This window comes from Candoia aspera, chromosome 11 (genome assembly GCF_035149785.1).
Source record: "Candoia aspera isolate rCanAsp1 chromosome 11, rCanAsp1.hap2, whole genome shotgun sequence".
In the NCBI taxonomy this organism is placed as follows: Eukaryota; Metazoa; Chordata; class Lepidosauria; order Squamata; family Boidae; genus Candoia; species Candoia aspera.
The window spans coordinates 17,816,326-18,104,683 of NC_086163.1; the positions used below are offsets into that span (position 1 = coordinate 17,816,326).

General features: G+C 41.5%; 1 protein-coding gene and 1 long non-coding RNA gene across 2 annotated transcripts; one reads left to right on the plus strand and one right to left on the minus strand.

Annotated features, from left to right (window-relative positions):
- Positions 1-238,773: 238,773 nt before the first annotated feature.
- On the minus strand, positions 238,774-244,775 carry CBLN1 (cerebellin 1 precursor). The gene is made up of 3 exons (XM_063312697.1): positions 244,263-244,775; positions 243,512-243,631; positions 238,774-238,986 (listed from the first exon to the last, which is right to left on the minus strand). Exons 1-3 carry the CDS (start codon positions 244,515-244,517, stop codon positions 238,789-238,791), a joined length of 573 nt encoding a protein of 190 aa, XP_063168767.1. The 5' UTR covers positions 244,518-244,775; the 3' UTR covers positions 238,774-238,788.
- Positions 244,776-263,562: 18,787 nt separating this feature from the next.
- Positions 263,563-266,387, plus strand: LOC134503891 (uncharacterized). Its single transcript, XR_010068605.1, has 2 exons — positions 263,563-263,839; positions 264,984-266,387. It is a non-coding gene; the product is annotated as an uncharacterized LOC134503891 (long non-coding RNA).
- Positions 266,388-288,358: the final 21,971 nt, after the last annotated feature.

A 288,358-nucleotide genomic window follows, 5' to 3' on the forward strand; every position in this document is an offset into this window, starting at 1 on the left:
AAAGGGGATCTGTTTTATGATGAGCAGAGAGATGCTGGACTTGTACGGGATTGGACATGCTTCTTCCAAGTTATTTTCAAAGCATGCACTGCCTAGAATCTGTGTGTGTACATACTGTGGGTGCAGATAAAGCTGTGTATGAACGTGCAAGGATATAAATGTTTGATCTGGTAGGGTCTTCCCCCACTCCTGAGCTGGACCCAGGACCCTCTAAAAACTATCTGTTCCTCTCTTCTGAACAATGTCTCTTTTATTCTTAGCATCTCTAGTTCTGAATGAGAGAAGGTGGTCAATTCTTTTCATTCTGCATTAGCATGCAAAAAACAGATTACATGGGAACCACAGTCCTATGCCTAATGAGACTTACTTGTGAGTAAACACACATAGATTTGCACTGCTTAGGAACAAATCTGTCTTCTGTTTCCGAGGGCTCTTAGTTCACTATTTTTTCTTTTCAAATCAAACGTGGGTCTAGAGCGGTTTATTTTATTTATTTATAATTATATTTTGAATTTCGTCACCGCCCATCTCACTCAAAGAGCGACTCTGGGCGGTTTACAACAAAACTAAGAATAATACAGATTAAAATACAATAAAATAATACTTCTTAATAAAAATATAAATGTAAATGTAAAATATAAAATCCAAGATAGAGATATTAATTATCATGAGGGTTTCCCTTTTTGAAAAGACCCATCTGATTAATATTGTATAAGAACCAGTAGGGGGCATCATTTCACTACTGTAACTCTTTAGAGACTGTTTTTTTTTTCCTTTCCACTAGCCTGTTGTAGTTTCAAACTGATTTTTTTTTTGTTTATGGCATTAATTCTGAGGTTAAGGTTGGCCTGCCGTGAGCAATAATAAGTTTAACCTTTGACTTTACACAATAAAATATAATGCATCATTCCGTGACTCTTTTGTAGCTGTTGCTACCCGTAACTTCACCTAAGATAAATAAGGCACCACTGGCATGTGATATTTGTGGAGCTGGGTGTCCGTAAGTGCAGAATAAATGTTATTCAGAACAGCAAGAAGACTGTAAAAGATGGATGCATATTTTTCCACCAAAAATTAAACACCTAACTATTGTGAATTTAAAAAGGAACATTCTGCCTTTTTCCTACAGTTCAGATAAATTGAAGGAACTGAGAATGTGAGAAGGCTCTGTTGGATTTGTTGTCTTTTCCTTTGTGCCCAGAAATGCTCTGCACTGGCAGAAAATCAGATGTTGAAGAGAAATAGGCTAGACTGTCTTCTTGATTCTCTGACGTTCTGTGAATATGGTTTTGGTGTGCCCAAGAACGCATTCACAAATTTTTAACACTCACATCCTGCTATAAGTTGCAGTTTGAAACAGGAAGATCTCCCCCACCCTTCACTGCATCCAGATGGTTACAAGATCTCCCCATTGTGCTAAGCCAGGGTTTTTAAACTGTGATTTATTTAATAACCTGCAACTGGGTTCACACTGTGCACTAAAACGTAAATCATAGTTTGCACGCTGTAATGGCTGGGTTTGTACATTGTCTTAAATTGTAAACTCTGAAGCCCCCGTGCCTCATGCTTTATGTGCTGCCACCAGAGTCTCCCAAAATTGCTCACAAATTGTCAACTTGACAAAAGGAAGAACTTACTGAATACACATGGAATAATCAGGCTAGATTATACTTTGTATTCTATTGTGAATACACTTGGCATCAGGCTAGAAACCGGGAGACTGTGAGTTCTAGTCCTGCCTGAGGCACAACCAGCTAGGGGACCTTGGGCCAGCCACTGTCTCTCAGCCCTAGGAAGCAGGCAATGGCAAACCACTTGTGAAAAACCTTGCCAAGAAAACTGCAGTGACTTGTCCAAGCAGTCTCCCAGAATTGGACACGATTGAACGGATTTTTAAAAAAATCATGTCTCATTAGCCAATTTGATCAAACATTTTAGTCTAAATGAGATCCATTTTTTCTCTAGATTATTTAAAGACATGTGGGCATGCTTCACCTTTCACTTTTGTCTACCTCTTGTCTGTCTTGAAGTTGAAGGGAATAAGGGACCTTGCAGTTTTGAGACAGCCGTGAAGTGCCATGTGTGCCAGTTAGGACTAATGCATATTGTTTGTGAATATTCATAACAAGCACAACAACAAAGGTTGGTGTGGTTCTTCTGGCTCCAGTGAAGTTCAGTTTGGGCAGTTTCTTGGTGTCCTTGTGTTTTTTCTCCTCCGCAATTGTGATAGCAACTTTTCTCCCCGCTAGGCTATTGAATTTCTGCACATCAATCCTTTTTTGCTGCTTCCTCTATCCCTCTTTTTTTTCTCTGCTTTCCCCAGGATGCACTGTATGGTGAATATTATCTAAAAGATCACCCCTGTGAAGACATTTCTTTTTCTCCCTCCCTGCTGCTTCTTTCTAGGCGGGTCTTTCTTCTCAGTGACCTAAGAGACTTGCTCAACCTTGTGAAGAGTAAAATTGGCATGTGCATTTTCTGAAACTATGTTATGAAGGGAAGCAAGTATCTATCAAAACACATTAAAGGGGTTTCTTTTGGGGGGGGGGCTCACAACACACAGAGATGTAAATGTAATAAGTATGGAGTATTCAAGACAATTTTTATGTCAGCCTCTGCCACTGATGTTGGTAATAAAACCGTACTTGATCAGAGGTGGGGAGAAGATCAAGATCAAGATTCTGAAAAACACATGAAATTTTCTTCCTTTGTCTAACTAAAGGATTAAACTGAGAAAACTTTGCACTTGGTTAACTCTTGAATTGGGTCTATGCTGAGAGCCTGACCCAGCTACTGTTTGGTGTCTCTGTAGACACACAGAGCTGCAGTTTAAGGGGTTGAGAACTTACTATTCAGCCCTGCTTCTTTGAGCAAGAAAGGCCCATTTTTTTGGTTATTAGCAGAGCCCCATCTTATTCCCTCTTCCTTCAAAGTGTACTCCTTTGTCAGGGTCAACATTTGTTCTTCATGCTAAACCAGCATGTGGTTACTTTAGTCTTTAGCTCAATGTAATGTACAAATCCAATGTACAAATCCAATGAACTTGGTTTATTCTATAAAGGGTATTTAAAGCAAACTATGATTTGTGTGGGATGTGACCCAAAAGATGTCAGATAGTGTAGACATAAAGCAGGATTTCTGAAATGTAGGTGGTGGACCATGTTACTGGAAATGCTGGTCAAAGGAGGAGTCTAAAAATGTTATTTGCAACACAAATTGGAAGTGAGGACCAGCAGATAGGATGAGGAGGTATTTGACCTACTTGAGGTCCCCCACTGAACTAGAGCTGAAAATCCAGTGTCCAGAAGACACAAATCCCACCTCCCTTCTAGAACTTATATGGTGTAGGGATTAAAAGGGTAAGGGACTAGAAACATCTAGATTTAACTCCTCACTGAAGTTTGGAAGCCACTGAGTGATGTCGGCAAGTCATTACCTGTCAGCCTCACAAGCTTGTTATTGCTACAATAAAGATTAACTCTTGAGGGTCACTCTATTGAGTGTCACCATCTTTGCTCTTACAGATTTCATTCTTCACTTAACTTTCCTGCCAACACAGTCATACATCTGACAACTGATCACAGAGATACAACTGAGCATTAGGTTTAAGGCATTCTTCTAGAAGGAGGGTGGGCAGGACCAGACAGTAGTACCCAGGCCCAGCTTATGTTTATTTATTTTACTCTAGTAAATCCCTGTTTGTTAGTTTGGACTTGTTTGATTATTCTTTTATGTTTTGCCATGTTTTTTCCATACACCACTTCAGATTTCTTTTAATAATAAATGGCTTGGAAATGTTTTGGAATAAATAAGAAAGACAAAAACATGTCTTTTTCTTTCTTTTTTTTTTCAAGCCATTTTTCTCCATCCATTAATCTGAATTACTACAGTACATTGGGGAAGGTGTTGAATATTTTTTAGTGGCATGGAAATTAATTTGGAGAAGGAAGGAAGGCTGAGAATTGAAAGGTTTTGAAAATAAGAGGATGACTAATTCTACTTTCTATGCCTCCACCTTTTGCTTCCTATCCTCCTAGCATTCCCAGGTCCTTTCATCATTTTATTTATAGGGGCGATTGGTCAGTTTGGGTATGGATCAAAAAATCCCCAGTCTTGTGTTTAGTCAGATACCCAATCTAACATATGGATGCTTTGCTGATCAATTATTTAAGCTCACACCTAAAACAAAAACTGCTTTCACCCACTCCTTTGTGCATGTGGATTATTATTATTATTATTATTACTATTATTTTAAAGGCTGACATTTGAAGTTTATATGGAGGCTAATATCACCTTGATATGCACCACAAAGAAGATGACTGAGAATGAATTATTAACTCACAGTGATTAACCTTTCTCAAGATAATCTGAAATTCCTGGGTAGATGAATGTGGAGAGAACATTACATAGCTCCCTGAGGTTTTTTTTTTTTTGGTTGGATTGTGCTGTGATTTTCAGCTATGAAGCCTAGTTTGTCCTATCAACATCCTACAACACTAGAAAGTATTACTTCATTTATTTTCCAGAAGGCTTTTTTTATTTGTGGTAGGAGTGTACAAACACAAAAAGAATTCAAATTTAAGGCTGGTCTTATGCTTGGGTAGAGTAAGTTAACTTCCTAAGACAATGTCTTAGATGTCTTTGAAGAGCAGGACATTGTAGTGGTGGTAGCAATAGTTGTGGTTCTCCAGCCAGGGATGAGGCGGGAGCTTATGGATGTCCTGTTTCATGTGCTAAAAAATAATCTGCCTGGACACTGCCTGATTTTCGATATGGTGAGTCTTGACCTGCTGCTCTCAGGTTGATGAATATCTTGGGTTAGGCTTGGCAATGCCATTCTACTTTCCAGAGGCAAATTTATTAAGAGATCTAATGCAAGACTCCTCCAACTTCTGCAGTGTTTTACTTTTTATTTATTTATAATCATTTCAATAATGACTTTTAGTACTGAGACTTCACAAGACAGCTTCTATTTTAAAAAAAAACCCCTTAAGGCCTAGAAAGATGAAATAATGCTCACTCCAAGTAAGTGGTTTTTCAGGGAAGGGATAACATGAAAGAGAGGAGTGAATGAGCATGGCTCTTCTTGGAGCTGGAATGGAGCTGTCCATGGTCCTGATTCTGCCTTCCAACACCATTGTAGGAAGGTCAGACTCAACAACATGAAAAGTGCAAGCACTGAGTCATGCTTACTTTAAATTACATCTGACCATCTCTCTCTGAATGTCAGTTTAGTGGGTTCCTTTAATTTAAGAGTGCCTTGTCTGAGATCCCATAGACTCCTGGAGCGTCCAAGACTTTGATGTCACTCTCAGAAAGTTTTCAGCAAATGGTAAAGTTTCATGTGACAGGAGGAAAATATTAAATACATGGAGATTGATCATATTAACTATTTTAAATGCATTTCTTCTTTATTAATTTAAATTAATTAAATTGCTTGTAGTTCTGTTCTGCCCCTACCAACTGTTGTCAGCTTTTTGGAATTCAGCCCGCAGAATGGATGATGAGAAACTCATCCAAAGTGTCATGTATATGAGATGGGTGGCCTATAAATTTATTAAATAAAATATAAAGAAATAAATGTTTGTGCATTCCTCCTTTAAACAGAGCAAATTTCTTGCTTGGGTGAAAAATTGGGAAGAGGGGTGTTCCTGAATCCATCCATCTGTAATAACTGAATGTAGTTTACATTGCATTCCTGTTCTTGCAAATTAAGGTGGAGCACTGCTAATATTGCTCCCCATAACAGCATTTTATCTCTGAGCAGCTGGTTTAAAGTTTTTTAAAAAAAAAAATATTATTATTATTTTGGTTTCATACTGATAATTGCAAATGTAGAAGTTGAAGTCCTGCATCACTGGAGGGGTTTGGGTTTTACCCTTCTGATGTTAAAGTATCATTTGGGTAGAAACCCCCAAAATATAGGCTTCCAAGATTTCGCAGTCTAAAGAAAATGACAAAACTGCAGCTGCCTTACAGATTTCTTAAGGATAAAATATGATTAGGTCTTCTTTCCTTTTTAAAAATGCTTCTTAAAATGAGGCTTTGTCCAATCAGGATGGCACTGTTGCTTGCCAAATGTCACTTCTCAATCATACCAGTGGCGTGACTAACTCCTCACAGTTTTGGCAGTAGAAAAAACAACCGCTGCTTTCCCCCTGCGATATAAATGTATGAAAAGTGATTGACATAGTGCAGCCTCTTTTTGATGCTTCATGTATTTATACAGACACTTTTCCTTTCAAGGACAGGTGGTCCATCTGTCACACAGATATCTGCATGAACTTTAGGAGACACATGAATGTACTTACTGTATTCCAAGGTAGGCACTGGGCATGAAATGATATGATACTGTTCATATGTAATAATTAAGGACAATTATCAACTGTTTCCTAGTGGAAAAGAAGGCATAAGATATAATACAATTTGTAGCATTTGTCAATAATGTCCAAGGAACACCTATATTTAAAAAAAAAAACTCAGTTGCCATTCTGAATTTATAAAATGAACTCTTGTTTTCAGTGGGGTCTGCAGGGGATCAAAAATGGCAAGATGGCAATCATGGAAGTGTGACTGAAGCAATGCCTCTTTTGTAGGTGTGTTGATGTCATGCACACATACAAAGGGGCAGAGCTGTGGTAATGTGACTATCAGTACCATCTTGACTTTTTTGACCTCCAGCTGCTGGTTCTAGGTCTGTATAAGAAAAGAATAAATTTGTACTGCCCTGACAATATCAGTATGGTTAATATGGTTCCTAAAATATATAGCTTGTAAATATATTTAACAAGAACACTTAAGGGTCTTAGGAATTAAAGTATTGGCCTTGAAAGGCAGTACTAATCACAATTAATGCCCTACTCATTTTTAAAATGAGATTATGAAAATACCAGGATGAGGTTTCTGGGCAGGGATGCAGATCTATGGATTATTCACAGATGTATTTGTGTGAATAGATTACCAAGATAGTTTTCCTTCTTTAAAAGGAGTCATGATATGAAATGAGATGGTAAAGTTGAACAAGGCACGGGGTGAAAGCATGGGATGTATAAACAGCATTTGAGACCATAATAATGATCATAAAAACTCAGAAGTGGCCATACCTAAATAATGGTTGAAAATGGTTCCCATCTTAATTTCCATATGTTCCCTTTAAAGAGCATGTCTTAGCTGCTCTGTGAAATGATAGGCAAATCGGGAACTTGCAGGTCTATAGAGACAGTATATTCAACAAGGAAGGGGCACTAAACAAAATTTATGCATTATTTATTTATTCAAATATATTACTTTATTCTAAAAGGCCTGCTTCTGTCTTCATCTCCCTTTACCTGCTGTGGAGCATCTTCTGCAAGACTGATTGAATGGGGCAAATAGATTCTCTCTGGAACTGAAGGTCCAATTGATAGACTAGACCAGTGTTTCTCAACCTTGGCAACTTGAAGATTTGTGAACTTCAACTCCCAGAATTCCCCAGCCAGCATGATCAGACCTAAGGCATAGCAGGCTTTATAGGTGATAAAGGACCTTGAATTGTACCCTGAAACAGTCAGGTACCCAATGCAGAACCCAGTAAATATGAATTCTGGTTATTTTCATATTGGAACAGAATATTGGTCTAAAGGGTCTTTGATCTGATCCAATATAGTTCTTCTTACTTTAACTATATTTGTTTTGAGTGTTTTTCATGGAAACCAAGTGGAATGTAATTCAGGAAAACCACATAGAGTGGAAGGATTGACATATGTTTCCCCTTTGCAGTCATGGTATCAATTCAGTTTCCCACCCTTGCATGCATGTGCTGCTGATGGTGGAAATGGTAGGAGACCTGATCAGTTCAGATCTTACCTGTTACCTACTTTGGTAAGCAACCAATTCATCTGTTTTAATGATGGAGAATATGGCTGTGTTTGCATGACACACTGAACCACAAACTAGCCAACAATATTTTAATTTAGCATGTTGGGCAAATTCAAATCATTCAGGAATTATAGAGTTCTCTGTGTCACTTATAAAACTGGGTGAATTGACACAAGAATTCCCTTAATCATGGCAAGTGTGAGCACAGATGATAAGAAATACCAAGCTACTAGTTATTCCTTTGCTCTAATTACTGGATCATAAAGCTTTGGTCAGGCTATAGCTGGAGGTAAGCGGGGGCAGGATTCCTTAAATTAAACTTCCCTCTATTTTGGGGAAGTGGACTGGACTCACTCTGAACTTCAGGCTGGTTACAGGCCTGACGTTAGCAAAACAACACAGAACAAGGGTAGGTCTCACAAGCTTGAACAATGATGCTTAAACTACTTTTTGATTTCATGGCTGATGACTTCCTTAAGTATATGATATATCCTGTTGTTCTCTGAAGCAAGACAAGTTGCCAGAATAGGTTGTTAGCATTTCTACATCCACTGAAGAAGATAGTGAGTAAGGAACTTGTATGCCCTGAGATCTGGAAATTCCCCTCAGTAACCACTCCATTTCCAAACTTCTTGTAATTTCCAGAGTTTAGCCTCCCTCATTACATCATGGCACACCTTTGCCTCTCTCTCTAGTTTAATTAAGTTCCTGGTTTGAGAAACTGGCAAATATCAACAGCTTAATTAACACTCCACACACACATACACCCATATTAAAAGTAAAATCTCCTGCTGAATGGGTTTTCTCCAAGTTTGCTTAGATCTCTGTTTGCTTTCCAAAGGACAAAGGCCAGGAATGTGCAGTAGCCTCGAACAGAGTGATCAAAAGGCAAGATCCGACATCTAAGCTAGTTAAAGAAAGGAATGGAAGGGTTCCTTTCTTTAACTAGCTTAGGGATATAAGGGATGTAAGGGAATGCTAGACCCAACTGTCAGGTATCGATTGGATGCTGAACAGATGCTGCCTCTGGCATCCTAGGAAGAAATTCATCTGCCTGATTCTTCAAAAGGATCGTTAGCTAAATATTACTTGTTTTCATAAATGGTCGAAGGATAGCCCCATTGTTCTGGAATGCAGGGTTTGAGTAAGGACTTCAGGGAATCTGGAGAGATAAAAGAAGGGCAAATTTGCATGTTTATTCACATCTGTATTTAAGCCTCCTTGCATCTTTCTCTTTGTAGAGAAAGGACTGCAGTAGTAAACGATATGTTCGGATAGTGGGGAGTAACACCCGCTGCTTACGTCTCGTAAGTAGATGCTGTGTGGCTGGAAGCCATTTTGTTGCTAGTTCTGCCTACCCAGTGGCAGCCATTTTGTGACAAGGCAAGCCTCCCTAAAGGCATTTTATGAGATCACTCCTAATATGCTTCCAAATCCCAAATGTGCTCAGTGCTCCAAAATTTTGCCTAGCCTGGCTCTACAGCGATGAAGATACAATGCTGCCCTGCCTCCTTTGATTAGGCCTATCAGGTCACTTAATTTAATTAAGGTTGAATAATTCCAGGTTGCAGTAGTTCTTCAAAGCCTTCCTAATAAGCTGTGCTCCATAAGACCTTTAAGTGAAATTCCTGGGCACTGAACCCAAGCATTGCGGGCAGCGTGTCCTCTGCCATTGTCCTTTGGTTCCAAAAGGTCAACAGATGCTTTTCTCTAGCATAATTTTCTTTCTCTCTTTTATCACCACAGAGAGAAGAAGAAAAATCTGTTGCTTTGTATATTTAGATTATAGTAGCCAGCAGTTAATTAGCTTTTTCCACCTTTTTTTCTAAGCTAATTAGGAAGAGACTAGAGTAAAAAAGAAAGGTGGAGCTATTTCAAGAGTCAGAAGAGGGCACCTAGATGGAAATTCTTGATGCTTTCTTGCTTTAGCAGCTTCTTTGGAGTTTTATTTCTTCATAATGACCACCAAGCCACCACTGATTCTGTCTTGAAAGGTTGCAGACTTGTTAAGTGTTCATTGGAGGCCAGAAGATTGTTCACCATAACCCAGTTTCCAGGGGCCAGATGAGACCATGCAACCCTCTTAATTATGCACTGATCAGCAACCTTTATATTTTAATTAGGGTGCTTCCAGAGCACAGTGCTATTTCACTCCACACATGCCTTTTCCTGGGCTGAAAGGTTGTTGGCATTAATTGGTTGTTTGGAAACACTGAGCAAGAGGTAGCAATGAAGGCTTACTTACTTTTCAACATGTTCACTGGACTATCCATTTACCTCTTTTGGTCTGGCTAATTATTGCAAGTCAGGTAAAAGCTGTGTAGCGATGCGCAGCTCCAGCTGTTTGCTGTAGATATTGCTGTTTCATTAACAGACCTTAAGTACCCCTGTTAGGGGTGACACACTGTTTGGAACAGCTCAGATTCACCATTTGCTTTTCACTCACTGCCAGATTAGGGTACCCTGTTTTGTCAGCTGTTCAGTCTTTGGTTCAGTTTTTTATTCAGAAAGGTGTGAAAATAATTCTGTACAAGAGAAATCCTAGAAGAGGAACCAGGCAAACTCTTCCATTAGTTAGGGTGAATCTTTTCCTTCAGGCAATAGACTGACCTTTAGACACTGCAGAGCAATGCTGGTACCATCCCTCCCAGATGTGCCTAACTCTGAAGATCTGCATGGACCTTGTTGCCTCAATCTATGGATATGTCAGAGTGCATCATCAGAGTGGGCAAAGCTCTCTGAAGAAAAATCTAGGTCCCCACTGGCTTGCTCAGAGTAAGCAGGTTTTCTGCCTACAGCAATTTTGCTTCACAAATGGGATGCATGTATGGAAATTCAGGCCCAACCAATTTCATCTCCATTGCTAATCTAAACTTCATCATGGCTAGGAAGAAGCACTAAAATTACCACACTTTATTCCAGAAGTGTGCAACTTTTGTCAGGTGAAAGTCATGCTGGGCAATTAAGGGGCTGGTCTCCCTTCCTCTGCCAAAAAGACAGGATCAGAACAAAAGCTAAATTCTGTTAAAGTTATTTTAAAATAATTAAAATATAATTCTTAAGATGAAAATGCAATTAATACATGTAACATTGATATCACCTTAACATTTCAGTTAAAGGTCATTCTCGTAGGGCCATTGGGGGACTACGATCAAAACTTTTTGGAGCCACATGCAGCTTGGGCCTGAGTTGGGTTTCTCTGGCCAGGCTGTTGGTAGTTGGACTCTAAAATAGTCCAGTGCAGACTGGGCATGCTTAGTTGATGTAATGGTATGCGGGAATGACCTTGGGAGACAGGAGAAAGAGCCCCAGCCTAGACAATGGTCAGATAAATGAAATTTGAGGGGTAGCGAAAGTGTCTCAGAAGGGACCCTCCCTAGTTTTTGGGAGAGTAGAAGTGAGGGACAGGAGAGGTAGTTTCAGACTTGCAGATTCTGTTAATGTAACCTTACAATAAAGATAGAGCTAGTACTCCTGGGTGTGCTTCTTGTCTGGACTACTCTGCAAGGCTGGCATCAACCATGGAATGATAGGGAAATATATGGAAAACTGATTTAATATATGGAAAACTGATTGAATTTGGTTAGAACAGGCATGGCTGGCTGGAACCCTGAAAAGAAGCCTAGTAGACATCAACGTCTGGTCACCAACCCCACTCATGTGTCCAAAATATAGTCTTCACCAGATAGTGGTTGATGGGTTCTCTCATCTAAACATCCAGTGCTGTGGTACATCTCAGTTTTCTGATTCAGATACAAGACCTTTAAAAATGCTGACTATTAATAACTATCCATGACCCTCATTTTGTTATGTCAGCACCACAAAGAGCTCTGTTTTTTTTTGGACTTAGATGCTCCATGATTAATTCATGGAACAAAACCACAAAGAGTACCAAAGTCCCTCTGTTTAATGAAAACTTATCCTTTGGTGCTTGCCGATTGTTTTTAAACATTTTGCGTCAAAGCGATCTGTCTTGTTTAAAGGAAGAGAAAGAAAAGGAATTAGACCGCTCCTTCCTCTGGGATCTTGATAGCATTTTGACAAGTAAACAAGTTAATTTGCATCTATCCAGCCAACTAGAGAAGGATTCCATTTTTCTTCTCCAGTCCCTGATTATTTCAAAGGCAGCCATCCAACCTTATTTGAGCAAGATTCACATGTTATAAAAGCATCAATTTTACTTTTCCTTTGTCACATAATTTGATAAACAAGGATCCAGGGCTCTCTCTGCTTTGTTTCTCTCCCTAGAAGGTGTGGAATATAGGGCTATCACATCTGGACAAAATTCTGGATGACCTTAGGGGTAGCAGCAAGCCAAGCTATCACTGAAGGTGGACTCGTACCTCCATCTTCCTAGTCCTAGTCCAACAAGTGCAAGTCGTGTGCCTTAGTTTGCAGAACTCACTCAATATAGTCTCTGAATATAATTCATTATTTGAATTTGCACAATACTTTCAGCCATAAGCTACCCAAATGGGTTAGGCTTGCACAATCTCTAAGCCACAAAAATACCATCTAAGGCTAACTGTAAGCAAAGAGAGCATGTAAGTGTGCTTGGAACTGCTAGGTTTGCATCTGATCCGGCTAATCATGTTGCATGAACATAGTCCATGTGAATTACATTCTGTATGATCAGAATAGATGTAGATAGGTCTGACCCTCCACTCATTGATCTTCTTGCTTGGAACAGTTGCTTCATTGTGCCTCAATCACATGCCTTTCTTGAATATCTTTTCACTCTGGTCAACCACTTTTTATATATTGTTCTGAGAGGGCCTTTGGAATGATGGACTGCAAGTTGTTGTGCTGTCCACTTGTACAGGTAGCGCCATAGCCATCTATACTGCATCCTTGGAAGGACCTCATTAGAATAAGGTTTATACTGTTGCTAGTTATCTGGTGAATGATGGGAATAGACATTTAGGAAAAACATTGAAAGGAGGAAAAGACCTTTCTCTCATCTCAGGTAGTGGGTTTTTATAGGGGGCAAACTCACAACCTGGAAACATGATCTAAATCTAGACTTCTTTAAATCAGCTCAGATGTCATCTTTCCACTTTTTTCTTTCCTTCTCCCCCAGTAAATTCTGCACAATTCCTCCTTGAATAAACATGCCTGATGAAAATGTCTCCTTGATTTACATGCATGACAATATATCACCTTTGTGGCAAAGAAAACCTTCCATTTAGAAGCAGTTGAGCATTGGCCTAAACCCAGTGGTTACTGAGACAAAAGCTTTCCATGAGGAGCAAGATCATGGCTAGATAAGGTAAGCACTAAGCAAGTCACATGGTTGCTGAGAAGTTGGCTTATTTATGAAGAAGTGTTTCTTGGCATTACATTAAGCATGACAAAGTGCTGCCTTGGACCCTCTGCCCTTGAATTCTTAACGTTTCCTAGATACATCTCTCCTCCCTATTTCCACTGGAATTATATATCTCAACATCACTGCAGTAAGCACTCATCCTGTTATATTCTGGAGCCCTACAGGAAAAAACCCCCCACCCTCACTCACTTTAAGTGTATTTTTTTCAGATTTTAAACACAAGGAGAAACACGTAATTATCCTGATCAGTGCAGAAATGAGGGTTTATAGAATAGGGGATATTTAGATCACAAGAGTGGAGGGTTGTTGTTGTTGTTGTTATTATTATTTTGTGTGTGTCTCTGAGTCATTGTTGACTCCTGGTGACTGCCTTTATTGTGTATCTGTGTGTGTGTCTTTGGGTCAGTTTTTTACTCCTGGTGACTGCCTGGACAAATCCCTGCAGTTTTCTTGGCAAGGTTTTTGGGAAGTGGTTTGCCTTTCCCTTCTTCTTCCTAGGGCTGAGAGAAAGGGACTGGCCCAAGGTCACCCAACTGGCTTTGTATCTAAGGTGGGACTAGAACTCATTGTCTCCCAGTTTCTAGCCTGGGTCCTTAGCCACTCCAACAAACTGGCTCTTGGAGGAAATTGAGGGACCTATTATACAGAATCTTGAGTTCAAAACTCAGATGTCTAGTATTTGAATCTTCCTGATTTATTGCCCTTCCCTAGCAGAATCCCAGAAGAACCAAGAAGAGTCAACAGGACTGGAAATAATGACACAACATAGCCAGAAGCCTCCCGAGATAAAGTCAACTCTTTGGGAAGACACCAGATTGGGGAAGGCTACTGTAATCTGCATTAAAAAAAATTGCCAGAAAATCTAACTTGTCTAGAATCTAACTATTCTAACTTTTTGCAGCTTTTGTAGCAAATCACTGCCTCTTCTTAAACCATATTTTAAAGAAAGTTTAACTTTCTTTCAATTTCATTAGCATTAAAGACTAACATTCTTACGTTTTAGGGATTATGCAGGGCCTTTTGTAGAGATGGTAATGAAGACCCTGGACTACATGCAAGCAAGGAGGCCAGTCTAAAGTATTCTTTGAAAGGCTCTGGTATATTAGTAGTTTTCATTCAAGGCAATCAAACTGATCAGTTAAAATGTAATTGTTAAGAGTTATTTAGTAATTTGAATTTTCCCCACCAATCCTGTTGACTTGGGCTGTGGATTTCAATGGACAAACTACGATATGCAAATTTTTTATTGGTAAATTTAATATGAAAGTGATGTGAACCAATCTCCAGACAGAATCTCTGAATCAAATTAACTTTCTGAATCAAAGTCAAATCCAATTGTCAAATCCAGTTGGATGCCTCCAAATTAATTTAGACAATTGAAATGTTTCTATGCATGCTCAAAAAGGCTTTTTCTTAATCAGTTTGAAAATTAGAATAGAATCACTCTGTTTTAGTAACTGACTCTGAATGTCTCAATCAAATTAGATCAATTTTGGTAAGTGAATCAATAAGTTGAATTGAATTTTGCCTGATTCCCACAGGACTACCAAAAAAAAAAAAAGACAGAAGGAAAAAAAAAACACCAACATAGGAGGAAGGGATAATCTGATGAAGATCTGTTCTACCATCACCCCTGAAATTGGCTGTTATCACACTAGTGTTTTGGTTCTTTGTGAAAGCTGTTTGTGTGTGTGTGTGTGTGACCAGGATATCCATCTTTATTGCCCCACACCCAACATTTCCTAAAGTAGCAGTACAGATGAAATATGAACCAAAGAATTGACCTACACAATTGCATTTGAAGGAAATATTTTGCTGGGCTAGGAACTTGCACTTTTTTTTTAAATCTACCTTGTATTTTTCCATGTCAGGTTTCTGAAAAAGAACACAAACACATACACAAACACACTGCTTCTCTGTCTGTTTACAAAGGAAGTCTTAGCTTTGATGGCTGAAACAAATTTCCATATTTTAAAATGCAATTTTGATGCTGGAGCAAAAATGAGTCTAGAATTCCAAATGGACTTCTCCAACCTACCATCCAAAGGGCCTGAATATTTTAGGCAGAACATTAAAAATAATATTGCTTCCATTCTTCTTAAACTGGATTTGATTGATAAAAAGGATTTTGTATAATAGTTTTACCTATATATTAATATCCACTGCCAAAAGTCTTTTAAATCCTCTTAAGCTATTATATTTTTTTTAAAAAAATCAAGATTCAAAATATACAAAAATTAAAAATGGCAGCCCAGCTTCTCCATAAAACAAACAAACAAAACCAAATAAACCTAACATCCCCACCATTCAGTCAATCCAAACACGTCCAAACGCCTGCTCTATCAGATTCATCTTGACAACCTTTTGAAAGGCCACAGAAGAAAGGGTGAGATGGATCTCCAGGGTCAAGATGTTCCCTAATGTCAGGGCATTCAAAGGAAAGGATAACCTCCATTCCCGTGTCCCCTTGGTCTCTTTTGGTGATGGGACTCTAAGCATGAACCTGGCTGAACTGCTTAAAAGGAGGTGGTCCCTGAGTTATCTTGGAGCCAAGCTGTAAGAGCCTTGATTGGCCAAAACCAACATTTTGAACTGGACTTGGAAATCTATTGGTAGCCAGTGCAGATGCCTCCAAACAGGTGTTCTAGGATAATAACAGCTCTCACCCATTAACAGCCTGACTGCTGCGTTTTACACCAACTGTAATTTCCAAGTCATCTTCCAAGGCAGCCCATATACACTGTCTTACAGTAAGTATGAGGTGATGACGGCATGAATCACTCTTGCTAGAACATCACACACATGCCCTATTCAGCATATGAAACATCAACTCCAGCTCTGTGTCCTTCACCCAATGAGCTAAAGCCCAAACCCAGATGAACCCAAACACAATTGTTACATGCCTATACCATGCAGTGTCTCCCCCCTAAACCAACCAATCCGCCATATTATGGTTTAATGCAATGAACTGATTCACACTAGGTGTTAATACAATTGCCAGGTTCCCGTGACATGCTGAGTCCCAGTCCCTGACCCTTAGCCTGGTACCCTGGCCTGGAAGTGCAAAAGAGGCCAAGTGCAAACAAGTGCAAAGGAAGAAAACTTGACTAAGTTGAGATTGTGCTGAGCATTGGGCAGTGCATTGCTGAGTGATTAAGCATCACCGTCTCCTGTCAGTTCCTTCCAATGGAAGATGTCATACTCTGTCAGTAAAGGCAGATGAGGACTTCATTCACTCTGCATTTAAGATACCAGTTCCTACTGTTTGCTCTGATATTTTTAACCAGATGCATTTGGAATGCAAAGCAACTATCCACTTGGAAATAGGAGGCTGAAATTTTAGCGGTTGCATTAGAATTTTTATGGTCCTGAATTTTAATTATGCTACATCAGCAGAGCTAGTGAAATATCTGTGGGAGGAGAAGTGTCTATGTAGGGGAGGAAGAGGGAGAGAATCATTATTTCCCACATCTAGTTTATAATATGTGAGCATTTTACTTCCTCTATTGCTATTTGTGTCGTGCTTCCAAATGGAGGCACAAAGCAGCACTTCTATGTCCTAAATCCAAAAAGTTGAATCCTAACTTATTATGAAGTGAACAAGCTGTCCTATTCATGGAACAGGCTAGACAAAACTGGAATTCATGGCTGAGTTTGTTATCCAACTCAGGGATTATGACTTGGCATTCTGTGTCCACGCTGGAATTCCAAGCTTGGTTTTGGTTCATGGATCATGATTTCTCTGGGGCTGACAAGCCAAAATCCCAGTCTGGGTATCATGCTAAATAAACCAGCCCTGCTCTATGTAGCTGATCATTTATGATAGTTCGGATTTATCGTCCCAAACATGACATAGGTCAGATTGAACGTCCCAAGTGTGGCCTTTATATAAGAGGGAAAGGATCTCTTAGATCAGCCAAGGAACATTTAAATTATCAATGCACATACAAACTCTGATTGCAAAGTGGTTCTTTAAAATTAAAATGAGAGAGGTGTATATAGCTCAGAGCAGCTATACCGTCAGAGTAATTAATATCTTCTAGGTTTCCTCAGACTCTGACATTAAACTCTGTGAATTACTCTGTGAACAATTTCTTGTTCAAATAACAACAAATATCCCAGATATTCATTTCTTCAGTCAGTCAGTCAGTCAATCAATGTATACTCCCAGCATATTTCTCACATGCACATTTAGTGCAGCTCATAAAGTTTTTTAAAAAAGATCCACACACAACAGAAAATATTAAAAATGAAATTCTACCTAATACCAAAATCCTTTAACAATTAAATGGCTGAGGAAATGGAAGTGAATCTCTCCTAGGGCTGTGCAGGCTTTGAAAAATATTTGGAAGAAGTGTTTTGACCTTATGTGAGCCCAACACCTCTTTGTTAAACCAGCCCACCTCCCTCCCCCCACCAGGATTCTCTGGGGAAAATAAAAAGGAAAGGTTTTAAGCAGGGCTGCCATGAGTCGAAGACGACTCAATGGCAACTAACAACAATAACCACAACCAGATCTTGGGCTGCAAACATTGAAATGACCATGAGATGGCAGCAAAGAGTTACAGCAGCTTCCATCTTGGGGCCATCTGGATTTTTGCATCCCATCTTTAATAGCCCTTCTTTAAGAAATCAGTCTGTTAAAATGACCAGTCACATTCTAGCCAACTCCTTGGTTTGCTTCCAGGCTCTGTGATGAGTTCATGTTTCATTGTGTCCTCCATACCCAGAAAATTGGGGCAATTGGTGGGTCAGTGAGCGATGGGCAAACATGTTGCACAAGCCCAACCATACATCTACTGCCTGGCAGGTGCCCCCAAACAAATGTCGTCAAGATTATTTCTCCACAAAGAAAGAGTGGGGTGGGATCTTCTGCAACTGGCCAGCTTATTATAACAGCAGCACTTGGTGTATCTCAGCTTTTCTGTTTCATGACACCCTGAGAAACAAAGAAACTATAAAAAGGAAAATGACACTTTTTCAGAAGCGATAATAGTAGCAACAATTCAGGGTCAGAGTACGCTCTAGAAGTCTTTAGCTAAATCACCAATTAGGAATGCTTGATTTAGCAGCTGTGATATACTTGTTAAAAGGAAGAAGAAAAGGGGGAGAGTTAATCCCCCTCCCCATTTATGGCTTTAGCTTAATGTTGACAACAAGCATTCTTCTTTCTCTCTCTCTTTTTAAAAGGAATTAGACTACTTTGAATCCTAAATGGATTGAAAAAACAAAAATCAAAAAACCCAAAAGCTGAACATCAGAAAGCTGTCCTCTGTCCAAACACAAATGCAGAACAGTCTCTTCTGGATTTGCTTAGAAACAGCAACATTGAAGAATGGCAGCTTGTTTCTCTATCTCAATTCTTATCTCTACAGAGATTCTCAAGTATTTCCTAAGAGACTTCTGCAGTATTTCCTGGAGAAATCTTCTGCATGAGGAAGTGCCTTGTTTTCTATGAAGGTGAAGATAGGGTGAAGGTGTCACTGGCCGGAGGAACAAGGACTCGCCTCGAGGAATTACTGACGAGCCAAACAGCAAGTGAAGCGCCTGAAAAAGAAAATGGCCATAAAAGGCGTGGAAGGGTTAATATGGTTGGTGGCTAAATAAATGGATGGATGGACGGATGGTTCTCAGTGTTGTACACCATATGGAAAACCATCCATAGAAAACTCTTGCTCAACACCTGCCACCCTTTCCCATTTTTCATTGGCCTTCAGTTGATTTTCTGTGCATTTTTGCAAGTAATTTATGGCAATAATACATTGGGAAGGAAGGAAGGAAGGAAGGAAGGAAGGAAGGAAGGAAGGAAGGAGGGAGGGAGGGAGGGAGGGAGGGAAGGAAGGAAAGTTTTTTAAAAGAATGAAATGGTTTGTTGGAAGTCTTACCATCATAGATGAGAATGTTGCCTTGAAAATTTAAATCCCACATTCATTTCACTTTCCCCATGTCAGAATAGGCTTCTACTACCTTGAAGGAGGTCTATATAAGTACATTTGTCTTTATATGTCTTTTTCTACCAACTGGAAAAGGTTACTGAATGCAAATCATTCCTCACCAAATCAATATTTGATCATTTCCTCCAACTCTACTCAGCTAGAATAAACATTGCTTCCCTCCCTCCCTCCCTCTTTTTCTCTTTCTGACAGGAATCTGGTTCAAGAAGAGAGGAAACATGGCTAACTAAACATGTGGTCTATAAAACCTGCTTTTATTGTCTCAAGCTGTAAGGCACACACTTAATTACACTGTCGCTATTCTGATGGCTCACTTCATGTTAATCCAGTTATAAGTGGGTTTTTTGTCTTATTAAAATACATTTATACCTTCCAATTCAGCTGCCTTGTAACTTGGTTTTTTTCCCCCACCACAGCAAGTCTTTTGCTCACATGAAAAGCAGAGAAGCTACAGTTCACTTGTCATCTTGGCATCGCACACTTTCTGGACTTTTGGGGAACAGCTGGGCAGTTTCTCACATGATAGTGTAGGCCAGTGTTTCTCAACCTTGGCAGCTTGAAGATGTGTGGATTTCAACTCCCAGAACTGCCCAGCCAGCTTGTGATGTCATGATGCAAACCCTGCCCCTTATGGACCCATGGGTGATGCTGCCATGCAAATTCAGAAGAGCGGAGCTTGCCCTGGGACATCATCATACCTGTTTCATCATTTTGGCCACACCATGGATGCCGGGTTGGTAGTGCTCTGCAGAAAATTTCTTCCGCATTTCGTTTTAAAAGTTCTCGTCCAGCCTGGTGAAAGACAGTTTGCTTTTGAAGTCTGCTTGTTTGTTTTTACCAAAGGAGAAAGGAATTTTAGTGAAATTCCCATGGCGGGAGTATGGCATTCCTGCATTTTTTTAGCTGCAAGGCAGCACCAAGGGGGCATCTGACCATCCTTCCTTTCCATTATGCAATCATCTCTCTAGTGTTCTGCAATCTTTCCCCTGTTTGATTAACTTCCAACAGAAGACTTCAGGAGGGCAGTCTTCCCCCTAGAGTTCTCCTCAGCCTAAAAAAGTAGCCAAGGAGCGTTTGAAGGATAGAAAGAAGTACGCCAGAAAACAGCAACTGTACCCTGTCATCTTCCAGCATCTCTAACAATCTGGTCAGGTTGACTCCACTTCCAAGAGACATTTAAAAAAATGCTGAGAATAAGCAAGCAACAAGACGTATTTTGCAAGTGGAGAGAAAAAAAAAAGAGGAACGGCGAAGCAGATTTTAGCACAGTATGAGATATGAAAAAAAAAAAACTTTTGCAGGGGGGAGTTGCTTAGACCCCTGAGAGGTAATCAAATGGCTAAACATATGAGGCTAAACAAGGAGATTCTGAATTAAATTTCTCATTAGTATAAATGTATGACTTGCTAGGTAGCTTAGTGATTATTGTATGTTGTTGTTGTTGTTCTTATCCTTCTGATATTTGAACTTTAGCTGGGTTCCCACATTGTGCTAAGCAAAAGGTTGATTGTTTGGTACTGATTTGTTGTGTTGAATGATTCCAGCCACTGTGCTTTTGCGAAACATGCTTTGGGGCTTATAATTCCCAAATAACTGTAATTATTGAAGTTTGGAGGTGACTAGCTAACTTAGTGAAGAAGAAGGATATCATTCTCACATGACAGAGTGACATTGATCATTACATGCTCAACAGACAGCTGTAACTGTTACAGGTCTTAAAGACCAATCATGAAAGGTCCAATCTGAATTCCTTCTCAGGTCTTATCAACCTCACCTCACTAGGAGATAGGACATACTGTAGAATCATCTCAAGCTCCAGGCAGGTTCATACAAGAGGCAGCAGGTTTTTTTGGAGAATTTCTTCCTAATCTGTATCCATGTATTAGGGCTGCAAAGATCTTCAAAAGGACAGTTCCCTTCAATGGGGATTTGAGCAAAGCTCCTCTTCAAAGTGTTTCCACAAAGCCAAAGGATAGTCTTGCTTTTCATCAGCAGAGGGACTATCCCACTTTGACTGGCAACCACCCTTTCTCTGCAGGCCCAGCTCGTTCACAGCAGAACATCTGTGAGGTTGATTAGCCAATTGAAGCAGACCAGCCCTGCAGAGGAAGACACCAATGCAAGACAACACATTGTATCAAGGAAGATAATCTGCATTCCACACATCCCATGATATTCAGAGAGAGACAGGCAGGCGCCCAGAGCCGGCATATCCATTTGTCAATAAAATTAAACTTTTGAATAAATATGCATCTTCTTTATTGGAGAACCGCACTGAAAAACAAGGAAGAGCACCGTAATAAGGATCTGAATCCCATGTTCTTTCAGAAAGTGCAAATTCAGTGAATTTCTGCGGCATCTCTTTTCAGCTGCCGTTCATTTCTTCTGAAGGCAAAATAAATCTCTTTGTTTTGAATGCTGTGATTTTAAAGTGAGGGAGGGGTGATCGCATCCCCTTTCCTGAATTATTGCTGCCAAACAGCCTTCTCTCGCCTCCTCATCCTCTTCAAAAGACTGTTTTAGCCAGCCTGGTTAAGCTCCTCTTTGATCAGTAAACAAGCACATTGGGCATGGTCTTTGATGAACTTTGGCAATTTAAACACTTCCAGTTAATTACCTCTCCTTTTATCTGCTTCACAAGAAACTCGGTCTCCTGCTTCTCCCAAATCAAGGAGATGTGACTAAAGGCCTCTTGATCCAATCGCTGTCATTTAACCCAAGTTCTCCCAAACATGGTTATAAAATATTATTGTGGCTTCCACTGACATGAGGAACCACTGTCGTCAATCAAACACTAACCTACGGAAAAAGGGAGAAGAAAGCATGGGAGAAGAACCTGTTTGCAAGCGTCAGAATCAATCAATAACATGAGCGTGGAAGCTGCACCCATTTAATCATCAACTGCACACGTGTCATGCTAGCGGTCCCATATTTGGCCTCTCTCTCACAATGCTTGCCATGCTGCTATCTGCTATGATTTAGCAGCTGCAGAGATGGATGGATCAATATTGCCCAAATAGGACAGCCTTGACAAAGTTCTGCTTTTGCCGAACCAGAGGACTAAGCCAACATAGTCAGGCTGCTCCCTCTCCTTGAGCCAATCAGTGACAAAAAAGAAAAAGATAGCTGTATTTGGTCTCTTCTCCTGCTGATAAAATTATGCGCAATCTACCAAACAGTTGTGGGGCTGTTTCATGATGGGCTTCATAGGGCTTTGCCAAAGACCCCGGCATATGAAACTCATTCGGAGCACCGAGGCAGGTTTAATGAATGAGTTGGATGAAGCACAAGGCCAGCTGGTGTCAGCTGGCTAAACCCAGTAATATGTATCAATCTCTCAGCATGGGATAGGGGTGTGTGTATCCAATCGAATACATGTGCTGTGCTTGAAAATACATATGAAAAAAGATGGTGAGGTTACCATAGCTTTATTAAAGTGATATTTGTAATGATTATGAATTGATTGGACAGCCCAACCAATGGAAACAGAGAATTATGATTGAAAGCTGCTTCACACATTGCCGCCTTAGTGGATTGCTTTGTTTTCTGATATAACATGGTTAGAACGAAAACATGGCCTCCAAACAATGGACTGTTTTCCTGCTGCCATTAATGTTAGGAAACCAATGATTCTTCCCATCAGACAGCTACTCAGTGGATAGCAATTCACCATTTTCCATAATTAATGGCAGTGGAAGGGGGTCAAGGGGAGGGATTGGGACTTTTGAGGTCTATGTGGGTGATCATGTACATGTGAAGAAGTGTATGCACATATGTGGCCTTAGCCCCCCCCCCCAAGCAATCTGTATACACCTTGAGGCCCCAAAAGATTACCTATTTATGTGCTAAAATACATACTTTAAATAATGAATTTCTACCTGTAAATGCTTAGTATGACTTACATTGGTGCCTTCAGAATGTGCTTTGGATATATAGTTTTCCAGCAGAACGTAGTAAATTTTTTTTATTAAAGTGATATTTGTAATAATTATGAATTGATTGGACAGCCCAACCAATGGAAACAGAGAATTATGCCTGAAAGCCGCAATTTGCATCCACATACAATGCAAACAAATGCTTCTCTAATATGTTACATTTATGCTGGATACCCTTTTTAATTCCAAAGTTCATAGTAAGGCAATATTTTTTATAGGCCCCTCTGATGTCATGAAATATCTTGTCAGCGCTCTCAAGATCTTGTCAATTTTCATTTTAAATAAGGTGGAAAGAAGGAAAAGAAAAATGACCATATTCAAGCCATGTTTGGCAATCACTATCCTTGATGAAATATGGCAGTACGCTGCATACATGGGACTGAATCCCATTGTGGAGCTAAGTCATACTCAGTGGCCTTTCAAAGCGCTGTTGAGATGAAGAACAAGCAAACCATTCTGATCCCCCATTTTTGATGCTATATACTGTAGTTCAGTTGTTAATTCAGTTTTTACAAACTTTAACAGGTCTCTTTTGTAAATCCAATATAGGAAAATTAGCCAAGTCACTCTCCTGGTTGGTTGGTTGTATGACCCTTTTAATTATTAAAATGTCAGCCAGTTTCATTTGTATAACCAATATTTCATATTTTTCCAGATCATTTTTGTATGTCATTTTTAAATCCACGTTCAAATCTATTTTGGTTTTATCCAGTAAAACTTGTTCTTCTTCTATAACATCATTCACACAGAGTCTATCTATGATGGTAGACATTCTTGAAATTAACTTCTGAGTCCATTGTTCACATATATCTTTCAGTACATTCAATGTTAAGGTGTTTTGCTCCATTCTGTGTTAACAAATCAAATAGACTTGTCAAATGCTCCTCTTTTAATTGTAATCTATACTTCCTTTTAGCTCCCTGTAGTGTCCAACCTTCAAAGTCCCATCCTATCATTTTTTCCCCCCAGAATTCAAAACACAAGCCATTTTCCCATGAGAAGGATTCATTCAATTAATTTAAAAACCCAATTTCAAGACCCTTGATCTGTTTATAACTTTCCAAAAACAACACTCTTATCACCCTTTTGCCATTTATTCCCCAAAATTGCTAAGTCTTTAAAGCCGCACTTAAAATTTTGTTTGTTAAGGGCTCAAGGAAACTCATGCGGTGAATGCCATCAAACATGCCATTCTGAAAGTTTGTAATATTTAAAAAGGATTTTAAAAATTTCAAAAAGTGATTATGAAAGAAATGAGGCTTTATTCTCCATATAAGCTACATTGCAGCTGTGAACATAGATGGGATCCCTCGACTCCCCAGCCGCTTCACTCACCCAAACTTGGTTCTTGCAGTCTACTTGCATGGAGCAGTTGTCCAGAGTACACGTGGGCAATCCCATGATGTCTCCTTTCTCCAGAGAGATTTCACTGGCCAGGATCTGTCCTCTGGTCAGTGATTTCAGCCATAATGCCATCCCTGCTACTTCAGGGATGTCTAGCTTACCATGTCCTCACCGGAAGTCCTCCATCCTCACTGGAAGTTCCAGTTTGCACCCTGAGCTCTAGAAGACTTGTCCAATGTCAGAGCAGTCCAATGCCAGCTGACAGCTACAGAAAGGGACAAAGAAATAAAACAGGCTTTGTGGTCTCTCTCAAACAAGAGCTGCTGTGACAGCATGGAGGCCTTTTGTTGCATTAAGCAATTGAACGGTACTTATTTAGTTGTTTATAATAGCACACTAGTGGTTCACCAGGAATAACGAAACTGGTTTTCATCTCAGGTGAGCACTGCAGTTTTATTTCTGTCTCTGCTGAGTGGCTCTCTCTGTCTCTCTGTGAGTATGTAAGGGGGAAAAAGTACTCTAGAAGGAAAGAAAAACATTCCCAAAGGACAATTGGTTTCCTTTTTGCTTGCTTTTGTTCAGCATTCTGCAAAAAGGAGTTGCAGCCATATTAGGCAAATGGCATTCTTTTTGATGTCAGCGACAGAAGCCGGATCAGCAGCCCACTGCATGAGGGTTGTATGCAGCTTTAACCCCATTTTGGATGGTGTGATTTTCACTTAAAAAAAAAAGCCCTCTGTTTATCCGGTAATTAAGAATCAGCTCTAAAATGGTGCATTAAAGTCTCCATGAAGATTAGTATCTACCTACTTTGCTTACTCTCCCCAAACTTCAAGGAAATTGGCTGAAAATCTCAACTGTGCTATGGTGATACCACTGCATCACCACCATGCTGCAGTTCCTGCAAGCTGGAAGAACATAAGGTAGTCCTCGCTTAATGATCATTCATTTAGCGATGGTTTGGACTTACAATGTTGCTAAACCCTGACTAGTCCTTGCACTTACGATTGTCGCAGTGTCCCTACGGTCATGTGATCACTATTCAGGTGCTTGGCAATCAGTTTGCATTTACAACCATTGCAGCATCCTGCAGTCACATGATCACCATTTTTGACCTTCCCAGCCAGCTTCCGGCAAGCAAAATCAGTGGGGAATCATGTGATTCGCTAAGCAACCAGGTGGTTCACTAAACAACCTCTGCAAAAATGGTTGTAAAATTGAGTTGGATTCGCTTAACAACCACATTGCTTAGTGACTGAAATTCTGGTCCCAATTGTGGTCATTAAGCAAGAACTACCTAAAAGAAGATGTTGTGTTCCCTCCCACCAACATGCAAAATGCCTGCTCTAAGGTATCCTCCCCCAAGTGTGCAATGGTTATACAAGTCCCAGAATTCTTAGCCAGTCAAAAGCCATGGTGGTTGAGAATTCTGGGAATTATAAGTCCAAAGCTTTTGGAGTGTTGAAGAGAGCTGTTCTATTCGTTACTAAGTGGTTATTTATTTATTTAAAGCATGCATACTCTGCATTTCAACCATAAAGCCTCCTACTGCAGCTTGCAGATAACAAAAATAGTCCGTCTTCTGGGTTACAAGCTGAAAAAGACATACCCCAGAAGAAAAAAGAGGGAAGGGGTGGGCAAAGGAAAAGTAGAATATACAAGGACCAATGTTATAGTCTTTCCTCAATTGCAGTTGGGTAGAATGACAAGTCTGAGGTAGACTTGGCCCAGAAGAGCAGATTGTGACTTAATCTGCCCTTGGAGGAGAACAAGTGAACAGTACTAGAGCACACTGTTTCAGATGAAAGCTTGGGTGTGGACATCATTTTTTAATGCTCCTTCTTTTTGTCTTTTTGGTTGAAATGCAAGGCATAACTTTCAGGAGTCACTGGGGCTGAGCTACAACGGCCAGATCCTGATCAGTAATTCCAAACTTGTTGGTTCACCCAGTCCCATGGTTACACATCTCCAACTATATTCCAAAGACTTTGTTATTAGAATGGTCTTCTAATTTCCAAGCCATTAGCTTTATCCATGATCACTGTTTCTATGGAATTGCATTTTTATACTCTTTAAATCTCTCCCTCTCTCTTTCTCTGGCAGAATTTGCCATAAAAGTTGGCTTATGTTAATGAAAGAAATCTATTTTCTTTAGCGGCTTTTGTGTTGGTGCTTGTTTGTTGGCTGTCTTCCTCCTCCAGCATCATGACTCAGAAGAAAGTGACTAATTTTTGACAATATAAGGCAGGCCAGTTGGGCAACGGGATCTGTAGTCAAGTTTTGCGGGGTACCGGATAGGGAAGAGTATATGATGGGGGAGGGGGGGAGGCATGCAAATAAAGCAAACAGTGTGATTGAGATGACATGAATTGCGTAATCTGTATCCTTTGCATGATGGTGGCATGACCCACATGATGTTATTGTGGCTTTTACTGGATACCTTTGGAGACCTATTCTAGCATTCCTGAAAAGTTAATTCACTGAAAATCCTCAATGTTCTGGCCTTTCCATAGAATTTTTTTTGGTCTCGTTTGAAGGAGAAAAAATTCATAGTGAGTAAATATTGTAGCCAATTAGTGCAAATGTTACAGTCAAAGTATTCAAGACTTGATAGACTCATTAAGTATGAAAATTCCTTGGCATTTTCCAGACACAAGAAGAAGTGGTGACCAGCGTTTCACATTTCATACATGCTACATTTCAGATGTGCTCTACAGTGTTGTTCGATTATCTTCTGCAATCGCTTTCTCTTTCTACCATGAAGACCCTTCTAAATTATAGCCTGGCAATTGCCTTACAAGGCTGTTTTATTGAAAGGAGGGTGGGGGCAGTAGAGGGACACCAAGGCATTTCCATTCTGTTTTAATGGATGATTTTCCAGCATTGTAGAGCATGTTTACAGCCTGTTTTTCTGCTTAAGAAATCACTCTTTAGATTCTGAACAATTCCATCCCTTTTTGGTACTGTAGTACAAAGAAAACAGTACCAGCAAGGGCTTATATACTAAACTCATTCAGAGGGCTACTCAGCCCCACTTAATGTAGGAAGACAGATACAGTTTTGTTTTTCTTCCTTTTTGTATTGCTTTACAGAAGCAATGTTCACCAGCTCTGGGTTGTCATAATATTTGCCGAAGACACTATGCCCTTAAAGAATGATTAGCCATATTGACACGTGATATACGCTGTAGCCCTTTCTTTATTGTGTGAAAGAAGCACATGTTTGTATTATGCGGAAAGGATTGGCAATCAGCCAAGCACTATGTGCATATTTGTATGTATGTGCATGTGAAAGAGAGAGAGAGAGACTAAGAAGAAGAGAAGGGTTTGTAATATTTTCCTCTCCAATCTGACCTGTTTTATAACTTATTCAAATTCAACAGCATTGGCACAACTTGTTTAATTTCTGAATTAGCCAGTTGGGTGGGACTCTAGAGAAGTTAGCTCCAGCTTAGCAGGACCCTCTACAGTCTGATCAGTTTGCTTAGCCTATGCCACACAGTGGTTAGAAGATACTTTCAGCACTATATCACTAATCCCATGTTCTTACTCATGCCTGGTGCTGAAAGCTAATTCTAGGGCTGACTAAAACCAATCTTTATTGGCACAGAGCTTTTGAAATCCTTACTTTGCTATACTTCCTCCTGTCCCTCCCCAAAACATCTCACTTAATAGCAATTCTTGGGGCGGGGCGGCGGATAAACCATAAACCATTTCATTGCAAAAAGGAAGTAAGAGAGAATTATGGTTCTTCCTAAGGTTTTAATTATTTTTTAATTATTTATTATTATTAATTTTTATTTATAAAAATTAAATTTTATTAATTTTATCAAGTTTTTACTAAGAATGTTTTTGGTTTTCTCTTTCTCTAAATGAAAGGAAAAGAAATCCGCATTGCATCTGGAGAGCTAAAAACACCCTCTCTTCCCTGTCTCTCTGTGTGTGTGTGTGTGTGTGTGTGTGTGCACAAGCAGGTGAAAATGTTTCAGTTGTCTTTTGCGTGGTCCAAGTGACATCTTGGTGACTTAAACTGACATTTTCAAAGTCTGACACCAACCTCCTTTTCTTTGTATTATATCTGGTCCCTTCCCATAGCCACTGAAAAGGACCAAGAGGGGATGCCCTGGAGGAAAAATCTGAGATCCTCCTTCCCAAACCCTTCCATCAGCACTACTTCAAGGCAGGTATAATAAAATCCCTATAGCGGAGTGCATCTGTCTATGTGGTGATAAAGAAGTTGAATCCACCTTACACGTACTTCTATGTTGTAAATTCTATAGGGATATAAGGGCTATTTATACTGCACCCCAATAGATAAATTCCCAGGGAGATCAGATAGATTTTATCTGAATTATCTTCTCCAGGATTTAAAACCCGCGATGACCTCTGCAGTAGCCAAATTTTGTGTTGCTGCAGTGAAAATAAGGCAAAAGCAGGTAAAGAAGTAATTGGTTTAAGAAAGTCCCACTTTTACCTACAATATCATTTTTGGATTGATATTTCTTAATTAAAAAGCTGCCAGGGGATATTCATTCTCTATAATAGTTTTTAGTTTTAAATTTATCATAACTTGGGTATTCAATGTATTATTACAGTATTAGAGGAATCTATGCAATTGTGTTATTTGATTTGTCTTTTAGCATACTGCTGTATTAATTTGTTTTACCCTGTTGTTGTTTTTAAATTTGCTGGTCATTGACCGAATAAATACTTACTTACTCCTTCCCAAACCCTTTTGGGGGAGTGGAGAGAACTCTGCTGGCCCTGGATCTGATGTAGTGAATTTCATTCTCACTGGATACAAGAGGAGGGAGATTCCCAAAGTGGGGAGGGGGGATGAAGATAAATAAGCTACTTTAATCAGCTTGAGTTTTAGTTCCAGGAAAATTAAACACAGGTATTGAGTTTCAAGAAGAATATTTTGAATTGTATCTTTTTTCCTCCTCCTTTATTAAAAGCAAGGAAAATTTTAAAAAAGGGAAAGAAAAGGGGCCTCTTTCCAAGACAACTTAGCTTGTCATAGTCTTTCCAGATAACAAGACTGTTCTTTGGGAAAATATATTACGGTTTTAGCTGTGTGTACTGTTCAATAAAACATTAGTATCTCAGCATTTTTGTTTGACAATAGGCAACCTTAGGCCAGTAATTATGCAATGATTATATTCATAAAAAAAGAAAAGAAAAAACCATGTCCCCTGCTGTTCACCTAGAAACAGGAACATATTAAACTGGGACTACCATCACCAAATAAAATAAAATAAAACCAATCCTCCCCTCCCCCACCATACCCTCATTTTTAATGCCCCTGCAGTGCACCCTGGGAAACTAATAATTCACCATCTAATTAGTTTCCCTTCTGCCACTTTTGGCACAAGGACAGATACAGAGGTATCCACTTCATTACAAACTTGCCTTGGTAATCTTTAAATGGCTTCCTTCTCTGCCAGTTGAAATGCATGAATTGGGGCAAATGGAAAGCACAGTTAAACCAGCTTTCTTAGGATCACTTGTTTGAACATATAGAAAATGAAGAACAGGCTGGGGCTCAAGCCATCTGAATGCACTCTGTGTATGCCTGTTTTAATTCAAGTCTCTGCAGTAAATCTTGCTTATTCTCCACCCTTAACTTCTGCAGCTGAGAAAGGGGGGAAAAAAAACACTATAAGAACAGGATGCAGATTTAGGTAATGATTGTTTTAAAGATGCTGGATTAGTCTTATACAAAACAATAGCTCCCCCCACCCCATGGTAAACTAGTCTTACCCAACCTGGTGCCCTCCAGATGCCTTGGAGCTCAACCTCAGCTACGGAGGTTGAAAATTCTGAGATTTGAGGTCCCACGCTCTGCAGAGCACCAGGTTATAAAGTATAGATGGGTCCAGTCAATTATATGTATGTATGATTTCCACTGAGTTTGCATTAAGTGTACATGTTCCTGGTTAAAAAGGGTTTCATACATCTTCTCATATTGGTCAACCCACGAATTGATGTATTCAAGTGACTGATTTAAATTAATTCTTACCCACTGTACTATTTGAGTACCTTATAATGTTGTTACATAGGCCACTGATGAAAAGCATCTGAGTTCTTCCTCCCTTGTTACAAATAGCAACTAGCAGTGGAATTTGTGGTCACAATCAATGGATGAGAACTCCGAAGTGTCTATAAAGGAATTTGTATTGATTCCATACTCATTACATGTTGCTTTTTGATCGCTGCACTTTCTCTAATCTTCAGCTCTAAATCTTGTAGTACAATGAGTTTTACACGAATTAATCACCCTGATCAAGTTAGCATTGATTGTGATTTGAATCCACAGAATCTTTTCCTGTTTTTCTCCAGTCTTTGAGCACAATGAGAGACAGAAAGCTAACACAGGATGTCATTCTTTAAGAGGTGAGCCAATTCTCAACCTTTTTGCTCTTCTTCCAGGATAAGACGGCAGGCAGGCAGAGTGTAATTCAGCTTACAAGGGCAATCAAGGGCTATGATGAATAGGCTTTGTCTTAATTTGGCTTTGAATTGACTAGACCATAGAAACTTGCTGGGTTGGAATTTGCCCAGTGAGACCAATCATCTTCTTGTAATGTGTAATGTCCAGTGCTTGTTAAGTCTGATAGCTGAATGTTCAGTGTCTCCAGTGACGATGTTGGATTCCAGTTAATCATGGACCAGTGATGGACCAGTGGTATCCCATGGAGAAAATAGCTTTTCCATCTATTATACCACATTTGTCCGCCTCTTCTTTAAAATATTATTCCTTTTTCTTCAATCTTCTTTGTCCTTTTTCTATTATTTCCACTTTTTCCCTATATTTACCTTGATTTTCCCTCCAGTCCCCTGACCTTCCATGAGCTCCAGATAACATATTCTATTTCCTAGTGATGCTCCGTTCTCTTTCAATCAGGGTTAATTGAGAAGGTTGCAAATTGATGCGAACTGACATAAACAAAACCTCCTGGACTAATGGGTAGATTGGAATGGAATCTGTCCTTCAGGTTGTACACTCGCTAAACCCTCCAATACAATTCTCAGCACAGAAAGCATGCCAGAACAGATTGAAGAATGTGCACTTTCAAATAAAATGCATTTAAGCACATAAACTTTGGGATTAGACAGTCATACATGGTGCTCATCCTAAAAGTTAGTCTACAGTATTTCATGTGCAATCTGAACTCCTTAGTCTATTACTGTATCTGCTCTTCAAATATTTTAAGATGTCCCTCATGGCCGACTCTCTCAGCCTTTCTTGTAGAACTTCCCACTGTCTTTACTGCCCCTCCTTAAGCTGTGGTGTATAGAACTGGGGGCAAGTAAATTAGAGAGGAATCATTATTGTAGTTTCTCCCAGGTTATAATCACATGTGATTTTGAATGTGGCCCTTGTGTACTTCTGCATTCAGATCCCACTCACCTTGCTAAAAGCTGCTTCTGCCTACCCCTTTGTTTACCACCTAGTCATCTGATACTTTTGATAAGTTCCATTTAGACACACTGGGTGTGTTCCATTCTCTGACTCATAAGTTATGCTTTTGTATAGTTAGACACAGTATGTTACATCCACCTCTCTTTGGACAGCCATCCATTACAAACAAAGCTGAGTGTTTCTCAAGATGTTTAGCTGAAATGGTGCCAAAGAAATGAAGTCTTATAACCACATACGATAAAGTAAAAGACTACAATCCCCTAAAGTGACACTCACAGAAATACAGTACGTAGCAGCCGCAGAAACATTCACCCAAAGCATCTGCCTTTGATCTCCTTAATACCTACCTTGTCAGGCATTGCCCATCAGATCTAGACAGCCAGGCAGGGAAGAGGGTAACATAGCATAAGAAGTCATCAACTTGTAAGCTTTTGGACAGTGGTTCCTGAAAGGTTGCTCTTACTGACTTGCATTTTTTTTACTGCAAAGGTTTTTGAATTGTTGACCTTTGAGCAATAATAGTGCTAGTCACACTAGCACAGTGCAGAATGTCACCGCATTATCAAAGAAAGAGTTGCATACAAAGGTCATAAACTTGGAACTCCTGCACATTTATTCAGTTGTAATAAAATCCTCATTACATTAGTAAATTCACATAACTCATCCTAGGGGCTTTCAGATGAAACACCAACCAGCAGCCATGAAGCATTCCTGAACAGGATGAAGATCTACCATTTTCTGGTTCTAGAGTCTAACTTTCTGTAGAGGTAACTGCCATAGAAAAATTTAAAAGTTGCATGTATTTCAGTGCTCTTCATCCTTTCCACTCATCTTCCTACATGTTGGGCCTTTAGGTTACCCTCAAGGTGTTTCTTTCTGCATTTTTCCCCATCAAGCAATTTGCATTTTGCTGTTATAATGCTGGGTATGGATTACTCTGAAGTCTTGCAGTCTCCACTGGGTTATTAGCTGCACAACAGTGTTCTCTGAGGCTATGTGATCAAGATGTGCATCACACCAGAGAAAGATCCCTGGTGAAATTTCAATTTTGAACATATACCTTGTGTATTTCTTTTTTTTTATAGATATCACTAATGGTCAGGGAGTAATGAGAGAAGATATAAGGTAGAAGTACTGATTAGAACTGTGGGCTGCATCAGATTGATCAATAGGGAGATGTATGTTAGTATCTTCCATGCTTCTGGATTTAAGAAGAGCACTTTGGCTTTACTCCTTAATTGATCAGCAAACTGGGAAGATAACTGTTAAGGATACTGGAGAGATTACGTGTGTGTCCCAGCAAGATCAGGGGAATTTGATCTGCTTCAAGACTTTGGCAATCCTGGATGGGTAGAAGGAATCACCTTTCCCCCCATCAACCTACAAGTTTTGTAGTGAAGAACTCTGAAAATTTCTGATACAATTTGCCTGTTTAAAAACCCAGGAGCGAAATGCAAAGACAGTGATATATCATGGTTAAGGTGGCTGTTAGATTGGAGAAGAATAACTATCATCACCCACAAAGTCAGTTTTTGGGGCTTTTTTTAAAGATGCATATTCACAATTTTGCATGTTATTTTTGAATAATCACATTCCTTCAAGACATCAAGTAGTGTGCCCATCTCTGTTCCCTCTCCCTATTTATGTTAATAATATCATTGTAAAGACAGGTGACTTGGTCAAGCTCTGCCAGTGGGCTTTACCTTTGAATAGAGATTTGAATCCAGGTCTCCCTGACCTAGCCTTCTCCCAACTGGGAAACCCTCTAGATGTCCAGACTTCTTCCTTCCAAGAATTTCCCAACTTGCATGTCTGTTCTGGAAGTAGAAGTCCTCCCATCTGGTGGGTTCCCAGATTTAAGAAGTCTTTGTTTCCCTCCTTCCTTGTGAAGTAGAAGGAGAGGTCCTCAGCCCCAACTCACAGCCTGGGAAAGGTAATTCAGTTCGACAGAGTCATCTTCACTCTTGCCAACAAAATTGCTCACAAAACATCTCCACTAAGACATCTAGTTTCTTCCACAAGCTTTCCCCCTTCCCCCATATTATTCCATCTGAACCTTCAGAAAAAGAAGAAGGACGCTAAAAGCATTTTGCACATACAATGATCATTTAGGTGTAAAATACATCTAATCCAAGAAAAGAAAACGTTAGAGAGTAATTGGCAAATTAGAGATCTATGAAAAGAAAGTAATTTTTTATTAACCACCAGTAGTTTTGGCTGGGGGGCATAATTCTCTGGCTCTTGGCTGCTGTATGCTCTGCATATGCATAAATTATTCAGCCTAAATGAGTTACTCCCTCTTTTTGCCATGCAAAACACCAAGCGATGCCGCAAATCAGGGAGCAGCAGCTGCACAGATGGATTAGAGGAGTGTTGTTGCTTGTCTTGATTTGATTTTGCAAAGCCAACATGCTCTGATTTGGGCTTGAGTGGGCAGAGTGCCATGAGGGTAAAATTTGATGCAAGGTAGTGCTGAAGAAGAAAGCTGTGTTGGTTAGGGTCAAGGAACAAAGGAGTGCCAACTGGCAACTTTGGATTGGCTTACAGAGATTGCATAAGTCTACATTGATGGACTGTATGCCAAGAGATTGTGAAACAAAATAGACCCAATTGGAAAGGGAAGATGAGAAGGAGGCATTTTAGACAACACATTTCAATATAACCTTGTAGGTGATCTGTAATGGCTTTCACAACCTTCTAGGTGGGACACCATTATTGTTTCCATATGCAGATAGATTGATCAACAGACGTTTAAAGTGCTCCTAATGATTTTATAGTTGAGGCAAGTAGGCATTCCCAATATACTGTCTCCCAACACTATTACCTTATGAGCTGCTCCTTCTTGTTCACATCTGAGCCATTCTTCCTTTTCTTGAATTGTCTGCAGCCTCCCAGATCTACCTGGGGAAATGATGAGTTCAGTTGAGACTGGTGAGAACAAATGAGGGCTATTGTGGAGGGAAAATCAGGCAAGTGATGGCAATGGTATGCTGCAAAAATCCAACTGCCTATTTGCTACACTTGTCTAAGAATTGGTTCTGGGTGTGGCTGTGAACGTGAATAGAAAACAGATTATTTATGCTTTAGCTCTGACACTGGTGATGGCCCTGTAGGCTCTTAGACAGGACTTTCCAGTGCTGGCTACCTAATTTTCTAAATAGAGATGCCATAGATATATGATGCCTGGGGCCATTTCTCATGCAAAATATTGTAGGTGCGGTATCATTGACCATGGTCCTGCTGACCTTCTACATACTGCTTTACTAATTGCAACATCACTTAAAAATTAGGAAATTTTAAGTATCCAATATTTTTATATTACTATGTAAATGAACCTAAACCTTTTGGACCAATTGACCATGGCAGCTGAGAATTCTGAGAAATATAAACCCAACATATTTAGTAGATTTGGGAAGACTACTTCATGGAATTTGCAGTGAACATGACAGGGCTATGGTGTTTGGCTGAAATGGATTTATAGGAGGGAAGACAAATTTATGGGGGAGGAGAGGTAAGATAGCTATCAGCTGTGATGTCTAAAAAAGAGCTCTGTATTCCATGACAAGGTATCACTGAAGGCCTGTTGGTATGATTCAGCATGAAGAGAAAACTATGTCCTTCAGGTTGCAAACCAAGACACTGGGTTAGATGTTCTGTTGATCCAGTCTAGCTGAACTATTCTTTTGTCTGTATGAAATAAAGGCCATCAGTCTTTAACACACTATTGGACATGGATAGTTAGCTGTGTTTCTTCTGAACTATGAACGCAGCAGTGGATGGGATAGGATGGAATCTCCACTGTAGACACTTCATTGATACATCATTGCAAAACTCTAACAAATTCAGCAGCAGCTGCCTTAGCAGTGTGTTCCTCACACTTTGTTCAAGCAGATCTAATGAGCATTTTTGGCAAGGCAGAAAACTCAGTGGCTGCCAGTTTGGCACTCACTTTTTTCTATTTTGCTCTTTTGTGTATTTTTTGGATTTGTCCCCTACCACCATTCCTCCCCCCCCCACCCACTTTAGCTTGTTTTATAATAAGCAGCAGGCGGAGATGGAGAGGGCAGGATGAGGGCTGGAAAGGGAGGGACAGCCAATAACTCATGCTTATTAAGAAGTCATTCTCCTGCCGCAGTCTCTTGCCCTTGCACCTTTTAATTCTCCATCATGCTAATTAGAGAAAACCCTCAAATGACTGTAGTCAAAGATGATCTCCAAAAGAAAAGGAAAAGAGAAAGAGAAACAAGGGGAGAGAAGAATCCTTCCATGTAATGATGCTCCAGCAAGTCCAGCACTGGAAGAATGGGAGAGATGTTCAGGAAAGGGTGGCTATACAATAACCCAAGTGGGGTTTACAGTAACCATAGAATCATTCTGGAATTTGAATGTGGAGCAAAAAAACATGTGTAAAGATTCTATCAAAAGAGAAATGTTGAAAGGTTGTTGATTTGGGAGATTAAAAAAGAGGAAGTAGGGATGAAGAGATGGCTAAACAGGCAATTTGGCAAAAGAGAAATGTTTCTATCACCAAGAGTCTATTGCACAGATTTTAATTCTGCTCTTCTTTGACATCTCCTGTTGGATAGGCAGCACTGGAAGAATGGGAGAGAAGTGCTCCAAAAGCAGATCATTCAATAACACTCTAATGGTATGTTTTGTACAACAGTGGTGGGGTCTACCCATGGAGGTTGTGGCTTCTCCATCTCTGGAGGTTTTTAAGAAGATCTGGACAGCCACCTCTCCTGGATAGTTTAACTGGTTTTCTTGCACCCTGCAGAGGGCTGGACTAGCTTCTCTTTGTGTTCTCTTCCAACTCTACAACTCTATGATTCATTCCATCTTAATATCTGTGGGAAAATAAGGAGAGCGGTTTATTTGGGGCAGGGACCAGAAAATATGAGCCATCTGTACTTCCAAGTAAATAGTAAATAGGATTAGAAATTAGAAATCTATCAGAACGGGATTTGGTAAATATCACATTGTAACCTTTGCTTTCAAAGTTCAGGTTCTGCAAATCCAAAATGGCAGTTGGGTTGTCAGGTTAGTGCTCAGATAGACCTCTAACTCTGGATAATGAGCTGAGAACAACAGTGGGAGAATATGGCAGGAGACTAGTTGTCCTGCGGCTTTGTGCATCACGTGAGCAGAATCCATCTGTGACTGACTGGCTCTGTCTCACAAGAGTACCGAGGAGTCCTTCCTCATCAGATCTGAAGATGATGGGGACAGAACTGTGGACCTTCAACAAGGTAACTTGCTCTGCTATTATCCTACTGCCTTTTCTCCAAAATAAGGGTATCCCCAAAGACCAAGAGCCTCAGAAATGCTGGAAGACAAAATAATTATTTTCCTTCATACTCCCATCATGGTAGTAAGGATTATGTTTAAAAAAAACCAAAGAAACAAACTGTGAATCTTTCATTTCTTTTACAGTAACGCTGCATTAATCAGATTTTGTGGTGCATGTTTATCGGCAACATTTTTATTCCACCTCTTTCCAGCTCAAGGCATCTTACAACTATTTGAAATTCAAAGGTACAAAATTAAAAGCCTGCACATATAGATGGGGCAAAGATACTATTAGAAAAAAGAGAGTCCTCTGTGTATTGTAAAGATCAGTCTTCTCACAAACACCAAGTGACCTCCAAAATTAACATGCTTGGCATCTCTTCTTCAATGCTAGGAGGGAGGTATTCAATTGGAATTCTTCTAATAGGTCATCCACCGCCTTCGGGCCCATGGCAGTAAAAGCTCAGCTACTTGAGAACATCGGTTAGCTTTCATATGGCAAATGCAATTGAAGCAGGATCCTCCAAGAACGTGCTGTGTGGGACAGGGGGAGGTCAGCACTTAACAGCCCTCTGCTCTGCACCATCAGGGAGTATTAGAGTGGGCAGATGATATGGACAGTATTAAAAGAACTCTGAAAGTATGATTCCCTGGGTGCAGTTTATGTTTATATCCAACTAATCTATGGGGGAAATACTAAATTATATCCAATTCATAATGGCTAACACAGGTTCTCTTGTATGATTGGCCTTAAACTGGTTCTCATCAGAGGCACTTAGTCTCTCCTTCATACATTCAGCACTTCATTCTACTTTCATCAAAGGGGCAAACAGGTATCGCAAGGCCACAAAGACTGGACTTTTTGTTTGATGAGTAAAAGGATTCAGACAACATTAGGGTTACTGTCTGGTAGCTTCAGCGCAAAGAACCAGGACTAAAGGATTCCAAATTATCAATCACATGTATCCACATGGAAGACATCCCCAAGAGCAGTGTTTCTCAACCTTGGCAGCTTGAAGACGTGTGGACTTCAACTCCCAGAATTCCAGAATTCCAGAGTTCTGGGAGTTGAAGTCCACACATCTTCAAGCTGCCATGGTTAAGAAACACTGCCCTAGAGGATGCCCCCTCTTCTAGATGATCAGTCTCCAACTTGTATGGGGTTATTCTTCACTTCCAGATCTCCACTCCTATAGCAGTTTCTTTTTTTCCCACCTCCTTAATAGGAGCAAAACTGGATGTTCATCAGTTGCTTTCTCTCTCAGTTCAGTTATGTTTTGCTTCTGTCTTTGTCCTGTGCAGATCAGGGAGTGATTTGATTAATTTGGTAATGGTGGAGAGCCAATTCAAACATCTAAGCTGTTGATAGTTTTGAGTAATTCAGGGTTTCCTATCACAATTTCTGAAAGAAAATTAATCTTTACTTGATCTCATGCATGCATCAGTCTCTGGAATACTTTCTTATAAAAGTTACACCCCTGACGGGACTGTTTCTCCCTCCACACATTTTTGCTGTTGTGTAAAGCCCCTGCTAACCACCAGCAGTGTGGGAGGGATATGAGTTTCCCTTCATTTCAGATACATCTACTGAAATCACTAGGATATGCAACATTCAGAAGTCATGCTTGATTAAGCCTTTCGTTATGTATTTTGGAGAAGATCACCATATGCAAGATCTTTCATGCCTGTCAGCTAAACTGAGTGCATGGCCCGAAATGGATGGAGATGTGCCATGTCATTTGGGCAAGGTGGGGCAGGGGGAAAGGGAAGAATGGCTACAACTTCTGAACATGAAAACCTAAGTGCATCTGAGATGCAAAATAGCTTTAGATAACACATTCTTTATTACAATATTAAAATCCCATCGAACAATTGTGAGAGGCAGTAATGGCAGCGAATGTGTCGATTTTAATTTTTAATACGGTAAATATCAATAAATATAACCCATGCAAACAAAAGGTCTTTTGGGGTCCTCCATAATTTTTAAAAGTGGGAAGGGGTCCTGAGAGAAAAAAAGTTTAAGAAGCACTGAGCTAATACAATGTGATCTAGCTACATGTATAAATGCATATAATTTATTTATATTCATTTTAATGAAATCCTTCCCACACTGTCCCAGCGCATTGAGACCAGTGTTTCTCAACCTCAGTAGCTTTAAGATGTGTGGGCTTCAACTCCCAGAATTCCCCAGCTGGCCATGCTGGCTGGGGAATTCTGGGAGTTGAAGTCCACACATCTTAAAGCCACTGAGGTTGAGAAACACTGATCTAGAAGGTGCCAGCCTGGTGAAACTGGGTTAGATATTGAAAATTGCATATCCTCAGGTGTGTCATCATCAAAGAAAATCAGTTTAGTGTCTCTGGAAATTGAAGAAATACGTATTTCACTGCAAAAGCAAGTCTCTATATAGGTAGTCCTCACTTACAAACCACAACTGGGACTGGATTTTCAGTTGCTAAGCAAAGTGGTCATTAAGTGAATCTGACCTGGTTTTATGACCTTTTTTGTGGCGATAGTTAAATGAATCACTGCGGGCATTAAGTGAACCACATGGTCATTAAGTGACTCACACAGTTCCCCATTGATTTTGCTTGTCAGCAGCTGGCTGGGAAGGTTGAAAATGGTGATCACATGACCATGGGATGCTGCGACAGTCAAAAATGCGAACCAGTTGCCAAGCACCCAAATTGTGATCATGTGACCAGGGGGATGTTGTGATGGTTGTGTGAGGACCAAGTCATATTTTCCACCACCGTTGTAAGTCTGAACCATCACTAAACAAATGGTTAAGTGAAGACTACCTGTAATAGCCTCTGTTGTGTAGATTTCCAATGAAGCAGCTGTAGTTCTGGCCATTGCTACATCTAGTGGCCTTGGGTTCCAATGTTTGTATGCACATTGGAAGGGGAAATTATATTCTTTGAAATTCAGGGTATGCTGTATGCTCCTCTTAAGTAGCCTCCTTGACTTCTCAGAATGCAGAACGGAGCAAAGAAACTTTCCCCCTGTAAATTATTTTCTGCAAGCTCACTCTTTTCAGCGCTTCTTTGCTGTTTTCCGTAAGAGCACATCTCAGCTCTGAAGAGACCCAACTTTTTTTCCAGCCTCATCTAATTGCAGTTAACCTGCTTTTCTTGCAGCAGATCCCCTGCTTGCTTTAGTGCCTTGTGGCTTTCAAAAGCTCAGAACGTTTTCTTTTACTCCTGCTGAACTGTCAAGCGTAAATTACTTAAGGAGGCCTCTATGTCTCACTATGACTCAAACACCTTTTTCTATATACAAATTAGGCTGGCCTTGGAATATTTTTTTCCCAGTGACTATCTTCTCAAGAACCCCTCTTCAATTTTTTAAAAATTGGCCTAAATTCTGTGCCATATTTTCCCCTTTCCTTAGCCACTTTATGGCCAGCTGTGCAAATTTCCAGTTCGGTGTTCACACCCAGAAATTGGAAGACCTTTCTTCTGCCCACAAAAGAATCAATCTATATACTGCTGTGCACTGGTCCTGCACAACTCATAATGCTTTCTCACTTAATCTGACTTTTCTCCAAGCAAGGGTATCTGCAGGAAATAATAATAGTAATAATAATAATAATAATAATAATAATAATAATAATAATAATAATTAATAATAATAAAAATCAAGATGGCAGATGCAGTAGTAGGGTCGAAGCTCTGCCTGTTTCTTTTTGTGTGCATGCTTTATTGTATGCATTATAGGAGTAAAATAATTACAGATATAATGCTGTTTTTTTTCAAAAAATCAAACTGATGTAGAAACAAGAAGGCATGGAAAGATACAGTTCTCAAATGGACCAGTCCATTCATCCCTACTCACAACTGGACCTCATTAAAAGACACAAGAACATTAAAGAAAACAATTAAGTGGAGACATACATTTGTAGATATAAATGAGCGGAGGTCTCTATTGGAAGCCTTCCTGCTTTATCCTGTGTACCACTGAAATCTTTAAATCTCCACTTACTTAACTTGCTTTGCTTAATATCCAAATAGCTCTTTCACAATCTGCTCTCCTAATGTATACAGTATGTGTATGTATACACACACACACACACACACACACACGGAAAGACGTGCCTTGTTTTCATTTGTGTTGGGTAAACTCCCAGTAATCTGTTTTATCTCACTGCTTTTATTGCCATCTGCTTGCACTGCAGGATTTTGGATTTTCTTATGTGTTCGCAGGAGTTTGTTGACATTATTCCTCTTGATTTGTCTACTTCCTTCTGGTGGGATGAGTTGGTTAGTTGGTTCCTATGTAGTTGCCAATAATTATCCCTTGAATATTCTCAATTACTCAAAATAAATATAGGGATTCTTTGACAAGCAGCAGTAAACCTTTTGATAGAAAGACTCTTTGGGTGGGATGAAATATGACAGCTGCTATTGGAAAGGGCATCTATGCTGCCAGTTTTCACCTGTGACCCCTATAATATCTAGAAGAATTTAACATGCAATGTGGCATTGTTCCTGCTGTACATTCCCCCCTGATTCCTGTGCTGTGTGTTACTAATTCTACATCTACTTGAAACTTGTAGCTTATAGTATCTACTTGAGGTTATATATAGTAGGATGTATCAGGGCAGGCTCATCAATCAAGAGAGCAGTAGGCAAGATGAAAACTAGAACCAACTTTTTGAATCACTCCATACTCTGTGTCTCCTGTTAAGGAAAAGTCTGTCTGGGGATATATGTTGGAGGCAGGGGGTAGACTGCACTTGGGGCAAGGAGATGCAGCCCAGGCCCCTCAAGTGGGGGGTCCTGCAGGCCTCAAGGCTCCCCCCTACCTCTATTTAACATCTCAATGAAACCTCTGTGAGAGATCATCCATTGGCATGGAATCAGATTTCATCAGTATTCGGATAACCCCCCGTTATGCATCTTGACCCCAATTTGAATAAGTGATGCTGGATAAACTTACATACAGTTTCTGCATCCAAATCTTTCCCTGCATGCTACAAAGTACAAGGGCTGAGGCTATGAGAAATGTAGACATGGCAATGGAAGAATAATGGAATTCCCACAGTGGAGGAATGGTTCATGAAAATGTCAGGATTTGCAGAAATGGTGAAACTGGCCTGTTTGATCAGAGAACAAACAACAAAAATTGTTTTGAAAGACTGGAAGCCTTATATGGACTTTTTGCTGAAAGAAGAAAAAAAAATGAATTGATGATGTATGGATTTGAAGACTAGGAAACATGAGGATTAAATGAAGGGGCTCGTAAAATACTTAACAGGGAGGAGGGACAATAAGAATGTAATTATCTGTTGAAAAGAAGGTTGGAAGTCATCTATATGTTTCTTAACTTTGGTTTTCTATTTCTTTTCTTTTGGTTTGTTATTATTATATGAAAGTTTCTCAATAAATATAATTTTAAAAAGAGAGAGAAATGTAGACAGGCCCACGACATCAGGTTCCACTCCTTGAGTATGATTTTCCAGTAGCGTTAGCGTAGTACCACTGGCTTCTGCAAATATATATATACCTGGAAAAAAGATGGAAATATCTGCACAGAAATGCATATATTATGGAAAGTTGCATGTGAAATGCACACAACAAGGTTTTGAATTAGTATATATTTCCACAAACATCTCAGAGCCAGGTTACTTTAAAGCAGTGTTTCTCAACCTTGGCCACTTTAAGATGTGTGGACTTCAACTCCCAGAATTCCCCAGCCAGCATGCTGGCTGGGGAATTCTGGGAGTTGAAGTCCACACATCTTAAAGTGGCCAAGGTTGAGAAACACTGCTTTAAAGTCATCAACCCAGTCACATAGGATCTTTGGGAAATGTTTGCCTATTGCCATTTCTTAGGTGCCTCCTTGGAAGTGGCACTTTTCTTATGACATGATTTCCCCTTTGTCATGACTTACTTATTTATTTATTCATTCATTCATTCATTCATTCAACACCATTTTTATATTGCCTCAGTTTAAAAGACTCTGGGTGGTAAACAAAGCCACTAGGATTAAGATCAGTACAACATTCAGACACAACCCCCAGAACGGAACTAAATGGACATCTAAAAATATCTCACTCAGGGCCAGCGTGTGAGAGTTACTTTTCATACAGTTAGTGACAAACAAGGTAGTAGCAAATCTAACCATTGCAACATCAAGGGACAGACGCAAACTGGCCCTTCCCCAGAAAGAAGGGGCTGAGCAGGCTGTTACATAAAGTCAGCCTTTCTCCACCTTTTGACCCTGAAGGAACCCTTGAAATACTTTTCAGGCTGCGGGGAACCCCTGCACATCCAGGCTCAAAGATAGGCCAGACGTTACAAAATTATGATCTTCTTTTCATGTGTAGGCCTGTATAGATGCATGAACAGTGTTCTTAAACTGAAAATAAAGAATGAAACTGACCTCTTCAATGTGAAGTTGCCCAAATTTGAAATAATTTTTTAAATAAATCATGATCTCCCAGGGAACTCCTAGTGACCTCTGGCAGAACCCAAGGGTGCCACAGAACCCTGGTGGAGAAACCCTGCATAAGGTGGTGAAGAGAAAGAATTGCAAATGGGTATTAGATACTGATTAACCATACAGGCTTTGTTCTTGAAGCACGTTGCTGGAATTTCTTCCTTATGGCCTCCTGACTTTTTGTCAATGAAAATTACTTACCAGAAGATTTTGGGTTCCTGTGAGCCTGCCTAACTGGTTCCAGTCTTGCATGTTAGGTGCAAGACTGACACATAGCCCCAATGAAACAAAATGGTTTTCAAGGATCTTTGAAATGAGAGAAAAAAGGGGGCCATGCATACTTTCAGGACAGCATGGTCCATAATGTGGGGACCTCTATTAAGAAGGAATGCTTTCTGGCTCATAGTATGAGTAAGAGAGACAGGAGGTAGAAACTGCTATATGTTAGGCAACTTTTTTATATTCTTCCCCAGCCGCTGATATTTAACTTTACAATGATTTGTTTTAATCTTGAATTTGTAACAATTTTGTATACTTCTTCAGGCTATTAACAGTGAGACATCTTCTGCAACTATTTCAAACAAACAGTGTTTGTGTATTAGGGAATACACTATTGCATATGAAAATATAGCTGACTTACCTTTTTTTTTTCTTTTTAGAATCTCAGAATGGTGCAGAACCATTTGTTTGTCCATGTTATAAATAATAATGATAAGGAGAAGGCATGATCTGTATATATTCCCTTTTCCCATGGCTTATGCTTCACCAGTGTGAACACTTAAATTGATTTTCTTTCCTTCTATTTCCTGTTTTCTTTCTATCTATATGTTCTCATTTCATATGCTATCCCACAAAAATAACTCTGACAATCATCTCAGCTTCAGATTTGTTTTAAATGTTTTGTCTGACTTCTAGACTAAATGGAAGAATGTTTGAAGTTCAATTGTATCCAATTTATTTACCGGCTGAAGAATATCCCACCTCTACCTCATCCTAAAAGACTAGCAACCATGACAAAGAATTATTTTTTCACCTCTTTTAAAATTCTGGCGGTGCATAGTTCTTCATCTTTGCACACCCCTTCCTTCTTTCCCCACCCGCACAGAATTATATTGATTCACTTGGCATCGCTCAGAATAACAGTATTCTGGCATCTAATAATATGCTGCTATTCCTGTCATTCCAAAAATGATCCCAAATGGACATATCAAATCCGCTTTCAACCCTCCTTGCTTCATTTATATTTTTTAATAAGTGAATATTGGACATCAGTCAATGTTTCCTGTCAGATCCGTTTGTCTGCTGTTTTAATGCCATTTCAGAATCCAGAGAGAAATCTCTGTTTGAACTATCAGTGTGTGCAGAACATAAAAACAGCTTACCCAACACTAAAAAAAAAACCTAGAGCAATTAAATCATCACATGGATTTCAACCCTTCTTCTTCCTACCTGCATGCAGAATTAGATAGGGCATTAAAAAAATAGAAAAGAACTACTTGAGGGAAACCTATATAGAATAATCCTTATCTCTTTTTAGCAAGAACACTCTTAAGGCCAAACTTGATGACAACTCCAAGTTCCTTTGCATATACCCCAATGCCATATAAAATATGGAAGGTGGAATCTTACATCAGTAATATAGGAACACATCACCACTTAAGTTAAACTCAGTGTAACACCCCAGAGGCTTTTCTCTATCATAGTAGCATTTCTCCATTCCCAGCTTCAAAGCCAACAATATAGAAAAGATGGACTGGCTGAATTCATGTATACGTGAAGCCCAGACATACTGTCCTATTTCAGACATAACAAGAACCCATGCTGGATGGATCCATCACACGTATGGCAAGCCAAAAGAAATAAAACAGATCATGTCTTAGCCTAATGGCTGAAAAGAGTAATTGAGGGAGACCTGGATGGGGAGAAGTTTCCTGGGGTTCTTTCTTGTCCTCTTGCTGAGAAAACGTTGCTTCTTCCTATCGCCTGGACCATCCCGTGGGATGGACACAAAAACAATTCATAGTTATGATTAGACTACTGTATGTTAATATATTCAACATGGGGCTGCTCCTGTAGGGTTTCCAGGACCTTATATTAATGCAAACTGTAGTATCCACTGATTGATTTACCACCAGAAAAAGGGTGCAGTTCCCCTTGAAACCCCTATTTGTGTTTGTGTTTTTTTTCTGTTCAGTTGTGTCCGATTCTCAGAGACTGCCCGGACAAGTCCCTGCAGTTTTCTTGGCAAGGTTTTTCAGAAGTGATTTGCCATTGCCTCCTTCCTAGGGCTGAGAGAGAGGGACTGGCCCAAGGTCACCCAGCTGGCTCTGTGCCTCAGGCGGGACTAGAATTCTTAGTCTCCTGGTTTCTAGCCTGATGCCTTAACCCCTAGACTAAACTGGCTCTCCCCTATTTATGTAGGCAAACAGAAAAGCAGCTTGCTGAGGATGACTTCTGACCTGAAAAATGACAAGGGAAAGATTAAGCGTTTTTCTCCACTGGCTTTGCAGCTAAAACTTGTTTTCTGCTAGTATGCAGCATGTCCCTCTGGATTAAAAGGACAGGTGGGGGGGGTGGGAATCTTGGAAGTCCATACAGTTTGTAGTCGGAGTCCAAGTTTATCAGTCTAGAAGGTAGAAGACATACAGCTAGAGGACTCTGCTGATTTTTTAAAATGTATGGTGAGATCCTTCCAAGCTTTTGAACATTTATTCTCTTTAATGATGTCCAAGGACCTCTTGTTTTACAGTCCCGATTCTTTTTGTGTGAAATTGATACTTGTGAACATGACAGGTTCCATGAAGACAGATCACCCACAGCACAAGGTCAGCCTTCTGTGAGCCTGTGTTTTTGTGTCTCCTGCAGACGCATCAGTCAAAAGAGACAGCCAGCAATCACTTCGGAACCTTTCAACTGCCTAGTTTGTCACAGCTTTTGTGAGAACAGATGAGCCCCTTTCCAAGGTGTTTCTGCACACATATGTTTGGAGTCAGAACGGCTGTGGCCATAAATGTATGTTAATCAGAATTTCTGGTGATTTTGTGCATCTTTTAGAGTAGGAGGGACTATCCCATGGCACATAGAATATCAGTGAAAACAATAAACCTGAATATTTTCCCCAAAGATCTAGCATGACTTTACACACATTTTGATATCTTCACACTGCATTTCTCTGATCACCCTTGCTTTAGTTAATGACATAAAATAAGGGGAGTCTGGAAGCCTCAATGGTTCTGTTCCTACAAGAGTGAGAACTATTGGTTCAGTGAAGGTGTTAGAATAGTGAGCTCACCAAAAGGGTCTAGCTGATCTAGTACAGCCTTTCTCAACCTTTGACCCTGGAGGAACCCTTGAAATATTTTTCAGGCCTTGGGGAACCCCTGCCCATTCAGGCTCAAAGGTAGGCCAGAAGTTACAACATTATTATCTTTGTTTCATGAGTAGGCCTGTATATAAACCACCCAGGAGACACAAAAACACAGGCTCACAGAAGGCTGACCTTGTGCTGTGGGTGATCTGTCTTCATGTAAACCGCCCAGAGTCCCCCTCTTTGGGGGGAGATGGGAGGTAATAGAAATGTGAATACTAAGTAAATAAATAAATATGCATTTACTGTGTTCCTAAACTGAAGGTAAAGAATGAAACTTACCTCTTTAATGCAAAGTTGCCTGGATTTAAATAATATTTTAAATAAATCATGCTTTCCCAGGGAACCCCTAGTGAACTCTCACAGAACCCTCGGGTTCCACGGAACCCTGGCTGAGAAACTCTGATCTAGTAACTAACTCCAAGGGAGAGGCATTTAACCCCAGTCTTGCATAGGATTAAACTCACTCTATCTAGTTAGTGCCAAAGTCCAGTCAGTTGCCTTACTGCATTCACCTAGTCTTCCAATAAAAAGAGCTACCAAGAAAGAGTGGCTGAAAAAGCCACCATCTTTATTAAAGAATGCACCTCTCAACCAGGGATGGGTTGCAGCAGTCAAGCTTCACCTTCTGCTGCCTGTCTAACCAGGAAGGGGCTACTTACTGTAGGTAACGAAGCCTCACTGTAGTCTCCTGGCACAAGGGTTCATGGGATCCAAAATACTTCCTGGAAATTGGGCAGTGGTTCTGTATTTCCCAGACAATGATTTCTGACCCAGCTGATGCAACTGTATGCTTCCAGAATCACTGGTGAGATTTGCAGGATGTTATGGAAACGGGCCCATACTCTAATGACATTGGTATATGGAGTCAATTATATTAGAACCCAGATTACCAGATGCTGCAAGAAAATGTTCTTTTAGACACAGGTTGGACAACATTTTATTAGCCAGTGAGGGGTTGCACTCCATATTTTTTACAGGCTCAGTGGATGGTCAAATGAAAAGTGGATATATACCAATCGTTTGAAAAGGGCATCATGTTTGGTGAAGTCGAGGGCCAGCGGAAAAGAGGAAGACCTTCAGTGCGATGGATTGATACAGTTACTGCAACAATGGATGCAAACATTGGAACAGTCAGGCATATGGTGCAAGACCGAACAGCATTTCATTCTGTCATACATAGGGTCGCCATGAGTCGCAAATGACTCAATGGCAACTAACAACAACAACAACATATATTTGGGAAGGGTTCGGATCTTTCCTTTTTTTCCTCTGGACCTGGAAAGAAGTTTGGGGAAAAGGAGGGGGTTATTTCTGTTTTTAAATGTACTAAGTTTCATATTTGGGGTGTGCATGTTATACTTCAGTGTCTATGTAATCTGCCTCAGAATAGTAAAGATTGATTGATTTTCAGCAAGACATTCCAGATGTTGAACAGCATTCAGAGCCCCCACCCTTCCAATTACATGTTGGGACAAAGCAGTTTTCTAGTACTGTACTTAGCTTCAGATCCCTGCATCCTTTCTTGCTACTTTTGGTATGGTGGAGTGACAGAACATGGAGCAAAAAAAGATATGGCCAAAAAAGGTATCTCAGTCCTGAGAAAGTAGAAAGCATGAGAAACTCAGATTAACTCCACCTTGATTGTGCTAGGTATAAGTCAAAGTAGAAAGCTTGAGAAATAAACTCAACACCATCTTGATTGTGCTAGGTATAAGTCAAAGTATAAAGTATGAGAAATAAACTCAACACCTTCTTGATTGTGCTACATATAAATCAAAGTAGAAAGTGTGAGAAATAAACTCAAAATGACTCCATCTTAACTGTGTTAGGTACAAGTTGAAGTAGATAGTGGCTTTGACAGGCTTTCAAGTTTCTGTTACATTAGTCTTGTACATTCCAAGACTCCTAGGGACTCCTGTCCGTAGAACTTGCCTGCCATGAAGGGCTGACATCAGGGTACTTTGCAGCTAAGGGTAAGCAATCCCCTGAGTTGCACTCAACTCAACTTTTTAGTTCTAGAATTCCCTGGTGAGCACCTCCAAAGTGCTGGGGCACTTTGCAGCTGGCCAAACTCTACTGGACTATGAAGTGAGCAGACTGTGCTTCTGATCTCCAGAATGGCCTTTTGCTCGTAAGTCCTACCCTATGGATTTCAACCCAGAAATATATATATAACTGGTGCCCTCCCTGTGTGTTTTGTAAAGCTAAGTTGAATTTCACCCTTACTGTTGTATCTCCTTTAGGTAGGGCTTAGAATCAACAAAGCTTAGGTTTGTTCAGCTTCTGGCCCACCAATCTGAACCTAGCTCATCAGCAATGCCCAAGCTTTCCAAATGTAGAAAGAACATGGGTGAGAGAAATCTACTTGCCAGCAGTGCAGTTGTTGGAAAATACAAAAGAAAAAGGATTAAGTATTTAACATTTAAGTTTTATTGTGTGCCCTGACTGGGTTAGTTTCTCACAGCATTTAGCAAAATGCAATCCAAAGATTCAATGTACTTAATCATTTAATAGAATCAGTCTTTGCATGCTGAGATTTGGAGGGAAGAACTCTCTAAACATGTAGATGTCAGTAGTTGTGCCAATATAAAACAAATCCTTCATAATCTTAGGACACGTTGTGAGAGAAAGGCAGGATTTGTTGGACCATGTGCCTCCAGAAATGGAGCTCATTTGCAATGGTGACACTAATTTGACTTATCTGTGTACCATAGATCCTGTAATACAAGGAGTTTTTTGGATGTTTTAAAGTAGGGTGCTTGTTTGCAGTTAGAGCCAGTTATGTGTGTGTGTGCCAGCCCTTTGAGGTAGACTAGACTAGGAAACCTAAGTTATGAATACTAATACTACTTTTATTATAGGGTTACAGTAACAGAGTCTTGCAAGGCTAAAAGCACCTCCCCCTCCCTGCCTTTGTCTACAAGAGAACTAGGGAGGGTCAAGTCTGAGATGCTTTCTCAAATTACATACCTGCTTTGGACTCAGATTTCTCTTATCTGACCATTGTCTTGGCTGTGACTCTTCTTCCTGTTCCTCAAAGTTATTCTCACAGCCCATTATAGGGTTTTTTTTGTGGGGGGTGGGTGGGAACAGACACAAAATATATTGAAGGAGACCATGATAGACTGGAAAAAATTCTGGGGTATAAAATCTAAATAGGAGCAGGAAAGTTTAGAATATCAAACCTAACAAAAATAAAATAGAAGTAATCAAATGCAGAAGTCAAAATACCATATTATAGCTTATTGGATGATCTAATTATCTCTTTTTGGAATAGGCTTATTTGGGCTTTACTCCAGTTCTCATTTTGTCCTGTTTCCATTCACTGATTTTTTTAAAAATGTGTTTTATGAACATGTGTATTTTACGCATAATTTTGTCTTATATGTACATTGATTTTGGCAAGCAGTTCCTCCTGTTAAAACACATACTAATCTCACTAATGTTAAGTAGTCCTGTGTAAACTTTTCACTAATAAAATATACATTTGTACTCATTTTCTAAAGTTTGCATTGAAAAATTTGTAGAAGTGTGGATTTGTTCTGGCTCACATATTGGTTCAAGAATATGAAATAAGACTCGTTGAGAAGCAAGTACATATCTCCTTACCTCTGCATTATATATTCTGTGAGAACTTAAAAGGATTGTGCTGGAAGAGATTGAAGGTCAACAGAGACCACCAAGATGCTAGAGACAGAAGTGGGATAGATCTATTTTGAAACTGCTAATAGACCTCAACATAATTTGCAGCAGTTTACCTAGGATTCCTTGGCAACACATTAGTTAAAGCTAGTTAGTTAATAATGTATTTATGCTGAATGACCAAAATAGCCTTGTTAACAACAAAGCATTGTGTTCCTTCTCTTCCTTTTCAAATCAGGTTATTAGAATAATTACCAGGTGAACATTTTCAACTTTACTGAGCTGAAAGCCACACATACTGTAGATTTAACTGGCACACTGAAGTGGGCCTTCTTTCAAAGCTAGCAGGCAAGAGTAGAACATAAAATAAAATTTCATTTCATTCCAAGTTAAACTTCAGTTTAACTAGAGTGGTTACTATCCAGCCATGTACAGAATAATTCCTCCCCCCACTCCCTTTTTATTTATTCAGAGGAAACATGTTATAGATCTCTGGAGTGGTGCCCAAAAGCTTGGTGGGGCCTGTGCAATCACATGTAATTGTACACCTCTGCATTATGCCAAAAAAGCAAACCCACCCATTATCTTCTCTATAGATGATTTTCCATAGAGAGATATTCCAGGGCCTATATTCCAAAGAACAGGAGAAAAAATTAAAACAAACAAACAAACAATTTGATGTCCTTTTATTTCAGTTTAACTGTACCTTTGTGATTGCTCTCCAGTCATTTCTTTAGTCATTTCCCCCTTCTGTCATATTAAATATAACTTGGTCAAAATCTTTAGAAGGACCGTGAGGCCATAAGCTAAAAACTTCAGGGAACTCAAAGCGCATACCTCTGTTGTATAAGTGAAGCTCCCCGAATCAAAGGGTTGGGGATAAAGATTGGTTCTAATCCTTGAGTTTACTCCTTGCTTCTAGCTTCATACCAGTTACCCTTTTGGACCTGGTTCTCGTTAGAAGATCCTGGAGTTCTTCCATAATTAAAATACCTAGGTAGCTGATATTTAGAATATGTAATACTAGAATACATGGGTTTTTGACCAATGGCAGAAATGTGACTGTCTAGAGGCCATAAATAAAAAATAAGTCAGAGGAACAATGAAGGGGGGAAATGAAAAAGTAAATTTAAACATTAACATTCAAATGTGCTTTCAAAAAACATTTTCCTGAAATGTTTCCAATTTTTCTCTGGGACTTCACATCTTCTCCTCTCTATGACCAGCAGGACTCTTCTAAACTTCTAAAGAGAAACTTAGTACAATGACCATGATTTGCTGCCAGCTCACACTGCAAAAACACCAGAGGGGTCTCTGGTATGCCTGAGGGATCCCCCTGAGCTGTCTTTACCTATCATGGTGACAAGCCTTGCAGCCTTTGGAATTAGTGGCTTCCATTTACTGGCAGTAAAAGTTTAATTCTTCCCAGTAAATTAAAAAAAGGAAGGCAAATAAACGTTGATCTCCTAAATGCAAGGATTTTTTTAAAAACACTACAATACAATATTTAACTGAGCTCAATGAAACTGGTATATAAGTTCTTCATTATTCTGAAGACACCAAAGTATGGCACTCTTTTATTTCACAATGTTGTTATTATTTGCCCGGAATTGTTTCATTGCATGTCATACATTATTGGAGCATTTGCATTGGTTTTTACAGCCAGCATAGGTCACTTTGGAAATACTGTGGCTTTGACAGGTTTATAATTCTGCTGACGTGGGTTGGCAGATAGATGAGCTTTCCCCATGGTAAAGTCTCATAAATTTCATTGCATAAATAGAACCGGATCTGTTAGTTCAACCGTAGGAAGAGAAAGGCAAGCGATAAAGCAAATAACTGGGGCGTTCCATCCTTTAAATTAAAGCTCATTGGAAAAAATAAATAAGTGGGCTACTTTAACCCTAGTGGTTCTGGGACTGCAAATACTAGAATAAACTTAAATGGTTTAAATTTCCCTTTAAACTTAAAGGGAAGTAATCTAAGGGAGGTCATCATAGGGCAAGTCAGAAGATATGTACAAATCAAGAAGCAGGAGTGAAACAGAACCATGGAGACAAGTATGTAGAAATGTACAGGAAGACTTTGATATCAGGCTCTGTAGGAAAGGGAGATCATTTACTACTCATCCATTGTCCAAGACAATTCATAGCCAAATTGGATAGATGATGAGTCTATGGTCTAAAGGTGTGTCACTGAGAAGCTGTCATCTGAGGTTCAGTGAGTTACCTCACAGAAGACCTGTACACAGATACTGTATCATAGGTTCCTGACAGGTGCTGGAGATCTTCTCCATGGTTGGTTATGATGAAGAGCTAATGGCTCAGATGTTCTTGCAGTCCCTAATGCTGTAGCTTGAATATAAACTAGAGTCTAGACCAGCCTTTCTCAACCTTTTGACCTGGAGGAACCCTTGAAATATTTTTCAGGCCTTCACATTCAAGCTCAAATAAAGGCCAGAAGTTATGAAATTATGATCTTCGTTTCATGGGTAGGCCTGTATATATGCATGAACAGTGTTCTTAAACTAAAAATAAAGAATGAAACTTACCTCTTTAATGTGAAGTTTTCCAAATTTGAAATAATTTTTAAATAAATTGTAGTTGCCCAGGGAACCCCTACGGACCTCAAATGGAACCCTAGGGTGCCACAGAACCCTGGTTGAGAAACCCTGCTCTAGACAAATCATTGCAAGTTCTTCATGGGAGAATACTGAGGAATGCAACAATGGATGCATGTGTGCCTGTGCATGGAGTGAACCCTATGGAAAGATGTCAGAATCAGAGACAAAAAACTTCCCATGGCCACCCAGAGTTCCTTCTAAGGATTAAAAGCCGGCATTTTGCTTGCTTGAAAGCTGTGGAGAGCAATGCTGTGAAAGAATGTCCTCGCATAGCATGGTTCTGTAATAGAGGTTTTTGGAGTGAAAAAAGAAAAGGAATCTACTTACTGAAGTGGCCATTGTGAAGCAGATTTGCAAAACTGAATTTCATCCTTCCTGAAAAATAACCAAAAAGAAATCAGGCAGATTTATTTGCTTGCTTGCATATTTATTGATCACATACCACCTTATCAGCAGATTCTGAATAGTTTGGCACTAGTTAGCAAGTCTCTCACTGAAGTTATTTGCCTGAGACTGCTATTCTCACACAATCACTCCAGTGTCAAAGGAAAAATAAAACTAAATAAAAATTAGACATAAATGCTAATGTATTTTTGGGGAATCCAATTGGTAGGGCTCCTGAAGAATCTGTATAACGACCAAGTAGCAACAGTAAGAACAGACCACGGAACAACAGACTGGTTTAAGATTGGGAAAGGAGTACGGCAGGGCTGTATACTCTCACCCTACCTATTCAACTTGTACGCAGAACACATCATGCGACATGCTGGGCTTGAGGAATCCAAGGCTGGAGTTAAAATCGCTGGAAGAAACATTAACAATCTCAGATATGCAGATGATACCACTTTGATGGCTGAAAGTGAAGAGGAACTGAGGAGCCTTATGATGAAGGTGAAAGAAGAAAGTGCAAAAGCTGGTTTGCAGCTAAACCTCAAAAAACCCAAGATTATGGCAACCAGCTTGATTGATAACTGGCAAATAGAGGGAGAAAATGTAGAAGCAGTGAAAGACTTTGTATTCCTAGGTGCAAAGATTACTGCAGATGCTGACTGCAGTCAGGAAATCAGAAGACGCTTAATCCTTGGAAGAAGAGCAATGACAAATCTCAATAAAATAGTTAAGAGCAGAGACATCACACTGACAACAAAGGCCCGCATAGTTAAAGCAATGGTGTTCCCCGTAGTAACATATGGCTGCGAGAGCTGGACCATAAGGAAGGCTGAGCGAAGGAAGATCGATGCTTTTGAACTGTGGTGTTGGAGGAAAATTCTGAGAGTGCCTTGGACTGCAAGAAGATCAAACCAGTCCATCCTCCAGGAAATAAAGCCAGACTGCTCACTTGAGGGAATGATATTAAAGGCCAAACTGAAATACTTTGGCCACATAATGAGAAGACAGGACACCCTGGAGAAGATGCTGATGCTAGGGAGAGTGGAAGGCAAAAGGAAGAGGGGCCGACCAAGGGCAAGATGGATGGATGATATTCTAGAGGTGACGGACTCATCCCTGGGGGAGCTGGGGGTGTTGATGACCGACAGGAAGCTCTGGCGTGGGCTGGTCCATGAAGTCACGAAGAGTCGGAAGCGACTAAACGAATAAACAACAAAATTGGTAGGGCATGCCAAGTGTCATGTTTTGAACTTTTTGCCTTTTCAATATATATATATATATATATATATATATATATATATATATATATATATATATAAGGAGAATCAGCATCTTTGCAATTTTAACCCAAATCCAATTTATTTAGAGGTCAAAGGAACTAGCAAGGAAATGAGATAGAAGGGCAGCAGGGGTGGGGGGACCTCTTAGCTAGAAATTCTATATGTTCTGGAAGCTTTAGGGGTACAAAATAGGAAATCTTTAAGAGACAGAAAAGTGACTAGTCTAGAAAATAATTCCACAGAATATAATTATAGAACCGAGGATGATCTGTGCCTTCTAAATCTTCATTTTCTTAGCTTCAAAACATCATCCAATTCCTTTGTTTCGCATCCTAGGCTGCTTGGCTTCAAAGATCTCATAACCCAACCTCAAGTTTCTCTGACCCAAACCTAATCTGGACACTGGTTTGTCAGCATGTAACTTTAATTACACCATCTGAAACTCACTCAGAAGGAAGGCATGGAGGCACTGCACATATAATTCATGTTTGGAGAAAGAACTCTATTTTCCCATCTGGCCACCCTGACTAATTTGAAAGACCTCCTTTTTTTAATTGCATGGACTCTGGCATGGAGGTTTTCCCAGGAAGCAAAAATATTCTTGTCCACAGTTTAATTGCAGCTAATATATAGATCTGCTTCTCCATCAAATCTCCACTGAACAGTGAAACACCTCTCTTTGTGTGTATGTGCAAGAGAGAGAGAGAGAGAGAGAGAGAGAGAGAGAGAGAGAGAGAGAGAGAGAGAGGAAGATCAAATTATAAAAAAATATATGAACCCCATCTTACAATCAAATAAATAAAAATTGACAGCAAATACAACCAAGAGATTAAATTAAAGCCTGCTGGATTTCAGATGCTTGGGCAGATTGTTCTACAAACAACAAGATACTGGAATAGCTGGCCATGTGCAGGCAGTTCCAGAGCCTGGGTGTCACCATGGTGAAGGCTATGTCCTGTGGCTATGATGCTGCCCATTAAATCCCATTTACTTTCTAATGTAGGATCGCCATCCATTAACATGTGCTGTAAATGTACATGTGTGTACATGGAAGTGTGCTTTTCCAGTGTAATGCATGATGTACTGAGCAATGAACCTCAGTTGAGAGATGCGTGTGGCTTTCAATGGGGGAAATCCGTTGAGTTGAATAAAAGCTACCCCCCATCCCTCCCTTCTTTTGTTTATGTATGATGTTTCTATACTGCCAAATCTGAATGACTAATGGTGGTTTACAGTGCAATGTCATAAAATGAAATATCAACTATGATCAGCCTTAAAACAAATAATTACAAGGAGAACATAACCACAGCAAGATAAAATCAAAACCAAAGAATCATCAGCTCCAACCCAATCTGAATGAAGTGATGTTAACCTTCCAAGTCCAGATAATTGAGTATATCCATTCATATACTGTAGAAGGCCCAGCTTTCTTCTTTGTTAAGTGTTGCGGTACTGCATTCCCAAATACCTACTTCCTCTCTGAGCGATGCTCCTAATCATTAAATAGGCAAAAGCAGGTTAAGATAACCAATCTATGCCAGATTCCAGATGTTCATTTATCACACTGCATCTTATCTTTCCTCTAGGACTTGCAGACATATCACATTTTCTCCCAAGAGGACAAAGATGTGGAGGGGGAAGGGTGAGAAGCAGGCTTGCTCTTTCTGTTCCTTAACTGCCATGCATTTATCAAAACTTGCCAACAGAGCTCCTCTGCATGCAAGCTTGTATGCTACAGGCTCTGTTTACATGCTTCAATGACACCCTTTCCTGTCCTTTTGCACCAGGCAAAGGTGCTGCACTATTGAATCAACAGTCAGAGAGTTTATTGCCGGGCAGGAGAAGAGCCACTGAGAAAGGGAGCTGTCCAGCACCCAAAACAGGCAGAGGGAGTACGTCTACCTAAGTAGGATGGAAACAACCCTAAAATGGAGCCGCAATCCAGATGTAGTAATGTGATATTTTCCAGAAAGTAACTTAACCAGAATCAAAATTATGAAAGCTCTTATCTTAGTAGCTTCTGGAGAACAGCTGAGGTTTAAAGTACATAGTGTATTTAACAAACATTCTTTTGCTCACCACGAGATGTAACTAGAGTTCTCAGAATCCTAAGGCAATGGTGAGAGAGCTCAGCCATTGAGCCATCCCAGTTGGTGGCAACTGAAGGTGGACAGGAGAAAAGGAAAATGAGGGTCACATCTTTGCTTCTTTCCTGCCCCTGCAACAGAACTGAGCCCGCGAGGGTCCCTCCTCCCCTTCTCAGTCCTTTGAAGTATATTTTTCCCTCCACTTGCTGGACCATTAAATTCAGGAGGACCCCCTCTCCCTCTCCTGTACCTTATCTTGGCAGTAAAACTCCAGATGATCACTACATGGTAGCAAAGAGTCTAGTGGTTGTCTGGATTTTTGCAGGCCAGATATATTACAGGTAGTCTTCGTTTAGCGACCATCTGCAGGTATGATGGTGATGAAAAGGTAACTTTGCAACCAATCCCTAAATTTACAACCTTTGCAGTCCTGTAAAGCAAAGGAAAGCTGAAGTAAGATCATAAGCAGAGTGTGGTTTCACTTAGAAACTGCTTCACTTAATGACCAAGTTGCCAGTCTTAATTGTGGTCACTAAATGAGGACAACCTAAATATGTATACTCTCTCCCCTTATACCTTCACGAGGAAGGAGGAGGAGAAAGGCCAACAGGAAAGCTACTAGGGCTTCTGAGGGCTCAGGTTTTAGCCCATGCTGTTGCAGCTGAGGAGGAGATGGAAATCACAGCAATGGAGGCTTTTCCCTCTTTCCATGCCACTTTTTCACCACAGCTCCTATGAGGTCTCTGCACTTAGACTACCATGTCTAGAATGGAAGACTCCAGCTGACTGCTAGACATGGCAGCAAAGAAATAAGGAAAGTCCAACTTTGGGTTGCTCCCCGGTGGTTGTCCAGATTTTTGCAGCCATATCAGGAGGTGGGGATGAAAGGGGGGACCTGATGGGGTGGCCTCAAAGTAGCTGGGGATGGACCTGTGACCCCCAAGGAAGTGCCTCCCCTCCCTTTGCTATGTTTATGGCACTAGAGAGAAGAGACCTGCCCGTCTGCCCACAAAGGAGAGGAGGTGTGTCCTATCTTTTAGTTCAGGCAGGCTGCAACCTCTGGTCTAATGTTTAGTAGCCAGATTTCAAAAGCCTTCTGCAACAGTTTCTTCCATGGTTGAGAGAAGAGGGTGTGAGAAAGAGTAAGAAAGCTATGCCAAAGAGATTAGCAGCCTTAACTTAGGTTTGGATAATACTCTGAACCATAAACTTACCAGACAGCCTCAGTTGGTTTAACACATTGAGCCAATGCAGCTGTTAGGTCATTATCTAACCTGGATAAGCAGGTTGTGTGAATGCAGACCATAAGGGTCTTTGGGGAAATTTAACATGAGATGAACTTGGGCAGAAATATTATGGTTGGGTTGTGAATCCATTGTGACCATTGTGGCTGATCAGAAACCTCTCCTCCTTAGCGTACCCAACCTCTTCTAAAAAGCCACAACCCCCAGTTATTCTAAAATCCATTTATATGGCATTATTTATTACTCAGTAGCAAGCAGATGGAGCCATTTTTCCTTGCAGCAATTTGAAAGAGAGACATTACTTTTCTACATAGGCTGCAGTGCTGATTTATGTTCTCCACAATGAGGGAAGCATCCCAGGCCGGCCTCTGAGGTTTCGTCCAATAAAAACTGAAAATGGTTCGGGGAGGTTTTCACTTTTATGACACAACTTCCAAATTAACTCATTACACAGTGAAATATTGTTGTGCCCAAATCATTAACACACACTAAAATTTAAATGCTCTGGTATTTTAAAGGCCTCTTTCCTAAGGCAATGAATTTAAGACTCTCTTGCATATCTTCAAATGTGATCACTCTTGAGAGGATGAGGAACCAGAGAATAAATGTTCTTTCAAAAAGAGAGGCAATTTCCTAATACTAATCAATTTTTTTTTTAAAAAAAGGTTATGTATTTGGTTAAATCCACACTTAATCATACTTCAAGTCGAGCTCTGAAATCAATGGGCTTAAATTATACCATGATCTGAGGAATAATTGTCTCTACAATTTTTGTTTAAAAGGCTGGATTCTTCCTTTCTGTTCTAATTGTCCTCCCAGGAATTGGCAAAATATCTGAAGGCAGAAAGAGATTTTTCCACTTTTCAAGGATGGAAACTGACATTCTACTGCTTGCATCCCCTAAAACTGACATATTTATCCTCCTCCTGGGAGAGGAAAGAAGGCAGGCAGGCAGGCAGGCAGGCAGGCTAAATAGAAGATTGCCACTTGTCTTCAACCCTGTTTATAGATCCTCCAGTTCTCCCAAACCAATAGCTGGATTGCTCAGTTACACCCTTTTTGTCTTCCATTTAGTTAAGGTCCTTTAATTATATTCCCATTTAATGGATTTTTAAGTTTTCTATATGACCTGAAATGCAATATTTGATTGACAGTCATCCAAAGAATGTGTGGCTCAGAGCAGCTCTGTGGCCATGGGAAGTCAATAAATGAACAAATTAGGAAAAGAGTAACTTTGCTTCATTTCATAAAAATAAAATGACTTAACTATAGTTTTAGAGCCAGTTTGGTGTAGTGGTGAAGGCATCAGGCTAGAAACCAGGAGACCTGGAGTTCTAGTCCCACCTTAGGCACAAAGCCAGCTGGGTGACCTTGGGCCAGTCCATCTCTCTCAGCCTTAGGAAGGAGGCAATGGCAAACCACTTCTGAAAAAAACTTCATTGAAGGCACACAGACAAAAAAGTATAGTTTTAAAAGAAAACAGAAGTAATAACAGTTGGGGAAGAAGGAAGCTCTTCCAGAGAATATTTTTTTTCTGAATTTATGAAGGTGAAAGCACTCCCTATCCCAGATCTTTTTGTGTCTGAATTCAACCCATCCTGTTCTGACACTCACTTTTAATTTGAGCCACAAGGGGCTAAGCAAAAGTGACAGCTGCATAGACAAAGAGGCTTTAAAATAGTTTTGGTCAAAGTCCAATGTGTCACTGGCACAGGACCAAAAGTGTTGAGGGGATCAAAAAGTACAGATGTAATGTAAGGTAAGATGAAGGCCAGTTTCAAAACCATGAATTCCAAAAACAGTCCCCTGATTGCTAACTGTAGTCAGATTCTGGAATATCATCTAATTATGATGGCTGAGAAGTGATATTTTGTGATGGAAAAACGTAAAAATATAATTATAAAATTGGTTTGAAGTAATTAAAAATAAACATTCCATTTTCATCCAAAACACAGGAAAATCCAGAAGGTTATTTTATTTATATTTATTAAGAATGTTCATATAATCAAAGATGAATCAAAAGAAAAAAAAAGAAAAGAGAAAGAAAAAAATGTGAGAAACATATAGATGACTTCTGAATTTCTTTTCAAGAGATAATTACAATCTTATTGTCCATCCTCCTTCTTAAATATTTCACAAATCCCCTCACCCCCTCATTTAGTCCACATCTTTCTTAATATTCCATAAATCATCAATTCATTTTTTACTTCTTTCAGCAAAAAGTCCATATAAGGTTTCCAGTCTTTCAAAAAAAAAAAATATTTGTTGCTTGTTCTCTGACCAAACAGGTCAGTTTTTCCATTGCAGAATTCTGCAAATTCTGACATCTTCACAATCCTTTCCTCTAGGAAATCCAGAAGGTTTTGACCGAAGTGTAGCATGTGTGGCACCCACCCATTTTGCATCATCTCACTAGCAATGCTCACCGTCACCAAAAATGTTAGGCATGGCCCTTGGCTAGGAAAAGATTGCCTACCTGAATCATAAGCCAAGCACATGAATGCTCTTTGAAAGTAGCTTCCTAGCATGTGTTTAAACCAGGGTCAAACATCATTGCTTCCCCGATTTTCTGGGTCTTAGGAAAGAATGTGTGGATCTCTTCAACTTTACATTCTCTCATATTGTTTATATTATATAACTTTATATTCTCTCATAAATTCTTCATGATGGCAGATCCACACCTGAAATCAAACGCAGGATAACTTTAGGCCATACTGCAATGGTCAGCATGAATGAGATCTGGAAGAGCAAAGATATCACCCTAAATACAAAAGGCAGACTAGTTAGGGCAATAGTCTTTCCCCTAATGATGTATGGGTGTGAGAGTTGGACAATAAGAATGGTCAACCAAAGAAGAATTGATGCATTTGAATTGTGGTGCTGGTGTAGATTGTTATGTTTACCATGGACAGCCAGAGTAACCAACAGAGAAGTGCTGGACTGTATAAAACCAGATGCATCATTAGAAGCCAAAATTGTCAGACTACGGCTGACTTCCTTTGGCCATGTCATACGTGCAAGCTCCCTAGAGAAGTCGGTGATGCTAGAAATTGTTAGCGGAACAAGCAGGCCAAGAATACGCTGGCTTGATACCATCAGAACAGATACCAAGTTGAACATCCAGCAATTGAAAGAAGCCATGCTTGATAGGGCTGCATGGAGAGCTCTCGTCCATAGAGTCACCAAGAGTTGGACATGACTGAATGGTTAAAGCAAGCAAATTCTCTCATATTTATTCTCCCCTTTCTGAAGAAACATTTGAATGACCCTCAGTAATTTATGCAGTACAAAGATATGTACTGATTATGGTCCTCAGCCTTCTACAGGTGCCAAATTCAACAGGGGTTCTTTGTAGACTTCCTAACCCAAGGAAACCTTTATTAGAAATTATATCAATGGCCTTAGCTATATCTGTTTCTGCTTCTCAGCAAGATAATTCTCTGAAAATGGAATGGAATGAGACTAAATTTAGGGTGGAGAGAAGCCAGCCTAAAAAAAATTCAAAATTCAAAAATGGGCCCGATCTGGCTGGGGACTGCAGAGAAAACTATCTGATTAAAAAATCCTCCCACTGCATCTCTATCAGAGAGGCGGTGTGATGATCCTGGTCCTTGATATCAATTTAGAAGTTCTTAATCACAAGCCATTGTAGGATATGAAAGAAATCTTTATTAATACAAAGTGAGCACATTTAGTTCAAAGATCAGACTGGAAAAAAGCCTGCCAAACTACTGGTACAAAAGCCCCTTCACCCCTCCCTACTTCTAGAAGCTTTTCTACATTCATCTACTGCAGCTGCATATTTTTCTAATGGCTACTAGTATGCAGGTTAACTTGGCCTTGGAGCAGAGGCCCGCCATCTCTACCAGCTTACGAATTGCATTCCTACTAATTTCTACTGCAAGTACACTGGCTAGCTAACTACTACAGACCCCATCATTTGATGGCTGGATTCCACATCCTGACAGGTGGTTGGGCTGAGACTTACAGTAGAGTGTTGTTGACTGCTCTGTTCTAAGTTCCTCTCTCTACTCCTTCTCCTTCTGTCATGTGACCCTGACTCATGGCTCCTACTTGAAGAGCAGGTGGCAGCTATGGCCAAAAGGGCCTTTGAACAGTTTCATCTGGTGCATCAGTTGCACCCATTCCTGGAATGGGAGGCCTTTTATTCATACCTTGGATTATTGTAACGTGTTCTACATAGGGCTGCCCTTGAAGACCACACAGAAGCTGCAGCTGGTCCAGAATGCAGTGGAATGGGCAGTGACGGGTGTGTCACAGTATGCTCACATGTCCCCGTTGCTTCGTGAACAGCTCTGGTTCCAGTTGGCTACTGGGTGCTGGTTATCACTTATGAAGCCCTTCATGGCATAGGGCCTAACTCTCTGGGGGACCCCTTGTTTCTGAAAGTTTCCACCCACCCAGTGAGGTCAGGGAGAGTGGGCATGCTTTGAGTCCCATTGATTAAACAATATCATACTCGTGGGAACCAGGAAACATGCCTTCTTAGTGGCAGTACTTGCCCTTTGGAACATCTCCCCAGAGATCTGTATTGTTTCTACCTTAATGACTTTCTGAAAACTGTTAAAAACCCAGTTGTTCTCCCAGGCCTTGGGGTAGGGTAGTTGTGGAATCACTATGGTTTTTGTGATCTTGAGTTAGCCTTCTGGTCAGCTGTGTTTTTTGATATATGTTGTTTTTTCTTTGTAACTGTAAGCAGCTTAGAGTCATTGAGGAGTTGGGTGGCCTTGAAATAAATCAAAATCAATCAATTAATTAACAAATGAATGTTACTTTGTTGTATAGAAGAAAATGCAGATTCTTCCTATGGTGTCATGACCTCGTTGCAAGGCACAAAGAGCCTCACAACGTAGATCATGATCATTAAGAAATAGAGGAAGGAGATAATTAAACCAGGGATTAACACAAGCACCCAAAAGCACCCACACCCATGGACCCATAGACAGCTGAAAAGAAGGACGTCGGAAGAACGGAGATAAGCCGCACCTGGTGCCCTGGAGGACACAACCGAATCCGGGGGACAAAGGAAGACACTGGGAAAACGCCCAGGCAGCCATCAAGGGTCCCATCAAGAGGGATCGGGACAATGCAGGGTGGAGGAGCCCGGGGCACTACAAGAGGGTATAAAAGGGGCACCTCCACATCACCACCCCCGTTCCCGTTTTTCGTTCTGTCAGCCATCATTCCAATAAACCAGAAATCCTTAATACCCATTAAGTGAGTCTGTGTCTTATTGCGAAGCGAGACTGACCCTGACATATGGCCACTGCAGGCAAAACTGCTGAGAAGAATTCCAGAATTCAAGCCCTGCACGCTTTTCCTACTGTATGAAGAAAACTATATTTTAGCTGTCTACCATATACCTGTTAAAAACAAGACGCTTAGCTAATTCAGCATTAGAACTGAAATGTGGTTGAGAACACCAGAATTCAATCTGGGTATCCAAGAGTAAAATACGCAAAATGGAGACGGCTGGACCAGATATGTTACTCATCTAATCAACAGCTCTTTTGGTAATGGTATCAGGCATTTTTAATAAAACAGAGAACTCATGGGGAAACCTGTCTCCCATAGTATCTGCCTGGCTGGTTCAGTCTAGCAGGGTGAGCACACTCTGGATTCCATCAATTAAACAATGCCATCTGTTGGGACCCCAGAAGTGTGCCCTCTCTGTAGCAGCACCTGCCCTCTGGAATGAGGTTTCTCTGGGAATTAGAAAGACTCCCACCCTATGGCTATTTCAAAGAGCCTTGAAGACCTGGCTCTTGGCCTAGGCCTTTGGCGGGGATGACCGACACCCTTTTCTTCATTTTTGCTCCCCTCTGGTTTTGTTTTCTCTGCCATCATTGTTCTGTCTTGTGCTGTTTTTTGTGTGCTTTTGTACTGATTTTTGTTCTTAAACATTTTTAACAACTGTAAACTGACTAGAGTCACTGGGAGTCAGGCAGCATATAAATTTAATAAACTATTATTGTTATTGCTATAATTAGGTTGTCTTCTTCCACCTTCCTTTTCCTTCCCATCATCTGAGACTAACTCTGGAATGGCTAAAACCCCCAACTTACTATTTTTTGGAAAAAAGGATTGTATCAGTTGCAATCTTTTTGCCATGTTTCAAATGCAGGTTGGGGCAAAATGGCAATCTTATGAAATGCAGGGACAAATCATCATTATTCATAAGTTATTAATAATCAATCATTTAATGAGATTTCCACTCAGTGCACATTTTTATTCATTGATTCCTTTATTTAAATTTCCTAATTAAAAGAAAAAGGCAAGATGGTTTGTTTTTGGAATATTCTTGGTTAATTTGTTTTAGATCACTTCCCATTTCTGAGTCTTATTTAATTATATCTCAGGGCATGTATTTGCAAGAATCCAATGAGTTATGTTTTGAACACTCAAGCATTCATTTAGGCAAACTTGAGCTTTTTGCAAGTAATTGGTGGGGTCACCCCAGTTTACAAACTCCTTTGCTAACTGACCTATAGCCTATAATTTTTCTTTCTGATTCTGGATGCAGGGCAAATAGCTGGTGTTTCTTGATGTGAGTCATGGGCACCCTCAAAGGCAGGGCAAGAGGGGACAAATGATGAAGTGAGTGTGGCAACAATTGTAATGCAAACCTCCACCCCCTTTATATTTGCATCATGACACTGTGCAAATATGTAACAGGAACAGTTTGCATCGTGATGTTGACAAATGCTGTGTTTGTTTTAGGTATCCACCTGGGCAACAAAGTTCAGTCAACATATTATATATGGTAATTGACCAGATACAAATTCTTGCAGTTCCTCCAATATTGCAACTTTCAGGGAAGGGCAGAATTTGAATGATAGCTACAGTATGTTCTAATCTGCCTTCTTATATTAGTTCATACGAAGTAGCTTGGTTCAAAAAGTCATGCAGTCCAAACACATGGTTTCCTCCATCCCTAAGGACTCTTTAAAAATGTATTTTGAGAGAATGAAGTGGGGCCAAACATGCAAAAATGATACGAGCCTGAAATTTATGACCTCACTCACAATATAATATAAAAGGAATGATGAAAAGTAAAAGGAAAGAGAAGAAGAGGACAACAATAGCAAGGTGGATGGATTCAATTACAGCAGTGATGGTAAACTATTGAAGGGTCAGGTTAGGGACCAATCATCCTGAGAAGATCTATCTATGTGGTTGCTAAGAGTCAACACCAACTTGATGGCACATAATCGGTCAACCTATCAAACTGAAGGAAGAACATATGCCAGAGGCATGCAAACTCCATCAACTTGAGGACTCCACCATGCTCTGCACAGCACATCAAGGACCACAATAGAAAAAGTTCATTGGAGGAAGGGTCTCAGCAGTTTTAAGGGGGAGGGGGTTGGTAGTATCTGCAGGGCTTAATGCTTCCACTTTGTCCCTTAGAACTCTCAAAATTCATTTTTAAAGGCTTAAAGTGCTCCTCCTACATAATGACTGAATGAGACCACAGCCATCTGGATTTTATTATATTTGGTAGTTAAGAAATTGTTTTAGAGTGTATTTTATTGGAATTTTATTATATATTTATTGTTCTATATTGTAAACTGCCCGGAGTCCCTCTGGTCGGAGGAGATGGGCGGTGACAAATTTGATAAATAAATAAATGTTTGGCTGTGCTCATTCTGGGGACCTTGCAGTACCATAAAAGACATACTGGAAGCCATCTGAGGTTCTTGGGGTTTACTCCCCCCCTCAAGCAGTTGTATCTGAATCTATACTAAGCCGTAAGCTCCAGACCCCACTCCTTTACCCCCTTGCTGGCAGAGGCTAGCTATTCTATTTTCCAAAGGGTTCTACCCATGAATAACTGCTAAATAACAACAATAAGCCGAGCTGGAAACGAACTACCGCTATCTGAAGGGTGTCACCATAGTCAAGATAAAGAACAGGGAGTTCTTGGACAGAGTCAGGGTGTGACAAAACCTGTCCTAATGAATAGTGACATCCTGAATAAAATCACTGCACAGCTCTGGGTAGGTCAAGAAACGACATTGTTTTTCTGGGATGCATTGACAGTAGGGTGACAGAGATTAATAGCTTTGTATTGACTGAGTAACTTCCAGTTTCTTATCTTTGTCAAGTCAAGGCTGTGTCCTAGAAGTGAAAGTGTTATTAGTCTTATAATTGTGGAGACATTTAAAGGGTTTCCCCTTAAGGGATGATGAAATCCAATAAACCTTTCATAAAACCTCAAGCATTCATGTGAAACACACACACACACAACCATCAGCAACAGTTCTGCAAGCCACCACCAATGACTCTTCTTTTAGAGACAGGCATGCTTCAATGGGGGGAAACCTTGGAGCCTCGTGTGGTGAATAATGTTTGATTTATGAAGGCAGTTTTGAATTCGTATCAGTTGTTTTATTAAAAATATATGAAAGAATGTTTTAAATATGAGTGAGCGGGATTTGCTTTTGTCTTGATCAAGCCCTCTGTTTGTCTGAAGTGGAAGTTTCTTTTTTAGCTTGTCACTTAGATTCATGATGGTTTAGTTATACCAAATTTGTATTGCTAATAGAGAAATGTAATTTAATTTAGGCAAGATTGACCCATTTTTGCTTCCACTGTGAAGTTTCAAATAATGTTTTTCCTCTGTGTTTGTGTATTTTCCCCCTTTAAAGATCAAGCTGTGATATGTGCTCTTTTTTTTCTCCCCCCCCACTGCCTAATGTCGTTTGATTTGTAAAGGAATATTTAAGTTTGTTTTGTTCTCTGTTGTTTCTCTGCATCATTTTATGACTGGTTGTAAATAGAAGAATAGAGAGTTTTTGGAATCAGGCAAATCTTATACATACACTGACAATTTACTTAGGGTTATGACACTGAAAGCATGCTAGCGGAGTCCATAAAAACAAAACAAAACAAAGAATTACATTCCAGGTTATTGGTTGATGGATTGATTTTTCACAGGAAAGATGCCAACTTAGCCTTGTCCATAAAGAATTACTGAAAATTAAGTCATAGTTACTGAGAAGCAGATAAGAATTGTCATTCACAAGTTCACAGACTCCTAACATTTCCTAGCAGGTTGCCAACAAATTTCTCATATCTTGGGTGGATTTTGGAGAAGAACTTTGGGAGACAATCTTGAACTCCTTGACACATATCAAAATTTTGAGTTATTCTCCAGTTCATATCCAAATCTGAAATGGAAAAGAATTTCTACATCTTCTCCCTCCATCCTTGGCTCCCCAACTCACAGAGCACTTGGCATTATATTCCCATTCCCCAGGAATTTCCCCTTCCCTTCCCTTCCCTTCCCTTCCCTTCCCTTCCCTTCCCTTCCCCCCTTCCTTCCTTCCTTCCTTCCTTCCTTTCTTATTTATTTAATATCCTGCCTTTATTATTTTTATAAAAACTCAAGGCGGCGAACATACCTAATACTCCCTCCTCCTATTTTCCCCACAACAACAACCCTGTGAGGTGATTTGGGCTGAGAGAGAGGGACTGGCCCAATGTCACCCAGCCGGCTTTCATGCCTAAGGTGGGACTAGAACTCTCAATGTCCTGGTTTCTAGCCCAGCACCTTAACCACTAGACCAAACTGGCAATGATGGGATGAGAAATGATAGATTTGTGGAGAGATGTTTCTTTAAAGCAGTCTTCCCCAAATCTAGGTGCCCTCTAAATGTATAGACTTCAACACCCAGGATTCTCAGCAATAGCCACATTGGCTGGGAATGCGGGGGGTTAAATTCCATCCATCTCGAAGGTGCCCAGTGAGACAAGGTTGGTTTTCAAACATTGCTCTTTCCAATTCTGCTTCTATTTGGGACTGCAGCCAAGGTAAATTTTGGTGTCTATTAAGATTTCTGACTCTGCAAAAAGCCTGAAGATCACAAAGTAGCTGAATGTATTTGATATCCATGAGCATGATGATGATTTATTAAATAAATCTATTCCTTATCTTCTGTTTATTCCAGCACTCAAGGCAATGGAATTTTCTTTTGCTCTTTGTCCTCAGTTCTTGGCATTGGGTCAACTTTACTTTGCATGCATTTAAATGAAGAAAGGGTCCAAGCAGTGTTTTTCCATACTCCATGATAAACACCAGTACTAGGTGTTGGCAAATCAAGGTGATATAGGATTGTGCTTTGGTGTGGGTGTTTTCTTCCTAAAAATGGTTTGCATCAGACGATTTAATTCATATTTTCCAAAAAGCAAATACATTTCCTAGCTTTCTGCAAAGGTCATTGGGAGAGTTATATAAAGAAAGTTCTCTTTGATACTCCCCCAAGTAGAATAGGACAGAATGATTGTCCTGCTGTTTTTAGAGTGCTCTGATTATTTATCCAGTCCTTATCCTGAAATGGCTTTCAGCAAGTTGCTATACACAAAAGGACCGCAGACTCATCTTATTTCCACTCCTTGGGATCCTGAGGGAGCTGCAAAACTGTTTTACCTGGTACATAACACTATTAATAAAATCGTGAAACAATGAAGTGGGATTTGTGAGGCATTAGTAGAGAAAATAAAGTGTGCTTTTGCAAAATTTCTAAGGCTAATTGAAATGTCCAAGTCCCAAGTGCAGGCCATGACAGGCAGATTAATGGAGCAGGTGGAGTGTTGGATCTGGGTTCAAAAATATTCATGCTAAGCTCATTGAGTGATCACACGCCAATGTTTGTTAAGAATAGATGAATGTGATCATTTCCCCTTTTCTCCATTTCATGGTTTAAATCTCAAAGTCTGTTATGTTTAGGAAGAAATTTGTTGACCACAGACAAACAAAACCAATACAATTCCCACCCAGCTGCACTCTCCACATTCAGTAGGTACAACTCTTCCTGAAATTGAATAAACAATGGTATACTTGGGTGCCATGGAAATATTAAAGATCACAAGAGCAGAAAACAATTGATATCTTTAGCACATCTCTACAAGTAATTCTATATATGGAATGCATAGAGATTCAATGCCAGATTTTTCAAACCAGGTACAAAATATTCTATGCCTTGCTGGATAAATTTGTTGGCTGAGCTTACTCTAGCATTCACCTTTTTAGAAAAACCATGCGGTTTTGTTTGTTTGTTTGTTTTCTCTGTTTAGATAAAATCTGTGACTTTTTTTTGGTAATATCTTGTTCAGAAATCAAGCAATCAGTCAAATCAATCCATTCTGGACCATCTGTACCAATCACTATCTTCCAAATTAGCCAATATTGCAAAGATGTTTTAAGGGCAGAAGTCATGAAATTACAGAACTGGAAGAGGCTACTGAGGCCATCAAGTTCAACCTCTTGCTCAGTTCAGGAATCCAAATTAAGCACCCCCCAAAATACTGTATCTACGCAGCCTCTGGTTGAAAATATTCAGCAAGGTAGAGCCCACCTCATCCTAAGACTATCAGATCCACTGTCAGAAGGCTTCTACTATAGGACTTCGATTTCCAGTAACTTAAGCCCATACAGTATCTCCATAGTCTGTACATGGCATGATGGAGAACCTTTGAATCTTAGCCAGAGGAGGAAGGTGAAGGGATGGGGAACCACCCTTCCTATTCCTCTTGCTTCCTACTTTCCTTCCTCATCGAGGTTCAGCTTGTTCTCAGCTTCTTTCTGGAATAAACAGAAAAATCAATGTAGGTTGGTGATGTGCTTCCAACAATTGATTGTCAATAAAGGGTATTGTTTCCCTTGATATGTAATCATGGCAACCAAGTGCCTGAACAGTTGGAGTTAAGCTTGTGTCTCTTGGTTCATGGTTGTGGATGTACTCTGTCAATACAAGCAGACAACGACTGCTACGGGTCTTTAATAGCTTGGAGTCAGAGGTCACTTCTGAGTGTCTATTACTCATAATTCTTCATGGGGACAGATGTGCATCTGGTGAGCATTTGATATCATGCTAAGCCAGTCCTTGCTGAATCATGGTTTATTGAATAAACCACAATTGGATTTTATTTATTTATTTATCAAATTTTTATCACCGCCCGTCTCTCCCCACAAAGTGGGACTCTGGGCGGTTGCATAATATGCTAAGCGTGGTCAACCTTCAATCTCTAGCCCATTGTTATCATCCCTACTGACCCTCAGAACACATCAGAAATTTAGCAACAAAATGCCAAAATTCAATGGCATCCTTTTTTATTGAAATAAGCAACAATATAAAAATCTTAAGCCTTTGCTAAGTTTAACATACTTTTAAAAAATCTACAAAAAGAGCTTAACAGCTGAGTTCCACTTCCTTGAGGAAAGTCATTGCTTCCCCACAATTCACCTCCCCCCCCCCCGCAACTGGCCCTCAAAGACTGATTTTTGTTTTTAACAAGTGCACCCATTCCTTGCCAAGTTGCAGAAAGATCACCCAGCCATTCACAATGGTTCTGTTTCAACCCCATATTAAACTGGGTTTGTACAGTAACTTTTGCATGGTGTGTCAGCCAGCTGTGTATCAAAAAATTAAAAAGAGCACAATTAGTCCAGTATTCTCTTCCGGCTGTGTCAAGGAGCTTGCTTCGATCCACTACTTACCAAGGGAATTGTGAAAGCAACATGTGAATCTGTTGATCTCTCTACTCATCTAAGTAGACTTAAAATTTCATAGATGTTCCTCTACAGTGGTGGCCCTAGCTGTCCTGTCCTTTAATCTATTTCAACAAGAGAAGCTCATGGTTCTGCTGAATTTTTCACTCTGTTCTTCTTTAGAGCTTCTTCTATCTTTTGCAGAGACCATTTTATTCCATCCCACCTTTGTTTCCCACAATAAAACTCATGCATGCAGTTTAGACTTCATGGTTTCTTCTTTTTTGTTCCTTTCACCTCTCTGAATCCATGTTGGTTCACTCAAAACTGCTCTTTCTCTGCTTTGAGTTTTTCTTTCTTGGCCACAAGAACTGGCTTGGATTCAGAAGCTTGCCATGGGATATAACTTTGAATTTATTTCAGTTCCCAGCTCTTGATCTCTAACCTGCTCTCAGCCACACTCCAAAGCAGACCAGATTTCCTGTGAAGGAGAGACGTTGTTCTGCAATTTTGCATTTGTTTTTAGATGTAAAAATATTGGCCAAAGAATCACTTTGGGGTAATCCAACTGAACCCTTTAATGAGATTTTAATTGCCTAACTTGGATTTAATTTCTTTTGGAAACTGCTCTGGGGTTTTAGGATGGAAGGCACTATATCTGGTGAGTAAATAAAGAAAATAGGTCAACCTCAGGCTGCCATATGATCAGCAGTACATTTTAAGTTAGGGCTGTGCATATTTTTCCAGGCCAAGGGTCCTGCTTGGCCTTTGAATGGCTTTCTGGGGGTGTCACACCCTTCAGAATAGGGAAGGCTAGGATAAAAAAGAAGATGGGGTCGAGACAAAAATTAAAATTGATCCTGCTTGCTTGCTTGAATTAAATAAAGTTAACATAATAATGCTTCCTGGATTTCCTCTTTCTCTTATATTACAGATAACAGTTTAGTAAGATCTTTTGGTAGAACTTTTAGGAACTTATTTATGGATTTGGGTTCAGACCTGGAACGTTAGGGTAGACATCTTGCTTTCATTTAAGAGGAAATCCAGCTAGTCAGTTGGTCATGAAGGGAATGGATGAGAGGAGAGGAGAGGAGAGGAGAGGAGAAGACAAAAAGGTGGTTGAATGTAAAAGAGGATGATATATTTGAAAATCCTAAAGATTATAAATTTATAGTCTGATACTAATGCACTTATATACTGTATGCGTACTAGGAGATTCTGCAATTGTCTTGCTGAATTACAGGGTTCTCCCATACTGTTGTCCACCTCTTTGGTACTTCATTTAATGCTAGATTTGAAGAGCTATGAAAATAATTTCAGACCACTGAATGGTGGCATTTTCCTAAATAAATAAATAAATTCAAACCCTGATCATGGAAATCCATGTGCAAAAGACAAATATCAAGGTTTTGAACTCAAACAGTCCAGCAAGTCACCCCCACAGTCATTGAAGAATAAATAGAGCTATCCTTTTACCCAACTGATGATAGGTATCTCTTGTTGGATGTCACCCCTGTGTTACTCCTTTTACAAGCAATCCTTTGGAACACAGAGAAAGGTTCACCAAGTGTCAGAGAAGTCATAGGGACTTGATATAACTTGATTGGTATTTGAAATCAGGCTCCTGTGAAGTCCAGAAAGGTTGGCAGGAGCTATAATGTGTTATTCTGCCAAGGCATTGACACAGAGATCTATGTGAAGTGATCTGTGATTACTTGATATTGATTGGAACTCTGCTGGGAAGAAATGACATGCTGGTAACTTGATACAAGTCCTTCTCAGGTAAGTCATGCTCCTTGTTTAGTACATACTATAATAAAATTGTGCACTGTCGTGCTGCTTGTACGCGGCATCAGGAAATGTTCTACAGTGTGATGTGTATGGTGAAATCTGAAGATATCAGCTAAATATGTACCCCAAAAGCGTACTAAAGGAAGATACAATAGTGGTATGGATTAAGGGAGGACATGGCAGAGCTCTTTCAAATGATGCATGGTTTGGAGAAAGCAGATTGCAATATCCCTACTTTGAATTGAGGAATCTCATCATTAAATCCATCATCTCTCCAAAAAGCCCCAATGCAAAGCTTTCAGGAACTGAATTCTACACCCATTTTTTTTCTTGGCATGTTTCTTTTCTATTTATTCCATTTAGCCAACCTATTCTCAAGTCAGTGCCCACCTGCACTTTTTTTGCAGTGTGAAAAAAATCAGACAAATAACTTTTTTTGCCTTCGCTCACAATCTTAGAACATGTGGTTATCCGCTGAAACAAGGCGTGGAGAGGTTCGGGGTTGATAACAAAAGTATTGCTTTTCACAGTCATAATTAAACAATCAAATTCATTGCCTTCAGCAGTAGCAATAGGTACAAATTTAGACAGTTTCCAAAGAAAACTGGATAATTCATAGTTAATGAGGTAATCATCTGCTTCTAATTTTGATGGCTGTTTACTATCTCTTGAATAATGTGTGTTTGCCTTTGAGTCAGTGTTGACTCCTGGTGACTGCCTGGACTAGTCCCTGCAGTTTCCTTGGCAAGGTTTTTCAGAAGTGGTTTGCCTTTGCCTTCTTCCTGGGGTTGAGAGAGAGGGACTGGCCCAAGGTCACCCAGCTGGCTCTGTGCCTCAGGCGGGACTAGAACTCAGTCTCCCAGTTTATAGCCTGGTGCCTTACCCACTACACCAAACTGGTTCTCTAAATAAAAATAAGCATACTAAATGGCAGTTGATGGGGAGCAAAATATGGTGATGTCCTTATGATACATCCTTGTGAATTTTTAAAATGCCCCTGGCAGTGTGGTCAGCTCAAGTTCTTCTTTATCCTTGTGTAAGACTTCAGCTTACTTTCTAGGTGCAAAGATTACTGCAGATGCTGACTGCAGCCAGGAAATCAGAAGATGTTTAATCCTTGGGAGAAGAGCAATGACAAATCTCATTCAAATGGTTAAGAGCAGAGACATCACGCTGACAACAAAGGTCCGCATAGTTAAAGCAATGGTGTTCCCCGTAGTAACATATGGCTGCGAGAGCTGGACCATAAGGAAGGCTGAGAGAAGGAAGATCAATGCTTTTGAACTGTGGTGTTGGAGGAAAATTCTGAGAGTGCCTTGGACTGCCAAAAGATCCAACCAGTCCATCCTCCAGGAAATAAAGCCAGACTGCTCACTTGAGGGAACGATATTAAAGGCAAAACTGAAATAATTTGGCCACATAGTGAGAAGACAGGACACCCTGGAGAAGATACTGATGCTAGGGAGAGTGGAGGGCAAAAGGCTGACCAAGGGCAAGATGGATGGATGATATTCTAGAGGGGACGGACTCGTCCCTGGGGGAGCTGGGGGTGTTGATGACCGACAGGAAGCTCTGGCGTGGGCTGGTCCATGAAGTCACGAAGAGTCGGAAGCAACTAAACGAATAAACAACAACAAGACTTCAGCTGACAAACACATATGCAAGTACAAAACACTTATTCCCCCCCCCCCATGTCAGTGATAGCTGAATGAAGGATTAAACCATGGCTATGACCACTATGGAGGAAATTTAGTTGTTGGAACATAACCGTTTAAGTAGAGTGGAACTGGATTAGACTGAAGGCATTTCTAGTTGCTACTTTCTTCTTATCGTGGCCAATTAGTGGGCTGTGAAAGCTTACCTGCAGAGCAGGAGTCCAACAGCACTCTCCTGCCTCTGTTCTATTGAGAGGCCCATTGTTGCTCATACTGAAGAAAATGTATAGCCAGTACAATTGATAGACACAGAGCATACCAATAGAGCTATGCGAAGATTTTACACAGAGATTAGACTCGGAGACAGTTTAAGGGAATTTCCAGATTAAATAAACATTCCACATAGAATGAATGACCTGAACCAAGGTGTCAACTCAAAATGGGGAAAATATGGCTTTTATGGGAATAGAATCTTTGATCCAAAAAGTGTTTTTAAGTTTAGGGGGAAAAGAGGGGAGTAAGGGAAGACATGGCAGAGCTCTTTCAAATGATGCATGGTTTGGAGAAAGCAGATTGCAATACCCCTATTTTGAATTGAGGAATCTCATCATTAAATCCATCATCTCTCCAAAAAGCTCCAATGCAAAGCTTTCAAGAACCGAATTCTACACCCATTTTTTTCCTTGGCATGTTTCTTTTCTATTTATTCCATTTAGCCAGCCTGTTCTCAAGCCAGTCCCCACCTGCAATTCTACTCAGACAGGAAAATTTCCCTGTGTGATGAACTGTTTCTCAAAAACAGCTCAACTTAAGTCTGAGAATCAGCCAACCACCTGATTAATCTGTCCCTAGACTTTACCATTGCTAACAATGGGATTACAGAATTACTCCCCTGAGGATCTGGATCTACTGATCAAGAGTATGTTTTTAGTAAAGATTGATCTAAACCCTTTTTTCAACATGTGTAGAATTTTCAATATGGAAAGATCCCCCCCGCAAATCGCATTCAAACATGATTCTCCCCATATTACTGTATATAGTCCTAGAATTATCAATGTATATGATCTTCTATTTCTGCAAGGCTGCCTTCAGCAAACTGTTAATTATAAAATCACCCAAGGACTTTTTCTTTATTTTTGTTTTGATGGGGAGAATAATCAACTATCAACTCCTTTTGATGAAAAATAGAGAAAGAAAGAAAGAAAGAAAGAAAGAAAGAAAGAAAGAAAGAAAGAAAGAAAGAAAGAAAGAAAGAAAGAAAAAGAAACCTGTACATTTCCATATAGCTATGCAACCATATGGGGCCATTACTCCCACCACATCATAGAGGTTAAGATTAAACAAACTCGCTTGATACCTAGAAAATTAACATAGGTCACACCTCACTCCATATGGCAACTCATTATGCCAAGACAATTCAAAGTGCTTTCTAATAGGCAGAAAGTTGCTAACAAATATCATTTTCCTCCTTTCCTGTTGTGCATAAGAGATTTGGCAGCCTTGACTTCTGCCAAGTTATTTCAGTAGTTGGTGATTTTGTAGTTGTTGGTTGGATGTACTGTACAGTATGTGATATTAGTTTAAGTTGACCCCAGAAAGAAATTAAAGATAGGCAACTCTTGGCTGAGTATATGAATCAACCCGTTTGGGTCCATATAGACCCATCTGAAATATTTCATCTTAAGAAGAAAACTTTGTATCAAAGGAACATTATCATATAAGGACAACATTGGCAACAACAACTCCTCAACATCTGGAGGACCTCCAGATACATTGGGACTATGGACCCAGTAGAGGTGTAGTGGTATAACCATAGCAGAGTTAGACCTGATTAACATGTGGGTGGGAACTCATCAGGAAGTCTCAGGGCTGGAAGCTAGGCTTGGAAGTTGGGAGGAAAATCTCAGAAGGCGGCAATGATTTATATGCTGTTGCCAAGAAAACTCCATGGAAATGCCCATAAAGTCACCAGGAGCTGAGCTTGACTTAAGGGCATCTTTACCTTTTATGATACTCCCCATAGTAAGGAGATAAACAGTCTTTACTTTTTTTGTGTGTTCAAAAAAATATAACAGCTTTATGAGATCTATAGAGTTTGGATGATGTTTGAGAACATGCTGTTTGGTTAATGGTAGAAACTCTTCACAATGGGTCACCTTTGCTCACAGTATAGTAGATTGTGAAACCTCAACATCCCCATGTTATGAAAAGAGATTCTGGAGTTCTTAAAGGTTCATGGGAACAGAGCATGCAAGAGTTTATGCCAATTTTTCTTCTCTGCCTTTGGCTAGCTGTGCTACGGTAATAACTTTGATTTCTGGAGACTTATATGAAAAGAAATAGAAGATACCAAAAAAACCCTGCACAATAAACTTTTGTTCTATCCATTTGTAGCAGAGGAAAATGTCTGGCTTATTTTTACTTTTTCTCCTCCAAAGTTTTTGTTTATTTATAACACTGGCAGGTTCTGGAAATGGTATATAGAGATAAAACTTCTGAAGCCAAGAATTCAGAATATTCCATTAGGCAAAAGTGTCAGATAAATAAACTACTTTGGGGTTCATGACATGTCACACAAATATGTGTCACTATTTCTGTGTATTACGGAAAAGAAGGAAGGTAGCATTTATTTTATATTATTTGTTTCTGCCCTCATAAATTAATTTTTAGAACTAGATAAGGAGTTTTCTCACACAAATATAAAATGTAGCTTGATTCTAAAGGCCAAGCTAAAATAATAACAAAATGGCAGGAGATCAAATGAGAGAGAGAAGACACACACACACACACACACTTTATTATCTGTTTGACAACAACAAAACGGGGCTCAATAAAATTATCTCAAGAGGTGATTCCATGGATAAGGACTACTGGAGACTTCATTTCACGGAATAATGGCAGAGAAAGGACTCTGACTGACAGTCTTAAGAACCATAATGCTGGTCAAATACAGCAGGGATCAGTTTAAGTGTATGCTTTCCTAAATATTTGCAACAGATTTATTTTAGGTAGGAATGGATTGCTTCCCCCCTTTCAACAGTATTCAACAGTTTTCCAACCCAAGGAAATAAACCTTCATGAAGTTTTGAGATTGTGGCTTTTCATCCTTCGCTAGCTCCCAAGGAACATGAGCAGAAACAATAGGTACCACTAGGCTGGACTTTATCTTTAGATGCTCCTGGAATGAAACTTTCAAAAGTGCTGAAGTAGTTCTCTTGAGTTACTTACAAGTGACCAGAATTAAATTGACTAAGTGGTTTTTTCAAGCACAGCATCTGTCACATCTTATCTTCTTTTCATAACTTCAAAGATATGAAAGTTATGAAAGTGAACCTAGAAAAGGGTCAGAAGCCATCAGCCTCTTTGATTGATGCTTTGTCACATTTTGGCTCATTATCATGCCAGGAATTTTCATGACTAAATCAGAGGACTTTGGGACTTGTAGGGAATTATGATTGGTCTCGTTTTAAAAAAAGAAAGAAAAAAAGATAGGCAACAGAGAAAGTAGGAGGGCTGTATGCAAAGGGGCTTAAATATATGACCCTTTGTTTAAACATGTGAGCCCCAATGCCAACAATGGGCTAATGTTTCTGGAATTTGGTGGCAAATAATTTAAAGTTGGTGGTGTAATTTCACACCAGTATTTGATAGAAAACAAAAGAAGGGATATCAAACACACCTTAAAACTGGAATTCCATGGGCTTTTCCAGATTCTTTTAAAAATGGGAAAATGTCATCATTCAGTCTTCTGAGAATCCCAGTTGCTAAAAATAATACTGTTAATAATGATAAAAAACAATTATATACACCAAATCCATAGCTGGATAATATCATTAGTAAAGTCAGTCAAGTAACATAAAAGGTGTGCAAGCTTTCACATTCTCCAAAACACTTCAATATGATAAACAACGGCACTAAGAAAAAGAGGAAGAATTAGGTGAGATGGTTTAACTCATGAGGTCTGTAGTCCTAATTTCAAAGCTTGCATGGTGCTTTGGCTTGGCATAATAAAGATTTCACCCAGCTATGGATTTTGGATTTCCCCATCTCCACAGACCGACATGGTTATGATTGCTTTTGATGCGCCTTGAAGAATAGTGAAGTCCTCTTGCAACTGTACTCTGGCCTTTGTTCTGCCCTTCTTCCTTCAGCCCTTCAACATGTGGTTATCAATTCAGAAGCTTTGGGTGGGTAAGAGAGATCTCATAAAATAATATGGGCAGTGAATTGGTTGATTTTGTTTTAATCGGACTGTGAGAAGCCTTGATTCAAAAGATTCAGTCTTTAGGTGATTTGAGGTAATCACTCTTTGGAATCAAATCTTCAGACTCAACCAGCCTACTGAAAAAGAAATCTTGAAAAATCCCTTGAATGCTTCGCTATGGGATAGAGTTGGACAGTGGCTTTCAAGGCTCTGACCGATCCATTCTGAAAGCCCCTTCCTTTCTTGTGACCCAGAGTGGAGGGCATGCAGCTTGCCCTGTGCTTCCTAGTACACCTGTACACACAAACACACACAATTTCAGCTTGAGGGGAGAGCTGAAGTATTCACACATAAACCAGCACAATATATTTCTTTGTTACATAGAAAGAAATACAGCTGCCTACCATGAGCACTGCAGGTAAAGGGGTGGGAAAAATTCCAGAAGCCATGGTCTGCATGCTTTCCCTACCAAAAATTGCATTATATCATTTATAGCAGCCCACATAAAAAGAAAGACTGTGCAATAAAAGTTGAATTGCATGCAGTTTATGGAGGAACTCCATCAAATCTCTGTTAGGTAGTGAATATACAACCTCCATGTTTTGCTAGTTTTGGATGAAGGAAGCAGAATGCGACGCAGCAATTTTTGAGAGATACTTGCAATCTGTTCTGTGGCTCTTCTGCTGCCCTACGTGGTTCAGATAGTCAACCCTTGCCATTAAAAATAGGGTGGCATCAAGAATTGGTCCACACCCGAAGGCTGAGAAAGGAATTACCAGTCAAGGCTACCAGTGCTGAAGCTTGGAATGTTGAAGAGACAATCATTCTGAATTGCTTTCAATAGAAGCAGAATGGCATGATTTCTGTTATGCTACAACTATTCCCTGTGCCTTATTATTAATGTATTTTAAAAGTGCATACACAGAAGAATAATATTTAAAAAGATTCATACACTCAGACTGCAGGATTTAATGAGACAAGCATGGAAAAAAATCTAGCCCAAATCTACCTCTCTGCACATTAATACAACCTCCTGCCTTTACATCAATCAATTGTGTTTGTTTAAATATGTAAGGGTGATTGACGGGCTGCATATCACATCGGACCTTCAGTGCATAATTTTTAGGGTCTGATGGGGAATGGAGGTGATGGCTGGGTGGAAGTGGTCACGATTCAGAGCTGGAAGAAACTTTTGTTTTTGAACTGCAGCCATAAAGCTTTGTTATGATTCCCCTTGGTCTTTTTAGCTAAATGGAATGAAATGCAAATACTGTAGCATTGCCTCTCAAGGAAAGTACAGTGCTATCCTTGATTTTTATGGCTGGTAAGCTTCCTTCCTTCCTCTGCTTTTTTGCCTTGAATTCATCTTGCCAAGACACTTTAAATAGTAGACTGATGCCTTTGGCATGTCACCTTCTAATCATGGCTGTTGTTTCTCTAATAGGTCTGACAAGCAGAGCATACTTAAACTGCCAGAGGCTGTGAAAGAGGCCTTTATGAGCCTTAAAAACAGAACAGAAGCTGTGCTTTGCACCACCTGTCAGGCATCTAGGAAGGACCAGAGTTCGCTCTCTACCCAAATGTGCTGGATTCTCCAAGTTGGGGAGAGATGTGTGGGCTCAGCATGGGGAGAGGTGGTTTTTAAGTCTCAGCTATGCACTGAATGGTTGAAAATGGAAGCTGGGAACAAGGAGAACAGCTCTTCCCCTACTTATTTGCCCTAAACCACACATATATCATTTTCTTCCATTATGCTGAGGATAATGAGTCTGGAAATAACTACTTGTCATTTACAGTGGACTCCTGCTAGGGTGAGGACAGCACCTTTGAAATGTACTTTCTTCTGGGAATTATTTCCATGCACCAGAGAGAAATATTTATATGTCTGCTATGGAACCTTGACACACGGCAAAGAAGTCTGACTCCTGTTTTTTTTCTTAGTTTGTTCAGGGAATTCATCAGGCTTGAGGGTCTTATGGTTGACCCACATAAAGAAAATGCAGCACCATCCTTCACACAACTACGTCCGCCTCTACCAACCTTTACTCTGCTGAGCTACCTGAGAAAACTTCCTCCCCCAGAACTTAGTTTAAATGCTACAGCCTTGAAAAAAAACAGATGCATTCTCTAGAAGCAACTTTATAATCCTAACCCTAACTCATTAGCAGAGTTGTCCAATGATTAAAGGCAGCTTTATGTTGATGTATTTGTTATGTCATTACTTGTCAAAAACCTCACTTTGATCAGTCATAGAGGCTCTGACCAACTCAGATAGGATGGGACTGGTCAGATCCATCCGAGTGGTGGCCCAAGAGGCAATTCTTCTTGGCCTTCTGGTTAGTCAAGAAGTTGGAAGGAGGAGTTGTTTAGAAATGTGTGAGAGAAACAGAGCTTGATGTTGGATGAAGCCAGGATAGAAAAGTGATGTTCGGGCATTATACGGAGGAACAGCCGTCAGATACTTAAGTATACACCTGCCAACTCCACTTCTATTTACCCTGGCCCCCACTGCTGATCTTCAGGGAACTTTTATTTGTAGTTGGTTTGCAAGGAAAGTATAAACTCTTTACTGCTCTACCCATGTTTAAGCTTTCCACTCAGTACAGTGATTTGGGGGACTTAGAGAGTAAGATCCACAGATATGAGCACATTAGGATTCAGGGCAGCATACTAAGCCCCTTCATTCTTACTCATATATGTCTCCCCATTTAAATATAATACCTGCATTGACTTAGAACGGTGTTTTTCAAACTTAGCAACTTTAAGATGTGTGGACTTCAACTCCCAGAATTCCCCAGCCAGCCATGGTGGTTCAGGAACTCTGGGAGTTGAAGTCCACACATCTTAAAGTTACCAAGGTTGAGAAACACTCTTCTAAGTCAATGCAGGTATTATGTTGCATACCTGAGTGTTGTAGAGGAACCAAAAGAAACTGAGCAGAAAGCAAGAAAAATGGAAGCAATTCTGCCTATGGGTGAGAGGGAATTACAATTGCTTTATATCCAGGTTTTGACTTAAATAGGGAACACGTCTATTTCATTTGGATACATTTTTTCCAGATTATTTTCATCTCTAAACTAGACGTACAGCTAACTGTTAAAATGGTTTCTAAATCTGTTTCTCCCCAGGCAGAAACATCACAATGACTGCTACGCTGAATTGGCTCAGTGAGTAAATTACACAGGCTAAGACACTATAGCAAAGATGACAGCTAAAAAATTACATTGAACAGCTGCCCTTAACCAGCATTGGCTGAATAAGTGATAATGAACTGGGTTTATACATTGTGCAAAGTTCAAATCATTTTGGCTTATTGTGATGTGTGAATTCACCAAAAAAACACCTTTCATTGGTGGCAGAGATAAACAGCAGAAATGAGGAGAAATTTGTTGATTGGCTCTTTTCCCTGCCTTGCAGTAGATTCTTTTATTAACAATCCCTGATTTGCTTAATATGACTGGGCAAGGGTGTCAGTGAGGGGTCAAAAAAGTCAAGATAGTGACAGCCATGCAAGCAAAGCTCCACCCAAAAGGGGTGGGACTTTCTATGGTGGTCATCATCTTGACTTTTTTGATACCTCTACCCCCACCCCTGGATGCCCCTGTAACTGAGAAGAATACCTTTGGCTAAAACCCAAAATTGGGGATGGGGGTGATAGGAAGAGCTTAGATAACACAAACAGTTACTTTTATATTTATATATATATATATATATATATATATATATATATATATATATAAGCTCTTTCTTCATAATGACTTTTTTCCAGTGATCAATGAGTGAACTTTGCTGAAGTCTGTTATAGCTTCAATTTATCCTTGGGCCCATGTGGTTCCAGTGAAGTTGCCAATACTCATTCTTCCCTGCCAGAGATTTTTACTTATCTTGCAATCCTGGAAATCATGAAAACGGTTCTCCATCATTATTTATAAGCCATGATCCTTTTGTTTTACAAATTGGCTGTGAAATTTACTGAAGAGATCAAACAATACCCACACTTTATTGGCAGCTGTGCAATGCATCTGCCTGTCAAACAGGTTACCCTTGGGGACAGCAGTGGTCATAAGTCATAATTCCTTTACCTGCTCGGGGATACAGCCTGTTACAAAAGGTAAGATGGATTGCGGGATAAACTCTATCTATGACATAGCAGAGGGACACCAAATGGAGAAATAATGCCCAGCTGACAAAATCAGTTACACAGAAGTCCCTGCAAATTTGTGAAGAATTGCTTTGCTTTGACAAAGGGTTATGTTGGGCATCCCTCCAAAGGTTCTTCACAAAATGGCACACAGCCCCCCTGCTTTTAAGCAGTGGGGTAGTGGCATTGCTTTTGCTGGAGGAAATGGGCTTCTGCACATGTGCAGATGCTCATTTTGAGCTTTGCTAAGCTCTGAAAGAGATGCTTTAAGTTACACAGACCCTCTGGTCCAAGTGAAGAGCATCATGTGTAGGCTTCAGCGAAGCTCATCATCTCTGTGGCACAAACCATATTAAGTGAATCACAGCTGCCAAGTACAGTCCTCATGTGGCTTGCTTAGTTTTGGTTTAGTGTGTTCTGTAAATCTAGCTGATGAAACAAATCATGTTTAACCAAACAGTGGTGTGTGATTCTAGCTCATGGCTCCCAAGTGCATTGTCAGCCTTCCCAGGTAAATCAAACAGGAAACACAACCAGATGAGCTAATTCTACTTTATTGTAAGGCTACATTAACAGAATCTTGCAAGTCTGATAGTACAAATCTCCTGCCGTCTCCTTTACAGCCCAAGAAACTAGGGAAGGTCCCTTCTGAGCCTCTTGCTCCACCCATTATGCAGCGGTGGGCTGTGCCCTCTTTTATCTGACTATTCCTTAGGCATCTCTTTGCCCCATCTCCCAAGGTCATTCCCACAAACCATTACATGCATTGTCCTCATCCATCCCTTCACCTATGGAACTTCATCTGGCTTCAACTTGTAGTGATGCTTCTAGCTGTAATGGATGGTTGATGTACATACAGTATGTGCAAATGCACATCACAGCCATGACAGTTCAAAGTCCATAATTACTTTTAAAAGGCTTTTATAGCCTGTGAAATGCCCATAACAGATCTTTAAAAGCATTGCTTCTCAAGAAGTAGCTGTGTTAAATGCCGCCTCTTGTTCAGAGTTTATTATCCAAGATGCTGTTATTGAAGATTACGAATAAGATGTGCATTGTTTCCTATAAACTAGGATGCATGTACAAGCCTTTAATTAAACAGACAGTGAGGGCAGGGTACAACAAAATATTTTCATGTCTCTTGGGCTGTAATTAAAGAATGCATGTGACATAATATTCAGTGCTAGCTCATGAAAAACTGTAATTTATTTCTTATCTATAAGCAAGTTATTATATCCCCTTCTCAGCTGCTAGTCTACTTCCCCATAGATTTCTGGGAATCAATGAAAGGTTTTGTTTAGAAATTGCAATAATAATAATAATAATAATATGATGATGATGATGATGTCATCATCTTGGGTCTGATGTAAACCTTAATTCACTCTAAATTGATAATAATCAATAGGAAGATAGTGAAGTATTTTTGATAGCTGGCTCTTCTCTCTCTCTTTAAGAGACTACATGTGAACTGACATACCACACTAAGTCATGGGTAGTTAATTGTGGTTTATTGAATAAGCCACAATTGGCTGGCTTCATGTAACATGTTAAACCATGAATGATAGTACATACTATGAATGCTACATATGCAGAAGCATTTAGGCAAACCCTAGCAAACTATAAGACCTAGGATAGCGTGTGAACCCAAGCAGGCTTTCCTGTGTGCTAAACCATGGTTTGTTTAACAGTGGTAAATTATCCACGAAACCATAAAACATAGTTTAAAAACTGTAGTGGTTGTTCTACAGATTGCTCCAAAGCGTAATGTGGTTTCTTTGGTTTGAGTGTGGTATATTGTATGAACCTGGCTTCAGCCTAAAATCTAGGATAGAGACATCTCTGGGTTGAAGACCAGTGCCTTGCTTCATTGTAAGTTTGCTTAGCATTCTCAGGGCCAGGAAAATAAAAGATCTGTGGCACTGTAAGGCAAACACAGTGATGGCTAAACATAAAAATATCTTCTAAGAGTATAAGACAGATTCCTACCTGCAGCTGTATGAAGTACCAGCTTGATTTAAATCCTAGCTGGGCTATGTTTTATGTTACCTGTGATGATTCAAAACCTATGCTCTCTTAATAATTTTATTGGCTAATTTGGTAATTCTTCTCTTTGGCTAAATCATTGACCTGGCTTTGTCAGTGTTCCTTGTTTGCAGAAGGCAAATGTTCTGCAACCCAAGGCAGCCCATGGAGTGATTTCTTTTCTGTTTTAATAATAATTTTATTACGCATTATAGTTAAACAGATCAAAACTAATACAAACTACAAAGAATAAGAGAAGAAAAAAGAGAAAGTTCAGGAAAAGAGAAAAAAATACAAAAAGGAAAAGGAAAAATATAACAAGGAAAAAGGAAAATACAGTAGATGTATAAAAAAGTAACTTCCCCCTTCGTCACAAGAATTATAAACAATTTTAACAACTTATCACCTTCTCTTAAAATACAAACAGCTCATGAAGTGATTTCATCTCTTCAGGAAAGGCAAAGTATATTCTTAGTGAACTAAGCACTCACCCTCCCATTGTTGGGCAAGATTATGGTTGACTCTTGGAAGACTCTTAGCAGCTGGAGAAGAAAACTCAAAGGCTCTTTTACACATTGTTAGAAACAAAATATCTCCTTGTGTGTTTCTTATCAGAATCCCATTTCCAGATCCAATTTTCAAAGAACTCCTTCCTCCTGAAAACAGTTTTGTTTTGAATCCATTGTCACTTCATTTTTTTATTATCTTTCTCTTTGGACTCTTGCTGAAGCTTTGTCCATCTGTCTTCATTTTTTAATTTAAATTTTTTAATTTCAGCTCAGTGTGTGTGGGGGAATACGTCCTTATTGCCCAGTCCGAAACTTTGGTATCTTTATGGTATTCACTTTGGCAAATTTGATTTGCCATTTTTGCCAAAGGACATTTTCATCTTGGAAAAACTTAGAAGCTATTTGGAAGCCTGATGTCCTTCCTTTTCAAGTTATGAGCTCCTCCATAGAGAGCTTTACAGGAAGAGCAAAAAAAGAAAAGGAAAGGATTGATTGGTTGTACAAAACCTATCAGCCATGCCCTACTGAAGCCACCTCTGAGTGGCATACAATTTGCATCTTTGTAAATTCAACTTAAAAACAAGTAATTAGCTGTAGCAATATATATAACAACAATAAAACGAAGAGGAAAAAAGGAAAAAAGTGTTAAGAAACTAGGAATGATGGAGGATGCATTCAGGTGTCAAAGACATTGTGATAATATCTACCACCAGAGGCAGAATGACTCTGAATATTAATTGCTGCAGGACATGAATAGCTTGTGGACTTCTCATAGGCCCTTCACTAGCCACCGTGGATTGTCCAGAGCTGGCCCAGATGGATGTGTGATGAAATCAAGAACAGTATTTCATATCTTCCTTGCTTGTGTTAACTTCCTGTACTGTGCAGAGAGACAAAAATGATCTGTTATTCATGCATCTTTCTCACAGCTTTAAGTCAGACACACCACCTGGGGTACTAGATCTACAAGTGGCCCTTGATCTGTTTTCATGGATTCTTTGGACTACCTTCAACTGTCCTCTGCAAGGTATCAGCTCAGGCTTCTGGTAGGGTCTATTTCTTCTTTTTCTGCAGCCTGTTGTTTGGGCAACAGAAGGAAAAAAGAAGGGTGGCCCAAAAAGGGGTGGGGGTGGGGAAACACATGATTCCATCCATTTTTGTTTCATCCCACAAACTCCTTCTTTAGCCCCACTAAGCATGCAACTCTCCTCTGAAATAATATAAGGAAATGTGGCCCACAATCTAAGGCCACCTTCCTTGAAGTAGGTGAATATAATTAATCACACCTTGTATCCAGGCTTAATTTAAACTTTAGCTCACCCAGGGCTTGGTGCCAGAATTCTTGTTCAAAGCTAGATTTAAGCATGATTCTTATTTCTTAGCCCCTTTTCATTCTATTTTTTATTAACTGCTTAGGGGGAGTGACCCTGTTATCTTTTAGAATAATTCAGTCATAATTCTACCCATCCATATTTTTCCTATTTTCAAGATGGGCACCAGAAGATGTTGATCTGATTCTCTGCTCCAGTTATGACACCTTTAGGATGGATATTTGTTATCAGATAGGGAAGTCCATTTCTTTCCCTAATTATGATATTTATAATTAATCTACTCCATAGAGCTCTGGTAATCATGGCTATAGGTTTGCATATATGAAAAAATAGGACATAGATATCCTTTGGCAATGCCATGTCTCAGGATGTTATGACGCAGTTGTTTGAACAGCAGCCCAATGAACATATTAGGGGAAAGTGTATTAAAATGTGTATTTGGTTAAAAACAATGCAAATAACAGGAGAGACATGGCAAAATGTGTGCAATAGACAACAACAATGCATACTTTAAGGAGAAGGCACACCAACATGCACATAACTTTTGTTTTTTTCTTTTATGTTTCAAGCCAATGCAGAAATGGACCAGAACAGGATGATAATTCTGCCTCCAAACACGTTCTTTAAATGTAGTAATTGTTAGAACGCAGTTTTAATTTATATGATTACAAGCTATGTAGAATTCTGTGGAGGATATAAATGTTTCTATCAGTGAAACAAATATTTGAAATCTTCCCATAAAGAGTTGGAGAAACTATATTGACTTCCGGAGACTGTAAATTCAATTTCATATCTTACAGCAGTCTCTCCCCAATGGATTTCCTCCAGAAGTGTGGGCTCCAATTCCCATAATCCCCCAGAAAACATCAGGGATACATCTGGAGGGTGCCAGATTGTGATGGGCTGTCTTCCAACCCAGTTTTAAATGAATTGTGGCACAGTTCTCCCTTTTGTTTGGAGCTCATACTAAGCTTCAGAACAACCAGGCAGGGAACAGAACCATTAGAGATCTTAGGAAAACACACACACACACACACACACACACACACGAAACACCACATATACCTAGTTAAATACACCACATGAATCAAGTTGAGATGTTTGAAGCTACTCATTTTATTGTTAGTGTTTCAGCATCTAGGGAAAGTAAGAGATGAGGACTTTCAACCCAGATTGGAGATTAAGGAATATTGAATGTCTTGTTTTTCATCTCTTAGTTACCATAGTATCTGGTTTCCTTGGTTACCAGTGGCCAAGGAAGGGACACCAGGGAAGCTGGGGCTCTGAGATATATCTTCTTTAAAGAGAAGACACATTACACATAACACATGCACACACACCAGGAAGGGAGATTGGGAGTCAGAGAGGAACTTGGGGAGGGGGGGTTTATTGCTTGTGTTTGTGTGATCCAAAAATGTGAGAATAGTGCTGAAGGAGAGCAGTTAGGAATAGTTCAACCCCCAGCTGAAGATGGGATTTATAGATTTTATTTCACTAATGTGATTTTAAAAAAACCAGGGGAAAGGCATAGCAAATACAGCTGGCCAGGAAGAAACGTTGAGTTGCCTTTGATAAACCACTGATAATAAACCACTGGACTGGGCATGCAAGATTTGAGTGATAAAGGAGGAAAAGATGGAAATAAATTGCTAGATCTCTTGGCAGAGGAAGATTTATTTAGACCTGACCAACAGTGTGTCTGGTTCCAGAAGGTGGCAAAAGCAAGTCATTGCCAGGAATTCATTGACTGCCTCATCATCGTCCAGTGCAAGAAGACTAGAAGAAATATGTGGGAAGCTTGCAAAACCCACTTTGTCCAGGTTAATATAATCCTTTCAATGCCTCAACCAAGCTCCCTCCACAAATATTTGGGCTATTGTAATGGACTGTACCTGGGGCTGCCCTTGAAAAGTATTCAGAAGCTTCAGTTGGTTCAAAATGCAGTGGCCGCATAGTTTTGCACAAGCCTAGACTTGCTCGTATGTCACCTCTTTTGCGGGAGCTGCATTGGTTGCTGATTTGCTTCCAGGTCCAATTCAAGGTGCTGGTTATCACCTGTAAAGCCCTACATGGCTTGGGACCAGGTTATTTGCAGGACCACCTTTCCCCAGTTACATCCACCCAGCCCACCAGAGCAGGGAGGCAGGGTGTGTCACGGGTCCCTTCAGTTAGGGAGATACATATAGTGGGGCCAAGGGAAAGGGCCTTCTCCATGGTGGATCCCTCCCTTTGGAACGTCATCCCCCTAGATATTAGATTGGCCCCCTCCTTGCTCCTGTTCCAGAAGGCCCTGAAGACGTGGTTCTGTCAGTGGGCCTGGGGACCCCAGGCTGCTTCGGAGCCAACCAAGTGGCTGATATGAGTGTGTCTGCTGCCACCGGGGGGTGTCTATTGTGCTTTTATGGTTTTTAATTCTATAAGCTGCCTGGAGTCACCATGTGTGAGTTGGGCAGCCTTATAAATTTGTTTAATTAATTAATTAATTAATATTAGAGGTGGTGCTGATAGCTAAAGTTGAGCCCAAAGTGCATATTTTTATTTAGGATTGTGTTCAGTAAGGCTGCCTGGTTCAGCTCCCAACACACAAAACTCTCAACCCATGCTAAGTTCTGCCATTGAGAAATATTGCACTGAACTATGAAACATGCACAGCCTCCTTCTCTACCAATCACAGTGCAAGTATGGCACCATCAAACATTTCTCAGTATAATAGGCAGTGCTGACGTTATCTAGCAACTGTATATCTTTCCCCATTTGATTGCTGTTTGAGAATCAAGAACAGAAGGCCAGATGGTGGAGGGCAAATGATTTTGCTACCTATTTCAGGAGAATGTTAAACATGGGACAACAGAGACATCAATAAAGGCATTGTTTTACCGTATTTCATTGTTAGATTTACAGCTGACTTATCTAACCATCTTGTTGCATGTTCCCTTTATTTATACCAGTTGTTGATCAGAGGAAGTTATGAAGAATAACTTGTTTTCTATAACCTGCTAACTTCCATAGCAGGGAGGGAACCCAAAAGAAAAAATGCACAGAAACATTCAAGGGCACCTGTTCCCTAAATATTTCAAACCTCATATAGTTACAGCTCAAGAACTTTTATAGAACACACATTACACCTCTGCTTCATGAGCTCCATTGGTTACCAGCTTGTTTCTGGGTCCAATTCAAAGTGCTGGTGTTGACCTTTAAAGCCTTTTATGGCACAGGACCAGGCTATTTGAGGGACTACCTCTCCCCAGTTTCATCTGCCCATCCCACCAGATCCATCAGAGAGGGCATTGTGAGGTTTGAGCCTGCTTCTGACTCCAAAAACAAAACTTATATGGAGTCAGAAGGGGAAAACAAAACTCACCAGGAGAGATTTGGAGAAGCTGAACCAGGAAGTGACTCGGCAGAGTGGGAGAATTTGCAAACGTGGATTGGACAAACTCCAGAGGGGGATTTGAATTCTCCAATCAGCGCTCGAGCCAGGAGAGCTGAGAAGCATGCAAATCAGAAGGCAGCTTGATTGGCTGCAGGAGAGAAAAGGCGCAGAAGGGATCGCTTTAAAAGGCAGGCATGCGAGGAGCAAGCTGCAAGAGACAACTGATCCTTCAAGCTCACAGTGTTTGTGGAAGAGCCATTACCTGCATCAGAAGCCTCACCTGTAGCCAGAGTGGAACTAGCGCCAGTGTCTTCTACCACCATGGAACCATCTTCTGCACAAGCCACTCCAGTTGAGCCTCTCCTTGCTGTCCCTGCTGAGCACAGTCTCGCATCCAGCTCCAAGCCTTGTTGCTTCGCTCCAGTGTGATTCAGGTGTACTCCCAGATTCAAGCCTTGCCTAGACTCTCCAGTCCAGTCCAGCCTTGCTTTCAGATCTCAGCCTCGCCTAGACTCTTCAGTCCAGTCCAGCCTTGCTTTCAGATCTCAGCCTCGCCTAGACTCTTCAGTCCAGTCCAGCCTTGCTTTCAGATCTCAGCCTCGCCTAGACTCTTCAGTCCAGTCCAGCCTTGCTTCCAGATCTCAGCCTCGCCTAGACTCTTCAGTCCAGTCCAGCCTTGCTTTCAGATCTCAGCCTCGCCTAGACTCCTCAGTCCAGTCCAGCCTTGCTTCCAGATCTCAGCCTCGCCTAGACTCTTCAGTCCAGTCCAGCCTTGCTTTCAGATCTCAGCCTTGCCTAGACTCTTCAGTCCAGTCCAGCCTTGCTTCCAGATCTCAGCCTCACCTAGACTCTCCAGTCCAGTCCAGCCTTGCTTTCAGATCTCAGCCTCGCCTAGACTCTCCAGTCCAGCCCAGCTTAGCCTCCAGAGCCAAGCCTTGCCTAAAGGTTCCAGTCCAGTCTTGCCTAGCCTCCATGTGTCAGCCCAGTCCTATCTGCGTGCCAGCTCACAGAACCTTGCCTCCAGCTTCTGCCTTTCCATGCACCCTAGCTTCACCGAGCCTGACAGCTTCAATCAGAGAGTTAGCTGAATTCTGCCTTGCTGTTCTGCCACAGTCTGATCCTGCAGCCATGGCTGTTCATCTGTCATTGCTTGGGTGGTCTTGATTGAAATTGCTTGCTTTAATTATTCACCAGGACTTTACTGTTGTAAATAGTTGTTTTAAATAAAGAGTTTTGATAATAATTCTGTCTGGCTGCCTCATAGACTGAACAGGACAGGCATGTTACAGGTTCTGTCATCTAGAGGACTACATTTGGTGGCCCTCGGTGGCAGGCCTTTTCTGCTGTGGCCCCTGTGCTATGGAATCTTCTCCCCACTGAGGTGAGGTTGGCCTCATCACTCCTGAGCTTCTGGAGGTCCCTCAAGTCCTGGTTATGCCAGCAGGCCTGGGGATCCTCAGGTGACAGGTAAACTAGTGAGGTGGCTCCCTTATTCTTAACATCCCTCCATCTACTATTTTTTGTTTTACCTCTGTTTTTATAGTTTTTAATAACAATAAATAATAGTAATAATGGTTTTAGGTATTTATTGTTTTAGCTTTGTTGGACACTGCCCAGAATCACTTGCTTTGTGAGATGGGTGGCTATACAAATTAGACAAATAAATAAAAATAAATAAATAACATTTTATATGTTTTGTCAAGACAATGCATGATTGCTAGGAGTGACTTTTGTTGTTATCTATTCAACTTAGACCACACTCTTCCCCAACCTGGTGAGCTGAAATCTTTGGACTACAACTTCTATCATTTTTGATCCCTGGCCATGGCTGGGAACAATGGGAGTTACCATCAAAATATGTACAAATTCTCCAGCCCAAATATAGTCATAAGAAAGCATTGATGCTACAGGAAACGTATGGTCTTCAAAAAGTCTACAAGGAATCATCCGTATCTCACGCAATGGCTATCTGGCCCTTTTTTGGATCTAACTATTTATCTTCATAGCTTCAAAAAAATCACAGGGAATGATGACTGTGGCTATGAAATGAAGTAATATCTGCTACCTAGGGGAAAGTCTATGACAGATCTAGACAAAATACGAAGTGCAGAGACATCATATTTCCAACAAATATATGTATTGTCAAGGCCATGGTTTTCCCAACTCTAAAATCTGGTTGTGACACTGGAACATAACAAAGGATAGATGAAGATGAATTTAAACTGTGGCACTGGGGAATACTGTTGAGAATATTTTGGGCTGCAAGAGAAGAAATCATTCAATGTAAGTTAAATCAGACTACACATTAGAAGGACTAATAATGAAGATAAAGCTTAAATATTTTAAACAAGACCCAAATAATTTGTGATAAAACACAAGTCAACAACAACAACAAAAAGGCCAGCATAAGGCAAGGTGGCTAGATACTGTAACTGATGATACAAGGATGAGCTTTTAAGAATTCAAGTAGTTATTGTCAGACAATTCTGGTGGAATGACGTCCATCAGATTACAAAGAGTTGGAAGCAACTGAACAACTGAATATCGAAAACTTGAGGGACAATATTTTGGAAAGAGGAAAAAAAGATGTCAGAGGCAGAATGGTGCTCCCACCTACTTTCAGGTCTGGCCCACCAGGAAGTTTTCCAATGGAGTATCCATAAAGGAATGAGGACTTTGACAGAAAAATATGTTGCTCACCTTTGGACAAGCTTTTGTTGGGAGCAAACCTCTCTGAACTCAGTAGGACTCTGTTCTGGGTAGACAGGGATAGGATTGTGCTGTAAACTATATGACTTCTTCCTTAAAATTGGATAAAATATAGCTGGCGCACATTTCTTTTTATGCCTGTAAGTCAAGGGGCTAGAAGCTGCTTTTTAATCAAAGCTAAAACTGAGGAGGGGGTATAAATATTTTTAACTAGGGAGCAAGCTATGCCTGACACCCTAAGGTTGCAGCTCTGTTTCAACATTTCAGTGAAGTCTCCAGACTTTGTTTATATGGTTCTTATAAACATAACAATTTACTTACAGCATATAAGGGTAATTGTTTGCTAGAAGCCATTGATTTTGCATTCAACATTTCTCTGGTTTCAAATCCCCACTGAGATGCAGTTATAGTGTGTATTTCTATGATAGGGGAATATGATATGCTATGAGCCCTTTTTTATGCTTTTTTAAAAAAAAATATTCTGCTGTTCATGGACATGTATTAATAATGCATGATTGGCAAGACCTCTCTGCCTGCTCTCAGATAGCCTAGTTGTGCAAAGAGATTGCCATTATCTTAGGTGCCTGCAGGAGAGTGAGAGGGTCAAGTCAGATACATTATAATACCATCATGAAAATGATGCACATGGGTTCACATCATTTGCATGATGACGATATGACTTGTGTGATGTCATCATGGCTTCTACTGGAGACCTATTCTGGTAGACCATCTTAACAAATTATGGGTTGGTCCACTCTGTGGTGACTCCATGTATGGTCTCTCCAATGTGGAGCTCACTTCCTGACCAGAGACTGATTGCAGCTCAAAATATATGTGTTCACACAGGCAGCTGCAAAGTAATATGGCTCAAGAACTTCAGTACTTCTTCAACAGATATCTACTATGTTGGCTAGCATTTTTTTTACTGTTGGTGGAAGAATTTTAGTTATTAACCAGTTGGTTTTTGTTGTTTTTATTGGATATCTTTTTGTTATACTTTTGTATACTCCTCTGGGCTTCTTTAGGAAGGAGAAGGAGGAGGATCGATGATTATCTGCCTTGGTTGCAAACAGTCAAGATGCACAAGCCCTCTGGAATCACCTTTTCCCAGAAGCCAGGGCAGGAATGTTTCTCACATTCTCCAGATTATCAAAAATTATATCATGATTTGCAGTTTTTTTGTATTCCTTGGTTTAACTCCCAAAGATAAACCACTAGGAACCACCCAGGCGAATTAACTGAAGGAAATGCCAATAAACAGACAGTAAAGAAAGCTGTACTAAATGCCTGATGAACAAATTGAGGCATTAATTGTAGAGGATTTCAATTCAGATTCAGAAGGAGTGGGAGTGGGAGCAATCAGAAATGATGGTGTAGTAAAGGGGGAAGGAAAAAACAAGTGAGAGATTGAATGAGGGAGAGAGACAGAGGAAGAAAGGGAGATATGGTCCTTCTTCAGCTGTATTGAAGAACCAGCTCCATCTTGTTCCTCCTCTGTGAACTGTTTCTATCCCAGCTGGTCAATGTAAGAACTAGCAATTAATTTTAAGAACAGGTACTACAATTTGCTTATTTCTTTCATCATCTTTTCCTCTTGTGTCATGCCTTTCAGGGCAGACAGGCACTACATGATTTTTTTTTAAAAAAAGATTTTATGTCAATCTTTCTCTGGGTCTTTGTGCATGAAAGTGTTTTAAATAAATACATGTTTAAAAATGCATCTTCTGCATTGACTGGTACTCTAGGAAGCAATGTATCAGTCTTTCTCAGAACTATTTCACTTCTTGTCCGAACCCCATGGTTACTAAGAGGTTAGACTTCTAGAAATGGTTCAGAATACTGTTAAACCCAAGCTCTTCTCAGCAGCCTTTACAAATGTCCACATAGTGAGTCAGTTCCTAGAGGTGGTTGAAACAATTGATTCAAGTTTGCTATTACAAAAGGGGAAAAAAATGAGGCCCGTCTCACTTACACGCCAGTGCACTTTATGTTTGCAAATTGAGCAGCATCGTTGATTGCTGCTTGGAGGAAACACTTCTAATATATCAAGAAGCAGAAAGAATAAAGATAGATTGGGACAGCTTCAAATTACAAAGCAGGAAGCAGGCTGATCATTAGTGTTCATTACCAAGCGAAAGCAATTTTCAGGATGGCGGGAAGGCAGGTGTTCCAACATGCCAGCATTGCAGAGCCAAAGTTAGGGCACTCTAATTCCATTGCTTCTAAAATTAAGTAGCAGGGCAAACTCAAGATATCAATACCCAATCAGGTTCTAGAAAACAATCCAGCTCTTTTCAAACACTGGCTGTGTTAAGCTTATCTGGGGTTCTAGAAAACAGTCCATCTGGGGAAGAGGGTCTGGACCACTAAAACAGCCTGAACCACCAAAATTGAGGCCATGCGGAAGCCTGCCCTTCTCAAAAGTTTTGTCCCAGTTCATGGAAGTCATGGGGATCACTGGCTATTAGCCTGGATGGCAGAGTGACTGTCTCTGAAGCCATTTGTTGGGAGACTCATGGGCTTTCTTGTGCAGGTGCTTGGCCACTGTGAGAACAGCATGCTGGGCTAGATGGGCCAGAGGTCTGATCCAGCAGGACACTTCTTCTGTTCTTATGTTCTCTTTGGGAAAAGAGGCTTCTTTTTCTTTATTTTATTCTCAAGGAGCTTGAGAATTTCTTTTTCAGTTTTCTGGGGGATGATAGAGAGCATTATGCTTTGGTATCTTAGCTTTCTGTTGCAAATCTTGCCCTCATGATACCTGTCTGCCCACCCTTCCCCATGAGAAGAGGTCCTTCTGAGGTCTTGTGGGACTAAATTGAAACATGGGGAGCCAGTGTGGCTGAAGGTTCCTGGAGACATAAAGATGCAATGAACAGATGGACTTCCACATTCAGCCCTGGCCACCTTGTAAATAGAAATGGCCAAGAGCATCCCACCTCACCTGTTTAAAATTGCAGTCTGTCTGTCAGCTTCACAGTTTTTTAGCCTCACTAGGTAGACTAGTGAGAAAATCAACACCACGGGAAGACAAGAGCTATACTTTATGGAGATAGGCTATAATAACAGAATCTTGCAAATCTGATTGTGCTTCTCCTCTCTTTCTACTTATAACCAAGTGAATCAGGAAGGAGCCAGCTCGAGTTGCTTATACTACCTCACTTCCCAAACCTTGAAGAATGTTTCAGCCCTCCTTCCTTACATAACAGTTCTTGCATAGCTTCAGCTGGTCCAGAATGCAGCTGCGCGGACAGTTACCAGTGCTGTAAAATCAGCCCATGTGACAACACTGTTACGCGAACTGCATTGGGTACCAGTTTGCTTCCGGGTCCAATTCAAGGTGTTGGTTATCACCTTTAAAGCCCTACATGGCATGGGACCAGGGTACATGAGGGACAGTCTCATCCCCATTACATCAACCTGCCCCACCCAGTCAGGCAGGGAGGGCATGCTACGGACCCCATCAGCAAACAAATTTCATTTAGCGGGGTCCAGGAGGTAAGGCTTCTCTGCAGCGACTCCCGCCCTTTGGAATATCTTGGCCCCGGAGCTGAGATGGGTCTCCTTGCTCTCGGACTTCCGGAAGAAACTGAAGACCTGGTTCTGCCGCCTTGCTTGGGAGGGGGAGAGTGACAGCTCCACCTGGGGGTGGCCGGCGCCATAGCACCCCTTAGTGATGGTGTTCCATCTCCACTTGGATTTTATATTTATCTTCTACTTATATTTCTAATGGTAAATTAGGTGGATATGTTTTTAGTATCATTTTATTGTAAACCACCCAGAGTCCCCCATTGGGGGAATTGGGCGGTGACATAAATTTAATTAAAATAAAATAAATAAATAAATAGCTCTGTCAAAGTCAACTTCCTGATTCTCTACACTGTCCTATATCATGAAACCATTACCTGGGTTAGACTAAAAATTTGGTTGCAAAGACTGAACACAGGGAGGCTCACAATGGTACCCATGCAGAGGACTTTGAGGTAAACACCCAGGGCCACAATCAAGGAGAGGATGCAAATTCAGGGTGCATGAGATTGTCAGCAGATGTGCATGATATTTAGAAGTGTGACAGGTATAATTACTGTAAATCTCACCTGGACAATAAAATATTTTTTTCCCTTACATTTACATGTGTTATTAGTATCTAGAATATGTGTCTGTGTGTGTTGGTGTGCCTGTGTGTGCATGCGTGTGTGTGTGTGAGAGAGAGAGAAAGAGAGAGAGAGAGATTATTTGAAAATTTGCCATTTCAAAGTGTGCAGGTTCCGCAGGCCGGTAAATGATTCGTATTCAGTCTAGGTCACAAAGGGTGCAGGTTTGTTTGCGTAAATGGCCCCACTTTAATCCTTGACATTTTATACAAAGCGGTATTAAGATTTCCAATCTCAAATGCTGCAGGTTAGTATGAAGATGCAGTCTCTGGCTTCCTATATCCATCCTGTTCTACGCTGTTTGTCAAGTCCTGAGCAGTTTGATTTTATTTTCAGTCGGTATCTCTTTATTTATAATACTTTAATCTCTTTATCTATGTATAATATTCTACCTACCTACCTACCTACCTACCTATCTCATCTCCATCAATTCTTGTATGCACTGATTTCATGTACATCTTTCCAGATCCTTTATGCTTGAAAATGTTTTAAATAAGGACATATTTTAAAACAATACATTCCCTGCATTGACCACTCCCCACACAGAACTGTAAGAGAGGACTGTGCACACACATGCATGCAAACCTCTGCCATCTTTTTCTTCCAATTGTCTTTCAGCTGTTGAAAGCAAATTTGCATCTGCCATCTCTTTCAGATGAGAGAGAACTTTGGTGAAATTCTCAGGAGTGGCGTGAATTGTTCTTGTAGTTATTGATGTTGAAGGAGGGGAGGTGGGGTCCTGTCTTTCCTTGCAAAGTCACCTCTCCATTTGGGAATGCTTGGGAACTCAAGGAAAAACACCATGACAGAACTTCTCCTGAGGACCTTTAACATACTAGTCCTCGACTTATGACCATTTGTTTGGCAACTATTTGAAGTTAGGATGGTGCTGAAAAAAAGTGATTTATGGCTGGTCCTCGCACTTACAACCGTCACAGTGTCCCTGTGGTCACATGATCAAAATTCAGGCACTTGGCAACCAGCATGTATTTACAACAGTTGCATTGTCCCGGGGTCATGTGATCACCATTTGCGACCTTCCCTGCTGGCTTCTGACAAACAAAGTTAATGGGGGAAGCCAGATTTGCTTAACAACCACATGATTCACTTAATGACCATGGCAAAAAGGTTGTAAAATCAGGTGTGACTCATTTAACAACTGCCTCACTTAACAATGGAAGTTGTGGTCCCAATTGTGGTCATCTGTAGTGGGAAGAGCTAGTAGCCATGGAGCCTTTAGACCTGTGGGAAGGTCACTAAGGCAAGACAACACTGGAGCCAACTATAAAGCACCATCAAGAGAGGGAGAAAAAGGCAGATAGAAAGGCAGAAAGGCAGAAAGGAAGACAGACAGACAGAAAGGAAGGAAGGAAGGAAGGAAGGAAGGAAGGAAGGAAGGAAAGAAGAAAGAAAGAAGGAAAGAAAGAAAATTTTGAATAAACTCTGAACCTCAATCTCACACATGGGAAAATGTTTGAGACATAAGATTTTGTTAATTGACTTTGATTAATCCATTCTTCATACAAGAGAGATGGGGGAAATTTCTCTGAAGTGCCAGATGAAGGGGGTTGGGTGGGATCAGGTGGGGAAGGTAGAGAGTGATGAAAATAACAGCTATGAGATACCTTTGTTCCGAAACTCCAGGATTCACCAATTATCTTTTATTGCACTGTTGCACTGAAGCCTCTTGTCTTTTCTTTCTTTTTTGGCAGTTTTCTCATCAATTTTCTGATGAAGAGCTCTGCTCTGCTTAGGTTCCGTGTTTGCAGGCTGGTGTCAGTGGCTGGGTCTCTAAGCAGGGTAGGGCAAATGGCTGCAGGCTTATTGCTGATAGTCTATGGGGAAACTCTGTACTATGAGGTTGTGTGTCCTTGCTATCTCTAAAGCCTTGCATGGTCTTTCTACTCTGCCAAATCTCTCTCCAGCAAAATTTACACTCAACTTCTATGTTGACTGACTTGGAAGTAATATTGATTTGCTCCTACCTAGGCCTGCAGACTTTGAATATAATCCCATAGATCTTTTTTAAAGTCCTAAATCCCCTATGTTAAATGGGATTTATTCCCAGATATTTTTACTCAGGATTGTAGCCATAGAGTAGCTTTGCCCAAAACAAGAAACTGGAGGACAGAGGAAGATGTGCCTCCTTTCTCCTTGAATACAGGAATGAGACAGGAATGTATAAGGCATGAAATCTCTAAGGACAATGACTAATTCTTAGCCTACCCTAGTTCACAGGGATGAACAAAGAAGAAGTTGGGATAAATCGGGGTTCTCCAAAGTGGTCAGTATTGACCTCCAAGGGCTGATGGGACTATCCATTGTTGTTGTTGTTGTTGTTATTTGTAATACTATTAGTTAAATTAGTATTTATTAAATTATTTTCATATAATAAATGTTGGGTTGATGAACAATCTGAAACTTTATGAAGGGGTTGATGAGCTGAAGAGTTTGGGGATCTTTAATATAAATGGAAGAAGAATGGGATAAAAATGTAGCAAATTGAAAGGAGAGGAGAAATCATCATCATCATCTATCTGGTAGCAATAAGCATATTGACTTGGAATGGTAGTTCCAATGGCCACTGAATGATGGGAATGGGAATCAAAGTCCTGAACATCCAGATGTCACAGATTATGTAAGGTTGATAGATAATAGGGCCATGCAAAGCATTCAAAAGTGGCACTTCATGAAGCTTGTGTGAATGAACCTCTCTCCTTGATGCAGTAAAGGTGCTGAGTTCTTTGGAAAGAATCAGCATGGCTGATTCAAAGGCTATCCCTGGATGCTTGTGCATGTGTGTGAGTGCAGAGACAACACTTCTGCTTGGACTGCTGATGAAACAAAGTGCAGCCAGCCAGGAGGATTGCTTTGCTCTTGTTACCATGTTTTGTGATGTGGTACACACACACACACACACACACACCATGGCTATAAGGAGAAGAAATGGTTAGTCTTTGCTGTGCTTATATTACAAAATAAGGCCACGGGCAAAGAAATGGCAGCAAGAAATGTGCCACAATGCCTTTACCAATGACTAGATTATGATAGTTAACATCTCTGGCAAGATAATTAGTATTAATAATAATACCATACAAAAGACACATGCAAAGTGTGAAAAAAGAAACAGTGAGTTTTTTCTTTGTATCGTACGTTTGCCTTCTGTCTATTGAGAGCAACCTGGCATTGCCCAGATGTGATGGACCACAGCTAGCTCCCATCATCCCAGCCAACATTGCCAAGTGACTGTTCTGCCTGTCAGCTGTTTGAGAAAATCTGTCTCAGAGTATCACATACAGCCTGAGATGAAGCCTCTGGCTGTGTGGCTTTATCTTATTCCTTTTTCCCCTAGTTTTCCTCTCATTGTTTCCTTCTGAGCAGCTTCACCCGAAGGATCTCCAGGGGCAAGCAGGAGGCAAATGCCACAGCAGGCTTCTCTGAAGCTCCCACCAACTCAGTGATGCAAAGTTATTTTAATTTTAATTTCCTTACTGTAATTTCCTTCCCTCTCCTAGGGCTTCAATGCTTCACGGAGCAACCCAGAGACACCCTGTTAATTATTATGCAGTCCCTGAAAATTTGTTCTTTACTTTAAAAAAAAAAGAGTTTAATGAAGGGCTGAAGATATGTTTGTGTTAAGGGTTTCAAGTAGCACCCATAAAACTCATACATGAAACATTGCTGAAGATGGAGGAGTAGAGAGAATGGCAGAATTAGGAGATGGTTTTACATACAGTAAATGGGTAAATTTAGCCTATGATTTTTCTGGCTCATTGTGGAAAAGGAAGCCCCATCTCTACCCAGAGGCCTTTATGTATTTCCATCATGGTATAATTCAAAAAAGTGTTTGGTGTCTCTGTGTTGCATGTAACATAGTCATGATGTCTCCTTTCCACCAATTTTGGATTATGCAGCCAGATTGCCTATTGTAAAAGAAGGCTGGAAACCAACCAGGAAAGCAAGAGAAGCAGCATCAAGAATGCCAAGGGTCCACCATATGTAATATAAAGTTGAATTTAAACCTTTTTCCTTGTGTTGTGTAGTTGTGTAGGTGCTGTTTTGGCTGTTCGTTTGTTTCTGCCTTCAGTGCAAATGAAGAAAGGATTCCCTCCATTTCCTCTTCCTCTTCCTCCTTCTCCTTCTCCTCCTCCTCCTTTTCCTTTATTTGAGATCACACTCAACTTTCCTCTTCTTGCCTCACATTTAACTGCCTTCTCTAGGTCAATGTTTCTCAACCTAAGATGCACAAGAAGAATTCTGGGAGTTGAAGTCCATGCATCTTAAAGTTGCTGAGGTTGAAAAACACTGCTAGGTTGCAGCAAACCCATGGGTTTTGCTCATTTTGAGATAAACCTTTGCCTAAAAATTTGGTGTCTTCAGGTGCCAAAAATGAAGCAAATGCATTTTAGCTATTTTCTGGTAGGGGAGTGGCAAGACATCTCCAGAACTATGAGCTTCCATTTGGTGTAACAGCTATGCATTTTTTTTCTTCTTCTCCCAGCAGTATACCAGATCAAATGGGGCATTGCCTAACTGAGAGAGGGAGACAGCCAATTCTTCATTTTTCTTTTGGACCCAAATTTTCACTTTACTGAACACAAGCTGAGTCTGATGTTTTCATGCACATTGCTGTCTCTCTGTCTCTCTCTTTTAAAGGACCTCTCAATGACTGAGAGTTTTCTTTAAGTTTTGCCACTCTAGTTTTAGCGGGTGGTGACCTATTGCAAAATTGTACAAGAGCTGGGGTATTTTGTGGAATTGTGTTTCAGAGAAGGCCTCAGAATAAATGGAAGCCCACAAAAACCAATTACAACAGCTAAAACCACTTTTTCAGAACTCCTATTAAAGTCAGATAGAACGTTTGGCTCCCAAAACCGGTCCTTGGTTAGTTGCTCTTAGAAACAAAAATAACGATGAGGGCACACACTGAGTTCATACAGGACGTTGGCAGAGCGATGGATCCTAAGAATGCTCTTGAATGCAGCAGGGGTGCGATTTCCTCCCGCTCCAGTAGAATCATGATATAAATCCTGCAAGTGATACGCATTTGTCTAAACATAGGGTGACTTCTCTGGAATAATGAGATGTGCTGGTGGCATTAAGACAGCTGGGCCAATTTTGTGGCTGTGATAGAACTATATTGTAGCCTGGCAGGGACTTAGATGTACTGGTTTACCCCACCCTAGATAACTGTTTGAACAAAATGAGTTTCTCCCTTCTTTTCAGCAGCTGTATGCCAAGGCATGCTGACTCCATCTCTGAATATGGCCACAAGATAATAACCAAGGGTAGCCATTCTGAACTGCTTTAAATGCTAAAACATGGAAGCATTAAATAACAAACATTGCGGGCAAAGGTGAGTAGTGATGTTTTTGGAAGGCTTGTGGGGGGGAAAGTGGCAGTTCTTCCACCTTGAGTGGCATGACACAATTGCACAGAATGAAGAAGTACATGGCTGGTGATGGTTGGGAAGGTTGATACATCATGTCCCAGTTTTCCAAGCCTCCAATCAATGAATAACTTCAGTTTCACTGATGAAAGTAGGACAGATCTGTCACCCTTTTCTGAGAATCAGGGCAATATTTTATAGATAAGGAACAGGGTGAATGTCATTCTTCACATCTCTCCCACGTCTCTATTTCTCAGATGCCAAACTGATATGCAATGTTTATTGTTCCCCCCGAAACTCATAAAAAAGAATCAGCAGTTCAATCCATGAAGCCTTATCTTATGGCATCCCACATGCTACCGTTAGCCCCTTTGATCATTCATCATTCTGATTACTACCCAGTGTGTTCAAAGTAACTGATCAATCCTCTGTAGCTGTGCCTCTTACACACTCCTTCGGACCTTGAGATTCACCATAAAATCTTAAAGTATAAAGAAACCACCAAACACACATACACACATTCATGGATGGAGGAAAGACAGCTCATTAATCTCTGCAAAACACCCTGACGTGACAATAGGTGAAGGTTATCTTGGTGACACTTCGGCTGTCCAGCCTCTTTTTGACATCAGAGAAGCTAAACCAGCAGCAGACTAGCATAATTGGCTATGCAAGGTCAATCTCGCTGGCTGATCAGTCTGTTCTTAGCCTGCTCAAAAGCCACACCCTATGCTGAAACCAATGGGACAACTCAACCATGGCAAGATACACATAGCTGAAAATACAGGCCCAAATCCCAGCTAGGCCTAGCAGTTTGAAAACATGCAAATGTGAGTAGATGAATAGGCACTGCTTTGGCGGGCAGGTAACGGCGTTCCGTGTAGTCATGCCAGCCACATGACCACGGAATTGTCTATGGACAAACGCCGGCTCTTCGGCTTTGAAAACAGAGATGAGCACTGCCGCCTAGAGTTGGACACGACTGGACTTAATGTCAAGGGAAACCTTTACCTTTACCTTTATAAGTGGGGCACTTAGCTAATCTAATCCTACATGCCCCTGGGAGAGCAGATCCTGATGCCGCTCCCAGAAGAAAATTGGGATGTAAATGTACAATTAGAATTATTGCTCTAGAAAATAAAGATAAAGTTTTAATTGTTATTTACAATAATGACTTATGGTTTCCATATAAATCTATAGGCATTCTTGGAAAATTAAAAAAAATGGTAACTGCATCTCAGGGCTTTGTTAGGGCAAGGGCCTGGAGAATAGATGATCTTTGGCGATAAAGAACATTCTGGTGGGAAACAGAGAGAGGAGGGAGAAGCAACGTCATCTCCCTACCTTCTGGTAAATATGGGTTTTGCAACCAATAAATAAGGCTTTTGAAGCTTTAACTGGAGCAGAATGCAGTGGCTTGGGCAGTTATGTGTGCTCCTAGAACAGCACATGTCATACCTCTCCTCTGTGAGCTGCATTGGCTGCCAGTTAGCTTCTGGGTCCAATTCAAGGTGATGGTTTTAACCTTTAAAGCCCATCATGGCATGGGGCCAGGTTGATCTAGTGGTTAAGGTGCTGGGCTAGAAACCAGGAGACTGAGAGTTTTAGTCCCGCCTTAGGCATGAAAGTCGGCTGGGTGACCTTCAGCCAGTCACTCTTTCTCTCAGCTCAACTCGCCTCACAGGGCTGTTGTTGTGGGGAAAATAGGAAGAGGAAGGAGTATTAGGTATGTTTCCCACCTTGAGTTTTTTATAAAAATAATAAAGGCAGGATAGAAAATAAATAAATAAATAAATTTGAGGGGCCACCTCTCCCCGATTACATCTGCCTATCCCATTAGATATGGCAGAGAAGATATGCTTCGGGTCCCGTCTACAAGGAACTTACACTTGGTGGGTCCCAGGAGGCAGGCCTTCTCTGCTATGGTGCCCATCTTATGGAACATTCTCTCCACACCAAAGTCAGGTTAGCGCCATCCCTGTTAATGTTCCAGAAGTCCCTCAAGACCTGGTTACGTAATCAGGCCTGGGGGTCCCAAGGAAACCAGAGTCATTCTTAGATGGCTTCATTATTGTGGTTGATATATTCACTCTCTCCCTGCCTTGTGGTTTGTATATTTTTAATTTTAATAATATTTGAATGTTTAATAATGAGTTTTTATATTTTATAATGATTTTTATAGAGTTGTCATTTTATTTGATTGTTGAACTCTGCCCAGAGTCACTTCTTGTGAGATGGGTGGCCATATTAATTTGATCAATCAACAAACAGGCCATGTCAGCCTGGCAGCCATTTTGTAAAGCCACCAAGTCTTTCCAATCAGACTTCAGCAGAGACTCTGAACCATAGCTGAGCTCATCTCTGACATCACAGAAGTCAGACTAATCATAACTAGGCAACAGAATCTCTTTGATTAAGCCAGTGTTTCTCAACCTTGGCAACTTTAAGATGTGTGGACTTCAACTCTCAGAACTCCCCAGCCATACAGTTTAAAGTTGCCAAGGTTGAGAAACACTGGATTAAGCAGTATGTGCAGATCATGTAACTTCTTTCCTCATTATTTATGCTTCTTTAGGAGGATCCTTCACTTCCAAAGGTCATTCCAAGCCACCTGACTACTCCCAGTGACTTCATGAGCACTTTCACCTCATTAATCCCACCAGCAAGTGCCAAATGGATCACTGGTGTTCATTAGAATAACATTTCCTTGCACTTTGCAGCAAATGCATCATTACAGCACTGGCCAAATGGAAGCGAGCACAAAAGACGCTCTTTTTATTTAATGAGACATCATAAGCTGCTCACCGACGGGGTGCTTCTTCTCCTTGTCCTTCAGAGAGCTATCTGACAATGAATTAGAGGCATTTTGCTTGATGGAAGGAAAGGGGAAGGGGGAAGGACTTCACAATGGGGGGAATTGTCAGCCAGCACAGAGTGCATTCCACACCTCCAGCTCCTTTATTGCCCAAGCCATCAGTCTTCAAGTGAACAAGAGTCTTGGGGGGGGGGGGGATTTGTTAAACTCTCCTCACCCCACCAGTGACATTTTAGGGCACTGTGTCAAATTCTTCTTTGCCCTCCTCCAGGAAAGTAGAAGACCAACACGCCTGCATGTTAAGATCACTGCTACTTCTACAGCTTCATAATTGGGTTTCTTCTGGCTAAAATGAAATGCCTCAATCCATACTTGCATGTGCTTAACATGATGTCTCTCCTTGCTATGAAAATTGCATCTGTAGAAAAACACACCAGATAGAAGGAAGCCAATCTAACATCTTTGGATTCTGAGCATAAGATGAAAATGCATTTTGTTCCTTAGGGCTACTCTTGGCCTTGAAGAGATGTGGGTATAAGATGGCAAGGACAGGGGGTGAAACCAGGACAGAATTAATTTGGATTTAATTTAACTTTAATTAAAATAATGTGAAATTAATGAAATTACTCCTTTTGTATTTACAGTTTTCTGCCTTCAGTCAGGGGCTCTAGGACCATACCCAAGTCTTTGGAAGGTTGTATTGCAGAAACAGGATGACAAGCTGTGCACCCCAATAAAACAAATTATGCAACAGAAGATCATCAATGGGCATTGGGTATGCGAACTATATGTTAGGGCTGTGCAGTGCTTTGGGTTCATACTGGAACAGGTGATTCAGAACGCAAGAGAATGCAAACATAACACCTGCTTGTGACATATTATAACAGCTGCTTTCCATAATTGCACAGCTTCTGTGGAGAGGTATCAGTTGCAAATGTGAGGCCATGGAAATCAGGGGTTCCACAGAGAATGCTTAAAAGAATCAAGATGGCAGCCACAACAGTGCAATTGAAGCCCCCCTTGTTTTTTATATGCATCATATGTGCAACACACATAAAAACACAGGGAGAGCTTCAGCTGCACCATGGGTACTTCTTGACTTTTTTGACCATACTCTGTAGACACCCCTGCTGCAAACAGACACAGCTGCTTTAATAAGCCACAGAAATGTGCTGTGTTCCTACCCTCATCTGTCCTGAACCTCTCTTCCAACTTGAACCCAAAGCATTGCACAGCCTTGTTATATATTCCCTCAATATCAGAAGTAATATACTAAGTTGGACAACTTTATAGCACTCATATTTTTGTGAACCCAACATGCATCTAATTGGCTGTTCTTACTCAATTAGATTAATCTTTGGTCTGATTCAGAGCTTTTCATGTTATTGTAGATTTGGACATTGAGAAGATGTACCACTTTAGCATCATTACACAGGCTGGGTGTATACACTATGCTAAGCCATGGTTTGTTTAAACATGGCTTATTAAACAAACCATAATTAGATGAGGTCCTACCCTGCATTAAGCCATAAACCTTAGTTTGCATACATAAAGGCTAGATTCATACAACATGCTCAGCCATGACCGAACAAACCACATCATGATGTAGCATGGTGTGTTTCACTAGCAAACAGCATTTGTATTGGACCATCAGGGGAGTAGAGACAAATTTTTGAAGGCAATTGAGCAGTTTGCAAAAGACACAGCTGTTTCATTGGGTGCTAATGCACATTGCAAAACATCAGTCTCTGAAGTATCACATGGCCTTCCCATTTTTGTGCGACTGAGGAAGCTAACATGATTCTTGATCAGATGCAGAGAAAAATGTGTTTGCTTATGACATGATTATTATTAGTAGTATTTTATTATTAATTGAATTTGTATAGCTGCCCATCATACCTAAGTGACCATGGGCAGCTCACAATTTAATATATGAACAATATGCTGTTCCCAAACAAATGCACAATCAAAATATGTGTGTGTGTGTGTATATGGATGGATGGACAGGCAGACAGACAGACAGATATTGATACGTGCACTTTACCAATCAATATGGTGCAGGTCTTCCATCGAAAGGTCTCATGCAAAGGGCATCCAAAAATGCATAGATTCAAAAAAATGCATGCCAAAAAATGCATGTGAATGGAGAAATTGAGGAATAGAAAAATAAGAGAGAGAACAAAGTGAAATTTGACTGATTTGTTCAGCTATATCCTCTCCTCTGTTGTGCTGTTTATTGCACTTTTTATCTTTTATTACTTCAGTCTTTGCCTGAGGCTATTTCTTTTTTTAAAAATGTACAAGGTGATATAAAATATCTCCAGTAAATAGTTAAGTAAATAGAACAGAGACTCAATGAATATATAACCGGTATTAAACTTGTAAAGTCATTGCTTTATTTACAGATGTCTCCTAGAAGAAGAAGAAGAGAACGAAGAGATAATAATTGTGGAGTGGTGCACTTAAATTATTCATTGTGATTTTTCCTTTCAGCAAGAGGAATAGGCTTCAGAATCCATAGCCAGGAAGCTGTAGAAAACTAATATATTTGATTCTTTTAAAATAATTTAAAATATCAGTAGTGGTGGATATTGCTATCTTGCGTGCTTGCTTGATTTTAATCCTCAGGTAAAATATCAGCACAGGATAGAAGGAAGGAACAGCAGTTCCACTGATAAACTTGGAGAAGAGTTCAGAAAATACTTTTTTTTTGGATCATTGCTTCCTTTCAAGGAGAATAATGAGAGTATAAAGTAGGTTAGGATGGGAGATAAAGAGTGGTCTGTGATCATGCAGAAAACCCTTTGCCCAAGAAGATATCAAGTGTATGTTGTCTCAGTATAAAATCAACCTTCCATCCATCAGTAACACTGATCAGTCGTTGGATGACAATAGTGAGGCCAGCATTACTTATAAAGCAGTAACTTCTCCAATGCATATTTAATCAATCATCCTATTTCCAGAATCCCATCAACAGGAGGGTGTGATGGCTCTCAGGCATGGGGGTCAGGAGAATATAAACCAGGGTTTCTCAACCAGGGTTCTCTGGGAACCTAGGGTTCCATGAGAGGTCACTAGGGGTTCCCTGGAGCCATTTTGGGTTAGTTGATTGGAAACAGTATTTGACTGTCTGTCTGTGTTATAAAATTGTATTTTAATTTTTGTTGTACAGTGTTGCACTGGTGAGATGGGCAGCCCTAGAAATAGAAATGAATACCAGCTGATTCTTAGCAGTTCATTGTCAACTTAATCAAATAGGGACCTCATTTGTCTGATTGTGGATCTTTAGGAAGTTGAAATGTCACACCCCAAATGGATGCATCAGCAGGCTTGTTGGGGAGAAGGGGGAGAACTTCATGTTTTGTATATGTATCCAACTAAGGGGAAACATCCTAAAAGTTAATAATCCTTCTGGCCAAAATACAGAATGGATATTGACTATTGAAGGGAGAAGCGGGGAAAACAAGCAGGAAAGTGGTAACAGAATTGAGTCTCATGGAAGAGAGTGAGATTGGCTGGCTGGCTGGCTGGTTCATTCATTGAATGAATGAACTGAAGCACACAATGCTGTGCTGTTTTGTTGCAAATGTTGTTTGCCTGCCTGCCTTCCAAACCTGGAGCCTCCAAACCCAGAGCCTCCATTTCACTATCCTAAATAGTAGCATCTGATGGCCGTCTCACAGCCATGAAGTTTTCTAACACCCATCATAACAGGGGCACATATGCTGGTATTCAGTACTGTAAAGGAACTGCATTGAAACTGATTAGTTTAAATAAAGGTATTCACAGAACATCATTTTCTAATTACAGTTACCTGTCCCTGGATGCAGCCATTCCAAGAGAACCTGAGATACACATAAATGAAATACATCAACTCTATCAATGAAGCGAGAGATTTTATAATGTGAGTCATTGTTAATAAAGCTGATTACTATGACAAATTTTCACTGTTACTGTCTGCCTTTGTCATGTTTTGATTTATTGCACTACCTGCATTTTGGTTGGAAATTACTAAGGATTGGTTAGAATGAAAATGCACATGATGGTACAATGCCAGCTGAGGCATAGATTCTACTCAAGTGTTTTCAAAGATGCAGGAAAAGCTCAAAGAGGGGACAACTAAAGATAACATCTGAGGAAGATCAAGTGTTTCCAGTAGGACACATGAAGTCATTAAGTTTGTCATACCATAACACATTCAATTTTGCAAGCCATTCCCAATGCACAGTAAACCTACTTTTCTTCAGCTCAGTAGCCTGCAGTTTGCAAACATTTTCAGCTGCTTCCTACTATCAGCTGGGTGCACCTGTGTTCCTTCTGAAGCAGGAGCACAGAAGAAGAAGAAAGCTTGAGATTCCACAGCAGCCAGAATGCTTGTCTATTTGCAATGTGCCAGCTCTCGCTTGCTACTTGCCCATTGGCCTTCCAGATGGGCGAGGAACACAGAATTCTCAGCAGCAGACATGGGGCATAATCCCAATGAGCTACAGCTAAACCACCTTTTAAAATTCTAACTAAATGGATTTCTTTCCCCCTTCTTAACAAGCCTATATGTATTTTTGACAGAGCTGAGCTGATGGGGATGGAAGGGAGAACCAGGAATTGTGCTTAGGAGGGGAGGTCAAGCCAGGAGACAACCAATGGGGTTTTGAACCAAGGAAAAGCCAACCAGAGATCAGGCCAAGCCAAAAAACTCACTACAGGAAAATCAAGCCAAGAGATAAACAAAGGGGAGGCCATTCAAGGACAAAACCAAAGGGAAGTGAAACAAGGAGACAAACTAAAATGAAACCAAGCCAAAGGCACTGAGAAACATCATTGGTCTCTTTTTCTCCTTGACACCATTTCTGGTACTTGAAGAGTGTTATCATGTACCTTTGTTTTTTTCTGTATTAATATTTAACAGTCTTTAAATTTAACCATTGTACTGATGATAGGTCTGAAAAGAAGGAAATTAATTAAATATTGTAAATATTGTAAATAAATTATATTTATATGGGAGGTAGATATACTCACACATACAGTTTTGAGAGCAGAACTGATTTCATTCTGATGATTTCTAGGAAGTATGATTAGTTTCTGTGCATGATTACTGAAAGAAAGCCTAGGAAAAGTCAACGGGGTTTATTGGCATAAGTTATATGAGGTTGTCACCATAGTTTAGGAAGTATTAATCTTGGTTCTACTCAAGATTCTCTGTAGAAGGGAATGCATGTCACCTAGCAGGACTGAGGAAGAGGGCCTTCTAGTCACAGTGGGAAAGCATACCCCCTGAGATTCTATTGCCCCCATTTGCCTTCAAGCAACTAAAAACTTGGTTCTTTCCCGAGGCCTTGTGTTAGGCTATTTGGCAGGCCCTTTTAGGCTGAGGGTGAGATGGAAGAGTATTATTTTATCTGTTCTCTTGGGGCAACTGTGTTCTTTTCCAATATAAAATTCTTTTTGCTTCTTAATCTTGTGAAGCCCCTCAGAGTTGTTTTGAAGTTGGGAGGCCTAGAAATATGATAAATAATAAATCTTCACACGTAGAAAAGGCCCATTTGCAAAAGTCTGCATATGTCTGGATCATGGTCTACACCCTCTGTGTAGAGACACTTCCACGTGGATGTACAAAATCTGGAGGGGAAAGAAAGACCTACAGTATATTCTTTGCATCCTCCTTTCTCACAGAGATATCTTTACTCAGATGGATGCTCACCTCCATCCAGACTAAGTATTTGTGCCTGACTGGATGCTGCATTAGAAAAAGAAACTTTCAGATTACTTTTCTGCAGAACTTTTAGAACATTAAATATCAACTTTTATCAAGTCAAACACCCAATTGCCTTTCTTCTTATGTGACTGAAAAACAGGAGGTTTTTTCCAGTTACAAATAAAGCTGCAGATAATATCCGATTGTCGGCACAATGATTTTTCTTATTAAAGCAAGCCAAAGTAAATTCCTTTTGGGCGATCGATCTGTTCTCCCACAATATGAAAATGAAAGACATTTTCTTTTGATGATGCATCTTGAAACACCATCTTCTTTGGTTATTGCTTGGAACTGAAATCTATACTATTTTTTAAAGGCTAGGGCTCTTTGGACATGGTCTTCTAAGCTCTTTTAAAAGTAAGGTTCTTTTTTGAGAGGAGGGAAGGCTGGATGAAAGTAGAGATGGGTGAGTTCTAGGAAATCCACCTAAAAATATATCAGAAATCAGTCAATCTTTTTGCTTTTCCTGAAGATGCCTTCCTCTATTCATTTCCCAGTGGCATACTGCAGCACAGGCTAATAAAGCAGAGCATCTCCTAATAAATTTGAGAAGGTCTAGGAAAGTTATGCAGAGGCAAAAAGTTTGATGGAGAAGCAGAACCCAAACCATTTTGAGTCTGGAATGCCCAACCATCTTGGGGCTTGCCTTCCCAATCCTCCAAACTGCCTTGCAGGGACTAACTTCCCCCAAGGTTTAAAGTGTTGGGAAAAAAGTGCAAAACTGGTCCCAGGACAGGTCTGATGAGCTCTGAGGGCAAGGTAAGAGGCAGGAACAAAGAGAGAGTCTAGCAAAACAAGCCAGCCAGTAGGAGAGACAAAAGCCAAGTCTGAATCAGAAGATTCCAGGAGATAGAATAACCAAGGAGCTCAGGAAGCCACTGTTGGTCAAACAAGGCTTAACTGAAACATACGGCCTTCTTATATTCCTTTTGGCCCAAGATGATCCATTGATGGGTAGAGTCACTCCAGAGCCCAAAGGTACATTCCATCAATCCTGGCCTTGTCCTCTACGGGTAGTCCTTGCTTAACAATCAAAATTGAGACCAGAATTTCAGTTACTAAGCAATGTGGTCATTAAATGAATCTGACCTGATTTTACTTCCTTTTTTGTGGTGGTCATTAAGCAAATCACCGCAATCGTTAAGTGAATCACGCGGTTCCTTATTGATTCTGGTTGCCGGAAGCTGGCCAGGAAAGTTGAAAATGGCAATCATGTGACCGTGAGGATGCTGCAATGGTTGTAAATGTGAGCACTGGTTCTAAGTCAGTTTTTTCAGCACTGGCATAAGTCTGAACCATCACTAAATGAATGGTCATTAAGTGAGAACTACCTGTATATCATCCCTAGCTTTAGCAAGGATTTTCCCATTTTCTGATGCCCTGCTAAACCCACAGCTTCTAGCCTCCTTTGCCTAGCTAGTATTTATATTATGGACTCAATCTAGCTAACAGTGATTGCCAGGGAGGAATTCAAAGGTTCCCTGTATATCATTAGAAGAAATAAATAAAAGGAAGGAGCACATACTAGAAGAGACAGATTTTTAAAAAACCACCAATCTTTGCTGAGTGTCAAATTACTGCTGTTGCCCCCTTCACTCTGCAGGTTCCTACCCTGAGCAAGTAGATCTGAAAGGAGATTGACTTTTGTATGGTGACCAGGAACTCTTAGCAGGGAAGACTGCTAGTCCAACCTTTTCTCATGGGCTCTTTCTCATCAGCTCTGAATCCTCACTTTCTCGTAATGTCATGAGTATTTAAGAACTGAGGGTTTCTTTTTTTTCCCCCTGCACTGGTTGATTGGAGCAAAGCTGGCCTTCTCTTTTGTAATGCTTAAATAATGCAGCTTGCTTTCCAAAGGGCAAGAATTCCTGCCTCTCCCCATCTCTTCAGATCTGATTCTGTGCCTTGTCTATAGACATTGCTTAGAAGGAATCTCTCCCCACTTCAGGCAACCATAGTTAGAGGCACCTGGAAAAGACTCTATCTGCAAAAGAGTTAACGTGATATCTGTTCCCCTTCATTGCTTGCAAGTAGGTCTGAAAAACTGGAGGAAGACTAACATTGCAGCCTAAAAGCTTTTTCTCATAGCAATCACTCGGAGTTGGTTTGTCCTTTTGGTTTGCAAAAATACCCAAAGTGCATTTAAGAAGGACATTGAGGAAGAGCACTGGCATCTCATAGCTCCGAAGGCTGGATATTAAAGAACATTTTAATTTTGGCAGTCTCTTGTTGATTGGCTAGAAGTAAGACCAGATTCTCTTGCAGGACTCACTGGAAGTTCTTGGTGTTTTGAGATGAGTAGGAATGATGATGAGTGCAGTCCAGCTCTGGGGTATAGAGGGTAGTAATGATCATTGGGTGCAAATGCTCTTAGTCTCATCAATGGCTCAGTATGGCAAAGTTAGCATTTGAGTTCCTGCACAAGGCTGATGTTTGGTTGTAGTACTTCTATATTCATATATCTGTAAGCAAGCCCGACTTAATCCTTTTGGACATTTGGTTCATATGGCTGAACAAAACATGAGAAAAGACTGGATTGGAGACATACAAGGGAACGTACAGGGTTTAACAGGCTGGAAATCACCCTTACCCTTTGGATGATTATTTGGATTATTCTTTATTTTTTATTTCTATTTATAGTATTTTTACTGTATTTTATTTTTTGTATTATTCCGATGGTTTTAATCACTTCTTGTAAACCACCCAGAGGCCTCCAATGGGAGGAGATGGGTGGGGATAAATTAGATAAATAAATAAATAAAATGATGGGGCATGGTGATTGTGAGGATGCTTCAAAAAATTGAGCTGCGACAAGAAACTGGATACAGTAAAAAGTAAATGTGAGCATCTTTAAAAGTATTTTGCCGTGGTCCTTTTTCTTTTCCCCATCTTCTATGAAGAATCATGTTAAGAGAACATTGGTTAGCATTTTATTTAACTCTATTGGCAGATCTTGGAATCCATCTGAAAGCAGGTGAAGAAGACAAGATCAAAGGTTTTTTGAATGATCAAACATTTGAAACATTTAAATTGTGATAATTTTAGAGGAAAAAGAAACCAAGCATTTGTTTCTTTTCAAAAGGCATTCCAGAACGGGGAGCAACAACAGATGGTTTTGAAGAACGCATATCAAAGCAGCTTATATAGAAACAAGCAGTTTTAGAGTAGATACAAAAGAGGGGTTGCAAAGAAAAGGAAAATCTGCAGGTGATCTACGATATAACTTATTTCAAAGAACTTAGCTTTAGCCCTTTCATTACTGAGCATTGCCATATAAGAATCCATGCCAGGCTCATTTCTAACTCATTTATCCATCTTTTCTTCCATCCATTGTCCTTACCTGACCTGACTTACCTGATAAATGCCATCAGCATGGCAATATCATCTCTCCCCAGTAGAAGTTATCTGCACTGCATCACTTGGGAGTTCAGTAGATCCTCCAAAATTCCCCATTTTCTTCATTCTCAAAGCTGGGAGGAAGGGGGCAGCCAACAAACGTGCAGAAACACAATTGCAGCAGTGCCCAATTTTCATAACAAACCCCAAGTGACATGTCACAACCATAGCCTGTGGGTAGCATGATGGGTGTGGCAGTTTTCTGGGTGGTAGACCTCACTGATTGTACTGCTTAATCTTCTTCTTCTTCTTAGCCTTTTTCCCCACACTATGGCAGGGTCCGCTTGTCAGCATATCCATCTCCATTTGGCTCAATCCAAGGCATCTTCAGGGGTGATGTTCATACATTCCATGTCCTCCTTAATGAGGTCCATCCACCATTTTTTGGGTCTACCACGGGGCTACCGGCTGCCAGGGTCCAGGCACATGGCTGTTCTTGCCACCAAGTCCTCTTTGCTGCGTACGACATATCCATACCATCTAAGCCTTCCTTCCTGCGGTTTTGCCATGATTGGCATCACTCCCAGTTATTGTCAGATGCCATCGTTCATGGCGTGATCAAATCACATTAGTCCAAGGCACCATCGGAGCATTCGCATTTCCATCACGTGCAGGGCCTGCTTGTGCTTTGCTGTTGCTGGCCAGCACTCCGATCCGTAGAGGGTGACTGGGCGCACTACCGTTCTGTAGACCTTTGACTTGAGGCACAGGGGCATCCGACGAACACACAGGACTCCAGTCACTGCCTAATAATTGGAAGTATTTTGAGAAATGTCAGCATTTGTAAACTTATCACTCTTCTGTTTCATGGGAATTTCTAGACTACATCAGGTTCTGTCACTGACTGGTATTTTCATAATGCCATTTTAATTGTTAATTCTTTGGAATTGGAAAGGATCTTGGAGAACATATTATCCTTGGTCATACACAAGCCTTATAACTACAGCATTCTTGAGTTTTAGCTGTTGAGTAGTTTTTACTGAGATGGGCCATGTGTGATTCTTAAGATGGCCCTTGAGATGCAGTACACCAATTCTCATCAATCCTAGCCAACATGGATCATGGGACCTGTAGTCCAACAACACTTGGAAGGCCACATGATGCCCAGAACTACAATGGAAATGTTCTCCAACCTTTTAACCCAAACCTGTGCCCTTACAATTTCCATTTACTATTTTTAGTCCAACCTTCTGGAGTAGCAGAAAGGATTGGACTAAGATAAACTGGGAGAAATCAGGATATTACTCATGATTTGAACACTGTACTAGTCCATTCTTTGAACTCACACCCTCCCCATTAAGATCTGCTGGTTTATTCATTTGGCTTTGATGAAATGTAATTCATGTTTTCCATCCTGCAGTGATACCCATCATGGTGAACAAACTTTCCTCTAAAATAATCCAGTTGAAAAGGTAAATTCTTGCATAAACTTTACAGGCAAGGAAGAGAGATTATCTCAATTCTTGGAGCAAGAAGTCCCAACATGTTACCTTTTAGATACTTAACAGATATTTTGCAAGTGTTTGCAGAAACATTACCTGTGCACAAGGCATTGCTACACATTTTTCATATATTTCTCAGCTTTATAAAAGGTGACAAAGGTATCCAGCTGGTGTGGCAGAGCAAAGCTATTTGTTCAAATTCAATTCCCAATTTATGCAAACCTAGATAAAGGTGGTTGCAATTACCCCTGTCTGAAGAAACTAGCAAACATTTGCTGAGGTGGCCATTCAAACAATTTAGTACAGAAGCAACTATCAAATTCCTAGAGGGGGAAATCTTTAAAATGTAGCCTAGCAAGTAGAGGCAAAATATGAAATAAAGAATTGCAATATCTCTTTCAAAGGAATTACAGTGATCTACAATGGAATGATCTTGCCCGACTGTTCCAGCTTGCATTCAAAACTAATTAACCCCTCTGTGTTGGGGGGTAGGTACAGTGTTGGGAATAATACAACTACAGTAGACTCTCAGTTAACCCGCACCCATGGGGATTGGTAGATGCTGGATAAATGTAGTTTCTGGTTGCTTGAGAATTACTCTTAAACCCTGATACCCACTAGATGGCAGCAGAGAGATACTGATTTCTTTTTTTGCCAGTTGCTTGAGAGTGCCATTTTTTTCCAGTTCAATTTTTGTGCTGGTTGCTTGAGAGTGCCAGTTGCTTGAGTTCCAGTTAACTGAGAGTCTACTGTAATATTAAAAAAGTGGGGAGGGTCAAACTTGTTCAAAAGGCAATACTGACAGAGCCAACTAGAAGTCCTTAGGGAGGGAATTCACAGAGAGGAACTATCACTCCAAAGCCCATATACCTATTGCCTGCCAGGCTGATTGACCATGAAGAAAGGAAACAGCAGTTGCTCTGAAGCCCCAAGGGGTTCATATGGGTGATTCTTCATTTTGATAATGATGCTGGTAAAAGAAAAAATCTCACTGATCTTTGCTTGCATTTGACATACAACGCTTTGGGAGACAAAGCAAACCATTTACTATCATAGCACTAAGTTTCTTTTTCCAAACAGGGGAATAATGGCTTTTCTGTGTTAGGGGTAGACATCCTCCTCTTGTATCTGCAGTCTTGGAAAGTGCTACCTGACATGGAGTTATAGATCAACAGAGCTGTGCTGTATTAAGGAACTAATAAATATAGGCCCTCTGGTAGAATGTGGTTCTTATTAAAGTACATGGAGGGAGCGCTGATCAGCACCTACCAGATTCCTTGACAGGGTGTCTTGAACCTCTAAGGCTTTAATTATTACCCTTACTCTTTCAGCTCTCCTAGGACACTCAGTTGGAATGGTTGCTGTGTCAATGTCTCGTATAACCCTGTTTCCAAATGCACGACACACTTAAAGCAGATCAGTGAAAGCCCAGCAACCACATTTGCACAGCAGGTTGATCTGGAATAGATTGAACCTTGGTTAGGTTTTGCTCCCCCCATGATAGCCCCATTAGGTAGATGAGACCATGACATCAACTCCACAGGAAGGCTAAAACTACTTGTATTGAGATTGGCTCTAATAACAGAAACTTGCAAGTCTGATTGTGCTGCGCCTCCTCCTCCTCCTTATAGTTCAGTGAATTAGATTTTGTCTGAGCCACTTCCAAATGTTATCTGGATGTTCTACACTTAAAAAATGCTTTATCCCCTTTTGCCTAGGCAACAGAGCCTGCATATCTCCATCAAGGTCTTCCATCTTCCTTGCTCTCTACACTCTGAGAGCTCAACGTATAATGCCAACACAGCCCTTTTGGTTAGCTTATGATTCAACCCATTGTGTCAGCCCAGAAAATTGGGAAAGTCTGTAACCAAGTGATATGGAACACTAGCCAACTCAGGTGCTTTAAAAAATGAAGCATGATTATATATTATCTAAGACTGGATGCTGCTGGAAAATAGAACTGAGGGAATGTCCTGCTTAAACTTCCTATATATCATAGGTTGGTCAGAATGGGAACAGAATGCTGGGCCTTCTCTTTTTTTTTCAGGCCTAGACCTTGATCTTCTGTTGTCACTAATCTCTTGATTTCCTCAAAGTCCTCAAATGTTAGCTTGGGCATGGCACTACCTTCTGTCTTCTGCAACAAAAGCTGATATAAGGCCTTCCTTCTTGCTACCAAGCTTGAGTTAACCATCAATACATAAGAGTGAGATTGGTGGTGATGAAATTCAAAATATCAATCAATCAATCAATCAATCAATCAATCAATCAATCAATCAATCAAATAAACAATACTTCTTTTTCTGGATTTGGAAATTTGTTTTTTCTGATTTCATTGTGATTTTGTTAATTCTTTAATCCACTTTGAAAATGTCAAATTAAAAACTGGGAGGAAAAACATTAGCTAACTAAATCTCAATATGATGGAGGGGTTTCCTATCCATCCCCCAGCAGGAAGCTTCAAACGTTCTTCCACATTTCTGCTTTGCACAAAACATGGTGGCTCTCTTGGATCTTCTGTGAGCCTTATCAAAGTACTTCTTAAACCTGCCCTTGTTTCCCTTTAGGCTTTCACTTGTAAAGTTTTCCTGTGGGGACAATTTGGTGGCAGTTCTTATTTTAAGTTGTGAGAAGTATGGCTGCACATAGTTCACAAATGATTAGGAAGAAGGGACAGCACTTCTTTAAAGCAACCACATCTTTTTTCAGGCTTCTGCACAAGCTTGGCAAAAGATGTAGCTGCTTTAATGAAACAACTCAATGATGAACCTTCAGAGCAGCTTATTAAAGAAGCTGTACCTTTAATGTGATTGATTCAACAAGCTGTTTCTTTGTTCAGGCTTTTCATGGCTGATTTAAAGTGGTAAAACACCTCTCCCAAATCATTTCCAGAACATGCACAGTCTAATGAGAAGAATCCTGTTAGATCAAGTCAAGGGCCAATTTATTCCAGCATCACCCATATTATGATATTAAGCAGAACAATTCCGTGTATCTCCTAATGACTCATTAGTCCTTCTACTATAAACCTAGTCTATCATGGCTTCTGTTTTTAATAAGCAACAAATTACCAGGATTATGATTATTATTAATACAAGTTGCTCTAGAAACACTGTGCTTCATTTTGTGCAGACACATTTGTCTGCATTATCTGAACAATAATACTATTAATTTACCTTGCTTTGGCTGCAGTGGGGAAGGCAAGAAATTTAAAAGGGGAAAAGGACTTAATTAATTGCAATTGGACTATAACAGCTGTGGAATGACAAAAGTGAGTCAGTAAAGTGACAGAGGGAATTAAAGCGAAAGTTGAAATGAATGGGGTAATTACTGAAAGATGACTTCTGAGGTTGGGTCGCTGATAGACATAGAAATATTTCCCACTTCCAAAAGACTTTGCCATATTGTCTTTATTAATATTTATCCAAGAAGAATTGCCACGCTTCCTCCAAGTTAAGTTCCTTCTTTCTGGAGCTGATGGGCCCTAGCATGTCATAAAAGAAAAGAAAGAGGAAATGAGTGTGAAGACAGAAAGAGAGGTAATGTGAGAAAGAAGTGCAAGGATTCCTCATGAAGACTCAGTTCAAGTGTTACTCTTCACACACACACACACGCAAGCACAAGGACAACAAGTGTTCCTTTATATGACTGTGGTTTAAGCTCTAACATTTCAGATCCAGTGTTCACCAATGGCTCCAATATCTTCTCAAAGTAAGGTCTGAGATTACTACTTCCAGGGGGTCATCAGGTGATGGACAGATGGACATCAGTTCAAGCAGGCTTTCCAGTTTCATGCAATAGTATGCTAAATGAGAAGCAAGACAATGAATCCAGAGCCTTGTATGAAGCCACTGTTCTCCTCTTCCTTCTTCCCTCATACTATGTTTTTCTTTCAGTAAAGGACTAATCATCCCTACAGTATACACGGTTTACTTTTTCTTTGCAAAGCTCTGACTATCTGACCTGATGCTGATACTGCAGAGGGAATTATGACAAAGGGAAAGTGAGGAGGAGCAATGTAGTAGGTTGCAGCAAGGAGGAAAAGGCAAGGGTGGGGGGCATATGGGTGTCAGCCAGCTTAGGGCCATGGAAGTCTTCAGATTCCAGTGAGACTGCCAAGCTGTTCATATAAAAACTAAACTAAGTTGGAGGCAAGACACATCCTTGTTTCACACTATATGCAGAGGGGATTGATAATTAAAGACCTTTGGGGCTATATCTATTCCGTAAAAAGGACTTGGATATAATTTCATTATGAAAAAAACCAACCTGCTGTCACTTGAGGATTTCCTAGGGTACTCCTAGAAATAGAACCAAAAGCTGCTGTTATATCAATACATCCATGAAAAGATTACGTTTTCATCCCCAGGAACTCTTTTTAGGGAGATAGTGCAAGACCCTACAGTGATCCAAGACAGAGGAACCCTGTTCTGAACTCAGCACCAATCCTGTAGTGATACTTACCCCTGTGACTCAGATGCCTTAGAAACTGTGACACATATTCTTCTAGTCACTGGGAGTTGGGTGGCATAATAAATTTAATAATAAATTAAATATTATTATGGTTGGATGATAATGATAATGATAATACTGTATCCTTTATCAGGATATAAGGAACTTTCAGATCTACTACTTTTGAGGTCCCTAGGAAGAAATTCTGGATTTTATGTAACTTGTTCTCTTGCAGAAGCGAGCCTGGATATAATTAAAATGGTTGCAAAGTTCTTTTAAATTGATATGAAGATGAGAGCCCAGCTATTGTTGATGTAATCCCAGTGGGCTAGTTTTGTTTAGGTATTATTAAGGTAAGAGCCAGCTTGGTGTAGTGGTGAAGGCATCAGGCTTGAAACCAGGAGACCAGGAATTCCAGTCCTGCCTTAGACACAAAGCCAGCCGCATGACCTTGGACCAGTCACTCTCTCTTAGCCCTAGGAAGAAGGCCGTGGCAAACCATTTCTGAAAATCTTACCAAGAAAATTGCAGGGACTAGTTCAGGCAGTTGCCAGGGGTCAATACTGACCTGAACACCAAAAAATAAAAAATAATTGTTAAGTTATAATACTCCAGGGGTAGGGTTTATTTTATTTTGTTGATTGGCCAAGGCTATAATAAAACTTTAATTCATTCATCCACTCATTCTTGAGTGGATGGACTTAACAAACACCAGACAGAAAGGGAAAAAAAACTAGATAGCAACTCTTATCTCAGTGTGAAAGGACATAGAGAGTAATAGCATCAAAAGCAACTTTACACCTGCCACTGTTTTGCAAGCTATGGGACTTTATCAGCAGTTTAAGAGAAGCTGATTTAAGCCAAGGAAAGCTTCTTCTGTTCTTTTTTTCCTTTGGCTTTGGTGAATGAGTGTAGAGTAGAATGAGATATCAAAATGAAATCTAGATTTCTAGAATCATGCAAAGAAAGCAAGGCTATCCATCCCACAGAAAGTATGGTTAATAATGGGGAGGAGGGTATTTCCTCTTCTTATTGCCAACTTGATTTTATAAAGTTGTACAGTTCTGCTATTGTTTTATTTGATATATAAATTAAACATTTAATTATTAAAATGATATATATTTACTTACCCTAACCTCAGTGAAGTCATTAGTTTCATTCATGAATTAGGGGAGTTGCAGAAATTATTTTTATCCTTTTAGGAGGTCATGTTATTACAAAGTTTGAAAACTCTTGAGTTAGGATGTTATTATATCAGACAGGTAGTCCTCGACTTATGACCACAATTGGGACTGGAACTTCTGTTGCTAAGTGAAGTGGTTGTTAAATGACACACACCTGATTTTACGACCTTTTTTGCCACAGTTGTTAAGCAAACTTGGCTTCCCCCACTGACTTTGACCTTGCTTGTTGGAAGCTGGCTGGGAAGGTTGCAAATGGCGATCACATGATCCTGGAATGCCACAACCATTGTAAGTGCAAGCCAGTTGCCAAGCACCCGAATTTTGATCATGTGACCACAAGGACACAGTGATGGTCATAAGTGTGAGGACTAGTTGCAAGTCACTTTTTTCAGTGCCGTCATAACTTTGAATGGTCACTAAATGAATGGTCATAAGTTGAGGACTACCTATACTGGCCTTAGTGTCTTTACCTCTTCCTCTTCCTCCTCTTCCTCTTCTTTTCTATCCTTCCTCTTTCCTCTTTGCTAAGGATGTACCAGGCCCTAAGAAATTAAGGAAATACCAGCCATATAAAATGTCCCACATTGTCCTAGAGTTTCTAACATAGCATCATTATGTTGGCTTTTCTAAGCGGGGGCGGGGAGTATTTGGACAAACTTAACAGGGCAAGCAGCTTCCCAGGCCCACTGTCTTTTCTTCTATGCCTCTTGTTCACTGGTCATTATTGCCAGATATCAAAAGCTGGCCGACTGAAATCAACCTCCTGAAGTTTCACAACATTTCTGCAAAGCTTTTGCAGCTTTCCTTTGTCTCTGGAGCCTGTCTTAAAATTGCCCACCACCTTGCTAATGAGGTCATTTTCTACATGATGAAATTTCCACAGCATGATCACATCGACAGTGGCAACATCCATGCTGCTCTATCACATTTCCTTAATGGTGCCCATGCATGATTTGTAAGGCTATTATGCAATAAGAAGTAATCGGTTTCCATAAATATATCACAAACAATGGCCCAGGTGGAACATCACTGGAATCACCTCCAATTGGCATTACAGTCCTAATGATGGCTATGGGGGACTTGGTGGCAAAAACATCATCCACCCACCACAGCCTCATGCCTTGTGTAAGAATGGAGAAGTGTATTTAGTTGACATTCCAAGGTAAATGTATCTGATTTTTCATTTTCCGGCCAATGCACAAATTGAGAATTAATAATCTCCTGAAATCTGCACTTCAAATTTTGCAATACAGTTGATCAGTTAAGAACAACTTGTATAACTGAGAAAAGCATGTACAAAAATGCATCTATTCAGGAAGAAATATCAAAAATATATTAAGGGTAATTGTAAACCTGGGCATGTTCAGTCAAATTGCAAACAGAAAGGTCCCACTCTCATAACTCACCTAACTAAGTCAGAGGGTCAGGATTAGTATGTTGTGGAACATCAAAGAGGGTTCAATTAACCCAACTAAATCTGAGGGAGTTAGATTTAGCCAAAAACAGACCCAGCCTTGCATTAGGGTTAAACTTGCCCAGTCATCTAACTGCCCCTTTCATTGAACACACCAAAAGGTCAACTGTCCATTCCAATGTCCAGTGATGAAGTGGTGCTCTTAGGAGACTGAGTGAAGATGTTCTTTTTTCGAGGCACTTCATCTTTGGGGTGTTTAAGTTTCACCCACAACGTGCACTTGGGGGATAGGAAAGGAGCAGCCATTGCTTAGATGGTTTCAATTCTGACTGCAGTGGTGGAGATTATTTTTCTCTTGGTATGGTGAACAAATAAAAACCATAGAAGGGACACCCTCTTTGCCATGAGAGGACTGAAAGGCCACTGGTGATCAGCCAAATCATCTGAGATCATGTTCTACCACCTTATGGAAGTGAGTCAACTGACTGGGGGAGGAGATGGCTGGGTCCTCTGTGTCCCAGGAGCAGGACCAATGCCTATGTTTGTAAAAATGTACACATAAATACAAAATGGTGTGTGTGTGTGTGTGTGTGTGTATGATTTGTATCTTAAAACCTCCAACCTATTATAAGAATGCAACAAACCAAGGTTACAAATGGAAATACAAGAAAATAAGAGAAACTGATGATCAGATGCAGGGTCATCCAATTGGAGGAGAAAAAGTCAAGGTAGCACCACAACTGCACAATTGAGGAACTGCCCCCATCTGCCATCTTGACTTTTTTGAATCCCCTGGCCCCTGCTTAGATGGGTTTATCCTTAGCTTAGGCCTGAGATCAGCCTAGCAATATTGCTATAGCATAGAAATACTTGGAGTCTGGGATTGTCTCAATACATCAATACATTCTAAGCACTCTCTCTCTCTCTCTCAATTCAGTTGTGGCCAATTCTCAGAGACTGCATGGACATGTCCCTGCAGCATTCTTGGCAAAGAAGTAGTTTGCCATTGCCCCCTTCCTAGGGCTGAGAGAAAGTGATCGGCCCAAGGTCACCCAGCTGGTTTTGTGCCTAAGGTAGGACTAGAACTCACGGTCTCCCAGTTTCTAGCCTGATGCCTTAACCACCACATGAAACTGGCTCTCTAAGCATAATAATAGTAAAGATAAAGGTTTCCCTTGACATTAAGTCCAGTCGTGTCCGACTCTAGGGGGCGGTGCTCATCTCCGTTTCAAAGCCGAAGAGCCAGCGTTTGTCCGTAGACACTTCCCATGGTCATGTGGCTGGCATGACTAAACGGAACGCCGTTACCTGCCTGCTGAAGTGGTGCCTATTAATCTACTCACATTGGCATGTTTTCGAACTGCTAGGTTGGCAGGGGCTGGGACTAGCAACGGGAGCTCACCCTGTCACGCGGATTCGAACCACCGACCTTCCGATCGGCAAGCTCAGTGATTTAACCTGCAGTGCCACCGCATCCCTAAGCATAATAATACAACAGCATAAATAAAGAAATCCAGATCCAATAAAGAAAATGGCAAGAAGAGGCATTTGGAAGGAGAATGTGTCTTCTGACATGGAAGGGTTGGTTTATGTGTTAGTTTTTATTTCTATTTTTGGGGGGATAAAGAGTCAAAAAGCCTTGAACATACAAAATGGTCCTTACCATTTGACCCTTGCAAGCTTGGGAAAGGTTGAGTTAAATCCTCAAACTATGCATTCTTTGGATTTGCTCTCCCTACTGATCAAGTATAATATAACAATCCAGCCATTTACTTGCCTTGGTTCCTCACTAAGGATTTGTCTGTAAGAAAGGAACCTAAATGTAATGTAGGCAAATTAGACACTGAGATTTAAATACCCCTCTTCACTTTCCCTGCCAAATCTTCTTCAACCAAGGGCATCAGCTGCCTGTCCACTGAGTCATACAATGAAGCAAATGGCGCAGAAGGAAATGAGAACCCTGGGAACAGCAGATGACATGGGTAGGGAGCATGGGATTTCATTCAGCTCTATCTGGTCCACTCTCCAGGTAGATGCAGCTCACTTCAGTATTATTAGCGCAACCACATGCCAGTTGAAGCCAGTATCTTTGGAGCCATCTGTTCAGGAACATGATCTCATGGAAGTGCATGCCCAACATTGCATCAATAGCATCTTGGATTGTAAGGCTTGTCCTTGGAGGTCTCCTGGGTGCTGCAGCATTTTTCTAAAGATCATCCTGATTCCTTCCAGTCATGGCTTCTGGCTCCAGCAGAGTCAAATATGAATACCTAGGCATACTATATAGAAAAAGAGAAGGTTGCAATGCTAAGTGAGACATCAAACTATTTCAAAATCTCCACCCTTTTTCCTCCTTGCAATGTTTGTTTGCCTACTCTGTCCCAGGGTAGAATTTTCTCTCCAAATGCATATTCATAAGTACAATTGATCTTGATCTTTTATTTTTCTTACTGAGAACTGCATCCCACTATTCAAAGAAATGCCAGTTTGATGGATAACTCATTCAGATCTACACATTTGTTTTCTTCCGAAGTTCATTTGAAAGCATGGTGGCTTCAAGCTGGATGTAGGGTGGGATATGAGAATCGGTCCCAAACCCAGTGGTGCCCAGCTCCACATGGGAAGCCTGATAGGGAGAAGTACTTGCCTTTCCTTTAATATCCTTCTGAGACCCTGCTGTATATGGATTTAAGACAATGGGGAGAGCTGCACTCACATTCAAATGAATACGAGCACTGCTGTCATTCAGACCTCCTAAGCTGAATGAATGGAGGTCAGGAAAAGTGGGCAATGCTGCGTTTGCAGCCTCATTTCTATGAGACTTGGCAAATGCCTGAACTGGGTTTCTGCAAGGTGTGTGTGCAGGTTGGTTCAAATCAGAATTCCCTTAAAAATTCTTAATCCAGCATGCAGAATTAATTACATGCCCAGAGAGCAAGAGATGCAATTTCCTGCATCTCTCATCCCTTGAGAATGCTTTACTTCTTTGGAAGTAGCCTCTGCAGGAATGTGCTGACATCCCAGGAGCCCCCAAGTAACTGGACATGATGGTATTTGTCATAACCCCTCCTCCAGGAAAAAACATCATTCCAGAGATAGTCCAATTTTACCTGATGCAAATTTAAAAGAGTAGTTCAGATTTCTTTTTGTTTTTTTAATGCCAACTCCTGATGGAGAAGTACAACATGACAATCAAAGGCTGAAGTGGGAGGAGGGAGAGAAGAGAAAATTGATGGGAATATCAGCTTGGCAACAGAAATATGAGAGAGTCTCTTCCTGTGATAATGACTCAAAGAGAAGAAGGCCTTCCAGAGGGAGTGTTTTCCACCCTCTACGATAATCGCTCAAAGTTCATTGTTCACAGCCAATAATGCCTTCTGTTATGTCACCTCCACTGCAATTAAACCTAAGCATAACTTGCTACATTCCCTTGTTTTACAACACCTTTCTCTTCCTTTTCTATATAATGAAGTGGGAAAGCAGGAACTATGCTCTGATTTCTGTGGGGTGGGTGGGTGGGAAAGTAGCATATATGTAAGTGACATGATATAAATATCAGGATAAATCTCTCACCTCCCTGTGTCCATTAGAGCACAAATGAAATAGGATCTATTGCAACTGGAGCTACATCACAATTTTAAAAAGTTCTGGGGAGCAAACTAACAAACCAAATGTCTTAAAGACCAATGTCTTCACAACCCCTATTTGCATAAGCAGGTGACATGGCTTATGACATAAAAGCAACATGGCTTTACAAGCCAGAATTATGGAGTTGTTGAATTTCTGCCTATGCAATTATTATCAAAGGTGAAATTTTTGGAAAATGCAATAGGACTTTCCCTTTTTTTCAGCGCCCCATTGCCTAAACCTGTCAACCTCTTTTTGCCATATCTCTATGAGGCTGAGAGTTTGGCTGCACCCCTACCTGGACTGACTTAGAAAGAAGCCCTGGGGACATTCCTGGGACTTGCTACCGAGTGAACTTGAATGATGTTGTTAATGTGGAAATGGAATATGTGTGTTTCTCCAAAATATGCATTTTCTCCCTTCTTGAAATTTTCCTCATTTGCAAGTGGGAAGATATTTTATGGTGACAGGAAGGGGTGTGTGTGTGTGTGTGTGTGTAGGTGTATGCAATTTTGTAGGCAATTCTCACAACTGTTTGCCAACACAGCTCACTATTCATAAAATATCATAAAGAGTAAATGAGTTGATAATGTAAAGCAGCAATTAGGATTTGCTGCATCCTTATGCTATTTACATATTTTAATGCTTTGATATTAACATGTCAACTCTAATAGGATGTAAATGAATTCTTCTGGGTATGATTTATGCTGTTAAGCATTGGATGCTGCTCATTTGCTGCAACTGTAAATTTCCCTTCTTTTCACTGTCATTTGTAGCATAATCTTTTCCCATAATCTTAGGAGAACATTTTCCCTAATGAATGGTTTTGGCTAGGGTAGATTATGAAACTGGAGATGCTGATAGACACAGTGCATATTGCAGAAAGACTCACTACCCCAAAATAAAGTCCAGCCGAAGCTTGTGGCTCTTCAGATGTGACTTGACTATAGTGCCCATCATCCCTCATTGTTGGTTATGCTGGGCTCCTGGAGTTGGTCCAGCAAGATCTGGAAAGCAGGCTGATGAAAGTCTTCAATGTTTGGGCAGTTTGGAGAACATGTAAGCCAAGGAATGTGGTTGCCCAGTCTGAGCCTTTCAGATCAGCATGGACTAGGAATCTGAACTTATTAATTAATAGAAGGACTTGGGCTGGATTGCAGATGTCTCTGGTGATGGGGAAAGAAATGAGGAGATGAAAATTCATATATTATAACAAGGACCTTTTAAAGATAAGAAAGACACAGAACTATTTTAAGCCAAGGGCAGATGACATGAAATTCAAAATTTAATGAGCCTTAAATGCCATAGAATCTGCCACATATACTGTCTGCGGCACAAAGACTTGGCACAATCATGTACCTTTCCATAACATTTTTAAAGGCCTCTTAAAATGCACGCACACACACACACTTGCTCATAGAAGCTGGGGACCATTGGAGAGAGCCAACATTGTCACTTTTCAAGTTTAGCCTTTTGAGAATACAAACAATGAAAACTTCTGCAGTTATCTGCATTGGATATGAACACCTTCCAAAGGGAGCTCAAAAAGCTCTGAGGCACCATTTCTGCCCTTAAGGCTGGCCCACCTTGGCTGGTTAAGGCAGTCACCTGAGTTTAATTTGCCATTTTGGTTCATGACATTACTTTTGCCACTTTGGGGGATGAAGAGATGCTGTCCTTTTGAGGGAAACAATAATTCTTTCTCTATCTCTTATACATACACATTCACAGACAACCTGAGAACCTGCCTCGTTCTCTGAAGCTTGTTGTCATAAAAAGGTAACTATAGATTTTAAGATGGAAAAGATGAAACTTGAAGGACAAATTGGCCTTCTCTGTAAAGGACATTCCATTAAAGGTTTAAAAATTCTTGATTATGGGACAAATTCCAACAAAGTTGGAGTAACTGTACTTCTTATTGTGAAGAGATGAGTTTTGCCCATTATTCTGCTGGCATAATGGGCCACTTGGTCATAGCTTCTGAGCTTCTGTTGCTAACCCTGACACTTGCTGGGATCTTCTAAGAAGCAGCCTTAGTAGGATTTATTAGAATGGTCAAGTTCCCTTTCCATCAAGGCATGATTTCAGAAATAATAGAAGGAAATTTACAGAAGAGCATATTTCACCTGGGGATTTATGCAACTTAAAGTGGATAGAATATTAATTTAGATCTATAGGCTTATCTCAGAGAGCCAGTCTGGTGAAGTGATTAAGACACCAGGCTAGAAACTGGGAGACCGTGAGTTCCAGCTAGGTGACTTTGGGCCAGTCACTCTCAGGCCTAGGAAGGAGGCAATGGCAAACACTTCTGAAAATGTTGCCAAGAAAACTGCAGGGACTTGTCTAGGCAGTTGCCAGAAGTCAACACCGACTTGAAGAAAAAAACCCCCTATCCTGAGTACACCTGCTGAAGTTGTATGACTGTATTGTTCATAGCTGAGGCTTTGTATGTGTTAAATCTCAAGTTCAGCCTCTCGTCTCCTCAGCTAAAGGGGGAGGGCAACTTTTATCAGGCCAAGGGCCACTGTTTGAATGGTTGAGACTTGCTGAAAGCTATCTAATACGGCTATCAAAAAAGCAGGTGGGCTCAGGACAGGTTGGGTGAATTAAAGTTAAAGAGCTGAAAAATGTTCCCTCCAATTTAAGAGCACTTAAAAATACTCCTTCCCCAACCTCCTAGAAGGGAAAAAAGTGTTACATGTTTAAAATGAAAACCCCAAAACATTACAGTGGTTAAGTCAGAACTTACATTTTCTATGGCAAACCATGCACCCAACTTTCAGCAACAAGCAGAGGAGAGGTTTCAAGGGTTACACAAGGGTATTGTACAGGTTGCTTCTCTTGGATTAGAGAGAGACAGGCAAGACAGCTGAGAAAATTACTAAGGAGATGCTAAAAGGAGAGCCATCATTGCTAGCAAGACAGAAAGTTTTTGTTGCCAGTGTTTGTCAATTGTTCATCTCTGCCACTGTGAGCCACAAGAAGGTGTACCGAGTTTTCTGTTAAACAAATGCAACAAAAACACGGATATGCAATGAACATGGTCAGCCCAGAGTGAAAGCAAAAAGTTCCCCCTCAGTCTTTAAAACTCCTGCTGTTTGCACAAAGAAAAGACCACACAACAACTCATGAATTATAGATAAAGCCTCGGCCCTTCACGGCTAAGTTCGTAGGCTTTCAAGTTTCTGTCAAAATGCTGGCTCCCATTAGATGTGGGAATTATTCTGAAAAAGGGAAAAGATAGGCCTGTGTGTTTATCAACAAATCTCAAGCCTATCTTTTCCCTTTTTCAGAATAGGGAAGGAATCCCTATTCTGGCCACCTAGGGAATCCTGCCTCCTAGGAGGTGGCCATTAACTATGTGCTTCTTGCATAGCACTCTCTCTTCCATCATCTGCTATAGCACACAAGTTTTTGTAGAGTGCAGGCAGGCGAGATGCAGTAAATCAAAATCATAGGGAAGAGATTGGGTGCAGGGTTAGGTAGATTTTATTTGAGGGGGGGAGTAATCGAAAAAACTTAGGCATTTTGAGAAGGAAGTCCCACTATACGCAAGGAGGCAAATTTCCAGATATGGTCATTGTATGTTCTTGGTGCCTCCGTTCTGATGTTCAAATGTTGCATGTTGTGGGTCTCTAGAAATAAGGGGCATTTGGAAAGCGCATTTGTGTCTCAAAGGCAACACAGAAGCAGTCTTAAACAAATGGCAATGGGCGGGTTTTTAGAATCCATGCCTTTCAAAAGGGAGGGAAATAAATAAATAATAAAATAAAATAAAGCAAATACTGTGTCTAAGCTGAACAAGTATCTCTGAGTGTCAGTCACTCCTCCCCAGCACATGCTAATATCAAAGAGCAAATATCAATAATTCAGGGAGGAAATACTGAATGGAAATCTCCCCATACCTGATGACATAATTCAGCCATCTTACTGATATCCATTGGCAGTGGTAGGTCCTACCCTCCCTTTCTTCACACAAACTGGCAGGAACAGACATCTTCACAGGTTTACCCAAGGGTTAGAGAAAAACATTGCTTTTCTCATTCTAGGATTGCTTTGTAACTGAATCAGAAACATTGAAGGCTGGAAAAAAACACGGTGCCCCCACCTCATTTTGAAACAGTTGTTAAAATAGCAAAAACCCCAAACTGTCACCTCTAGGTCAGAAAGAGGCAGGAGCATCCATAGGGGAGGGTTGTCAAAAAAGTCAAGATGGCAGTTGCAACTGCATGATTGAAGCCCAGTCTCTTTTTTACATTTGTCACACAAGCAGCACACTAAAAATGGAGCTGGTGCTTTGACTGCACAATTGAGGCCACTGTCTGGACCTTTTTGACCTCTCTGTGTGAATACCCTAGACCAGTGTTTCTTAACCTTGGCAACTTTAAGATATGTGGACTTCAACTCCCAGAATTCCCTAGCCAATACTGGTTGGGGAATTCTGGGAGTTGAAGTCCACACATCTTAAGTTGCCAAGGTTGAGAAATCCTGCCCTAGACATAGATCTCTTAGGAATATTGAAATTTGGTGTCCATATTTCAGGGATTTTCTAATGACTTGCTTATTTAGGAAATAGCTATCTAGGGTAGGCACAAAACCCTTATTGTTCAGGAGGCAAAGTGATAAAATTGTTCCTCACCACTCCCTTTAGGCATCCAGAGTGTTCTTCACATTCCTGGGGTCTAGAGACAGATTATTTGGGCATCTCAACAGAGGACTTCTAGATGATTTGAGGAAAGGCACAAGAGTTAATTGAATTGCAATCCAAAACATTTAGAGGAGGCCAAGTTGCTTACCCCTGCTATGCAGTATTTAATATTAGCTGTATGTTAAATGTAATAAGTATACAGACCCTTTCTCTCTCTCTCTCTCTCTCTCTCTCACACACACACACACACACACACACACACACCTCTGAAATTAAATCTATTTTCGGAAAGAAAGATATCTTCTTAATTATAACTGAGCAAACTGAGTTGATAAATTTAATAAACTCACAATGAAATCCAACACTTTGAAAGTAAGTGGACTAATTGGCATTTTCTCAGGATAATTTTCCCCTTTTATTTTCTTAGAAAATATCAAACTTTTAGGGGACATCCAAGGGTAAAGTGCTAAATTTGCTGAAAGAAAAGTTTAGCATACGCAATGCCTAATTAACCTGATGTACAAAACTACCAGCCTGTAATGCAGAAAAAAATTCCAATCCCATTTAACCTCCTCCTCCGCTGTTATATATGTTCCATTAATGCATGCACTTTCTGCCTCCCACAAAAATCAGGATGTGTAAATTCTGAGAAATGTAAATGTTGATAAATTTTATTTTAAAAAAAAAGCAATTGCAGAAGTTACCTGTATTTGTTTTGTGATGAGATGGTTTTGCTGTGCTAATTTTCAGAGTTGGTGGGGCTTTTTAAAACACAGAAAGATGTTATTTATGAACACTGCCAGCATATCTGCACAATCTCCACCTTTTAAGCATTTTTGAGACTTCTGTACCCTTCCTTGCTTCCTGAAAATGGACATGTGTAGAGTGAGACTAATTAAGAGAGAGAGATTGCTGTTAGTTGACAGAGATGACCTTCCCACACATCGCATTCAATGTTTGTATGGTTGGGTTCAAAAAACATGTTAGACAGCAGCAAGATGGATTTGGCTTGTTCATGGCATCACGTACTGTCAAGCCAGCCATTGTTTCAGCATGCTGTGTCAACCAAGGATCACATTAAGCCATTAACACAGTTTGTCTGTTTGGGCATTGAATGTTATATGAACATAGTCATTGTGCTTTTTATCCAAGGTTTATGGCATTATTATAAGTATTCACAGTGAAGGGCAAGGGGAACAAGTGATGAAGAGTGTGTTGTGAAGTCATGATGGAAACTCTGTCTCTTAGATACTTACTTGCAACATCTCAATACAAATGATGAGCTTGCAATGACACATTACCTCATTGTGGTTAGCTGTGGACATCTACAGTGTAGGGTTTACTGTGTTGGCTGAACTCAACCTATAAATTACACCTCCAACAATTAGTTGGAAGTGCTCTATAATCTTAGTTATAGAGCAAAATGTTTACATTGTATACCATCATTGTTCTGCCTTGGGGAAGCGCTGTGGGCTGCTTTGTCAACCTGCATGTCATCTGTAATATTTCTTGGAGCAAGTATCATAAAATACTTCTCAGCACTCTTGCAAAGTAAAAACACTCTGTATTGATTTGCAGAAGCATAGCTATGCATGCTCTCCCCAAAGCACCAACATCTTGCAGATTATAAAATCTGCTCCCATTTTCCAATGGAATGCCATTTAGTGAGGCCAAAGGTGGACTTTGGAACCAACCTTGGGAAAGGCAGACTCAGTAATGAAGACCAAAGTGTGGTTACATTTGTTCAGCCAGATCACTGATCTCGAGGCTGCATTCACAAAGCACACAATGCTTGATGCATTTTAATCTTGCTTAAGTTTTTTTGTGGCATAGTGCATTGGGACAAAGCCAGTCTGTTTGGTTCTAACTTTGTCTATATCATGCTTTTAACCAATGGTTTCCAACCAGCTGAGATGACACTGATTCCTCTGGTCCAATCAGATTCTCCTGGTTAATCTTTAAAATTCATACTCTCCCAGGTTCTATTCCTAATCCTCTGATTATTGTTATCATTTTTACTGCTGTTGCTATGCAAGTACTTGTCTAAGAGCCACCAAAAGGTCCAGACTGCAACCAACCAGATAACTGTATCAAATACCTGCATTTCTTGGTTGCCATCTTGAGGTCATCCATGTGTTCACTACCCAGATATAGTATTCCTACATACCTCTCAAAATTGGGCTTTATCCCCTTCCAAAATGTGTTTGGGAAAGAGTTAACACAGACCATAAACAACACACAAAAGTCAGAAAGACACTAAAATACTTGCAAGGTAAGACAAATGTTTTTTTGATTTACTAGAGATACATGAACAGATGTAGAGGCCCTAATGGCCTTCTGTAGAGCATAAAAGGAAAATGTCTCTTGCTTTGGCAGTATTTAAATGAATGGAGATACTGTTAGGAACACCCAGGGGAAAAAAAAAACTCCTATCAAATCCTTTTCAAAGTATACAGTATTTCACAAAACATGAAACTATGGTTTGGATTATTGGTACCCCAGAACTCAATCTGGATCTTCTTGTATCCTCCTTAGATATCTGCATTATAAACATATCTCAGTTTTATGCAAGTTTAGCTGTTATGGCTCCTCAGGAGAAATCCTGGTTGATGTAATCTGATGGTTGATTTTAAGAAGCCTTTCCCTGTGCAATGTCCTCCCAATTGGACTTCGACTCCCATAATTCCCAGCTAGGTCATGGTAGTAGTCATGTCCTTTCTGCATAAGCAGAGCAGTTCAAGTCACTCATCCATGCTTTGCATTTTTGTCTTAGACTATTGTTATTACTCCACAATTGAAATGCTGGGCTTGTCTAGTGTCATTGTATAAATATGAGTCATGACATGGCATCCCTGCCATTGATTTGAATCATACCTGATATTTCTAAAAAAAGGAACAGGCACAGAGTTCTGACACCAACCACCGTCTTTCATCAACTACCTTCCTGTGAAAGTCTCCCTGTAGAGCATTGTCCGCTCTTCTTTATTAGGATGCTGAACAAGAAAGAGGAGCTTCAGGGGAACTGCGGAGAGCATTAAAAAGTTAAAAACTTTTTGCCATTATTCCCCTTTTTGACCATCAACAAAGCACTGAGAGACAGCCTGCTGTGAGCTTTTGTGAGCAAACAGATACATTTTCAGGACTTCACTTTGAAAGAAATTTTCCTGCTCTGAGAACCTAGCATGAAAAACAGGACTGATTGTGAAATAAGATGCAGGTAGAGGTAGAGATGACGACTGGGGAAGGCAATGGCAAACCACCCTGCTATAGTCTGCCAAGAAAACATCGCTAAAGTGGCGTCTGTCCAAAGGGTCAGGCATGACTCAGTGCTTGCACAGGGGACCTTTCACAGAGGTAGAGATAATGTTTGCAGAAGATGCTAATCCATAAACAATAGTTTGCAAACCGCAATAGTTACTCCAAAATCAAACAAATCGCACTATGTCTTAGTGTGCTGTGTAAAATAGGACATCACATTAAGCCATAATGTGGTTGGTTTGTTTTGGTTTAGCATGTTGTGTGAATATAGCCACTGTGGTTTGTTAACTGTGGTTCATGATTTTGTTTATTTGTAATATGTGTAACCCCCACACCCAATTAGGACTTTGGCCAGAGAGCAATAAATACAACTATGGATGCTTAAGCTGATTCCCCCAACATGACATGCTGAGCTGCAGTTCTGAATGATTTGGGGTTGGTGGCATCTCACAGCCTGAGCTGTCTCCTCTTAAGATGAGGTAGCCTATCTGTAGCCAGTAGATGCCTCCCAGCACCTCAACTGTAGTCCTGTGTCCTAAGATTGGGCCACTGAAATTTAGCAGCAAAGTGGGTGGATTTCAGCACCACACTTTTGATATTCTGGGGGGTGGGGGGAGTTGGGGCTTAAGGCACCATTTTACTCTTCAAAACTTTTTTCCAAATCCCCCAAGCAGCCGAACTGGTTTGCTCTACCCAGTCCCTGTAATATATTGGTGACTGAATGGTCCGGCACGCTGTGGGAACGCCCTTTATTTATGAAATCAGAACATATTAACTCTGATGTTCTATTTTCCCTGGATTTGCACAAGCACATGAACCAGTACAGAACTGTGCATCATCACTGCCAAACATCTGGAACAGCTGACAGTAAAAAAAAAAAAACTTTTTGAAGGTAAGGTCCAGTGATCAACCACACAGCCATAAGTGACACATTATCCAGCATGGGGTTTATAATGAACAATTGCTGAATTATTAGTGCTAAGCAAATTAAGGATATTTCCCATTATTACTCTGTTGCGCTAAGGATGGGCATTCAGCTATTCCGCCCCCACCCCAAAAAAGCAAATTTTCCAGAAACAGGCAGTTTAAAATTTATGCTGGTAATGATTGTTGCATGGTCCATTAAAAGCACCTCTAAGTGAGCTTAATTTGTAGCAGACAAATGTACATGTTGTCCATGTTTTTCCAACATTGTTTATGGTGCATCCTGAGCAGCTGTGCCCAGCTGATTATATCCTCACAAAATTTAAATAGGAAACCCATTACATTGACAGTATTATAATCATCCATCATGCCCACATTTCTTACTTAACTCTTTAAACCTTGTGTGGTGTGTGTGTTTGTGTGTGTGTGTGTAGAGGGCTATTAAAATCTACATTAATTTCAACCTTTGAAAAACTTATCAAAGAAGTCCTATAGTGATAGTAGTCTTTTGCAGAAAAAAAAAAACAAATTGTATGGCATCTTAACGACTAATCAATTTGATGATCACATCGATGCTTGTGGATCACATCTGCACTATTCACCAAATCTTATGTGATAATAAAGTTGGTAATCTTTAAGATGTCACAAAACTTTTTGCTTTCTCCTGTTCAGCCATGCACATTACTGGATGGCCTTGGAGCAATTATTATTTTCCCACTAGCCCTGAGTTCCACAGAGGAAGGGCAGAACATAAATGTGATTCATAAATGCAATGCGGACAATAAATTCCATGATGTTATACTTGTTTATGCATGCAGATTTCATAACAATATTAATCTCAGTCAAGGTCATTATTAGTCCTGTATTAACAGATGAAGAACTTGCAACACTAGGTTAAGAGAAAAGCTTTGCTAGATCATTCATAGTGTGTTCTCCCTTACTACACATAATATTGGTAAAGTATGTGCAATCATGTTGATAAACTATTGCAAAAAAGCAATTTATCATGATCATCTTTCCACACTGTTTTATTGATCTGCACTTGTGTACATGACTTCAAAACACTGCTGAGAAAGAGAAAGAGATCTTTATCTACAAATAAGTACCACAATTTGTTCACATGGCACATCAGTAATCAAGCACACAAAAGCAATCAGTTCAATCATAAGATTTTTGTCTGTGGTGTATCAATAATACATTACACTCACAAAAAAAATCGTAATGTAATCATAGACAGAAAAGCATCTTTTATCAGTGTGAAAGTATAACACTGAGGATATATGCAAATGAATAAGGGGAAATGTTTAAAGATGGGGTATATTTCAAATCTGGACTAATTTTGGAATTTATGCTATTCAACCAGAAGCTAGAGAAGCTGATGCTGGGCAGAACGAACTCAGAAGAACAATAAAAAGAATAGAATGAGATAAATTCTCTCATTCCTAGCAAACCATTCTGAAATTGAGATGTTTAGGAATTAGGGGGAGACTATCTTCCAGGATACATCTACAGTTCATATGTCCTAAAACCCTAAACAAGGACTCTTGTTTACAAGTCTGTTTCTTCAGCCCAATAATAACAGAACAGACCATGTTATGATCAGAATTCACACCCCATCAAGCTACCTCTCATGTCTTACAAATCCTCCCACATTCCTTCTAATTTTGGAAGCAATTTCTAGGAAGGAAAGGAAAGAGCATAAATGATTTTTTTAAAGATGATTCTTCTTTCAAAAGGTAAATATAGGCATACCTTAAGCTGAGAGTTTTTGTGGAATAATACCTCTGAGTATTTGGGGTGGGTGGATGAACACCCACCCCTTGAAAAGTTAATAGTGCGGTGATACGTTTCCACAGCTGATGTCAGCGTGCTGCTAGAAAAGTAGTTCATGTCTTCAGCCAGACTGACTAAAAGCGCTGACCTTCTAGGAAATGCCAACAAAATTGTATTGTGCTTTGCTAATGGTGTTTTTGTTATCTCTGCCCTTGTAACTTCCTTTTAAATGCACAAGTTAGTTACTATTAATCTAGAATGCACTTCTTCTAACTGTAATCAGTGTAGAGATATTTCCATGCCTTATAACAACTCCTTGGCAACATGAATCATGTTTAGATCCTTATTATTCCTTATTAGAAGTTTGTTACGTTGCTCTTATACTAGCATCAAATGTGCTGATGGTACGTACTAATGGACACCATGGAAATGTATGGCTTTGTCTGATTTCACTGAAGGCAATGGGTACTAATCACTGAATGCCCCAGTTTTAATGGTTTTCTTTAGAGGGCAATTATTCATTCCTCTCTTTTGGAACCTATAAGTCTGTGGAAGAAAAAATCCAACATCCTCAGATGGGTGATTTCTTTATTACAGAGCTGCACTTTTCCTCTGGTTGAGACCCTCCAAATTTCATTTTCGCCCTTTCAAGAACAAATAGCCCCACCTCGCTATCTTTTCAGAGAGTTGTAATAACATGGCTCTTCAGAAAGATCATGCTAACCCAAATGGTGATGCATCAGATGAATTGATTATAGCTGTGTTAGCTGATTTTTGTTTTTAACCTGTTGATATTAAGACTGTAAGCCACTTGGAGTCTCTGGAAATGGAGTGGTGTGTAAGTTCTAGTAATAAGAAATGACAAAATAAAAATGTCAGTTCATCATATCCTTGCGGCTAACCTGTTTATAGTCCTCTCTATTTCAGGCTGGTTGTCGCAGAATTTGTGTCTGTGTGTGTATACATGTATGGGTGTGCATATATGTGTACAAAATCCAACATTCAGTCCTATAACCTCCAAACAGATCCTGGTCAGATAGGGACAATTTGGAGAATATTGGTCAGCCTCAACTGACAGCATTTCTTTTCCTTTCAGGAAAGGTGGACTATGGCTCACTGTGACCATAAAGAGACAATTTGGTTCTGGGTCCCATTTCTATATCCACAAAACAATGAACAAGAATCCTGTGTAACAGCCTAGATTATATGCAAACTGGGTAATTAAAAAGAGAAAAAAACAACAACTATGGATGTTCTGCTCCCCCTCCTTGTAGCAAGAGCCAGAAAGTCAATAGAGAATACATTTTCCAGAAAGCTCATGAGATATTATTAAAGAGCTGATTAAGCCACTGAGCTTCTGGGTGGCTTACCTGCTATGTTGACTGCAGCTAAGAACCCCCACAGAACAATTAAGCTTAATTGAAATTATCTTGATTGATTAGGGGATATGAAAATCTGCCTATGAGAAGCACCAGTGAGCCAGCTGATGTCCATATGGACATTTGATATTTCATAGGCTGAGTCAGGTCTGTTGATTAGAGACCTATACATGGAAGGGAAAATATAGCTCAGCCCACTCTAAATTAAGCCAGAGAATCCTTGTGGAAGAATCCCAGAGAATTGGATAGAAACTCAACCTAGCAAAAGGGCTATCAGGCTTGATAGAAAAATAATTTGTATGGTAGGAGAGATGCTTCTGTGTTATTGCATTCTATAGGGACTTTTACAAAGAGGACTGATGTTAGTGATATGGTTTTCCAATGTTTATACTAAACAGAAAACAATTGGTTCCTTTTATATAAGGACATGAAGATCTCTAAAATCAGCCTGGAAGTTTAGCTCCTGAAGCAAGTAGCATGTTCTAGGCTCATACCTTGTAGTTCTTTTGAGGAATAATGAGCCCTATCTATCTTCAGTATCACATTCATTGTAAGTTTGGCCTCTGCAGACATGAAGTCATGGCAAAGCACAATTTCCCTCTTCCCAACTACACATGCAAGCACTTTCACTTACTTTTCTAATAACTGCAATTTCCCCATAATGTATGAATAACCTTTCCTACCTCATACCCTCTAGAACTGATCTTATCTCACCTCACTCATGACCACTGGTTATGCTGGGTTGAACTGATGGGAATTACCACCACCTCAGGACTTGAACAGCACTTGACTAAGGAAAAGGTATCCTAGTGCTTGGCATGAATATGCATGAGATGTGACCTTGCAGAAATGAAATCTTGTACATCAGTTGATGGGACTCAATTCCCCCCATACACTACAGCATAAAAAAAATCTTTCCCAACTTAGCACCTTCTAGATATGTTTTGACTACAAAACCCATAATTCCTGGTCAGCATGCCCAACATGGAACCTGTAGCCCCAGTAACTCAAGGGCATGCAAAACATTCTTTGACACAAAATGAGGTTGATCACTTCATTTTGCAAAACTCAAAATGGACAAGTCCATTTGGAAATTAGATGACTTCTGGAAAACCTGGCATGGTCTATTACAAGGTTGGCACAGCCTAGCGGGGGGTTAGAGACTACTAGGGACAAACGTTTTGTTCGCCTGTACAACATACCTGGAAGAAATCAGGTTGGGAAAGATTGGTCTGCGTAGTTTTGAAAATGTTCTGCACTCTTCAGTGACGAAGTCCTGCCTTCCTGTATCTCCTTAAATTAAGACTAGGCTGTCTGAGAACCGCGTCCCAATTCTGCAGCTGACAGAGCACTTACAGAGCACTCTCAGAGTGGCCTACTGAAATTCTGAAGCAGATGGTTCACATTTTCTTAAGCTCCAAAGGGTGCACCGTTAGCTCCTTAAGCATCTATTCTGCATCTTAATCTCCCCAAACTCATGCTTTGTCTTCCCACCCCCAAGATGTTTGCACATAAATGGCTGGGTCTGAAGTCCCTTGCCTACAAAATATTGTGAAAAATTAAAATTAAAGTATAGCTTGACCCACAAAAAAGCTTGACCCACTAAAAAGCTTGACTTGGCCTTAAATTCTACTGTTTGAACATCTTTATGATGTTGAACAGAGGGACCAGCCACGACAAGTTCTAAATGCAATCAACAAACAACTGTTTATACTATTGGTCAGGAATTGTGTCAATAGTGAATTTGTTCCTTGCCATATCCCTTTTGGCCATTAAAAGTGAATTGCCCTTGCTAATTGCCACAGTGAGTTGCTTTGGGACTGAAACCCTTTGAAGAATGATGTTCAAGTCTTGCTCATAAAACCCAGGATTGGCCCCTTTTCCCCCCTCCTTTTGAAAAACACAAATGTGTGGCATGTTATGATAAATATTCGCTGGGGTTAAATTGTCCTATTGATTTTTTTGTAATTAGGTTTTAATGAATTGCAGCCACTCAATTGTGGATTTGTTGAGGGATTCCAAAGATCAGATTGCAATCATTTTGTGACTTTATTTAACTCCCCACCCCACCCCACCCCACCCCCCCACACACACTTTGGGCTTTTAGTAACAGAAAGCAGGTCATTACAGAATCATATCATAGAATCAAAGTCTTGGAAGGTGCCTTGGAGGTCTTCTAGTCTAACCCCTTACCCACGACAGGTATCCTCAAACCATCAGGAATCCTCAGAGCATCCCAGCAAATGTTTGCTTAACTTTTGTTGAAAACCTCCAATGATGGGACAGCCACAACCCCACAAGGCAGGAAGTTCCACTGTTAATAGCCCTCACAGTCAGGAAATTCCTCTTTATTTTGAGATTTGACCTCTCTCTCTAAAGCTTTCACCCATTAATTCTTGTCTGACCTTCAGGCACCACAAAGAATAAATCCATACCCTCTTCTCTGTGACAGCTCTTCAAGTATTAGAAGATTGCTATCATGTCTCCCCTTAGCCTTTTCCTCTTTGGCTAAACATATCCAGTTCTTTTAACCATTCTTCATATAATTTAGCCCTCAAGCCTCTCACCATCTTCATTGCTCTTCTCTGCACTCTTTCCAGTTCTTCAGTATCCGTCTTGCATTGTGGTAACTAAAATTGGACATGATATTTCAGGTGCAGTCAGACTGGTGCAATGTAGAGCAGAACTATCACTTACGGCAATGTTGACAATATACCATCAATGATTTAGTCCAAGAATGAGTCTCCTGAAGAACGATCCCAGTGACTGGGGTTGTACCATCTTGTGTTTCATTTCAGGCAATAGAACCCCTTGGGCCAGAGGAGGGAATCCTGAGAATTTAGGGTTGCTAAAAACAAACCAACAACCAAACAAAGAAATGTATATTGGTTTACAAATCTTTTCATCACATGAACACTGAACCAGACCAACAGCTCATAAACATCACAGTCTTGATGAGAAGCAGCAGCATTGTCTCAGTTTGGGCAAAACAAAGGAAACCTGTATTTCATTCTCTTCCTTCCCACAGCATTTTTTCCCATCATCTAAGATTTGGAAGCAACACAGAAAAAAACCTCACCTTTCGGAACATCAGCTCAGAGTCAATAGGGGTGGGAAGATGAAATCCTTAGATGCCAGCACTGTAAAATATACATCAAATAGCTGGCCTGCTACACATGTGTCATAGACAGAATGCATGACAGCACACTTATTGGAGCTGATGGATAACCTTTTGCACTTCACTATTCTGATCATTATTAATGAATAGGGTGAGGGGCCTTTTTCTTTCTAGTGTGACTTCTTCCTTCCTCTTTGGGTAGGATCCCCCCTCCCAATATCAGTGCAACTGGGACACTATCTAGTGGAGGTTTAGAAAATCCAGTCTCTCCTGTTGTATTTCTAAAACAGCAGCCAAATTTGCTTAGCAGCAAGCCCCAGTTAAGACTTCCTTCCAGGTAAGTGCAGATAGGATTGCTGTCTAAGGCTTTGATTGATTGATTGATTGATTGATTGATTTTAGATACAAAAAATGCTCCAACCCCCACCCCCACCCCACAAAGCAGTGGCAAGCCAACCACAGAACCACTAGATGCTACCACCTGGTGTATATGCAAGCAACAAACAAACAAAAACTAGGTTCCTCATCAGCACTAGGTTGAAAATTCCTTCAGGAGATTCTTTTGGTAAACTTCATGAGATGGCTCTCCCAAAGTCATGATATATTCCCCTTGTGGTACTCTCAGGATAACAATAGCATCAGTAATTCCCAGCCAACATAGCCTCTGGTCATATAGGCTGGGACTCATGGGAACTGCATTCCAAAACATCTGGAAAACACCAAATTATGGCTGCCAGTGCTAGATTGAGGTCATTGTTTTCACCCTGGTTTTAAGGTGAGGTGTTGTCATCTGAAAGTAACATCAACTAACCAATCCAAATGAGAATAGCCCTGAAGAATCATGACAAGGTAATGAAGAACCAAAGATTTCTTAGCAGCAGTAAGTTCCCTGTCAGTTCATCAACAAACCTTGCCTAAAAATCCCCCAGATTATCCTATCATCCAACTATGAATGGAATGTTGGAATTAGAATGAAGGCATCTCACTTTACTCTTATATAGGATAGGAGAGAATCAAACCTCAAGGTAGAGATTCCTCAAGAAGAAAGTTCTAGAGAAGCAGAAGCCCATAGCAATGAAGGCTGTGTTTCTGTTATATGTCTGAGAAAATTTTATGGAATAATCCAATATCAGAACAAGAACCAACTAAATCCAAAATATTTCAGAAAGGACCAGAGATCTTTTATATTCCAGGAACCCATCACTTTTTCCATGTTCTGCCCCATCTATGAAGACCAGAAGGCCTTAAAGGGAGGTGGACCCTTAGTCTAGCATTTGTCCTCTCATTGATAAATTCCCTCAGGCTTCTTAAGTTTTGCACAAAAATACATACACTAATTCAGAAGATTTTAAGGACTCAAGTACACTTGAAACCAGAGCCTTTTCTTTTGGGACTAATGGACAGACAACTAGAAAAAAGTCACGAAACTTTGTTTTTATATATGACAACTGCAGTGAGATTATTATATGCTCAAAAATGGAAAGGTTCAACATTATTCACCATGGAGGAATGGTTGGTGAAGATGATGGAACTCGCAGAGATGGCTAAATTGACTTCCTTGATTAGAGAAATAACAGTATCTCCATTTATGGCTGACTGGAAAGACTTTTTGTAGACTTTTTGCATAAAACAGAAAAAATGCACTTATGATTTGTGGTTTTGATGATTAGAAAAAAAACTAGATAATAGAAAAAAGTGAGCTTTTCTTTTTCTAACCATACAGTAAGAGATAATTTTGTAATCATACTTGTATTTGTGGCAAACAAAATTGGAAACTTCTTCATTCTGTTTCTTTTTACCTTTTTTCCCCTGCACCTTTGTTTTTTTTCTTTCTTTTCCCTTTTTTTTCTTTACTCCATGTTAGTTTTTGTTAGTTTTTATCTTCTCTTTAAAACTTTTAATAAAATCTATGAAGAGAAAAAAAGATACATTCCTTTAGGCTTCTTGTATGTACTCTTGAACCTGCATGAGAATATAGGCCTCCAGGCATGGATGAGATTTATTCCTGGTAGGGTATTGACTTGAGGACCTGGAGATTCTAAATCAGAGGTCCTTGATTAAAGGGCATAACATTCTGCCCCCTTGGTAATATTGGTACAATGGATAAAGCCAGTCCCTCCATGTCTAAGCAAGGGTCCAATGCTTGTCAGATTGGGGTCCATATTTTAATTTTACTGTATGTGCTCTTTAGAAGGCTGGAAAACCAGGCTCCTTCCCAATAGCTGTGCTCTGGATTTAATACAAGATTTAGTACATTGCCAAGACCAAGGTTAGGTAATATTTTCTCAAACTTATGGCCAGACGTGGCTTTTAATGGTCACGTTAGGGCATCCCTCAGAAAGTGGAGTGAGGAGGAAAGAAAAACTATATTTAAAAGTAATTAAAATGAGCTTAATTAAATATAATTTGGGGAAGGTGGTTGGGAAGGCGGTGGCATTGCAACTTCAGAGGGTCCTGGATGAAATGGATTATCTGGACCCCTTTCAGTCAGGTTTCAGGTCTGGTTACGGGGCAGAAACTGCACTGGTCGCTCTTATGGATGATCTCTGGTGGGAGTGGGATGGGGGCAGTGCATCCATCCTTGCTCTTCTTGACCTCTCAGCGGCTTTTGATACCATCGACCATGGTATCCTTTTGGGTCAGCTCAGGGAGTTGGGGGTGGGCGGTGTGGTTCTGCGCTGGTTCACCTCCTTCCTCCAGGGCCGGTCCCAATTGGTGGTGATAGGGAGTGAGACACCTGACCGTCGACCCCTCCATTGTGGGGTGCTGAAGGGTTCAGTTCCCTCTCCTCTCTTATTCAACATCTACATGAAACCACTGGGTGAGATCATCCGTCACCACGGGATGAGGTATCATCAGTATGCTGATGATACCCAATTATACATCTCCATCCCAGGTGAGGTAAGGGATGCAGTGATGGCCCTTTCTCGGCACCTGGGGGCTGTGGGGGCCTGGATGGGGAACAACAGGCTTCAGCTGAACCCTGGTAAGACGGAGTGGCTGTGAGTTGATGGCTCCTCTACTTCTGGGAAATTGTCATCTTTAGTTCTGGACAGGGTTGCACTGCCCCAGACAGACCCGATGCATAACTTGGGGGTTCTCCTGGACTCATGACTCCTGCTCGAAGAGCAGGCAGCAGTCATGGCCAGGAGGGCCTTTGCTCAACTTCGGGTTGTGTGCCAGTTATGCCCATTCCTGGAGCGAGAAGCCCTCTGAACAGTCACTCATGCCCTGGTCATCTCCCATATAGACTACTGCAATGCGGTCTACATGGGGCTACCCTTGAAGAGTATCCGGAAGCTTCAGTTGGTCCAGAATGCAGCTCCGCAGGCTATTTTTGGCACCTCTAGATCGGCGCATATAACACCTTTGCTGCCGAGCTCCACTGGGTGCTAGTTTGCTTCTGGGTCCAATTCAAGGTGTTGGTTATCACCTTTAAAGCCCAACATGACATGGGGCCAGGTTACCTGAGGGACTGTTTCATCTCCATAACATCAGCCTGCCCCACCCAATCATGCAGAGAGGGCATGTTACAGACCCCGTCTGTAAGAGAATTTCATCTGGTGGGGTCCAGGAAGCAGGCCTTCTCTGCAGTGGCCCCCACCCTTTGGAACATCTTGCCCCCAGAGGTGAGGCAGGCCCCATCGCTCCTGACCCTTAGGAAGGCCCTGAAGGCTTGGCTCTGCCGTCTAGCTTGGGGCGGGAAGGTGGGTAGCCATTCTTGAGGGTAGCTTGCGCCCAAAACCCCTCCCACCAGATTGGCATCTTAGAGCCACTTGGATTTTATATTTATCTACATTGTATTTTTTATTGGTAAATTGTTTATTTATTGGATTTTAATGTTATTGTTGTGGTTTAAATTTTATTGTAAACTGCCCAGAGTCCCTCTTGGGGGAGATGAGCAGTAACAAAATTTGAAAAATAAATAAATAAATAAATAAATAAATAAATAAATAAATATGTATACTTCACCTATATTTAAGAATAATTGCTCTGCTTTTGTCAGATAGGTTTCCTACGGCTTGGGGGCTGCACCCCAGAGTTTACAAAGTTGCAGACTGTATATCCCCAACCTAAACCAAATTCTTTGTTAAAGCAGCAATAACTAGAGGCTTCTTGAATTGTCCTAGCTAAATGTGGTCACCTTTAGAGCCCCTGACACACTGAATGGCCATGACTAAAGTAAACCTATATTGGCATGTAAACTTTCCAGAAACTCGTTTCTTCTTGATCCAAGGTAACATACAACTCATTTCTATTATTACCATAGCAATCAAGGACGAATCCCTGGGAGTCCTCCTAAGCAATGTTTTTTTTTTCCTTTCCTTGTTGTCATTAGAATATAAAATCCAGGAGATTAAATACTCTGTGGTTAATTGGCTCTTTACTTCTATTTGATCTCAGGCCTGGTAGATTAGTGACAACTGTTATAACAAATGATGGAATTAGATCAGTAGCTCATTTAAACCTTTCTCAATTCGAAAGGAGGAAGTTAATTTCCAAAACAAAACAGAATTTATGTGCCAATTGCATTATTGGCCAGCAGGACATTTGTAAAGCAAGAAATGGGTGGTTGTTAATCCAAAAAGGCTGTGTTATGGTTACCAGTCCTGCTTGCTGTTCTGCCCTTATGCTATCTTATTCTGCACAAATTAATTTTAATCTATCCTACCATAGCACCATTTGCCCTATTTGTGTTAATGGCTGTAATTACTCATGTCAAAGTCACGTAAATCATAATATCCTCTGGACTTTAGCCAAACTTGGGTGCAACCTGAACCAAAAAGTTCCCAAAGTTCCTAGCAGGGATTAGTCATCCCATGAATCCATCATTAGAGGAGGTGATCACCATGGATCAGCTGCCTGTTAGAGCCTACACCACAACTTTTTTTGGTCATACTGTTCTTTGTCATTCCTCACCATTCTTTATGAGACCAGAACTTTCCTGGTTTTGTTAGTTTTTATCTTCTCTTTGACCTCCTTTTGCATTTCTACTGTGTCATGAGTCAACCATCCCATTAGTTTGTCCTTATTTTGGACTGTAAGAAGCCCTGGAATTGTGTGAGCTACATTGCCTGTTAACTGGAATTCAAATATACATTTCTGATGAGATGAGAATACTTGCAGTAGACAAAACAGCTGACAACCCACTTTTTGCCACAATCTAGCACATGGGAAGGCTTTATCTGCTGATGTATATATTGCTTGGGGGGAGGGGGGAACCAATAAAATAAAATCTATATAAAAATCTAGCTAAAGAGATACTATCGGATGGATCCTATGGGTCAGCTTTACATGCCACATTGTTGCACACTTTTACTGAACATTGCGGTTTACATAAGAACGGTTTGGGTTAGAGAAGAAGCCTAGATAGTTGTTGCACTTTTCAAATATCTGAAGGGGTATCACAAAGAACATCCCTTTCTCTACTGTCTCATAAGGCACTACACAGAATCATGATTTTTATTATAGGAGGGCAGATTGTGAATGAATGTGAAGAAAAATATAGTCGAAAGAGCTAGTTCAATAGTGGAACCACTGACAGGATGATGGGCTGATGGCCTTCCTTTCACTGATGTTTTCAAACAGAAGCTGGAATTTGAATTCCTGCACTGATTTCAGTGAGGGACTTAACGACCTAACTCAAAGACCAAAATGGACAGCTCAGTAATACAAAAGATAGAGTAATATTTTTTTGCTCTGGTTGGGGTGAAGGGGCTTTCATTTTTTTCAACCATGTGAACTGTATTTTAGGTATATACTGCCTCACCTCAAGAAAGCTGGAAACTGAAATTTAACAGTGCAGATGTATTCCAGTCTGCAAAAAAGGTGTTCAAAAGCTGTGTGTGCCTGGCAGAGGGCATAGGTTGACTACATTTGTTCTAAGACAGTCACCTATGTCTGTTCTGTGTATCGTAAGACGGGCAAGTGTTGAGCATTCAAATTAGGCAGAATGGGCTGAAATTGTAGGATTGGGCAAAACTTTGTGGCACTGAATTGATATGACAAATCTTTGCTGATTCCATGTATTGAATCAAGTAAAATATTCCATTTATCAAATTGCATCAATTTGATTCAGCTGCTAAAAAGCCTACAGTGCATGCACAAAATGAACCCACTTCAGTGCCCATAACATTCTGCTTCTTCAGTGCTACAGTGAAGATGGAACAAATTATTACCAAATTTATGCCACATATATATTTCCTTTAATAGACTCAAAAAGAAAAATTAAATTTCTGCTTAACATTCACGAATCTTTTATATGAATCATTTGGAAAGGCAGGCAATATAACCACCCCATGTCTAAACATATTCTAATTCACCATGGCTTTGTCCAACATAGGGCATTATTTTTTCTGAGAAAGCAGGGCCATTGTCATTTGGACCAGCTAACAATGGAAGACTTCAGCAAAGGATCATTACCTTGTTGTGGTGCTGGAGCTTGAGCTCATCAATGATGCCATGAGCTAAACCGTGAAGGGCCACCCAAGTCGGGAAGGTCATGACAGAGAGGTCAGACTAAATGCGATCCCTGGGGAAGGTAATGGCAACCCACCCCAGTATTCTTGCCATGAAAACTAAATGGATCAGTACAACCAGAGATATGTCGGTATACCATCGGAAGATGAGACCCCCAGGTCGGAAGATGGTCAAAATGCTACTGGGGAGAAACAGAGGATGAGTTCAACTAGCCCCAGACGTGATGACGCAGCTACCTCAAAGCCGAAAGGACGGCTAGCGGCCGACGGTGCTGGTGGTGAACGGCAAATCCGATGTTCTAAGGATCAACACGCCATTGGAACCTGGAATGTAAGATCTATGAGCCAGGGCAAATTGGATGTGGTTATTGGTGAGATGTCAAGATTAAAGATAGACATTTTGGGCGTCAGTGAACTGAAATGGACTGGAATGGGCCACTTCACATCAAATGACCACCAGATCTACTACTGTGGACAAGAGGACCACAGAAGAAATGGAGTAGCCTTCCTAATTAATAGTAAAGTGGCTAAAGCAGTGCTTGGATACAATCCAAAAAAACGATAGAATGATCTCAATTCGAATTCAGGGCAAGCCATCTAACATCACAGTGATCCAAATATACGCCCCAACCACAGATGCTGAAGAAGCTGAAGTAGAGCCGTTCTATGAGGATCTGCAGCACCTACTGGACAACACGCCTAAAAGAGATGTTATTTTCATCACGGGAGACTGGAATGCTAAGGTGAGCAGTCAAATGACACCTGGAATTACAGGTAAGCATGGCCTGGGAGAACAAAACGAAGCAGGGCATAGGCTGATAGAATTTTGCCAAGACAACTCACTCTGCATAACAAACACTCTCTTCCAACAACCTAAGAGACGGCTTTATACATGGACTTCACCAGATGGATGACACCGAAATCAGATTGACTACATCCTTTGCAGCCAAAGGTGGCGGACATCTATACAGTCGGTAAAAACAAGACCTGGAGCTGACTGTAGTTCAGATCACGAACTTCTTCTTGCACAATTTAGGATCAGACTAAAGAGATTAGGGAAGACCCACAGATCAGCTAGATATGAGCTCACTAATATTCCTAAGGAATATGCAGTGGAGGTGAAGAATAGATTTAAGGGACTGGACTTAGTAGATAGGGTCCCGGAAGAACTCTGGACAGAAGTTCGCAACATTGTTCAGGAGGCAGCAACAAAATACATCCCAAAGAAAGAGAAAACCAAGAAGGCAAAATGGCTGTTTGCTGAGACACTAGAAGTAGCCCAAGAAAGAAGGAAAGGAAAAGGCAACACTGATAGCGGGAGATATGCCCAATTAAATGCAAAATTCCAGAGGTTAGCCAGAAGACATAAGGAATTATTTTTAAACAAGCAATGCGCGGAAGTGGAAGAAGACAATAGAATAGGAAGGACAAGAGACCTCTTCCAGAAAATTAGAAACATTGGAGGTAAATTCCAGGCAAAAATGGGCATGATCAAAAACAAAGATGGCAAGGACCTAACAGAAGAAGAAGAGATCAAGAAAAGGTGGCAAGAATAAACAGAAGACCTGTATAGGAAGGATAACAAAATCGGGGATAGCTTTGACGGTGTGGTCAGTGAGCTAGAGCCAGACATCCTGAAGAGTGAGGTTGAATGGGCCTTAAGAAGCATTGCTAATAACAAGGCAGCAGGAGATGACGGCATCCCAGCTGAACTGTTCAAAATCTCGCAAGATGATGCTGTCAAGGTAATGCATACTATATGCCAGCAAATTTGGAAAACATAAGAATGGCCATCAGATTGGAAAAAAATCAACTTATATCCCCATACCAAAAAAGGGAAACACTAAAGAATGTTCAAACTATCGAACAGTGGCACTCATTTCACATGCCAGTAAGGTAATGCTCAAGATCCTGCAAGGTAGACTTCAGCAATTCATGGAGCGAGAATTGCCAGATGTACAAGTTGGTTTTAGAAAAGGCAGAGGAACTAGGGACCAAATTGCCAATATCCGCTGGATAATGGAAAAAGCCAGGGAGTTTCAGAAAAACATCTATTTCTGTTTTATTGACTATTCTAAAGCCTTTGACTGTGTGGACCATAACAAATTGTGGAAGTTCTTAGTGGTATGGGGATACCAAGTCATCTTGTCTGCCTCCTGAAGAATCTGTATAATGACCAAGTAGCAACAGTAAGAACAGACCACGGAACAACGGACTGGTTTAAGATTGGGAAAGGAGTACGGCAGGGCTGTATACTCTCACCCTACCTATTCAACTTGTACGCAGAACACATCATGCGACATGCTGGGCTTGAGGAATCCAAGGCTGGAGTTAAAATCGCTGGAAGAAATGTTAACAATCTCAGATATGCAGATGATACCACTTTGATGGCTGAAAGTGAAGAGGAACTGAGGAGCCTTGTGATGAAGGTGAAAGAAGAAAGTACAGAAGCTGGGTTGCAGCTGAACCTCAAAAAAACCAAGATTATGGCAACCAGCTTGATTGATAACTGGCAAATAGAGGGAGAAAATGTAGAAGCAGTGAAAGACTTTGTATTTCTAGGTGCAAAGATTACTGCAGATGCTGACTGCAGTCAGGAAATCAGAAGATGCTTAATCCTTGGGAGAGGAGCAATGACCAATCTCAATAAAATAGTTAAGAGCAGAGACATCACACTGACAACAAAGGTCCGCATAGTTAAAGCAATGGTGTTCCCTGTAGTAACATATGGCTGCGAGAGCTGGACCATAAGGAAGGCTGAGAGAAGGAAGATAGATGCTTTTGAACTGTGGTGTTGGAGGAAAATTCTGAGAGTGCCTTGGACTGCAAGAAGATCAAACCAGTCCATCCTCCAGGAAATAAAGCCAGACTGCTCCCTTGAGGGAATGATATTAAAGGCAAAACTGAAATACTTTGGCCAAATAATGAGAAGACAGGACACCCTGGAGAAGATGCTGATGCTAGGGAGGGTGGAGGGCAAAAGGTAGAGGGGCCGACCAAGGGCAAGGTGGATGGATGATATTCTAGAGGTGACGGACTCGTCCCTGGGGGAGCTGGGGGTGTTGACGACTGACAGGAAGTTCTGGCATGGGCTGGTCTATGAAGTCACGAAGAGTCAGAAGTGACTAAACGAATAAACAACAACAAACAATGGAAGAATAGCTTGACACGAGATGAGATCATGATCATCTTTAAGAGCATCAAAGGAATCTGTAACATAAAAATAGACCTTGAAACTGCTTGGACAGCACAATTACAACAAACCACTAGAAAAGGAATCTCCAGTAATTGGTCTTTATAAAAGGAAATAGGGAGATGTCCTCCAGTCAACTTATATGGAAGCTGAAGGAGGAGATGAAGTAGGACAAAACCTCAGCTGATTTTTAAAAAGAAATGAGATGTTGATTTTTAGTCCTTCTGGGATGTGGATCCCTGGCCCTAGATCAAAGGGTCCAACTCCAAAGTTATCATTGCTCTTGGGTTGCCCATATGTCCTTCAAAGACTTGTTTTTAGTCAAGCTTTTCTGCCTCTAGCAAGCTTTCACATTTTCATTTACTAGAGACATGCGAATCACCCCAAACCTTGTTGGAATCTTTGTTTTGCTCTGAATTTTATTGTAAACTGCCCAGAGTCCCCTTTTGGGAGAGATGGGCAGTGATAGAAATTTGAAGAATGAATGAATAAATAAATAAATAAATTACGGACTCAGTTCTGATCATTGATTTGATCTGAACTGTAGAATGTCATCAATGGAATCTAATCGATTTGGTCTGAACGGTTCATTCGTTTAGGAAAAAGGTATGCTTATTTTTGTGCGCAAACATGCACACATGCAAATGTGCATCAAATAGATCAGTTAGAAAGCACCCAACCCAATCTGATGTGTCAAATCAATTCATCTGTTTGATTTGAAGTTTCTAATTGAAAGGGTGGTCCAACTTTGAATCAGATCTTTGGATCAGATCTTCGAAATGAATCTTTGCACATGGTCTCCCCTTCTAGGGTGTTTTTTCTTTGCCCTTGGAAAAGAATACACTTCCCTGATCTCTTTTTCTCAGATCTCAGAAAACCATTATTAAAAATAACTTTCTTTTTTGGGGCTTTGCTTTAGACTTCTCAAGAACCACTTGGTGGAGGGATCCTGTTCCAAACCTAAGCAATTCCATCGCTTACAATAGGCTGTTGATTCAGGTTTCACTTGAATACCAGCTACAAATTCATATCCACCAAAAGAGCAAATGCTGCCATTAGCATGCCAGTGTTGAAAAGTTAATATGCTGGTGCATTTGAGAATGGCATTTATATTTAATGCCCTCAGTCATTTATCCTTTAGGCTAGGGTAAATATTTTTTTTATTAAAAAAAAAGGATGATAGATTTCTCTCGTTGTTGTTGTTGTTGATTTGTTCCCAAACAGCTCCCATCCCATTTGCTTAGCTGCCAAATATCCACTGTTTCAATATGTCGACACCTGGAAGGTTGGTAACAACAGCACAGCTGTGATTCACCACAGAGTTCCCAGCATGGTGCAGAAGCATTCTGAGCTGCTGGAAAGCTTCCAGTTGTTATTATTATTTTGTTCTTTGAGGGCTGCAGAGAAGTCCCAGAAAGTATTACTTAGCCAATTAGTTAGGAAAATGTGGAGGGGGTTGTTTTCTCCTCTGTGCAGTGAAACAGCGTTGTTAATTTTTATTTATCCTCATCAAACTTTCTCCAGACCAAACATAACGTAGAAACCCAGTCCCCCTCATCTGCCATTAATATGGATATGTGTCAATTACAAGGACATTGAGAATAAATGCGGGATTCATAAACTAACTTCAGAAGGTCTGTTGGGGACTGAGTGAAGAAAATCCTGATGCTTGAAAGCAAGGCAAATTGGTAGAGCTGGCTTCAGTGTTGCAAGGTGGTGTCTTTATATCTCACCTTTATATTCCATAAAAGGCATAAGGTGTGCTAATTCTCTGAGAAAAAAAAGGGTGGTGGTAAACGTACTGCTCTTTACAAGCCTGATAAAATAGTTACTGAGTTTGTATATATCACAGTGGGCAAAATCAGGCCCTTGAATTAATTTTATGCAGCCCAAGTCTCATTTCAGGGCCCCCAACCCTGCACAAGAGATCAGAGATCCAGTGCAGAGGCTTCCTGCTTGGAGGAGAGAGAGAAGAGGGTATGAGAAAGAGTGGAAAGGGGCAGTGAAGGAATGGGTGTCCACTTCAGTTTGGCTTCTCCTCTTCTGTAATGGTTGCCTAATCCCAAATACTCAGTCTCACAAGCTCGGGCTTAAAGATAACTGATTTATTAAAGGAATAGTATGCAAATACAGAGAAAGCTGAGAATGAGCAAAAGCGCACCAAATACAAACTTAAAAGCCTTGCCTGCAAGCCAGTCCTGCCCCAAGCACCCGTCAGTATGCACCCCCTCCCAGGTGCTAGAAACCGTTACACACGCCTGGGAAAGTAACCTTGAACAGGATCGCAAACCCAAACATACATTCCAAAGCTCCAAAACAAAGGAGGGCGTAGGAATGGAAAAACCCTGAACGAGCGAAGCGAATGGACACGGAAAATGACCTGACATGTGAAACGTTACAATGTTAACAGAACATTGAAATGGGAAACATGACATATCGCCCCCCCCCCAAAACAATGCTAAGGAGCGGGTTTGTCAGGGTAGGCAGAGTGAAAGCATGTAAGCAGACGAGGCGAGTGCACATCGGGGGCAGCAACCCATTCAGGATGAGGAAAATGTTTCCAGCGAATGAGGTACTGCAGAGAGGAACGCTGGCGACGAGAGTGTAGGATGTCCGAAACCTCGAAGTGTTGCTGGTTATCAATCATGAGAGGAGGTGGTGGAACCGGTTGGGGATGCCAGTGGTCCGACGGCAGGTAGGGCTTGAGCAAACTGCAATGGAAAACAGGATGTAAACGTTTGAGGTTGTGGGGCAAATCGAGTTTAAAAGTAACAGGGTTAATTTGTGCCACAATAGAAAAAGGACCCACAAACTTAGGGCCAAGCTTCTTTGAAGGTTGTGGTGACTTGATGAATTTGGTTGACAAATAGACTTTATCCCCTATAGCGAAAGCAGGTTCAGGGGAGCATTTAGCATCAGCATGTCGTTTGTAAGTGGTTTGGGCATGGAGCAGAGCTTGCTGAATGTTTAGCCACGAGTCTTTGAGAGAGTCAGCCCAGTCAGTGAGTGAGGCTGGTAGGGGCTGCAGGTGCGGGAGTTCCGGGATTGGAACGAAGTCCCGGCCGAAGACAGCCTTAAAGGGAACTTGGCCAGTGCTCTGATGTACGGCATTGTTATAAGCGACTTCAGCAAAAGGGAGTAGGTCGACCCAGTTGTCCTGTTGGTAATTGACAAAAGCACGCAGATATTGTTCAAGAGTAGAATTAACTGCCTCCGTAGAGCCGTCCGTCTCCGGATGCCAGGCGGTGGAGAGGGCTTGCTTGGTGCCCAGCAGTTTCAAAAATGCCCGCCAAAATTGTGACGTAAATTGTGTGCCCCTGTCACTCACCAAACGGGCGGGGATACCGTGAAGGCGGTACACGTGAACAAGGAAGAGGCGTGCCAGCTGTTGCGCGGTGGGGATAGAAGCGCATGGAATGAAATGGGCATGTTTCGAGAAAAAATCTTTGACCACCCAAATGACGGTCTTTCGTTGACTGGGGGGTAGGTCAACGATAAAGTCCATGGAGATGTCCTGCCAGGGGACGGATGGGGTGGCAACGGGCTGAAGGAGACCTTGAGGCTTGCCTGTTTTGCGCTTTGTAGCTGCACAAACAGGGCATGCCGTGACATAGGCTTTAAGGTCTTTAAGCAACGTTGGCCACCAGAATTGCCGCCGAACTAGGTGGAGTGTTTTTAGATATCCGAAATGCCCAGCCAGCTTGTCATCGTGGCAGCGCTGGAGGATTGTCTTTCGCAAAGCGTCAGGCACATAGAGACGATCGTTGCGCCAGGCAAAACTGTCAGTGAAAGTTACAATGTTTTGATTTGTTTGTAACCAAGTATCATTTTTAAGGTGGAGCAGCAACTGTTGTTGCAAATCCGATGGAATTGGCAAGTGTGGTGAGCGGCTGGGAGGTGGGGCGGCTGGAGGCTGCGTTTGATGCGCTCGCGCCTGACTGCGCATCACCGCTGCCAAACTCAATTGCTTTTCGGTCCAGACCGTACCTTGGACTGTTGGCCCTGGGCCAGCATCTTGGGGTCGGCGGGAGAGCGCATCAGCTAAAAAGTTTTTCTTGCCTGGTATGAATTTAAGGGTGAAGTCAAAATGGCTGAAAAACTCAGCCCAGCGAAGTTGTTTGGGGCTGAGTTTACGACTGGTGCTTAGTGCCTCAAGGTTCTTATGGTCAGTCCAGACTTCAAAAGGGTTTGAAGCCCCCTCTAATAGGTGGTGCCAAGTCTCTAAAGCAGTTTTTACAGCAAAAGCCTCTTTTTCCCAAACATGCCACCGTCTCTTTGTTTCGGTGAATTTGCGAGAGAGGTATGCACAGGGTTTTAAGGTGCCAGACTGGTCTGACTGAAGTAGTAGTGCTCCAATGGAGAAATCAGAAGCATCCACTTGTACAACGAAAGGTTTGGCAGGGTCTGGATGCTGTAAAATTGGTTCGGTAGTGAAGATTTGTTTGAGCGCTTCGAACACCTGTTGACAGGTCGGAGTCCATTTAAGGAGCGCTCCTGGGTTTTTTGAACGCCGCGTATCCCCCTGCGCTTTAGTTTTCAACAGTTCAGTAAGGGGGAGGGCGATTTCAGCAAAATTTTGGGCAAATGCCCGATAGAAATTGGCGAATCCAAGGAAACTTTGTAATTGTCTCCTGGTACATGGAGGCTCCCATGCTATAATAGCTTCCACTTTGGCAGGGTCCATTTCAATGCCCTTAGCGGAAATTCTATATCCCAGATAATCAATTTGTGATTGATGGAAGGCACATTTGGACAGTTTAGCATACAACTCTGCTTTTCTCAATTTAGCAAGCACCTGACGCACCAAGTGAATATGTTCTGACATGGTTTCAGTATAAATCAATACATCATCCAAATACACCAGTACTCCCTTAAACAGGTGGTCATGCAAGACCTCATTGATAAGTTGCATAAAAACCCCAGGTGCCCCCGACAAACCAAAGGGTAAGACTTTGTATTGAAAAGCCCCGAGAGGACAGTTAAATGCTGTTTTCCACTCGTCCCCTTCCCTTATGCGAATGCGAAAATAGGCTTCTCTTAAATCCAGTTTTGAGAAGATTTTGCCTCTGGCCAGATGTGATAACATATCTTTGATCAGGGGCAAAGGATATTTATTTAATATTGAGACTGCATTGAGCCCGCGAAAATCGGTACAAAGCCTCAATGAGCCATCCTTTTTTGGTCTAAAGAGGACAGGAGCCCCTACTGGGGAGTTAGCAGGCTCAATGAAACCCCTAGCCAGGTTTTTGTCAATGAACTCCCTTAGTGTAGCCAGCTCTTTGGGAGACATGGGGTAGATCTTTGGGTGAGGTAACTTTACATTAGGTAAGAACTCAATGGCACAGTCTGTTTTTCGGTGAGGTGGCAAGCGATCTGCTTCCTTTCCCCCAAACACATCAGCTAGATCCTGATATTGGCTGGGCAAGCCTTCTAGTGGTAAAAGAGTTTGTACTGTAGTGCTAGCCACCCGACCTCCCTCCATGTCCTCTAACAAGTCCTTTTCAGGTACTTTATAAAATCCATCAGCAAACGTTACTGTTCTATGTAACCAGTTGATAAAAGGGTTTTGTTGCACAAACCAAGGCATTCCCAGAATCACCAAAGGGCCCCCTACTGGAGCTACAACAAATGGCAATTTTTCCCAATGAGTGCCCATCTGTAAAGCCACCAGTCCAGTAGAGTGTGTGACTGCCTTCCCCCCTGCCATGGTCCCATCCAATTGCGTGAAGATCATGGGCCGTGGCAGAGGGAACGTGGGCAGTTCTAGGGCAGCTACGACATCAGGATGCATCAGCGAATGAGAACAACCCAAGTCCAGCATGGCCCAGACTTCGACAGTTTTAGTTCTAGAGCCCAATTTCACTTTGACAGTCATTGTAGGGAAGTTCCCACTCACCGAATCGTGGTCGCGCCCAGTTTCCTCCACCTGTCCAAGGGCGCCCTTCAGGACAGGTGGAAGGCGTTTCCCGCTGGTTTGTCAAATTGTAATTCCTTGTCCTCATCCCCGAATGGGAGGTCCGGAGGGTCGAGCTCAGCACAGGCAGCCTTCAGCTTGCGCGGCAGGGAGGGTGATTTTCCCGGTGCTTTCCCGGGCCGCTCTTCTGGTCGGCGCCTCGGGCACGAAGTAGCGCGATGCCCCTCTTTTCCGCATCTTAAACACTGCCCTCTCGCCAATCGCCGTTCCCTTTCTTCTTCCCAAGTTTTTGGCTTAGGGTGACTCGAAAATCCAGCGGCACGAGCCCCCTTCGCAGCTCGGGTCTGTCTCATCTCCTTACTCTGGGCATACATTTGTAGGGCACTTTCCGCACTGCCTGCCAACTGTATCCAGCCATATAATGTTTTGGGATCGTCCCTGCCCAAAGCCCAACGGAAGATTTCCGTCTCCAGCCCTTGTTTGAACATCTCCACCAAAGTCGAGTGGGACCAGTCTTCCACCTTTCCCGCCAGGGCTTTAAATTCTAAAGCATAGTCTGCGACAGAGAGGGTCCCTTGGTAGAGTTTCCTCAGGGCATTCTTCGCTCTCTCCTGGGCTAAGGGGTCTTCAAAGTGCTGCTTCAGCGCCCACAAAAACTCATCAAAGTCCTCTAACTCGGTGGCTTCAGCTTGGCACAGTGTTACATACCAGTCAGCTGCCCTCCCCTTCAGCTTATTGGCAATGAAATTAATCTTGCCTTGTTCAGAGCGGAAATTTCGGCCCCAATCTTCCATATAATGTCTAGCATTGGTAATGAAGAAGGAAAGAGTGGTAGGGTCCCCATCAAACTTTACCCCAAAAGGTGGGAAGGTTCTTACCGGCTCCACCGGCTGTGGTGGCTCCGTGAACAACAGCGGGCATCGAGCCGCCAGTGGTGGCTGATCTCGGGACGCCCTTGACTCTCTTCCCCCCACGGTCCGGGGAGTTCGAATCTTGCTTCTTCCCCTGAATGACAGGGAACTCCGTCGGGGGGGGGGGGTAACAGCTGAGAGGGTTCCTCTTCCCAGTCTTCCTGTAGGGACCCCGAACTTTTAGTGGCATCTTTGATGAAGGTCACTATCATTTCCATCTTGTTCTCTATGGCTTTCATGCGGGCAGGAGTGACCGGCTCTTCTAGGGGTCTGTTGGTTACCACCACCCTCGGGGATAAGGGGATTTCGGGTTCCCAGGATGGCTGTGGAGATCCCCCCCCCCCTGTGCTGCTCCCACTTCGGGCTGGGGTTGGAGTACACCCCCCGTGGCACCCTGCACCGCTGACAATAGCTCATCCAGTTGAGCATCTCGCCTCTCCCGACATGCGGCTCTTTGCGCTCTCGAAGTTGGAGCTAGCAGAGTCTTCGTCGAGTCCGGCTCTTCTTTGCTCCTCTCACTCTCGCGAAGCGGAGGTTCGATCATCGCTAGCGCTCCTCTCTACCCAACTTTGGATGGGGCTAGCAGAAAGTAATTAAATGATTCTCAGCTTTATGTAATGGTTGCCTAATCCCAAATATTCAGTCTCACAAGCTCGGGCTTAAAGATAACTGATTTATTAAAGGAATAGTATGCAAATACAGAGAAAGCTGAGAATGAGCAAAAGCGCGCCAAATACAAACTCAAAAGCCTTGCCTGCAAGCCAGTCCCGCCCCAAGCACCCGTCAGTACGCACCCCCTCCCAGGTGCTAGAAACCATTACACACGCCTGGGAAAGTAACCTTGAACAGGATCGCAAACCCAAACATACATTCCAAAGCTCCAAAACAAAGGAGGGCGTAGGAATGGAAAAACCCTGAACGAGCGAAGCGAATGGACACAGAAAATGACCTGACATGTGAAACGTTACAATGTTAACAGAACATTGAAATGGGAAACATGACATCTTCCTTGTTTCTGTCCCATCTTCCATGTGTCTGCCAATAGATGACCCCTAAAGGAAGGTGACCTTCAACAGAAAAGAGTTGCCCAGTCTTGGTGCCCAGGAGATGTGCTGTGCCTTTCAAGGACTTGTCTTTAAACAGGTCAAAGTATTTGTCCACCTTAATTAACATGGTCTTCTCTGCTTTATTGCAACTTTTCAAGTTGTCAAAGATCTTTCCCTCCACCTGCTATAGGACACACTCTGCATGCAGAAAATTGATTGATTATGTGCCATCAAGTTATTTTCAACTCTAGTGACCACATAGATAGATTTTCTCCATGACAATCTATCCCTAACCTGTTCTTTCAGGTCTCCCAATGGCATATTCATTGCCACTGTAACCGAGTCTTCTACCTTGTTGCTGGTCATCCTCTTCTTCTCTTTCCTTCTACCTTCCCCAGAATTACAGCCTTCTCTAGAGAGCTGCGTCTTCACATAACGTGTCTGGAGTAGGATCATTTGAGCCTGGTCATTTGTGCCTTAAGTGAGAACTCTGGGTTGATTTGTTCAATGATACATTGGTTTGTTTTTTGGCTGTCCATGGTATTTTCAGGAGCCTTCTCCAACACCAAAGTTCAAAGGCAACAATATTCTTCCTATCCTGCTTCTTCAATCCCAGGTTTAACAGTTAAAAAAACTGGATAATGAGTAATGTCTCAGAATAGATAAAACTGGGTTAGACAGACCATATTTGTCTAAGATAGCCTACTAAACTTGAAATGATACCCACCCTTCTTTTAGTATTAAATTTATTATAGAGATTCTCACTATGAAACCCTAGACACTATGTTCTCCTTACTTTGTGTTTTTGAATAATGCAATCCTTGACCAATGAGGAGAAGAAAGTCTGAGTGTTTGCAAGGAAGGCCTTTCCATTTCTTTTACACAAGAAGGAAATATGATACAAAGCACCAGAATATCAATAAATGTTCAGGATAAAGGTCAGGTTTGCACCTATGGACAAGTGCAGCAAATACATTTGTTCCTACAATGTTTGTGCTTTAAATGCCACCTTCTGATGAATCAGCTGCTGAAATAGACTTCTTGGTCTGATGAGATGTCACTTTGCCTCAGGACTGATCAAATAAGATGAATGAAAGTGAAACAGGAACAAAAATATTACCTCTGTCATGCATTTCTTCATGCATTGCAAGAAGTGGGCTAATCAGAGACAGACTTACTTAAATAACATTTGCACTGTGCAAAATCCAGTCCCAACGATCTAATTCCTAGTGGGCCATGGACTCCTTAGCAAAAATTATACAGTACTTGATTTAAAGACTATAGAAGATGTGAAAAATCCCTAAACACTATTGATTTTGGGGGGTGGGGAGGGTAAAATGAAATTCTTTGGGCCCATTTCACTAACTGGCTTTACTGTCTTCAGACCTGAACCATCTGAGTTTTGCCATTTATTCTGTAATCAGCTGAGAAATGCAAAGCTGGAAATGAATCCAATAACAACGTTCTGTTTTTTCATTATTTTTTACACAGGGGTAAGTAATCTTTTTGAGCTGAGGCACATTTAGAATGTTGGAAGCATGTGCTGGACACACTCACAACATGGCTGTAATGGGAGATTGGTTATTCACAGAATAGCTGCAGTGGTGTTCACAGCCACTGCAGTCACAAAACACCCACCTACCAGAAGGTGTGGCTTGTAATGCGAGGAGTCGTTTTACAAATAAATGTGATGCTAAGGGCCGATGCTTTCATTTACACTTCAGGCTTGACACTGGGTCTCTTAGCCCTTTCTTCTGACAATGGACATCCATAGAGGACAGGGTAGAGGGTGGGGACCAATGACAAACTGTGCATTGCAACAACACGATGCAAACTCTGTACCTTTTGAACATCATGTTAATGTTGTACACACATATGTAGGGGTAGAGCTTGCATTAAGACATCACTATGTTTCATCATTCTGAAAAAAAAAACAACCTCTGGATTCAGCAGGTACCTGTTCTCCTGACTTGCTCTTGTCCTGTACTTAAGTGTAAGCACATACCATATAAATGTACTACCAAGACCACTACTCTTTGGTTCTGATTGATGGTTCCTTCTATGGTTCCTGGCTTACTTTAAACAGCAGCCTACGGTCCATCCCTATTTGGTCAACTGCATGGAGTCTACCTCGTTTGGTGGATTATGAGCTCCTGCTTCATTTTGGGCAGACTATTCTAGCTGTAATCTCCATCAGGAGAATGACAATTTGTGGGTCTCCTGGATAAGTCATATTAGTTGGTTTCATTTTAATGCTAGAATATGTGTCACAGGGTTCACATTTGTTCTGCTTTTCTGAATCATTTATCTCCATCCACCTGGGGTCTTAACTCCAAAAGCAGTAAGTGGACATTCTTGCTAGTATACTTTACAGTCCCAAGACCAGAATGAGTAGTTTATCACAATTCTAAATCAATAGCTAAATTATTCTGCCTTCCATGGTGAATCACCTCTGCTTATGCAATTTATGGAGCTCATATCTCCAGTGGACACTAAGTAATCAACCCATCAGTGTTCTATGGCATTATCTTCTGTCCATAAGCAATGCTGTTACACATTAATTTAGTTTACAAAGATTTCTGCCCACTCACCTTGGGCTTCATTTCTGAAGGACTAGCAAAAGAAAAACTGTAATGGGTTTGATGTGTGGGAGGATCACTATATATAATTGGATTCATCTCATAGCAAGCAGAGTATCCCTTGTTAGCCCAGGATGCAAGCAGACAACTGAATGACTCCTAAAATATATTAGGTTGGGCTGTGAACTACTGCATTTCCTTGCCCAGAAACCTGTTCGACAACCAGGGGCTCTTGGGCACATTAGAGGACATGGATTATGCTGTGGTTGAGCGTGGTGAGTATTTAGGGATATGTATGCTCAAGTCTAGGTTTATAGAGTGTGGATGGTATGTAATATAGGGTCCTCAGCTCAGAGGGACCCATATTACATACAGAGTCAAGGTCTAGGGCTGCAGCCAAGAAGCTGTAGCTATCTAGCTACAACTCTGAGCAGACCAGGCAACGTGGCCAAGCATGAATGATGTTAGGAGCTATTATTCAGCAACATCAGACCACACATTCCCCACATTTGGCTTAAAGTAACAGTATCAACGCTAGTATTATAAAATTGAAAGTGGAAAGGGACATGGTTGCTGTCCTTCATGTCATCAAGATTCACATAGGTTATGAGATTTGTGCTGTTGGCATATCTAGCTGGTACGTATATAAACCTGAAGTGGACAACTTTTATTTTGCTGAAGAGTATTATAACCATTCCATATTTCTTACCTTCAGGACTATGAAGTTCTGAGGCTCACAGGAGTTTTCCTAAGGCTGGTGATTCAGAACAGTTTTCAATAGTTACTATAATTATTTTTGTTGTTGCAGGCTGCCCAGAGTTACATGGTTTGGGCAGCCTTGTAAATCCAGCAAATAAATAAATAAATAATGCTAAAACTTTAACAAATAAATCTCCTTCTAAGCCAGAGAGTTATTCTAGAGGTAATAATAAAAGCCAGGATCACCCATTGCTGATTAAGCTTCTTACTATCTGTTGTTGTTGTTGTTGTTTATTCGTTTAGTCGCTTCCGACTCTTCGTGACTTCATGGACCAGCCCACGCCAGAGCTTCCTGTCGGTCGTCAACACCCCCAGCTCCCCCAGGGACGAGTCCGTCACCTCTAGAATATCATCCATCCATCTTGCCCTTGGTCGGCCCCTCTTCCTTTTGCCTTCCACTCTCCCTACCATCAGCATCTTCTCCAGGGTGTCCTGTCTTCTCATTATGTGGCCAAAGTATTTCAGTTTTGCCTTGAATATCATTCCCCCAAGTGAGCAGTCTGGCTTTATTTCCTGGAGGATGGACTGGTTGGATCTTCTGGCAGTCCAAGGCACTCTCAGAATTTTCCTCCAACACCACAGTTCAAAAGCATCAATCTTCCTTCGCTCAGCCTTCCTTATGGTCCAGCTCTCGCAGCCATATGTTACTACAGGGAACACCATTGCTTTAACTATGCGGGCCTTTGTTGTCAGTGTGATGTCTCTGCTCTTAACTATTTTATCGAGATTTGTCATTGCTCTTCTTCCAAGGATTAAGCGTCTTCTGATTTCCTGACTGCAGTCAGCATCTGCAGTAATCTTTGCACCTAGGAATACAAAGTCTTTCACTGCTTCTACATTTTCTCCCTCTATTTGCCAGTTATCAATCAAGCTGGTTGCCATAATCTTGGTTTTTTTGAGGTTTAGCTGCAAACCAGCTTTTGCACTTTCTTCTTTCACCTTCATCATAAGGCTCCTCAGTTCCTCTTCACTTTCAGCCATCAAGGTGGTATCATCTGCATATCTGAGATTGTTAATGTTTCTTCCAGAGATTTTAACTCCAGCCTTGAATTCCTCAAGGCCAGCTTGTCGCATGATGTGTTCTGCATACAAGTTGAATAGGTAGGGTGAGAGTATACAGCCCTGCCGTACTCCTTTCCCAATCTTAAACCAGTCTGTTGTTCCGTGGTCTGTTCTTACTGTTGCTACTTGGTCATTATACAGATTCTTCAGGAGGCATACAAGATGACTTGGTATCCCCATACCACTAAGAACTTGCCACAATTTGTTATGGTCCACACAGTCAAAGGCTTTAGAATAGTCAATAAAACAGAAATAGATGTTTTTCTGAAACTCCCTGGCTTTTTCCATTATCCAGCGGATATTGGCAATTTGGTCTCTAGTTCCTCTGCCTTTTCTAAACCCAGCTTGTACATCTGGCAATTCTCGCTCCATGAACTGCTGAAGTCTACCTTGCAGGATCTTGAGCATTACCTTACTGGCATGTGAAATGAGTGCCACTGTTCGATAGTTTGAACATTCTTTAGTGTTTCCCTTTTTTGGTATGGGGATATAAGTTGATTTTTTCCAGTCTGATGGCCATTCTTGTGTTTTCCAAATTTACTGGCATATAGCATGCATTACCTTGACAGCATCATCTTGTAAGATTTTGAACAGTTCAGCTGGGATGCCATCATCTCCTGTTGCCTTGTTATTAGCAATGCTTCTTAAGGCCCACTCAACCTCACTCTTCAGGATGTCTGGCTCTAGCTCACCGACCACACCGTCAAAGCTATCCCCGATATTGTTATCCTTCCTATACAGGTCTTCCGTATATTCTTGCCACCTTTTCTTGATCTCTTCTTCTTCTGTTAGGTCCTTGCCATCTTTGTTTTTGATCATACCCATTTTGGCCTGGAATTTACCTCCAATGTTTCTAATTTTCTGGAAGAGGTCTCTTGTCCTTCCTATTCTATTGTCTTCTTCCACTTCCGCGCATTGCTTGTTTAAAAATAATTCCTTATCTCTTCTGGCTAACCTCTGGAATTTTGCATTTAATTGGGCATATCTCCCCCTATCACTGTTGCCTTTTGCTTTCCTTCTTTCTTGGGCTACTTCTAGTGTCTCAGCAGACAGCCATTTTGCCTTCTTGGTTTTCTCTTTCTTTGGGATGTATTTTGTTGCCGCCTCCTGAACAATGCTGCCAACTTCTGTCCAGAGTTCTTCCGGGACCCTATCTACTAAGTCCAGTCCCTTAAATCGATTCTTCACCTCCACTGCATATTCCTTAGGAATATTAGTGAGCTCATATCTAGCTGATCTGTGGGTCTTCCCTAATCTCTTTAGTCTGATCCTAAATTGTGCAAGAAGAAGTTCGTGATCTGAACTACAGTCAGCTCCAGGCCTTGTTTTTACCGACTGTACAGATGTCCGCCACCTTTGGCTGCAAAGGATGTAATCAATCTGATTTCGGTGTTGTCCATCTGGTGAAGTCCATGTATAAAGCCGTCTCTTAGGTTGTTGGAAGAGAGTGTTTGTTATGCAGAGTGAGTTGTCTTGGCAAAATTCTATCAGCCTGTGTCCTGCTTCGTTTTGTTCTCCCAGGCCATACTTACCTGTAATTCGAGGTGTCATTTGACTGCCCACCTTAGCATTCCAGTCTCCTGTGATGAAAATAACATCTCTTTTAGGCGTGTTGTCCAGTAGGTGCTGCAGATCCTCATAGAACTGCTCTACTTCAGCTTCTTCAGCACTTGTGGTTGGGGCGTATATTTGGATCACTGTGATGTTAGATGGCTTGCCCTGAATTCGAATTGAGATCATTTTGTCGTTTTTTGGGTTGTATCCAAGCACTGCTTTAGCCACTTTACTATTAATTATGAAGGCTACTCCATTTCTTCTGTGGTCCTCTTGTCCGCAGTAGTAGATCTGGTGGTCATTTGATGTGAAGTGGCCCATTCCAGTCCATTTCAGTTCACTGATGCCCAGAATGTCTATCTTTAATCTTGACATCTCACCAATAACCACATCCAATTTGCCCTGGCTCATAGATCTTACATTCCAGGTTCCGATGGTGTGTTGATCCTTAGAACATCGGATTCGCCGTTCACCACCAGCACCGTCGGCCACTAGCCGTCCTTCCGGCTTTGAGCTAGCTGCGTCATCACGTCTGGGGCTAGTTGAGCTCATCCTCTGTTCCTCCCCAGTAGCATTTTGACCATCTTCCGACCTGGGGGTCTCATCTTCCGATGGTATACCGACATATCTCTGGTTGTACTGATCCATTTAGTTTTCACGGCAAGAATACTGAGGTGGGTTGCCATTACCTTCCCCAGGGATCGCATTTAGTCTGACCTCTCTGTCATGACCTTCCCGTCTTGGGTGGCCCTTCACGGTTTAGCTCATGGCATCATTGAGGTGCTCAAGCTCCAGCACCACGACAAGGTAACGATCCTTTGCTGAAGCTTACTATCTGGGTGCCAGCAATATTTTATAATTGACTTTAATTTATAGCAAGATAAGGAACTTCATAGTTCTTGCTGCCAAGCCCCTCTGTTATCATATGGGTCCTTTTCCTTGATAATTTCCCTCTTTTTAATCTCTTTTTTAAATGGGTGTTTAAAAAGTCGTTCTGACAATGACTTGCTTTCTAAATAAATCCACAAATTCTCCTAATATTGCTTATTTAAATATTTTGGTCACTTTGTGAACAATAACGACCTTAGAGTTACACTCACCCTCTTCCTTGAAGAAAGATCTCACCTACATATATTTTCCCAGGTAGATGCAATGTCGTAAGTTGAATTAAAACTGGCAAATTGAAGAAGGAGGTATCCCTAGCATGCCTGCCTGCCTGCCTGCCTATCTTTCTATCTTTCTATCTTTCTATCTTCTATCTGTCATCTCTCTTAAATTTCCATGATTTCCCACATATTCAAGAAGGGCTTTTTTTTAAGTTTAAGAATGACAGTGGACCCTTCCAACCAATATTTCCCCAAATTGGAGCTCAAAATTGCTACATGCACTACATGTCTTAAAGTAGAATTCCATATTCCAGTTCCTGAGCAGTATGTATGAAACTTTGCTTCATGGTTGGAGAGAGCTGATCAGCTGTTTAATGTGATGAAGCCTGATCACAAATAAACTGAATAATGGCTAACCTCTCTCCAAATTGATATGGACACCTGGCTATCCTATATCCTATTTTTGCATATTTTTACATTCAACCATATAAGTGTATGACTTGTGTATATGTCTAGCTTGAAACAGGATGGACACACACTAAAAGCCACACTCATTCAGCTTCTATGGGCCACCAGATGTAAGGCAGGCAGTGTGAGTTATCACAAGGTGGACAGGGATGATAGTTTAGACCCATTTTGTTGAAGTGTTAAGAATTTGTGGGGTGGGATTAAGGGGCAAAATGGAAACCTTAAGATTCACAGAGCCTTCCTAGAAATGTTATGGTCCCTATTTTAACAGCAGCAAAGAGGAAATAAAAAGAAAATCACATGGCCCCAAATCAGCAGATTGCCACTAAATCTCAGCAGCATGACCTTGGAATCCTTTGTGGGCTACAAAAAGGGTCAGCATTAGTATAAAAGCTGCAGGCTGCAGGTTGCCCACTACCAGCCCTTCAGCATCCACAGAAGCCTACTGCTGTTGTCAGAATGATGAAAGCAGAGTTGCGACAAGCCCTGCCTCTTTCATATGTATATTTATACATGTATGCATTTTTAGAGAGAGAGAGAGAGACAGTGACAGGGATAGCCTTTAACTGGATTGGGATTTTTGATTTAGGGCAAAGTCTTGGGAGAAAGAATGTAAAGAGCCTTCTGCCTTGCCTTGGAATAAAAGGAATTGTGGTCACTGAATGCAATCAAAGAAAAGAGGCATGCGTGCTTTGTCCTTATAAAACCAGAGTAAAGGACTAAAAAGCAATATCTACAGTATGGATTTTTTTCTCCCTTTCCCATTAATTAAGCCTGGTTCTCCATGCATCTCTGTCCCACACATACAGATGCAGGTCTGGAAATCATCCAGTTTACTTTACACACAGGATATTGGAAGGCCTTATTTAAAAGACAGGAGGGAATAACATCTAGTGTCTGCCTTCTGCTTTAGTGAAACCTACTGGGAAGTTACAGTTTTGCTGAAACAAAAGCAAAACAGAAAACATTCTTGGCTCACATGTTGAGCAATGACAAAGAAACCAACAGAAGTGTGGCTTTTTAAAGGGAAGGAATCAGGTTCATAAAATGCAATCTTTCTGAATTCCCTTGAATACTAATTGGCAAACCTGAGACTGGCATCAAACTTCTCAAAGGAATGTTTTGCTTCAATTCTGGGTGAAAGCAATCTGGGAAACTAAGAAGACGACGTTGGCCTCTTATCTTTGGATATTTTTAAAATCAATGATCTGATCTGACCTCCGATAAAGACATTTCCCAATGACTTTATTTATTTATTATATTGATTTAGTTACTTCAATTACTTATTAGATCTATTTATTTATTAGATGTATTAAGGCTGCCTGACTCCAGAAAGACTCTGGGTGGCTTACAATACATGCAATACGTAAGTTAAAAACACAATGGAAACAACATGACTGCTCAAACTAAAACATCATGCCCAACGTTCAAAAAAAGACTCAACAGGGGCTCCATAGATACTTTAACCCCAGGCCTGGGAACAGAGCCAGTTCTTAAGGGAGTTCCTGAACCCTTGGAGTGGGAAGCCATGCATTTCTCTGGGAAGATGCTGTTCCAGAGGGCAGGGGCTGTGACAGAGAGGGTACACTTCCTTGGCTAGAACAGGGTACACTTTTAATTGAGATTGGCTAGAACAGGGTTTCTCAACCAGGGTTCTGCAAGAGGTCACTAGGGGTTCCCTGGGAGATCTTGATTTATTAAAAAAAAATTATTTCAAATTTGGGCAACTTCACATTAAAGAGGTAAGTTTAATTATTTTTAGTTTAAGAACACTGTTCATGCATATGTACAGGCTACCCATGAAACGAATATAATAATTTTGTAATGTCTGGCCTATATTTGAGCCTGAATGTGCAGGGCTTCCCCAAGGCCTGAAAAATATTTCAAGGGTTCCTCCAGGGTCAAAAGGTTGAGAAAGGCTGGGCTAGAACAACAGAATCCTGCCAGTCAGAATGTGTTCTACCTCCTCACCCTTCTTATACTTCACTGAATCAGGGCAGCATCTCCTGAGCCACTTCCAAATGTTATCTCATTGCTCTGGGCTTAAAAAATATTTCAGCCCTAGGTAATGGTTCTTGCATATTTCTGGCAAAGTCATCTTTCTTACTCTCTACAGAAAAGCACATAGCAAGTTCGCAAGGAAGACAGTGAGTGAAATTAAAATCATGTATATCCTTTTTTCACGTGAAGAACATGTGATTTTTGGGATGATCAGCACTTGATTTGCTATAGGTACTAAGGCCTGGTTCCCTTCATATATTTTGGATTTTTATGTGTGCCTTTGAGTCAGCCTTGACTCCTGGTTTTCTTGACAACATTTTTCAGAAGTGTTTTGTTGTTGCCTTCTTCCTAGGGCTAAGAGATTATGACTGGCCCAAAGTCACCCAGCAGGTTTGTGCCTAAGGCTGAACTAGAACTCACAATGTCCTGGTTTCTAGCCTGCAGCCTTTAACAATTACACCAAACCAATTACCCCAAACTATATTGAACTACAGCCCCAATTATTCTCTACCAAGTTGGCTATTTTGCCTATTCACATGGAGGATACCTTTGTACCAGAGCATTGAACTTTGATTGAAGTCTACTACTTCAAAATCCCTGTTTAACAGTGACACTCACTTTGGACAATCTTGTTCCAATATTTTTTGGGTTCACAGATCTCCCTAGCCATAAGATGGCTTTAGTTTTGTTTTAACAGGAAGTGTGAATCCAATGAACTATAAATTAGTCAATAAGCTCTGGGCATTGTAAAAGGAGAGCCATGTTAGTCTACAATAGCCAAAAATCAGAAAGTAGAACCTTTTCTGTCTAACAATTTTTATTAAAAGACATAAGTTTTTGTGAGCTGTGACTCACTTCATCAGATGCAGTGGAGTGCAAGACGAACAGGTGAAAATTGCTTAAAACAGTTAACAGACAAATGTTTGACATGAGGACTCAAAACAAGGACAAAGTAATAACAGAACATTTCAGGACAATCCATTACAGTCTCAAAGTAGCCATCTTGGAAAAAAGAAACTTTGTCAGCACAATTGAGAAATTGCTGAATGTACATATATCAAAAATTGTAGGCTCTTTCTGAAGATCTCAGCAAGCACAATGGATTTTTAACATATTACAGATGTTAATTGTCAAGTACTTGTAATCTGTCTCACATCCAACCTGCATCTGCATAAACATCCTGTCTTCTGTCTTTCCCCCTGTCCTAACAAGCAGGAACCACACCGAGATGAGGAATAGGTCTCTAGTGTTTTATTACTGCTACGTTAGACAGAAAATCCTAACAAACTGAAGAAGCGTGAGAAAACCCATACAGATAAACTCCAAAAGTCAAGGCAGGTCTGTTCTGTGTCTCTTTGAATGGCAGCTCAAATTCTCGCTACTACGCATGCATTTTCCCCCTTGGATAGGGGCCCCCTCCTGCTCACCATCAGTGCTCATGACACCCTCCTTCCCCCTTCTCCATTTTAAGTCCTACTTCAGTCTAGCCACTCCATGGCGTCTGATGGAGTGAGCTGTAGATCATGAAAACGTATGCCTTTAATAACATTTGTTAATTGGAAAAGGTGCTACCTGACTTCTTCTGATCAACAAACCATAGCTAAAGAAATTATAGTTTAGCCAGTTGAGATCACTAAGGTAACCTACCTCAAAACTGTGCTGTAAGGATAAATGAATGAGAGGAAGAACCATCCTGAGCTTCTTGGAGGGAAAAGTGAGGATAAAGTTGTTGTTCAGCTTAAGTGGCCAACTTGAAAGAGTAGTCTAAAGAGTGATTTAGCTTCGCCATGCATGGGCAGTTTCCACCAGCCTCAAAATTCCTCTTTTTTCCAGGAGCGATGAGTAATGAAGGACAGGAAATTGAAGTAGTTCTACCTATAGCTGGTTTCTAATTTAATTTTTGTGGAAGAAGGAACCCATGGAATCTGAAGAATCTATGAGGTGACCCCCTAGGATTTGATGAAGGCCGGCTTTGTCTTCTCTGAAGCTTCTTTTTTCATTTTATTTGACATTTTTGAAGGTAAGGTTGGTTACAGACTATTAGCCTATGGCAGTGAGCATTTGCTAAGACTCAGAGCACAGAGGAAAAAAGTGTGAGCAATAGAAATTAAGGTTTATTGGTATCTTGTTGTCAAGGTAGCTCAGGCTTGCTTAGACACTGAAAAACAGTTCAAGATGCTTTTGTGTTTCAGGTGGTGAAATGAACTCTCTGCCTAGTGTGGCTAAATACTAATTGAAAAACTTCTATTTCTTTTGGCCTGATTGTAAAACTTAAAAAAACCAAGTCCTAAAGAGAGCAAACAGTGTAGGTTTGCTTATCTACTTAACTAATTGTTTTAATCTACCCTGAACCATTTAATCAAACCATCTGCAGGAATTTGTAAACGTTATTTTTTCATAGTGTACCTTGTAAGGTTTTGAAAGCTGAAATAAATGTTATGAAAGTTGTCGTACACCCATTACCCAAGTTGATCTTAGTACTCCCTTACAGTTTCATAAATAATACTATCTCTATAAAAATAAGTCTAAGCAAACAAAACTAAGGAGCATTCAAAATCATATTTTTCCCTGTGAAATACAGTTTTTCCTCCTTTTCCCTTCTTATTATGGTAATAATAGCAACTAGTTTCACATAATTAAACTTATTAGGAATACCTATTTTTTATACAGTACTGTATCTTCTGCCCTATTCTCACCCAGGCAACATAAACTTGGGAAACTTGGGCAACTTGGGCATTAGTAGAGCAAAATAAATATTTGTCTTTCAGCTTTATATGACTCTAAATTACTGTTTTATAGCACCTTAACTGTCATGATTCCCTGCACTGGAGCTTGGGAGCTAAAGTATGAGATGCTAAGTATGACTTGTTAGATAGTCCACTTGCTTTATGATGAAGCTCTGCTGAAATATAGATCAATACCTTTTCCTGAAGTTATGCAATTGTACAATTCATACAGATATCACTTTCAGCAACAAACGGATTGAAACAGAAATCCTGCATACAGAAAGGTATGAAATTCCACCAGATTGAATGGCTGCTGCTGCTGCTGCTGCTGCTGAAGCCTCCAGTGTAGGCTGCACTGTCTACACCTGAAGTATCATTGCTATGTATGACCTAATGAAATGTCATGCTCTTTATTAAAGAAGAAATAAATTATTAAATTATTAAATCAAATAGTAAAGAAGAAATCAATTCAGTTTTAGCATCTGTAGAATTTCCAGCTTGAGGAACTGTATCTTTTGAGCTTCATCCTCCTCTTCGTCCTTCTCCTCCATAGAATAGTCATCCAGAGGAATGGCACTGAGGTAGTTCAAACAACCTGTTTATCCAAGCCTGATCATATGGGGAGATGAATAAGAGAACATCTTTTTTAAAACTAAACTAGCATTCTTTTCTCACCTCTGACCCTTGATATGTTTATGCACACACATGACATTTGATTCTGTCATTTTAATAGCTTGTCAAAAGTAACATGTAGGCTGAAACTATGTTGTCAGTATTCCAGTAAAATCCCAAAATGGGACACACCATCTTCCCAACATGGTTGTATAAGTGTGTGCCATATTAAGTATTGTTCACTTGTTTTGGATTTTTATTTTCTATCAAATAGTGCTCCAAGCAATTAGCAGCAGCAGTAGAGATATAATAAGTCTAATAGAATACAGGAGAACAGCAATAAATTACAAAGATCAAAACAAAAGAAAAGCATCAGGGAAGTCAAAGAAGAGCAACCAGTGAAATTTACATCAACATGATTGGAAGCAGGGCCACAACTAGGGGGGGCAACCGGGAGCTGCACTGGTGGGGTGCAAAAATGAGCACTGGGGGGGGGGGCAAAATGAGTGTGGAGGGGCACCAAAATGGGTGCGGAATCCATGTTTGCCCTGGGTGACACAGACCCTAGTTGTGGCCCTGATTGGAAGTCATGTTATAGGCTGAAGTCCTGTCTGAATAACAGAACTTTTGCTTGCTGGTGAAAGAATATTAGCAGAAACCAGACCAGAATTTCAACAAGAAATTCAGAGGTTATGAAGATCCCCTGTTGAATACCCTCCAAATGTACTTCAGGTGTTGGTAAGACATTCTTCTCCCCAAGAACCTGAACACCCAAGAAGTCTATAGACGTGACAGTCTCAGGTCATACAGAACTTCAGCTTGTGCCTGGAAACAGATACTACATGTGAATGGTTAGGGTCTAAGACACATACTATAATTAGGCATAAACTCAATGCCCAGATGTTTCTTCCAACAGTAATTTTTCCTGTTATCTGTTCCAGTTCCTTTATCTGAACAGATTAGAAGACAACAAAACAAAAGGGGAAAAAACTGTTTTTGTTAATTTGCAGAGCTTGAAAACTTCCTCCAACGCAATAAAAGACCTTATCTTGCTTATTCAGAGTTGTCAAAGCATTTAATTCCAAGAATAATTTAATAAGCAAACATAGCCAAGATTATCTTCCAGTGAATTAAAGAGTATTGAAACTATCGAAGAAATTCATCTAGCAGACACAGGAAAAAATTCATAAATTCCGTTTATTGAAACAAGTTGTATTATTGAATTTCAGTCTCCTGGTCCTCTAAGTTAAGCAGGGAAGTCACATTAAGAATAGCAAGGCACTGCTGGGGTTGGAAAAAAGCCTTATTCTGGGTGATCAGATTTTTTTCTTTTTTTACAATTGCAAACAACAAATATTAGGACATACTTATTCCGCAATCTGAAAAGTCTCTTTCAAGATGCCAGATCAATTTATCTCAGCAGGGAAATGACAAGAGATAAATGGATCCTCCTCCTTCAAAGGAGAAAACAAAGCCGAACCTACCCTAATCTTTAATTAAAAAAGAAGGGGAAAAGTGACTTTTGTATTTTTTTTTCAAAAGCTGTTGTATAGTTGTGGGGAATACTTACTGGAAAATAATATGCATAAGAGCATAGTGTCAGCAGTTGAGAGAAAGAATATACAGTATCTTCATACAAGTTGCTTTTAAGATACTGTCATAGAGCAATAGTTCTCCAACTCTGTCATAATGGATAGGTAGTCCTCGACTTACAACCACAGTTGGGACAGGGATTTTGGTCACTAAGCAATGTGGTCGTAAAGTGAGACGTCACATGACCGCTTCGCTTAGCAACCACAATCCTGGCAATCCCCCTTGACGTTGTTAAGCAAATTTCACTGGTCATTAGCCAAGCACCCACCCCAATCCAAGCCATTCCAGGCTTGGTCCCTCCCAGCCCCAAGCCTCGGTAGAGTAAGGGATTGCCACCTATCTCCCCCATCTATGTCCTTTTGGCCCCCTTCTGCCCTGTGCTCCACCACCCCAGCTGACCTTGCCGTCTTCTTGCTCCTGCTGGCTGGAGGGCATGCCCAGCTGGCTGCTGAGCCAGGCCAGGCTGGGTTTGGGCTGCAGAAAGAGAAAAAAACCCACTACATTTTCTCGTCGGGATGAAATTGGAAACTATAGCTCACATATGCTAGGCAAACTTCCTATATGCTGAAAGTCATAACATCGACTTTGCAGCCTCTTAATTATTGTCCATTGTCTGATGGATTACCTACCTCCACATAACAGACATGGAGAATAGAATTACTATATCTTTAAAGGGGTATGCCTGTATTGGATTTAGACCGTTTTCTCCATTTAGAGGTGCCAGCAGAAAGAGAGAGGGCGAGGGCGAGGGAGAGAAAGATAAATAGCTCTATTCTTTGTTTTATGAACCTAAATAGATAATAGAAAAAACCTCTAAATATGCCTATCTCCTGAAGGTCTGAAACAGTTCGTCTACCAGATACACAAACACACACATGTGTGTGCGCGCGTGTAAACAAAGAAATGAAACCATGGCAACACTGAAGACCCACAACAGATTACCTTGAATCGTAGAAAGGGGATGTAGGTTGATTGAAATGAATCACCTAGATACTGTATATAACAAATGGCACACAAGTTTCAGCTCAGAGCAGCTTTTCCTGCATTGACACTGCAAGACAAATAAAAGTTACAAAGTCCTCCTGATTGAAAGGGCGAGTAAGCAGATCTAGTCCATCTGGACTTTGATTCAGAAGCAATGGGTTTTGCACAGGAAGGTTGACCGAGAGCTGCTCAGTGACAAATAGGACCTTGTATGTATGATCCTACAAGGCAACACAGGCTGCTAAATGCCCTTTGCTGCACATTTCAGAGGATATTTATTTACATTCATTTATTTATATTTCAAATTTTGTCACCACCCATCTCACTCGAAGAGCAGCTCTGGGCAGTTAGGGTTGTGCTGCTGGCATTCCAGTGATTAATAATTTTTAGCTTGAACACACCAGAACCCAAGTCCCTACAGAGAAGGCTCTTTCCATCTTTCACAGCTTTCCTTTAATCTCCTTAGAACCAGCTAAGAGTATGTGCCAAACAATCTGGCACAGGAGCAGGGGAAGTCCCAGGGTATGGTCAAAAAAGTCAACATGATGGCCATGATGGTGCAGTCATAGCTCTGTCCGTTTTTATTCTTTGCTTAAGAATCAAGCAAAAAAGAGTCCAATATACTTAGATTCTTTTAAAAGAAATGTATTTTATTATCTATGTATTAATTCAATTGATCTGCTGCCAACTCCATTCAGACCCATGGCAGGTTACAAAGGAAAGACAATGTCCAGGGTATCACATAAATTTGTAAGGATAAAATATCCACAACAAAAGACAACAATAAAACATCCATAACAATAATATTAATATGTCCACAAACATAATTGTAAATCATTAATTATAATAGTCATGTAGTCAAAACCCCAATGCACCATCAGCAAGATAAAATTCAGTCACCAGAGGCCCACCAGAATAATTACAGTAGCAACTTATTGTACGTATTATGTGAAGCCAACCAATTGTTCTGCCCTCCCTAAACTATAAATAAGGAAACCTATGTCTTAACACAGCCTTCCCAAATCTGGGTGCCCTTCAGATGTATGAACGTCAACAACCAGAGCCCCATAACCAGAATGGCCATTGCTGATCAATCTGGGAATTGGTGTCAGCAGGATGGGGAAGGATGGTTAAGTGCAATGTACGAACAAGGACACAATTACACTCTTCCAAGCCAATTCCCCCAATTTCCCTGTATTTCTTTACAGCAAAGCACTTTTCATATTTTCCCAATGAAAAATCTTGTTGATCCTTGCAATCCTGTTGTGAGGCACTTCCCCCCTGCGGTGGCCACCATTCACTTGAGGAAGTGCAGCCCAAAAGCCACAATAATCTCATTTGTCTTCATTATACAAAACCTCTGTTCCAACACCCGTTCTGATGTAAAGCCATTTACCTTAACTCCCAAGTACATTTAATCTCATTACATTCACTGTCATTACTGTAACATCTTTATTCCACTTGAAAGACTTTAAAGCTCCAGAGGATTCTGGTACAAGGAGGGCAGACTTTGGGTTAGTGGAAGAGGCCTGTGCAAATTCTAGATATGAGACGCTATCCATTTTTATGAGTCCACTGCTATTTGCTTGTGTTAATGGCAATACTGAAAACCAGGAAGAGGTTTCCTTCCTTCCTTCCTTCCTTCCTTCCTTCCTTCCTTCCTTCCTTCCTTCCTTCCTTCCTCCCATCCATCCATCCATCCATCCATCCAAACAGTGTGAGTTTCTTGGGGGGATTTCTCAAGAACAGTTAAAAATTAAAAATTTTAACAAGGTGGTCACATGTTTTGTGCCTGTCTGTGTGTAATAGAAGGGAGAAGGTATACAGCAATGCATTAGAATGTAAATAAGGTTACAAAATAATTTGAAAATATCTGGAGTTTTTGTTGGAATCAATTGTCCCTAGAAAAATGCCAGAAACACATAAGGAAAACAGGTTCTGGACACCTGCCCAGGGGACAAATGACAAAAGGAGGATGTCAGTGTCATTATGCAAATGCTGTGGGTGACATAGCTACATCACCATGCACATTTCCTCATTTTGGTGGCCTTGCAGTTTGCTGCAGACTCTGCTGGAAACGTCCGCATCCATTTATTGCATCAATTTCCTGTTCTTCCTCCAGGGAAGTAAAAGCTACATACAAGGTTCTTTCTCTCACCCCCTTTTTAACCTCACCACAAGCCTGTGAAGAAAGTTCAGCTGAGAGAAAGAAACTGGCTTGAGGTTGTCCAAGGAGTCCAACATCATTATCAGGATTGGAGCCCATATCTTCATTCTAATCCTCTACAAATCTACCTGCATGTAAGATCCATTACGTTCAACAAGACTTACTATCAGGAAAGTGGATATTGGGTTGCAATCTAAGGAAGAATCAGAAAGATCTTGGGTTGAATCACGTTGACTTAACTTATTATGTATTTTGAAAAAGATATGTATTCTTCCTAACAACAAATCATTAAAATAACAGGCTGCAGCCATAGATAAGTTTACATTAAATTACAAGTAACTGAACACAACATAAGCAACAGCAAGTTATAGCAAGCTAATGATGGCTAATTGTAGTGTAATAATCTGCATGTATGAACAAATGAGTAAACCTACCTCCTTATCACTAACACGCACACTCATTATGCTGACCTCTTTCTTTATGCTTAATTCAAACTATTGCCCAGAAGAATAGAATAAGTCAATGAGAAGCTATTCCTCCTGCATACATTTCTCACTGCTTGGTTCAATCCTAATAAATTCTTGAAGGCAGAGATTTTATCTATTTATTTATTTATCAAATTTTACCACCACCCATCTCCCCCACAAAAGGAGAGATTCTGGGTGTCAACCAAGAAAAGGAGGATCAGAAAGTTCTAGGATTGTCAGTGGACCCCCGGTGGGATGTGGATCTCAACATGTTCCCATAGATGTCAACTCTGTTACTCTTTCCTTTGTCTCTAGATCTTCTGATCCCTAATGCTTTGGAATATGACCTTTAGCTGTTTTGGATTCTGCTACTTACCTCTAGCCCGAGGACATGTGGCCTACTAGTTCTAACTTCCACTGTTTCTTAACTCTTTAGTGATAAACAGTTAATACACAACATTTCTCAAACAATCAAGGGGATGATGGTTGTGAGGCCTCTTTTATTCCTGGTATTTTCCTGACCAGCTACCTGGCATTGTCCTAGCCCCTAGATTAAGTTCCACCAGGAAACTGAATCTCCATGTAAAGTTTGGTTATGGAGCAATAAAGCATATCTGATTGCAATATTCTGATTGGCAAGTGGTGGGTGTAATATGTTAATTTCCAGGGAGGGGATGATGAGAAAATGGACTAATTTCCCCAAGGTTTGGAGTGCATCAGAAAATGAAATAAAAGTAGACATAGATGTATTAGTTCATAAGCTGTAGTTAATGGAAAGTAGTGGAAGAAACTCAGAGTCGGGAAAAGACAGGCATAATTTGAGACCACTGCAAATCCTAGGCCACTGATATACAGGCTTTTATGGTAACTAAAGGGTTCTTCTCTTTGGTTACTACACAATATCATACTTTCCCTATCATTTATTATGTTAGATTTCATTAGGTGTGTTCCTATATGCTACTTAAAAAGTTATAGACAGGCAGAAAAATAAAATTATGCTTTATAAGATTGTGTTCTTCTGCTTCTATGGATCCCACATGGGTTGACATAGATTTGCAAAGGGCAGAGAATAAAGGACAAAGTGGCACACTTATGTAAGAGTCACAGGAATATTATTCTTTAACATAATAAAATCGATAGGTGGGTCGGAAATGAAGTCCTACATTTCACTAAGGTAGCAAACTGGGAGGTTTGCTTTATCCTGAGTTAGAGCGTCAATCCACCAGCTTAAGTCCATCCAGCTTCTCCAAACAGTACCATCAAGCCTTCCCCAATGGGGGATTCTCCAGGTATGAGAGCACTACAATTTCCAAAATTATAGCCATAGGAATTCTAGGAACTGTGATCCAAACAGATCAGGTTGGGGAAAGCCAGTCCACATAATCTTACTAGGGTTCAGATAGGACTCTTCTGTTCCTCAGTTCCATCTGGAGACGGTGAGGACTGAACCTGAGACTTTGCTCATATGAACCATACGTTCCAACACTGAGCTATGGCCCTTCTGTTCCAGGACGCTCTGGGACCGGAACAGCGTTCTCCATATTGACAGCAGGAAGATTTAAAGTTCAGCATTGTTTAACAGCAACTTCACTCCAAAATTTCTGCCAGGATATTTCCAACATCACTACCTAAAGTTACAAAGAAGTGAATTTGGAAACTGTCACATGCAAAGTGGGCACCCTACACCTTTTCCTCACCTCCCAACCTATGCCTCGGACTGTCATGGGCTGTTTAACTGAATTTGCCATAACTGGCTGGCTTCATTCAACATGCAAACCCTGTCTTGAAAACCACAACAGCTGAGCCACATTACCTGCTAAGTCAGTACCAGAAGTCACCGTCTGAGTGTAATAAACCAGCCAGCGTTTCTGTACTTTTTTTAGAGAGGTAGGAATTCAAATGATAGAATGCTCATCCACTGAATCAAACAATCATCAATTAATGAATCTTTTACATTAAAAAGAATGATATATGAAGGTTACACCTAGTTTGCTTAGTTTTCTGTATGTAAAGATTAAGGTGTTTTATTTTGAGATGGAAGAGAGTTCCATAGGCATAAAAGCATGGATACATTTTCAGTTTTTTTCCCCCTTTTTTCCTCACTCCCCCCTCCCCCAATCATTTTGCTTGGCCTATTAACTGAAATAAACATTTGTGCAGTTAATTTCCTCTGACTGAGCTCACTAAATGGTGTCTCTTCAAACATATTTGAACATGACTTAACAGTAATGCACTTGCCATTATCAGTAAAATTAACTGCACATTCATCTTAAACATGATTTATCATTTCTCATCGCTTTCTAACGAGCCTCCTGTCTCCAATGACAATCAGGACAAGATGGGTGGAACAGTTTTTCTGTCTCCCTGTGATCAGACATGGAGAATAGCTGAAGGAGGACAGAAGACAGAATGAAAGTAGTCTTCCATCTTTGCTTGAACACATGAGGGCTGTGGAGGTGGAAGACTGAGGGTCACAATTTCCACCCTTCCTGGTTTGCAACTTTGGGCACTGAATCACAAAATCTGAAGTGGTGGAAGTTCTGTTCATGTTATTTGAAAGTTGTTAGAGTCTTCTACGCCACTTTGAAAATCCACTTTTTGTGACAGAGAGTTTAAAAAATGCATTTAAAATCTTACATATTTCAATATGCATTTTCAATAAGTTTTATGTGAAATGTGTTCGTGTGTGTGTGTGTGTGTTTCTTTTTCCATAGACAATATAGTATATGGAACAAGATTAAAACAATCCTTTTCTGTTGTTTACCTTGGAGAAAAGAACTAATATCATTCAACAATACACAGGGCATTTTTCTGGCAAGTCCGCACTCCAGCAAGGGAGTTAGCAAAAATATTTTTTAAAAAGAGAACCTTGAACTGTATCATTCTCTTCTGCTGAAAAATCTCTTTCTGCAAAGCTTGTCCAATGCCAGATCTCCTGAACGCTTTTGTTTTATTATAAATGGGAATCTTGGATCCCATCACCCCCTTCCCCTGGTTTCAGCAAACCCTTACTTGAATCAATATCACTAGATGAGTTAATGTCTATTTTTTAATATCTCCTAAATGTTTAATTTTGTTTTTGCCACCAATGTTTCATTAAATCTTCCTGCCCCTTAATTAAACTAATGACTTTATTGCTTTTTGATCAGCCAAGCAGATTATCAGATTATTAACTCACATCCTCCCTTGCCTCACCCTCCACCTTCACCATTATTACTGTATTGTGCAAGATATCTCAATTTAGTTAAGTCAATAGGGTGACCTTTTGGGAAGGAAAAAGGGAGGTGGTTTGAGTAAGTTGCAATTCCAGAACTGCTGCAGTGGAAAGTACAAGTAAAAAGCACTACAATCGCCTTCCTTCTCTCTATTTCTCTCTGCCTGCCCCCATGCGCCCCCGTTTTGTTCCTTCTTTGTGTTACACAAGGCCTAATTGCTGCCTTGGAATGTTGTAGATATGAGACACCAATTGTTGGTCCACCATTTGGTACCCAGTTGTTGGCAATTGCTTCAATAGTCATGTGAGCCACTGTCCTCCCACAGTTTGTGTGTTTGTTGAGTGGAGGCAGCTTGGAGGCCACAGGTAGTGTGTTAGTGAGAAAGTCCTCCCACTGAAGGGGGTCAGGCTGAAAATTGTTTGGCCTGTTTTGTAATACCTACCTGAGTTTGGCCAAACTCAAAAACTAACCAGATTCAGATTAGCACTTGGATGGGAGAGGTCAAGGGAACAAGGGGGCCTGCAGGGGGAGGTAAAAAAGTCAAGGTAGCAGCCGCCACCACATGGTTAAAGCCCCACCCTTCTTTAGATGCACATACAAGTAGTGCTCATTTAACAACCATTCGTTTAGTGATGGTTCAGACTTACAACAGTGATGGCAAAACCGACTCACAACCGGTACTCACACTTATGACCGTTGCAGCATCTCTGCGGTCACGTGATCATGATTTGGGCACTTGGGAACAGATTCATATTTATGAAGGTCGCAGTGTCCCATGATCACATGATTACCATTTTCAACCTTCCTGACTGGCTTCTGGCAAGCAAAATCAATGGGGAACCTCATGATTCACTTAACAACCACATAGTTCGCTTAACACGTGCAGTGATTCACTTAACAACTGCAACAAAAAAGGTCATAAAATCAGGTCAGATTTGCTTAATGACCGCTTTGCTTAGCAACCAAAATTCCAGTCCCAGTTGTGGCTGTTAAGCCAAGACTACCTGTAAAAGGGAGTGGATCAATTGCACGGTGGCCATCTTGGCTTATTTGACAGCCACCACCACCTATACTTCTGTAGTGATCAGCTGGTTACAGTTTTCTGTGTCTCTATTGCCATTTCTGTCCATTGAGAGTTTGGTAGCCAGATTATGGCAGCCCTTCATAGGCTTGCCTATTTCCACCCCCTAATTTAATCTGTAATCCTGTGAGGCTAGAATTGCAGCAATTCTAGAATGCATCCTTCTCCATAAATCTGAAAGTTGATACTTTATGGAACATTCTGATTTATGGTTAATTGTTCATAACATTTGCTTCTTACTGGAAGCATCCTTAAAGTGCCTCTGTTTAATATGCAGGTAATGCCTATTTTGTTAAAATTAAATATCAGAAGGGATATGTTTTATTATAGCTTTGCTGTTTGTGTACCTCTAGAGTCAGAAACATTTGCACCTGTAAGGTTCATGTAGAGAACATTAGTCATTTTTGTTATTTCCTCCTCACTGGCTTTGTTGATTTATCAAAATCTTAGTTTATAAACAATTATAAAGAGATTTGTTTAGAAATAGACAGAAATAACTAGAGAGTTAAGAGATATAAAATGTCAGAGAAAGTACTGCAGATGTGACTCCCTCACTTAGCTTCACTGACTTCGTAGTAAGGGAGAGAGTAAGGTAAAGGTAAAGGTTTCCCTTGGCATTAAGTCCAGTCGTGTCTGACTCTAGGGGGCGGTGCTCATCTCCGTTTCCAAGCCGAAAAGCCGGCGTTTGTCCGTAGACACTTCCTCCGTGGTCATGTGGCTGTCATGACTACACGGAACGCCGTTACCTGCCCGCCGAAGCGGTACCTATTAATCCACTCACATTTGCATGTTTTCGAACTGCTAGGTTGGCAGGAGCTGGGACTAGCAATGGGAGCTCACCCCGTCACACGGATTCGAACCGCCGACCTTCCGATTGGCAAGCTCAGCAGCTCAGCGGTTTAACCCGCAGTGCCACCGCGTCCCTTAAGGGAGAGAGTAGGGTGGAATAAAATATAGAATCATGAAAGAATCTTTGAGGCCATTAAGTCCAACTTTCTGTCCAGGGTGGGAACCCAAATAGTCTAGCCTTGGTTGACTACATCCAGTGAAGGAGAATCCACCATTTTACTGGGTCATTGGTTCTACTGTTGACGTGCTTGTACTGTTGAAGTTTTTACTAACATCTGGTCAGAGCATAACGCAACATAATGCTGAAATGTTAATTAGGAGAAGGAATGACTGGTCATTCATCTCGTGGAAAGGGGGCCACTGTGAGGAAGATAGAAGCAACAAGCAAGCAGTCAGCCAAGGGGCATCTAAACTATGGTTGTAAACAGGATGGCAAATTTGGAGCTCACAACCACCAAAGATAAAAGCAGAATATATAACAGTGTAACTTACTAGTGCTAGTATCTACTAGTGCTAATAAACCTATAGTCGATCACCTGCTGGGGGGATAACAGCTCCCAGAAACTCAGCCAGTACGGCTGATGGTTCAGGGATTATGACTTCCAGGCAAATTCTTTTCTCAAGGCTGCTTATGTGGCCCTTCCAGGTTTGTGCTGCTAGTTCCAGCTGCCCATCATTTTTTCCAGCTGAAAGCTCGGTCACAATGAAGCAATTTCCATAGCATCAGAGTCTTATCCTCACAATCGATCACTTAGAAGGGAGAGAGCAGCAGAGGTGGCAAAGGGAAGTGAATGAGTTCCATTGACTGATTGGACTCAGTGAAGCAAACTTGTTCTTTTTGGAGAATCTAAGTCTACCAATCCTTTTTCATTTAAGCATTTGACTGCAGCTCTTCTGAGTGAAACTGAGTCTATAAATCCTTCTTCATATTTCTTTGGATGCTTCACACGTTACACAATCTGCACATGGAAGAAAGGAAGGCAACGCCCTAATATAGTTCTTAGCTAATTATGATTCTACATGCAGGATCTGGTCCTCTCACTGATGAATGCATGAATGTATACCCTAAAACTCTTTGTTGATTTTCCACATACCTGAAAGTGATGGGAACATCCCATTAACTACATGCATATTTGGATTTAACATTAATTCTAGCCCATTCTTTCTCTCTAGCAAGCAAAGCTGTTGATAGCCTTCCTACATTTCTGGAACTGATTGTATATGGGTGCTTATCTCTTCCATAATTTCTGATATTAATTTTATTCCACAGTCTTACCTAGTAGTATACTGTAATATACAGTAATTATTTCTGAAAGATGGTTAAGGTATGAGACTTGGCTAATCATCAGGGTTTGAATGACAAAGATTGATGTTGCAATGATCTTAACGCCTTTTCCTGGAGAACTACTGCTACTGCCCATGTGGCTAGGATGGCTGGGATTGGGGTCTAGTGACCACTGGAAGGTTCCAGGTTCCCCATCACTGATTTAGAGAATGCTCTTGATTTACTGAATTTAAGTCTGGTTTATTGAGGGACTAGAATGCTGATGATCTAGAAGACAAACAGCCAAAATCTCATGTCATGAAGCACACATTTTAGATTACCACCCATCCACCTTTACACAAACTGAAGAGTACAGAGGGAAAAGAAATTTACTGAGTATGCATTTAGTGCAAACTTACTTAATTCCATACTTTCAAAGCAAATGAAATAGCAATGCCTCTCCACAGTTGAAGGTGAGACCATATTTGGAACAGATGACTCTTTTTGAAGGTCTGAACCATCATTTGTCATTCCATTCAAAATTCTTCCTGGGGAATGCTAAAGGACTGCAGTTGCTACCCTGATCCCAACATACACCTGCAGAAGCTCCAAAAATGAATTATTCCCAAGTCTGAGAACAAAAAGAAAAAATGAGTTTTAGGGTCCATTTTCTAGAAGGAAGCTTCTACCCACCTCATCATCTATGGTTTCTGGAGTGCAAGGTCCAGAGAGCATGTAATAGTGTAACTAAGAGATGTATACCATTTTTCTGAGCACAAAATGATGCCTTTGCTTCATTACTGAAAACATGTTGTAATTACAAGCAACTTACTGTGTTAATATTTGTGATGCCAATTACCATGGGATTGGAGCATTCAGCTCCTCCTTTTTCCATTCTTGGTGGGAGTGTTTTACACATCATGATGATACCCCAAGTGTAATTGTTCAATTAACTCGATGTCTCCATTATCGCCAAGCAAATACTCAGGTGTCAGTTCAAGTCATGTTTGCATTAAACTCTTCTGTATGTGTTATACTTTGTTATCAGATATTATAGGATGTTCTCAGGCATTAGGTAAATCCAAAATTTTCATCATAAGGTTTTATTTTAGCGTGTTCTGAAACTGTTGATGTACCTAAGAGTACAAAACGTGTTCTGAAGTCTGTGCATTGGGAAGGGAAGCTTACGGAAACACACAGTAGATAGGGTGAGGGGACCTCTGCTTCTTGCAGCAGATGAGACCAGATCCTAAAGGGGGTTTGAACAAAGGCTCAGATGAAACTACCATATGTTAACTCTTCCTACCAGCCTTTTGTCTTTCCCATTTTCTCTTTCTCCCACCCTATTTTGTGTCTCCTCCATTCAACAGGGGAGGAACAAATGATTCTTGCTGGAACACTGATCATTTACCAAAGCCAGTGTTTCTCAACCTTGGCAACTTGAGGATGTGTGGACTTCAACTGGGAATTTCTGAGAGTTGAAGTCCACACATCTTCAAGCTGCCAAGCTTGAGAAACGTTGACCAAAGCTCCTTTTCATGCTTCTACTGCTTTCTCTGTTTTACTCCCTCTGTGTTGCAGCTTCTTGCCAATTGTAGAGGACTTCTTCCCATAGGTAAAGGTAAAGGTTTCCCTTGACATTAAGTCCAGTCGTGTCCGACTCTAGGGGGCGGTGCTCATCTCCGTTTCAAAGCCGAAGAGCCGGCGTTTGTCCGAAGACACTTCCGTGGTCATGTGGCTGGCATGACTACACGGAACGCCGTTACCTGCCCGCCGAAGCGGTACCTATTAATCTACTCACATTTGCATGTTTTCGAACTGCTAGGTTGGCAGGAGCTGGGACTAGCAACGGGAGCTCACCCCGTCACGCGGATTCGAACCGCCGACCTTCCGATTGGCAAGCTCAGCAGCTCAGCGGTTTAACCCACAGCGCCACCGCGTCCCATAGATACAGCTATTTACCAGGTGCCATATTTTGATTTACTAGCTAGAATTTTCCCTGGATCCCTCTACTCTGCCATTTGGTTGGCTTATCAGTATCAATTTGCCTTTCCAAATGTGGCTTTTGTATGGTTAAATCAAGCAGTTTTCAGTTCAACTGAGTAACCAGAAACTATTCTTGTTTCCTTTCATGCTGTTTTCCAAGACTGTTGCTTGAAATGTTGTCTGAGCATTCTTCCCTCCCAGCTTGGGTACTTGGCTCACATTCCCAGGGGCCAAACATGAAATGTCCTTATCTTTTGAACTGTGGCTCTTCTTATTTGCATGCAAGGCATCCATTGAGGTCAAAGTTTGATTCCACATGCAACAGTAAGCCTGATTCTTTTCTAAAATCTTATAGCATTTTGCAACCTTTGCATGAGTCACAGGTCCTGAAGCTAATAGAGTGTTCAAGAATGGAAGCTTAGACCAATGATGCAGAATGTATGGTTTCCCAGATGTTATTGCAACACAACTCCCAACCAGCATGGGCAGCAGTGTGGGGTGGTGGGAATTTTCATTCAGCTACATCTAGAGGGACCGAAATCCTTCTCCTCTGATTTAGAGAATTGTGTCCAACCACTGATTTCTTTTTTTTAAAAAAATTCCTCTTCTCCCCTGAATCTCAATAACCTTGCTCCATACTTATTTTGGAACCTAAGTAGACTCCTCATTTTAACCAGATGAAAGCTCAAAAACTTAAAGGTAGGATATCTCCTATTCTAAGTATTAGTAATGAACTAAAAAGTGAGTCTATGCTTAGTTTCTTTTCTCTTTGTCACTCCACAACATCTACCCAGTTCCAGTTCTGTGGCCCACCCTTACCACCAGGATCTGAGTTTCCCAGAAGAATCCTTTCCCATTCCCATTTTTTTTCTTTTCACAGGGGTTCATTCCATTTTGATTTGGCAAATATTCTCCCTTCTCCATCTTTATTCTCTCTGTATTAGGGCTATGTCATAGCCATCTTGGACCTCTCCTTGGAAGAAAAACAGTTACAGGATGAGAGCATTAGAGCTGCAGGGTCTACAGCCATGGAAAAAATTGGATTTCTCCAGCCTCCATTCCCTGATATGGACCTTTGGCAAGACCAGAACTCAGAACAATGCTTTCCTCCTCCAGCACCCCTTGGACATTCTACAAGGAGTGGTTCCAGAACAGTGAAAACAGGCTCTAAAACTACTATCCTGCTAGGGAGTTGACAGACTAATAAAGCCTGCCTGCCTGCCTTCCCTCCCTCCCTCTCATTTCTTTTTCTATTCCCCTCCCTCCCTTCCAACAGTATTCTTTACTTTAATGACTATATAAGCTATTTTTCTACACCAAAGAGCAAATATTTCCTAGAGTTCATTAAAACACAATCCACTGTATGCTCACCAACACTTTGAAAATGTTCCTTTGTTCCTCTTATCTGTCTTGACACACATTGTTCACTTGCATGTGCATGGAAGACACATGGCAAAAAGGGGACTGGCATACCTCTTGTTTTTCTCAACAAGGGTCTCTATTCATAGATTTTATTCTGACACCACAGGATCCTACCATCTTGCACTGCTGCAGACATAGACTGGGACTTGTGATACTATTTTTGGTTTATCTTCTGCTTTCGCTCCTGCCCCTCCAGGTTCCTGGGGTTTGACAGTGCTGACTTCGTTGCTAAATTTGATGGGGAAAGAAAGACAAGGGGTGCCAGGATGAATGAGCATGGATGGCAGCTGCGGAACTGCATCGGTCGACATGGTCTATTTTATCACACAGCTTGAGACTGAAGGTGTCCAACTGTATTTTTAGCACTTTTTGAAAAGTGAAGAGCTTCTCTGTTTCTTTCTCTTTTTCTTTTCCAGCCACAGCAATTGTGCTCCTGGCAAGGGGCTGTGGCTGTGGCTTCCAGAAAATAATAATAAAAGTGTTAATCTTATGATAAATGGGAAGGTGCAGAACAATAAGACCCATTAAGATCTCTACGATGCTGTGTTCAGATAACACTCTGCTGCAAAACGTGGCTGGCACCTTAACACTGGCTCGGTGCTCATTTACACTGAATAAATTCTGGCAAGAACTTTCTCCAGCAGTTTCACTCTATTCAAGGGAAAAGAAGGCATTGTTTGATGAAAGACAGCATTCATTCCTGAGATCCACCTTACTGTCAGATCTAAAAGCAAATACAAATATAAATATAAATTAATTCAAATAAACAAATATAGGCATGTTGAGTATGCAGGGGGGTTCTCACCTTCCAGCATGAGAAGAGAGGCAAATGGAAACTCCTGACAATTGATGTGGACTAGAAGTGCTTCGAAATGACTTGATACCGCAACCTGGCATGAGATTTGGAAAGATAGAGATCCTTTCTCCCACAGTCTAGCTTGAGGAAATTACAAATCACCATACCAAGCTGATTTGGGTTTAGGTTTTCTGTAGATCAGGATGAAATTTGCTATAAAGGTAGCATTGCATATCGAGATTAAATAGCTGCAGGAAGTTTACCAAGAGGAAAAAATGCTTTCCACCTCCTTTAGATGCCTATGACATGCACTCCCACCCCACCCCGAAGATCAGGAGTTCCTCCTCAGTGCTGTGAGATGGAGAGCAGCTGGTGGATAGAAAAATCAGCAGAAGGAGGGCTGGATTCTAAGACAAGTTAACTCAGACATCTTAAAGGGTTTCCTGTTCATTTCTCTCACTGTAGGCCACCCTGACCCTATCTGCTTTTTCCAGGAAAGCACTTAATCTCTAGAAAGACTTTTCAAAGATAACTTCCTTCCATCACCCGTGAATCCAAACCAAATATTAAGCAGAGTTCGACCTGGTTACCATTTGGATGAGAGACACCAGGAAATCCCAGGGCTATAGGCTAGATGGGGAAGCTGAAGACAAATCACAGAAGAAGACAATCACCAATCTCTTTTGTATTATTACTAAGAAAACTATATAGTCCTGGCCATGACGTTCACCAGGAGTTTAGCTCAACTTCAGAGAGTCTTTGATTTCAATGGCCTTGTAATCTGTAAAACACAACAATCTTAACAAATAAGAGATTTGCACAGTTTAGGGAATTTGGAAAGCTACAAAATATCTCTGTGGGCATTAACGTGATCATGACAAAAAGCACAGGTTCCTGCAGAGATGCTGATAATGCAGATGAATGTTTAAAAAGGATGAGGAAGTAGATCCTACATGAGCCTCTTTGGATAGGGCATTTCACATTGGGAGAACCATAACTGAAAAGGTCTCTTGTCTCACAGCCAGTCCCATAGCTCAGATTACAGAAGACCAACGTTGTAGATCACATAGAAGATTCATAATATCAAGATATTTTCATGAATGGACCAAAGGCCCAAAATAGGTGTACATGTGTTTCCAAACAAATGAAATACTGTTTTGTCAAAGTCCAGTTCTCAGCAGGCATCTGATTTAAGACATCTCAGCTAGTCTTTTCTGGAAACACCCAGTCTAGAGGCTTCCCTTGGTCATTGTTACTCCTTTGAGTTGTTCCTAGTGTTTGGAGGTTTATCCTAACATTCCTACAGTCTGCCTTCCTGAATTAAATACTTGCTCAAAGTTCACATAATCAGAAGAATTTTCATATCTGTTAATCACTAGAACATAAAGAGAAGAGAGCCCAAGCTTTTGAAAGACAAGCAGAGCCTTTTGAATATTTCACCTGCTGATCTTCAACAGCTTTTTTCCCCAAACTGTCAGCCTGCTTTCTTTTTTTCCCAGCATAAGTGCTCTGTTACTAGTGATCAAAGACAGTTTTGCAGAGATATATATGTATTTAAGAAATAGATTCAAATGGTCTCCCTTTTTGTTACATTACTCTGCTGATGGTATAGAAAGCAAATCCATGGGAAGACCCCCAGGAGGTATTCACACATGACAAATGATGATTGCCTGAGGGAGGTGTTGAGCTGTTAATACCTCAATCCGTAATGCACATGAATCATCCCACAATGCCAGCATGTGATATGACAACCGCACAATATTTCCCTTTGGCATGCTAGAACTCCCCAGTCTTTGGTACTTGTATTAAGATGCATTCCTTGAAGTCACGTAAAATTTATAGAATCTGAAGAAAACCCATAGGTCATCTAATCTATGTCCTTCATAAGGAAGAACAGAAAGGCTTATGGAAAGGAGTAGCATGTTAGATCTCTAGTGGGAAGGAGAATATGATTCAGTTCAAAAAATTGCTCAACTAGTAATCTTTTTTGGAAAATTTGGTCCATTGGGATCTTTTAGGAATTGGAGGTGAGCCAAAAACATGCGACCACAAAGCCAAGTGCAGTCAGGAAAAGGTAAAGTAACATCACAGAATTGATTTGCCATAGTTGCTGCCTTCTCCTTCTCCTTCTCCTTCTCCTTCTCCTTCTCCTTCCCCTTCCCCTTCCCCTTCCCCTTCCCCTTCCCCTTCTGTTGTCTCTCCTCCAAGTAATAAACAAGTCTGAGGCTGATTTGTTTTTTGAGTTCAGGCAAATTTTGCTAGGTATTCCCACCTAGTTGGGGCAGTTAGGAAAACTGAAGACTAAGTCAGAGGGTGCAAAGAAGAAACAAGCCAGGTCAGGCTTGAAAGAAAAGCTAGAAGGGAAGATGAAAGAGTATTTGGAGACTGGTTTGTCCACAAGTGACCTTTGTACCAGTTCTTATTCTGTTTGCTAGTTCCATCACTTTTCTCTTATTTAAAAGGAGAACCACAAGTCTTGATCAGAGAAGTCTAGTCTACCAGAAAGCAAAAAAGTTGAGTTCTTCTGTGTGAATTGATGCCTTTGATAAACAGCCAATGAGCCAGCTCTTGGGGAAAGATCAGCTATAACCCCCAGTTCCTGAACATATATTGATTTCTGGGATTAGACTGATTCTTAGAACCAGCAAAGAAATTGGTCCCAAGCAGTAGCAAATGGGCAAAGAAGAGATCGAAACTCTGACATCCATCTTAGCTAGGCTGCCAACCTCTAGCTCTCCACCACAGCAACCTCCAATGTAGTTCAGCTGAAGATTTGTTTGTTTTGTATGGGTTGAGTCAGTATCGGAGAAAGATGTGAGTGATAAAGGCAATCACTAATATATGACCTCCCCAACACAATAATAGAAGGAAAAGTGTGTTGGGGATTGCAAATTCCAAATAAATTGTGATAATATTCAATCCTGATGTCCAAGAACCTTATTCTGTATAGAACTACTGTAGGGAAAGTGATTGGCCAAGGGCAAAGAAAATCACTACAACTCAAGGACAACTTACTGCTACAAAAGAGCTCAGCCAGACAGGAAGTCCTTTTCTCATTCTTCTTCTCCAGGAGAACCCTGTGGATGGGCAGAATCAGTTTATGACTTCCAAGGGTTGATTTACCCAACACATTCAAACCTGAATCCTGCTGCATTCATACACAAGGCAATGCCCAAACCAATAAGATGCATGTTGGCTCTACATGATGGCCCAGTTTATTTTATTTTATTTATTTATTTATCCAATTTGTCCCCGACCATCTCCTCCCATCGGGGGACTTTTAGCATGTTGAGACAACATGCTAAAAAATGCCTGGGACTGCACAGTACATTCAGACACAAAGTACAGGAATCTGTTTTAATATGTTGTGCGAAGGGCAGCCTACATACAACTATTCCTCGCAGCTCAGTGGCTTATCAGGGGGAAGATACATAGACAGCCAAGAGTGTCTGCCAGCAGCTCCCTCAACTTAACTTGTCTCACAGGGGGGTTGTAAAGATACTATATTTAAGAGAAAGGAAGATGGGTTTCTCCCCACATAATATATCTTCAAAAAATGGTAAAGCTATTTTAGATTCCCTTAAAATGTAGTAATGGAAACATACAATGTCTATCTTGCTTCAGGGAGGTGGGGGGGGGGGACAATTAAGTGGACCTCTGCCAAGAAGAGCAGTTGTGTGAGCCCAGGCATTGTGGTTTCAAAACATGGTTTTAGGGTTTAAGCATGCAGTGGAAACAAATCCAAAGAGCAACTCTGCACTGCTCGCTAAACCTTAACACTGTGTCTACTTGGCTCAGTGCAATGTGTGAAACAGGTCATTGTGTGTTTCTTAGTCCCTCATATTCTTCTAGACCCCTGCTGGAGGAGTAGTTCAATTTTGAGATGCTTGTTCAATCTCAAACTCCCACATGTCTGCCTGGGGGCTACCAGCATCTTTTTACTCTCTGAGATGTGTGGCATCTGTTTAAAACACACACACACCCAAGCAAACCTGTGCTTGATAAATTATGATGAGATGAAGTAAATTCATAGTTTATGTTAACAACTCTATTCTCTAATTGCCTGGCCTGATTGGTGTTTCATTTCCCTTTTCTTCCCCCCTCCTCCTTCTCATCCCAAGCACCAGGAAGAGTTGCAGAGTGAAGATGCATTAGAGTAATTATAACATGATGTCAGCAGATCATGAGTTAAGAATGCCGCAGACAGGGTGTGGGGGGTGAGGTAGTGTAAGTCAGAAAATGGTTCGCAGAGAGGTGGGAAGAATCCAGAAGGAATTCTCCGACACTGATGTTGTAATTAAAACTGAGGTGAAGCTGGTTTGTGATTCTCATTTCCGATAGCTGCCCGTGAATATTAATTAGCTGCAGGTACCCAGTGTAATGCAAGCAGAGATGCCTTCTTCCCTTTTACAAACTGGTTTCTTTCCTTTTTTTTTTTTTTTGCAATGCATCCCTGGTGGATGTTCAGCTGATATGCTAGGGAAATCCTACTGTTTCCTTGGAAACTTGGCTTCAGTGAAAATGAAAACATGATCAAGGCTAGCCAATGGTGCCATCATTACCCCAGTAATGCAGAGGCACCTGTCAATGTGGACCAAATGTTGTATCTACCCCAGTAGTGATGCACAAATATCTGTTTGCTTCCATCCAAAAGGGTAGAGCCCGTCTGCCGGTTCCAAGAGAATGCTCACAAACTGGGATCAACAGAAATTATCCTAGGAGAGATTTTTCAGAGAAAGTTTCCAATAATTCTCTCTCTTTTTGCCTTCTCTGACCCAGTGAACTACCTGATAATATACTTCCTTTATAGTCTCTGCTTCTGTTTGTCCTGGTGTTCCCCACAGTGCACCAGGAGAAGGGGCACCTTGCCCTCAACATGAGTCTAGAAAGGTATCAAAATAACTTAATAAGTAAATGGGATTTGTGAGCCAGTTTGATATAGTAGTTAAGGCACCAGGCTAGAAACCAGGAGGCCGTGAGTTCTAGTCCTGCCTTAGGCACAAAGCCAGCTGGGTGACCTTGGGCCAGTCACTCCCTCTCAGCCCTAGGAAGGAGGCAATGGCAAGCCACTTCTGAAAAACCTTGCCAAGAAAACTTCAGAGACTTGTCCAGGCAGTCTCTGAAAATCAGACACAATTGAATGGGGGGAAAAAAAGAAGAATCTGACCTATACTTACAGAACTTTAAGGGGTACATGCTTTCTGAAATCCAAATGTCAAGCCAACTTTTGGCCCAGGAAATCAGTAGCCCTACATCTGAAAAATCGCAACTATTGGTTCCTATCAGAAGTACATTTTTTCAACCCTTCCCTCCGTTGTCACTTCTCTGATAGCAATGCTCTATTATGGCAGGATCCTTAATAATCTAAAAGGATGACAAGCACGTGGATGTGATATGATGCCCTTGCAATTTAGCGATCATATGAATACTTTTAGCATACATCTCCCCTCCCCAGTAGGAAAAGTAAAGGCCTTTCATCCTTTGTTCCACTCCAACCCTGACTCAAGTCAGCACCTTGACCTGCTGCCTTCTAAACAGTAAGTGCTGTTTGCTTGCATGGTATCATCTCATTTAGTTGGGCTCTAGAGAGCATGAAGGTTTCAAGTTCAAGGCTGAACATGGAGAAGATTTATTAAACATGTGGTAGATTATGCTGTGGCTGTGGCAGTGCAAATTCCCTGGCTTCCTGGAATTGTGTGGAATATTCCCCGACTCAGATTTGGGGGTAGCAATTTGCAAATTAGAGGAAAAGAAAATCCCCCTCTCAAACTATCTAGACGGTGCCAATATTTACCTTTTCTTTTTCCACTCCAGAATTTTTTCTGGCTGCAGGTTCTTTCTTTGACAAGGAAGTGGGGTTGAGAATCCTAAGGGAAGAAATCACATTGTAGTAGCTCCATGAGGGCAAACGAGAGCAATTCAGGACAAAAATAAATGACAGCAACCCAGACTGATGGGACGAGAAAGCAAAGGAGGGTACTCTAAAGGAAATTTTATTTATTTAATGAATCTTATCTATTCATTGTTTTTATCTCATTGTTATAGGCCACACAGAGCCACTCTGTGTGAGATGGGTGGCCATATAAATGCAATCAATCAATCAATTAAAAAATCTTTCTCTTTGTGGGGAAGCATATTTTGCAAACGTGAAAACTTGCAAGAAAGGAGCAGCAGCTTTCGTTTCATTGTCATTTTCTTTCCTTTTGAGCTACCGTTGTAACTGCGGTTCTTCTCTGGAGCCCATCAACACTTCTAGAAGAATGCAGGAGCCTTTCTCGTGCTACAAAAGAACAGAAGGCCATTTTGATTCCTCAATTAATCAGTCACTGTCGTGAGCTAGTCATTTAGTTAACAGCAGAAAGCAGCAGGTGCCTTGTCTACAGAAACTGAGACCAGGAGGGGAGAAAAGTGGATTCTTCCCTTCAACCACACATCTGATAGCCCTTAGGCAGACGTCTGGCTTGAAACGCACTGAATCCATGACTCCTCAGAACATCTAGCACTTCAGGTAACAGGATGTGGCCTTTGTGCAGTGAAAATACTGCTTTTCCTTCAGCTTTCTTGCCTCCAGCAATATCTGCCGGGGTGACAAAGTGAGGGCTCAATTCTTCTGCACTTCAAAAGCGATTTTGATGCCTGACTTATATTCCAAGCATACTGTATCCCCTCATTTCTCACTCACCTAGCTGTGTTTTTAATCTCTCAAGGTACAAGCAACTCAATAACACTGTAATCAAACTGAGATTGATAGAAGACAGAGCAGGAGAAGGCTTCCCACAGACTTCTCGGCTGCCAAGTGATAGATTCGCAAAGAAGGAAAGAAATCCTCGCTGCCTCTTTCCTGCCACCAGCGACCCCATTGTTTTCTCAGCCATTTTCAGAAATGAACTTTTCCCAAAGATGAAATCATTGTGAAGGAGAAATATTACCATCTTGCCTGGGAGCAGGTTACGAAGCATCACTTCATCTCACAACTTTCCCTTGGTAAAAGTGCTCGCCTACATTCTTTTTCCTGATCAATGTCTGTTGGCACAGACTTTGAAACAATGTCATTTCTCATGCCTGTCTCTTGGCTTGAGAAGGTGGTTATTTATGGAGTCAGTTTCTCTTTTGAGGAGGAATGCCTGGTGGGGTTGGGAGTCAAATAAGTTTAGGAGTGAGCCTGTGGACTATAGGAAGGCTTTACTCTCATTTTTGCAGCCTCAAGAGCCCCTCCCCAAGATGGGCTGTTGACCTTTCACTTTTCCATGTGGAAGAATAAGGGTGGAGATTTCAGATCCATCCCCTGAGATGACCAGGTCACTGGGTATATTCCCAGATCTCAGAAGCCACCCCGCCAAATGAAATAAGAAAGTATGGGTCCTAGCTGGAAGAAAGGGTTCTATAGCCCTTATTTAGTTATAAATATATTGATGGGGCAGGTTGCATTGGGCCAATGAAAAGAGAAGGCTTTCCATGGTAGTCAGATAAGCCTATTCAGGTGGCCCATTCACATGTAGCATGTGAGGGACGGTGCCTCCTTTCTCTAAGCTGCTGTGGAGTAGTATTGAAAAGGCCATCTACAGGACTGCCTGCAACAGGTGGCCTTCACACATATGCAGAAGCTTCCAGATCAGGTGGTTTCATGACTGAACAGCAGTAGTGCCCAGTTCTGGGATGTTACTAAATTAGGGAACAACCAGTTCTGTTTTCACAGCTGTCAGTTCCAGGGAAGGGAGAGATCACCCATGTATTCTGCGGGAAGGATGTAGGACCAGGTTGGTCCAGTGCATTGCTGTTGTCCATCCAGGGCTATTGAAAGCCACTTCCAGACTCTCCTGCTTTTTCCTGCAGCCTCTAACAGCACATCCCAGCTGAGCATCTAACCAGGTTTCTCCCTCCAAATCTTGACCGTCCCATAGAGGCTAGAGATGGTGATTCTGGAAGAGCAAGGACATCAGACTTTCTGCTGCTCCCAAAGCAACAGGGGGCTCTTCCAATTTTTGATATGCTGCCCAGAGTCTGTTGGAGTAGGCAGCTATAACAAATTGAAATAAATAAATAATAAACGTCAGAGAGCCATCAGAAGTCCTACATTTCTTCAGGTTATCGGTTTGACAATTGGTTCCTGACTGTACAAAACTGGTTAGATGCCATGCCTGGTCAATCTAACCCATACAGTGTGGTTCAAATCTGCAGTTAATCAAGAAGCTCATTGAGTGTACAGTCTTTTTTTTTTTTAAGAGATACATCTAATATAAATGTTTTAAACACGAACATCACCAATATACACTTTCTGCACGCAACATTCAAAACCATTCATTCTGTTTTGGGTGTTTGGGGTGGATTTTTTTCTCTGGAAAAGAATGGATGCTCTCCTCCATACTGTTGAATTTGCAGTGAATGCATTTGTTTTGGTGGCTCTGGCAAATCCATTCCCATAAAAAAAATGTGGAGTTTCCTTTTACGTCTTTATACCCAATGCTCCCCAACTTCCACCAAAGCAAGGAAGTCTTTTAAGGAAGCTTGTGTAGTAGTGTGGATCATCTCCCTAAAGAAACATAGATTTGCTTGCAAACAAACTCTGATCTTCTCTTGAAAACAGTTACAAAGCCATTGCTGTAAAGTAAGCTACAGCAATTCTTTGAATTGTATTTATAGGTTTGGAGCAATTGGTGAGGTCATTTTCTAGTTATTTATGTCAACTGCACCTTTGAAACACATAGTATAGAGTAGCATTTGTCTAGAGAGGAAAATAAAAACATGAATCATTTTTCAGGCTGCTATTATCTGCTGAACCTTGGATTCATCAGTTTAGCAAACTGCAGAATTATTGCTGGCTAATGATGTAGCGATGGATTGTTTATCTTCCATCTCCAAGCACTGAACAGGCCTTTCCTAATTCTCTTTTCATCTAATCTTTAAGGTACATTAGCATTTATTCACACGGTGATATTGCCATTGGCATTCCAAAGGCTTTGGTGTCCCTAATCTTCCTTTCTTCCACATTACCACTTTGAACTGATTGCCCCTGAACTCTAAGAGCATAATATGAGCCCTACAGGATCAAACCCATGGCTTATTTAAGGATTGGCACTGTTTTACATTTGACCAGCCTATCAAGTTTTAGGAAAGCCATAGAAACTTGGCTTGCAAAGAGTGCCATTAAAGGAGAATCTGGTATGAGTTGGGAGCCCCACTCTGGGTTCTATCTGGATGTTTATTGATCCCTATTGGTTCGCTATGTAATTTTACTTGTTCTTGTTAGTTGTTGTGGGTATATTGCTTAGTTATTTTAATCTTTTACTGAAAGAAGGGAATGTAAGATGCTTAGAACCCCTCTGGATTGGAGTGTCATATAGACCACAGCACATAGATAAATATCCATGGGCATCTACTGTATATGTCAGCATGTACCACTCTTCATGATTGCCCATTTCCCTGTTTTACTGACTGTAGGAGCATGATTCATTTAGAATATTTTAATATTAGAAAAATTGAATGGGAAGCTGGCATGCTGCAAAGTAAAACATTTGTTTCTACCATCATCTTGGGAATTCATCCATGTGTAAAGCATACAAGCTGTATGCATTACACATGGCTGAAGTGTTAGATGTAGGCCTTTTTGAACATCTCAACAGATGTTAGATGTGGGTATGCAACCTGTTGCTTCTCCTCCAACATGGACCAGACCAGTAAAAGAAAATATCTGGTCCCCTCTCCTCTCCTCTCCTCTCCTCTCCTCTCCTCTCCTCTCCTCTCCTCTCAATTCCTACACATAAGCAAAGTGATCATGCATTTAGGGCAGAGCATAATTCAGTTTGGAACTTTAATACCAAATTTGTTTGTCAAATGTGACTTTTTAGGTAGCCAAAGTAGCATCATCCTTGCAAACAAGGAGCTACTGGTAGACTTTGAGAACTTTGTGGTTTTCAAGGTGGGAGCCAAGAACAAATACTTGAAGACTGAGCATGTTACAAGATCAGTAATTAGAAGGGCAGGAAGGATGGAAAATAGTGATGAGGAAGAGCATGCCTAGCAGGAATTCTAAATAGGAGCAATCAGCGCTGCAACAATACAGGTAGTCTTCAACTTACAACCATAACTGGAACTGGAACTTAACTAAGCAAGGCTGTCATTAAGTGAGTCACACCCAATTTATGACCTTTTTTGCCACAATCATTAAGTGATGTGGTCATTAAGTGAATCTGGCTTCCTCCATTGACTTTGCTCATCGGAAGCCGGCTGGGAAGGTCACAAACAGTGATCACATGACCCTGGGACACTGCAACTGTCGTAAATACATGCCAGTTGCCAAGCGCCTAAATTTTGATCACGTGACCACAGGGACGCTGTGATGGTCATAAGTGTGAGGACCAGTCAGAAGTTACTTTTTTTCAGTGCCATCGTAACTTCGAACAGTCGCTAAACGAATAGTCATAAGTCGAGGATTACTTGTATAGTGCTGCTCTGATTGTGTATTTTTCCAGTATTTATATATATGGGTTGACTTATTCCTTCGTTGAAGTGAATGGCATATTAACAGTTTATAGTGTTTCTTAAAATCTAATTCTTAATACCCTTAATTATATGGCTTTGAATCCCTTAGATCAAAGAGAAAAAAGATATTATTAACTGCACCTGTTTATTGTTAATTTCTTCTCTTCTCCCTGAAATAGGAGGGTGAAAAAGGAATTCATCTACAGAAAGCCAGCCATTTCTCTGCCAAGGAAAGAAGGGGAGGGTGAGCCCATTCCTGGAATGAAAGAAATAAAATGTGAAATTTGATCAAAGGACACACCAAGGTGATGCCATACTTAGATGATATATGGACACTTGACCAGATTCAGGTAATACGGATTTTGTAACAAGCAGATGGCTCAAAGGACAGAGTGCTGGTCATGTAAGGGAAGGAAGACTGTGGTTCAGTTGCAGGTGGACATTCAGCAAGAGTTGTCTTTCAAGCGAAAAGCAGGATAGATGAAGATGGCCAGTTTTCAGGAATGAAAGGTGGTGTGCATCCATTAGTGCTCATAGGTCGGTGACCAAGCTTAGAAAGCAGAAATTGTCCCACTCAAATGCTTAGCCTTATCCTCAGATTTTTTTTTCCTGCAGAATATATTTCTTCTGTAACAGCCTCAAACTCAAAACATGTATTTCTTCCATTGGTATTACACAAAGCAATATTACCGACTGTTCTATTTTTCTTTTTAGTTTGATGCTAAGAGCAAGAAAAATCTCATTGACTGTTGGATGATATCAGACAATTACTGAGCAGATATATTTAATGGGAGGGGTGGGGAGAAGAAAAGACAACCATTGTAAAGAACTCTCCCATGATATCAAATATTTCATAATCAGAATGATGCCTTGAAAAGTGAAATCAATTCAAGGTATCTCCCATAAGGTTAAAGTATAGATTGTAGAGGGAAAGAAGAACAGAAGAATGAAGTCGTGGTAAAACATTTAATGAAACTTGTGCCATTACTTAAAAAGAAAAGAAGAAAAGGTCATATAGATACTTTGTTTACTCTAAAAGAATGGGGTAAACAGTGTGTGTGTGTGTGAGAGAGAGAGAAAGAGAGACAGAGAATCAGTCATGCAAAAATATATACAAACACCCACACAAACACACTTACACACACTGATGCATACCCAGAGAGAAATAAAAATGAATGAATGAATGAATGAATGAATGAACAAACAAACAAACGAATGAATGGGTATGGGTGATCAGTCTTCAGCACCCAAATCTAACATAGCTAGATACTGCAACATTGAATTAAAATCAAATCTGGGAAATGAAATGGAAATCATCCTTTCCTGACCTGTTGTCTTCCATATATATTGGGTTCCATCTTCCACAGACCCAGCCACCTACTTCGGGAGATGGCAAGTTATCCTTCATAAAGAGCGAAGGAGATTTAAGCATAAGATAATCCTTCTAGACAGTTTTGTAATCTGCCAATCTGTCCAAAGAACTTTGACTAGTGGATTGATGAAATATACAATTCATTAATGGGTTTAATCCAACCAGAAACGTTGAAGGCATTGTACTAGTCACAAGATGCTACACGGAGCTAATAGGCCAGATGCTTTCCAGTGCAAAACTCTTATAATGCTGTGTACTAGTTCTGAGCTCCATTACTTTTCTTTATAGAAATAATAATTGCAATCAGAATAATTAATTAAGGCTTCCAGCTGGTAGCACACCTCTGTCTTCTCCCACAAGGTAAAAACATTGGCCTTTTTCCTGATCCTATCAGGGTGAGAGGGAGTAGAGCCATGGTTGCAGTTCATCTTAGTTACATCTTTTCCATATTCAGAGTGCAACATCTTCATAGCTTTCATGTCCTGTCTGCTCACTGAATCTGCATATTTGACCAAAACATCACAAGTAAAAAAATACTTTAAATCCAACCTCCAGTGCCTTTGTTGACTTCAACATTGACCTTGCAGAGACTTTGTGATTAAAATTGTGATAGGCCAAAGAAAACATGCTGCCTTTAACCATGCCTTTGAAAAGGATAGAACTGTGTTGTTATAACGTTAGTTCTATAAGGTTTAGTTACTGGGTTTTTTTAATGAGAAGCTGAGGGGAGGGGGGAAGTAGGGGTATGGGGAGGACTTTAAAGGGAAGAAAGGAAATGTCTGTAGCTCAGAAAATCCAATAAAAGCCCAAACTGGATCCAGACTTAGTTCCATAATTCTCATCCAGCCATTTTATAGTTGGGAATACAACATAGTCCAACATCCAACATGTCTCTTCCATCCTTGCTCTTCTTGACCTCAGTGGCTTTTGATACCACCAATCATGGTATCCTTCTGGACTGGCTTTGGGAGTTGGGGATGGGTGGCAGTGTGTTGTAGTGGTTTTCCTCCTTCCTCCAGGGCTGGTTCAGTCAGTGTAGATAGGAGGGGAGAGGTCCAGCCCATGCCCTCCACTTTGTGGGGTGCTGTAGGGTTTGGTCTTCTCCCCACTCCTGCAGTATTTAACATCTACATGAGGCTGCTGGGTGAGGTGGCCCAACGGTTTGGGGTGAGGTATCACCAGTATGTTGATGATACCCAGCTTGATATCTCCACCTCAGGCCACCTGATTGATGCCATGGATGTCCTGCCCCAGTGCCTGGAGGCTATGGGTGTAATGGTTGCCTATTCTAAAACACCATCAGACTCATGAGCAGGAATTCAAAGATATCTGATTTATTAAAGAACAGTATGCAGGATCACAGAGAAAGCTGAGAATGATGAAAGTGCACCAAATTCAAACTAAAAACCCTTGGTGCAAATGAAATCCCTGCCCCCGCAGAGTCTTCTCAAGTTCACAATCCCAGGTGCTCCTAATGGTCTCTGATGGTCTGCGGGAAAAGGCCTTGAACAGATAACACAACCCAAACACATTCCATTGTCCTGATTTCACATACAGAGCTTGGTACAAGGTTTCACAGCAGCTCCCTCCCAAACAAAAACGCGCATCAGCGCCATGGCATGTGAAACATTACGATGTTTGAAATACATTGAAACAGTGAACATGACCATGGGGGCCTGGATGGGGCACAAGAAGCTTCAGAATAACCCAAGCAAGACTGAAGGGCTTTGGGTGTTTGGATCTTCCAGTGCTAAGGATTTTCCATCTTTGATCTTGGATGGGGCGGCACTGCCTCAGACAGACCCAGTGTGCAATCAGGGGGTCCTCTTGGACTCACCACTCCTGCTTGAAGAGCAGGTGGCTGCTGTGGCTAGGAGAGCCTTTTCTCACCTTCAGGTTAAGCGCCAGTTGCCCCCATTCCTGAACTGGGAGGCACTACTCACTGTCACTCATGACCTCATGACCTCCCACCTGGACCACGGCAATAAGCTCTACATGGGGCTGTCCTTGAAGACCATTCAGAAGCTTCAGCTGGTGCAGAATGCAGCCACATGGGTAGTAAATGATGTTGGTTATTTGATGCATGTAACACCATTACTCTGTGAGCTACACTGGTTGACATTGTGGTTCTGGGTGCAATTCAAGGTGCTGGTTGTCACCTTTAAACCCTTCATGGCTTGGGACCAGATTACTTGAGGGACCATCTCTCCCCGGTTGTTTCTACCCATCCAATCTGGTCAGGCAGGGTGGGCATGCTTTGGGTCCCTTCAGGCTAAGGAATGCCAGTTGGCAAGGCCTAGAAGACGTGCCTTTCCTGCCCTAGCACCCACCTTATGGACCATTCTCTCACTGGAGATCAGGATGGCCCCAAATTGAACAAACAAGCAAGCAAGCAAGCTATCTTGAACCCAGATCTCCTTAGTTGTGATCCAACACTTTAACCACTACATCCCATTAGCCTCTCTCTGCAGCCTATTAATCCACCATTGCTTGATGTAGAGTTAATTTTTGTTTTTTCAGATATCTCTTCAGACCCTGAGCTTTCTCAGATCAGGTTCATCATCTGTGAGAGACTGATCGCCAAACCCAGAATATTGTGCACATATATGTAGATCGGTTTCCTCATGACCAACCATTGTAACATGACCCAATTGGGAGAGTTTTATTGCTTGTGAAGAAGTCTGGAACACTGGCCTTGTAATGTTAAACTTGAAGGTAACACTGAGCACTTTTTCCCCACTTTTTACAGAAAAGTTTTTTTTTACTCCCCAGGAGGTGGCAGTTCACTTGAGTAGGCTGATCTATGAAGGTTGAAAAATCACATTCAGGCACAGCAGGCTGCCTAGAGTGAGGTTGTTTGCCTGGCTTAGACTCCTGGTCTAGCCTGCAAGATGAAAAAACAATGAAGGAACTATACAGAAAGCTGAGCTTTTCCCCAGCAATAATAGATTGGACTTGAGATCCTTCATAGTTCCAATTTACTCCAGCACATCTGCAGTTTCATGTCCAATAAACCCTCTTGCAACAGCTTTGTCCTGAATTAGTCCAATTATCTGTACATTTCAAAATGGATTTTAAAGTCTAACCTGTTTCTCTTCTTTCCTCCCTGCCCCCAACAAAACAAACCCCCTACCACAGAGAATTCACATTAACTTGCATGTTGCAATGATCGCTTAGAATCATTGTTCCCCATGCAAAATAACTGCAATCAAAATCTATCAGATATTGCATTTCTTAAGAGAAATTTACTTCGGGTATCCCGTACAAGTAAAAACAATTATGAATTTTCTGGTGCTTTAAAGACTAGCATATTTATTTCTTCAGCTGGCTTGACCTAGCCGCATGTATGGATGCTTGTGAGTGAGGATATGTGGTCATGTTTTTCAGAAACAATGGTTGTCTATATAAACCTTTCTTCTAAAGTTCTTAAGCCATGAAAAGACCCACTATTTTGTAGCAGCAGAGAAGGCAGACGGCCAATCAGCTTCTTGGTAGTTGCTACAGGGTTCTTATTTAGCATTTTATACATTTATCCTATACTCTGATAAGCCAACTTTGTCTGTATTCAGAAGCTAAGCAGTGCTGGACCTGGTTAGTGCTTAGAAAGTAGATCAACAGAAAACCTTGCAGGCTAGACTGGGAAGTTGAAAAAACATATTCATATTGTTGGATTTGTTATCCCACCTTTATAATTGGTTAACACAAGGGGCTGAACATACCTAATACTCCTGCCTCCTATTTTCCTCACAACATCAACCCTGTTAGGTGGGTTGGGCTGAGAGACAGTGTCTGGCCTAAGGGAAGACTAAAACTCACTCTCCTGGTTTCTAGGCCAGCACTTTAACCACTTCACCAAACTGGCTGTCATATCACAAGAAGACCATGGCAAATCTGCAGATGGAAGTTTGTCTTCTCCAACCCTCCAGATGACCATCTGATGTGGACAATGACAGGTCTTCTCCAACCTGGTGCCCTCCATATGAGCACAGGCTGATGTGGACAATGACAGGTATAATCCAATGAATCTGGGAAATGCCAACTGTACCTCCAGAATAATTTGAGCAAGAGCTGGGGAACGTTATGAGACCACTGGCTTTCAAAAAACCTTAAAGAAATCTATCAGTTGGAGAGGTTTTTAAAGAAGGTATGCTTCTTGACTCAAAAAAAAAAATCCTCTATTTAGTCTCTGTTTCCTTGAGTCAAAAGATTCACAAAAGCTGGTCATTTTAAGGACCTCAGAAGCCACTTTTTTCACATGTTCTATTGCCTGCATATGTAGGTAGCTTTACCACTTCATCACCCTCAGGACCACTTACCAATATCAGCAAAGCAATTAAGTATAGCTTTCAGGGAAATGCCAGAGGCATTACACTGTCTGGATGGGAGTCTCAGCCCAATTATTTCCAGCTAGTTGCAAACTACTAAGAGTGGGTTTTGCTTCATTATAACTTCCGTTCCCAGTGTGTTGCAGCCAGGAACACAGAAAAGAAACAATTAAACTTTCCATCACTAAAATTGTTTAATGTTCTTCAGTGAAAGAGGGTGGTACCTCCTTTCAAGTGAAGTATTTACTATGAATGAATTCAACCAAAATTTGATTGATTGAACAGCAAATTCCTTTTTCCACTGTCCAATTGAAACATCACACTCCTCAGCAAATGGGTTAGAAATTAATTCCATTTACATTTGAATCCATATTTATTTCATTTTACATTTTCTAACCAATGCATGAACCCAAATCTTAATTATCCTGTGAAATTTACATTTCACTGAATTTTTCAAAGCATTTCACCATATTTTTTTTTTGCTGATTTATCAGATTTCACCAATTCCTGAAATCATGTCATGAAAATTACAAGTATTGGTCAGTGACCATAATAAATTTTGAATACAAAATAATGTACAAAATATGCATTAGATTAGGGGATATTGTCTGTGAAAACTATGTAAGGTAAAGGTAAAGGTTTCCCTTGACGTAAAGTCCAGTCGTGTCCGACTCTAGGGGGCGGTGCTCATCTCCGTTTCTAAGCCTTGGAGCCGACGTTGTCATAGACACTTCCGGGTCATGTGGCCAGCATGACGACTCGGAACGCCGTTACCTTCTCGCCGAAGCGGTACCTATTGATCTACTCACATTTTGCATGTTTTCGAACTGCTAGGTGAGCAGGAGCTGGGACTAGCAATGGGAGCTCACCCCACCGCGTGGTCTCGAACCGCCGACCTTCCGATCGGCAGCTCAGCGGCTTAACCCGCAGCGCCACCGCGTCCCTATCGAAAACTATGTACCTAAGGCAAAATTGTAAATAAAATAAATTTTATTTTATTTGCAAATAAAAATCTGTAGGTTTGAAGGCATGGACACTGAAATGCACAGAAATGTTAAAGCAAGCTTTTAAAGATGCTCAAGCTGTACTAGAAATAAGATAAACTGATCATTTTTAACAGAATGGTCAATTGGGAGAAATTGAACTTGACAAATCTGCATATATAGAAATGGAAAGAATCTTAAACTGACAGCCTTGTCCATCCATACCTAACTCTCTACTTTCTTATAAAATCAGAAAAAAAAGTTTAGAAGTGTTTGCTTTAGAAAATAGAACTGTAATGATTTGCAGAAAACCCTGAAGCATAATTACTATGCACCATCTGATATTACATCAGAGACCAAGAATACCAGTCGTTTCATATTTACATGGATGTTCCTAGGTCTCATTGTTACAGCATGAGACTAATCCAGTGTGGGTTATTTCTGCCTATCAGAAAGCTTCAAAATCTGGATCTTCTTCTGGAATATTTCCAACCCAACTACATAAGAAATACACAGTATAGCTTCCTCCCTTAGGCCCTTGCATCAATTATCCAAAGTTGAATATGTGATTCTCCTTAATGTGTCAGGATGTTATGTAAAGCATCGAAGAGACAGTTGGTATTATGGCAAATCTCTCACAGTTCCTAAGGGTAGCAGTTATGGAGTCTAAGTTTCTTAGAAACCCGTCATTGGTCCAAGTCAAACACTAAAAAGAGGACCAGAGTGGTGCCTATCAGTTATGACAACTTTCTCAACCTAGTCTTTCAGATGTATCAGATTACAATTCCCATCATCCACTGGTCATGCTATCCAAGGATAACAGTAGTTATCAAATGTATCTTGAGGGTACAAGCTGATCTACAGCTTGACATCTATCAAATGTGTGATACAACACAAACTGCCAGGGCTAAATTAATGCCTGAAGGAACTTGGTAACATGTGAAGAAACTTCATAGGTGTCTTTAGAGAATAAGAAATCAGTATCCATGGCTCCTGCTGATGAGATAAGTATGATTCTCAATACAAGGAAATACTTAGGGTAAACATCAGAAAAACTTTCTAGCCATTAAAGTTGTTAATACATTGTACATGGGAAATAAACATCCAGGGATGGGTTAGTATGTATGGATCCAAATATCTTTTTGAAAGGGTGAACAAGAATTTTCTCAGATTATTCTTCCCCAACCAAGTGTTCTTTCAAAATAGCATGTTGGACTACTACAGTGGGGATCAGATTAACCAGCCTAAATAGCAAAGGCTATAAGCTCAAACAGTTCTATAAATCTTCACTACCTTAGATCATACAGCTCTATTTGGCATCATACAGTATATAGTAGAAGCTAGGTGCAACAGAATACACTCCTGGATAATTTGCAGCCGTATACACAAGTGCATTAGTAAGAGGATGAACGTGGCCAGTTTGCGATTGTTAGTTTCTTGGTCCCTAAGATAGACTTAATGACCCGTGACATCTTTAGATTTCCAGTCTTTTGTAATGGCATTCCTGAAAAGATGGGAAATGTGATAAAGCACACACCCAAACACAAATACAAGCAACAATATACAGTATGTGTCAGGAAAGGACAGGGAAGTTGCCTATGAGAGACATGTTGGCCAGCTGTACCATGAACAGGTAGTTATACAAAGTGACAGAACAAAGTAGGCATTGGCAACCATGACGTGCTCTAAAAGACAGCAGACAATGTGTGTTAAAAATCAGTGTACTGCTGCAGAAGTTGGAGAACAACCAATTGCTTAAATGAACCAATTTGCTTTTGTCAACCACTGGGTGTTAATATTGACTTGTTTATGGCTCTGAGACATCAGTCAATGGGTAGCATGCTATGGGTAGGAGCAGATAGACAGGTAATACACATTTATTGAGATAATTCAGGGAACACACATGGAGAGTTAAGTAAAGTTTTCTTCCCCTATGCTATGCATAGAGATGAGTAAATTTCCCTTGTACATCAATTTTATTGTTCTGTAGATTTGTGGTAGCCTATGCTCCATTTCACCTGATTGCTGGTTCATCTTGAAGAAGTTCTAAAAATAGCTCCAGAATTGGAGGTTTTCCTAGCCTTTTTTTCTTTTTCAACTCATCTTTTCTCTTTTTTTCTTCACACACACACAGTATTCCTGTTGTGTTTATATCCTTGAAAAACAAAAATGAAACAAAAAGATCGCCTTGGTGTGCTTATATATCTGATGCATCTAAGTTCTTTGCACAATTTTATTGTGGCAATATAAAAGAAAGTAACAAAATAGAGCATAACTTTCCCATGATTGTTCCCTACAATCACTGGAAAGAACACAAATTGGTCAGGTCACTTGCACTACATGTAAGATATCAACCATTGGTTCATGTGTTCTCAAAGAGAATGGCATCTTCAGAATTTTTATTTTAATCAACAAGCCTTTTAATCACAATGGGTTAGGTTTCCTGTATTGATCATAAATGGGTTGGCCCTACTGTATTATGTATAAGATGTCTAAGTGTGTGATTTTTCTTTTCAGAATTTTATTGTGGAGATCTCTTGAAATCAGAACAATGGTTATATATGGCTGTAAGGCAGCAGCTTAACTACTCCTGCAATTAACCAGTCTCCCCTAACTTGGTGACCTTCAGATGTATTGGACTAGTGCTTAGCCATTGGCCAAACTGATATGAAATAATAGAAACTATGGGAAAACACATCAGATTGAGGAAGGCTTCAGTAAGCTAACTCAGCCACCTTTGGGGAATTTCAAACCAATTATTATGCTTATTTCATGTGTAGGCCTATATGCCTTAACAGTGTTCTTAAACTAAAAATAAAGAAAGAAACTTACCTCTTTAATGTGAAGGTGCCCAAATTTGAAATAATTTTTTAAATAAATTGTGATCTCCTAAGGAACCCCTAGTGACCTCTCACGGAACTCTAGGGTGCCACGGAACCCTGGTGGAGAAACTCTGCTCTACTTCATGTCCTCATGCGGCATGTTTTGACCACTAATTGCCAAGTACTTGAGGGCATGTTAAATAAAAAAAGAGGGATACACATACTGAGAACAGAGTAAGTCATCTGGATCTCTCTGTGGAATTCTCTGTCTTCTGGATTTTGAGCCATACCAAATACACCAATTAATAATAAACTTTAGGAATATTTTGTCCTTGATTCCTAGGTCAATGATGTTCCTCTAGCACTGATCTTTAAAGCGAGCTCATTTTCAGAGGTGCAAGACAAATCACCTGCCCAAACTCTACAGAAGCTATGGGTGGTCGCTGTGCTTCACAGCAGCTGGTTTCTCATTTTGCTGAGAGGGACTGCTTCAAATTCTCTGTGTTCTTCATCCATTTCTTTCAAAAACCCAAGAGGAGAAGGGAAAAGAGAAAGGAAGGAAGGAAGGAAGGAAGGAAGGAAGGAAGGAAGGAAGGAAGGAAGGAAGGAAGGAAGGAAGAAAAACAAAGGCAAAGGAAATATGTGTTGATGTATGAGACAACAGATAAATTAATGATGACGTTGGGATGTACCAAAACAGCAGAAAGCCCATCTCCTGTCTGCACAGGTATAATGATCAAGTAATCCAGGCTTGTTTTACTGGAGTCCCAGCTATTAGTTGCACAGATCCACCAAGAGATGAAAACAGAAAAGGCCTTCTGGAGCAAGAATGAGGTGCAGGGATGTAGGTGAACTTTACCTTTAAGAAAGATCTTCAGAAACTACTTTAAAACATAGGGACAAAATGGGAAGAAGCATCACACCAGAGAGAGTTAGCCCAAAACAGGCTGAAGGCAAGCAAATAGGGACAGTTAAGGTATATTGTTTCACCCATTAAAAATCCCCCGAGGTCATTCTGTCTTTCCGACCAATCTGTTTTCCTGTGAGATCAGCTTCTCCTAGAAAGCACATAAGTACTTAATGGGGAAGGAAGAGGCATAAGGGGAGACAAAGGCCATAACTGTTAAAATGTCAAAAGGTTGACAATGCGCAAGCTGCAGCCAACCATTGCTGGCTTGTAGGAGAAAGTCATACTATCCATTAATGTATCAAAATCCCCAAAGACCAAACATTGTTATTTACTACTCTTTAAAGTCTTCCTCATGTGAGTAGTTTAGAGGCCCTCCCCCTCCCTTTCTTATTGTAATGTTTTATTTATGAATGAAGGAATTAGTAACTGTTTGGAACTTCATTAAACACCATCCTAGGGGACAGACTAAGTGTAGCCTATTAAATTATTATTCCCAGATATCTCGCCAATTTAGACTTAATAAGGCATCACGGGTTGAGGAGAAGGGACTGTTTAAATGGCAGCAGGTCAGAAATCAGAACAGTTCAGCCCAAGATTGCCTTGAGCCAAGAGTTCAGATTATTTCAGAACTTACTAAACCAGCAATATGAGCTTCACTGAAATAATAAAAACTATGCAATACGTTCCCAAAGTTGTTTGTTGAACTTTTTTTCTTCCACACTACTGTGTCTGTGCTGTAGCTGTTCCCCTCACAATTCTTATTACTTTTATCAGGGCTGACTTTAGGCCAAGGCTGAACAGGCACTGACCCAGGGTGCCAAAGACTAGGAGACACCAACAAATCACATTAAAAATGCAGATCTTTGCATCGGTGGGAGGTAGTACCATCAGTCAATGTGGCCTAGGGGTACCATATACCCCTGAGCTGGCACTGACTGTTATAGTCCATCTTTCCTTGTGGAGGTAATGGTGGAGTCTTCCTCATTTTATCATTGCAGAAGCAAACCTGTGAGAAAGGATAGTGACTGGTCCAAAGTCACCCAGGGAGCTCCATGTGATGCTGTTTATGGGAATTTGAATCTCTAACTCCCCATAAACAGCATCACAGGTACAATGAAGGATAACAGAGAGAGATAAAGACCGATATAAACTATTCACTCACCTGGAGGTAGAAAGAAAGAGACAACCTGAAGCAAGGTGGAGGAATTCAATTACACCAGTGATGGGTGCATTGATAGAAGACCTGAAGGATCCACTTAGGGACCAATTGACTTGGAGAAAGTCCATCTCTGTGGTTGCTAGGAATTAATCCTGACTTGATGGCACATAATCAAATCAAATCGCTCACCTGTAGCTTGATCAATTTGCCACTGTAAATGATCATCTGGAGGGCCTGCCAAAAAGCAAATTCAAGCATGTGCTGTTTGGTACTTACATGTGACTAGAACACTATCTCTTCAAGTTCATTGAACAACTTGTCTCAAGATCTTGTTGTCATGCGCTGCCTACCTCTGAATAACGTTCAGACGCTGGTTTGCAAATCAGGTTCTGGTTTATTTCAGGATAGGTACAACGTTGGTAGAAAAAAGCTGAGAGTGACAGGAGCGCGCCGGTGCGTGGTTTAAATACCCCGCGCCGGTCAGCGCCCCCTCGCTCTCGGTCACGTCACCCCCCTTTGTCCCATGCGTTGCCCTGCCATTGGTTGAGGGTTTCCAGGATCGCCCATCCTCAGGTTTCCATTCTTCTGCTGATTGCTTTCAGCTGGGCGATCCCCGTTGTATTGCCGCTGATGGCTTGGGTGGCTCCGTGATTCGTTTAGCTATTGTTTGTTAGCCGTTAGTCGTTGTGGGTTGATGGCTACTTAACTTGTGCCCCTTCACTTATTTCCTTGTCATTGTCATGTGTGCCATTGCGCTGATGACTTTAGCTCAACGGCACTCATGACATACTGCCCCCTTTTCGAATAGTGTCCTCCCCCGGTTTTCTTGGTTTTCCCCGTGGAGCTGTCAAAACGCCACATTTGTTTTTTTTTTTTGTTTTTTTCAAAGTTCCCGCCGGAGTAGTTGTCGCCCCTCCCTTTGCTCCTCCCTCTACCACGTGCCTTCCCAGGGTGTGTCCATGGTGCGCATGCTCGGGTTCTGACCTGGCTTGCGCATGCTCCAACCACACCCTGTTTGTTTGGCTCAGTTCGGCGAGGCGAGAGGCGTGGCTGGTCGGGTGCTGCTCAGCTCCAGGTAGGGCCCTTCTTTTCTTATTTAGAGTGCGTCGCCTTTGTTGTGGCTCCTGGGCGTTGCCCCCAGGTTGCCCTGTTGACTTGCTTGCCACTCCCCCGCGGCCTGGGGGCGGGGGGAGGGTGCTGGCGATCGTTTGTCACCACCTCGTGGGCCCGGGGCGGGGGGAGTGAGTCCCGGGGGGGGGAAGGTCCACCCAAGTCGCGGGCTTGGGGGGGGCCCTTTCCCTTGGGGCACGGGAGGCGGGGGGGGGCCTGCGAGGGGGGGTTTGGTTTTGCTGACCTTGATTGCGGTTTGTCGGGGTATGCCCGGTGAAATGCTCTGGTCAGGTCAGGCGCGTTAACGTTGTGCGCCGCCACCCATTCCGGGTGGGGGAAGTGTTTCCACCTGACCAGATAGTGTAGGGTTCCTCGTTGCTTGCGGGAGTCGAGGATGTCCCTGATCTCGAAGTGGTGTTGCCCGTCGATCATTAGCGGTGCGGGCTGTGGCGTGCTTGGGTGCCATCGGGAGGTGGTTGCCGGTTTTAGGAGGCTGGTATGGAACACCGGGTGGAGTCTCCGGAGGTTGTGTGGCAGGTCCAGGCGTATTGCTACCGGGTTCACTATTTGCGTGACTCGGAACGGCCCGATGTACTTAGGCCCCAGTTTTTTCGAGGGTTGGGTTGACTTTAGGAACTTGGTGGAGAGATAGGCCATATCCCCCGCCTGGAACGTCGGTTGTTGGCGCCGGTGCTTGTCGGCCTGCTCTTTGTAAGCAGCCTGTGCCTCCTTCAGCGCCGCCGTGATTACTGGCCATGCTTCCGCGATCTTCCGTCCCCAGTCGCTGGCGTCCACCTGGGGTTCCGGGGGTTGAGGTAGCTCCGGTATGGGGACGAAGTCGCGCCCCGAGACTACTTCGAACGGGGTTTTCCCCGTGCTCGTGTGGACGGCGTTGTTGTATGCGACTTCGGCGAACGGGAGCAGTTCAGCCCAGTCGTCTTGGTGGTAGTTCGTATATGATCGTATGAATTGCTCTAAGGTGGCATTAAGAACCTCAGTGGCTCCGTCCGTCTGCGGATGCCAAGCCGTAGATAGGGCCTGTTGGGTCCCCGTCAGCTTCAGGAAGGCCCGCCAGAATTTGGAGGTGAACTGTGTGCCCCTGTCGGTCACCACACGTGCGGGACATCCGTGTAGCCTGTACACGTGGATGAGGAAGAGTTTGGCTAGTTGTTGTGCGGATGGGACCGACGTGCAGGGGATGAAGTGGGCCTGCTTTGAGAAGTAGTCCTTCACCACCCAAATGGCCGTTTTCTTCTGGCTGGGTGGGAGGTCCACTATGAAATCCATAGAGATTTCCTCCCATGGGCGGGAGGGTTCTGCCACCCGTTGCAATAGCCCCGCGGGTTTGCCTGGTGCCCGTTTGGCCCTAGCGCACGTTGGGCAGGACGCCACGTAGGTTTTTACGTCTCGCCTGAGCGCGGGCCACCAGAATTGGCGCCGTGTTAGGTGTAGGGTCTTGAGGAACCCAAAGTGTCCCGCTTGCTTGGCGTCGTGTGACCTATGCAAGATCGCCTGGCGTTGCGAGTCCGGGACGTAGATTCTGCCTTCCCCCCATGCCAGGTCTTGCGCCATCGTTACCTTGTCGGGGTTTGCCAGGAACCAGGGGTCGGTTTTGAGGGCGGCGGCGAGGTCCGTGCGCATTCCCCCTGGTAGTTGCGGTTGGCTTCTTTCCGTCGCCGGTTGTCCCGCCGTCGGCTGCGCCATAGCGTCGAGCTGCCTCCGTGCGCCGCTTCGGGTGGTCACGGCCATCCCCAGTTGCGAGGCGGATAGGACCGTCCCAATGGTGTCTGGGGCGGGCTCTTCGTCTTGGGGCAGCCGGGAGAGGGCGTCGGCCAGGAAGTTCTTCTTGCCCGGCATGAACTTCAGCTGGAAATCAAAGCGGCTGAAGAATTGGGCCCATCGGACCTGTTTTGGGCTAAGGCGTCTAGGCGTTCGTAGGGCCTCGAGGTTCCGGTGGTCCGTCCAGACCTCGAATGGTTGGGTGGCTCCCTCGAGTAGGTGACGCCATGTCTCTAGTGCCGATTTCACCGCGAAGGCTTCTTTCTCCCAGACGTGCCATCGCCTCTCTGTCTCGGAGAACTTCCTTGACAGGTAGGCGCATGGTTTCAGGAGCCCCGTGGAGTCTTTTTGTAGCAGGATGGCTCCCAGGGAGAAGTCTGAGGCGTCGGCTTGGACCACGAACGGCCGTTCTGGGTCCGGGTGCGCGAGGATTGGCTCCGTCGTGAACAGCGCTTTCAGCTTGTCGAACGCGGTCTGGCACGCGGGAGTCCAATTCAGCACTGTGCCTGGGTTCTTGGCGCGTCGGGTGTCCCCCACCCCTTTGGTTTTGAGGAGGTCCGTTAAGGGGAGGGCTATCTCAGCGAACCCCCGGGCGAAGGACCTGTAGAAATTCGCGAATCCCAGGAAGCTCTGTAATTGCCGTCTGTTGCGGGGCCGCTCCCAGTTTAGCACCACTTCGACTTTTGCGGGGTCCATTTCGATGCCGTCCCCGGAGATTCGATACCCCAAATAGTCTAGGCGCTCTTTGTGAAACTCGCACTTTGTAGGCTTTGCATAGAGCTGCGCCCGTCTGAGCTTGTCGAGGACTTGCCTGACTAAGGTTACGTGTTCCTCGTGTGTTTTTGTGTAAATGAGGACGTCGTCGATGTAGACCAGGACCCCTTTAAACAGATGTTCATGCAGTACCTCATTGATGAGCTGCATGAACACCCCAGGGGCCCCCGCGAGTCCGAAGGGCAGTACCTTGTACTGGAAGGTGCCTAGGGGGCAGTTAAACGCCGTCTTCCATTCGTCCCCCTCCCTGATTCGGATGCGATAGTACGCCTCGCGAAGGTCCAATTTGGAAAAGACTTTGCCCGTGGACAGGTGGGCGAGCATGTCCTTTACCAGGGGTAAGGGGTATTTGTTGGACAGGGAAGCCGCGTTTAGGCCCCGGTAGTCGGTGCAGAGCCGTAGGGTCCCGTCTTTCTTCTCCCGGAATAAGACGGGGGCTCCGACCGGTGAGCATGCTGGCTCTATGAATCCCCTATCTAGGTTTTTATCGATGAACTCCCGGAGGGTTGCCATCTCCTTCGGGGTCATCGAATAGATCTTTGGTCTAGGTAGGGGGACGTCGGGCAGTAGGTCGATCCGGCAATCCGTCTTGCGGTGGGGGGGTAGTTGGTCTGCCTCTGCCTCTCCGAAGACCTCGGAGAAGTCGGCGTATTGTTCTGGTAGGTCTGCTGTGGTAGCGGCGTTGTCTTGTGTGGTCGCCTCCGCTCGTCCTACCGTGGGGTTGCTTTTGCCAGCTGGTACTGGTGCTCGATACTCGCCGTCGCCGAATGTGAAGGTGCGGGTCACCCAGTTGATCCGCGGGTTGTTTTTCGCGAGCCATGGCATCCCCAGGACTGCAATGGGCCGTCCGATGGGCGTGACTACGAACGATGTGCGCTCGGTGTGAGTGCCCATTTGCAGGGTGACCGGCTCGGTTTGTAGCGTGGCTGGTTTCCCTCCCGCTGTAGAGCCGTCCAGCTGGTGGAATGCCAGCGGCGTGGGGAGGGGGAAGCAGCGGAGGTCGAGTTTGGCGACTAGGTCGGGGTGGATGAGGTTTTTTGAGCACCCCGAGTCCACTAGTGCCGCGGCCGTGGTGGCTCCGTTGCCGGCAGAGAGTTGGATTGCTGCCAATATTACGGAGCTTTTGTCGTTTCGTTGAGGTGGTCCGCGTTGCTGTCCCACCGCCTGCCTCGCCACGCGTCTCAGAGCAAGCGGGGAGCATTTCCCGCCGGCTGGTCGGGGTCGGTATTGTCCTCTTCCCCCCAGTAAGCGTCCCAGCCCTCTTCCGGTGTCGCTGTGGCCACGGTCATTCGGCGGTGAGGGGGCGGCCCCGGGTTGGGTGGTTTGGGGCTAATTTTCGGGGCGGGCTTGGGCGCGCTGGTCGGCGGTCGGTTGGCGAAGCAATCCGCCGTCTTGTGCCCTAATTTGCCACACCTCCCGCAGGGCTCCCGGTTGAACTTCTTTTTTGGGTATATGGGGCCGGCCATCCCCCCGTGTGGTGCGGGTACCTTTTTCCCGACATAGTTTGTGTCTTCCGTGGTTGTCATAAGGAAGGTGCGGTGCGCGTGTTCGGCTTTCCCCGCGAGGTGGATCCACCCGTGTAGCGTTTCTGGGTCGTCGCGGTAGAGGGCCCATTGGAGAACGTCGCGGTTGAGCCCCCTTTTGAAGATTTCCAGCAGGGTGGTCTCAGACCAGTCACAGACCTTTCCCGCGAGGGCTTTGAACTCCAGGGCGTAGTCAGGGACCGTGCGTGTGCCCTGTTTAAGTCTCTGGAGTGCGCTTTTCGCCCGTACTTTAGCTAGGGGGTCTTCGAAATAGTTTTTCATCTCTTTGATGAAAGCAGGGAAGGTGGCGAGGGCGGGGGAGCTGGACTCGTACAGTTGGACGTACCAGTCCGCCGCCCTGTCTTGGAGTTTGATCGCCACGGCGGCGATCTTGTCGGCCTCGGAATCATAGGAGTGTCCGTGCCTCCCCATGAACTCCCTAGCGTTGGTAACGAAAAACGAGAGTTTTGAGGGGGTCCCATCGAAGAAGATGGGGAAGTCCTTTGGGGCCCGGGCGTTTTGTGCGGCCCCGCCTCTCGCTTCCCGGGGTGTGGTGTCGGCCGCCTGTGCCGTCTGCTGGCTCTCCGCTGGCCTGTGTGGGTTCGGTGCTTCGCTCGGGGTGTGGGCTTGTGCGGGGACGTCGTTGGGTGGCGCGGGGGGCATAAGCGCCTGGAGCATGGTCCGGAGTTCCGTCAGCTGAGCCCGCATGGCCGCGAGTTCAGCTCGTGCCTCCTCGTCCACAGCCCGCGCCGCCGCTGGGGCCGGTTCCGTTGGCGCGTCCTCGGGGGTGGGTTGCCGGTGGGGTTCATCGTCCCTCCGCCGCGGGTCCGCTTCCTCCTCCGTCTGATGGGTGTCTCCGTCGTCCTCCTCCGTGTTGAGCACCGTGGGGCTGTCGCTCCACGCCCGTTGCTGGGGTGCGATGTGGGGCGCGGGGTCCTCCGCTGGTTTCGGAAGTCGTGCTGCTCCCTCCCGCGGTCGGGTTGCCTCCGTCGCCATCTCCCCTTGGGGTTGGAGCTGAGGCTCGGGTCGGGTGGGGTGGGCGTCCATGGCTCCGGGAGTCCGCGGTGCCTCTGGCCTCGGTCGGTCCTCCTCTGTCTCTTGCCGCGCGGCTCGCCCTCCTTGCCCGCGCCGTTCCGGCCTCATCTTGCTGGTCTTCTCGCCGTCTACTCCTCCCGCGGCTCGTTGTCGTCCGGTGGGGCTCGGCGAGGCTGAGTTTATGACTCTCAGCTTTATGTCATGCGCTGCCTACCTCTGAATAACGTTCAGACGCTGGTTTGCAAATCAGGTTCTGGTTTATTTCAGGATAGGTACAACGTTGGTAGAAAAAAGCTGAGAGTGACAGGAGCGCGCCGGTGCGTGGTTTAAATACCCCGCGCCGGTCAGCGCCCCCTCGCTCTCGGTCACGTCACCCCCCTTTGTCCCATGCGTTGCCCTGCCATTGGTTGAGGGTTTCCAGGATCGCCCATCCTCAGGTTTCCATTCTTCTGCTGATTGCTTTCAGCTGGGCGATCCCCGTTGTATTGCCGCTGATGGCTTGGGTGGCTCCGTGATTCGTTTAGCTATTATTTGTTAGCCGTTAGTCGTTGTGGGTTGATGGCTACTTAACTTGTGCCCCTTCACTTATTTCCTTGTCATTGTCATGTGTGCCATTGCGCTGATGACTTTAGCTCAACGGCACTCATGACACTTGTATTATTATCAAAGCTAGGACAGATCCAGCTTCTTCCAAGAACATTCTGATAACTAACTCATGAGCAAATTGTCCTTTCAAGCTGGCATTGTCCAACTAGGCAGACCCTACAGGTTTTTTTGCTAACACAGTGTGAGAAACATAACTATAATTTGAGTGCTGGTTGAATGAGCTATGGAACTGAATGAGGACCGGCTCTACCATTCAGTAAAGTAAAACAACTGCTAAATCAGTGTCAGCTAAAGAACAGATAATAATGAAAAGGTGATGCAGGGAGCTATATTCTCAATGGATCTTGAAGCCACCAGGTTAGGAAAATTAATGAAGAATAAATCCATGTCACAAATAATAGTTGTGCAGGGAAAAAGGAAATTGTTGTTGTTTATTCGTTTAGTCGCTTCCGACTCTTCATGACTTCATGGACCAGCCCACGCCAGAACTTCCTGTCAGTCGTCAACACCCCCAGCTCCCCCAGGGACGGGTCCGGCACCTCTAGAATATCATCCATCAATCTTGCCCTTGGTCGGCCCCTCTTCCTTTTGCCTTCCACTCTCCCTAGCATCAGCATCTTCTCCAGGGTGTCCTGTCTTCTCATTATGTGGCCAAAGTATTTCAGTTTTGCCTTTAATATCATTCCCTCAAGTGAGCAGTCTGGTTTTATTTCCTGGAGGATGGACTGGTTTGATCTTCTTGCAGTCCAAGGCACTCTCAGAATTTTCCTCCAACCCCACAGTTCAAAAGCATCTATCTTCCTTCTCTCAGCCTTCCTTATGGTCCAGCTCTTGCAGCCATATGTTACTATGAGGAACACCATTGCTTTAACTATGCGGACCTTTGTTCTCAGTGTGATGTCTCTGCTCTTAACTATTTTATCGAGATTGGTCATTGCTCTTCTCCCAAGGATTAAATGTCTTCTGATTTCCTGACTGCAGTCCAGCATCTGCAGTAATCTTCGCACCTAGAAATACGAAGTCTTTCACTGCTTCTACATTTTCTCCCTCTATTTGCCAGTTATCAATCAAGCCGGTTGCCATAATCTTGGTTTTTTTGAGGTTTAGCTGCAAGCCAGCTTTTGCACTTTCTTCTTTCACCTTCATCATAAGGCTCCTCAGTTCCTCTTCACTTTCAGCCATCAAAGTGGTATCATCTGCATATCTGAGATTGTTAATGTTTCTTCCAGCGATTTTAACTCCAGCCTTGGATTCCTCAAGCCCAGCATGTCGCATGATGTGTTCTGCGTACAAGTTGAATAGGTAGGGTGAGAGTATACAGCCCTGCCGTACTCCTTTCCCAATCTTAAACCAGTCCGTTGTTCCGTGGTCTGTTCTTACTGTTGCTACTTGGTCGTTATACAGATTCTTCAGGAGGCAGACAAGATGACTTGGTATCCCCATACCACTAAGAACTTGCCACAGTTTGTTATGGTCCACACAGTCAAAGGCTTTAGAATAGTCAATAAAACAGAAATAGATGTTTTTCTGAAACTCCCTGGCTTTTTCCATTATCCAGCGGATATTGGCAATTTGGTCCCTAGTTCCTCTGCCTTTTCTAAAACCAGCTTGTACATGTGGCAATTCTCGCTCCATGAATTGCTGAAGTCTACCTTGCAGAATCTTGAGCATTACCTTACTGGCATGTGAAACGAGTGCCACTGTTCGATAGTTTGAACATTCTTTAGTGTTTCCCTTTTTTGGTATGGGGATATAAGTTGATTTTTTCCAGTCTGATGGCCATTCTTGTGTTTTCCAAATTTGCTGGCATATAGCATGCATTACCTTGACAGTATCATCTCGCAAGATTTTGAACAGTTCCGCTGGGATGCCGTCATCTCCTGCTGCCTTGTTATTAGCAATGCTTCTTAAGGCCCATTCAACCTCACTCTTCAGGATTTCTGGCTCTAGCTCACTGACCACACCGTCAAAGCTATCCCTGATTTTGTTATCCTTCCTATACAGGTCTTCTGTATATTCTTGCCACCTTTTCTTGATCTCTTCTTCTTCTGTTAGGTCCTTGCCATCTTTGTTTTTGATCATACTCATTTTGGCCTGGAATTTACCTCCGATGTTTCTAATTTTCTGGAAGAGGTCTCTTGTCCTTCCTATTCTATTGTCTTCTTCCACTTCTGCGCATTGCTTGTTTAAAAATAATTCCTTCTCTCTTCTGGCTAACCTCTGGAATTTTGCATTTAATTGGGCATATCTCTCCCTATCAGTGTTGCCTATTCCTTTCCTTCTTTCTTGGGCTACTTCTAGTGTCTCAGCAGACAGCCATTTTGCCTTCTTGGTTTTCTCTTTCTCTGGGATGTATTTTGCTGCCACCTCCTGAACAATGTTGCGAACTTCTGTCCAGAGTTCTTCCGGGACCCTAGTGAGCTCATATCTAGCTGATCTGTGGGTCTTCCCTAATCTCTTTAGTCGGATTCTAAATTGTGCAAGAAGAAGTTCGTGATCTGAACTACAGTCAGCTCCAGGTCTTGTTTTTACCGACTGTATAGATGTCCGCCACCTTTGGCTGCAAAGGATGTAGTCAATCTGATTTCGGTGTCATCCATCTGGGGAAGTCCATGTATAAAGCCGTCTCTTAGGTTGTTGGAAGAGAGTGTTTGTTATGCAGAGTGAGTTATCTTGGCAAAATTCTATCAGCCTATGCCCTGCTTCATTTTGTTCTCCCAGGCCATGCTTACCTGTAATTCCAGGTGTCATTTGACTGCCCACCTTAGCATTCCAGTCTCCCGTGATGAAAATAACATCTCTTTTAGGCGTGTTGTCCAGTAGGTGCTGCAGATCCTCATAGAACTGCTCTACTTCAGCTTCTTCAGCAACTGTGGTTGGGGCGTATATTTGGATCACTGTGATGTTAGATGGCTTGCCCTGAATTCGAATTGAGATCATTCTATCGTTTTTTGGATTGTATCCAAGCACTGCTTTAGCCACTTTACTATTAATTAGGAAGGCTACTCCATTTCTTCTGTGGTCCTCTTGTCCACAGTAGTAGATCTGGTGGTCATTTGATGTGAAGTGGCCCATTCCAGTCCACTTCAGTTCACTGACGCCCAAAATGTCTATCTTTAATCTTGACATCTCACTAATAACCACATCCAATTTGCCCTGGCTCATAGATCTTACATTCCAGGTTCCAATGGTGCATTGATCCTTAGAACATCGGATTTGCCGTTCACCACCAGCACCGTCGGCCGCTAGCCATCGTTTCGGCTTTGAGCTAGCTGCGTCATCACGTCTGGGGCTAGTTGAACTCATCCTCTGTTTCTCCCCAGTAGCATTTTGACCATCTTCCGACCTGGGGGTCTCATCTTCCGATGGTATACCGACATATCTCTGGTTGTACTGATCCATTTAGTTTTCACGGCAAGAATACTGGGGTGGGTTGCCATTACCTTCCCCAGGGATCGCATTTAGTCTGACCTCTCTGTCATGACCTTCCCGTCTTGGGTGGCCCTTCACGGTTTAGCTCATGGCATCATTGAGGTGCTCAAGCTCCAGCACCACGACAAGGTAATGATCCTTTGCTGAAGAAAAAGGAAATAGCTCTACACAAATTTACAGACCATCCCTTAGGTTGTAATATGTGAGACATTATATAAGGGGGAGGGGGGAGGGAAGGACAGTCACTCCTGGGGAGGGAGGGAGGGAGAGAAGCTTACACATATTCCTCCAGTCACCTAGAAAGGATAATGAAGAGATACAGAGCCAGTGTGACAAGAAACCAATTGGGAAAAAAGAAATGAAGGTTGCAGTGAGCAATTGTGAATTTGTTAGCTCATGAGGAAAAGGTAATATATAAATAAAAACAGGGGACATTAATAGATTATTAACAGATTTGGTATTTGATGTAAATATTTTCAGGCAATGTATCTAAGATGAATCTCTTGAGAGGGGAGTATCTGCAGGGTATATTGCTCATAGCAGCATGGAAGAACAGCATGGGCATGGGGAAGGATAGAAAAACCTCCATTTATCATTTCTCAAATATTAATAAACCATGGTTGGGTTTAATAGTTTCCTATTTTGACCATATTTTGTGCAAGTTTGTAATGGTATGTGGGAATGACCTTGGGAGACAGGAGGAAGAGCCGCAGCCTAGACAATGGTCTAATAAATGAAATTTGAGCCCAAAGGAGGGTGGTGGAGGAAAAAGCATCTCAGAAGGGACCATCCCTAGTTTTTGGAAGAGTAAAAGTAAGGGGTGGGAGGGATATTTTCAGACTTGCAAGATTCTGTTAATGTCACCTTACAATAAAGGTAGTGCTAGTACTCCTGGGTGTGCTTCTTGTCTGGGCTACCTTGAAAGACTAACTATGTTGTATGGGAACAGAGACTATCAAAAGTGATGGTCTTGCATAAGATCCAAGATTGTACATGAGGTCTGAAATGTCATCTCTGTCAAATTGATCTCTAGGTACACTTGGGCCCTATTTCAGGCCCTGGGTGGGACATTTTTTTTCCAATTAGAGGTACATTCTACCCACACATAAACACAAATTTTCACACTTGAAAGGCTACCTGGTGCTGATGCTCCATTTTTCCATTTTCTGGGGAAGTTAGTAAAATGGTTGGAGTAAACTTAGCAGATGCATAATACCTATCATATTTTATTTGTTGCTTGTCGGAAGAAAAAAAGTATAAATTTTCCTACTGAATGCTGATGTTTTCCCAATGAATTTTTTTGAATGCCCAAGAGTAACAAAAAAGTGGATTAAGGCTACATGTGGCTCCTAAGGCCCAGATGCCTACCCTTACTTTGCAAATAAATCTGAGTATTACTTTTCTTCTATATAATCAACAATGCAAAGTTACCTTATTCTTCAGTGCTTTGAAGAATGAAATTTTTAAAGATATCTTGATTGCTGCTGGAATAATGATGTGATATCTCTGGAAGCACTGGCTTGAGAAATATCACTACTACAAGCCCTATTAAACCATCTACTAATTAAAGGTTATGACTTACTATTAAATCAAGGTTTGGTCTCCCAGTTCTATGGTGGACTGCTCAGGAAGTTCATTGACCAGTTTTTTCAGAATCTGCTGCAGCAACCTGCAGGGTCTGCTGGTTCGTTGTAAAACAGTACTAGCACCACATTTTACATTTTTTGATCTCAAGTAGAATTTGCCCAGCCCAAGAAAACTCAGCACATCCTATCAGCATAATTACAAACATGTGCAAGAAAGGCAGACACTTAGGTCTTATTTCTCTCTTTAGACCTTGATTAGATAGGCTATCTCTTCCTTTGGAAGGCTTTCAGCCAAGGTGTCTTACATCAAATTCAGCCTCCAGGTTCCAAACAATTTCTTCTCTTCCCAGTGTTACTGCTGCATTGAGAAAGACCTAATACCAACTTTACTTCTCAATTCATGGCCCCAACAAGATTCTGCCCACCCCGCAAAAAGAAGAGTTTGCTCATCATGGTGCCTTTTGCTGCTAAACTATTACTTTGTTGTGAATGCTATTTATTTATTTTGTTTGTTTGTTTATCAATTTAGATAGCCACCCATTTCATTGCCATGGCTCTGGGTGGCTATCAACAATGAAAAACACAACAGAACAATACCATAAAAATAAATACATAATCAGCAGCCAAGATGAAACCACAAGCAACCATCAACATCACCATCCCACAGGTTTTGCCATACATTCTGGCCCTGTGATGGAATGTGAGGGTGACCTCGGGGTACAGAGGGAAGAAATGCTGCCTAGGGAATGATCAGATAAAAGAAAGGGAGTCTGAGAGAGGGTAAGGCCTAAAGAAGAAACTTAGAAAAGACCCACCCTGAACACTCAAGCGATAAATAGGTGGGAGATTTGTACTTTCAGACTTGCAAGATTCTGCTAATGTAGCCTTACAATAAAGTAGAAGTAGCTCACCTGGTCATGTTTCCAGTCTGGTTTACCTGGAAGGGCTGACAGACCGTCGTGCCTGCCGACATAGCCAAGTCTTCAAAGCTGTATGGAAGGCCAACAGGTTTCCTACTCTCCTCAGCTTACTTTTTTTTCTCTAAGCAGGTGAGCACACATCCAGACCATGTGCTCAGCTGTACCCATTTCCACTTTTATTTTCTATTGTCTGCTAAAAATAATCAGCCCAATCTTCAGCATATGATGGGGATTTCTGAATATATGTCTCAGTTGTGTGGCCAATAAATAGAGGGCAAACAAGCTGTCCCTTAATGTTGCCCTCATCCCATTTACAGTCTTACATTTCTCAAGTTTTGGATTGTTTGATCCTGAAAATTTATAGAGATGCTCCAATGTTGCTGTGAGCTGGGGCAGTTTTATGAGCACAAAACCCAAACAACGCAGAAGAAAAACCATGCAAGACACAGCTTCTAAGTAGTAATGTCATAAACAGTCCTTGCTAATGGCCTCTGCTTTTATTACAAGATCAACCTTCAATATATCACAATTACTCTGCTCTTCTGGTTGAAACAATGCATGCTGTACGGCACCAATTTGCACTTCCATTGCTGAAAATGGCATCATTTGTCGCTTTGGGGAAGGCATGTACTGTAGATTTTGACTGGAACGTAACTCAGAAGTGGTGTGGGTAGCTCAGTGTTTTATTTATAGATCCATCCAGCTACTGACAAATATCTTGAATGGTCAGACTTGTCAAGGTTCCCAAGACTGTTATGACAGTAGGGATCAACAGCAATAAACATGCAAATTTGCCTCAAACAATAACCCACCTTTCTATGTTCAGGCTTTCCTGTAATTTCCAGTGATCCAACAATGTGTTGTTTTTTTTATAAAGTTAAGATAAAAATAGCCTTGTTCAATAGGGAGGTATCTGTAGGGGGAATCTTAAGTTCGCAAAAAACCTACCGCCCCCCAAAGCTGATATAATCTATGGAGGGGGAACGGGAGGGAGGGGCTGGGGTCCCCCAAAGTATTTTACATTGCAACGATTTGTAGCAGGGCCAGCACAGACGTTAGGCTGACAAATGAATTATTAGGGTGGCAAGGCTGTCTTTGCAGTGCCACAGAGCACTCATTGCTAATGTTGTGCAAATGGATTGTTCTCTTAGGGACAAAAGGATCTTGCATTCCATTTATTTAATGTTCTCCTGCTCTATGATCCATTCCTCCCAAATGCCAGGTGAACAGAAAAGCGAAATTAATAAAAAGAATAAGAAAAAGAATGTCTGGGACAAGCCAATACGTGCACATTGGCTAAAGCTTTTGGTTCCGCAACTGGTCCAAGGTTAGCATGTGTCCTGCAAAATATTTAAGAGCGTTTTTTTAAAAGGAAAATCTTACTCTGCCACCTTGGAACAAAGTAGGTACAACCTCTCAAATGGTCGATAGCCTCCCCATCATTCCCTCTGGCTGGGGAATATGGGAGTGGACCTCCAACACATATGCAAGGCACGGGATTAGGAAAGGACGCCTTAGGGCAAAATCTTCTCATTTCTGGGGCTTTCAAAAGATCTACGGTGGGATGTCAGATGAAATACATAAATGCAGCAATAACCCATGGAACACCGGAAGGCTTAGTTTGTTTGTGTATGTCACCTCCAGCCGAGAACCAGAAACCTAAACAAAAAGTGAAGGGGAAGGAGCACAGGGCTCTTGGATATCAGCAGTCCGGAGGGAGGGACTTTTATTTGAATTAAACTTTTTAAAAAATGTTATTGGCCTTGCAAGGTTATAAGTAGAGCTCTGGTCTCCTGACCCCAGTCCTGGGCAGAGAGCATATTAAAAAATAGCCTCTTGTTCATTTTGCAGCCACCAGGCCAAGTAATAAAGAAGAGCTTGGTTTTGCCCATATCAGGAAGCTTGTATCACACCCTGGAGAGATTGGCCATGCAGTTCCTATTCATGGATAGCATGCTGTATAAATGTTGAGCATCCAATTCCCCCCAGGGTTGAAAATGCAGTGACCTCTTTGAAGAACTGACTGCTGGTAGTCTGGTGATTTTGTTCACACAATACATGGGACCCAAAGCTGCCCAGCTTGAGCTGGGTGCAAGTAGAGGCTGCAAGTGAAGACACATGACTCATGATGTCATGAGGGAAAAGACAAGACTTATGAAGTTGTGCTGGGCATCAGGAGACCAGCACGTCCCTGGATCACTGGCAGAATGATGTCATGAGGCCTCTGTCATCATGTGGCTTCTTCCAAAGGCTGACTACAGACACCTATAAGGCTAGATTTGCACACCATACTAAGGCACCAAAAGCAAATCAAGGATAGATAGCAGTGGCCAAGCTTGGGCATTGTGCAAGTACAGCTACTAGGTTAAGTGTGTCATGGGAGAACAGGCACTGTAATGCCATTGGCTGACACTGATATATTTTGATGTCTATGATTCCTTGTGGGTTTGTCTAATGAAATAATTCTTCGCATTAGTTACCCAATGAAAAAGGATCCAGAGGAGGAGGTGTCAAGTGGAATAAAATGAAAAAAGCCCCTCCCCTTTTGTATATGCATTGAGACATGATTCACAGATATGGAAGGGGCAGAGCCTGCCTTGTGATGGTACAATGTTACTTTTGGCCTTTTGTTGAGAGCTCTGGATCTTGAAGATGATTCTAAATATTTCAGATGGGCCCTTCCACATAGAGCTGTTTTTTTCAACCTTGGTAACTTTTAGATGTGTGGACTTCAACTCTACATCCCAGCCAGATGTAGAGGACCTGGGCAGTTGCTCTCCTCCTCTTATCAAGGCCTTTTGTATGCTATTTATCCTGGCTTTCCAAACCCCCTTGCTCACATCCTTTTTAAATCAAGAGCTCTTTAGCAATTGCTTTGGATTTTCTGCACCCAAGTAGGAGAGACTGATTTTCTCTCTCTCTTACAGATTCCATATCTGACCCTGTAGTGGCAACATGGAAGAACATTGTATTTTGAGGAGTTTAAGTGACATATTTTGATTTTTCTCCTTCACACGAAGAAGCTTAGAGTTTATTCTGAGTTATACTAATGTTTAGCTGGCTTGTTTTTTATTTCGGTTTAAAATGTTGGGGAGAAGAGAAAACCCCAGGACTGTTTATGTTAACACTAGCTTATCTGCATAGCTTCCCAGGCTCTTGGATAATGTCATAAACTGGTGCTCCAGACCCTGGGAACTATCCTGTCAAAGTCAGATCCTGCAGTCTCAGGACCATGGAAACGGGGTAACCAGGTTTTAGGGCCAGACTTTGATAAAAACCTGAGGATTGCCTTTTGAGTTTGGGAGCTTCTGCACAGACCTGAGTGTGGGGTGCTGTGGAATTTCCAGCAGGAAATCAGAAGTCGTGGTGACATGAAAAAGGATCCAGTTGTAATGATTGCCTATTCCAATAAAAGGAGTCTCATCAGTAGTTACTAGAGAAAACTAATTTATTGAATGAATAGTATGCAAAGTACGAAGAAAGCTGAGAATGAGCAAAAGCGCGCCAAATACAAACTTAAAAAGCCTTGCTCCCGTTGCGAACCCTCCCCTCAGGCTAGCATAGCAACCACCCCCCCAGATGCTAGCAACCGTTAGAATCGGCCTGAGAAAGTAACCTTGAACAGCAGAGATAACCCAAACATACATTCCAGAAGATTACAAGTCAGCACAAAGGAACTTTACCAGCGTGGCCAGGCAGGCACGCAACTGCAGATATGACATGTGAAACGTTACGAGGAACCATAAACATCGGAACGGGAACATGACACCAGTAGTATAGTAGCATCTTTATAATGGTCATGGATCAGCCATTTATACAATTCTTGTAAAACCATTACAGAACTCAATTTAAGATACATAAATATTGTCTAAATGAATCAAACCAAACACACCATAAATACAAGTGTAGAAGTAGACTATTAAAATAAAGTACTTAAAATTCTGAATTATAACACTACTGTACTTTGTGAATAAAATTCTGAAATACTAAAAATGCTAAATAATTAAACTACTAAGTGAGTGTGAGTATATGTGTGTGTATATTATTATCAGCCCAAATCAATTCACTGCAGGATGAAGGCCTTTTCATTGAAGGCTATGGACCATAATTTACCATGCTGGTTCCACGTGGGATGGTAGATAGGTATTTTTCAACGTCAAGTCTAGGGCTGAAGAGAGGGGCTAGCCCAAAGTCACCCAGCATCTTCCATGACTAAGGGAGAACTAAAAACTCCTCGGGTTACAACCATTCATTCAGTGACCGTTAAAGTTATGATGGCACTGAACAAGTGGTACTTATGACCAGTCCTTGGAGTTCTGGCTGTCACAGTATCTTCACAGTCACATGATCACTATTCAGGCACTTGGCAACTGGCTTGCAATTGGGAGTCAGACAGGAGGAGGAGGAGGAGGAGGAGGAGGAGGAGGAGGAGGAGGACTAAACCAACATAGTCCTCCTGGTCATGTGATCATGATTTCCGACGTTCCCTGCTGGCTTCCCACCAAAGTCAATAGGGAAGCCAGCAAGAAAACAGAAGTCGTGGTGACGTGAGGTCCTCACTTGACACCCATGTACTCCTCAGGTTATGATGGCGATTGGGACCAGAATTTCTGTTTCTAAGTGATACAGTCACATGACATCGTGCTTTACAACCGAGTTGCTTAGCAATGGAAATTCCAGTCCCAATTGCCGTCGTAACCCCAGGACCACCTGCACATATATACCTCAAAGTAATTCAGTTCGGAATCCATAATAAGGCTACCATATCTAGGACACTAATCCAGACTGTTTTGTTTGTCTTTATATCTGCAGCCCAGATTTGGTAACGCTAACAAAGAGAACTTACCTGTGAAAAACATACCTAAAATTGTGTAAGGCTCATCACTGTAGAAAATAAACACTACTTCCTATTTCATAATGAAAGCACCAGATGAAACTGCTTGAAGTTTACACTGTAAGAAATGTGTTTTTCAGTTGCTATAAAACTCCTTGTTTTCACAAAAACGTGTTTCCTAGGATGGGAGCAGACTGACGGTTGAGCACAGGCATATAAAGTCTAGCCCTCCCAACATTTCTGAGCTATACCTGCAGCAGACCCATCCAGGATGGCCAATGGAGAGGGATGCTGGGAATTGTAGTACAGCGACTTCCAGAGCTTCATGGGGTTCACACTCTTGCTGCAGAGGGCCAAACAGAGGAGAAAACCACTATAATGTATAGGTTAGAGGATTTCTGCAAATAGATTTCCTTCATCCAGGGCAGTGTTTCTCAACCTTGGCAATTTTAAGATGTGTGGACTTAACTCCCAGAATTCCCCAGTCAGCAATTCTGGGAGTTGAAGTCCGCACATCTTAAAATTGCTAAGGTTGGGAAACACTGATTCAGGGACTCAGACAGCAAACTGATAAATGTGTCCCCCCAACCTTGCAGGCGTAGGGAGTGTGAAGCCTACACAAAACTTTCCAACAGTGGCCGTAACCCACGGAGGCTGTTCTGGAATCAGAGTATAACCAACCTGCCTTCAGCCTCCTTTCACCACCAGGCAGGCGGGAGGGAAGCCTCCTTTCACAAATGAGGCACAGGATTCACCAGAATGGCAGGCCAGAGTCCTTCTGAATTGGGCGGCCTACCAATTTAACGAATCAAATTAATGAATTATTCCTTCTCCACCACCATCCTGCGCTCCCAAACCCCAGCTGTAGCCAGGCCTCCAACACACACACACAGACACACACGGCAAGTGCCGCCGCTTTGCACTGCAACCGGGTTAGTCGCGGGCACATTTTAGCCCCGCTTCCTCGCGAGTCAGCGCTGGTCCGGATGCCGAGGATTCCCCGTCCGCACCTGTTGCAGGGAAGAGCCCCGCATTCCGAAGGAAGGACGGAAGGAGGAAGGAAGAAGGAAGGAGTTTCCCTGTCTTTTCGCGGGGGGAAGCCAAGGCGATCCGACTGATGCTATTCCCCCCGGCCCGCGAGCCGGCCCGCACCGATCGTCGCGTCCTTCAGACGAACGACGCGAACGCGCCAGTCCGCCGAGCGCGCGCGGTTCGAATGCTGTCTCCGGGGTCCTTTGGCTCGCGTCTTTGCAGCATCTCTGCCGGGGAAATGCTCCTTAGCGATTGGTCCAAGGACAGTGTGGGAAGGGGGCGATTCACGGGGGCAAACGCTTTCCAGCGCAAAGGCCCCACCAGATCTGCGGGACTCATTCCCCCGTCCCGCAATTGTTGAAGGTCGACGTTTGGTTTTTGCAGCGAGACGCGAGCGTGCAAACGAGCAGAGGAGGTGGTGTGTTTCTTATCCCACCCCTCCCCCGCATTCCCCGAAACCACTCAGCAAAGGTGGCTTAGGAAAAAAAAAAAACCCTTCCATTTTAGTCATTATCTTCACATTAGAAATCAATCAAGGCCGTTCATTACCATTAACAAGATGGCTCGCCAAATTCCCCAGGATGCTCGCTCATTTGCGTGAAGGCACCAGCCGTTTCCCTCGGGTGTAAAGCGGAAGGGAGGGGAGAGAGAGACCCAAAAAAATCGGAACTAATGGTGCCAGACATTATTCACCTACCCAGTTGGGCTAGTGTGTGTGTGTGGAGGAAACATAATTAAAGGTTGATAAAAGATAACTGTTGGATTAACGGGGGGATGGGAGTGGGGGTTTCCAGGCTCAAAGAAAGCAAACTTCCAGAATCTCTGCCCAAGAAATCTTCTCAGAAATGCACAGTGTGCAGGCAGACATCATCAGGCCAAATGGAGGAAGAATGTGCATTGGTTGAAATACTCAAGTTGGTTCCCTCTTAGGCAAACTGTAGGGCTGGTCTTGACCTGGTAGGTGAGCTGAAGCATTTGGAGCATAGAGAAAGGCTAGACCACCAGTGGAGCTCCACATGTTGCTGAACTCCAGTTCTCAGTGTCTTTAGAAAGCATGGGCCATGTTGAGGGAACCTGGACATTGCAGTTCAACATCTGGGAGTACCACTGGTTGGCCCATCCTTGGTCAGAGCTATCATGACTAAACCATACTTGGAAATTGAGAGCTACTGTAGTTGAAGGCAAAACACCCTCCATATCAGATCTGCCAGGAATGGCAAGTCCTGTCTCTCTGGTTGTCCCTTTTCTTCTCCTTTGGTTGCAGTCTTGTATCATGAGTTGAGTGAATGGAACTCACCTGAGAAATGCTCTCTTTTGGCTTCTTTTGGTAAACACCCAGGTCAGGAGAAGAAGAATATAGCAGTTCTCCTAGCAACTAAGAGGAGAATTAGGAGTAGATCTTTTCCTCCAAGGAGTAGACTTCTCCGTCCACACAAGTAGAAATCCCAAATAACCAAAGGCTCTTGAAACTAGGTTTCCAGTGGGCTGCAGAACTATATAGACTTCCACTTTCTTATGGACTTCCTGAAGCATTCCTGCTTCTTTTAGTGTCACTTTGTTTTGCCTTCCTCCTCCTTCTCTTTTGACTATTTGTTCTCTGCTCATCTTTGCTATTTACACAGTTTGCCTCCCAATTGCTACTTGACTTGACATTCTGTATTTTCCCAACCCTTGGGCTTTGGCTGTAAGCTTTGTAGGACAGAGGATGGTTAACTCCCTCTTAATTTATCTAGGTTATAAAATATCAGGTACAGAAGTGGAAATGTATATGTTGTAAATGGAGATCAATAACAAATTAATGTTTCCCTTGCTCGGAGCCTCCCCTTCCAATCGTGTGGGGATATTTACCATATTTACTTCCTCTTTGTACTCTTTTCTCCTCCCCAGCTCGCTGATTCGTGCTGAGTTTGTGGATTGCTTAACCTAGTCTAATAAAACCATAATGATTTGGGGCTTGCCTAATGAATTTTTGGGCCTTTGCCAGCGGACTCTAACTGTGAAGGGAGATTTGAAAGGCTCATATAATCGACCAGTAAAATGAGGCAGAGGTATATGCTTGACAGGAATAGCACACACAGATTATATAGCTATATTTATATAAATTGCTGCAACACTTTTGAGATTGATGCCTCTATTGTGTTGTAAGCCAAGGGCTTAAAGACAATAGCCTCCTTTTCATGCATGCCGTGGGCAAAGAGTGCACAGATGTACATCAGCTGAGATGGAAGGGGAAAAACAAAACAAAACAAAGCAAGGCCCGGGTGACAGATAGGTGAATCTTTAAGGCACCACCTGTCTGGGTATTAAAATCTGCAGGTGAAAATATTTGGAGGTTCTGCCAAATCAATGAGGCAGTTCTCTACAGTCTTCACTGGTTCCCAATTCACTTTCTGTCCTAATTCAAGGTCCTAGTATTAGCCAAGAGGAGGGATCTTCACATCTGGGACCGACTTATCTGAAGGAATCCATCTTCCCAGATGTTCCTAGCTGAAGATCTTCAGAGGCCTGCCTTTCCATGCTGAGGTCTGGTCAGTGCGAATCCAGGAGATGACTTTTTCAGTAGTAGCCTACCCCAGATCTTTGAATATTTCAATGAATGTGTTTCCTTTACAGTGCATTTTAATTATTACCGAAAATGTTCACCTTGGGGTTTTATGGCGTTACAAGTGATCCCTGCAAAAACCTGATTTTGAAAGGGGGCATATAAATTATAAAAGGATATAAATAAATCAAGGATCCCATGGCCATTTTGGACAAGGCTGATCTTTCCTCTGACCAGGCTGCAGAGGACTGTTGGTCACTTGCAGCCCCCCAACCCACTCCCTTCTTTAGCTCACCTAATTTCAGTCCCCCCCCCTCCCCATTTTCCTTGAAATTAGTCCAAGGCAGAGATTCTTGTACTGTGAGTCACAAAGCTCTAGACAATCATAAACAAATTAAGAGGTCACCTATTTAGAGGGACTTTCACATGGAGGGCTGAAGCCATGCCAGAATGGCCTCCTGCTCTGGAGGAGAAGCCCAAAGCAAGGTCAGGAATTTCCAATGTTGTTGCTACAAGGAGCAAACACTGATTGAGAAGAAATGTGGAATTAAAAGGAAGCGTGGTTTCAAAAATATAACCTACGTATCAGGAATTGTGGAAAACTAAGAAAGCTCATTCTTCCCATAGAAACATAGACCCTATTTTTTTTTACTCTTTATTTTGTTTTCTTGTTTATTTTGAGTGAACAGGTTTTATTTTATACAGTTGCAAAGTTCTATCATCGTTTTATCTGACATAGTGATTGAAATGCCATTATTAAAAGTAAGTGGTATATTTATTTCTTACCTAATGAAATCATTACTTTTATTTATAGAGGAGTTACAGAAATTCATGTATCATTTTAGGGTGTCCTGGTATTGCAGAATTTAAGAACCCCTGGAGGAAGGGCTAAGTGACACGTGTCATCTGAAGCCAAAGATTGTCCACCTCTGGTATAAACAGCAATGGCTAGATTTCATAAAGCAATTTACTGTGTTTATGTTCCTAAGTGAGGCAAGGTGAAATCTGAAATGATTGGGCAATGGATGTGATGTGATGACTCTCACATCACATCACATCCATTCAGATAGGGAGAGAGAGAAGGGGGTTGGGATATGATATAGATAGGTGGTTTTGGCAATCAAGGGGCTGCAAGACTAGATTCACACCATTCTCCAGACCATGCTAAAATGAAGTTTGTGGTGTCATCCAGTTGGGGGAATCTCACCACTGTGACAGCTGGTTGTGTGAAAACAGCAATTATGTTTTGTTAACCTGGGAAGGCTTGGCTAACGTGAATCCCACCAATGATTTTTTTTTTCAGGGCACTTCTTTCCATCTGATTGAATTTAGGATTTCCATATGTTTGGCATTATAATGTATTCCAGGACATGTAAGCATGTTTTTATGTAGAGTTTTATCCATGCTTGGGTGCAGGTCCCATTAAAAAAGCTGGGCTCTGAATGACAATTGCTCTGTCTGTCAATCACTATTTAATGCCTGCATAGTGCCTACACAACAGGAATCTTTTTTTAAAAAAAGCAGTAGCTCAGAGTCCTTTCCTTCATTGAACAGCAGGAGATTGACTCCTTGGGCTTCATGTCTTGCTTTCAAAAGCAGGGATGGAATTCTGAAGATGCCATGTCAATTTCTGGTCCATTCTAGTCAATTTCATCTTCCTTTTCAACACTCTTTCCTAAAATACTTCCTTTTGTTTGTGAGCCTGCAGAGAACCTAGTTTTATTTTATGTCCTTTGACTTCTGAGAGACAACCAACTCAGGAAATTTGTTACTCTAACAGCTCTTCCTTCTTTTGTTTTGTTTTCTTTGCAGAGATTCTTAAAATAATTCCTCCCAGTGGGAAAAGCAAACTGTATATCAAATTAAAATGGATCCTGGGAGGTCACATGTCCCCATCAAACAACTAATATCTGTGTGAGGAGGCCCACAATTCAGAGTTTTTTGAAACTGCAAAGGGAGAGCCAATAAATAATTAAATGCGACATATAAGCCTGTAAAAAATAAGCATCTTTAGCACCAACGACAGTGCAGCTTCCACACACACACAAAAAAGATGATCAGCTTCTAAGGAAAGGGAAAGTATTAGAAGCAAAAAAAGAGGCAGAGCAGAAAATTTTAAGGTAAGACTATAAAGGGTGGCTGAACTGTTGATATAGCAAATGTATGTTTACTATGAAGTCATATTTCAGAACTGCAGTTATGTGTTTTGTCCAATCCTTGTTCACTCAGAAGTTGTACATAGTTTAACTGAGGTTACTTTCAATGGTCAGAGCCTATTTTTTTATGTCTACTCAAAAACAAAACTGGTTTGTTTTAGTGGTACTTACTCTATGCATAACATTGCAGTCCTTGTTTATTAATTAGTTAGGTTGCAACAGATTGCAGCATCTAGCCAAATCTGGCTTGGAAACTAAGTGGAATCGGCCCTGGATCCTACCACCATGGGGGATCACCTGCAAATTCCAGTGTTGTTGGCTAGACTGGGAAGCTGGAAAACACTCCAAAAGAAAGCTGTCACAAATCATTTCTGTAACATTCCCAAGAAAACTGGATACAGTCACAAGAAGTTAAGGAGTTGACCATCTTTAGTTTAGCTATCATATTTTCAACTAGCTCTTCCCTATGTGAATGATAGAGACCTTTTTTTAATCCCATCCATTTTTAGCATATATTTTTGGTACTGTTTTAACTTACTATGTTATCACTGGGGAGCCAGTGAGGTGTATTGGCAAAGATGCTGGGCTAGGAGCAGAGGAGATACAGGTCCTGGTCCTCCCTTAGACATAGATGCCAGCTGGGTGACCTTGGGCCAGCCCTTCCCACTCAAATCAGCCTTGGGCTTTGTGACTATATATATATTAATCTGTTCAATTGTGTCCAATTCTCAGTGACTGCCTGCACAAGTCCCTGCAGTTTTCTTGGCAAGGTTTTTCAAAAGTAGTTTGCCATTGCCTCCTTCCTAGGGCTGAGAGAGAGTGACTGGCCCAAGGTCACCTAGCTGGCTTTGTGCCTAAGGCGGGACTAGAACTCCCAGTCTCCCAGTTTCTAACCCAGTTTCTTAACCACTACACCAAACTGGCTCTAACTCTGTGACAAGCCAGCTGATAAACTAAGAATGAGGTAAACACAGTGGAGAAAAAATCAGACCTGCAACCATGTGTGAAAACACGAAGATGTTACTGCTTTATTATTGTTCCTCTATTTGACTATATACCACTTTGAGATATTTTATGAGAAGCAGAACACAAAAGCTTTTCATAATAATCAAAATGCAATTGATTGAAAGCTGCTTGCTCAACTAAAAGTCTTCCCTTCAATCAGGTGACTGATATATGAAAATAGTGTCCTTTACCAACCTGAAGTTGGCCTCTTTATAAAAAGATATTTCTCTTTTTGCTGGGCCCGCAGGCAAGAAGGAACCCAAATGCTCAGTCAGTCAGTCCTAGACTTCTTCCCACTTAGACCCATTGAAATAAATAACTAAAATGCCATTGGATTCCTTTGAAGAAAAACTATACCTGGATAGTTACCCCTTCAAAGCAAACCTACCAACCCTATTACATGCAAATCTGTGCAAATTGAAACTTTTATGAGTAATATCTTCCTCTGGGTACACAGAAGTCACCCTTTAGAAGACGTTATCAAAAGTGTGATCTTACAAAAATATACCCCCATGCAGTTCATTGGGGGTTGCTTCACATAGGGTAAGGATTCCAACCTTTGGCATATTCCACTTAAGTACATGATGGCTGGACAGTTTCCCATGATGAACTTAACCGTGGTTTACTCAATCCAGTCTTCTAGATTTCTACATCATTACACACTGGGCTAAAGTAGGATTGGGAAGGGAAGGTCATGGTTTGGTGTATGGTAGGAAACCAAATATTGACTGAGTGTGTGCAAACAAGGCCATCAGTTATGCCATCACCTGGTTTGTTTGGATATACTGTATGTTATGTGAACATAGCAACAGTGGGTCTCGATTAAGTGTGTGAATCAAACCACAGAGCTGCTATTTGCAGCCTGCGTTCCCATAAATAGGCTAGAACATGGTCAGCTACACTATGGCTCAATGTATTGTGAAAATCCAGCCACAGCTGTACTGGTCAATGACCAAAATAAATCCAGCCACACTGTTCTTCAGATACATTGGGCTACAACTCATAGTATCCCAGCTAGCACAATCTAAGATGGGAGTTGCAGTCATACGCATTGAAGGTTGTAAATCCAAGTAAAACATCTCTTATAACAGAATAATTGCTGTTTTAGAAAAACATTATGCAGAAGCATCTTTTGTCCATCTTCAGCTTTCTTCATCAATCTCCACTGTAATGAGACTTTTTCTGAACTTGAAAGTGGAAGTTGTGGATCCCAAAAAAGCAGAAGGCAGGTTTTGAGCAATCATTTAGTTCCTGTGCCTCTCTGTCTCACTGGCTCCTGTTATTTGGGCCAAAGGCAGGGATTGCTCATTCTTTCAGAATAACTTGATAGGTCAGATGTCTTAAGCCTGTAAGCTCTTTGTCTGAAATGTCATCCCAGCCTAGATGTGCCATCAAAACAGGACTGGGGTACACCTCCAAGGACCCTATTTAACAGAATGAGCAGGGGGCACAGAGTAATTTAGATTGCCAAGAGGGCTTCACACCCCATTTATTCATTAATTCTAGAGGCTAAAATCAATTCTGTGCACCATTCTTCCAGCCTAGGTCCACTATTTGAATATATCTTCTTCCATCTGAAAGATAGTTTGGTCTGAAGATTTAAGTTTAGACTTATATAGTTTAAAGAACCCCAAGAAGGGTGAACAGTGGGGAGGAATTCACAATATTTTTTTTTATTCTTCACAACTTTTTATCATCTAGCTATTAATCAATATAGATAGTTATTATATCTATATGTCTCTGTGGATGTCTCTTTCTATGTGTTGTGTGTATCAATCCAATTTTCTAGATTACTGGAACACACTGAGCGATAAATGGCTGGGTTTGCACATTGCATTAAGCTAAATTATGGTTGATTAGTCTGTGATTTCATATATGGTGCAAACACACCCATCTAGTGCAAATTTCATTCTTTGTTATTGTTGAGGCACTTCCTTTTCATGTAATGGTGGGCACCCTATCCAAGGGCTTAATAGACCATTGCCATATTATGCAACATAGATGAGATGTGCATAGTCCTTGCTTGCATTGCATAGGAGAAGAATTTGAACCCTCTCAACAAACTTTAAAAGACAAAGCCTTCACCATGCAGTATTTTGCATAAAGGTACCCAGTGTGCACAAAAGAAATACAATAAGGTTTCCTTATCTTTTCTAAATGTGCTCTCCTAGCTTTGCACCTATCCTGTAATGTTCAAAACTGTGCATCTTTCATCTGTTTGGGCTTGAAAAGTTTTAACTGCTGTTATAAGCTATGTAGTCTGATGTTAGCAGAAAAAATAAATTGGGTTGGAATCAGCAATTCAAGCAGTGAGAAATATTTGGGGTGGGGAGAATCCATTGCTACTCCTTTCTTATTCTCAGGGTTCACCCCAGGATCTCAGATACAGACCCATGAACAGATTATTCATAAACCAAATATCATCACCATCATGTAGCATCATCTAAGGTAGCATTTAGGTCTAGACAACATTTCATGTATGCTACTGCAGTAATGCTAAAAAGTACTCTTGATAGCATGGTAGCACACTTACTTTTCATACTGAGATGAGACAAGACCCAATGAATTGTCTAAGAACCCTGAGCAGGACGCAAAATGAACATCATAATTTGAATTGGGAACTTGAGTTACAGCAATTATCTTCCTCCTTTGGAAGAAACAGACCAGCTCTCCCACCAGCTTAGAACTCTATTCCTTAGTCTGGGAAGACTTCAAAATTGTAGGATTTACCCTGGAACCCACACAGCCCCCTACTAATGCAAAAGATACACACTGAGAAGCAACATCTCTTTGGGCCTGAATAGAAGTGAGCCGAGCACACAATAAACTCACCCAAGCTGCAAGCTACCTGAAACCCTTCTGGAGTAGGCAAAATGGAAACACAGATCACAGGACAAACTACCGTCACTGTTATTTGTCTGTAATTTGTGTCCGCCCAAAATTCCTCAGAAGCACTGGATTTCTGTCCACTGCCTTCCACACCCATTCCACTCTTCCCATTCTTTAGTCTGTTTGCCAATGAAGCTATTAACAAAGACACTACTTCTCCCTTTCAAAAGGGAGGGTGACAGTGAGCATAAAAGAACACATTGCTTATTAAGCTAGAATTAACTGCCCTCCTAGGAGCTAATTAAATTCATTCTTGGAACCCAGGGTTTTTTTGAGGAAAGGGGGAAAGATAGCAAAATCCACCTATTTTAACTATATAGCAGCCATTGCCCATGTTACTGCTGCAAATAGACATTGGTGGTTCATGCCCAGTGATTGTTTTGATGTATCTGCAAATGATTCCATTTGATTTCTGATCTGTATCCTTCAGGCAACAAGACAAAACAGAACAGAGCAGTAGGAAGGAGAGTCAGGCCTATTTATTTCTCCATCCCCCCCACGCCCCCAAGATGTGAATTTCTTTATTTATTCCACTGGTTTTATTTCACATTATGTTTTGAATACAATCAAAAGTATTTGTTTTAGCTGTACCTTGATAATAAAAGTAGTTATTTTCTCTAGAGTGCTGCAAAATTATAGCATTTACATCTTTGAAATACTTTAAACAAAATAATACTAGCAATCAATGAACACTATCATTTTAGGTATATCATGGAAGGATTTTCTTTTCTTTTTAATAAGACAGCTGTAGAAAATGGGATTTGACGGCGAGATTGTATACTATAATACAGGATACAGAGGGCAAATTTGTCAGCTGTGACCGCTTAAGGTAAGAAAAGGGGATTCCCCTCATCCTCCCCCACTTCAGAACTTATTCAGCCCAGCAAAGTTTGCAAATTGAAAATACAGTCCCTAAAATTGACCTGGTCCTCTTACCCCACCCACTTCTCTACTTTCTCTTTCCTGAAAACACATAAAATAATGGGAAGAGACAGAACAAAGGCAGAGATCAAATATGGTTAGATTGAAGTGCTTACATTGCTAGTGCCTGGACTTTTTCACTTCTTTCATCTAACGTTCCAAGGAAACTGGAATTTGCCACAGATGAAGTCTTGGGCTGGGTCTTCCACCCCCCACCCCACCCCACCCCCCGCACACACCATGCCGTCCTGCATATTCATTTATTTTGGCCTGTTGTAAGTTTCCTTCGTGTATTTTTTCTTTCTAGGTTTAACTGTGATTGCATTAACTGGGCCCCATTTCTCATTTAAGGGGAAAAAATGATAAAAGGCCATTTAAAGAGATTGATTTGTCAATCTTTACATCCTTCTTTGAGATTAATTAGGAAAAGTTCAGTCTACTTTTTGTAGCTGGGCCACACATTAACAAGAGAAAAAAAGAATTAAGGGTCAACACATCAAGTAGCAGGTAAATTTCACGTTCAGTCCAATTTACATAGCAATAAATAGGGCAAATTGGAATGTGGCTAGAAGGGTTAATGTTTAGACATACCTGCATAAATACATACAGGTGTATATGCATTTCTGTGTGTACTCTTGTTTGCTTACTAGCACTCATCAAGGTTTGCATGACATTTCTTACCATGGCACCATATATTCCAAAATATTTTTTTCTTTGAAGTTGAACTCAGGGAGAGAGTAAAAAATATGTATAAATATATGTATACCTAATGGTAAAAACAAGCCCAGATTGGTTGTATGAGGGCAGTATAAAGTAAAAAAAACATACTGGGGGCAGGGGGGTTGCAAGGTCAAAAGACACATTTGAAAGTGAGGAAATGATGGGTACAACATCACCAGATAAATGTAGAGGACACTAATACAGTTTGCAAAGAAAAGAGCAACGTTATTGAAGGATGTCAAATGCTAGCATCTTCTGACTGCCGTCCGCACTGTTACAGAGATCTTCCAAGCAACGTACGCAAACCTCAGTCAGAGTTTTAAACTTCTGCAATAGGTAGATCTTATCCAGAAGTATGCTGTTCAAAGTTCCTTCAATTCAGGGGTTGGAAATGGTAAGCAAATCTCAACGCTTACTTGTTTCGATTCTCTCAGCCTTCTCCTCCAGTCAGCGAGTCATTTAAAGAGGAAAAACTAGAAATCCTGAGAAAGTGGAGTATTTCCAGCCCCCCATCAAGTTTCCTCTCTCCAGTTTTAAATAGGCGCGGTCTCCTTTCTCCATCTGGATCAGGACCCCGTTGCTGGCAGCTTCTCGTGTGACATCTTGGTCCCCAGCAAACGCTGAAATCACCGGCCACCCGTTGAGCATTAAGCTCACCTGGAAGCCAAGGCAGAAGACAAGCCCGCCTCCCCATCAATGAAAGGAAAGAAGGAAACAAAGAAAAACCCTAAGGAATGGATACATGCACGCCCATGTGCATGCACGCACACAGAAAGAGAGGGGGGGGAAACATTTTGAACTGAAAGTATTGAGGAAAAGAGATTACCCACACAGCCTCTTCATACATACCGTTAGCTGCTCCTTCGATTATTAACATTGCAGCCAGGGCACAGGAACAGGATAAGTATAGACTGATACAAATATATACTCAAAAGCCACCCCAAAAGGGTACCAGGACATGGGAACGGCTGGGTAGACCTGCTCAGGACTGCCCTTTAAGCAATCATCAGAACAAAACGGTTTCAGCATTATCCTTGCCGGACTGGTGCTATTAAAAGATGGGTCCTGGGTCTGTAATCTTAGAACACACAAGGAAACCCACAGGATAAATATCTCTACAGTGGCAGAAGAAACAAAGAAATGTGAGAAAATGAGGCATGGCTGGTTTAAGAGATCTGGGATTTTTGGCATAGGATTAAAATGTCCTCTCATAGTTTCCAGCAATGAATTCCAGACATAACCCCCCTTTCTTTCTATTTTTTTTCACATCTGTCTGTCTGATTATTTCATCTAGCTAGCTAGCTAGCTAGCTAGCTAGCTATTCTATCTGATTATTCTATCTGATTATCTATCTGATTATCTATCTATCTATCTATCTATCTATCTATCTATCTATCTATCTATCTATCTGATTAATCTATCTATCTGATTATTTCTGCTGCCAGATAAAATTTATTTGCAATAACAAAAGATCCAAGGATATAAGGAATTTTTGGCTTTAACACTACTGTAATTACCTTTCAAAGCCCCTTTAACACTACTGTAATTACCTTCTTAAGCTCCAGCTTTACAACCCAGCATGGTATAGAGTAAGACAATCAAATAACAAGGAAAATAAAATAAGTATATCTCTGATTGTTTTGGGGATCTCTAGAAGAAGAGGAAATCACAATGTCATGGAAGTGCTGTGAGCAGTGTCCTCAAACCTGACCCCTCAAATTTGATGCGTTTGGAACAGGGATGAAATTCCAGCACGGAATACACTCAGCCCCCTCTCTGTATTGTAAGAGCCTCTGCTTGTCCTTCGGGAAAGCTGGGTGCTTTGTCTCCCATGCTAAACCTTCAAATACAAGGCAAGGGAGGTGACAGCCTTGATCCGGCCATGTCTATGAGTTCCAGGGAGTGGGGTGGGGGATAATTACTCTTTTGTGGAACAGCAAAAATGCTGAATTCTTGATAAAGGCAATGTGGCCCAATAGAGATTATAGCTTTCTACCAGAGGAAGGGTAGAAATTCAACTCTTTGGATACATCCATGGCCAACTCTACCACCACCAGTAATTAAAGATTCCCATAAACACATAGATAGATGTTCCTCCTTCTCATGTCAGCCTTTCTGTGCTTAAGATCCTTTCTACATACATGTGCACAGTCCTTCAATTATAAACAAAAGGTAGGAGGAGGCTTAATAAAATCCACAACCCCTATTGCCAAATGTTATGGATATATATTTAAATAATCCATATATATATATATATATATATATATATATATATATATATATATATATATTTAAATAAGGCTATCCCCTTTTATTTAAGTCAATCAAGGGGTCTATGATAAAAGGGAAGGGGAATTGACTCTAAATGTAGAAATCTCCAGCCTCTTTTGAAGACCTGAGCTACAGCCATGGCTTTCTAAAGCAGAAATCAACAGCTGCTATAAAGCAATAGACATTTGCATCTTATGGGTAGAAAAAGATAGAAAGTATATTGACAGGGCACCTCGGCTGCACACTTGGGCTGGTATGATTTCTGAGCAAATGTACACAGGATTGGATACTTTTCATGTCCATTTTCAGGTATGACGTTTCATCCCCAAATTTAGGTTCATAGAGAAAGAAAAATGCTGCATCTCAAACATCTGAGAAATCTCACTGTAAGCATGCCGGGAAGACAATCAATCAGTCTAAAATTTTCCTCCATAGCTCAAGATTCCAAGTAAATCAATCTCCTTGCGGGGCGGGGCGGGGCGGGGCGGGGGGGGCAGCTGAAAGTAAGGAGTTTCAGTCTTTGGGAGGCATATAAATTAATTAAATAAATAAATAATAAAGGGAAGTGTTGGTTGGTGTTCTTTAGATGGTACTATCCCAGCAGCCAACCCAATTACATTTTCACAATCCATTCACTTGGTTACTGGATTAAACCATGGGGGGGTGGGTAGGGTAGAAGGTCTTCATGATGCACTGAATCATAAATTAACTCAGCAGGCTGAGTTCTTTTAAAATGCTAATGGCACCTAAACAAGAAGAAACCAAAGTTAAAACTAAAGAAAACCAAGGTTAAAGCTGACTCAGAAATGCACAACTGTGCATTGAAGTACAGGTTGTGTGAACACAGCACCACTGAACTTTCTGTCTCACTTCAAAGAACGTGACTTTTAATTAGGTCCCAATTATAAAGACAAATGTTCATCATAAAACGCTGAAGGTAGCTTGGGTTTGGGAATATATTGCTTATGCTATTCCACTATCAGCAAACTCTGGGGGAGTCTAACATTAATTCTGTGCCTGAGAGACTCATTTTGTATGTCTGTTGGTGACTGTTCCAACTTTCTTTGCAAGATGGTAATTGGATGCAAACCAGACTTAAATACCTACTACCATTTTTTCCTCTTCCAGATGTTTGAACCTTTTGCTCAGTAAACAGTTCTTAAAAACCTGAAGAATCTTTTGCAACATTTCCTGTTGGCCTAAAAAAGTAACATCTTCATGAAATGCAGTTCAGCTTCCCCTGGATTTTTTTTTTTTTTAAACTTCAATCCCTGGACAAGACAGGTTTCCTCAGACATTGGTCTGATACTCCACAAAGAGAGAGGTTGTGACTCAGAAAAGCTGTAAGCAGCTTCCAAGGAAGGACATTTCTGTTCTTCTTTACAATAACAAAACTACAGGATTAAACATAATGTTTACCCCCTAGGAGGACTGCAGACAGAGGGTGAAAGTGTTATCAAGAACAACAGTTGTATCAATAACAAACAGGACTGTGGCTGTTGAATGAAAAATGCACAAAGCACAGTTTGCACAATTTGAAATGTGCTTGTCTCCAAGATGAAATTCAATCAGGCAGGCTATAATTCTTTATACATGTATCTATAGTGTGTGTTCTGCAGTACTCTCAAAAATAAAACCCTGAACTTCAGCTCACTGAAATCAATACAGCTTACTTCTAAGTAGACCTGACTGGGGCTGTTGGTTTTGTCCACACTTACTCTAAAACACAACCACCCTCCTTTTACTCCACATACCGGATTTACAGTATCATAGAAACATATTTGATGCTTTTTGTGAATACAGCTTAATCCCATCCTTCAGATTGCCACTTAAAAAGGAGTTTCTTCCTGGGAGAAAATTTAAAAGAATGTTATCACTGGGAATTAAAAGTAGTTTGGCTATCCTGCATGAATACAATCTACATATATTAGTAAGGGAGCACAAACTTAACATTCAGCCTGATTATTAAATATGTCTTCTTGGAACAAAATCCAAGTTTGTAGAATGGGAAATACTTTTAAGTAAATTCATGGATTATGGCACATAATACTGAAAAGATGAGGACCCTGAGTGGGAAGGAGAACAACTGACACCATTTTTCTACAAACCAGAAATGCTCAATTTAGGGAGGGTAGCTTTTGGTAACTGTTTTCAGATCCAGAATCATGGAAAGCTAGACAAAGACCTAGCTGAGGAACTGGACAAATTTATCAATGATGGGAACTGAAAGGTGGCTCAGCACTCATTTTATTTTCACTGCAACCGGTAAAGTGCTTAAGCATGAAAGTGACTGGATCCAAGAGAGCTCCAAAATCAAGTGGAGAATTATACTACAGACTTCCAGGGCCCAGCACAATTTCTTAACTGTTGCATAGACACATTAAATCAATCTCTCTCTCTCTCTCCACATACATATACCCCCAGATATATTGCCAATACAGTATATTTCCACAGACCGTGGAAACCCCAGTCAACTAGGCATCTCGCGGGTCTCCAACATGTTTTAGATGGACCTGAATTTCAAAAGCTGCAAAAAAATAAAAGTTGCTCTTACAAGGACGGGTATTCTATACAGGGAGATTAAGAACTACTCTGTGCTGGGTGATTTCTGGCACAGGATTCCTGCACTGAGCAGGTGATGGATATAACCCGTTCCCACTTATGCATCAATACCTATATACTCACGGGCACACACCTCCTTGCAGAGAGCTTCCACATTCATTGTGTGGCACCAGTCCTAGGCATGCTGACTCCAAAACAAGCCTAGCTTAACTTAAGGGTGTTGATTCCTCACCAGATCTCAAAGGTGAGTTGGAGAAAGTTGGTCACTTTCATTCGCATAAACAGGGAGGGGGGCTTCCCTCCCAGGGCTGAAGGAAAGTTCCTTGGCCAAGAAGCCATGCAATCTCACCTGGATGGTCTGCCTGTTGTACACCTTCACCACGTGGAAATTAAAGCTGTAGATGCCCTTCCGGGGAGCAATGAAAGTGCTGCGTTCGGAGTCAAAGTTGAGCCCAATGTTGACCAGCACCTATGGGAGGGAAGAAACAGAGAACAGGGTAAAGAAAGAGAACTGGGGACCCAGAGGATTGCCCAGGTGAGGATCGAAGCTTTTCTTAAAGGTCATTTCTCTGCAACAATCCAGCCTTCATTCCTTCTCCCCCGACTCCAAGCTGTCCACTGTGAAGGGGAGACTCCATAGCATCCTTAGGTCTCCTTTTTGGGGGCCACCCTCTCCCCAAACACAGACACACTAAGCCCTGGGCTAGGTGACCCCTCCAGGTTCAGGGCTGCTCCTCCCCAATTTATGCCCCTAAGCCCTGCTGCTTGGTTGTAGTCTCAACTAGCTGGCCGAGGGAGCCAGGTTGCCTCTCCCCGCACTCAAGTTCCAACAGGAAATTTGACTTTTCCTCCCCTGGTCTGGCTGAAAACTAACCCCTAATCCGTCCCCGTAATCTTGGGGATGGCCTCCAGGAGAATTAAAAGCAGGGGGTGGGGTAGAAGAAGGGAGGAAAGAGAGCCCTTCCAAGGCAGCGCCCCTTCCCTTTTCTACTCCGAGGCGCGCCCTCCCCTCTCCCACCCGCTAAAACCCTCCTCCCCCCTTCTCCTCTCTCCCCAATCCCCCCAGTCCTTAAATCCCCTTTCCCGGATGGGGGTCCTACCTGGTCGAAGTAAATGATCATGGTACGGTTGCTCATCTCCGACGGCTCGTGGTTGGTGCTGCGAATGGCGGAGAAGGCCACCTTGGCGCTGCCCGACCGCACCGAGATGCCCAGCGCCGTGCCGGTCGGATCGGAGGCCGGGTTGGAGTCACACACCACCAGGCACTTGCCCTCCAGGATGATGGGCTCCGTCTCGTTCTGGCCCAGCACCGCCCCGGCTAGCCAAGCCAGGCTCAGCAGCTCCAGGGCCAGCATCGCGCCGCCGCCGCGCTTCCGACGCCCCCTTTGCCTTGCTGCTCGCTCGTCCGGCGGCCGGGAGGCTGCTCCGAAGGCGCGGGCGGGGGGGCGGACGGACGGGCGGCTCGCCGAGCCCCGCTGCTCCCGCTGCCCTTCCTGGCTCGGGCTCCGCTCCCGCGCTGCCCCGCGCCTCCCTCTAGTCCGCCAGCACCGCCCGAGACGCCCCTCGAGGTGCGGAGAGCAGCGGTACCGCCGGCGGCCCCTGGCAAGGCGCAGGAGGAGCGCCCGAATGCATAGTGCGGAGAGAGGCGGAGGGGGGGGGGGCGAGCGGGCGAGCGAGCGAGGGGGCAACGAGGGGACCAGCCGCCGCCCGCCGCTGGCTGCGATGGCGTCGAGCGCACCTGCCCTGCTCCGCCGCCGCTGCGCTCGCTGGCCGGCCGGCCGGCTGGCTCTCTGCCGCAGCTCTGGCCCGAGCGCTCCCCGCCGCCCGCCGGAGCACACAGAAGCCGCCGCCGCGCGGCTCTCCCCACCTGGCCTCTCCCCCGCCAACCCCAGCCCTTCGTCAGCGCCGGCCCCGCCCCGCCCCGGCCCCGCCCGCGCCCAATGGGCAGCCGGCGCACTCGCGGCCAGCCAATGGGGGCCCCGTCCGTCTCTGGCCCCCCTCTTCCCGAAGGGGGAGGCTTTTTGTGCGGCCGGCGATTAGGTGGTCGGGAGAGCAGGTGCAGAGGAGAAGCGAGAAGGCGCAGCGGTGTGGCGCCGGACGAGCGGGGCACCCGGCCGCGCTTCTCCCACGCCAGCCCGAGGGGGGCCGGGCGGGGTCCTTCCTGGAGGCCTCCGCAGGTAAGGACCGGGCGGGGAAAAGATGGGGACCCTGGGCGAGCGCTCCGTGTCCTGCTCGCTTTTGGACAGGACTGGGCGGGGGTGGGCCGGCGCAGGCGACGTGCGTTGGATCGGACCCGGCTCAGCTTCCTCTTAAGTTGGCGGGGCCGCTGGGCAGGGGCAGAAGGGATGCGCGCGCTCGGGAAGCGGCATCCTACGCTTGGGACAGCAGCCGCCTGGGTAGCGGAGGGAGGGAGAGACCGTCCCCGAAGTCCATTGTCGGGCACAAGTTCAGCTGCCCGCTGTAACTTCGCTGAGCGAGAAAGAAGTGGGATGGGGGGCAGGGTGGGAGTGGGGTGAATGGCTGGAGCTCGGGAGGGAGTTGAAGGGTTCGCTTCTGCCGCAAGTGAGAGAGGAAGTTGGGATTCCCTTGAGAGGAACAGCGATGCAGGCCACCCTCCAAAGCTCTGGATACCTTCACCGACTTTCCTCTTCTAGATCTGTTGGACTAGGACAACCCCTTTTGGCAGAGGCTGGAAGCTCTGTCTCCTGATTGCCAAAGTAAAGGACTACCTGTGGACCCCACCCCCCAAAATTAAATGTATACTCTGAGCTCCTGCCTTAATTTCATCACTTTGAATTCTTCATCCTGGAGGCAGCTTGAAGTTCCAATGGTGAGGTCAACTTTAAGACTGGGTTCCAAAGTAGTTTTGTCATCTAAGCTGCCTTTTCCAGTGGGTTGGTCTGAGATAGGAATGGGTCAAAATGGGAGAGAAAGAATGTGCAGGGAAGGGCACTGGAAATGTAGAGGATGGGAAGATGTAATTTAAATGATGCAACTGGGCTGGCTCTGTATAATGCAAAAAAGAAAAAAAAGATCTTCCTTAAATGATGTAATCCTGAGGAATAAGGCCAAAGCGGAACAGAGATATTAATGCTCTGGTGTGATTACCAGAAACTATTCTAGACAATCACTTCAGGCGTTGTGAGATAATTGTTGAACATTGTGCAGGTACTATGTGTGCATTTTTTTAAGACATCAGGGCAGGGACACAGGTCCCTGGGTCCAAGCTGGCTGTTGAAAGGATACAGCCAAGTCTGTACTGTTAGTACATCCAGGGAAACCATCACCTGATATTCATATTCATAAACCATATTCAGGTGATGAATATGTATGGAAATATCCCTGCAAAATCAACCAGTGACACAATCAGTTTTAGCCATCCTTGCCATTCTATAAATATGCAGGAGGAGGAGCTATAAGATAAACCAAGGTCTGAGTTTAACACTGATGTAACTGAATCACACTAGAAGTAGGGCAGGATGGGGAGGAATATTAATTTTGGAAGTGTTGTGAACTTTGCACTGAACTTCATTCAGTTTTGCATGCCACTCTGTTAATCAACAGTGTATTCAAGAGGAGAACAGGTCTCTGGATGTCATCACACACATCTCTACATTCTTGACATTTGTTGATATAAAGCTTTTGAGAGTTACTTGTAATAAACATGCATTGGATTACACTGGAATATACAAAATCCCAGCCATGTTGAGCTGTGGTGGAGCAGCCAAAGTACATTCTGTTTATTTTGGATTTTATCACAACATATGAGGACCAACTACAAGGTCACAAAGTGATGAATAAGAAAGCAGAGGACTTTTTAGGATGGATACACTGTATAAACTAAAACAATAACAAAGGGTGAGAAAGCAGAGCTGATGGGAAAGGACCATAATCTGTAGATGGGATATTTAAAATATATGTGCACATATGTAAAATCCATTATTTTTATTAATGGAGTAGTTCATTAATACTTCAATACATGATTATCACAACTTCGCTATTCAATCTTCAAATGGGCTTTCAGGAGATGCAAACTCCATTCAGTTATATCTTTTAAGGTGCAAATATTTCAAATATCTGAAGGCCTTTTGGGGGGGTAGATTAAAAGGCCAATAATTATTTGAGAACTAGAACTTTCTAGTTCTAAAATTTCTAGAATGTCCTCTCCACATGTGGAACACTGTAAAGGGGTGTTCATTCAACATGCTCAGCCATGAACTCGCCAAGTACACTTTAGATTTGTATTTGTGCCAATCCAGCCATGTGATTAGTTAATGATGCACTGTGTTGTGCAAACCTAGAAAATTGAATAAATTGAGTAAACAATGGTACAGCTGACTACAGGTGTTCCAGGCAGAAGATTAGGTGTGTGTTTCTTTTCATGGGAAAGTGGTGTGTGACTCTGTAGCTATGCAAAGAAAAGTGAATCGAGTTAGCTTCTTTCTTACAACAAGAGAGAGGCCTGACCATTGCTTGAGAACTACATCTCTATCATTTTGATTTGTGCTGTTGGGGAGTGAGGGAGGCTGTTTATGTAGAGGAATTAGCATTAGCCATGCCCAAGAGGTCAGTATGAGCAGTCTAAGGAAAATCCCAGGGTTGCCTAAAGAGCTCCTGAGTTCTGGAGACTTCACAATTGTCCATTGAAGATTAAGGATGCTCGATAGCTGTCAGATATTTGTGTAGGGGGAGGAAAGAACCATGGGGAAAAGTAGGAAAGGAATGGAGTATTCAGAACAAGACCATGCCACACTATAATATTTTGTTGCAGGGTTCATCAGTAGAAGAAACCAAGGTTCTCATTTTCCCCTGACCTCTCTGAATCTACTGTTCAACTGTAGGAAGGGAATAATTTGAGCCATGCCTCTGATAGATCAAACAGTGCGGTAACTGAGGCTCAAAAAAAGCAGGTATCAAACATTTGTAGAGGGGAAAGGCAGGTGACATTTTCAGTGACATCAAATGGAAAAGCTATTGCAAATTGTGTCTGAATGTTGAGAGATAGAGAAAAAAAAAATACTTAGAAGCGGTTAAGCAGTGGAACCAGCTATGTGGAGATGAATGAACAAGAGGGGGTGAATGGCTCAGAAGTAAGCTCACATGGAGAAGATTCCATATCTCAATGTCCTGGTATCCCAGCTAGGGCTAGAATAAACTCCTGCCTTAAAACCTAGAGATCCTCTGCCATTCAAGATTAACTACTAAGTTGGGTAAACCAATGGTCTAGCATGTAAATCATTGTTCCAGAAGCTAGACTGCTACCTGTTGGGGATCCTGAAGACATGGAAGTCTTAGTCCTCATAGTTAGAATTCCCCTCTCCAACTCTAGTCTTAAATGAGATAGACCTGTCCATAATTACTAACTTACCTCACTGATTTCACAAAGGTATTTAGTCCAACATCAGTTCTGCAGAGTTTCCAAATAAATGTGCAGATGATTGCAGTCTTACAGTGCAATCCTGGGAATAGTTACCTCAGGAATAGGACTCATAGTATTCAAGAAGGATGAATCCCAGGTAAGTAAGACTGTGTTCACAATCAGCATCCATTTTTCCCTACATTTTGTCCATAGTAAGAATAGACATCCTTTTCATTGGATACCTCTGGAATGTTGACAGCATGTATGGTCTGTCTCAAAACATGGTAGGGTTGGTGCATGTGGCCAGCAAGAAATACCCCCTTAGCAAAATCAAATTGGCTAAGTTTGCTCCCTGCCATCACTGCTGTTCCTTCAGGATGTTCTCTACCATCCCCACATATCTCAGATTGTTTTCTAAGCAGACAGGTTATTCCCAAATAAAAAAACTGAGCTGTGGCTACCACAATTTTTCTCTTCTAGGGTTGCCTATAGGACCCAAGTAGGATGTTCAAAGCTTTTATTTTGCATTCAGCAGGCCTGCTTCCAATTTATGTTTTTTTTGGGGGGGGGGGTTAATTAAAAGAATCAAATAAAAATACATTCACACAGAGCAGAGAGATGCTCGTCTCCATTGGTCTCCATTGATGCTATTTTGCCTGTTCCTGGTTAGGATATTTTTCTAAAGCTTCTTTGAGATAGATTTAAAAGCTACTACGATCTTCTAGGGCTGCAAACATTTTTATAAAGGAGAACCTGCATCATTCAAATTCTTACTATTCTTTGGGGTATTTTTCTCTTAACTGCTTGCACCAGACTGGAACATATTTATAGTACCTCCTAGGCTCAAAAATTGCTTTCTATAGATAGGTTATTGCCAGCATTGATTTTGAATTGGATGGCACGAAATTGCAACCTGGTGTCACAAAGAGAAAATGGATTCATTGTTTTACTGAAATTAAACTGTCATACCCACGTAACCTTTTCCCATCTCATGGTATTGGTGGTTTAGTTTACAAAATGCAAACATAAAAATCCAAGCAGGAATTACTTTTTGAAACCTCAGTCAGCAAAGCTTTTGTAAGTTCTCATGCCCCTGGGTAAAATAGCATGAGTTCATAGCAATGAAACCATACTTTGATGCCCAGACTTGCATATATGATGTTCATTACATAGCTTACTACTCCTGTTTTATGGACATGATACTGTGGATGCAAATAAAGAGATTGATGTCATAATCTTCAATCTTTACAGCTTTAGCAGCTACGGTTAAGCCTAAATGGGGGCCCTTGTTTAATCTTTTTCATATCTCCTCTTTCTCTTGTTTATTCTTATTGCCTTAAAAAAGGTCCGCTTTCAAGGTGGTAGAATGATGGTATTTCCACTGGATATTGTAGTTATGTTTGACAAGACAGTAATGATCACAAAGTCTAGCCAAAACCTCTATTATCTGCAGAGAATTCTTGGCTTAATTTGCGCCATTAAGTGCCGTTTTCTGCTCAGTGCAGGAATCCAGATTAAATCATCCCCAACAGCCAAACAGCTTCTACTCTAACATATCCAGTACCACATCCTTAAGTCACAAATGTCAAATTGCTGTATGTTCTGTTCTGTAACTTCAGTCTATGCTCCAGGTGTCCTGGGACTGTAGAGAACAGTTCTTGACTTTCTTCTCTGTGACAATCCTTCAAGTGCTTGAAAAATCCTATAAATCTCTGAGTACAAAACTGATCTCTCAAAACAGGCATTTCTTAGAAACGTCAAAAGTGTCTTCCTCTGTCCACCTCTATAACCAGGGAAGGGCTCATTGTAGCCCATTGGAAGACCCAAAGACAGTTCCAGATTCAGTCCCTGGCATGTCTAGGTAGGACTGGGAAAGACTCCAGTCTAGAATCCTGCAAAGCTATTGCCAATCAATGCAGACAATGCAGAGCTACAGTATACGGGTAAGACATTTGATGTGGTATGAGGCAGCTTTTATGTTCTAGTTTCTATCTCTTGAGTGATCCAGGAGACCTGGTTCAGTTCTCATGTTTTGTATGAACTAATTACATTTCCTGGATCATACAAGTGTCTTTCAGTTTTAGCTCTCAATTTTTAATTTGGAGACAATATTTTGCCTACCTACAGAATTTTAGTGGTTGTAATCAAGCTTTTATAGTGGAAAATGAAAAGCCAACACTGTGCCCCTTGTAGTTAGGAATTCTGTTTGCTCATTAAGAAATTGATAGTTTTCGTACATTCTGAAAATCAAATTTTAATTTCCTTGTCAACATTTCTTTGCTAGGTGTAATTATTTGAAAACATTCCGCAAGTAGGTCTTACTATTTATTTATTTATTTATTTATTAAATTTATATCACCGCCCATCTCCCCCAGTGGGGGACTCTGGGCGGTTTACAATAAATAGCATTAAAACATAGCCAGATAAAAATTACATTAAAATATGAAATCCAAGTGGAGATGGATCACTAAGGGGTACTGTGGCGCCAGCCATCCCCAGGTGGAGCTATCTCTCTCCCCCTCCCAAGCAAGGCAGCAGAACCAGGTTTTAAGTTTCTTCTGGAAGTCTGAGAGTGAGGAACTCTGTCTCAACTCCGGGGGCAAGATGTTCCAAAGGGCAGGCGCCACTGCAGAGAAGGCTCGCCTCCTGGACCCCGCTAGATGAAATTCCTTTGCTGATGGGGTCCGTAGCATGCCCTCACTGCCTGACTGGGTGGGACAGGTCAATGTTATGGGGATGAGGCGGTCCCTCAGGTACCCTGGTCCCATGCCATGTAGGGCTTTAAAGGTGATAACCAACACCTTGAATTGGACCCGGAAGCAAACTGGTACCCAATGCAGTTCGCATAACAGTGTTGTCACATGGGCTGATTTTACAGCCCCAATAACTGTCCGCGCAGCTGCATTCTGGACCAGCTGAAGCTTCCGAATACTTTTCAAGGTTAGCTCCATGTAGAGTGCATTGCAGTAGTCTATATGGGAGATGACAAGGACATGAGTGACTGTTCGGAGGGCATCTTGGTCCAGGAATGGGCATAGCTGGCGCACCACCCGAAGATGTGCAAAGGCCCTCCTGGCCACGACTGCCACCTGGTCTTCGAGCAGGAGTCGCGAGTCCAGGAGGACCCCCAGGTTCCGCACTGGTTCCGAATGGGGCAGTGCCACCCCATCCAGAACCAAATATGACAACTTCCTGGAACCCAAGGAGCCATCAATCCACAGCCACTCTGTCTTACCAGGGTTCAGTTGAAGCCTGTTGTTCCCCATCCAGGCCCCCACAGCCCCCAGGCACCTGGAAAGGGTGGAGACCGCATCACTTACTTCACCCCGGATGGAGATATATAACTGGGTATCATCAGCATATTGATGATACCTCATCCCATGGTGATGGATGATCTCACCCAGCGGTTTCATGTAGATGTTAAATAGGAGAGGAGAGAGTACCGAACCCTGCGACACACCACAAAGGAGGGGTCGAGGGCCAGATCTCTCCTCTCCTATCACCACCGATTGGGAACGGCCCTGGAGGAAGGAGGTGAACCAGCACAAAACTACCCCGCCCACCCCCAACCCCCTGAGCCGCCCCAGAAGGATCCCATGGTCGACGGTATCAAAAGCCGCTGAGAGGTCCAAGAGAGCCAGGATGGATGCACTCCCTCCATCCCGCTCCCGCCAGAGATCATCCATAAGTGCGACCAATGCAGTCTCCGTCCCATATTCTGGCCTGAAACCTGGCTGAAAGGGGTCCAGATAATCCATTTCCTCCAAAATTCTCTGAAGCTGCAACGCAACCACTTTCTCAACCACCTTTCCCAAAAAGGGAAGGTGGGAGACAGGGCGAAAATTGCCCGTATAGTAGGGTCCAAGGATGGCTTCTTGAGGAGGGGGTGTACCAGCGCCTCCTTAAAGGCAGCTGGAAACACCCCCTCCCTCAAGGATGCATTAACCATTGCCTGGACCCAACCACAAGTCACTTCCCAGGCTGATTTTATCAGCCAGGAAGGGCATGGGTCAAGCTGACATGTGGTTGCATTCACAGTCCGGAGAATCCTGTCCTCAGGCCCAACAGGATCAAACCATTCCCAGATAACTGGGTAAGTACATTCCCCTGGCATCTCCCCAGACTCCTCTTCACACTTAGAGTCCAACTTAGAATGAATCTGAGTGATTTTATCCTGCAGATGCCAAAATGAGTGCTTGGGGAGCACCAAAATGGGCACGGAATCCATGTTTGCCCTGAGTGACACAGACCCTAGTTGCGGCCCTGCTCCAGGGGCTTCACGAGGCTTCAGAAGTGTGCTTTCCTGGCTTAACGTAGAACTTCTGACACAACCACAAGGGCTAATGCCGGTGTCCGCTCTCTTATCAATAGTCCTCTTTCACTATAATTTGGAACAGCCACAGAAGGATCTTTTTACTCTGAACCTGTTTCCAGTGCTAAACATTCACACCACTATATAAGAGAGAGAATGTTTTGTGTTGAGCATGCGAAGCAGCTATAGATCAAGAACATTCCAGAATTAAATCAGAGGTGTCCTCCTACAGTGGTTTTGCTTATTTGTAATGAACAGCAGCATCAGCTCAGAGAAGCTGGTTGGTAAGTATTGGGTTCAGCCTGACATTGAGAGAAGAAAGAATCTTTCCCTTCCTCACTTCAGTCTTAAGGAACATCCCTCTGAAGGTGGTGTTCATCTTGGAAGCCAATCCCCCATTGAGGTCAACTTAGAAGGCAGAGAGGAAATAGAGATGTTTACTGTAGCACTATGACAAACACCACCTCTACTTCCTCTGCTTTTAAATTGACCTCAGTGGGGGTTTGCCCCCAAAGGTTAAGTCCTTAATTCAGTCGCACACCTACACACATATTAATTATTGCTAGTTGCATTTTAAAAAATTTGAATGTTAAGCATCCATTCTTACCTTACAGACATTTGGCATTGGGTGGCATATACATTTATAAAAGCCCAGAAGCTATATACAATCATGTAAAGATAAGCAATGTGATGCCAATCTTAACTTTAAAAGATCAAGTCAGACAGAGATGAAGTACAGTGATGCATAGGTCTAACTGCATGATGTTCAGTTAAGATCAAAGCTAGTTTGGCTGGTCTTGGACTAAACTTTGGGGCCCTCTGTTTTAGCATTTTTTCAGATTAGCAGAAACAATTCTGGTTCTTAAATGGGTTCTTTTGGGCATCTATTTTTAAGGTCTTTGAACCTGGGATCTATAAATCAGTACTGTATAGATCAGTGTTTCTCAGCCTTGCCAACTTTAAGATGTGTGGACTTCAACTCAACTGCCCAGAGTCCCCCTTTTCAGGGGGAAACAGGCAGCGATAGAAATTGGAATAATAAATAAAGAAATAAAGAAATAAAATTAACTCCCTAATAAACAGGCTGGCTGGGGAATTCTGGGAGTTGAAGTCCACACATCTTAAAGTTGGCAACACTGAGAAACACTGGTATACATGGATCAGCTAGATCAGGCTTTCTGAATTTAATCATATCCAGATCTGATGGATGACAACTTTGCAGAATTCCTTTCTAATAGAACCCCACATTGGGTTCATGTAAACCATGTTTGCAAGTCAGTCAACCAGAAATGGAGCCTTCCCAATTCATCAAGATGGCTGCACATGTTTTAGTAGAAGAACAAAAATTACTTCCTCATAATAAGCAGCCTTCTTTCTCAGATAGGGTAGTGCTTTCAAGAGGATGGCTGTTAAAAAAGATAAAACAGCACCTACATGGATCAGTTAGGAAGAAACGGCTTTATTTTTACCCATGTGCAAACTGGTGCTAGTTTAATTCAATAGAGATTAATTGATGACTTAACCAGAGTTCATATGATTAATCAAAATGAAGCTGGTTGCGGCCCTTCTATAAAACGCTAGCGGCTTGTCTAATTATGTAACATGTGTTCTTTAAGTTCTTCAATGAAAGCCATTAATTGATTTATTTCACAGATGAATTAATGAACCCATGCAGCTTTGTATGTCTCCCTGAATAAATATTTGAAGACACAAATGTTGGGGTTTTGATGTGCAGAATATCAGCAGTTTTTCTCCTCATTCCTGTGTAATTGCTCCTTGTGCAACTGAACTGAATTTGCAATCACATCTCTAAAAAAAACTTGAACCTGAAGATCCTTTAGAACATAAGATGGTAACAGGAACAGAACATCTGTCCTTCTAAAACACTGATATGTTTTCTTTGAATATCTATAGTTCACTTTTCCTCCCTGGCCATTCAGTGTAAATTAAAAATTAATCCAGGGTAAAAGGTCAATGAAAAGCCATTCTTACTCTTTCACAAAACACAGGGCTGAATCCAAAGACACTCATGCCTCATGAAATTATGCTGGGTTACTTCTTTTGTCCTAAGGCAGGAAAAATCAATTTTTATAATTTGAACATCCATTTTGAGTTGTAATATTTCCAAGCATCAAACATCAGCAGAGAAGTTTCTGTTCCACTTATTATATAGATGGCACAAGTTGTGTTTTTGGGCACTGCATTGGCCTAGGATCTGATTACATGTTTTTGAAAAACCATTTTTATGGAATTGGTTTTGGGGCAGTTTGGCCGTATTTTTAATTATATGTTAACTGTGCCATTTTTTGTTTATTACTTTCCATTTGCATGTTTTCAACTACTGTAGAGCTTCTTGATCATCTTGCTTAGATGGAAATGCAAGAATAAATCAAAATTATACACATACCCTGTCTCTGTCTGCAGGATCAAATGAATGTCTAGCAATAGAGTTGGGGGCCATAAAAACAACTCCTTCCCACACACACATTGATTTGTATGCTGATGAAATAGCCTAGAACTTTCATCTCCTTAATATTATTGACTAAGTCACATTTGCTGGCATTGATTTTACAGACCTGCGTTGTACAGTCTGCATTTTCTAATAGAGACCCTTAAAATATGTCTCTGCCTATCTCTTTAGCTTGCATTCCAAAGCCTTCCAGATTGCACTGTTTTCTGGGGTTGCTGCTCCACCATGGGCTACAATTGCAAGCATAAACTTTACTATTTGGAGTCAGTGGAGAGTTACATCTCTGGCAGCAATTCCGAGAAGCAGAGGATGGGCAGGAGAAGGTCTGAGGGGAGAGAATGATCATTGGAACAAGCATTATGTTCTTAAACAGGCAGAAGTTGAGGACACCTGATCTATCAATCAATCAACCAGCAGAACAAGTACTGCTTGGGGTGATGGCCAATTAAGTTGATAATATATTCTGGCCATTTGACATGGAAACTTAACTCCTCCAGTTGAGAGATTTGGGCATATTTTGTCTTGAGAAAAGTTGAGTGAGCAAAGGAGCGTTGTTTTCCTTCAGAATAGTCCTTCTGATGGGGTGTCTTTCCATGGCCTTTTGAGGAAAGCAGTGGTGCATTTCATTATCCCCCCCCCCATGGAAATTCACCCCCCCCCGAATGGAAATTCACAGAGAGATATTTACAGCATTTTCCTCGCCCTGCTTTGTGGTATGCCATGGGAAATCCATTCATTAAGTACTTCCCGTGAACCCCAAGTTGCCGGCTATTTAGGGGTGCTAGTGCTTCTGGATGATTTTTGGCTCTTTTCAGCCTCTTTACAGGGAGTAATTACATTTTCCTTGTCTCTGTATTGGATCATCCAGAGAGGCATGTGGATGGACAAAGAGATAAGGAAGAAAACATCTATTACTAGAAAGAAATATTTGAGTGAAGAAATTGTGTGACAGAGACCCCTCTCATGAACATACAAATCCACTGGAATGGAATAAATACTTCACTTTAAAATGCAAATGTTTAAAAATATTTTTTTTCTAGGGAGGAGGGAGTCAAAAGCAACATGCAAAATTTGGGAAAATGCAAGATCCAAAGAATGATTCACATTCCCACTTCAAATATTTAGATTGGGAGTTGCAGATCTCCTCAGTCCAAAGGCTAAATGCCGCAAGCATTCCTAATTTGCAAAAGACAATTTGTGTGCACCACTTTATTTTGATTATATCCAAGAATGAACCTTTAAATCTGGTGGAGAATCTCACATCCCCTCCCTGAAATCTTTTCTCCTGCACCCCTGCTCTGGAGACCAATTTGCTTGCTATCAAATATTCTTCAGCTGCTGCATTATAGTGAAAAATAGCTGGTGATAACTTTGGGGAATGGGGGCAGGTGGGGGAGAGAGAGATAAAAAAAAACCTGCTGACTTGAAATCTGAAGTCATGGTCCATCATTTATACTAATGAGCTCACTGGTGGGGAATTTGTAAAATGTTTCTTTTTTATATAAAGTAAATAACTTCAAAGAATCATAAGTCTGTTAAATCTGATAAGAACAAGGGAGGGGAAAGAGAGCAGAGTGAAAGAGAAATGCCCAAGGGGGACCTATAACAAAATGTTGCACGGTAATGCTCTTGTAGTCACAGCTGTCCGAAGCATTTGGGGCCCTTTTACAGAATATTCCATTCCCTTGGGATAATATTCTTGCCTCCTTTTCATGGGCAACCTTCTTGATCATCCTTGGGCTTTTCTTTTGAGCAGGTCCCCTGAAAAATGGGCAGAGAGCATGAGATCGTTCTGCAAAACTGGTTTCTATTCAGGGCAGCGAGGAGATGGGGCCAATTTGTGCAGGTATCAAGGGAGCATCACTTGGACTGGGTTCTCACTTCACGCTAAACCCTGTTGCGGTGGTTTTGGTTTTGGCTTATCCCAGGGGGTAAACCCAGCCACTATGACTTAGCATGGTATGCAAGTCTAGCAAATTATGGTTTTTTAAAAACAGTCTTGATTTCTGATAAACGCTGGCTTACTTTGATCCACTCTAAAGGTAATGAATTTCAAGACGGCTATTGAGTACCACTAGCTTAAATGCCAACCCAATATGCTCAGCCTAATTGCTAGTCAACCAACTAGCACGATCTACTAATGGGAATAACAGCATTTAGAAAAAGTGATACTTTTTCCTGCCAAGGACAGGTCAAAACATTACCATCATCTCTCCGGCATTCTTGCGCAGACAGTGTCAAGACTGTGGTCGTAAACTATTGGAGGCATCTGTACACGCTTAAGGGCTTTTCTTCTTTGCCTTCTAAATCACATTCAATCGCATTGCAGGCACCATTTCTATCACTGAATCCTACTTCTTTGAGTCTGTTTTTTGCTTCTGCCTACCTAACAATTTGATTGATGGGTAAGCCCTCAACAAACAACACAGCATTTCAACATGCCTGCAAATTCCTCATAAAATCAAAGGGCCTTTGTTTCCATATCCATATGCAAGCACGATCGTTTCATTTCCACCCCCACAAAGTTCAGAGGTGGGCAGGCCAGGTGTCTTTCTCAGCTAAACCATCTTACTCATTTTGGGGGAAATCTGTTGAGAGCCATGTGTGAGGTTGTATATGTCAGCAGTGGTAATTAGGCACAGCTTTTAGTGACTGCAAGAGTCAGTCAAGCATTGTTGGAAGAAGCCCCTTGAAGTGACACTAAGTCCTGCTGGTACAACATACAGTATGTGCGAACAAATGAGAAGACATTTTTAATGGTTACATCTAAATTAGCCTTGAGGTCTGAAAGGAATGCTAATCAAATATGAAACATTTAATTATCAGATTATCAAGCATGTGAATTAAGCAAGTTCTTCCACCACATCCTGAGTATATATTCTTTTTAAAAAGCAGCCTGTTTGTAAAGCTGCAATGGGGCACATCAGATCAGCCACACAAGTTGGGAATCACATAGATCAGTGTTTCTCAACCGTAGCAACATTAAGATGTGTGGACTTCAACTTCCAGAATTCCCATTGAGAAACACTGACATAGATAATGAATGTTTAGTTGGCCTCCTTAACTTTGAATAGGAGGGATATAAAGTAATTAAAGTATATGAGTAATTATTTATACTACCCGTGATTTTCTTGAATGTTTCTTGAATGTTGCTGTCTTCTTGACAATCTTACAAAGTAAGAGTACTGATTCCTTTGGTTAGATTATTGGCCTACCAGAAGCTTGGTTTTGTTACCACTTGGCAATACTGTAGATGGCCATTTGAAATTATCCACCCAAGTGATGGAGTGGGAAGTTGGGTGGACAATTTCTCTGATTCCGCCCCCCAGGGGAAAGAGAAATTCTCTGATCATTTCTCCTTCCTAGTAATGACAGCAGAACATCTTCCCAGAGAAGTTCCAAAATTCACCTCTCTTTTCAAAAGAATTTTGAAGCAAATTAGTTTTCATCAAACTGAATGAAAACTGGTAGGAAAGAACAGAAGACTATTGCTCTGTTTAGCACTCTGCAGAACAATTTTTCATTCAGTGATGCAGAAAGATACAATATGTCTATATGTATTTTTACCATTTTTACCATCTAAAAATAAACTTAGCAGGGTATAAAAGTGAAGTTGCAATCGATTTAATGCACATGTAGTCAACCTATAACCCCCAGGTCTCAGTCTGCATCGTTAGCTGCAAACTGGATATTGGGGGAATCAAGTTTTCAACTTGTATCCATTTATTCTTGATTAATATCCACTTATACTCCCTTTGAGGGCACAAACTTGCTTACTCTACTTGATTTTTGCTGACCCAATGTTAACATGTGATATTTGGGACATGCCATCCACATCAGGGTTACAGATCATTCTGTACATCTTTTTTCTTTCAGCCGATTAAAAAAAAAACAGGCAAAGAATGAGTAGCTGTCACACTGATTTGAATGGACATTTCTTCAACTTACGTATTTTTTAGAAAATGAAATAATGACACTTGGCAAAGTTGAGGGAAGAAGAAGGGGAAGACAACAAATAAAGTGGATTGACAGAAGGAATTACCAGAATGTCCTTGGAAGAGGTACAAGATTATTTTTTTTTACTAGAGATAGGTCCTGAGGACAAGCATTTATCCATGCAGGAACCAGGAGTCAAGCCCAATTTGATGACACCTAACTTAATTCCATGTTAATCTATAATCTACTGTTATATCTCCTCTAACAAAAGTATTCTAAATGATTTTCTCTAATCTATTCCCTATTTAAGCATTGTGAGTCCTACTACATTGGTTGGTTGGTTGGTTGATGTTTTTCCTAACATTTACTACTTTTGCATGCAAGTTCTACCAAAGTATGTCTTTTTTGTACACAACTTTCTAAATGTATTTGTTCACTGTTCTCAGGCAAAAAACTGCAGATGCTACCAAACTCAATTTGCAGTTGTTTCCAATGCAATGGAATATTCCTTTATGCGACTAGAACTTTCTGTATAACAAAGAAATCTCTGGTCCATTTTTATAGCCCTCTTGTGAGCTGTGATGCAAGCCACCAGCAGAAGTCCTTCACTTCACCAGATGGTGGCAGGAAGAAAATCAGGATTATCTGAAAACCATTCCCAGGACAATCACTGCTAATCTGTTCCAATAACTCTGCTGATGTAGGGATATTGTTTATGCAACTGAGTGATGACAGCCCAAAGAATAATCTGTCCTTTGTATTGATTTGGCTTGTTTAGTGTTACTGCACCTAATCAATAAACCCCTGAAGTCTCGTGTCCTAATGGCTGCAGTGCTTGGCCTCTTCAGTACATTTTCAACAGTCCAGAAAGTGGAATCAATATACTGAAAATGCTCTTCCACACTCATCCTTATGAAATGTTTGTATTTCTCCATGTGAGTTTGTGCTAGTAAATGGCTTTTCCAATATGCTGAGATTTTTTTTAATGTAGTGCTCCATACCACAGTGCATATTTTGCACAATCCCCAAGACAGCTAGGAGAACTTTTCATATCATGGGTGAATTGACTAAAAGGGTCAGTACTTCTTTCAGAGGAAGCCATGCAGATAATACTAGAATCAGCTAAATGGTTCCATATAGGCCACTGGCAAATATGGTTGCCCCTCTCTCAAGATTTCCCTTGGCCAGTAATGATTGACCTCAGATTGTAGAAGTCCCTTCTTGAAATGCAAGAACAGGGCCTGATAGCACAGAGTCTCATACAGATTTAAAACTACCAGAGATGCCATCCTACCTCTGCCCTTCTTACTACAGGCTCTCTGGAGTTGAAAATGTCAGGCACAACTGCAGTTTACACTCAACCTCTATGGAAGATAAAGAGATGGGATAATGAAATAAAAATCAAGAGAAAAAGAGACAGGAGGGGAAATGAGAAGGTGAGTAAAGTGGGAGATGGGTCACACAAGATTGAATGTATTTGATTGAGCCTACAAACAGCATTTTGAACAGACCCATTCAATTCTGTCAATGCCTCTCATCATGGCTCTTCCAAAAGATCAAGCTTGAGTTCTGCCTCTCACCCATTCCATTCTTCCTTTGGGGAACATGGAAAGTGGAAAGACTATTGAAACTACACCAGAGGTTCACTTTCTAGTAGCTGTAGATGTTTTCTGAAAGCCTTCAGTGAGGCTCCTGGAGATGTCCACAAATTGTTAAGTAAGTAAATTAGCCTGCAAACTTAACTCATCTCCTGATGACTTCGCATCCATATTATGTCATTTTCTTGGCAATTGTGCTTGGCCAGTGTCTCCTTCAAGGTTTTTTTTTTTTAACTTTCTGGTCCAGTATGCAGCCCTGGTTTTCTCGGAGGTCTCCCATCCAAGGCCCAAGGCCCTTAGTTTCCGAGCACAGAAAATGATCAGCCAGATGCTCCCACTCTGAGAGTTGGAGCTGGAAAAGTGGGAATGAGATACAGGTAGTCCTCACTTAACAACCATTTGTTTAGTGATGGTTTGGGCTTATGACGGTGCTGAAAAAAATGACTTGTGACTGGTCCTCACACTTACAACCATCACAGTGTCCCCACAGTCACATGATTACAATTTGGACACTTGGCAACCGGTTTGCATTTATGACTGTTGCAGTGTCCCATGGTCATGTGATTGCCATTTTTGACCTTTCCAGCTGGCTTCTGGCAAGCAAAATCAAGGGGGGACTGCATGATTCACTTAACGACCATGTGGTTCATTTAATGACTGCTGCAAAAGTCATAAAATCGGGTCAGATTTGCTTAATGACTGCTTTACTTAGCAACCAAAATTCCAGTCCCAGTTGTGGTCGTTAAGCAAGGACTACCTGTAAGCCATTTTGTAAACAAAGGCCAGATGGAGGGCCAGCTTGCAAAAATATCTGCAAGCTATCCTTTTGAAACAGCAATAGTAAGAAACCCAAGATTTTAATCTTGGGCCATGGATATGAATATTATCAGAAGCCAACCTTCTTAGAAACAGCTCTTCGTCTTTCTGTAATTATCTAGGTCAACTCCCGATTTCCTGTGAGAGCACTGAGTTCCAGAAAGAGGGCTATTGCAAGCATCAACAATCTAACAGCCACCTGTTAAGACCTAAAAGCTGTTACTAAACTGTAAATGTGTATACGATCAAAAATTATTAAACATATGACTGGAGGATATTCATATTAGCTATCTTTAATTTTAAATAAATGTAAATGGAATGGAATCAAAGCTTGGTCTTGATCTGGCCCCACCCATTACTTTGGGGGGTGGGGTCCCCAGAATGCCTCTCAACTTGGGAAATGTCGCACAACTATGCACAAAGACACTGCTGGAATAGATTAAGTGGTTAACCAAAGGTGACGGAATTTTGTGATTAAAGAAAAAAAGCTTTGTTTGCCTTAAATTCAGTTATTGTCTGTCTGAATTAAATTTATTTGAAAACTGCAAAGATGTTATTTGCCCCTTGCTTCCACCACTACTTCAAGAAAATAAAGAGATGCTAAAATAGGAACTGAGCTTCAGGGCCACGTACTGGCCTTTTAGAGATGTAAAGTTGTATAAATTGATCTGGGCATGCTAACCAGGAGTGGAATGCCCTTTCTGATCATTGAGTCCTGGTGGAAGGGTATGAGTTCATCCACATTTTCAGAACAAAAGGCTCCACTTAGTAGAATTATTAATAATCGCTCTACTAGAAGGAAAAGGTTTCAGCTTCAGCCATACATGTAGGTCCCCTTGTACTTTGACTGAAGTAAACGTATGGTTTGAAGGTGTGAAAGAGCCGAGATGCCCCTTACTTCATCAGACCCCTTGGGATATGCTTCCTAGAGTATTTTTGGCCAATTGATATCCTGCAGGACAAATCCAGACTTCAGTTTTAGCTGCCCACCTCCCCCTAGAAATTCTATGAAATCTGATGTGCAATTGTTAACATTTCCATTCTCCTAAGGAAAATAAACCAAGTATATTGTGCCATAGTGTTCCCCACCTATCTTATCATCCTAAGAATTTAGAAAAACATTCCAGTCACTCATGGGGCAGACAGGGGCAGGGTTCACCCAGTACCAGGGCAAAGTGTTACTTGTCCCTCTTAAATTCTCAGATTATGCCAAAGTGGATTATTCCAAGTCAGAGTAAGGGCAGGACTGTTGTTTTCTGCTGCTTCCCTCATTCTGACTTGACTTGTGCCTAATATCAAAAAGGCTTGCGAGCAAGTTGAAGGAGACGAGTTCCTGATCTCAGTCTGGCGCTTCCTGGACAGAAATCTCAGAATGGTGCCTTGCCATGAAGAATGGAGATGATTGCTTTCACCAATGGGACCACATAGACATCAGACATGCAGACAGACAGACTCACAGGTGTATGTTAGAGCCCATATTGCCAATAAAACTGTGGAGAATTCCATGCACTTTCTTATTTATTCTGATTTACCCATTACCATTTGATCTCATTCTTCTTTTATTCTCATTCTTTTTCTTTATTCTTTTTATTATTCTTTATTTTATTTATTCTCATTACCATTTGATCTCATTCTTCTTTTACAGAAGTCTGGATCTGGCCATTCCTTTAAGGAGGAAAATACGTTTCCATCTTCATTTCCTGGATTATACAAATGACCTTAAGATTCCTGCTACTGACAGACTTTTATGTTCTTGCTCAAAGATAGTCCCAGGGAAATAGCAAACCACCACAAATGAATGCAGTGGGTGGGTTTGCAGAGCCAAATATATTTGGAACTTTACAAAAATGTCATAAGCCAATAGGCAGTATTAATTTGTATTGTATATATGCTGTCACACATTGATTGTTCAAAGTGCTTGTGTGTGTTTGTCTAAATATGTTCTTTGTCCTACAGGGAGTTTTTGGCACAACACTATCTGTTGTTCTCTGCTTTCTGTGCGTGTGATATACTACTGATTAATTTTTAATACATATCAAGGCTCAGTGCTGCATGGAAATTCTATCCTTTAATTGGGAACTTTTTCTTCCTTAATTACAGAAGGGACAAATCAAGCTATGGTTACATAGCTGATCAGAAGGAAGAGCCAGGCTTGACTGCTTCACACCAAGCACTAAACCTTAAATGTAAGTTAATAAAGTTAATAAAGACAAGTACTATGTTCATATAACAAATGAAATTCAAGCAAATAACCATGGAATGTCTTAACATGACAGCTTGGTTCACACAACAGACTAAAACAAAGGCTGAGTTCCTTCAACAAATTACCCCATTTTAGCAGAAGGCCTGAACTCAATCAATTATCTACAATTAAATCACAATCACCAGAGTGAATGAAGGTTTTGTACAGATAGTCCTCAACTTACAACCACAATTGGGACCAGAACTTCTGTTGCTAAGTGAGGCAGTTGTTAAGCGAGTCACACCCAATTTTATGACCTTTTTGCCACGGTCATTAAGTGAATCACCATGCTCATTAAGTGAATCATGTGGTCATTACACAAATCCAGCTTCCCCCATTGACTTTGCTTGTCAGAAGCTGGCTGAGAAGGACGCAAATGGTGATCACGTGACCCCAGGATGCTGCGACTGTTGTAAATACATGCCAGTTGCCAAGCACCTGAATTTTGATCTCGTGACTGAAGGGATGCTGCTGTGGTCATAAGTGTGAGGACTTGTAAGTCACTTTTTTCAGCACCATTGCAACTTCGAATGGTCACTAAATGAATAGTTGTAAGTTGAGGACTACCTGCAATCTGATCTGATCCCCTACTTGATGTAGAAGTCTCCTCTAACTGCAGACCTGCTGCCCCCATCAGCCCTCTAAGAAATGGGTTCCTGGGTTGAACTGCTTTTATCACAGATGTCCATCTCAGGTCCTCAAAACTACAACTGTTATGCAAACCTGTCCTAATGGAGCCCTCTAATGGTGTTGAATTCCAGTTCCATTTAATGGTAATCTGGTGGAGAGCATGGGTCCAAGGAAAGGAAAGGCTAGGCTAATTGTTTTTTTTTTAATCTCTGCTAAAAACAGCCCGTGATATGACATTGCGGGAAGGAAATTAAAAATGCTTTCAAGATACCACAAATCATACCATGGGAAAGTTGATCTTTTCATGGGGAGGGGGGAGTCGGTAATATACTTCATACTATTATTTTTATTGATTGATCTTTGCTTATTATATCATCTGGAGAGTGAACAGGGGACTGGGTTCAGGTGGCATAAATCTATATTTATTTTCCCTCTCTATCTCCTCATCTTTCTTACAGGAAGGGAAAACAGTTTACGATCAAGTTCAAGATAACAGCATAACGCAAACAATAAACTAAAACTAAACTAAAACTGTTAGGCTCAATAAGGAAAAAAAATGCAGCATGCTAAATCCCATCAGCAGTATAAAAACTGTAAAATTCCCACAGTGGCCAATTAGATGCTTTGAGAAGACCACAAGAGCGTTTCCTAACATTCGTGTATGTTCATTTGCTATCAGTATTCAAAGGCATATTGTCTCAGGTGGTGAATGCTAATATGCAGCCATTATGATCTGTGGTGCCCAGGGTAGGGTATGGTTTAAACCATCAACTAACTAAAAAGGTAGGGTTCACACAATACACTAAGCCGCCATCACTCCTGCCTCCCTAAAATTAGCCAAGCTTGGCGAGTTTGTTGGGGAATGCAGGCATCGGGGCTCGTAGTGTCCTTGTTAAGCATGTTGTGCAAATACAGCTGTCCAGCCATCTGCCCACACTATATTCAGCCCAAGGCTAGTGTCTATATAGCAAAAGGGTTTAACTGTATTCCAGACTTCAACCCCTCATTGGCCAACAAAAACTCAATAACCACCTTCCAGACAATGCCCAGCAAGAGTGCCACCATGCGCTCCATTCTGCAGCAGCCCAGAAACAGCCTGCAGGCTTGACCTGCTGCTTCTTTCCCTGGCTGACTTGGATTGATGTTTCCTTTTGTCCGAGAATCCACCCCGTGCTGTTCAGTGGACTAGCCTGATGCATGGCCACACTGTGTTGCCCTCTTTAAATAAAAGCAGACCATCTCCCATGTCACTTACTTTCTGGCACGAAGCTGCAAGCCAGCCTCCCTCTTCCTGAAAAGTCCCTAGCATCTGCTGTGGGTCCTTCTTTGTTCATCAGCTTAAAATAGAGGAGGCCAACAGAAGTAGCGAGCAGGAGGGAGAATCTTCCCCATCACTAACTATTTCAGAGGCAAACCAGCCTAGGAACCCTTTGTCTGCAGATCTCTTGGCGGATTTCTGCAATCTAAATGAATAAAGGAAAGGCACCTTTCGCTTTGTAATTTCAGTTCTTCCTCTTTGCCTTTGCTGATTGTAAAGCTGCTTTTCCAAAACCAGCCAGCCTCCTCTCTCGAGCATCTTTCCACTGCATTCCACCCATTCTGATGACTACACTTGACCTTCAACTCTGTCCTTTGCATTGTCAGGTTTATAGCTAAACACGATAATGTTTTATTGCAAAATGGAGAAGAGGGCAATGCAGGGTTGTGGTGGTGGTGGTTTTCCATTTTCCATACCCCATCCCAGCATTACCATCATCCCAAGCATGGCATTTGTGTTCTTGTGGTTCTTGGTATAAATAAATACCCAAGCAGGAAGACCAATCTGCGTTCCTCCAGGAATAATAAAGAAAAATAATATGCCATTGATTTTGCTTTGGGTGTCTAAATGTGTTTTTATGATTGTATATGTTTATTGCTTTTCCACACTAATGTCATGAATTCCAGGCAATTAAAAAGGACATGAATTCCAGAGTGTTTAACCAAGGGAAATCTGCCTTCCAAATGCAATGTATTAAAAATTGCAATAATTTTAGCTAGGCTGAAGCCGTAGGAGAAGTTAACTGTCATAAGCAACCATAAAAAGCAGCAGCAGCATCAAAAAACGGACTTTTAAAAAGACATTCAAGACATGCCTTCCTGCTTGGGTATTTATTTATACCCAAAAGAACTGCAAAGTGCCTTAAATATGGCACAGGAGACCATTTTGGTCTCCTGTGCCATATTTAAGGCACTTTGCAGTGCTCCAAGATTTGAAAGCCACCCAATCGTTCACCTGCCTCAAATCTGGCATCTGATATAAATATTTAGGCAAGTAGGCCTAAAATTAGGCAATTCTCATGGGCTAATTTCTTTTATTCCCACTTTCCTGCAGTGAGTTCTTCCAGTTCCAAAGGTTGGTTGGTTTGTTTAATTAATTAAAACATTTATATAGACTCCCATCTTATACTGAACTCTGATGGCTCCCAACCAACACTTAAAGCAGCATCATTGTACAATTAATATATACATATATCTATTAAAACCACAAGTAGTAAAAACCTGGCACCATAATGAACTTTAACAAACAGTCCACCGCAAAAACCCTCGCCGATCTCACCCTATCCCAGCACTTGGGGGAAAAGCCAAGTCTTAATTGCTTTTTGGAAGGCTAGGAGGATGAATCTTCTGACTCCTAATCAAACCCTCTAACTGTTGCTCTGCAGAGGAGCACTACAATTGCTTACTACAAAAAATTGATCCATGAATGCCAGTCCTCTCTAACCTGGGCGCCCTCCATATGTGTACAGGGGTTGAAGTCCACACATCTGGAACGCCCCATGTTGGGGAAGCACTGAAACAACAGGGTAGAACTATCACCATGATGATGCTATTAGTCATGATCATGCTTTGCTATTTTTGAATATTCTACTTTGTTTTTCTGTGAACTAGTAAGTGTGACCTTTAGAAGACTAATCAAACACACCCACATACACATCCCAAATATTCCAAAATGAGTTGATTCCATTAGCGCAAAGAAAACCTAAGACCTGACTTTCACATTCTTTCACTTCAAATGCCTTTGCTCACAAGTTCTTTTCACAGAAGGGTAGGGAAGGTACTCAAAACACAACACAATTCATATCCCTCTCATACACACCTGGGTACCCATCCTACCCCCTCCCCAACATACACACACACATGCATACCTTAAGAAAACCCAAACAGTCCTTTGAAACTGCATTGTATGGGCCTTAGCTCAGAGAAATAAAGCACAATGCACATCAGATAATTAAATTCATCCTTCTCCACGGGAGAAGCCAAGGCAGCATTGAAAAACCACAGTGGTGGATTGAAGCACAACTCCAACAGGGTGATTCTGCTCCAAACAATGCCCAACAGGGCTAGTGTGCTTTTCAAATAAGGATTGATGTATGACTTCCAGAGCTAAAACCGTTCAGCCAGAATCACAGACTTATTTTTATTATTTATCTTCATTCTTTTCCCCCCTTATAAGTGGCAAGTACTCTGTTTTATTCTTAAACTTTATCTTCTATACCAGTGACCACAGAATGTGGCAAATGGTATGCATTTTTCTCTTTCTCTGTGCAGGACTGAAATATCTTTTTTAAAGAGGAAGTTCTGAAATTGAAAGTAAGCCCAGTCTGGTTGGGAATTCTCTCTCACCAGCTTCATCTTCCCAGAAATTCAGTCAAATGGAATCTTTGCAAGAATAGTTGCAACACAAATTTTAACTGCAATCCTGAGGGTTGCGATATTGAATTAATAGCTTAATAGCTTAAACCAAACTTTTACAGACCAGCTCTAATGTAGAAAGATCTAAAGGTTTAAGAATTGTTTTATCCAAACTCCTGCTGAGCTCACACAGGAGAGAGAGCGCAATATATCCACCCATCCTTTTTTGTTTATTTTTCTAATAAGATTTTCTGCCTATTAGAAGCAACTGCTTGGAAATCATAGATCCAAAGCTGCCTTTAATTTATTCACAGCCTCCTCCTGATCTGCACCACTTACTAACCTTGGAAATCTAAAACTACAAAGGTAAAAATCTTGAGTGTTTCCCCAGGGGTTGAATAGAGGTATCCAAGGCTGGATTTCTCATTTCAGAAGAGAACATATCTGTCTTCAAGGTTATTGTATCAAACAAAAATAGTTTCCTGATTAATAGAACAGAATTTTTAAAAGTCAACCAATATTTTTAAATGAAAGTGCTTGTAAAAATGGCAGATGGCAAGCCTAATTTCTGCATGGATCAAAAAGATGCTACTTAAACATATGTTCACTTACTTGCCTATCTATCTCTCTCTCTCTCTCTCTCTCTATCTATCTATCTATCTATCTATCTATTTATTTTTGCTCCACCATATTCCCAACGGACTCCCAGCACTAAACTTTTAAGAAAGCATAGAATAAAAATCACACAGCAATACTGAAATTACCAGAATTATACTAATATACGTATCTCCCAGTGATAAATTCTAGCCATTAAACACTGCTGAACAGCTCTATTCTCACCACCTTCCTAAATATCAGGAAGGAAGATACCATTAGGATCTCCAGGGGGAGGCTGTTCCAGAGGATGCGGGCTGCCAGAAAGAAGCATTGACTCTGGCACTCCCCTAGAATCTCTCACAAGGGGGGAAATGCAGCGGCCTGCATAGTTTTGCGCAAGCCTAGATTTGAGCACCTCATTTGCAGGAGCTGCATTGGTTGCCGATTTGCTTCTGGGTCCAATTCAAGGTGCTGGTTAAAGCCCTACATGGCTTGTAAAGCCCTACGTGGCTTGGGACCAGGTTATTTGCAGCACCGCCTTTCCCCAGTTACATCCACCCAGCCCACCAGAGCGGGGAGGCAGGGTGTGTTGAGGGTCCCTTCAGTTAGGGAGGTACATCTAGTGGGGCCAAGAAAAAAGGCCTTCTCCGTGGTGGTTCCCTCCCTTTGAAACATCATCCCCACAGATATAAGATTGGCCCCCTCCTTGCTCCTGTTCCAGAAGGCCCTGAAAACATGGTTTTGTCAGCGGGCCTGGGGACCCCAGGCTGCTTCAGAGCCAATCAAGTGGCTGGCATGAATGTGTCTGCTGCCGCCGGTGTGTGTGTGTGTCTATTGTGCTTTTATGGTTTTCAGTTCTGTAAGCTGCCCGGAGTCACCATGTGTCAGTTGGGCAGCCTTATAAATTTGTTTAATAAATAAATAAATAAACTCCTTGTAGGATGTGTGAACCAGGTGGGTAGGTTCCACTTGAAGCTGATTGGGTACACGGGTGACAATCCATATAAAGCTTTAAGGTCAAAGCCAGTGCTTTGACTTGAAGTAGCAGTAACTCTCAGCTAACAATAGATGGGCTGCCACATTTTGCACCAACTGCAGCATCTAAGTGGTCTTCAAAGGCAACCCCATGCGGTGTGCATCGCAGTAATGTGTACTGGAGATGTCATGGGGGGGAGTCACTGCTGTTAGGATTTTTCTCCAAGACAAGAAAGGCCACAACAGGTGCACGAGCAGGGCAATGTATATATTCTCAGTATAAGTTAATATACTTCAAAGAAATTATAAGTAAATACACTTCAAAGAAAGTAAATATATACTATATATTTTAAATCTCATGTAAGAAATACTATTTTTACTCGCACGCGTTTGGGCAAATTTAATCAACGATAAATTAATGAAAATTCATGAGATCCATTGAACGTTCTTTAATCAGATGTCAATCCAAGTATAAATCAAACCTCTGATTAGGGATAAATTATTTTTTGGCAGCTCCAACAGCTACCCAAACTGCACCCCAAGCAGTCTAACACAATGATTTCTGCTTGGATATTTTGAAGTGGAACTTTCAAGAATCAGGCTTAATACCCAGATTTGTGGAAATGGGGAAAAAATCAAGAATATCAAAATATTTTTTTCATTCTTCATCATCATGTTTCCCTTCTAGCTTCACTTAAATTATTGGGTCATAGATATTAAGATATCAGGACATGGCATGGGTCCAGGTTACCGGTGGGACCACCTCATCCCCATTGCATCGACCCATCCCACCCAGTCAGGCAGAGAGAGCATGTTACAGACCCCATCCATGAGAGACTGTTGATTGGCGGGGCCTAGGAAGAGGGCTTCTCTGCCATGGCCCCCACCCTGTGAAACACACTTCCCCTAGAGGTGAGGCAGGCCCCCACTCTCCTGGCCTTCCAGAAAGGGGTGAAGACCTGGGTCTGCCATCTCGCATGGGGCAGGAGGAGGGGTAATCAATCCTGGGGATGGTTAGCACCTTGAAGATGCCCCCGTGAATTATATGAATCTAATTAAGAAATTTTTAACATCCCCATCTTGGATTTTATATTTATATTTATATTTGTATTTATATTATTTACAAATACTGTTTTCATTGTATTTTAACCCGTATTTATTTTAGTTTTATTGTAAACTGCCCAGAGTCACTCTTTGGGTGAGATGGGCAGTGACAAAATTCAAAATATAAATAAATACTGTAAATAAATAAATAAATAAATATCGACCAGCAAATTTGGAGCTGGGAGGAGGAAATTGGGTCATCTTTTGAGTAATCATTCCCAGGCTTCAAAGCTTCAAGATGCTTTGTTGAGCATTAGCAACATGAGCAGATTTAATGAAGAATCTTGACCTTTGTTATTTCCTTATCATATAATGCATGAATGCACAACTCATACCCCTTTGGCTGCTGCTGTTTCGGGAGTCTTCAGAGTGGTTGACATCAAAGTACAATATTTAATGTAACCAAAGAAGAAACTGATCACATACATAGAGAATAGTAATGTTAACTGGACTTTATTTTATGAAAGCAAATTTTATGAAATCGAACCCATCCTAGTAGTCCCATGTATGTTTTCAAAGGGCATCTGCTGGCACACTACCCAAATGCTTTGGTTGACTTTTGACCTGAAAAAGTGTGGAACTTCGGATTACAGACTTTATTTCTTTAGTTTAATTTGCAGTCATTTATTCATATATCAACACAGACAGTCTTGCACATGCCTGATTAGGCAAAGATTGGCATGCTTAAATGTTTGTTTCGCAGGAATGATTACCATGGAGCTTGTTAGAAGATGGAATATATGATGGGGAACTTGCATTTTTCAACAACAATTTGACCCTCTTTTAAAAAAATCTTTTAAAGCTACACCATTCCTCCAGCAGAAGGTCTTCCACACATTTATTGGAAGGAGGGGAGAGGAAGCCACATTGAAACTATCTTATTAAATTCCACCGGGTCATTGAACTGCCACATTTGCAGGAGCTATTTTTCCTGACAGATCAATAAAAGCTGGACTCTAAGATGGCCTGCAGGGAGACTGGGTAAGTTTCTCCTTCCTCAAAAGAAATCTATCTTGGAAGCTGGCTTCCTGGCCAGCTATGAATGTAATAACAGCTGATTTCACTCAAAGTCTTTCTGTTCCTTAGACCTAACTGGGCTGCAAATCCTAAATAAATGGATATCATACCACTAAACTGTGGATGTGATTTTGCATTTTACTGAGCATATGCAAATATGCAAACATATCTGTAATAAGGGCTTTATTTAGGGGAAAATAAACCCTAAGGGTCTTCATTTGTTGAAAGAACTTTCCCAAAGTATATCCTGATTTTTTTGTAACTTTGCAGAACAAACACTCTTCTTCTATTAATGTTCATAGGTCATAACAAGGGATGGTAAGAGATTCAGTCCATTGCTGCAGCTGGGTCTATAGTATTTTTGACATCTTAAGGAAGAACTGCAAGATTGTTGGTTGGCTGTCTGCTCTGGTGGCTATTCCAAGCAAAGTCACCACAACGATGAGCAAACTACAGCAGCCTTGGAACCACATGACACCTCTAACTTAGTTTCATACATGCCTCTCATGTTAATGTTAATAATTTCTGATCAAATTCATTTAATTTGCATTTTTTAACCAGCTAGGAACCAACATTTAATTCTCACTTGAAATTTGCATTCTTGCCATTTCTGCAATGCAGTTTGCTGATTTTTCTTTAAAAGATTATATTAGGGGGAAGCTTCTACAAAATGCATATACTATTAACATTATGTAGAAAATTGCATTCAATTAAGGAAACTTGCAAAACTGGGCATTAGGGGATATTGCAAGCAGAATGTATGCTTATAGAAATCTGAAAGGTGGAAGAAAAGAGAAAGAAACAGGGTAGATTGATTCAATGGGTACACTGTTGGAAAACTGAAGGACCAGATTAGGGACAGATCCTCCTGGAGAAAATCTATCTATGTGGTCACTAAGAGTTGATGCCAACTTGACAGCACATAGTCAATCAACAGAAATCTGCATCAAAATACAAATTTTAGTGCAAAAGATTTTCTTTAAAAATGTTCATCAAACTTGACAGTTTCTCAAAAATGAGAAATTCAGGGGGGAAAGTGACAAATTCTGAGAAATAAATGACTGAGAGAAACCAACATTGACCTATCTTTTTATCCATACAAGGTGGTCATCCACACCACAACCAACATGACTTTCTTCTGGAAAACAATTGGGGGATGGAATTTAAAATCATATCCCCAAAACGTCACTTCTGAAAGTTATCACCTAAGTTAGTTTGGCTGTAGATGCAGCAAGCATTATCAACATTATTGATAATATAAGGCTGTGTTTCTCAACCTCCTAAACTTTAAGATAGGTGGACTTCAGCTCCTGGAATTCCCCAGGCAGAATGAAAAACTGATACAAGATAAGGAATGGTAACTTTCAGAAAAAGTCACTAGGAACTCAGCACTGAAGGGAGCTCTTAAAAAGCAGGGCTAATTAAATCACAATCCAAAAGGGATACTGATATCTGTCCAAATATTTGCTGATACCACAACCACATCCTAATATTGCCCCTTTTTGCTAGAAAGATCAGTGTTGCCTTGAAAATTAGGCAACTCACAATGACATATTTGGGGGAGTATTCTTCTTTTTCAAAGACAATACAGTCACCTTTTTGGAGGGTGCATTGTGGCAACAACAGTAAAAATGCTTCCATCTAATTGAGTTTGGTGTCTTCTGAATTTTTGACATTTGGTTGTGTGTGTTTTTTTTTTACTCAGATTAGGGAAAATGTTCTTTTAATGCCTCTGCATTTAGGAGAGAGCCAGGTGTTAGAAACTGGCATTATTGTGCTCTTATGAAATTAAAGTGAAGCTAATTTACAGCATCTGAAGATGGAGAAGGATTTAATTGCATTTATTTGAAATGCATGTTTTACAAAGGGGGGGGGGTCATGATGTGCTTCTCCTAACTCAGCCAAACAGACCTGTTCTGAGAATTGAAACTTGTATCACATTAAAGGCATTTGACTTCTCTAACAACTATCTGAGTGAGATTTGACCCTCCGAACTTAAATAAAAGTCATCCTAAAAGCAATTTAAATCCCTATAAGTGTTTCCCTGACCATAATGCGCTCGCCTCCATTATTATCAATCATGATGAGAATCCAGAGACCTATTGTCTGATTATTCAGCGTAGCCCTATGAAAATAATCAGGAAAGGGCCTCCTTTTTTTAAATTGCTAATGTTTCAACAACATTTTGGGCAACAGAAAAGCAGTATCTTCTTATTGTTTAATAGTTTCATTTTCTCCTTTTCCCCTGAGAGATAAGAGAAACATATTACTGAAATTTATCCCTGGGTCTCAGCTGTAGCAGGATCTGGATTTGGAGAGTGCAGAAACAGTAAAATTTGCAAAGGTCAAAAATGACATCCATCTCTTCCAGGTGTCAGACCAAGAGGATGTTAACAAAATGAGGCACTGGTTTTAAAAAAACTATTTCCTACCCATGTTTTGTTCTGATCCTATTGTTTGGATGTATCTTAATCAGGCAAGAAGGATCAAGGTTGCATAGTGGTGTAGCACATGAGCCAAGAGGTGCTATATTCAAACTTGTTAAATTTGCATATATAAGATAAAACGCTGCCTTATGCCAAGTCTGAACAGATCCTTGGTGTGCAGAACGAGTGGGTTAGTCTTTGATGCTGGTGCTCCAAAAGCCTATCTACTGCTTCTGATATCCAAATCAAATGATGACTTGGAGCAGGTGACTGATGGGAACCTTAAACAGGAGTAGTTCATATACAAAGAATATACCATGTTTTGCCAGAGGTCCACACCGTCATGGTATCATCCACGATTAAATAATCCACTGAGCTCCAGATGATTTGGACTAACAAGCAGCAACCTCAGTAAGCATGTTGTCAAGCTCCATGTAACTGGCAACCAAAGAAACAAGAACCACACAGATTTCAGGAAGGCATCTTTAGTGCTTGTCAGGGGTAAACATCTTGAAGTCTGTGAGAGTAAATTCCAAGGAAGACATAGAGAGTCAATTAAGGCAGAATCTCTTTGAAATGTTTCTTTCCCCTGGCCCCATCTGGCTGTAGAACTTATTTTCACATAAATTGAACTCCTCTTCCCCTGCCTGTTTTACACCCCCCCTCATGCATACCTAATTGGAATTATGGTGGGGATTGTGGTCTGACCTACTTGAAGACCACCAGATTCCCTATAATCTGAAGTAACAACTGCTGCTCTCCATAAATGGGTATCATTGACAGACACCCCATCAGCTTCTCATCTGATCTCCTAACCACATGCAGTTGAAACCAGGAGGTGCTTTTGAAAGCAATGAGGTGGGAAGCTATCTTATCATTAATCATACAGCCCATCTTGTCAAGAAAGTCTTCTGGCTCAAGGTTGATCAGCGATGTTTCAGTCGTAGGGCAACCTTCTCCTTTACAAATAGAAGGTAACCATCTTTCACATTTCCTTAGTGGGGAATATAAAGTCATCCCTTCTGGAAACATGTGAGTTCATGATACTGAAAATCCCATTCCTCCTTCTCCCACCTATCAACCATCTACTCATCCACTGACTTACCTATCTACATACCTCTCTGAAAAGGTTTGGTTTTCCAATGGACAAATGATCCTAGTGACTCAACCTGACAATATGAAAAAATGCATTATAGTTCTGCCTGTTCATTAGGTGGTTAATGATCAGACTTTCATACATCCAATAACTGATGTTCTTTGAGTGAAATGGAAATATGTTCAAAACATAAAATTCAAAACAAGCTGGCGTTCTCCAGATGTTTTGAGCAACATCATCCAGAATTTCCTGGAGGCCACCAGTTGGAGAAGATTGGTGTGCACAATCCAGGCGAAGTTAGGATGTTTATGATGGCAATTTCCACATAATTACGAGTAAAAGCCGCAGACCACAGGAAACCTGAACTTTGAGAAACAATGTGTGCATTATGCATTGCAAACATTTTCATCTTGGACAGAAGCAAAAACATTCTGAATTCTCCCATTCAGATAAATCATGTTTCATATTCATGTTCTTCTATAATGTTTTTAGTTTACCTTTTATCTGGGTTGGGGATTGGGGACTGGGGACTGGGGACTGGGGACTGGGCAGGGGAGGGCACCTCTTCTATTTTAGTCACATTTTCTCTATATAGAGAAATAAGCACTCTGAATAAAGAAATGGAAGACTGGCAGACCTATAGTTGCAACAGGTGAGAGTTTGTTCAGAAACACACTGAGACAGAGAGAGGGAGACCTGACCTTAATGAGAAGTATCTTCATGGTGAGGAAAATGCCATATTTCACTAATCAATGACTCAGATAAATTCCAGTGTTTTTAGAAACAAATGGTATGAAGATTTCAGAACAACACTAACAAAGAATTACATTGGCATCAATCCACTTTGCCTAACTTGTAATTTCCTTATTTATTAGTTGCCATTGACTCCTGGCAACTGCCTGGACAAGCCCCTGCCATTGTCTTGAAAAGATTTCAGAAGTGGCTTGCCGTTGCCTCCTTCCTAGGGCTGAGAGAGAATGACTGGCCCAAGGTCACCCAGCTGGCTTTCTGCCTAAGGCAGGACTAGAACTCTCAGTCTCCCAGTTTCTAGCCTGGTACCTTAACCACTACACCAAACCACTCTAATTCATTATGTGGCAACTTCCAGTGAGCCCGAAGTAGTTAGTTGTCCATGTAACATGAGACAAGGCAAATACTGAAAACAGAGATAAAAAAAAAGAAGATGGGCCTCTGCAAACAAAGGAGAGAATTTGGAAATGCAGGCGACAGATGGGAGGAAAAGGAAAAAGAAAGCCAATAGCTCCTTCCTAGTTGCAACATTCAGGGAACAATTGGTCACTGCCAAACACAGTAACAAAGCAACACCTAAGAAACAGAGCTGTACTTTGGTCCATACACAATGGGTAGCCCAGCCAAGAATGATGGCCATATCCTAAAATGATGGGTGTTTTCAGGCGATGCAATTTAACAACTTCTGCTCACTGGAGAATTCTTAATAGGCTGAGCTGGTCACACAGTATAAATCTTCGTGACCTCAATGAAGCTGTATTGGTCAAAAAATGTCAATCAGAAACTCACTTTTCATTCAGCACATCTGCTTCTCAAACCTGGTGGCAAATTTATTATCTGCCACCAATGGTCTGATCGCTATTTATTATCTCAGGAGACCTCCGTAATGCTGCCTTTATCTCTGGAATGGATAATTTAAGGTTCATAAATTACATTCATCTGCTGAGGGGATTTCAGGGACCCTTTCTCCTTTCATAGGATTATCAGAGGGTTTTTACACGGTTACTAGTCCTCATTGATTCAGAGGGACCTGGGAAAACATGAAAAACAACATGTTGGCAGCTCCAAGGGCTAGAACACAAAGCAAAATGGAATCATATTGATTTGGTATTCATATTTCCCAGTTTTGAAAATAATTCCATAAGGAATGCAATTGTTCTTGGACCTTGATCAGCAAACACAGATTTCTTCTGGATATCAAGAAAACTCAGCTTTGTGGAAGGCTATACTGTGTTTCTTTTCTCTTTCTCTTTCAGCTATCTTGGACCATATGCAAAACTTCAACTATATGCACATTGTTTTCCTGCTCTTTATACACCACATTAAGAACTTTTCCCTAACCTGTCAAGTGTGCCTAACCAATTTATATACCTGTAGCACATCACAGCTTGTTTCTATCTACATCTGTCTTCTCTGATTGCATGGGAATGGGTTTATTTTCCTATTTTAAATAAAAGATTTATGCCTGAGCTGTCAAACCGTGCCTTTATAATCTTGTTTCTGGGAGTCAAGATTAATTTATTAGATTTAGCTATCTCTTGTGTACTTCAGGGATGGTAGACGTGTGTGTGTGTGTGTGTGTGTGTGTGTGTGTGTGGAGAGAGAGAAGACAAAGAGAGAGTCTTCATAAATAGAAGATACTTAAAAGTTGAAGGACCCTATCAAGCTGCACCGCCATACTTTCAAGAAAAAACCCCCCTACAAATGTTGCCTCTAATCTTGGAAGGGAATTCATCAAATGCATTCAAGATGACAATTCAAGATGTAGGCTGGATGTAGGAAGTATTCAAGCTGTTAATCCAAGTGAGAAAACATATAGTGGGTGATAATTCTCAAAGCCGAGTCTCCAGAGTTGGCACCCTGCCATGCGTGTCCACCGGGGGCAAGAGAGCACAATGGGGTAAGTGATATCCCACACATCATGGTGACATCACACAAATGGCATGAGCCACATAATTTGTGCAGGTCATACAATGTGATGATTCCACCACTGTACCGAGTGCCAACGTTCACAGCTTCTTATCGTTGGTATCAGACAGACAGAGTATTGTTTCTGCTTGAAAAATAGGTTGGCCTCGTCTCTCTTGTTCTAGTAAGAATAGAATATTTGCAGGGCTATCTAAGGTCTGTCTAAGGCAAGTCTGGTTTAGCAGTATACCAGAAAGAACAAAGACGCTGAAAGCAGGAAAGAGAAGGGAAGGGAATAACTGTTGTGTATATTGGATTTCTCCAGTATTCTACTTTTGTGGCTTTTAAAATAATAATAGTATGTGGACATGTTAACAAAATCACCTGCTGAAAAACAATAAAACCCAAAATTCATCTCCTTCTCACACACACACACACACACACAGAGAGAAAGAGAGCGCCTTCTTTCCCCCAGAGGACTACAGTGTGCATCTATTGATTCTTCCTTTGTTGTGTTTCATGGACTTTGTGGGGAGGTTTTCTTCAATATCATATAACAATTCTAACTTTTTGTAACTTTAAGATAACCCTGGGAACTCGGAGGAGGAAAACAGATTTGTTATGCAGTATCATGACAAACTACTTTGACTGGCTGCTTTTGCTATATTTCTCCATTAGAAATGCGCCTTTACAGAAACACACACTGCCTTCAATTTTCATGCCTTCTTGAAGGAGGAGACAATACAATTACTCCTACAGGCCAACAAATACAGCGTTCCTAATAGAAAATGTTTCAGAGATTATTGCTAGCAAAAGCAACCAGGATATAAAAAGCACCCTCCTCTCTCTCTCTCTCTCTCTCTCTCTCTATCATCTATCTATGTCTGTCTGTCTGTCATCTATCTCAAAGCTGACAGATTGACCAGTATATCCCTTTAAAGCACCTGGACACTCTTTTTTTCCCCACCCATCAGAATCCCTAGGACAGGTTCATATGTATGGATTACCAACACTAAATTATGGGAGAGTTATTTTGAAGTTTCCTCCAGTGAATCTGCAGTTACAAAAGAGTTGCCACTCAAGAAGGCTGGTCATTCAGTGACTGAGTACCAGCTTTGCATAGCAAAGTTGCCTAGCTGAATCTTCTACCAGGAGTGGAAAATCCTTGCCTAAATTCCTGAAGAATCACCGCGGTCAGTACTGGGTAGGCAGACCAACATTCCAGCTCCTTCCAATGGTAAGATGCTACAGTGTTACTTGCTGTTATGATGATGGTGTGCTGGTTTTCCCACCCAAAACAATGATAAAACAAAAGCATTGAGAGAGGCCTCCATTGTTCTCTTCTCTGCAGGCATCTGTTGGCAATCAACCAGGAAAACAAGACAATACACTGAATGGGTTTCCTCTAGTCAAGGTCATACTTATGACCTTCACAAAGTGAAGCAGACTCACTGGTTTATAAAACAAGCACTTTAGGATCCAGGAGCATTGGTCTCCTAGAAACAAGCTTCTTCTCAACTGACCTTGTATAGATTTGTGGAATCTCATCAGGCAAAAGCTAAAGTGGCGGTTTATTCTTCGTAGCTGTTGTTAATGTGCACTTATGTGTTGCGTGGTGCTCAAACACAGCTTCACACAGATACCTATCAGCTTCTTCTAGAATTGCAGATTGGAGAAAATTAGCAAAGTGGACCATACAGTATCTCTTGGAGTACACCATTCCCTGTATTTCCAGCACAGCATGTTCTCCCAATTGGCCCTGCTCTCTATATTCTGCCTCTTAAATAATAATGTGCATTTGCACTCTTCATTTTTATGGACAATTTGGCGGACCTTAGTGGGGAAGAGACAAAGCTACAAATCAGGAATACCTGGTTTGAATCTTGCCTGGTTTGTGAGTCCTCTCCCAGACCAGGCAACTCATGCATTGTGTTAAGCCATGGCCTGATTAATCATGAGCATTGAATGTTACAACTTAGCATGATGTGCAAGCCTGATCACCACATAGCCGTAGTTGTTGTAGTTCCTGTTACCAGCCCACTTTGCAGGATTAAGATTCTAACTAGATACTACACATGAAGTAGAGTGTAGATAAGCAAGCACATTATGTATGTTTCCTGTTCTCTCTCCTCAACTTGCTGCTTGCCAGAATAAAACAAAAGAACCAGAAATGAACCATTGAAATTAAAAAGCAGATGGGGAAAATAAAAAATAAAAACGGACATGTACTTGAGCATGCTTCACCACCAGGAGATTTCTCTAATTCAATAAAGCAGAAAAATAATGACCTTGAAGCTTTTAAACAATGGCTTGATTGAAAGGAAATAATTTTTAGAATTATATCCATTTTTTCCACCTATACTTTTTTTCTTCTTTATCCAGAACAGGATGTTTTGCTTACCAGGGCCAGCAAAGTCTCACCTTTTTTTTTTAATAGCACTACCACCATCTCCTGTTCGACACCAGTATTGCAGGCACCTCAAACGAGCAGACCCAAATATGTCAGAGGTTGACATCTAAAAGTGCAAAGGATCATGTATCCATTCAAAGAGAACCTGGCCACAATTACGGTTAAACGGTCAGTGTTGCTTTTAATTTAGGCTTTTGTGACTCATTTCGTCATAAGGTCGAAATCAAAAAAGATCCTAGCTTCCACATTGTTATTTGCAGGCAATATGAGAATGATCTAAGGAACTCTCATGCATCTGATATCCTTCAGCTGCTGCTCTGTCAGGAAAGGAGAAGAAATAGATGTTCCTCTTGAACATTTCTGATCAGGACCATTTCATGCATTATGCCCAGCACACAGGAAAACAAGGGAAAATGTTACACTCAAAACTAGAATGTTAAACATTCCTAAAATATTCATCCTTCATATATATACCCCTTCGTGCTGAATGTGGGGTTTCTCAGCTCTGCAAAGAGAAAGAGAGATAGGACATCAGCATAGTTCTTGAATGCTTCTTTGCACCTTCAATATTTGTCCCATCTCTCTGAGATAATTCCAGTTCTTGATTTTATTATGCGTATGCCTCAACCCATCACTTTCAAAGGATTCTGCAAAGCGATTAGCTTTTATATGCCAGCTTGGTAAAACTGCAATGCTGTGTGTCAAAATAAGACATCCATTTTTACATTATAGTTATTCTGAAGAAGGGGTTGGGGGGGAAACTACTGCATAATTATTTATTTGTTAGAGGTACACTGTCTAAACTGCAAAGAAATGAACTACTACAGGTAGTCCTTGCATAACAATCACAATTGGGACCAGAATTTTGGTTGCTAAGCGAAGCAGTCATTAAGCAAATCTGACCCAATTTTACTACCTATTTTGTGGCAGTCGTTAAGCGAATCACCATGGGTGTTAAGCGAACCACATGGTCATTAAGCAAACCATGTGGTTCCCCATTGATTTTGCTTGCCAGAAGCTGGTTGGGAAGGTCGAAAATGGCGATCACATGACCGCAGGACAGGCAATGGCCATAAATGTGAACCATTTGCCAAGTGCCCAAATCGTGATCACATGACCACGGGGACGCTGTGAAAGTCATAAGTGTGAAGACTGGTCGTAAGTCAGTTTTTTCAGCACTATTGTAAATGCAAACCACCTCTAAATGAATAGCCATTAAGCGAGGACTACCTGTAGAAGGCAACAAAAGAAGTGTCTGTATTTCTCTTCTGCCATCTAGAGTCCAGCTATAGTAACTATTCTTGGATCTTGGTGTTCTCTGAGCTTGGTCGTTTTCTTGCAGGCTAGGTAACATCATTGGTGCAATGCATGCAATAACCAAGCTCAGCAAACACCAAGAACTCAACAGTTTGACCCCGAGCTACATTTATTCTCTATTATTGTAACCCTCTTCCTTCTGGATGCTTTAAAGTGTTAGTATGTGTGTGAGATGTATAACATAACAGAACAAGCTAGAAGCCCAGCTTTGTTATTATACACTAAGGTTATTTATGGCTGCTTAGGTTTAATCGTTTAAAAACTGAATAAGAAAGGTCAGGTAACAGAACTTAGCCTGGCTACCCAATCTGGATTTCAAAACTATAATTGGCAGTGAAGGCTTACATAAACTCTAATTCTCAGCTAACTTCCCAGTAAGTAGTTCACACACTATAGAGTGAGTTAGTTGACTAGCAACTAAATACCACCTCTAACAGCAGATGGTGGCTGAAAAATACAAAGTACTCAGCCAACAATAATATCAATGCATTCAAAGTATCTCCTCCAGCTTGGTTACTTCATCACCTAGAACTGAAGTCTTGGCAATTGACAGATCTAACATGCAGCTGTACTTGCCAATTTAGATTCTGTTTCCTGGTGAGAAGGAAGTTCAGTTGCCTTCCCTATTACCTATGGAGGTTGTAGCACAATGCCCTCTGCATAATGTTCAAAAGTAGACATGACAAAAGCAGGAGGCCACTGGGTACATTAGCAATTTTTATGGGGACTCTTCACGCATCCCTACTAAATACACCTTCACAGTAGTTTGTATATGGAAAAGGTGAAAGGTCCCCTGTGCAAGCACCCAGTCATGTCTGCCTCTTTGGGGGGATGCCGCTTTCGCGAATTTTCTTGGCAGACTATAGCGGGGTGGTTTTGTTGGCAGATGCTGGGAAAGCCTTTAGCCCAGGAGAGGTCAAAAAAGTCACACACCAAGCATTTCTATAAAACTAATTTATTTACAGAAAGCAAAAACAAAAGCAAAACATTTAAAGGACTTAGCTCCCCTGGAGCAAGTCTTGCTTGGCTACATTGCCGACAGAGAAAAAAAAGAGGAAGTAAGAACAAGTCCGGGCAGGTTTCCTCCCCCAGGTGATTTGCATGAAGCACGTGAGAGGAGACAATCAATTGCAACCTTTTCACCCGGCCAAAATGACTAGGTACAACAGCAGCTTAATCTGTTAGTAGGAAAACCTCAACACTCCCCTTTTTACACTACAGATTAAGATGCAAACCAATCTTCTCTGACAACTCTGTGTGTCTTGGTACAGGAAGAGGTTTGGTTAAAATATCAGCAATCATGTCTTTTGATTCACAATATTTTAACATTATTTCTCCTTTGCTTATCATATCTTTGATATATTGATATCTAATATCGATATGTTTTGTTCTATTTCTGCAGGCTTCAGATTTTGCCATAGCAATGCAAGCTTGATTATCCTCATAAACAGTTATAGGCTGGTTCACTTCCATGCCTATGTCTTTTAACAAATGTTTAAACCATGTAACCTCATTACAGGTTTGTGTTAGAGAATAAAACTCTGCTTCTGCAGTGGAAAGAGCAACAAGTGTTTGTTTTCTAGAATGCCAGCCTAAGCTAGATCCAGCAAATTGAATTAAAATCCCAGAAGTGGATTTTCTGTCACTGACATCTGCTCCCCAGTCAGAATCGGCAAAAGCCTGCAATTTCTCAGTTCCAGAGGCATTTAGCTTCAGGCAATAATTCTTTGTTCCTTGCAAATACCTCATTAACCTCTTCAATGCTGCTTTTCCAGTAGATGTAGGCTTCTCTACCTGTCTACTTAAAATGGCCACAGAATTTGAGATATCTGGGCGAGAATGATTTGCAATGTACAGTAAACTTCCAATTGCAGATCTATAGTTCTCTGCCTCAGTTAATTGAGTTTCTCCTATATCTTTCTGAAAATCTATTATCATTGGAGTAGAGACTGGTTTACAGTCTTGCATATTAAAATCCTCTAGGAGCTTTTGAATTTTACTACGTTGGTTTAACAGAAAGCTACCATCCTTGTCTCTGTGTACTTCCAAACCTAGGTAATTGGTCACAACTCCAAGGCTTTTTAATATGAAATGGCTTTTCATGCAGGCTTCAAAATCAAGCCTTTGTTTTTCTGTTGATGTGAACAGCAGCAAATCATCAACATAAATGCACAGATACATACAGCCTTGTTTGTCCTTCTTCATATATACACAGGGATCTGCTTTTCCTTTTTCAAAACCAAAATTCTGCAGTTTTTCATCTACTTTTTGGTTCCAGGATCTAGCAGCTTGTTTTAACCCATAGACTGACTTCTGCAGTTCACAGACTAGAGTCTCCCCTTTTTCATAGCCAGGGGGTTGCTGCATGTATAATCTGTGATCTAAATCACCATAGAGAAATGCAGTTTGAATGTCATAGTGGTTAACTGACATTCCCTTGAGTGCAGCAACTTTTAACAGTAATCTAATTGATTCACCTTTAGTAACTGGTGCAAAAGTCTTGTCAAAGTCTAAATCTTTCCTTTGAGTGAACCCTTTTGCAACTAACCTTGCTTTATATTTTTGGATTTTGCCATCAGCATCCCTTTTTAGTTTGAAAACCCACCTACAACCCAGACAGCATTCATTGGGAGGTAGATTTACCAGTTTCCATGTTTTATTTTCTTTCAAGGATGCTAATTCCTGTTGCATGGCAGAATGCCAATTTTGTGCAATCTCAGGTGGTAAAGCATTCACTTGTTCTAAAGACTCAGGTGCTGTGAATATGTGAAAAGCCTTTACTGTTTCATCCTGAAAACGTGATGGAGGAACGCCTTTATTACTCCTCTGAGATCTGCGAGGTAATACAGGGCTTAAATTTTGACTCCTATCACTTTCCTGAGAAGCATCTATCTCATCAGACAGATCTTCAGTTTGCTTTTCTGGTTTAATGTCCTCATCAGGCAAAAGTTCACCATCAGCAAGTCCTTGCTGTTCTCTTGTGGTGGTCAGTTCAACTGGAGCGCTAGAATTTAATCTCCCCCAGTTTTGTTCAGCAAAAGAAGCGCTTTTGCTAATTATTAATTTCTCTCCCATTATGAACCTGTAGCTCCTCTGGCTTTGTTCATAGTCAACAAAGATGGCTTTCTTTGTTGTGGGGCCTCCTTTCCTTCTCTGTTGTTTTGGAATGTGAACCCATGCAGTGCTACCAAACACTCTAAGATGGTTTACCTTTGGTTTCACACCATAAAACAAATGGAATGGAGTGTCCTGAATCACAGAGTTATACAACCTGTTCTGTACGTAAGCGGCAGTAGATATTGCCTCTCCCCAGTACTTAAAACATAATCGTGAATCTTTTAACATGCATTCCATCACATTTTGCAAGGTTCTGCCCTTTCTTTCAGCAACACCATTTTGCTGAGGGGTGTAAGGGTTAGAAAGAATTTGTTCTATCCCCTTTTCCACTAGGAACCTTCTGAATTTGTGAGAAAGGTATTCTCCTCCTCTATCACATTGGAGTGCAGATACAGGCCTAGGGAATTTTCCATTTGCCCATGTCACAAAACTTTTAAATATCTCAAATGCCTCATCTTTATGTTTTAAGATGTAGATAAATGTGTATCTTGAGAAATCATCAATGATGGTCATTGCATACCTTGCTTGTCCAAGACTTGGAGCAAAAGGACCAATAATGTCAGAGTGTACAATTTCCAAAGATCTAGTTGTAACTCAGTCACTGTGCTTACTCACAGGAGCTTTTAGTGTTTTGCATTCTTTGCAAACTACACAGTCTAAGTATTTATCACAGGGTTTTATCTTTAGGTCAGCACACAGCTGTGGCATTTGTGCTATATACTTGAAATTAGCATGACCAAATCTCTGTGCATCAGGTGTACACATTGGTCATGATATGATGTGTTGCCAACTGCAGCCTTGCAGCTTGGCTTCCTTGCATTTTGCACAATGTACAAGGAGTCTTTTAACATACCAGTAGCACACAATTTCCCATTTTTACGTATCTCACAACCATTTTTCTTAAATGTTATGATATACCCTGTTGCAGCCAATTGTGCCACAGATAAAAGGTTTGATTGTAAATTTGGCACATACAACACACCTTTTACAGTTTCTCCTAAGCAGGATAAATACAAGTCACCTTGTCCCATAATTTTGGTTACAGACCCATCAGCCAAAGATACACTTTGTCTTTCAGTTTTAGACAGTGACACAAAAGAGCTTTTACAATTACATAAATGACAATTGGCCCCAGAATCTAACACCCATACATCAGAATTACCTTTCTCAGCAACCTGTGCAATTTGGGTTGTCTGAAGAGCCTTCTTCTGTGTTGCCCTTGTGTTCTTCTTCTCTGTCTTTCTACTCTTGGGTCTCATGGCACAGTCTCTTTGCAAATGTCCAGCTGAACCACAAGTGAAGCATCGCTGGCTTGCTAGCGCTGTGGCCTCAGGTTCCTTTCCCTTCTTTTCCCTCATTTTCTGGTCTTGCAGCTTTCCAGAAGAGATGGGGGGGAATCTTTCCTCTCTCTTCTCCCATTCAGCGAGTAAGCGCTGTGTAACATACGATGGGGTGAGGTCTGCTTCAGGCATAGCCTCCAGGGTACAGATCAGTGTGTCCCACGTTGCATTCAGTGAGGACAGGAGGATATAGGATTTTGTGAGAGGTGTAAATTCCATTCCTCTCTCCTGCAACTCAACAAACAGCTGCTGAATATAATGCAGGTGCTCAGGAAGGCTATCTCCTTCTGCAAGGTAGGCTCTGTACAGCTTTTTCGTCAGAGCAACTTTAATCCCTGCTGTTGCCTTTACATATAAGTCTCTCAAAGCGTCCCAAAGTTGCTTTGCAGACTGCATGCCTCGCACGTGGACTAGCTGATTGTCCTCAACTCCCAGGATAATGGTGGCTCTAGCCCGCTCATCCTGTCTCAGCCATTCAGCACTGGGATTTTGGGGGGTTTGCTCACCAATTGGCAGCCAAAGATTCTCTCTGCGAAGATACATCTCCATCTTCAGGGCCCAATTCAAATAGTTGGTCTCTGATAGGCGCTCCAGAGGCATCGCTGAGGGTTGGGAGGTAGCCATGGCTTCTTCCTTCTTTTGCAAGTCACCTCAGCTGGCTTCTTTGTCCTGTAGACTGGCAGTTGCTGGAAAATCTCCAGGTGGCTCCAAAGAAAATCTTCACAGGTTTTTGCTACCTGCCTTTAAATTGTGCATGAGGTGTGGAGTTGATCTCTCTTTTCTCTCTGGGTTTTACTGGGCTTACTGGGCCCATAACCTGTTGGCAGATGCTGGGAAAGCCTTTAGCCCAGGAGAGGTCAAAAAAGTCACACACCAAGCATTTCTATAAAAATAATTTATTTACAGAAAGCAAAAACAAAAGCAAAACATTTAAAGGACTTAGCTCCCGTGGAGCAAGCCTTGCTTGGCTACATTGCCGGCAGAGAAAAAAAAGAGGAAGTAAGAACAAGTCCGGGCAGGTTTCCTCCCCCAGGTGATTTGCATGAAGCACGTGAGAGGAGACAATCAATTGCAACCTTTTCACCCGGCCAAAATGACTAGGTACAACAGCAGCTTAATCTGTTAGTAGGAAAACCTCAACAGGTTTACCATTGCCTTCCCCAGTCATCACCTTCCCCAGCAAGCTGGGTGCTCATTTTAGCAACCTCGGAAGGATGGAAGGCTGAGTCGACCTGAGCTGGCTGCCCGAGAGAGAATCCAGCTTCCGCTGGGATTGAACTCGGGTCGCGGGGAGAGTTTCAGTTGCAATACTGCTGCCTGCCACTCTGTGCCACACAAGGCTGTATATGGAAGGAGGTGTGATATGAATCCCTCCAAAGTTTAACAGAGTTAGGAGTTCATTATAGATAAATGATAGAGAGATGTCACCCTTATTGTGAGTAGTTTTTTTTAAATCTGTTCGATCATGTCCGATTCTTTGAGACTGCCTAGAGAAGTCCCTGCAGTTTTCTTGGCAAGGTTTTTCAGAAGTGGTTTGCCATTGCCTGCTTCCTAGGGCTGAGAGAGAATGACTGGCCCAAGGTCACCCAGCTGGCTTTTTTGCCTGAGGCAGGACTAGAACTCACCGTCTCCCAGTTTCTAGCCTGGTGCCTTAACCACTACACCTACTGATCTTCTTTTCAGAAAGTGTGTTGAAGTAGTAACCAGGATCCAAGACATCAGCCTGCTGGTTTTTTGTCTGCCCTTTACATTCTTAGGGCAGCAAGTGGTATCTTTTGTGTAGGGACAATCACATCTACTCAACTGCACACCTGGGAAATGACAAAATCATCAAAAAGAAGTGGATTTGATGTTTGGAGGTACAAATAAAGAAGAGGAGGAAAACGATTTTGCCATATGAAGAAAAGTGGATTATTACAGGAAAAGAAATGTATATACACAAAAGGCCCTTATTCAGAAGTACAAGAGCACATTGTCTGATCATGACTCATCAGGTGCACCTTTTGTCCAAATCTCCTTTTGGAGCTGATGAAATAAATATCTGTAGGCTTTCATAAGGGTACAGTAAATGGCTAATGAACAGCAAGCCTTGAATGGGATCGCA

Excerpts from the sequence above, each read along its gene's own strand:
- CBLN1 (XM_063312697.1), bottom strand. The coding sequence starts at position 244,517 with ATGCTGGCCCTGGAGCTGCTGAGCCTGGCTTGGCTAGCCGGGGCGGTG. Across the intron at positions 243,632-244,262 it reads TGATCATTTACTTCGACCAG|GTGCTGGTCAACATTGGGCT; the intron begins GTAGGACCCCCA and ends TCCCTCCCATAG. Across the intron at positions 238,987-243,511 it reads ACAACAGGCAGACCATCCAG|GTGAGCTTAATGCTCAACGG; the intron begins GTGAGATTGCAT and ends CTTGGCTTCCAG.